At 48.2% G+C, this 274,856-nt stretch overlaps 1 protein-coding gene and 1 pseudogene across 5 annotated transcripts; both read right to left on the reverse strand.

The window, feature by feature from the left end:
- Window positions 1-5,264: 5,264 nt before the first annotated feature.
- PHACTR2 (phosphatase and actin regulator 2) lies at window positions 5,265-198,355 on the reverse strand. Of its 5 annotated transcripts, none has more exons than XM_037844364.1 (13): window positions 198,305-198,355; window positions 88,668-88,835; window positions 62,653-62,733; window positions 57,951-58,109; window positions 52,753-52,995; window positions 48,966-49,488; window positions 44,115-44,278; window positions 42,829-42,985; window positions 39,801-39,856; window positions 35,633-35,694; window positions 32,748-32,885; window positions 22,940-23,016; window positions 5,265-11,494 (listed from the first exon to the last, which is right to left on the reverse strand). In XM_037844364.1, the coding sequence occupies exons 1-13, from the start codon at window positions 198,315-198,317 to the stop codon at window positions 11,479-11,481; spliced, it is 1,857 nt and encodes a 618-aa protein (XP_037700292.1). In that variant the 5' UTR covers window positions 198,318-198,355; the 3' UTR covers window positions 5,265-11,478. The 5 variants fall into 5 exon arrangements, with proteins under 5 accessions (XP_037700292.1, XP_037700291.1, XP_037700290.1 ...); XM_037844363.1 differs by lacking the exon at window positions 198,305-198,355 and adding an exon at window positions 114,866-115,059; XM_037844362.1 differs by lacking the exon at window positions 198,305-198,355 and adding an exon at window positions 91,922-93,368.
- Window positions 123,038-125,155, reverse strand: LOC119539041 (annotated as a pseudogene).
- Window positions 198,356-274,856: the final 76,501 nt, after the last annotated feature.

Genomic DNA, 274,856 nt, shown 5'->3' on the forward strand with positions numbered 1-274,856 from the left:
ACATATAGTGAGCACACGTTAAAGGTTTTATTAAATGTATTGTTAATGAGGGAACCAGTAAGATGTGACAATCAGCTCAAAGGACACACACGGAAGGCAGAAATACGGATAAGGATGCACGAATAAAAACAACACTGGCTTCTTCTGTGGCGGGGGTGGGCAGCCAGAGGCACCTCCACTGGACAGAATTTATGTACATCTCTGGAGACAAGAAGTATTCTGTATTACTCACAGTTTTCTACAACCCATATAATCATAAGATACCTCAACGGCAAGGAGAGGTGCAGAGCCTGGTCGTCTAAAGGACACACAGTTTTCCACTGAAGCACAAACGTCCCCTGCAATATTAAGGGATGGTAGCAGGAGGCTTTGTATCCAAGCTGGAAGTCTCGGGTCCTTGGTGCGCTCTCAGTGTGCAACGGGGGCAAGTGGGCCCGTTTCCTCGCCTAGGAGAATGTTCCTAATACTTGGCTCACAGGGTTGCCGTTGGATTCAATGAGAAAATGTGTAAAATGCTTAGAACTGCAGGGCTTGTGGGAGGTGCTCTCTCCTTGACCGTGGCCTCAGGGCGCCTGTCTCCTAAACCAGCTCCTGTGCCTCTGGGACTTGATCCCACTCAGGCCAGGGCTTGTCTTCAAGTCTGGCTCACCTAGGAGGGCTCTGTCTGCTGCCTCTTGCCCCAACTTCTCCAGATCCCTGGGTCCTAACCCTTGGATTTTCCCTCAATTTCTGGTATTCTTCTGCTCCTTTGTGTTACATCCTTAGATTCCAAATTTTTTCCTTGCTTCTAGTCCCTGGATCCTTGCATGCTCTTGAAAACTCTTTGCAACTACTCTACCTCTTGATATGGCTTGGCTTTCTGTTTGCTGGCCTCCATTCTTAGTATTAAAAGTACATGCATTTCATGGGTGGGTACACTTTGAAATACTAACCTAGGTGAATTTTGTTTCTTGTGCCTCTTGGAATTGTGAAATGAACTTTGAGTTTTCTTTGGTATGTTAGGGTTGCACTCACTATAGCTTTGGGATACAATAAGCTCACACATCATTACTGTCCCTTTCCTTTGAGAAATGTGCTGGTTGATTCTGTGTCAACTTAGCCTCTGGTGTCCATTTATTTGGTCAGACATTGGCCTTGATGGGAGCTGTGGAGACGGTGTGCAGATGGGATGAACAGCTATGCTCGGGTGACATTAAGTAAAGGAGGGTGTCCTCCAAAAGTGGGTGGCCTCTGCCAATAGGCCGAAAGATCTGAGGTTTCCACGACAAGAGAAAATTCTGCCTCGAGACTCTATCCACTGATGGAAACTTTTGGTAATGGATGGTGGCGATGGTAGCACATTGTGAATGTAATTATCACCAATGAATTGTATACTTGAAAGTGGTTAAAATGGGAAATTTTATGTTGATTATGTTACCATAATTAAAATTAGAAAGAAAAAAAAAAGGCCACACCCTTTACTACTCCTCTCTAAGCCTCCAGCCCGCCGGCCTCCCCATGGAGTTCAGACTCAGAACTGCAACAGCAACTCTTCCCGGAGCTTCTAGCCTGCCAGCCCACCCCACAAACCTAGGGCTTGCCAGGCCCCACAATCAAGTGAGCCAATCCCTTAGAGAAATCTCTTCACACACGCACACACATGCACACACACGCACACACACATGCACACATATGCACACTATGTGTGGGTCCTGTTTATGGAGAACCCTGATGAATATAAGTCACAAAGATACTATTACAATAGATGAAAACTTTTAAAAGTCACGTGTTGTGCATGCATTTGCCTTACGGATTTCACGCTGAGCTTCCTGCAGATGAGAGAGAAGTGACATCACCATCATCACCACTGAGGGCCTTGGCAGCTCCGGCTGCTGTTCCGGCTGCCAGTGAGGACCGGCCGGAAGGCACCTGCCGCCGCTCCCGCCGCTCCCACCGCCCTCCTTTCCTCTGGTCCCGGTGCCTCTCCCAGCTGGGAATCCCTCTGTGTCAAGCATGGAACTAACACCAAAAGATCAGCTGTTTTCTCATACAAGGTAACACCCAAAGGTAAACTAATTTCTTCATCTGTCACCAAATTACGTATCCAGCTATTTATTCTAAATAGGCAGTGTCGGACTTACTGAGATAGTATTGTGTTGGGGGACAACATGAGGAAAGTCACAATATAATTTTTTCCTTTACGATTTAACCCCCTGCATAAGACGCCTTTCCATTTTATTTAAGATTAAGCCAACCAGTAAAATCCAGTTAAAAAAAAAAAAGCCACATCACTGTGCACATTCAGATATGTGAGTGATTTGAGTTCAGGGTGTTGGAGACAGAGTCCGGCAGTTACAAAATAGTTCATTCAGTTCATTCCTTCCCTGTCTTCAGCAGCCTTGCCTGCTGGGATGAGCTCCCCGTTTCCACGGTGTCCACCACGGAGCTGACCAGTCCCCACCCGCTCTCTGTGGGGCTGCCGTGCTCCCAACCTTTCAACTCCTGCATCCAGCTGGCCGCCGGGCACCAGCCCATGGGCGGACGCCAGCAGCGGGCGGTTCACAGGCAGCACGTCCACAGCCACGTCCACAGCCGCGTCCTCCCTCCCGACCCCCCACCTCCCCAAACCCCGGGCAGCTTGGCCCCTGCTGTGTTCTAGTTCAGCAAGTGGCATCACCACTGTCCACCCAGGCGCCCAAGCCAGGGGCATGAGCCCATTCCCAACTTTTCCATCTGCCTCGTTTCCCAAATGCAAAACCCACTTCTCCCTCTTCGCTGTCCCTGGAATTCATTCATGTCTCTTCATCCCAATATTGAATGCCTTGGGGGGCCACCAGCCCTGTCTACCGGAATGCAGAGACATGGTCCCCAGGCCACCACAGGCCCCCACCCCATCCAGTCCCTACGACGTGGCTGGGCCAATGGAGCATGTGGCCCCCGGGATTAAAACCCTTCGGGGGGTCCCTGCTGTCCATCAGAGAATTCCAGCCCCCTTCTCGTGGCCTACAAGGACCCTCAAGGCCTCCTGGGTCTCCAGTGCACATCGTCAGCTCAGCTTTCAAACCGAAGTGCGTCATCCCAGCATAGTGACAGAGCGGTGACGGACTCAAGCAGAGCACAGTCTCCAATAGGATGTTCCTGAATACAATGTGTCTAGTTGGAGAGGAAGAATATGATAAAAGACAGTAAAAGATTGCTGAGGAAGCCAACTGTGCCGGGAGTACAGACAACCTTCTACCCATGAGGCAAAAGAACGGTTTCTAGTGTAGTTCAAACCTGGTTTGGCAAAGCAATCCCTTCTGAAGGCTGTGGGCTTGGAAACCCCTAATGTTCTAGGGAATGGCTCCGAGTGGGTCCCCGTGGCTCACTTGGATCCTTCCCAGAAGCATGTGGCTCTTAGGATGCGTTTATCAGCCATGGATTGTCAATCATTGAACAAATGGTGACCATTATCGTCAGTCCAGTAATTTTGGCTCACCTGAGGTGGTAGAATGGGCTTTTCTCAGGGTGTCTACAAGCCTGGGATGGTTTAGAATTAAATATGGACATTAAATCAAAGCCAAACATAGTATTTTTGTGTCACATTTAACGATGTTTTGTAATCATTGGGACAATCTATTTGTACTACAGTGGTATTAAAGTGTTTGCGTTTTTTTAAAGACTGCGGTGTTATGGAATCTGACCTATTGGTCATACAAGTCCAACGTAAATGACAGCTAGTTTATACTTGTGAAGTTGAAAGGTATAAAACTATTTTTATGTTTATAAATAATACTCAGATATTTAATAAAACTCGACTTATTTATAAAGATAATGTACTAGATGTTTAAAGTGTTGCTAAAATGCTTGCTACAGTTATATTTGGGCATTTGACGTACCTGTAAGAAAAATCAATTCTATTAAATTTATATATGCTGTTTAATGTTTTACAAAAACAATAGTGCAGTAGCTGGAGAAGCCATTTTGGTCATTTCTAGAAGGATGTGTGGGATGTTAATGAATATGACTAGGGGTAGGGAAAGGAAAAGGAGCAATTCCAGCAGGAAGGAATGGCCTGGAGAAAGCAGCAAAGTTGGAAGAGCTCAGGGCGGATTTGGGGACGATGGAGTTACTCCCTTTGGAGTGAGGATCCAGGGGAGGGCCTCCAAAGGCTGAGTCCTCCTGCAGGGACCAACCACTGCTGAGCGGCCCTGCTCCAGCTGCTGGCCCTGGGGCAAGGGCAAAAGTCCCTCCAGGAGCAAACCTGGGGGCAGAACAGCACGGAAGAGGCAAGTTCTCTCCTCTCTGGCAAGTGCACCGAGCCATGAAAGCTAGCATCCACAGCTCTGACCCTGAAATCCCGGGACATGGTGCCTGCTCTCAGCAAATGAGCAAACAAACTTTCACACAATGTAGGGTTCTTAGCCTTTGTCTAGAGTTTTCGGTGCTCTAGTATCAGGGACCACCCTTTAAAGGACCCATCCTGCGAGCGAGGGCGGAGAGGGGGCCGGAGGGCTCTCCCGCGGTGCCCGGGCCCCTCGCTGGCTGTCGGCTGGCAGCAGCTGCCCTGTGCCCCAGGCTGGGTCGAGTCCAGCCAAGAGTCAAACCACAGTCAGTCCGACAGCGTCACCTGTCCGGTTCTTACCGCCACCAGGTTTTACAAAACAATGTTTCAGGTAGAAGCTGGTTGCACCAAGGAAAAACGGAGAGGTATCCACTTATGCACGGACATTGGAGATTGGCTAATTCCTAAGAGCACACGTGGGGCCAATTTTCCAAACCTACCAATTATCTTCTTTTGGGGGGAGACTGCTCAACTTCCTTTATGTCTTCTTTCTAGAATAATGTGCTCAAATTGCCTTTTGGCTTCCCTCTCCTATCTCTGTCTGTGACCTGGAGCTGAGTATGGCTTAGTATTTGGAATCACCATTGAGAACCCTGGAAAGTATCTTCTGATTCCCTTTCTGCCCTCTCTTTGCTTGTTATACATTAAATAGTAAGCAGAATGAGGAAGCTTGCTTTTCTATATTATAAATATTAAAGGACTATCTTTTATGTTTATATATTATAATGTCAAATATCCTTCCAAATTTTTTAAAACACACCATGCGGCTATTAAAGCAGTAAGTCTTTGAACTGGCATAGGACAGATCACGAGGCTTTACTTATGCAGAACCTTAGAATTTAGGTGTAGCTGAAATAACAGGTGATCAGAAAAGCTATCTTCCTCTTGCTTTACAGGTGAGAATTAAATTAAAAAGAGAGAGTGCTGTCCGGATCCAAGAGGAACAGGAGTGAGCTAAAACTGAGCATTTCCCAATGATTTTATTGAGGTAACTTTTCCCAACTTTATACATATATGCATTTACATATACTTAGGAAAGCTAAACCATGTTCTAAGGCACTTGGAATTGTGCACAGCAGAGTATCCCATGAGATTACACAACTAGATAGAGCAACAGTTTGCTTTTTTAAATAACACAAACACCAGCACTGAATAAAAAAGATAATACATAGTCTTTCTTTCCGGTTACAATAGTGGAATACATATACATGTGCGTATACTTGTAAATATTCAAACCCACATGTCTTAATACAGTACAGATTGAGAGCAACCACAAAAAAAAGGGAAACTGTCATGTTAATCAGCGAGTGGCTCCAGTTAGTTACACTCCCAGACTCCACGCTGTGAACACAGAGGATTAAATCCCCCGCCGGAAATCAGGAATCAATTAGTCTGATGATGGTCACAGCTTGCCATTCTTGTCACCTGAACCAAAGCTTGAAATAACAAAAGAATGCATAGAGTGCTTTGCTTAAAAATTAATGTTATGTAGGAAACAAAGGACTGCTTTGTAGTAAATCTGATGAAATCGGTACAGAATGTTTGGAACACGTTGGCACATTTCTAAGCCACAGAAGAGATATTGAAGAAATAAAAATAAAAGCTAGTGCCTGTATTTTAGGTGAAGAAAGTGGTTTGACCCTGGATCCACTCTGATGTTTCCCAAATGCTAGTTGGCATTGCAGTGGTGACTTCTCAAGGTAGAGATGTGCTAAGTGATGTAACAGCACAAATATAACAAAGGCATCTGATAAGGAAAAGCCCCCAAACTGGCAAGTGGCACAAGACATCGGCAATTTAACATTCTACAAAATTGACCTGAGGTGGGACGGCACTTTGCCTCTTTTACTCCCGTCGATATATTCTTAAAAAAAAAAAAAAAAACAACAAAAAAAAACCACCTGCCATTTAAAAAGATACAAATTCGTAAGCACCATCAAAAATTTCACAATACAACCAACTTTCTGGACTCTGAGTTGCTCTGCCTCGGAAAAATATTTAGAGATTTTAATATTTAAAAAAATTATGGTGGCTAAATTAATTCTATTAGCCACAATTCGTCCAAATACTTTCAAGACATATTTACCATTCAGCTTTGGCAACGAAAAGCAAGAAAGGGGTAAGTACGCGTGTGTATGGTTGGTACAGATGAATGTAGCGCCCTCCAGCTGTGCGGCCGCCATGGAGGGTGTGAGCGGGCAGGTAAGCACAGGTAACCCACCTGTCCTTCTTGACGCAGTAGCCACACAGTGGGGAGCTGCAGCCTTTGCACGTGGCTCAAAGGCGTCTCTGGGAGGGCACCCGGGTGACTGTCATGGAGCCCAGTGATTTCCACAGACCCCCGGTTTTAGGTGTTTGTTAGCGGTCGTGTTTGTGGTGAAGTTGTGCAAAAATCAGCATGTGCTGCCAAGAACTGGGACTAACGGTGTGGTGCTGACATGAGATTGTGAGGCCAAAATCAAAGTAAATGTCTGCTTCCTGCAGACCCTCTTCTGAGTGTGTTTGGGGACTGGGCTGTGTCACTACAGCCATGGGGAGGGGGCACCAGAGCTGCCCAGGCCCCTCCCTGGAGAACTGGCAACATAAAGCTGCCTTGAAGCAGAAGGTTGAAAAATGAAGGTGGGGAGACCACTCAGGGCCCAAAGAAATGCAAGGCAGCAAAGATGTTCCGGGACAGGCCCTTCTGCCTGGGTGTCCGCAAATAGCAAGAGGGCAATGGGGGTGAGGGATCCTGCTCCCCCCAGGAAGGCACCAGGACATGGGGGAGGCTGCTGCTTTGGCTTCGGCGGTGGCTGGGGATGCCACAGCGTGTAGCCTGCAGGGGCCTGGAGCACGAACGATTTTGCCAGGCTCGGGCCAGCTCCGGGCTCCGCTCAGCTACGAACGCCCGGCGGGAAAAGCAGCCCCATGGGGCTCTGCTCTCATGCTCAGCTGCGCTGGCCCAGCATTAGCTGAAACGGACCCCCCCTTTCCAAAGGTTTGGCTGAGGTGGGGACAGCTGCCACAGGATCCTCCGACACTTTGCCAGAAGTCTTGCCACCTGTACAATGGGATTTCTTAACTGGGGATGATGGTGTTTTGAAACGAAGCAGCGAGTGGGCTGGCTGGCTAGAAATCCCACTGGTGGTCTGTATCTGCACACAGAGCTGAAGCTTAGTGACTGCAAGAAGTAAAGGTGACGTGAGAAGGAGAATGTTTGGGGTACGCTCCTTTGGTGCCCCTGTGCCCAGGCCTGAGGCTCCTTTCTAAACCCGGGTTGGGACTGTCTGGGGCCCCAGACGGAAAGGCGAGCCTATTCATTGAGGACACCTTTGCCCTCTGAGACACATCTGGGTTCCGGAAGCTCCTTCTGCCTTGTCACGTAAAAAAATGTGATCTGCCCCTGCAGTAAATAGGGAGCAAGTAGATCCATGGTGGGAGATTGGCCAATTCAGGAGGCCAAGAAACGGCTCCGCAAATAAATGTTTTCCAAAAGGTTCTTCGGTGCTTTCAGCATACTCTCATGACATGAAGAAATCAGTTCTGGTCTCAAAGTACAAACTCTGAGCAGTAGGTCAGGCCTAACAATTCAGCTGGAATTTAGGAATTCTTCATCTACCACACTGCTGAGAAGGGCATAAAGTTACGTATCTTGTAACAGTTTGATTCCAGATCACGTACTCTGAGGAAGATTTCTTACACTGTAAAAGTTTACTGCTGGGACCACTTAAAAAATAATTAATAGACTGAACAAATTTCTGAGCAAGAAAGGAAGAAAAGAAAGCTTCCATTATTTAAGTGTGGACGTTCTACGTGGCAGGCGAGGCTGCTGTTTTCTGTGGCGACTACAGTATGTTAGGGCTCATTTCTGACAACTGTGTCTGTCTGACTCCATTAGATATAAACAAAATGCCTGTTCTGTGCCACATGCACCATATTAGGAGGTGCAGTGTGAAGTCAGAGTCTTCTCATTGAAGTATAAGCGATACATTTCTTTCAAGTGCCAATGCAATGCTGAATTCATTGCAGGGTATGAAACCAGACTTCCGGATTTTTAGGGACTTAGCTCTCATTTTAAAGATCTGTTGACTTTTGAGAGGTATATTCAATCACTCTACTTCCTAAAATGTACTCTCAATTAGGTTTCCAAAGTTCCCATGAATGGAACACATTTCCTGACATTACAAGAAAGGTAAGTGATCTACAATCATGGTGCTGATAAAGGACACGGAAAGGCTGCCTGAGAGTCAGTTTCTCTGGGTAAATGTGTTTGCTTTCCTTCATTTAAAATACCCAATTAAATTAAAATACCCAAAATGGCTCTCTGAGTATTACAGTTTTCATTTAAATACTTTAAGGAATCAACATAAACAATGTCAAACATACCAAAATGCAAGAAATTTCACATCCTCCTTAAATTCATGCTGACTGCCAGAGAACTCATTTTGTCGGCTCGAGCCGGTGCAGCACCCCCCTCCTGCCCTGGCAGTGATGCTCTCTCCCTCCATGTTATTAAAAGTCAAGGGTTGCTTTGCTTTTTTGTAGTCTATTGCATTCTTTCCTGTCTGGGACCTGTCTGGAGCAGAGCTTGTTTGCTTCCCTAATCGCATCTTGGGGGCTCGGGAAAGCCCATCTGCTTCTGCCCCATCAGCCCGACGTAGAGGAAAAACCCGGAGCTGTGTCCAGACAGCGACAGAGGGACCCAGTTCACACGCGGTTCGTGTCGTTCCAGAACTGGGGCGCAGGGTCAGCTTCACAAAGGCAGATGGGGAGCACAGATTCTGACTTTAAAATTAATGACTAAAATAGAGCTCTGTTTTGCAAAATACAGCTCAGCTCATCATCCTTTAATTCTTTCCAGAGCTTTTTATGTAAAGACTCACTCTAATGAAATAATTGGTGGTTCCAGTTACTCAAATATTAGGCTATCAGTGGCTAATATTTTAGACTTTTAAACTTCTCTCTATGCTTGTCAATTAGTATTAAAAAGAAATTGTGGGCAGCCACTAACGCTGACAAGTCTTGCAAGGAAAACAACATACTGATATGCTGGACTTTCGCTTTTGTCCTGGGTACCCCTTGCCGTTGGAAATAAGCCACTGACTATATATTGGGGAAAACTGTCCCTCTTATCAACCAAATAGAGACTTCCTATAACAAGTATCTGGAGTGAAAAAAATGGTGATAATATCTTAGATTTACCATTTATAGAGAGGCTTTGTGAATAGAAATCAAAACTGTTTGAGATTTTAAGTATAAAAAATAAAAAGAAACATATTCCTTAGTATTTTTCACAAGACATGAACATGATAATAAAATAATACATAAGGAAAAGGATGACTTTGGCCAAAAATTAAATCAATGTTAATTTCTGTGACAGGATATAAACATTATAAAATGGACAAAACTTTTCTCAAAGCAAAAATGTGTCTTATGATAGTAATGAAATAACACAGCGAAGACCCTGGGTTTCTGCTAATACCCTTAGTGGAGGTTATTTTTCTCAGTTAAAATGGTCCCGACCTTTTCCAACAAGCCAGCTGGTTCAGCTAATTTTTTTTTTTTAACCCAAATCATCCAATTTTAAGTAGTTCTTCAAAATATCAATAAATGACAGGACATAATTTTATCTGCTAGAATGAACACTTATTTTGGGACTACAACCTAAAACTAAATCTTCCAGGTTATGAACCAGAAACATTCTAGAAAATTCTAATCCTATCTCTGAGAATAAAATAAACTCTCTTCAGATCTTGTCTTCTTCTTGTACACTTCACGTGTTTTAATAGAAGGGGCACAAAATAAGTGTGAACAAAAAACTAAGTGCAAGGTAGGAGTCCTAACACTGAAAGGAATAAAGGTTGGACTTACTTTATGGGTGAGCATATGTATTTGGGAGAGAAGTTATCCTGTGCCTGGGACCCCATAGAAAAGAGCTAGGAGGACAGGGGTGCGTGCAGTGTAGACAGCACTGACCACCGGCTCATAAGGAACCCGCCCAGGATGCAATCTGCAGATTCTAAGTACAAGATGAAGTTTTCCACACAAACAACGTAGCAGAAATTTTCTGTATTCTTCTAAGTCTTTGGGTATTTTTAAAAATCTATGTGCTTCTTTATTTTAAAATAGCAGCAATTCAACTTAATGCAGCACTGAGAAAAAGAAGTCGTCCTTATCATTCCCACTCAGGACTCAGCACATTGAAACTGGCTTAAGTTTTACCTTTGGATTTGGAGTTTTAAACGGTGCCGTGATTGCTGATAGCCGCTCCCTTGGCTCAAGTGTGTTGGTCACTACTTTGGCAATAACCAAGTAAAAGACCAAAAGGTTTATTTCTAAAGCTTGCTACAGTTTTATAGGGCCACGTTACATCTGGCTTTATCCCGAGTCCTGCTTTGACTGGAGAAGGCTGTACACTAGGTGAGGGGTACAAAAAAATGCCAGGTGTGTACAGCTGTGCTACATAAAGCATGCAACAAAACGGGGGAGCATGCCTGTGAGGACTCAATAGAAGGCTCCCACCTGGAAGAGAAAGATGCATGAAAACACCCAAGACTTATTTCTGGCAACTGGGTTCACTGGCACAACATAAATTAATGGGATTATATTGGACCAAAACAACAGTGAAGTGAAAACAGTCTTCTGGACCAGGTCTCTAAGAAATCCAGGTTGGGTGATCAGATCCCAAAATCTTAGTAAGTTCTCAGCTACCCGATGCCTACTTCAAAAATACGTTTATGCTTCAATTTCTCGTCTTCATTAACATAATGAAATACTTTGATTCTGATTTCCGACTCCCTCCCCCGCCACTGCCTGCCCAGCCATAATTCCACCCCCCACTTTCCTTTGACTCGCTCTACAACATTTGGCGTTCCAGTAGCTGGGAGCCGGCGATTGTCTTCTTTCTGCTCATCTTCCTGGGTGGACACCCCGATGATGAATGGCTCTTGTAGCCACAGGGTCCCTTGGCAGGGGCACACGGCTGGCCAGCAGGGGTGGGTGCGCCCGTCCCTTGGCCCGTGGCCCCACTGGGCACCAGGCAAAAGCGTTTTCCAACAAAGCCAAGCCTCACCCCTCCTTTCCCCCAAGGTAAACGGAAACGCACACTTTCACAGCCAGTGCAGTATCCGGCATTCAGGAAGTGGTGCTTCCCCCGGCGAGGATCAGTCGACGCTGCCAAGAGGTCTCGCGTGTCACTAGGGACGATGGAACCTGAAATGAGAGAGAGCGACCTGAGGGTCTGTGGCAGGGAAGCACGACTGAAGTCAGTGAACCGAATGAGGCCTGTGTAACCCTGCGTTAACGGATGTAACTGAACTGCTGGAAAGCAGGACCGCTCCTAGACAAACGGGGTCACAGAGCCATGGATACCTGTGCTGGTTTGGATATATTATGTCCCGCCAAAAGCCATATTCTTTGATGCAATCTTGTGGGGCAGATGTATTAGTGTTGATTAGATTGGAATCTTTTGAGTGTTTCCATGGAGATGTGACTCAATCAACCATGAGTGAAACGTTTGATCGGATAATTTCCATGGAGGTGTTACCCCACCCATTCAGGGTGGGTGTTAATTGGATCACTGGAGTCATATAAAGGAGTTCACAGACAGAAAGACCTCAGAGCAACTGAGAGTGACATTTTGAAGAGGAGCTGCAGCTAAGAGAGGACAAAACACCCAAGAGCAACATTTTGGAGAACACCATTTTGAAACGCAATCTGGGAGCAAGCGGACACCAGCCACGTGCCTTCCCAGCTAATAGAGGTTTTCTGGACACCATTGGCCATCCTCCAGTGAAGGTACCCGATTGTTGATGCCTTACCTTGGACACTTCATGGCCTCAAGACTGTAACTTTGTAATCAAATAAACCCCCTTTATAAAGCCAATCCATTTCCGGTGTTTTGCAAAAGGACAGCATTAGCAAACCAGAACAATACCCAAGACACAACCTGACCCTCATAAAGCAGTGTGAGATGTTTCCTCAAGGATCGGGTGGTGCCTGGCTGGTCGTTATAAAAGAAAACACCAACAGATGGTCACTATTCCATTAGCTTCAGCCTCTCCCCACCATCTGCTGATGACTCCAAGTCTACTGCCTATACCTAAATTAATGGCACCTGCTGGGCACATCCCCAGGGCATGGAAAGAACATCGAGAACTACACAGGAGACCTCTTCTTACAAGCCTGCCCCTGCCCTCCTTTCTGTCTCATTTAATGCTTTATATTTCCAAGTACCTCAGGTGTGCCACTCTTCTCCTCCTTCCCTCTCCGTGCCCCACTGGTCACCAAGTCCCACCCGATGGCTGATGACCTGACTTGATGGGAGCCCTCGCTGTCTTTGACGGCTGGACAGCTGGCCAGCCCCCGCTGAGTCCCCCAGACCATGGCTGCACACACAGCCCCCGCCTCGGCCTTCCAGCTCCTTCTTCATTTCCAAGGCCAAGGTCAAAAGCCATTGTCTCCACAAAGCCTTGTCCGACCCACTTCTTGAGCCCCTTTCTCTTTCGTGTGTGATTCCACATTGCATGCTACTCCGTTTCACATTTCCTTCTGTCCTGTTTTGGCGTTGAACGGGTTAGACGCGGGGTCACCTCAGTGGGCCTGCGTGGCCCTGCCCCAGCTCTCTCCACCACTTCCGTGTTCCTCACCCTCCTTATAAAATACGGGTCCCCCATTCCAGTCCTCGGCTAAAACGTCTCATAGCTCCCCATCCCCCAAAATTCCTTACAACAGCAACTGGGCCCTTTGAGGAAGGGGCCCCCTTCCCAGCTGTGCCTCCGCCACGCCTCCCGCTACTCCGTTCCAGTCCTTTTCCCCAAGGACCACACACGTCTGTGCTCGCACGCTCCTCCCTGCAGTGTCCTTTCCTGCTTCTCCACCTTGGGGGGTCTGACTCTGCAGGCAGGCCCCAGACCCCTCCACCCCACCTCGAGAGGACGCACCCTCACTTTCTCTGCTGTGTCCCCCACACACCGTGTTTACAACTTTCCTTTACACAACCTTCCTCTGGGTGTGCCGAGGAAAGGCCTCTGTACACACACATGGGAGGCAACCCTGGCACACGCAGCAGGCAGTAAACGTCCCGTGTGGAGCTGGAGCACCAGGGGGTGAACAATGAAAGATGCGAGCACACACGAGGCAGGCCCGTGGTCAGCTGGTCACCTGGGCAGCTGAGTGGCAGGGACAGGGGCTTCATTACACTCCTTCCGTAAGCTTGAAATTTTCCAAGTTAAAAGTAAAATAAAAATAGTCTATGTTCCAGCTTTCCAGAACTGGCGAACATGCGACTAAAGCAGAAACGTGTCCGCTTTGAGTTCACTTCTTCACTCTAGCCCTGACCCCAACCTGGGGCCGTACATGATTCAAACATCGTTTCCGGCTCAGGCCCTTTGCACCAGCTCATCCCCCCTCCCCACCACCAAGTGTGCTGATGGCGCCTCCTTGTCATTTAAGTCACAGAACAAGTTTTATTTCCTCAAGAGACCCCTTTCTGGCCATCCCACCTGGGCCCTCCCCCAGCACCCTGCTAGCTTTCTTCACAGCACTTTGCCCCTTCTGAAATCACATGTATTTGTTTGCTTGGTAGTGGCTTTTCCCCCCGACTGGGACATAACCTGTGGGCAGTGTGGCTCCCTGACTCGTGCCCCACGGTCCCAGGGGCCGAGAGTCTGGCTCTGCTAAGTGCTAGAGTAAGAGCAGCTGCTGCAAAGGAGCTGAATGTGCACACGCCGGGGCTGCTGCGAGGGGGAGGTAACGCCATCAACGAGAGATTCCAGCACCTCAAGACCATACGACCCCCCAAATTAACTTCAGTTAGATACATACTCCTCTACGGTAACCCATCCAAGAGCGCACTCCAAAATGCTTTGTAGGAAGAGTCACCTAAAACTAAAGAATAAAAGGAAATCCTATAAAAAGATTCCAAAACAGAAACAGGAAGCCTCTTAAATCAAACTCTGTTATTAAAATGTTAAAGAGAGGCAGATGGGAATGCCTGCTGGAGCTGATGGGTGTTGACCACGTACGTGCCTGGCCCAAGTCTGAGGGCTGGACAGAGCCCACCTCAGGGGTCCTCACGCCCCCTGGCCACGTTCCCGAACCACCTTTTCACAGAGAGGAGGGCAGCGGGCCCCACCTGGGGTCAAGCCCCCGTCCCCTTCTGCATGTTCATTCCAAGGGGCCTGGGGTGCTCTGAGGGGTGGCCAGCTGGGTTTCTACCCACACCCCTTACTTTCCATCAGTTTTAACCACTGACAAATCCTGTTCTACACCCCAGGCTTTTCCCCACAGGGGACCAGGGGGGAAGGGGCTTGGCCCAAACTCACCGCTGCCCCCAGGAAGCCCGCACGGCTGTCCTGGGAACGAGGATGCGGAGGCATCCCTTGGAGCAGGACACGGGGGCTGGGGCCCAGGGAGCCGGTGGCCCAGGGCCAGACCTCCGGCCCCACAGGGCCCTCCACGCCGCGCTCTCAGGCCCCCGCTCAGACCCCGTGGACACTCAGCCTCTCCCGGGCCGGACACAGCCCCCGACATCCCTCTCACCCGTTCTGTGTGCACCTGCCACGTGGCTCTGCGGTCCCTCTGCCCCTCGGTCCTGCGTGGGGCTGAAGAAGGCCAACTATGGCTGGGGTGGGCCAGAGGGAGAAGCCAGTGGGCCAAAGGGACGAGGTTCTGAGCCTGGTTACCTGGAAAGGGGCTTGCTTTCACTTTCCAGAAATTAGCCAGGGCGCTCTCAGGATTTTGTCTTGTTTTTCCCTCCAGATTCCACTTGCCCATGGATCCTGCCAGACACCAAGTCCTGGGGTGGGCACAGCAAGGGAAGCTCCCACCATAGCCTGAGGCCCGGGGAAGATGCACTCGGTACTGTGGACGCAGCAGGAGGTGACAAAGGCAGCGGCGGCGATGCAACCACTCTGCACAGGGAGCGCCCGGACGCGGGGGGAGCACACGTTCTCCTGCACCCCCCACCCGGGGAGGACTCGCAGCCCCTGAAGCACGCACCTGACCTTCAAGCTCAGCCCTGACATTTTACGGCTAGAGGTACTGACAATGCAAATTACTCTTAAATTTCTTACTCCGCAGTGGTTTGCATTAACGCTAGAGAAGGAGAGGCCAGTGTCACCTCCAGAGAAGCTTCTCTGTCTGACACAATGACAGCTTTGGCCCGAGGCTACGAGCAACAAATAGGCTGGCTGCGGTGCCCTGAGGACGCGGGAGCTCTGCATCCAGCTCTTCTCGGGAAAGTCCTGAAACTCAAATGCCAACTTCTCTATATTTTCTTCTGTTTTAAAAACTGTAATTCAGTTTTCTTAATCTTCCTACTGTTTTCCTAACCCTACTGTTTTCTTAATCTTCCTACTGTTGAGAGGGAGGGAATGAGGGAAAAGCTATTTTTAAGTCATGGAATTCAGGTAAGAATTTTAAATGCAAAGGAACTTGGGAAAAGTCTACCTTGATCACTCTTCAAAAAATATTAATCTGAAAGGGGAATTGTTAGGTTGTACATATGGTAATAGAATAACATTTAAAAAAATCCATGAAACTGTATTATTCGAAAAGTGAACTGTAAGTTAAACCATGGACTATAGTTAATGGCACAGTGATAAAAACATGCTTTCATCAGGTAACAAATGTACCACGCCAATGCAAGTTACTTGTAATGGGGGGTATCTGGGGATCTTGTATTTTATGCATGATTACTCTGTAAACTCACAACTTCTCTAATTAAAAAAAAATGGGTCCTCCATCACATAATTTTAAAAAAATTTACTCATCTTTCTGAAAAGTCATTCAAGTAATTGTGGGAGCCCTGGGCCCAGGGCCTTTTCTAAGGGCCTTGAAGACTGCACACAGCAGCTTGCGTGACCTAGGACAGTTAAGGTTTGACCTGCTCTCCTTGTAAAATCAGGAGCTAAATGTAATCTATACCCAAGAAACTACCTCCTCCCTGAGACTCCCTGAGATACTGTCATCTACAAGATAATCTATAATCCTCTCCTCCTCCCTGTTGACTACAATCAATCCATCCTTACATCACAAGACACCCCCACCCATACCCACTTGAATGTCTTGGTCCTAACCCTTATAAACCACTCTCTGCACCCCCAGCTTTTGCAGAGTATCTTCACGTTGCGCTCTGAACCCGTCACCATTCAGAGCAGCTCCTGAATCCATTCAGAAAAGCTCTTAAATCCAGGGCAATGTGACCCACTTCCCACCCTGTTGGTAAGCCCCATAAGCTCATGTCTCAGAACACGTCCGGTGCTTTCTTTAGTCCTTTGGCTGCAAAAGCCCCTCGGGCCGTGACAATAATATAAAATTATTCACAAATGCAAAACATCACCTTCCTCCATTTCGCTGTTAGTTACATACACAAATCCCGAATAGCGCATATTTAAGAGAGTGGCCTTGTCATACCCCACACTCACGATGCACGAAGGGGCAGGTTCCCTGTGGCTGCCCACCCGGGCCCTCCCCCCGTCCCTCCGAGGCTGCCGGCCAGGGGTCAACGCGGGCGCCTGAGGCAGCGTGTGGCGTCTGTTCGGTTTGTGCCCAGGAAGAAGGCCGAGGGAGCACCCAGGGGCGAGAGCAGCACTGCAGGCAGCTGCTCTGTCCTCGCGGGAGGCCCCGTTCGGGGTTGCTGCAAGCCCACCCGGACTCCTGCCAGGTGACACCTTGGTCGGCATGTCCAGGAGCTGAGTGACCAGCTCACAATCTCCGTAAGGCCACAGAGGACAACTGTACCCCGAGGGCCTATAATGGGGGGCTTGCTTTAAATATTTATATAATAGCAGCACAAAGTAGAGCACCCCCTCTAAAATAAAACCACCATGTGTTTTTTATGTTGTTTCCTGCTGTTTTTCCTAAGCATTCAATTTTAAACAAAATACAACCATTGCTCTACATATTTCCTCAGTATCATAACGTTTCCACTTAATATTATACCAGTGATCTCTTGACACCCATTTTAACTCTAAGACCTTTGATTCAATGATCCCATAAGTCCTTGATTATATTCTTTAATATGACAAGCAAATAATTTATGGGCTATTAAATTATGTATATGAAAATATTGTGTACACTCTAAAAATGTAATTTAACATTTGAATAACAAAATTTGAAGTTTATTAAAAGTAATATTTTCCCTTGATTATAAATCTGATAGCTATTAACACTTTAAAAAGTTTGGAAAACAAAAATATCAAGAAAAAGACTAAAATCACCTGTAATCTTTCCTCTCAGCTGTAACCATTTTGCAGCTTAGTTTTGAAGTAAGATTGTCCTTTCCTACAATCTGACTTGGGGGTTAGAGAAGGATTTTGAAGTTTAGAAACCCCATTTGCTACGGGAGGGAAGGGTGCTCCTGTCCATTAGGCCCCATGGAATGATGGGTCGCACCCCCGACGGACTTTGGCGTTGGAGGGTGGGCTGGGTGGGCAGTCGTCAAGGGCTCGGCGTGCACCCAGTGAGCACAATGTTGGCAGGCGCCAGGCACAGCTGGGTGACCCTCAGCTGCGGGACCACTCACCTTGGCCCTGTGGCCCAGCCCTGGAATGTACCCCATTCCCAGAGCCACCTGGAAAATGCAGGGGAAGCCGCGGGGGTTAGATGGCAGCATGCTCGCCCTCCCACTCCAACGCCTCCCCGGAGGTACCCCACACTGGGGGTGCCGGGCGTCACTGTGGATAACCACGCTGGCTTCCGTCAGAGAAAGCCGCCACGACGAGCCCTCGTTTGTGGGAAGGAGGTGTAGGGGATGCACCCTTTAAATGCATTCTTATGGTTCAAAAATGCAAAGATTCAGGAAGGTGAGTTGTAATAAGCCCCCTCCCACACCTGCCCCAGAGGCACCCCATCCGGTCAGCTCTTGGTCCAGCCCTCCAGGGGCCCAGAGGCCCAGGAGACTGTCTCTGTCCATTGCTAACCTCTCCCTGTGGGAAAGATGATTTCTGGAAAAAGAGGGGCCGTGCAGAGGAGTCCGGGCTGCTTCAACCTGTCCACCCAGCACCCCAGATCTGCAAGGAGGCAGGAGATCGAAGTTTTGGGGGAAGGCTTCCTTGGCAGGGGAGGCCCTGCCTGGGGCTGCAGGAGCACAGCGGCTCTCCGTCTGGTTGTTCTAATGGAATCTTGTCATCAGCAATTTTCCAGATGCAGACATTATCATACTTTTGTATTATTTTGGTTATAAACAGTATTTACCACCACTTTTTCCTCTTAGATACTGAAAACAATTTTAAAATCAGAAGCATGATTTCTAAAATGTCTCAGAGCCAAGATAGTTCCCGGTTGGAATGTACCTCTCATGATGAAACAGAAATTAATGGGAAAAGAGCAGTGCACATGGGCTTTACTGCCAAGTTATTAAGAATACTTAAATGAGACATATTTATCTTAGTGATATGAATATTTTATTTTTCCTCATCTGGAAAGATGTTTTAAAGAGTGTTAATCGATATATTTTTGGATAACTTTTAAAGTTTACCCTTGATACCAGCTTAACAACAACAAAAAACTTGTAATTTCCCCCTGAAATGCAGTTCATATCTATTTACATCTATTAATACTTACCTAAATAATCAAGATACCAATAGACTATTTTGTGGAACACACAAGCATATTATAAATTTCCTCTAGATGAATAAATACAGAAAAACAGCCAATAGATTTTTGAAGGTGAAACAAATGCCCCATCAGGTATAAACACAGACTACAAATCTATTCTAACGAAATGGCACGGCCTGGCGCAGAGACAGACAGCAGCTCACAAGAATGTGATAAAGAATTCAGCACTGACCCATATGCATATCAGCACAAGAATTTCGCATCCAGGGGGAAATAAAGGGTGCTGGGACTGTGGATATAGGAAAAATAAAGTAGATTACTCTGTTGCTTCAGACACACAATTAAATGCCCAACAGATAAATGATCTAAGTGTTAAAAGAAACAGTTGAAGATAATGGTTTTATAATCTTGGCATGGGAAGCCCTTCCTACATAACAAACAAAACACTGAAGCCAAAAATACACAGATTCGAATACACAGAAATTTAAATAAAAGACCGTAAACAAAGTTAAAAGGTTATCAACAAATTTGGGGGAAATATTGGTGACATATAACAAAGTGCTGAGGTCCTTAATATATGAGGAGCTTTACTAATCTACATGAAAAAGACAAACCACCCAAAAGAAAATTGGCCAAAAGTTTTGAACAAGCTAATCAAAGAATAAATGTATAATAAAACGGTCAATAAAAATATGAACAATTTAAAAGATACATAAAGATACAAAAGGATACCCAACTTCACAGAAATCAGCAAAATGGGATATCATTGTTCACTCTTTAGGATAAAGACCCCTCGCCTCCTAAAAACTGTGCTGGTGAGGGTGAGTGGACTTGGAAAACTCATAAATTCTAGGGAAGAGTGGAAAGTGAGGGCCACCTGGGGAAGACAACAGAAAGGCGTCTTTAAAAATGTAAAAGAGAAAGACTTGTTGGCCCAACACATTCTCCCGTGGGGCTCTACCAGGAAACACTGGATTCTCCCGTGGGACTTTACCAGGAAACGCTGGAATTCTCCTGTGGGATTCAACCAGGAAACACTGGAATTTTCCCGTGGGCCAGGAACACCGGAATTCTCCCATGGGACTCTACCACGGAAACACTGGAATTCTCCCGTGGGACTCTACCAGGAAACACTGGAATTCTTCCGTGGAGCTCTACCAGGGAACACCGGAATTCTCCTGTGGGGCTCTACCAGGAAACACCGGAATTCTCCCATGGGACTCTACCACGGAAACACTGGAATTCTCCCGTGGGACTCTACCAGGAAACACTGGAATTCTCCCGTGGAGCTCTACCAGGAAACACCGGAATTCTCCCGTGGGGCTCTACCAGGAAACACCGGAATTCTCCCGTGGGGCTCTGCCAGGAAACACTGGAGTGTGAGCAGAGGGATGATGCTCATGGAAGGCCGTACCACGTTGCTTCAGTGATAAAGGAAACTCCAAACACCTCCATTGAGATAGACATGATCTCTGACGATGATCTGTGTTAAATAATTTATGGCACATGATCTAGAAAATGCCCTAGAGCCATTCAAAGGCGTGCGTATCCTGCTAAAATGGAAGGATTTCCAGCTGCTGGCTCTATGTTGCAGCGTGTGCAGGGATGCACGTGTAAGGACATGCTCATTGTATACATGCATGTTTGTACATACAAAGAAAAACATCCAGAAGGATCCACACCAAACTATCACCGGTGGCTATGGTACAAATGGGAACGAGGTTGGGGAAGGGGTGAAGGGGGTTTTATTTTCATTCCATAGATTTTTGCACTGTTGGAATGATTAATTAGAATATATATTTTTATACTTAAAAATGCATACATAAAAAAAAATGACCCTTACTTCTGTCTGCACCCTAATTCTATTTCACTTGTTCACAGACTACGACAAAAGAGAAATAATAATTTTCAGTGTAAATGTTTATTTCTAATAAAATGAGAACATCACCAAAATGCATGGTTTTTTATATGACTTCTCTAAAAATTATTTTAGAATTTGTTCTTTATGTCCCACAACTGAATAAAGATAGCGTGATCAGAAGCTGTGATTTCTAGGGAAACCAGGTGAAGTCCTCTCTCCTGAGTAGAGAGCTGGGCTGATGAAGCCACGGCAGCTCAGGGAGGAAGTCGCCCCCCGGCCCCGCGCCAGCTCCGGCACCAGCTCCTGGCCAGGCCCAGCCACCGTGCGCCCAGCTTTCCTGGGGTGCAGCCACGGAGGCACACTCCAGCAAGAGATTTCCTGGACCCCAAAAGAGGAATGGGGTGTCCAGGACTAGACTTGTGTTATGGGGTGAACTGTGTCCCCCAAAAGAGGGGCCCAGGCCCAGCCCTACCCGTGAGCGTGACCTCATGTAGAAAGGGGTCTCTGAAGATGTGATCAGCTAAGGTGCAGCTGACTGGATGAGGATGTCCCTGGTCCACCAGGTCTGGTGCCGTCTAAGGTTTGGACACAGGCACCGGGTAGGGGCCGGGTGGGGATGGAGACAGGATGGGAGGGTGCAGCCGCAAGCCAAGGGGCACCGAGGCCGGCAGAACGGGAAGGGGCCACGGAGGGCCATCCCTGCTGGTTCCGAAGGAGGTGGCCTGTGACACCTCCACTCCAGACTTCCAGCCTCCCGAGCTCTGGGATAGTCAATGCCTGTGGTTTAAAGCCCCCAGCATGTGGGGGTTTGCTACAGCTGCCCCCGGAAGACAGTATATGATACGGGCGTATTCTTGGTTCACGAGTGGCTTGTGGAATCCCACCCTCAAACAGGGGAGAATTGCACTCATCTAGGATGTCTCAGTTAAAAACAACTACAGGCTATGGGAGGAAATAATGCATGAAAGAAACTGCCCCGAGAGAAAGAGGTTCCCTCTGCATGGAAGAATGGGCACAGGGCAGGGGCTGTGGTCACTTGGACACCTGTGAACGTCTGGGGAGGGTCTGACTGTGACTCGCCGAGGCATGACGGCCCCTCCTTCACCAGGCGTGCTCCCCAGCATGGAGCACCCCCATGGAGAGGGGCCGCGGCAGACCCAGAGCGTCCTGATGCACGGTGGCCCTACAGAGTGTGTTCCCAGCGTAAACATCAGCATTTGTCTTCAAGAGACCCCTGTGGCCTTCTGCCCTAGTTCACAGCTTTACAATTCTTAAAATTTGATTTTCTCGGAAATTTTGGGAGCACAACTGCTCACTAGAGCAAAGCATGTAGACCCTTAAGCAAGCAGTAAACAGAAGGTCAGAGCACAACGGGGCCACCAAGGTCCCTGGGGACGTCACCAGCCCGGGAGGCTGTGGGCCCGGGGGAAAGGCGGGAGGAGCTCCGTGGTGTAGAGGCCGGGACACGCTGGGCTCCCACTCTGTTACGTCTTTTGGGAACCGAGTTCCCGTCCTCTCCGAGGCCTGTGTCCGGGGACCTGGAGCAGACCCATATAAGCCCACACAGGCTCGGCCAACAACTGTTCTGGGCATTAGACTTCGACCGAGTCTGTTTCAGAGGACAAAAATGGTGCGGACGCTTGCCTTTTGGCCCCAAAAGTGAAACGAAGCACAGAGGGAAAGAATCAAAACACAACCCCTTGGAATGATTCAGATCTCTATGAAGAAAAAAAGGGGACATTTTAGGTTGCATCTATGTTACTAGAATAAAGAATTACAAAAGAAACGTAGGACAGTACAACACAGTGAACCGTAAAGGGAACCATGGACTGGAGCTAACGTACAATTACACTAACATCCCCTCGTCAATCCCAGCAGAGGCGCGGCACGAACGCCAAGTGCTAGTAACGGGGAGGGCGTGTGTGGGAACTCTGTGTTTCGTGCATGATTTTTCTGTAAACCTACAACTTCTTTAACAAAAAATACATCTATTCTTTTATAAAAGATAAAAGATTAAATTTTCAAAATTCTTAGGATGATTAGTTTTTGTGATCTTAAAGAACACTGAATTCATCATGAAATCCTAGAAGTCATGATCTTATCTAGACCTATCGTTACATACCACAGCCGCGTGGAATATTGGGATATCAGTAAAAGCAAGCAGGGATGCAGGTGCCAGAGGCAGAAATTCTTCGTTAGATGGTTTTAGGCTCAATTGAATTTTGTCTATGTACCTTGTAAACTGCCGACTCTCTTCATGAACTTCCATTTCTGTGCTTTTAAATTCATTGAGTTCTTTCCTGATTGCGGCCTAAACAGGGGGAAAGAGAGAAACAGAATTGTGCCTTAGGCCATGGGTCTGCTCGGTGGGGGTGGAGCTGCGGGGGCCCGAATTACACCCCCCACGAGGACATGGTCAAGTCCAGCCGCTGGCCCGGGGGTGGGGACTCATTTGCCACTAGGAGCTTTGAAGATCCTGTTTGGATGGGGCCACGCTGCATCGGGGCGGGCCTTGGTCCACATGACTGAAGTCCTTGAGCAGAGGGAATCCAGGGGCAGTCAGTCAGGGGGAGCCAGGGACGAGAGAGCGCGCCATGCGATGGGGACGCATCTACAAGCCAAGGAACCCTGAGAACCAGAGAGCGCACCATGCAATGTAGACACAACTACAAGCCAAGAAACCCTGAGAACCAGAGAGCTCACCATGCGATAGAGATGCATCTACAAGCCAAGGAACCCTGAGAACCAGAGAGCTCACCATGCGATGGAGATGCATCTACAAGCCAAGGAACCCTGAGAACAAGAGAGCTCGCCATGCGATGGAGACGCATCTACAAGCCAAGGAACCCTGAGAACAAGAAAGCTCGCCATGCAATGGAGAAACATCTACAAGCCAAGGAACCCTGAGAACCAGAGAGTGCGCCATGCGATGGAGACACATCTACAAGCCAAGGAACCCTGAGAACCAGAGAGCGCGCCATGCGATGGAGAAACATCTACAAGCCAAGGAACCCTGAGAACCAGAGATCACGCCATGCGACAGAGACGCATCTACAAGCCAAGGAACCCTGAGAACAAGAGAGTGCGCCATGCGATGGAGACGCATCTACAAGCCAAGGAACCCTGAGAACCAGAGAGTGCACCATGCGATGGAGAAGCATCTACAAGCCAAGGAACCCTGAGAACCAGAGAGCACGCCATGCGATGGAGATGCATCTACAAGCCAAGGAACCCTGAGAACCAGACAGTGCATCATGCGATGGAGACGCAACTACAAGCCAAGGAACCCTGAGAACAAGAGAGCTCGCCATGCGGTGGAGAAACATCTACAAGCCAAGGAACCCTGAGAACCAGAGGGCGCGCCATGTGATGGGGACGCATCTACAAGCCAAGGAACCCGAGGGCTGCAGCCAGCCAGCACCCGACACTGCAAACTCTGGGAGAGAGCACGGCCTGGCAACACCTTGACTCGGGACTTCCAGCTTCTGAAACCATGAGATAATAAATTCCCGTTGTTTACATCAACCAGAGGGTGGTACCTGTCGTAGCAGCCCTGGCAAACTAAGACAGGAACAGGCACTCCTAAGAAACATCTTGCAGGCAGCAAGGGATTCCCAGTTTCTCCCGGACAATGGCGTGGTCAATGGAATTCCGTCCTGTACCCAACCAGACCAGGGGAGACCCCAAGAGTCACTGGCAAGGCAGGAAGGAAGGGGACTTTGCCAAACGCACCCTGGGGCCTGGTCAGTGGGTCTCACAGGGCACACCCCACCCGTGGTGACCACACGGAAACTACAAGTCACAAGAGTTCCTGAGAATCAACACCACCTTCCTCTGAACGCTCTGCATTTCGTGCCTCCCACAGCCTCGTGGCTTCGACGAGGTGCTGCAGAGCTACTGAGGCAGCAGCTGCCAGTTACGCTTTCACACTGGAAGGTCAGACAAAGAGAAGGTAAAACAGCCAGCACAGCACTTAATGCTACTCAAGGAGAACACCAAACAGGACGCATTTCTATTTTAAGAAAACACAAGCCACGCCACACCAATCTGGGTGGTCTTAGAGATGAGTATGTGATTCAGGTTAAAAAGCTGAGATAGTCAGCAAAGTATTAACATTAGGTGTCTGTTGACAAGAGAGGCAGGATCATGGATGTGTTTTGGTTTCAACCTTTTGCTCATCGTTGACTACAAAGAACCTTTTACTCATGGAAAACACGTACTGATGAAAACACCCCCATAACCTCCATGCGAAACAGATTCTTCAGTCAAAACAGAGAACGATGATACAAACCACAGAGAAGTGCCTTCACTGAGCGACAAGAAAATCTACTTTGTGGTGGGAAAATGATGAATTTTAGAAAAGGGAAAAGAGAGGAGGCAGCCCCGAGGGCCCGCTGGCTTCCTCCCATCCCCAGCATTACACAATATCCCCACTTCTCCTCCCTCCCTTCCCAGCACTCCTTTCAGTGTTTCCACATTTCAGTTAGACCCTGTGGTCCCAGGCGGTCTCCCCAGATACATCCCTCAGCCCCTGAGGTCTCCTTGGGGACCCGTGGCCGGGAAGAGTCGCAATGATTCCTGCTACCCACTTTGGGAAGGAAGCAGCAAGCAGGGAGATGTCCGAGGCTGCAGCCCACGAGACACGTGTACAGTTTGTCTCAGTCCCAACGATGACAAGGACGTGCTGCTCCCCAGAAACACGGATACCTCCTACTAGGAGCAGAATTGCCATTGGCAATCAACAGCCATCGAAAGCCCTTCCTTGAAAGGAGGTATTTTAGTTTGGATACTGGCAGGGAGGCGCATCTCTACGTTCATTTCCAGTTTCTCCTCCTAACTGAGCCGCCAGTAGCGGAAGTGAGAAGTGGGAAACCAGCAGCCAGAAGGCACGGATTCCAGTCTTGGCTAAGCCGTGCAAGGTGGTGCATCCTCCAGCAGCCACTTTATTCACTCCAAAACCTCAGTCTTCCCATCTGAAAAGTGGGGATGAAAATTCCCCACACTGTTGAGATTCAAGAGCATATTTGAAAAAGTTTTGCACACTGTAAAGTCTTCGATAAACTGTCATTTAATTGTTCAAAATACAAATTAAAATTTAGTTTGTGATTGTGACTTGTGATTTTTTTCCTTTTTATTTCTAGAGAATCTACTATGTGCAGGAAGGTGATGTCACTGAAGGGGGCTCAAAATAAGGCAAAGTCCTTATTTGGAAAACATAAGAAATGGATAGGTTAGTACAATTTAAGTCAATTAAGTGGTGTCACATGAGTTACACAAACAGAAACGATGGAAGCAGAGGGGCCTCAGAGAAGGGGTCCCTGAGCTGGTTTTTAGGACGTGCTGGGTGGGAAGGTCCCTGACTCTGCAGAACAGGAATGAGAAGTTAGAACCAAATGAAGGTCCCAGCCCGGGAGGCAGACTCAAGCAGATTGGGACTACAGGGCAAATGGAGGAGAGCAGGAGAGACAAAGGCTGGAGAGGATGGTGGGGACAAATGGTTGAGAGCTTTGATAAAACCGAACTAAAATTTAAAATAATAATCCAGACTTCAGACCAAAAGCGCTGCTTCATGTACAGTAGCTGTGCATATTCCACATTAAAACACATTACATTTCACATCTCTAGGATAGGTAGGGGTGCCCAGGGTTGATCTATTTGTGACAGATCACCCTTCCAAAGACGGCCACAAAGAATCATGTACAGGAGCTGGTTCATGTCACCACAAGAGCTGAACATTAACGTTTCAGGAATATTGCAAACTCATTGTTAAATATAGCTGTGGCTGAATTTATATAAAATTACAATCAAATAAATTACTTTAAAAACAAAGGCACCAGGAGGCTCCCGCAGTGATGGAACTGCTCTGTATTGTGAGTGTGGTGGTTTATGAAAATTGCATGAAACTCCAAAACCACTCGATGGGCAAAGAAGAGTCTTTTCAACAAACGGTGCTGGGACGCCTGGATGTCCACATGCACATTGGTCAAGCTGGACCCCTACCTCACACCACACACAAAAACTTCTCAAAATGTAATGGCTAAAGCTGTAAAATTTTTAGAAGGAAACACGGGGCAAATCTTCACAATCTTGGGTGAGGCAAAGTCTTAGATATACAACCAAAAGCATAAGCAAAAAGAAAAAAGATAGATAAATTAGGCATCATCACAGCTAAAAACTTTGATGTTTCAAAGGACACCATCAAGAAAGTGAGAACGCTATGAAAGTGAAAAGAAAGGGAAAGAGAATGGGAGGAAAGTTTTGCAAACCTTGTATCTGATAAAGGCTTAGTAGCCAGAATATGTAAAAAAGTCTTGCCACTGGTGGGAGTGACTGCTGACGGGCAATGAGGTTTCTTTCTGGGATGATGAATATGTCTACACTTTGTACCTGCTGCAATTTTTACGCATTTATCTACCCACTGACCTGCCTTTCTGGAGTTCAGCATTTGAGGATCAAGACAGTGCAAACAGTGGAGGCGGCAAGGTGTATCATCTGAGGCTGGCTTCAGCAACACCTCCAGCCCGCACACCAGCCTGCTGTCCGGCCTTGCCACCCCCTGTCCAGAAGTGGGGCACATCCCCCTCCCTTGAGTGTGGGGGGCTCACGACTTGCCTGTACCTGAGAGAATGTGGTGCAGGTGTGGCTGAGTACCCCCAAGCTGGGCCAGAAAAGGCCACGATGCTGTTATCTGGCTCTCTGGGGGAAGGTGGCCGCCAGGTAAAAAGCCAGACAGGTCCGAGGCCACCGTGCAGGGGGACCACGTGTTGGTGCTCTGGTGGACGGTCCCAGCTGAGCCCAGCCCTGGAGCCACCCCCACCTGGCCCCAGAAATGTGGGTGAAACCATCTCAGACCCTCCAGAGCAGCCCATCCACTGGCTGAATGACAAGTGACGTCAGCCAACCTCATGACAGGCAGAAGAACTGGCCGGCTGAGCCCTGACCAAACTCCCCACCTGCAGAACCCATACAGCATAAACGGTTTTGGGGCAGTTCATTGCACAGAAATAGCATATGGAGCAGGGTCAACTGGAGCCACAGCGAGGGGGGCCAAGCCCACGACCGCAAGGACAGGACTGAAGGGAGCATGATAGAGCGTTCCTTCCACAACAACACACCCTCTGCTGAAAAACGAGCATGCCGAGCAAAACGTTAAAAATCACCTTAAAATATCCTGAACAGCTAACAAGAGAGTTAAAAATAATCCACTCTGGCAAAAATATGAGTGCATGAAGATGAAGCCCCAAGATGTGAGGAAGGCAGAGCTCGGGCTGGCCGGTGCCTTAGGGTGCTGGCTGAATCTGGAAGAGCCGAGCAGGGATTTCCCCTGCCTGGTGGGTCCCCCAGGACCAGAGACAAACTGCCACCCGGTGGGAAGCTCAGCAAACACCCCTCCCTCCACCAAGTGCAGCCCAAGCGGCGATGAAGGCTGCACGTGGCTCCGGGGAGGGGCCCGTGACGAAACCAGAAGGCGGACGTGCACCTCGAGTTCACAGCACCAAGGCGGTTCGGGAATACCGGAGTCTGAGACTCCAGTTTTAAGTAATATTTGACAAAACAGACTTTTCAACTAAACGCCCCTCCCGAGAAAGAGTCTCATAATAAAGGTTTCATCAGAAAATGTCACTATTTTAAACTTCCATGCATCCAATGGCACGACTGCAAAATATACGAAGCAAAAATTCACAGATTATAAGGGGAAAGAAATAAGGGCAAAAATGCACACATTTACAAAGAGAAAGAAAACAGTCCACAAACCTAATGGAGGACTCAACACACCTCGTTTTGGTACCTGAATATCAGGAAGACAAAAAATGAGTAAGGACACAGAGATGTCATCAAACAAGCGTGAGCTCACAGATATATTGAGAACACTCCCGCCTAAAACTGCAGACACATCATTTTCAAGGATGCAGGAGACGTTTATAGTTAACGACCCCACACTTTAAAAATGCCAACACTTAAGGCCACACACTAGACCATTTAAATGAGATCCTGTTGGGGTGGGGGCCCCCAGGAGACTCCAACGTGTGACCGAGGCTGACAAAGAGGATCCTCTCGAGCTTCCAAAGCTTATGTTCGAGAACAACGAAGACTGAAATTTAACAATCTACAGAGTTCATCCTGAGTTAGAGAAGAACCACCAAAACAACAATAAAAACACCACCACCACCAACAGCAACAACAACAACCAAACGAAGAAATCAAGAGGAAGAAGATAACAGAGCAAGTCAAGGCACAGAAAACACACATATGAGAGATGTAATCAGCAAAGGTAAAACATACCTTGTACTTTCCCCTAAAACCAATTCCAGATAAATTAAGAATTTAAATGTGAAGAGGAAACAATACAACTTGTAGAAGAAAATATAGGAGAATATACTTGTGTTCTTGTATGGGAAGACTGTTTTGAAAGAAACAATCACAAACCAGAAAGGAAAACTGCTGTATTAAAACTAAGGGCCTTTCTTTAGACTGACAAGTCTTAGACCAGGAGGTGTCCCGTCTCCTATGCTTGCCGGGCAACATGAAGAGCACTGACAAATCAGCAAGGAACTGACAACCCAAAGGAACAGGGCACAGGGGCACCCAGCAGACACCCGCGGCCCCACCCCGTGAGGACGCCGGAGGGGGAAAGCGGCTGCTCCACACCCACGAGGCCGCCAGTGAAAACGAGCAAAACAAGGAGCCTGACCACGAAATGCCGGTGAGGACGTGGCCGTGGACAGTCTGCGCTCTGCGGGCGGGGGTACCTGGTACCTGCCGGCAGCACCTGGCGCAGGTGAACATCCACCTACCCCAAGACCAGGCAATTCCACCACAAGGAACACAGGCTGGGGAAGCCTCGGACAGGTGCCCCGGACGACACGGACGAGAACCTCCCTAGGGAGTCCGCTCCTAAAGCCGACAGCTGGAGACGCAGGGGGTCCCCAGCGGAGGGAAGCCTCACGTCGTGGTTATCCCAACCGTGAAACCAGTGCATTTCCACGGGACAGCAGGAGCGGCAGATCCTTCGGTGGGGGGGGAAGGACGCTGTGCGATGCCAACGAGGCGAGGCCCCCAACCCCCTCCGGCCGGTCCCCAGCGTCCAGCTGAGCGCATGGCCGAGACCGCTCGGTGGCCTCCCTGCCCAGGACCCTCTGGCAGCACCCTCTCCCCTTCCCTGCCCTCCTGCATGGCCGTCCCTCGTCCGCGTCCCTTCTGCACCCCCTCCTCGCTGCTCGGCAGCAGGGGCCCGACGCCCACAGAGGGAGAGGCGGGGGTCCTCCGTGGGTGCCTTTCTCAGCCCTGACTCTGTCCCCTGCTCTTCTTACCTGCTCCGCTGCTGTTCTTATTCTTTATTAGCTGTGAAATATATTACACGCAGCAAAGAATGCAAAACAAACGTGCAGTTTAAATAATGAAGGCAATGCCCGTCTTACTAATCCGACCACCCCATGGAGAACTTTACTAGACCCTTCCTCATACCTGCCGAGGCCCCCAGAGCCCCCCAATTGCACCCACCTGCCTTCCTCAGGAGAGACCCACCCCTGACCTTTGTGTAAATCATACCCCCCCCTCACCAATAGTTTAACCACCAGCATGTATGCCCTGGACGATAAAAGTATCTTTCTTTGTTTCCTTGGGGGGTGGCAGGGGTCTCCCTCCGTCCACCGCCAGCTGGGGAGGCTCTGGGCTCTGAGGGCATCTCTGGAGAGCCTCCTGCCCTGCTGGCCCCAGGACTCGCAGCGGCCACTGACTGCGTCTGTGGACATGGCCCTGTCTTCTGACCAGAACATGAGCCCCTCAAGTCAGGCCCCGCGTCTGGGAACCAGGGGGCTCGGAGCTGGGCCCCCCAGAGGTAACCGTGGGCGTGAGAAGAGCCACCCCAGGGCCGCCCGGGCAGCTCCCGGTGACACAGGCCTTGAGGCCGTGTGGAGGACCTGAGCCCCCCGGCTCCTCTGCCCCTCCCTGCTCCCCTCAGTCCCCCGCCTCAGGAGGCACCCCAAAGCCCCCTCCTTGGCCTCAGCTGCTGCCCCCTCCCCAGGGTGCCCGTGGCTGCCGCGCTGTCAGCTCGGGCTTTATCACTGAGGACTTGGCCTCTCCCTTTCTTTCAGCCCCTTCCTCAGAGCCTACGAGATAGCTCAGCCATGTGTCTATAACACATCGATATCTATACCTCACCCTCACTGCCTCTTCCCACTTCCCAGATCCACCCCCAGGCACCACGCCGGCCTCACAGCTGCCCCGGGGAGCCAGAGTTCTGGGTTTGAGTGTCACACCCACCCATCGCTCATAAGACCCCTCCAGCCCTGCTGACACATGACCCTCCTCCCTGACCCCAGCCAACCCCGGCTGCGGGGCCACTGCTATCGCCTCTTTGCTCTCCCCGCAGGGTGTCTTCTCAAGGGGCCTCTTCCCAAACACGGGCCTCGGGTGCTCCTCAGCCCCTTCCCCTCCACCCCACCCCTTCCGGATCCCACTCCTTCCTAGGGCCTCCTCTACTTGTGAGTGGATGATCTCTGAACCCGGAGTCTTCAGTATGTGCATGGCACACAGCAGGCGCGTCACAGAATGAAGCCTCTGTACGAAGGGTCAGCACTTGTTATTTAAAAAACGGAAAATAACAGGCGTTGGCGAGGATGGGGAGAAACTGGAGCCTCGTGCGCTGCTGGCAGGAACTTAAAGTGCAGACGCAGTGGAAGGCAGTTTGGGGTTCCTCAGCAAGCCAAGCAGAAGCGCCAGAGGCTGGATCCCCCCCCCCCACCCCGGTGCAGACCCAGAGCGCCGAGAGCAGGGCCAGGCGGAGGCTGGCACCCATGTCCACAGCAGCATCACTCGTAGCGGCCACAGGTGGAGGCAGCCCACTGTCCAGAGACAGACGAGTGTACAGAAAAACCCAATGTGGCCTTGCCAGACAACAGGTTACTCAGCCATAAAAAGGAATGGAGTTCTGATGCATGCAACAACGTGGAGAACCTTGAAGACATCATGCTGAGTGAAATAAGCCAGGCACAAAAGGATGAATGTTGTATGATTCCCCTTGCATGAAATCTCTAGAATAGGCAAATTCGTAGAGACAGAAAGCAGATTGATTACAGGTTACCAGGCCCTGGGGGGGGGGGGGTAGTCAATGCTTCAATGTTTAAGCTGTAGAATTCCTATTTGGGGGGATAAAAACCTTTGGTAATGGATGAAGTGACTGTAGCACAACACTGGGAATGTAATTAATGCCACTGAGTTGCACACTTAAAAATGGTAAACTGGCAAATTTCATGTGTATACCACATGTTACCAAAATAATTTTTTTCTTAAGTGTCAGCACACAGTGTGAATACCTAGTTCTAGCATTGAGACTAAGTGTAGTCTTATGCTTAGAGACAAAAATTAGAAATCATCATTTGAGATATCTGGATAGTCCTCAAGTAGAGAATCTGAGGACAAATGTTCGGCATAAACCTCTGACTGTGGAACCACAGTGCTTGAGAGATGGCAACATTTCTCTGTGTTTCAGAACTTGTGCAGAGATATAGATGAGGGGCTGGTAAACCACAGGCCACGGGCCACAGCAGGCCCTCGCCTGTCGTCGTGAATAATGTTTTTGGAACACGGCCGCAGCCATTCGTTTCCCGTCTGTGGCTGCCCTCACGCTACCAGGGCCTGGCTGAGCAGCTGCGACAAAGGCCCACAAGGCCTAAAATATCTACTTGCAGGCCCTTCACAGAGAAAGTGGGCCAGACTTGATAGAGATCCACTCCCTTTCCACTGGTTACATCCCCCTTCAGTTTTTCGGTTGTCCGGGTTGTATTTTCCAGGTGAGGATAACCATGGCCGTGGGAAAGTCTGCCCACCCAGGCTTCAAGGCAGCAGGTTCCTGGAACTCACGTCTTTGGGACTTAGTTGAAAGAACAACACCGAGATGCTGAATATATCCCTACATGGAGTCAACAGTCCCCGGCAGAAAATTGTGGGGACATTTGGGAAGATGTAGCCTCCTGGGTGAGGGGAGCTGTAGGGGAACTGTGCTTTCGGGGGCAGAGACGGGACAGACGCCGCGGGCCTTGCCTTGTCCGCCGGGGTGAGCCGCACCCAGGGCTTGTCCGCCCGACGGTCGTACTCGGGGGAGTCCGTGACCTCCACGTACTCGTTAAACCGCAGGATCCGCCGGGCTTGCAGCTCCGCCACCGTGGGCCTCAGGCTGAGCTGCCGGAGGGAGGGGAGAGGGGAGAGGGCACTCAGCAGATCACCCCAGGCTCGGGGCGACAGCTGTCAGCGTGCAGAGAACATGTCAACTTCACGGCCAGGTAAGGTCACTTTCAGGAATCAAAAAAACCAGGCAGCGGCCCCGTGGGGCCGTCTGTGGGGGACGGGGAGGCAGCGCGCCCCAGTTTCTCAGACTATAAAAATCGTCCCTGTTAGCTAGGTCAGCACTCATGTCCCGACCCGCCTGGTACCCAGAGCCCCCGCCTCGTTCCCGACACTGTAATCCAGGTGCCCAGGGGAGGCATCCAGACAAAGGCCTCCAAACTTCCAGAAGTGAGAATCCGTCTCTGTCCCTTTCGCATCACATCTACAAATTCAGAAACGCACCACACGGGGTCGTGTGGGGGCGAGTCACCAGCCCAGCCCCTCCAGGGAAGAAGGACCTGACGTGACACAGGTGCTCGGTGGGGGAGCTGCTGAGGGTGGGGCACCCTCGGGGCAGACCTGGCGAGACCTGCGGCCGCCGCCTTGCCTGAAGAGCGGCAGATCAGCACCTGCAGCTTTGGGCCTCCTGGAGGCCCTCGTCAGATCCAGATGTGTAACCAGGCGGCCAGCCCCTCCTGCACCTCGTTCTTCCCCAGGACCTTTCCTCTCTCACCTGAGGCCGTCTCCACTCAGGCTCTTCCTCTCTACCTGAGGCCATCTCCACTCAGGCCCTTCCTCTCTACCTGAGGCCGTCTAGACTCAGGCCCTTCCTCTCTACCTGAGGCCGTCTCCACTCAGGCCCTTCCTCTCTCACCTGACGCCGTCTTCACTCGGGCCCTTCCAGTCTCACCTGAGGCCGTCTTCACTCGAGCCCTTCCTCTCTACCTGAGGCCGTCTTCACTCGGGGCCCTTCCTCTCTCACCTGAGGCCATCTTCACTCGGGCCCTTCCAGTCTCACCTGAGGCCGTCTTCACTCCGGCCCTTCCTCTCTCACCTGAGGTCGTCTTCACTCGAGCCCTTCCTCTCTACCTGAGGCTGTCTTCACTCGGGGCCCTTCCTCTCTCACCTGAGGCCATCTTCACTCGGGCCCTTCCAGTCTCACCTGAGGCCGTCTTCACTCCGGCCCTTCCTCTCTACCTGAGGCTGTCTTCACTCGGGGCCCTTCCTCTCTCACCTGAGGCCGTCTTCACTCGGGCCCTTCCTCTCTCACCTGAGGCCGTCTTCACTCGGGCCCTTCCTCTCCTGTACTCTCTGTGTAGCCACAGCTGATCCTAGCAGCCCTGGCGGCTCCCCTTGTGACTCCTCCCCTTCGCCCGGGCTCTGGGATGGTGCCCTGACCACATGCATGATTAGGGACGTCCCTTTTCTGGGCCTCAGCTTCCTCCCGAGTTAGGGAGCTCGGGCCAAGAAAGCAGCTGACTCAAGGTGTCCAAGGCTCTCGGACAGCCTGGTGCCCGCCTTGTGCACACCCGAGCCTGTCCAGCCACCATCAAGCCCAGGCAGGCAGTGGACAAGGGGGTCCAGTGAAATGGGTTCTGTCAGACTTCTAGCCTTGTCTCATCCCTCCTGTTCACTTCCGGCAGCTTCTCTGGGATGAGGGAAGGAGGTATATGGAGGCAGAGAAACCTCTGCCCCTGGGGATGGGCCAGAAGGCCAGGAATTCTCCATCCATCCTGCCCCTCATCAGGTAGCGATCAGGGCTTCTGGGCTACCTGTGTCAACACAGGGGTGTCCGAGGGAAGGGGAGCCAGGCCTGCTGCCTCATCACTAGGGTGCAGGCTGGTGAGCCGGGCAGGGAACAGGCTGGTGCTTCTCTGCAGCTGGGAACTTTAGGGCACTAACCCTGGAAGGGCCAGGCCCAGAAATTCAGGTACAGAGCCTTTTCCAGCTTGGTCTTTTTCCCAAAGTTAGGGGCTTTTGGGAAAAAAGAAAAGAAATATTTACATTGAAAGGTTCATGTTGGTTATCTGTGGATGGAAGTCTTTCATGTGATTTTTTCTTTTTCGTTTGCCTTTAGCTTTTCAAAAATACTCACATAATACATCACTTTGATAATCAGTAAATGCAATGTAAAGAATCTGTGATCTTTAAATTTTCAATATTAACTGTGGGAGCCCCAGACCCAGGGCCTTCCCCACGCGTCTTGAAGACTGCACACAGCAGCTTGTGTGACCTAGGACAGTTAAGGTTTGACCTATTCTCCTTGTAAAATCAGGCGCTAAATGTAATGTATACCCAAAACTACCTCCTCCCTGAGACTCTCTGAGGCTACAAGATAATCTATAATCCTCCCTTCTTCCCTGTTGACTACAATCGATCTCTCCCTACATCACAAGACACCCCCACCCGTACCCATTTGAATGCCTCGGTCCTAACCCTTATAAACTGCTCCCTGGCACCCCCGCTTTTGCGGAGCATCTTCACGTTGAGCTCTGAACCCGCCGCCATTCGGAGCAGCTCCTGAATTCAGGGCAACGTGACCCACTTCCCACCCTGCAGGTAAGCCCCAAATAAAGGCTCATGTCTCAGCACCTGTCTGGTGCTTTCTTTAGTCCTTCGGCTGCAAAAGCCCTCTTGGGCATGACATTAACATACAATGCCATTATAAATGTAAACATAATCCATATTGTGCTTTTTACATTGATTTTCATGCCTATGGTTATTGAGCAGAAACTTCTTCATATTTACACGTGGAGAGCTGATGTGTATTAAAAGTGCAGCGAACCTCAAAACACACGTTCAGTAATTATCAGTTTCGTTACCTTCCTGCTGAGTCTGCGCTTGAGCTCCATCTTCGCCTCTTGCTCTTCCTCTTCATTCTTCTCTGTTGAGGGAAAAGCAGGATAACGCGGTTACCGCAGATCACTTTATAAGAAAAGTAGATCAGCCCACGGTTATCTGATCTCTGACAGGTTCCTATCAAATACTCCACCAAAATCTTTAAAATCTTGTCTAAAGATTTTGCAGAAAGCCTCATCACTAATTCATATATATTTATTTCTTGTAGGACTGGTTTACTTCACTAATTTTAAAACTTTTTTGCATCCAGACTTTCTGGTTCTATTTTGATAAAAAACAAAAACAAAAAAACAAAACACAAGAGTGCCCGTATTCTGTCAAAAGTCTTACTGCTGAGCATCTCGTGGGCTTACGAGCTCAGACCGCGATTTACTTCCGGATCTTCCCTCCTGTGAAAATCTGAGACATATGAAAGATCCAACCAGAACCAACCACTGCAAGTCTCAGCTGCTGGTTTCCATTCAAATCCAACCCCAAAGGTTTGTCTGCCTTGGTTTCCATGGAAGCAGAGCACAATCATTTCTTTGGACCTGACTGAATGGGGTTGGGGTGCACTGTTGTTGGAGATTATTTATTTTTTTGTGACTCTGACTTCCCAAAGTCTTCTCCTGTGCTTGACTGAGCAGTATAAGTTACTGGCCAATTTAAGTGAACATTATCCAATCTCAACAGATGATATTAAAAGAAAAACATCTAGAATTTTAAAGAAATGAACACTCCTTCCAGCTTTAATGGTCTGATTTAATGAACTTCTCTCTTTTGCTTCCTGGAGCTCATCATTTGTTCTATAAATGAGCAGAGATTTTATTTCCTGAGTACCAATGCTTATGAAAGGTTGTATTTTAGCAAGTGTAGCTACAATCTCCAAGTTAAATCAATCACACAAATGAAGGGCCAACCAAAAGGGTTGAGAGATAAAAATCTCTTCAAGGAAAAGTTAATTACATTTCTTTTTAAAATTCAAATAGACTTCTTATCACTAAGGTTATTTCTATTATGGGTAAGATATCAGTATTCAGTATTTGCAACCACTGTATTTGTTAGTTGAACATGCTACATCCTCCATGGTTTTCCTTATCTGCATAGGGAAGAGCTCCTCCAGTCTTCTGAAATGCTGATTTTAACACATAAGAAAAAGAATGATCCACCTTGATTATTTAGACAGAATAAAAACAAATGGAAACCACTCCACAGGCAAGAAAGGACAACTAGTTAATTAGCCTTTCATTAAGTGCCTGAGAGTGCAAGTAAATTTGGTTATAAGTCGAATTTCTCCCTAGGAAAATAACTGTAGATTTTACTAATTACTTCACAAAATACTTATCCTTTGTTATCTTCAAAATACATCCTTAGGGTCAAATAATTACTTTCTGCCAGTTGGATAAAGGCTTGTGGATGATCAATTATACATTATAGACAACAACAGCCAAACTCCAAACTTGTGGTCTATGTGGTTCAAACTGAGGCTTTACAAGTGAGGGCCTTGATAATATTACTAATAAAGAGAAAAATGTATCCTCAAAACATTTTAGTAAGTTCTTCCTATAGAGTGATTAAGCTACATTTTTAAAGGCAATTTTCTAAGACATAAAAAAAAAAGGAGATCTAATTCTCCAAAGCCAACAAACGGTCCAGTTTATATTAAATACACAGAACATCACTTCCTTGAAGGAAGTATTAGATAGTTTTGACTGTTTATGCACATCGCACAACTGGGTGACAGCCTTTGAAGTTTAAAAAAAAAGAAGTTAGTGGAGTAAAATAAACAGGATTTCACCATCTGGGAATTCTTTTTGACTTCAGGAAATGACTTCCCTACATTTCCCATGTTCGAAATTCTTCTAACAAAGTTGGAGGAAGACGAGGAAGGGAAGTCAAAGCGCATGCTCTTCTGAGCCCTGTTAAATCGTCTTTGTAAAATCTCTTAGTTTTTAAAAAGTCACGCAGAGTTTTGCACGTTCGCTGGGGGGATGACTGAAGTCGGGCGCGGGGCTCTCCGCTCCCTTTCACCCGGCTGGGGTCGGGCAGGCGGGTCGGGCCGCGGCTCACTGGCAGCTCCTGCCCTCGGCGCTCTCCGTGGAGCCGAGAGGGGGAGTCAGAAGAGCCACGGGAGGGACTTCCCACCACAGGGGGGTGTCCCATGAGCTCACGGGCAGCGGGACAGACGTGGGGACACGGGACACCTGCCAGCCGGCTTTGTCCAGAGCCTTTTGTGGATGAGCCATGAGAAGAAACTTGCACAAACACCAGCGGCCCAAACACTACATTCTTCAGTCATCAATTCAAATAAAACAGGCTCAAAAATGCCAAACCTTTTTATGGGTTTGTTTCCCTTTTTGCTGTTTTAGCTTTCCAAATGGGTGTCTTTAACAAAGGAAAATACATGTATAAATTTCCTTTGAAATGCATCAAAAAAAACAGGATGCTTCAATGAGTAGATAGATGTTTGATGAAGATGTGATAAAGCAAAATGTTAATGGTAGAAGGTACACACCGATGTTTACTGCAAAATTCTTTCAACCATTCTGTAAGTTTTAAAATATTTTATAATAAAATCTTGGGAGACCAGACAAGCAGAATTCAGTGGTATAATACGTTTTCTCTAGAGAAGGCAGAGCTGGGATTATATTCACAGCTCAGTAGGATAAGTGGATCTGCACCTCTTATCCCTGTTTGAAAAAAGGTGTTCTATATACTTTACTTTTCCTGATAAGCAAGTGTTGCCCTTTCAAGCACCAAAAGTTGATTTCTATTTCATCAGTTTTAAGGAACTGGTTCTGAAATGCAGAACTAAACGTAACTCAATGTATATCTTTTTTTTTTTTTTAAACAAACACTTGCTGCCCTGTGAGAAAAAGAAATCAAGAAAGGAGTGGTGAGGGGAGGGTACTGAGAAACCGTCTGTCCTGTGGTCTCCAGCTAGAGCCACTGGCACGTCTGCCTCTTGACTCGTGGTCACTAAAACCGAGACGGGCTCTGCTTGAGGACCACTGAGGGTTTCGTCCTGTGCAGCCATTTCCCAGTCTGTCAAGCAAAGGTGACCTCACTAAACTAAGCATCCTCAAAAGCCACCTGCAGCCACAGAGATGTCCTCCACAGGGGCCAGCGTGGTGCCTCTGGACTGCAGCCGGAGGTGAAACAGATGCGTGGACAAGAGACTAGCACCGGGGAACCCACGGAAACAGCTGCACAGGGTCTGAGCGCGCAGCCCAGCCCCCTGGGGATGCCCTGACACTAGGGGCAGCCTCTGCCACCTGCGCCCCCCCGGCCCCCATGGGACCGTGTCCGGAGGCCTGATGCAGCCACGGGGTCTCTGACGGGAAATGCGTCTGCTGCGCCCAGCGTCAAGTGCTCAGATGAACCCAGAGGGCGGCAGAGGAGGTCTGGGGTCCCATCCAGGTGACTTCGGTCAGCCAGGTGCAATTTTAGAACAGCCCTTTCTGAGCTCACTGCAGTTTGTAGCCACACTAGCACGCACTTGCATGACGAACACGCTTCCATTTGTTTTATAACTCTGTAAGACTAACTCCAATTTAAATGTTACTGAACTCATGAGTAAAAAAATAAAGCCAAAGAGAACGGAGGAAAAAAGGGAACGGGAAAATAAAGTAGGAACACGATGGAGAACTCCTGAAGTGCTGAGAAGTTATAAATAACCCAAGTGGGAAGCAGAGTTATCATAAGAAAGGAAAACGAGCTGGACTGAAAAAATGCCTTTTACCATACTTCTGCTTCAAACTGAGTAATTTGTTAAACCTAGCAACAGTTATTAATAATAATAAAGGAAGGTTTGATTTATTTCCCTGTGGGTTCTCTGGTCTTTTCTTTGACATTTACTTGCAAATAGACTAGCATTTTCTTCTATTTAATGCTGGATGAAAGGATTCACGGAACCTATTGCATCTTTCTCAAGAACCATCCTGGGGCTGACTCTGAACTGCAGAGTATTGGGCTCAAAGTCACGAAGTGAAATGCAAAATTCAAGAAATGTTCTTAGAGATGCAGACGCGACCGCATGTAGCAGGGATGCACGTGGGCCAGCTCAGTCGGCTGCAGGCAAACGCTCAGGTGCCCTCCTGATAAGATGACGCTCTGGAGGCGCCGGCTCCCGGCCGCGCAGCGGACACTCACGTTTCAGAATGTTCCTCTGCTCTAACTCTTCCGTCGTGGGCCTCTGGCTGAGTCTCCTGTGGCGACACAAAGGATAAGGACAGGTTACAGGCTGCTGTCCCCTTTTTGGGAGAAGCAAAGGAAAATGAGCAAACCGAGCTATGTATGTTCACGTTTGCAGAAACGAAAATCCATTTTTCAGCCTACAAGATAGAAGTCTCTTTTCCAGTAGTTTGGAGGCCTGAGATTGGGTCTGAGGCTGCGGACAACCCCCTTATCCCTTCTCCCTTGTAGAGGTGAACCCCAAGTTTGAGACGTCTGCCTCCTGCTCAGAAAGGGGGCTGCACACCCACATCCTTGCCATCAGATGAGCAGAAGCAGCTTCAGCTTTTTACCCTTAAAAGTCTGGCTGTGTGTTCCTCTCCTGGCTCCGCCTTGCACCGGCCAGAGGCAGGCAGGGTGGGGGGGCTGGCTTTGGTCTCACAGAGGCAGGGCCCAGGGGTGGCAGGGCAGCTCCCTGCCTACTTCGGGTAGCCGCACCCCCCACCCTCCCTGTACCCCTGGGTTGCTGTCGTGGCAGCTTAGTCCGCACCCTAATTAATAACCAGGTCATCAGAGACCCACAAAGGCTGCTGCTTGCGTGCTTAAAAAGTGGCACGGTTCTTCTTCAGAAAAGGATTTGCAACGCTCACTACAGAGTTACATGGCGCTGCATGGCAAGTTTAATGAATCAAGCCAGAAAAGAGCTGAATCAACAGCGAGGGACACAAGCTCTCGGTCGGTCCCCATGGGGAGACGGCCGCCCTACACCGCAGTGCGTGAGGGAACCACTGCTTCCGCAATCTCCTGCGATGGACAATATGAGCAAAGTTATCTGGAGACACAGGTCCTTCCACTGCCCTGCAGGGAAAGCCAGGCTCGGCGGAGCTCAGCAGACCTGCACGCAGGAGCGGATCGTTCTAGCAGCCCCTGGAAGGCTTTGTTACTGCTCTTGTTCACGTTCTCGTGCGCTGATGATCCCAGGGAAAAGCTTCAGCCTAACAGGGTTGGATTTTTGCAAATTAAACAAATAGAAATGAAAGGGAACCTTAATATGAAATATCACCAATTCTAAATGTCTGCGGTATGACAGAGATGGAGTGAATTACTGAAAACAGTGATATTTTAAATGTTCCATTTAAAATCTTTTCACATTTAATCTTCACCAAATCTACCTTTGGAATTACTTTGGGTAGAGCCCACAAAAGCACCTGGGGGCACCCATTCCTGGGGGGTCTGTGGCACCCACAGGCCGCTCTGGCCTGCACTGCTGCAAGTGTCGCCACCACCTGCCGTCCCCCCACCCTCCAGCCTTCCTTCGGGGGTTCCCTCTCCTGGAAGGCCCTTCTCGCCTCCGTGACCTGGCACCTTGCCGGCCCGCAGCTGAGGACTCCAGGGACCTGCCTCTCGTAGTGCACCTACGAAGGCGTCGTCCCCGAGGTGGTTCTAAGGTAAGACACTAACAACAGCTGCATTAATCCGTGCCTTTAAAGTACCCGAGAAAGCACTGAAACTCGTTGTATCTTGGGTCCTCGTGGCAACCCAGAAGGCAGCTGCCAGCACCCCACCTTACAGCCGAGGGAATGGGGCTCCGAGACAATAGTCAACTTGCAGAAGATAAAAACAAGCACAGGTGGAGCCAGGACTCGTGCCTGGGGTGTGGGTGTGCGCTTCCCACGTGACCGCACGGTCCAGCGTGGGCCCTGTGCCTCTCACAGACATCGAGGTCCCCGAGGCCAGTCCCTGAGCTGGGCTATTTATCTTTGAATGACAGTGATCCGATGTGCCTTGCTCACAGAAAGTTGAATTCTGTAAGATGCATATACGTCTAACACTAAAAATCCTGCTCTGTTAGCTTACTATTATTTTTTAACAGATACAGTTTGTATTTCCAGAGGCTTTCAAACTTTGGAGGGTGGATGGAGCCCCAGGACATAAAGCAGGCAGAAGAGGTGCTGTTCTGGGTAGACGGTCAGACCTGGGGTGGGGGGACCCCAGCTCATCCAGAACAGCCCACCGGCCTGACCTGCCCCCAACCCATGCCTGGGCCCGAGGAGCCCCATGAGGCAGCTGGGAACCCCCGCTCTGCAGAGCCAATGTGACACAGAGCCCCAACAGGCTCCTTTGTATGCACACGCACACAATTTGTCATTTCCATAAATAGCTTTGCAAGAAACATCTCTGTGAAACATAGCTATTGTTTTTCTTTTGAATCGTCCCTTTCTTGTATAGTCTTTGAGCATGCAAAGAAACAGACTGCTTTATAACTCCTTTTTCATGTTGCTTGATTGTTCTTCCCAAATTCTGAGTAGCGGCAAAATAGTATGTCCCGTTTGCCTGTAAAGGACTAGGTTTAATGTTTTACATGTTTTACTAGTTTAACTGGAATATGATCATTTAAATTGAGAAAACAAAGTCTTCAAATGCTTTGGGAGTTTGCTCTGAGCCTGGCACCAATGTGCCTCGCTTCCGGCCGTCCCCCCAGCCCAGGTGTGTGGGCTGCTCGGAGGTGCAGCTGTGCGGGGTGCACACTGCCTTGGTCCGAGCTCAGACCTGGCCGGCCCTGGACAAGCCTGTGCTCCCTTTTGGAGGCCCTTTCACTGCTGGCCCTCGGGAATTTGATCAGAAGCCCAAACATCTTCCCAGCCTGCGCTGCACGTCCTCATCCCTCACCCCTTCTCGGCAGGTCTCTGGGTGTTCACTATCCAAGACCAATTTTGCCAGAGCACCCAGGTGGGGGGTCCCTACCCCAGGGTTCACGGTGACCTCGGGCAGGCAGGTTGGGCAGGTGCATCCCTACATCTTGATCAGGCAGGTATGTCCCTGCACCAGGGTCCATGGTGACCTCGGGCACGCAGGTGCATCCCTACACCCTGGATAGGAAGGTGCATCCCTATATCCAGGCCAGGCAGGTGGTGCACTGGGGTCCACGGCAACCTCGAGCAGGCAGGGAGCAGAGGCAGATACGAGTGTGTATCACCCAGCACTGCACCCAAATCTCAGCAATTACCTGACCAGCTTGGCTCCAATCTGCTGTCGGATTTCTTGCCTCTCCTCTTCGGATGTGCGCTGGAGGATGTTCTTATCCTCTAGTTCTTTCTTAGACGGTCTGTGGCCAAGCTTGATGGCCAGAGTGTCCCTCCGTCGTATTTTACTCGCCAAAGCACCTGAGGATTGAAAAAGGCAGAAAGGCTGCAGACTTGGTTTTCAGCACTCAGGGTTGCAGGGCCTTGCAACAGAGGCCTGGAACAAATCCTTTACCCCCAGGCAAGATTGGAATTTAATTAACCTAAGGAAAAAAGTTATGGGTGGGATGTAGTTCATTTTGTAAAGACTGAAGTACTATTTTTAAAAATGTTCTGAAAAATGTGGGGGCACTGTGAAAAAACTTGTGAGATCACCTCCTTCTGGAAAGGAATGCTATGAGTTTATTTTGCTGAGAAGGAGCATCGTGGAGACAACTGAGTTTGTGAGGATCTTTCTGTCTTTTCTTTTCCAGTTTTAAAAACGTCGCCGTTTTACTTAGGGTATAGAGTAAATCCTGTTCTTCTTCCTTCCTTTCTCAGAAACCACTCTGGCAAAGAGTCTTCCTCTTACAGCAGTGCTCCAACCCTAAATTCCCAGGAGTCCCTAAAATCTCAACAGATGATGGCTCATGCCAGGTGGATGACGGGACTCTGTTTTGTTTTGTTCATTACAAACTAGAAGGGATTCAACAAACTGCTGTTTAGTCACTGATACAGTAATAACTTCTTGGAATCTACAAATCCAATTCCACGGTGCGCCCTTCCCAAGCCATCCTGCTCAGGAGTTAAACACACACACAAAAGAGCACTTTCTGGTCCCCCTGAGGCTGGCCTCACCCTCTCAGCACGGTACTTCCAGCAGGCACAGCGGCCCGCTTACCGCAGATGAGCGACTGCTTTTACTTCTTGAAAGGTGCCTGTCCTTGCTGACTGGGTCTGCCTGCCCTCACCTTACACCGCAGGAGAAGGCGAGGAAAGTGTCAACCGCCTCCCGCGGGCAGCAGCGAGCGCTGGCCCCGTGCTCGTCACTCAGGAAGGACTCGAGGTGAGCAGGCTGGGAAGGCCCTGCCACCCATGGGGAGCTCTGCACTCCGCACAGGCGCGCGCTGCCTTGGAGACGCAGGCCTGCCCCACCCGGGGCGCCGCCACCCAGCAGGGCGCAGCCGCGGACACACACGCTGCCGGCCGGAAAGGCGAAGGTCAGGGATGCTTCACAGACAGCAGCTGCTCGTCCACACCACCCTCCTCCCACCTCTCCAGAGAGCCTTACTCTCTCCGCTGCCGTCCTCATCCTCGTCGTCGTCGTCATCAGTGTACAGAACCGGCCCGTCCGAATCGGAGTCGCTGGCCAGGCTCTCCCGTGGCCCCCCGTCCTCCAGCCCGGGCACCAGCAGCCGAGGCGTCGCCTTCCCCAGCTCTGCGCTGGTCGTGAAGCTGCGCAAAGCACAAGCACAGGGTGACGCCGCGCTCCGAGCAGCCCCCAGGGGCGACGCCGAGACCGTGGAAAGGGGCTCTGGCTCCACGGGCCTCCTCCTGGCCGCTGGCAGGAGCCAGGCCCAGGCCAGGGAAGGCCCCGGCGCCAGAGCGCAAAGCCGAACAACCCAACACTCAAGGTTTGCCTCGGTGGCGGCTAGAATGGTTAGTGCCTACAGAAGGGAAACCTATATTTGCAAAGTTATTTTTCCGTAGCAACAGGGATTCAGTGGAAAGAAAGATGGACTAGGAGCTCCCGGATATCTGACGTTGCACCCTTCTTCGACCAGAGGCCACCCCCACAGGACACCCACCACCATGCCGTGAGCCCCCCTGGCCGGCCTTCTCGCCCCACAGGGTCCTGGGCAAGTGGGGCTCAGACTATTTTGCACCCCAGCACCGAGTACAGCAGAGGCACGGAAAGGTATCTCTTTTTAATTACCATATGAATTAATCCTATTTTCCTCGCAGCTAGTGTCAATAATCAAAAATTGCCTATGCTCTCTGGGTGTCAGTTTCGCCAGCGTGCACCTGTCTCTCTCAGGACAATATAAACATGACACAAGAAGCACGGGAGCTAAATGAACTGTTCAGAAGAAAGGTGGTGGGTGGGGAAGGGTTTCTTTTATTGAGCTTGGTGATTGTCTTTGACTAAGAAACTTACTATAAATATGATGCAAACTTGCCAAGTTTCAAAGACTAGAATAAAAAAGATACTTTACATCAAAAACAGATTTGAAACAATGGAATCTTCATTTTAGGCACAGAAGAGCCCCCAAATGGCTTTCTTTAAGAAAAGGAAGAATCCAAATTTGGATGTCACACTTCTGAAAGAGGACTAAGTACAAAACATGTGCCTGCTATTCTCACTAAAAAACAACACAAAAGCCTTCTTTGAGTGATATAAAGAGATAAAATGTCAGCATATGGGATATTGAAAATTCTATTTCAGGCTCAATTCTATTAGCCTAAGGGCTCTCAAAATTCTCCACTTTTCACTGAGAAAGAAAACAGCCTAAATTCTTGCTCTCAAATGGGCAACAGGAGGTCTCATTTAAAATAACGGAAGACCCATTTTCATGGGTGTTGGCTGACTGCAGCAGTCATTCTTGTTTGCACAGCCCACCCCGTGGGAGACCCCAGCCCAGGGAGCGCACGGGCCAGGGAACCAGCCCCTCCGCGTTCCAGAACAAAAGCCGCGCCCGAGCTGAGCGCCGCTGCACGTTCTAACTTAACGAGATACTGCTCATCCCTGTAACCCCGTCATTTGTGATCTTGACAGTTCTGTGGTTTTCGAGAGCCTGGCACACGTTTACGGCTTACCACCTGCTCTGCGGCATGAGGGAGGCACTGCGGCGTCCGGGGGCCCGTAAGGCCACGCCGCGTCCACCTGCCGAGCCGAGCCCAGCTGGGGCCCACACGGTCCAGCAGTTAAATACAGACCTGGTCGGGGCTCATCCTTTTCTTTCTGCCTTAAATTATACCAAATACATGTGTTGGCGACGAAGCAGCCAACGAGCAGAAGTCGACCAGACCTTTACCACGCCGAGACGTGGGAGTAGAGGCAGGTATTTTTACACATAGCCGCTCGGTCGTCTTGAAAGTTTTGGTATTTGTATTCCAAACAGAAGCCTCTTCATAGCATGACAGGATGTTCACACATTAGTTGACTAAACATAACTCCAGAGTGTTCTATGTAAAGCGAATGACTAATAGCTAGGAATTCTAATGCAAAGACCCAATTAAACAAGAAAAAAGCAATGTGGAAGGAAATTTTGAGAGGCGACTTATTCCAGGCTCATTCATTCAGGAGCCAACAGGAACCGTCCCTGTGGGATGGACTGTAATTTAGATTTTTATTTTGAAGAGTACTCAGAGAAGACGGCCTCCGTGATCTCTGTCGGGAAAGCTTCACCGTTACCCTGACCGTTAGGAAAGCCTGTTGCATAAACCCTGGGAGCCTGAGCCTGCTCCTAAGCTCACTGCCTCCGATCCCAGTCTCGATGGAGAAGGGGCCAGAGGTGCCCCTTTTGCCTGCCAACCCTACATACTCAGCCGAGGGCTCTCGTCACACCCCAGCACGCAGAGGGCACCTTGCACTGTATCATGCGCTCCACGGATGTTTCTGGAAACGGCTGAGGCAAAGTCAGGCCACCTCTGGATATGGGCTCTCTCAGTGCTTGGGACTATCTAACAAGGCACCTCACATGTTGTGTCTTGTTCTTTAGTGTTTTGAATAATATGCCCACACACTGAACCAACTTTCCTAAATTCAGACCTCATCTTAAACATTTATATCTCAAATTTGGGCCAGTCCACCCTACGTGGGTCTCAGTTTTTCCCCTAAGGTTCCTGCCACACTGGACAGTGTTCCGGCACAAACCATTTTCAACTCTTCTGGCTTGTTCCCTTTGTATCCTTGGAGCTGAGGACTCGGCACAGAACACAGAAGCCAAATAAAAAAATCTGTGCTGCAAGAATGACTGTTTGGTTCTAAAGATGGAAAGAGACTGCAATGCTAGAAAAGACTCATTATAATTAAATGAAGACAACTGCTACGTGCTAGAAGCATCCATAACCACTCATTCCAATGTCTCCGCTTTCCATATCTTTTACTGAAATATCAAACTTAAATAAACTGATTTCTAATTTGATCTTTATCTTTCCATTGCTTTCTATCAAAGGATGATACTTAAAATGATAAAAAGAAAAAAAAAAAAGGCAAGAAAGAAACAAACAAAAATGGGAGAAGAGGCTGACATGACTAATTTGGAAAACTTTCCAAGCCTGGAACTGGGCTCCAGCGCTGGGTCTGAGGCCAGCTTTGCCGCCTACTAACTGGGCAATCTTGGGCAAATTGTTTTACGTCTTTCAGCATCAGTTTTCTCAGCTATAAAACGAGGACAAGTAGCGTGCCAGTTTCAGAGACGTGTGTGGATGAAGTGAGCGCAGCTGCACAATGCCGAGTCCCTGACACGAAGTCAACAGTCAGGAAGGGTTGGTTATTATTATCTAACAGTAACAGTTAATAATAGCTTAGTCTCAAGTAAAACTAACCTACCTAACCCACTAAAATTATATAAAAAGGTCTAGCATGACAAAGTTTTTTTTGAAAGAGAACACATTAAATTAAAAGGTGTGAAGAATGAATTTCGGTTTCCTTCTTAGAAACAGGGGAGGGAAGTCTGGGTTCACGTGCTCCGAGCTCTCCCAGGATGGAGTGGTGGTTGCATCTGCCACGCTCTGACAGTCCTCCCGTCCTGCCTGTGGGGCAGGAGGGCTACCAGCGCTTCCTCACCTCCCAGGAGAACGTGCAGGACAAGATGATCAGTTAGATGCAGGGCATAAAGGAGAATGAATCCCGGGTCGCTGGGGCCCGGGAGCCCAGGCGAGGTGCTTGGCCCAGCCAGCCTGGCCCTTCTCACCACTCTCCTGGGCCATCCCCAAAACCTACTTATAAAACCTGGCATCAGAGTTTTCTCTTTTCAATCCTACTTCCATCCCATTGCCGTGGGCTAACATTCCCTGTAACTGCCTTGGCCCCTTCATTCATCATCACTCAACACATCTGTGCATGTGGGAAACTGAGTCTTCCATGTTGCCTGAGGCATATCTAGGGTGGGGGCCTAGAACGCTGAGCCACAGGCCTGCACAGAATGCCATGCAGGCCCGCCCTGTAAAGATGTGTGTTTTGTGACTATGATGATGATATGCACCTGATGTAAGTCTTGTGACTATGATGATGACGCTTCTGTAAACACCTGATGTAAACACACCTGATGTAAACATAAGTATCTGGTGGGCTCTCCCAAGCCCGAGGATCTTTAGCATATGCACGTGATCTGCTCTAATAAATAGCTGGAGCAACTCGGCATTATCGTCCACTTAGCCCAACAGGCAAGTGGGCCCCCTGCTCCCAGGATACTTAGCTTTGTGTCCGTGTCTCATTCCTGCGTCACCCTGGCAGTAATATGTGCACATCCCCCAAGGGCCCTGGCAAACCAGCTGGGTGGGCTGCTGGGGACGAGGAAGTACACAAGCCGGGCTGGCCACGCCTGTGCCAGGGCAGGGGCAGGGGCTGTCAGAGGACAGAAGGCGCAATGAGCAGCTCTGTCTTCAGGAGCCTGGAAGGCTCCACGGAGCAGCGGACGTCTGGCTGGCTGGGGAACGAGGGAGCAAGGAAGGAAGCCCTTGCAGCTTCATGGGAAAAGGAGCCAGGATGCGAAGGAGGCAATTCCTAGTGGGCTTCATCTCCTCGAGAGGGAGACGGCCAAGGAAGCTACTGACGCGAAGTGGCACAGGGAGAGCGATGTGCCCACAAGAGGAAACGTCTCAAAATAACCATGGAAAGGAACGAGAAGGGAGCTGGCCAGGGCCAAGGGGGGACACGGAGCAGGGCGGCAGCAGGTTCCAGGCGGGCCGGGAACATCAACGTGAAGGTGCTTGTCGGCACTGGGGGCCCAGTGCCCTCCAGCAGCCTGTAGCATCCCAGGGCCAGGTGGGGGCAGCAAATGGTGGGTTGCGTGTGCTTACCTGGCACACGCTAAAATCAAGTGGAAAACCCAGGTGCCACCGCTGCAGACCGAGTGGCTGGGTGACTGCAGTAGTCGGCCACAGCGAATGCCCCCGGACCTGGGCCCTGACTCACCATCCTGCGCTTTCTCCGCCTCCAGGTGAGCTGGCATCGGGGTGGACAGTGGCTCTGCTCGTGGGGCCTTCGGTCCAGTGAGGTGGGCCTGTGTCCAGGGCAGGGGTGGGAGGGTCTGTCCCCTCGCTGAGCAGCACGGCTGGGGGTGCTGGGGCAGCCAAGCACCCATCCTCGGGGGGCTGGGCCGGGGCGGGGGGCAGAGGAGCCTCAGGGGGCGCAGGGTCCCCTGGCTTGGCTTTGCCAGGGGTCTGCCCCTCAGGGACAATCAGCTCGGGTTGCAGACCCTCCCCTCCGATTTCCAAGAGGTCCCCTGGAAGGTCAGTCGAGCTGGAAGAGGTGGCATCTGCGGACGGTCGGGAGGCCGACGGCTTGCCAGGTTTTTTCTTGCCTTTTGTGGTCCCCACTGTCCCTGTTTTGCTGGAAACTGTCTCCTTGGAAGCTCTGGGGCGACTCGAGGTGGACGGGGTGGATGGTGAAGCCGATACTTTGGAGCCTGTGGTTCTTTTGGAATGCGAGGAGCCAGCTAAAACAAGAGAGGGACGGTGCATTAAGAAATGAGAAAATAACGCTTTTTAAATACAGTAACTGGGTTGCAACTGTCAATGACATTTAAAATGTTCCCTCTAAAAATTGTTGAATAAATGAGTAACAAAAACCCAGTTAACCATGATAGTCACCCTCTCAGCCCCCTCCCGCCCCAGCCAGGAGGGTACAGGGGAGGCTTGTGGTAAACCTTCAGGACCCAGCTCTGCTCCCACTGCTCAGGGCAGGCCAGGGTACAGCTCTGTCCCAGGGGTCGGAGGTGAGCACCCCTGCTCGCTTGGAAGAAGGCGGCAAGCAGGTGCAGGCCCTGTGGGGCTGGCTACGCGATGCGGGTGCCAGGGTCTGGGAGCCACACAGCGCAGGGCCGGGCCTTTGCCACCAGCCCCCTTCCGCGAGGAAAGCAGGCTCACTCTTCCTACTACTAAGAGAGTAAACCGGGAAACAAACTGACTCTGCCGGCCGCCCCACACCTGCAGCCGCCACAGGCAGAGAGGCCAAGCTCCTCCCGACACCTGCAGGCAGAACCACCCAGGTCTGAAGACAAGTGTCTAAGTGGGCACTGAGCAACAGGAGGTCCTTTTCACAGGAGTCCCCGTGGCACAGGCACATGCTCCAGGCTGGGGCCGTCTCCCCCTGGACATGAGGCCAAACCCGAGGGGCTCACTGCCGCTTTCTCTCGTCCTCTCAGAAATGCATCCACATCCCCGTGAGGAGACCCTTGTTTCATAACCTTTTTGCTCTACAAATCTCTCCTACTTGCTGCCTCTCTGTAATCTTCTAAGTTCCTTCCTTTTCCTGGGGGGTGAAGCCACTGCGTGGGTATCGTGGGGTGCTCTGCGTTGCGAGCTGAGCCAATGTTTTCGTAACTTGCCGCTGGTGATAACGCTCTGCTGAAGTCATTTGGGAGGAGGCAGAGATGCCAAACAAGCAAGGGGACAGACGACAAGTCTAAGGCCGCAGGATTCTGACCGGCTGGAGAAGCCAGCACGGGTGAGCAGCCAGGCCGAGGCTTAGGGGCTCGCCACGGATTGGGGCCTTCGTTACCTCAGACACACACAGTAACTAGAATTCCCCTTGTTAGCACTTCTTTAGGGTTTAGAATCTTCACTTTCTGAGAAGTCAAACTCAGTGTGTCCGCCTTCCGTCTGAGCCCATTCTCAATTTACTTTTTGTAGCAAAGATGCTGAGACTCTGGAGCCCACACACAATTGATTGTTTTGCCACCTCTAATACTTTCCTTGGCAAATACTTTCTTTTCGAACAGCAATGTTAACTTAGGCCTGGGATAAGGAAAAAGGAAGCTTTCTGCATGTTTGCAGTGCCAATTCAAGCCAGGTTATCCATTTTTCTTTAAGTATCTTCAAAAAATGGCAGGCCGTGGCTGAAATCCACCATGCAGCTAAAGTTAACTTGAATTAAGCCCAGATTAAAGAAGAAATGCCCCCTCTTCTCAGTTAAGCACTTCCGGGGTTAGTACTGTGTGCCAAGTGTGCTACCACGACAGGGAAGGGAAAATGTGGGTGATTTTACCCTCCTTCCCCGCGTGCTACCGAGGGATGCGGTCACCAGGAAATCGAGAAACCACCTCAGTGACAGAGGAGGGCTCTCGGGGACAGCTGCTGGAGGGCTCAGAGCACCTGCCGAGAGCCACAGCTGCCTCCGAACACCTTATCCAGGGGTAACGTTACTCAATCAAGCACAGTTTCAGGCAGGGGGTTCTAACTCTCCAGCATGGGCTGCTCTATGACCGCAGCGGGCTGCTGGCCCCCTTCAACGCTGTGCTCTTTCTCCGTGAGAAACGGGTAAAATGACTCCGCTGTTCTCTCAGGAATATCCTGAGTCTATAAACAAACCTTCGCGTTAAAGAGCTGGAAATAACTCAGACTCTACCAGCTCATGCAGAAGCGTCGTGAAGACCAGCGGGCTTCCCTGGCCACACGCGTCACCGTTGTCTGCCCGGCCGGGTCCCTGGTGCTACCTCGGGAGGAGGTGGGCAGCGGGACGTGTGTGAGGCAGGGTCTTAATTCCCAGAGACAAATGAGAGGTCAGGGATTTCTTTAACGAGCACTTGGGTGCCTGCTCACCAGGCTTGTCAGGCAGTCTGGAAACACACACAGTGAAGCCAACAAAACAGACGCCGGCCCGCGAGGGAGCTGGTCCCCGAGGGAGCTGGTCCCCGAGGGAGCGGTGCGTGTTAGAGCTGATTGGAGGACACCAGGGCCGGGCCAGGGGTGGCGAGAGTGGACACGGAGAGAGGCGTCGTGAGTGCCCCAAGGCCTTCCCTGTCGACCAAGCCCTGTCCGAATGGGGGCATGAGGGCGTAAAGAATGAAGGGGACAGAGCAAGGCTGAGACAGGTTCTGGTCAGCTCCTAGCAAGTTTCTGCTGGTTTCAAGGCAAACGAGCCTTGCCACAGCGCTGGAGAATTCTCATTCAGATGCTGCTGGGGAACAGCCACTGGGTGTGTGCTCTCCTTGCATCCTTGAAAAGCTGGGGGCCTGGTGGTGTTTTCAGTCCACTCACAGGGAGATTGTGGGCCCCACTCCGCAGAGCACGTCTGATGTGGGAAGGACACGGGGTGCACGTGACACGAAATTACTGCAGGTCACCCAGATGCCCACGGTGACTTGCACCCACACCCCCAGGATGGATTTCCCGACAGCAAATGAAGCAAGTGACGTCCTCTCCACTGACTGGTTTTGACTCAGTAGAAAGTGGGGGGCAGAGGGGTGGGGTGGAGCTGCATTTCATCCCTGTTTACAGAACCAAGTGGTAAGAACTCTCTGTCATTTATCAGTCGGGAGGTGACAATATACATAGAAAGATTTAAGACATTAAGATACTAAGACTTAAGACGTTAAAATCCAGTAAATAGATCAAAGCTAAACAGTGCCATATTCCTATAGGCAAACCTGTAATATTTGAAAAGAAAACCCAAGCAAAGAGCCACGTGGCCTCAAAGAGGCAGAAAGTGAGTCAACGTGCAAGTGCCATCAGCCCCGTCAGGGACCCGCTCCCTGCAGCCTCGTACTGGGTCAGGAGAAAGAGGCAAATTCGCCCAAATACGGAGGCGGTGAACCACACAACTGGGTGGCTTTCTGTGGCAGGGGTAAGAGAGGGCCTCCGGGGCCTTCCCTGTCCAAGCCCGATCCCCAAAAGGTCATCGGTCCTGGAAGAAACGATCACTCCACCCTCCCGGGGCCGGGCAGCCGGGCCCGACCCCACCGTGCCCGGGGCGTACTCACCGGCCGCCTCGCGGGTGGCATTCCGGCTCGCTGGCTTGGGCGGAGGGGCGGGGGCCTGCTTACCAGGAGCCTTGGCTGTGTTTTTACCGGGAGGCACTTCGCCGGCCCTGTGACTGGCCGCAGTAGCAGCCCCTTTTGGAGGCACAGGTGTTTTTTTGGGTTTAGGTTTGGGCTTAGGCTTAGGAAGAGCTGCAGGAGGTGGTGCAGGAGCTGCCGCTGTTTCAGAGCGGTGTTCAGTGTTCTCTAGAAACGAGAAAGTGACAAGAAGCAGACAGATACAGACACACACCAGATAAACACAATGAGCAAGACACACGGCAATGGGAGGACAGACACTCGCTGCTTGGCCCTGGGACCGCTGTGGAGCTCCGAACCAAGGGAGCAAGGCTGGGGTGAGATCGAAGACTGAGAGCCACAGGGGGTGTCCCCAGGTCTCTGGAACGCGTTTGCTGAAGCAGGGCCTTGGAAGTTACTCCCGTGACGTTGGGTCAGGGACGGGGCGGGTGCCTGTGTCAGGGGCTCCTTCGGCCTTGAGCCACGGCTGCTGGGCAGGGACTTGGTCGAATGTAAGTTTACCAGATTTACCAGGTTAACGGAGGTGAAGGCCCCTCGAGCAGAAGGCCAGCATGCCTCACAGAGCACGCGGTGATGACAGGGCAGTCAGCTTTGGGACCTTCCAGAATCGTCCGTGCCCCCACAGGAATGCACTCCCACCCCCAGAAGGGGACGTGCTCCAGTCTCACTGAGGTCGGAGGCAGCTGCTTCCTAAGCCCGGGCAGCCCCTCCGCGGGCACGATGCACAACACTGACCCTCACCACTGCGCTTGGCTGGAGCCCTCCCGGCTTCCTGGGACCCCCACCCAGGGTAAACGGGTGACCTGTGACCTCTTCAAGTAGCGTCACGGCTACAGTCACAGAGGGCTCCAAATCCCCCAAACGCTCCCTTTGTCTTGTAATGTAAACACAAGTAGCAGATTTTGGAAAGGCGAAGGTCAAATTCATATGTAAAATTCACACCTAAGAACCTCAGCCTCGGCCTCGGAAGGCTTCGCCCAGCTGGCGGCGAGCATGTCCGCACCTCGTGCTGCAGGTGGAGGCGGAAGGCTCCCGCTCACCTGCCCACCTGGCTTTTTTCTAATATTGTCTGATGGTAATGAAAGTAAATTAAAATATGTGTCTGGCCCAAAGAGCCAAGCAGCACTCCTTTAAAAATGGAGCACAGTCAAAAACATAAGACACTGTGGAGACAAGACCAAGCCATCCCGTTGGTGAACGGCCAAGAAAGGGCTTTTTATACCGGAGTGATCACAGTTTCTTGGTCTTCCTTTTTTTATCACACGCAGACCCCATCAATCCACATACAAAACTACCATCAAAATGAGGTGAGTTATGGTGGGTAATCAGGAAGACTTCTCTTTACAAGTTCACCTTTTATCCTGCTGCAGCCACGGGACCCTCCACAATTGCTGAAACCCAAACCGAGCCCTCGGAACATGCCAGTACTTATGTCTGCACCTCCCACTCAGCGGTCTCGGAGGCTGCTCGGCATGCTTGCTGGATTTACATCTCTTGGCTCCTCGGCTAGGCTGCTCGGTGGTGGCGGCTCCCCTCGCCCCTGGTCGGGATGAAAGCAGATGATCTCAGGTCAGCCTGGGCATGACACACCCCTAAAGCCACGCGCACAGGGCCGAGGCCATCTGGGTGCATCTCCGGAACGTCAGCCCCGTTTGTCCACGGCAGGAACCCGCCATCACCCTGGGCAGCCACTCTCAGTTCACCTCAGTTCTCTTCCTTTCCTTTCTGCCTGAGATTTCAAACGATAAGTCACACCCCCCAGAGCATCCAGCGTCCAGGCTTGGGCAGGAGGAGACGGTTTGCTCGGTAGCAGCTGGGAGTGGCCGTCCCATCCCCATGGGGAGCACAGGGGCACCCCACACCCAGACTCGACTCCTGGAGCCTCCCCGTGCGCTCCTCACGCTGTGCCTCGACGGTGAGCTCTGCAGCTTCTACCACATTGCCGGAGCTCTCTGTGTGCACGCATATGTGCGAGTGGCGTGTCTTCTGACTCAATCACAAACTCCTTTCCTCTGGAATTTTACATCCTGGGAAACAGGGCTCTGAACACCATAGTTAGTCAATGAATGTGACCAACTGGCTGACGGCCGTTGACACAGAAAGCAGAAGAGGGCATGTTCTTTCCTTCCATCTGGGAGCTAATGAGTAAGTCACGCCACGCTCTTCATTATTACCACATGGTCTGAAGTCATGGTGTAAATCGATGGGTTTCCGGAATATTCTCTCTTCAAGAGGAGGTTAGGAAAGAGCAGCTGATCCCTTTGGGCTTGATGAGGACACCACGTTTCACAACAATGCCTCTGGGAGGCACGTGTTGATGGCACTTCCAGGTTTGGCTCCTTCCAGCACAAGAAGCGCTTGGTCCAACAAGAGGCAGAACAAGCCTCTCCCAGCCCCATCCCGCCCCCACCAGCTACCCCCTCCTCTCCTTCAGCTCTCAGCTCCGAAGTACCTTGCTCCAGCCAATCTGGTCCCTGGTGCCAGCCCCTGGCTTCCTGAGCTCAGGCAGTCACCACTTGGCGGTTGACCCCTCGGTGCTGTGCTCAAGGGCCTGGCCTGTCCCTGGCTCACCTCCTTCCCGGCCCACGGTCAGCCTTCTTTATTCTTTGTGGAACAAATAATGTAAGTCACTGATTACTCCATTCAAAGTCCTTCAAAGCAACTCATCAGAAGTAGTAGCAAACAACTTTCAGATTTATCATATTTAATTCCAAGCTGCATTCAACACCTCACAGAGTTTTTCTTCCTCTTATGTATTTAGAGGGACTTACTAAGAAAGAATTTAGCAACTTGGCGAGACTTAAAAAAACACACCACCACCTGTATTAACCCTGCCAACTGGACCCCTTTATGTGGAGTTCAAGAGCCCCGAAGACGAAAGGCAGGGTCCCCGTGTTAGCCGAGCAGGCCGGGGACCCCGGCACCAACTCTGGAACCGGGGGCCTAGGAGCCCTGGGCACAGCCAGGAGCCCATGAGTGCCACTGCCCCCCACCAGGGCGAGCAGGAAGGGCCTCGCCTGCCTGACGAGTGGCACTTACAGTGGGTCTGCTGTCCTTGACACGGATGCTAGAACGTTAAAGTGCCGAGATGTTGTCTAAGCGAGAGCTACAACCCTCAAGGACTATAACTGCATATTGATGTGATTTTGCAAATTAATGAAGGGAGCAGGCTCTTGAGTGAGTTACCTTAACGTGAAAAGTGAAGAGGCACTGCACCATAAAATCACAGGTGAGTGAAGTTCAGGGGCACTCGGGACAGGAGTGAGAGCTGAAGAGGGACAGAGGCGAAAGGGCGTCTCGGACTCCAGATATTCCAGAGGTGGTAGACCCGGTTACCTTTGCTTGTAAGGTCTTTTTAATTCAATATAACCCTGGGCAACGCCGTGATGAGGAGCTGTCTTCGTTGTGCCCAGGAAAGGGTTCCAAACCCGGTGTTCTCCTGCTCTCAGCGTGGCTCAGCACCTGCAGTCCTCATGACAGGTGGCTCCACTGCCTGCTGAGCCAGGTGGGGCCCGTCGCAGGCTCCTACGCATGCGCGCGCCCCACAAGGCCCTCTCATGGGCCGCACCGGACCCAAAAGGACAGAACAGAACACTGCAAAGTGAGGAGAAAGGAAACAAAGCTCCTCTGAGTGTCCAAGAACCTTCAAAGTCTGCTGTGTTCCTTTCAGAACATCAGTGTCGGCTGATTTTACTAACAGAAAACTGTCCGCAAGTCTTAGCTCGATAGGAAGCCGTTCCTCCTCTGAAGTCCGGACAGCGGGGCTGTGTGCCACCCCAGCCAGGCGCACACCGAGATGCACCGCTCCAGGGCCAAGGACACGATTCCCAACCATGACGAGGCCGTCCCACGGACAGGCACAGATGGATTTCAAAGTTAACGACTGGACTTAAAAAAAAAACACATCACTACTTGCATAAATACTTTAACTGAATCCCTTAAAATCTGTAATTTATCTGAGTCCACTTTCTCTTCATGATCCAGGAATATTATCATTGAAAACACTAACTTCTCACAATCAGTTGTATATAATTTCAACCAGAGTCTGTCAGTGGAACAAGGCTAATTAGTAAGGCCCCATAAATACTATCCTTAATATCTGAATAAAGCAAAATAATAAGTTTCCAACAGATTATTAACGGGGGCCTCTAAAATTTTTAAATGCTAATTTACATGCAGATAAAAAGTGGTTATGGACTTCCAGAGATGATTTTCATATTACAATGTCTATTTAATGGGGTCATCATATGTTCTTCTGTCCCCCTAAGCTTTGGAGGATTTGGGCCAAAAATAGAGGAGGAGAAGTCTGCTCCCAGCAGTGTCTAAGAGTTCTCAAAATGCTCACAGAACCCAAACTGGGTGGCTGAATCTGGCCTCCAGCTCCAGGGCAGCTCCAGGGCAGAGCAGGAAAGTCTCTTCCTGCGGTGCACGTCTAGGCTGCACGGAGCCGTCTAGAAGCTCCCACCAGCCTCACCCCGCAGGAGTTCCAGTGAGAGCTGTGTTGAGATGGGATCAGTCAGCCATCAGGATCTGAACTTTCTGGGGGTCCCTGCAGGGATCTAGTCTGTCCAAGATCCTGCACTGCAGAAACCCCAGTGTCTGAGGAAGCCTCGGGGACTGCTCTGTAGCCTCTGCCCTACTTGACATCCCCAACTGCACGCTCAGATCCAGAGCGGAGCTGTGGCTACCAGCTGAGCATGGCCACCTCAGTCCCCGGCATCTCTCAGAAAGGTCTAGAACCTGGGCCAGAACCTAGAATCCTGGTGTCCACGTCCCTCCGGGCTGAGCGGCACAGGGGCCAGCTCCAACCAGCAGATAGATGTGCAGACTGCTGGCTTCCTTTTCTCATCGAGAACAGGACGGTATTCCCAGATGGCTCTGACGACTGCAGCGGCACCCACCTGGCCACCCCTCTACCTGACCACCTTTAGAAGCTGTGCCGTGTGCTTATGCAGAGGGCGGGTCCGTGTGGGGAACCTCCCGTGTCTCCCCATTAAGCTGGCATTTGCAAACCTCCTCTCCGCAGACCCCGGACCTGGGGGATGCTGTCTGGAGCCTGAGACCCAGCTCCCGACGTGGAGCCGGACCAAAGCAAAGCACTGCGGGCTTCCTCTCTGCTTTACCTTTCCCGTCTTCTGCCTGGTCGTGGAGCAGCGTTGCCTTTCTGGATGCGGGGCCGTCACCCTCTTCAGGCCTCACTACATTTTCCTCCCGGGAGGTCTCCTCTCCGATGGGTACCAGGTGCCCATTTGAACTTTCAAAGTTAACTGTTACGTCTCCATCTAAAAGGGGGAAAGAAACACCTAGATGTCCAACTGGACGGCTTTCTGAAAGTTCACGTGCGTCCCTGTGAATCAAAACCTCCTCCACCGTTCTACCACGTCTCCCTAAATAACTCATTCACTCTGAAGAGCTAGGAAACCCCTAGTCCTGGGGAAGCATCTGCGGCGGCTCCCCACGGGCCACCTCAACTCCACAGGAGTAAATATCCTAATTAGGGCGCATCCCTGCAGCAGATTCCCCGTGGTCACTGCTCATGAGCCTCTCTGTCATTCAGAGACTGACGGTGAAAGGAGTAATCTGGAAAATGAAACAAACATTTTAACAAGCACCAAAAACACAGAGTGGATGCAAATGCACAATAATGTGAAATGTAATTACATACACAAACAATTAGTGAGAAAACACGAACATTTCCAAGTTCTACCCCAGAGCACACTGTCCACTGTGTAACAAAACCACTACTCCACAAAGAAGCAAGGCTAATTTTATTTTTATTTTCTTATTTATGGAAATATTGAAAAGTGGTCAGTTAATTTTTATATATGACAGACCAAAAAGCCCTTAAAATTGGACTAATAATAATCTGAAAACATTATGAGGGGAAAAACACATGAAAAAAAATGATTCCAGAAGAATTTTTTAAAACTCATGGCTAAAAATAAAAGTTATAATACGTTACATAAATGTTATATAACTAATTTTAAACTCTGAAGCTTCCTGAGTCCTGTGGGTTTCAAAAATGAATGAGATTTTCAGAAACTCTTAATTCAGTGATACTTGAAAATTCGTATCTGGAAAATTTTAAGAGGCTTTTTTACCATTGTCAAAGAAACATTAATGAATTGAAGCTCTGACTCAGCAAACTTGAAGAAATGCATGGTCACAGCTGTTTTAATGCAATTTCTGATTAGTCTTATTTTGGCCATCATTATAAACAGAGACCATCTCCCAAATTTTCATTAAATATGATTGAATTGCTTTGGCTTAACAATGAAATCCATTGGTCTTTTCAACAAAAGCAGTCGTGGCCTTTCAATAAGCAAAATACATTTCATGGGATGAGGTCATGCCCCAAAAGAACTAGCTATTGCACATCACTTCCAAAGACGATAATCTGATTCCTATAGAAAACTGAAACAGACAATAGCTGGAGCAATGCTATTTGAAATAAATCTTAACTATTTTAATGAAATTAAGGCAACAATTTCTTAAAGATCATATGTCAAATCAAATAGGAACCAAAATGGACACAGTTTCTATTATTGCATCGTAAGCAATTGGCTGTGAAACGAAGTGGGGGGGACAGATGAGCACAAAATAATGTCCAGTTATTTGGCTCAGAAAAATAAAAACTGATGTATAAGAATGGAAAATTCCAATCAAAATAGGGAATCATTTTCTTTATATAAAAATGTCAGTTTTTAGGTTACCCAAATATAAATTTGTTTTCTTTGACTTTAGTTGGTAAATAAAAGTATGTTGAAGCCATGTTAAATTACAACTCATTTTTATTTTAAACATTAATATGCCAAAATTCTTTAGTAGGTTAAACAACTGATTTTTAAATTTTACAGCAAAAAAGCTAGAGAGAAAATCCGACAGACCTGGCAGAAGGAGAAAATGGATTAGCATGTGATAGAGAGGAACAGATAGCAACGTGGAAAGGTACTCGCTTTGGTGCGTGAAATAAAGCTGGTGTGTATGTACAAAAACACCTGTAGAAAACGGAGACATGCTTGTGATAAATACGGAAAAAAGGAGAAATGCAAGAATAAAACAGGAGAACTGAAGTTGTTACAATTCTTTGGTGTGTGTACTGAAAAGGGCCTAGGGTTTTGTGTCATCAAGTTGTCTCTGAATGAAAAGAAGGTGAATCCTTGATCTGGTTGATGCGCGTTAGTAAAACACATGCAGAGCAGAGAAAGGCAGGAGGCAAGGATGGGCCGGCGGCAGGTTAGGAGGCGAAGCCCAGGCCACGGCTGGGAGGAGGCTTTGCATGCACAGGCAGCAGAAAACTCAGAAAAGAGGTGTGAGCACATGGAAGCACCGGTTAGAAAAGGGAGCATAAGAGTGGCTGAAGGGCTTTACCTCTTTCTGGAAAACAGGTGTATTTAGGATAGAGTTAACGGAGGAACCGATCTGAGGAGAAAATCACGTAGGACCAAAAGGTGAGTGACCCATTAGAAGGTTAAAATGTCCACCATGGGAGAAAGAGTGAGGAGGGGACAGTCAGTCCTGACGGCTAAGAGGGAAGACGGAAGGGAAGACAGGGACAAGGACGAGCCTTGGCCTGAGCGTGGTCTTCCTGGGACAGAAGGCCATGGCCGAGCTTTTAGACTGAAGGTAGGTCTCTGTGTGAGGGAGAATCTAAAAGGAATGGTAGCAGTAGCTGGGGGAGAGGCCCTGGGGCAGGATGGGGTGAGGCTGGAGGATGCACACATCTCCGGCTGTGAATGGAGGGCATCCTCCACACGCGCTGTCCAGAGCAAGGGCAGGGCCGGAAGCCCCGGCCGGGAAGGAGGGCGCGCCACGGGGAGAGAGGAGGCTGCGCCGAGAAGAGCCGCTGCCCGCCTCTGGCTACAGCTGGAAAGAGACCGTAGTTCTCCAGAGACGTGCTTTTGGAAAGACGGCGGGAAGCTACTTTCTCCAGCCCTGGGGTGAAACGAGGGCAGACAACTTTCAAACATTTGGTCCTTCCACAGTTCCCCATGGAGACCATGCACAGGCAGAAAGAAAACTCAGTGCTTTCTGACTTCCCAAACAGTAAACCCACTGCACTACGTTTAGGTTAAAAACGGTTTTGTTCTTTCATTGTGACAATAATTTTAATATTCAGCTGCAAAACTTAAAGATAGAGGTCAAACAGAATCAGATTTCTGGGGAATAAGTATCTGTTGACCCAAGAAATTGTAGTCTGTCATGCAAATTGTTGAACAGAATAGGCAAAATAAAAACCCATCAATTCTTTAAATTGACCATTGCTACTTGTTTTTAGAAAAAGGAAACTCCTTTCTACCTACAAATTTTAATTAGAACCAAAGGTCTCTTTAATCTCTATCTTTAAATCTACTAACAGTTTAAATCATAGTTTTTTTCCATTTTTTTCTTTCTTTAAAAAATTTCTGTATAAAGGACACCCAGCAGGTGCCCTGGCCCATTCTGTAAAGCTGATGGCTCAGATACAGCTTTCCGGGATGGGTAATTTCTCCACTGCCTCCAGAGAGATTGGATGGGGGGTGGGTTTTGATACTCCAAGCCCACCTTCAAGTAAAACAGAGTTAGGGATATAAATTTTTCTCATTTTCAAAAGTCTCAGACAGGAAATAAACAGCTTCAAGTTAATAGGGAATTAGGGTAGACAAAGTTCATTCACAGGGGATAGTGAGAGAAGTCTGACAGGTCAGAATTGCAATGAAACACCTAAAATTATGAGGGCTCAAAAAAAATGGCATTCACTTGGGATTCTTTGAAAATGGTATTATTAACTCAGGTTTTCTTTGAAGCAGGATAAACCAAATAAAACATGTCCTAGCTCCAGTCTAGTGTTATTTGGATGTTGGTAAAAGCCATGTCATTTTGATTTACAAAGATAATGTCTAAAAGGTTAAGTTATTTGCAAGGAAGATACATCAGGAAAAGAAAAATACGATTATTTCAATCCCAAATCAATAGCTCTTTATTTTACCCATGAAAGTACAGTAATCATACTTTATTTACCCCAGTAAATGTCAGGGGAAATGGCCATAGATCAATCAACAATGCTGCAACCAAAATGACCTTTAATTTTAATGGCAGTGGAAGGGATGAAAATCATTTGATTTTGTTTATTTGGAGGAATAACCAATGTTGGTGTCTTCTTTTGAAGGTCAACCTCCATTTCTATCTAATCCTTGTCTTTTTGAACAAGATTCTCCTTGGGATGATAGAGGAAAATGGCTAGAAGATTTTAGAGGTAGGAAAAAAAAATACTGGGCAATAAAAATTATTAGCGAAAAGGTGAGGAGCAACTAGATTCAGAAAAGAGAAAAGAGCATAATATTGGGAAAACCGCTTGAGGAAACGCACAAAGCAAATTAATTTGGTTGGCTTGTTCACGCCGTATCGCTCTTACAACGGAGGGTGTCATGGCGCGCAATTGCGAGGCAAGTTCGCCATCGTGTTCCTCTTTTTCCTCTTATTAGCTGCCCTACGAAACAGGTATGACATGAACAAGCTAAGCCTCTGCATTTACTCAAACAGCTGAGAAACGGGGACAGAAACACTGAAGTCAAGAGCGGAGAAGAGGAGGAGCCATGCAGCGGTGGCATCGTGTCAGGAGCTCTGGCTTTAGAAGAGCTCGCCGGAAGGGCCATGAGTTCCCTTCTAGGACCCCTCAGTTCTCTGCAGTCCACAAAAGCAGAGAGACGGAAGCAAGATTCCTGGAGGGAGATCCCCACAGCTCTCTCCACCCCCCATCCCGTCAGCTTAAATTTCAAAGGAAATGAGAGAAAGAGCAAAGAACGAAGGATCAAACGATTTTAAGCGTATGATTAATGTCCTCACCTTCATCAGGCAATTCCTTAAGAACTCCCCTTCTTATCAGCTCCTCTCTACTTTGTCTTGTGGATATCTTCCTTTCTAACACTTTTAAAAAGAATAAGCACAAGTAAGAATCAAGTCATCACTCAGAATAATTATGAAAAACATTCCAAGTAGAACGGAGCATGTTCATTCTGGCCAACGGAGGACTCGAGCCCCAGCTTTTCTTGCGGGAGCTGAGTGGACACCGTGCCCTGAGCCCGGCCACCATGCCTGGACTCTCGGAGGATGACCCTGGCCGCGAACCCAGACTTGACGCCCATCAACGACAGAGCTCAAAGGCCTGCTCTCGCTGTGAAACACTCCTGATTTGGTAACGATTCATCTAAAGCCTGGAATTCTGTGGATGTGCACGTGTACGGGATCCACATGCTGACATAAGAAAGACCATCAGTAAATATTCGGGGAACTCATCTGAATCCCAGAGAGGACGGGCTGCCCTTCTGGCATTTTCTCTCTTACACCTTCTGTTCCAAAAGCCCAGCACAACAGATTTCCATAACCCCTCCCTGCCATACACAAGCACAAATTCCAGAGAGTTCTGGTGTACCTCCTGACAAACCCCAGGTCTTAGAAGGATGGCGACGGGTTAAGAGTGGACAGCTCCCACAGGCAGGTAAAGGGGGGTGAGCCCCAACACTGGTCTTTTCTTCCTGTGGAAGGAATCCAAAGTCCTGGAGCAACTTGACGAGGGAGCTGAGGACATCAGGTGGCACCTCGGTAGCACTGTCCACCTTCCCTGTTTGTAAAATGCGTTCCCGAACCCCAGATGCCTCTGCAGCCACCAGCCCCATGCCCACTCTTGGGGACAGGAGGCACGACATCCATGAACCCATTGCATCGGCACCCCAAAGCACATGATGCAGAGCTCCAATCTGTCCAGATGTGCTGTCAAAAAAAGCACCTTGTCACAGCAGCAAAGGGCTGGAAGGAAAGGGGCGGGGTGGGGTTTCCCTGAGCCCCGCTCCTGCAAGCCCCACTGTCTGCAAATCCCGGAGCCACCCTGGACAACACAATCTTGAGACCCACACTAGGCCTCCGTGGCCCGAGCCACGCCTGGCACATGCAAAGTGAGCACGTGATAACACGGAGAACTTCTGGTCACCAGGTGCCCGCAGTGAGGACACCTTGGGGGTGGGGTGTCAGGTGCGGGGCGGCTGCAGGTGCAGCCCTCAGCACGGGCACTGACGGCGTGAGCCCAGCACTTTGCCCCTCAGAGTTTCCTCCTTCTTCTAACTACGAATACTGCTTTCCCTTTATATCCTGGTTGCTAGAGAGGGCGGATTAAAACCTGCTATTGAACACCAATTTATCACAAGACAATTCAAGGTTGGAATCTCTGCTCCGTCTCAGGGATCTGGATTAATTTGTTTTATTTAAAGTGTATATGCTCTTTGATGGAAGTCCGATATTTTGGGGAGAGAATCAGAATATGAACAAAGAAGAAAATGAAGGAATGAATGAGTAGTCAGAAGAGTGACAGTGAGCACCTGACTGGGGTACATGGAGCCGAATGCAGAACCCTCCGAGATTTACTCACCACCCTCCCTTCCAGAAGCAAGGGACAAGGGCTCCTTTACGTGTGAGTGGTTTCGATGGGCAGAGTTACTGGGCTGTGTGGGGAGCTGGGAGCTGTTCTCTGATGGGAGTTCTTTTATGTGAAATAGGGCTGTTGGTGAAACATGGCTCCACGTTGCTCAGGCCTTGGTCAAACAGGAGCGAAGCGTGGCTGACCCCCAGGGCGACCCCAGCCCACAGTGGAGACTGGACAAGTGGCTCGGGGCCCTGCAGCCCTGGCTTTCCCTTTCTTGCCTGGGGGCTGTGCAGGAAGGCGGCCCCTGGCAGCCGTGGGGCAGTGGGCACTCGGGGGCAGTGGACACTTGGAGGCGGTGGGCACTTGAGGCAGCGGGCACTCGGGGGCGGTGGACACCCGGGGGTGGTGAGCACTCGGGGCAGTGTGTACTTGGGGGCGGTGGACACTCGAGGGCAGTGGGTACTCGGGGGCGGTGGACACTCAGGGTGGTGGGCACTCGGGGTAGTGGGCACTTGGGGCAGTGGGAACTCGTGGCTCTCCCCTGCCTACCCTGCCTTGAGGATGGAGGTGACCCCTGCAAGGACAGCAGCCATGGGGCTGACCCCTGACCTCTCCCCAGCTCTGGCAGGGAATCGGAACTTTTTCTCAGGAGCTGTGTCTCACGAGCTGCCTAAAGCACAGGGTGTGGTCAGGTGTCCGAGCTCCGAGTCCAGCTTGCCCCTGGCCAGGGCGACCACGGGCATCCCCTGAACTCCGGGCCCCTGGCCGAGTCTGTGACCAGGGATGGGTCTCCGCACCGCTGGGAAGACGCAGCATATGCTCACACGCTGTCCGACTAGTAACCGTCTTCTCTGCCTTGGACACGTTCAGAACTTTCATTCTTTCCTAAAACATACCCAGTTTTTGCGTCTGCCTTTCCAAGACAGGTCCCAGAGGATGCTTCAGCTTTGTTCTGCCTTCTCTGTTGCTTCAATTCTTACTCTCAGCTCACCATTCCTGCTGCCTCCTTTCTGGAAAGCTCTGGAGCTTCGGAGCGGACACTGCCCACCAGGGACGCCGACCAGGCCACCACGCTCCCCCGGAAGGCGCCTCGGCCGCCTGCTTGGTCCCTGCCTGTCCCTCTTGGAAGGCAGGTGGCTGCCACAGGGCCTCCTCTCAGACCACCCCGGGCAGGAGCGTCTCCGCAACATTCCAGGGAGGTGGCTGCCAGCCTGGGCCCCGGACTCTTATAGGGAAGGGCAACCCTGGGCCCCTCTGCATATTCCCCAAACCCATGGGGTGGCGGAGGACAGCGGGAGCCTCTGTGAGCGCCGCACAGGTGTTCCCTGGGGGATGGCCCGCACCTGCGGCCACGAGACCTCAGGGCTCCCCCAGGCTGCAGCACAGACTGCCCACGCCCACCCTCACCCCCACCTCCACCCTCAGCTCCACCCTCACCCTCACCCCCACCCTCAGCCCCACCCCCACCTCCACCCCTACCCTCACCCTCACCCCCACCCCCACCCTCAGCTCCACCCTCACCTTCACCCCCACCCCTACCCCTACCCTCACCCCCACCCTCAGCCCCACCCTCACCTTCACCCCCACCCCCACCCTCAGCTCCACCCTCACCTTCACCCCCACCCCCACCCTCAGCTCCACCCTCACCTTCACCCCCACCCCTACCCCTACCCTCACCCCCACCCTCAGCTCCACCCTCACCTTCACCCCCACCCCTACCCTCACCCCCACCCTCAGCCCCACCCTCACCTTCACCCCCACCCCCACCCTCAGCTCCACCCTCACCTTCACCCCCACCCCTACCCCTACCCCCACCCTCAGCCCCACCCTCACCTTCACCCCCACCCTCAGCCCCACCCCCACCTCCACCCCCACCCCCACCTCCACCCTCACCCCCACCCCCACCCTCAGCCCCACCCTCACCTTCACCCCCACCCCCACCCTCAGCTCCACCCTCACCTTCACCCCCACCCCCCACCCTCACCCTCAGCCCCACCCTCACCCCCCACACCTCGCCCCAAATCCTGTCTGGCCACCCTTCCCAGCCCTTTGCCCTTTGGCTCCTCCCTGGGCAGGGCCCCTGACTCCCTCCTCTCCTTCCCACCCCCTCCCGCCCCCTCCCGGCCCCTCCCGCCCCTCCCGGCCCCTCCGGCCCCCACTGCCTTGTGTGCCTGTGGGTCCGTCCACCCCAGAGAGAGCGAGTGCAGTGAGGACCACGCAGCCCCGTGGCTGCAGCACCCCCAGAGCCCCACGTATCCTGGGCACCCTAAACACACCTGTGAATAAATCAACAGGGGGGACGAGTGAGGAAGGACAAGGCCGAGCTCTCAGCCCCTCCCGCCCCACCCAGGAGGGTGCAGGGGAGGTTCGTGGCAAAACCCTCAGGGACTGGGCTCTGCTCCCGCTGCCCGGCCTGGCGGGGGCTCCGCTCTGCCCGCGGTCAGGAGAAGGCGGCCGTGGGTGCGGGCGCCAGGGGGCTGCCCACACGCCACAAGGTCCGGGGCCCGGGAGCCACGAGCACAGGGCCAGGCCTTCGCCACCAGCCCCTCTCCGGGGAGAACTGTCCCCGAGAGTGAATTCTGCAGCCACCAAGTCCTTGTATTTGCTTTTGGCTGAGGACAGAGCTGAGCTCTAATCTCAATTCTAAAGAAGACGGCAAAGGAAATGCCATGTTTTCCTGGTTCCAGCACTGCCAGGTCCGACTGCAAAGCTGTGGTGGAAACCCCGAAACCACCTGTCTGGTCCTGAGAGTCCTCTCCGAGGCCGGCTCGCTCCTCCCTCCTCCAGAGCAGTCACAGGACACGTCAAGAAACGGCCTCCCCTTCCCCAGATCCTCACCAAGGCCCCCTCAGCTGCCCAGAGAAGCAAGCCCCAAAGGCCACCCCCAGGGTTCACCACCCCCCAAACACCCGAGCACAGAAGGCAGGAAGTACAGCCGCAGGCCCCCGGAACCCCAGAGGCACCCGTCTTCTTGTTTCTCTCACCAGGTACCTTCCTGCAGACGTTTCTAGAAGGCAACTTCCCAAAAGGCGGCCACGCGGCACAACTCCCAGCCTCCTTCTCCCCGCACTTGGCCTCCCCTCGTGAGCTCACGCAGGCCGATGTTTCAGCCAAATCGGGTGTGGACAGTCCCTCAGCCCCCTGCCCTCCGCTCCACTCTCCACCGCCTGCTTCTCCCTCCCAGAATCAGACCCCGCTCCCCACGGCGTCCAGGCCGTCCTCAGGCAGCGCCATCGGCAAGGGGTTCTCAGGATCCCCAGAGTAACTTCCCCTGTGCTCCAGCAGCACCCTTCGGTCAGCTCCCCTCAGCCCCAGCCCCCTCGGCCACAAATGGGCAACAGTGGCCGCCTCCTTCAGGGGTCTTTCGTAGGTTAAATGAGTTAATCCGTGCAAAGTGTTCAGAGCGAATCTAGAAAGCATTCGAGAGACATCAGCATGACCGTTATGCACTTACGGCACTTAGGACATTCTTCGCGGCTACACATGGACACCGCTGCATGTTTACACGTCTCCAGGAGGCGGCCCTGTCTATCTTCTTGTCTCCATCTTGCTGAAGACAGTGTAATGCAGAGTGGCTATCAGGGACCCTTGGGGCGGAGGGAGGGAGGGAGGGACGGGGGAATGTCCAGCACCCTTCCTACTTCTTCTATAAACAGCCCCCCGGTGAGCTCCTCCCGGCTCTTGGTGCACGTCGTGGGGGTGCGGCCCCACCCCGGGCTCTGGGACTCCAGTGCTCTATCCAGTCAGGCCCAGCATCTCCCCAGCCTTCCCGACTGCTCCAGAGAGAGGTGCGTGCCACGTGGCAACAGCGAGGTACAGCCCAGGAAAGCAGCCCTAACAGCAAGAAAGGGGGCTGGTTCCTGGAGTTGCAAAGCAAGCTGAATACGGCCCAGAGTCACTAGGGCTCACCCTGCCTCCAAAAGGGAGAGCCTAACTGAAAAAAAAGTCAATGCAGAGGCACACAGGCTCAAAAGAGGGAGAGACAGATTCCTGATCAGAGCTTCTGAGCACCTGGATCCAATCACACCTGAAGGCTGTGTGTCCCGGCCCTTTCCTTTACACGAACCAATAAACTCCCTCTTTGCTTCAGCCTGTTATTACTCACCAGCAGTGTATGGTCCTGACTAATCAAAAAGGCATTAAGTAAATGCTTGTTTTTTAAAGTTGGATTTTCTTCCAGCATGGACCAAAGATTCCTTAGGCTGCCATGGTAGAAACATGAAAGTAGACATTTATAGAGTCTCCTTCCCCCTAGAGAGTTCGAAACGTGGCCAGGCCTTAAGAAAGAGGAGGGGTCCTGGGCTCTTCCTATTGGAAAATAGTGTCCTCTAGAAACCTGAGCATAATCATCCATTGATTTGCTGCTTACAAAGCATTTTTACATTTGTTTTGTCATCAGTACCCTCAGTATCCCTGAAAGACAGGCTGAGCCATTATTTTTATTTTCCTCCTATGAATAAGGACACTGACACTTAGGCTAAATGCATTTTCCTGTCGGACAGATAGAATCCAGTTGAATGAACTAAAAGCTCCCGGCTTGCATTTGCTAATTGAGCGGATAATTACAAAGATCCCCACTTTCCCATGAGAGGAGCAGTGATGTCTAACTTTCCTTCAAGATGTCAGGTGGAAGGACAGCTTTAAAGTTTGTTTTAATTGGGTCCTGCTTTCTATTTAAATTATAAAAGGATGCAGTAAAAGTTCTCGCCTGGCCCTGGCCCCACCCACCCAAATGAACCCCACCTTCACTCCACCCCCTAAGCTCTTCTGCTAGGTCTCCTGGGTCCACCCAGACTTCCTGGAGCACAGCCACATGCTCATTTTAAGTTCCTTTTGCAGGACTGTGCTGCAGACTGTGGTGCATTATGCTCTTTCGCGGATAGCTGCCTGGAGTGCTTTCACAATTTCGGGAGGAAGGGGTGCAGAAAAGGTGGGGGGCAGAGGGAGCGGAGCTGGCCTTGGCCCTGTGCAGACGGGAGGCGGCTGAGAACCGCGGAGGTCGCTGGACCCCAGGGGACCAGCGGGGACATTCCCGGGGGAGAAGGTTCAGGACCAGAACAATGAGCGGGTCCGGATGCCACACGGGCCAGGAAGTCCCGGGAACCTCGGAACCTTGGGAGAGCGACGTGGGACCCGGCCCGTCCTGCCACCTTCCTCTCTGACTTGCAAGCCCCTGAGGAGCCGGGCCGACTGTGGGGCGCATCCAGTGGAGGAAACGCTGGCGCCTCCACCTCCTGTTTCTTTACAGTAAAGGAGAGTAAATCCAAGATGGAGCGAGAGCACGGTGGGGACTGAGGTTTGAAACACAGAGACGGACAGCCATCCTCAGGGTAATTAATTCTGCAGCCACACTCAGAAGAGCAGCTGCAGAAGCAACACACAAACACCTCCCCACTGTCACGGGAGGGGGTTTCGCACCAGAAGGGCCTAAAGACAACCCGCTGAGGGCAGAGCGCCTCAGGATCCGTTCCAGGACAACGTGCCCATCTCAGGGACCCCCCACTCTGCACAAGACGGCGTCACATCTCATCTCTCCCTGCCCAGGCAGCCAAGCGGCGAGGGGCACTGAACCATCCTAAGTTAGGGCAGCCCACTCATGAACCAACTCTCAACGCTGCAGCCAAAAGGGATCGTGGGTTTTTTGCTTTTAATTACCAGGATTTAAAGGAGCTAAAATTCTCCACACGTTTGGTCAGTTATTTTGGAGGAGAGTTGGGGGAGGAAGGGGATTTGATATGAGCCGTAAATGCCTGTTTTTATTTTGTCAACCTATTGAATAGCGTGTATTAAAACACCACCAGCTCAAAGTGATATTTGAGGGTAAACATCTAAATTAGTCAGAAGGCCGAGTAGGAATTCTCAGAATTCCATGCTCATTATTTCCATATACATATCTAATCGAACTAAGTTTCTTAAGAAGGATTAAAAGTTGGTTTTCTTGAACACTTTAAGCCTGCCCCTTCGTACACCACAGGATGCACGGGATTTGGGAGAGCCTTCAGCCAGGCCTGAGCAGGGAGGGAGAAGATCCACCCGATTCCCACCTCACCCTGCTGGGGGACAGAGGTAACTGCAACCAACTTCTTTAATTTTCCAGGATGACACAGAAAAAACTGGGTTTGGGGAAATGTATCTTTTCACAGTAGCTGAAACTAAAACATTTAAAGTTTGACAGGAATGCTGGCTTCCCACTTTTGCATAAAGTTTCTTTTCAATATCCTCCTTGCCACTTTTCCAGTTTTTCTGATTATTAAGGGGATATCAGGTCTAGGCATCCTTCCTGGAGACTGAAAAGGCTAGAAAACAGAATAGGGATCCGCAGGCATATATTCACATCCTCCTAAGACGCAGTGTGCTTGAATCCAGACCTGCAACTCCTTACCGGTGGTCGTGAGCAAACCTCTAAACCGCTCATTTCCAACTAGAAAACAGAGATATAAAGGCCAACATTGGACGGATAGCACAATGATGAAAAATTGTGCAGAGCATCTGGCACCAGGTTAGGACTAGACAGCAGCAGTTTCTTTCCTTGCCTACTTTGAGTTTTCTCCTTACACGTAAGTGCAGGCCACGTGCCTTCAACCACACTCCACGGATCCTCTAGTGCGACGTGCCACACTTCCCAAAGGCGCTGGCAGCCGGGTTCAGACATGGGCCCTGGGACCTGGGATGAGGAAGTTCACGGTCCTGAGCCTCAGTTTCTTCATGAGTGAAACGGGCCTTATGATAGCAGCCCCTCTCTGTAATAGCAGCCCCTCTCTATAAGAGCAGCCCCCCTCTATAATAGCCCCCTCTGCGGGTGACTGAGCTTGTACCTCAACTTACCAGGCCTGGGCCAGGGGACCTGATATCACCCCCTGGGGAGGGTAGTAGGTACGGGCGTTAGTGCCCTCTGCAGCCCCCCCGAGCCTGGGGAGCGAGGTCAAGGCGGCTCCCTTTTCCTCACCCAAAATGCCACTGGCAGGGGAGGCTTGCCGGAGGGAACCGCCTTTCTCCCAACCGCTCTTTCCCCACTTCCTTATCTTACCCGCACACTCCCCTGTGCCAAGGCAACTCCTGCCACCGCCAGCGCGCATGCACCGTGGCCAGAACAACTCCCGCCCGCTGCAACGGCTCCTGCGTCCTCTCAGAACCAATCCTAGCCCCTCTCCCTTCAATATTGCCATTTAAGGCTACTTCACCTCCTTTCCAGCCCTGCCCTTCTTACCAGCCTATATAACCTGTAATCACCCCTGAATAACTCTCTTTGGCGCATACTCCTACTGGATGAAGAGTGTCTTGTCCTTATCGCCGCCCTCCACACCTTGCACGCCTCCCGCCGAGGACCCGGCCAAGTCCTCCGCCTCGCCCTCGCCTCCGGGAAAGAGCCCCCGCCGCCGGTACCCTTTAAGCAGCCCCGAGAGCTGAGGGCTCCGCTACCGGCCGCCACTCCCCCTAGAAGCAGTAACCGCGACCGCAACTGGTGCCCCGTGTGAGGGAGCGTCTCCACACAACAGTTCGGCAGGTCGCCCGCTCGCCCGGACGCCTCTCCAGCTTCCCGTTTCCTCGCCTGCAAGGTAAGGGCCGCCTCTCCTTCGCCGCTTCCGGAGCCGTGGGAGGTTCACTGCTCCGAAGCCGCTCCTCCCTTCCCCCACGCTCTCTTCGTCCGGTGGGAGTGTGCGCCAAGGAGAGCTCTCTTCGTCCTCTTGTATGCGCACTTCTATAACCCCCGTTCCTCCTAACGCTCTCCCTCTTCCCCTCCATTACTTTGCTGTGGTTCTTTGTATCTTTGTTTCCTCATTTGGCGCCGTGTGCCTCTTTGCAACCGCCCCCCCCCGACTGCTCCCGTTGCCAAAGGGCACTGCTTTCCGCTCTCGCCGTCTCCTTCGGCCTCAAGGCCACGGTTTATCTCATTCTCTCTGCTCGGTAAACAACCCCCCCTCCTCCCCCCTCAGCTATGGGTAATCGTCTATCTACGTGCCAGGCACCTCAAGTTCGTGCTCTAGCGGGTCTCCTAGACACGCATCGCTGTAAAGTGTCTGTCCGGCAGCTGCAGGTATACTGGGACCTCCTGCTGCCCTTTAACCCATGGCTCACCACTTGCCATCTTTGGGACCCTGTTACTTATGATCGTCTTATTGATCAAGTCACCAACGCCATGGAACATGAGAGCAAGCGCTTCCCTCCCGGCTTGCTCCCCACCTTGATAACCATCCGCTCCTGCCTTCAAGGCTCCCTCCCCCCTAATCGAGGCCCCGTTAAATCCAAGGAGGCCCTATCAACCCAGCCAACAGATTCAGATAGCGATATTAATTCAAATCATGACTCAGACACGGAGTCTTTAGTCGAGCAGATTAACAACGCGCTCGAGGTGACTCCCAAAAAGCAAAATAACACTGCGCCACGCCAAGATGGCGAACTTCCTCCTTTTTACATCGAGGGGAGGAAATGCTCCGGCAATGACATCAGCCCTAAGCTGGACCGGAAACCGCGTACGCTTTACCCCGCCCTTCCACAGGGCGGAGCTAGTCCGCCATCTCGTGCCTTGAACCCCGCCCTTTCACAGGGCGGGGCTGATCCACCATCTTGTGTCTTAGCCACGCCCACCGCGCCGCCATCTTGCGACGCTTGGGGCCTCCCACTCCCGCCTCCCCCTTCAGCGAGCTCCCCCTTGGAGCCACTACCGGCAGCTGCCGCCGCTCCTTCTACCCTGCCGACTAACAACCCCTGGCTGCCTTCTACACCTCAAGGCAACCCTTGGGGCAACGCTCCCCCTACCCCCACTCCCGCGCCAAGCCCTCTTCAAGCGCGTCCTCCTTTCTCTCGTGCTTTTCGCTGCTTTCCTCTTAACCTTGCCCCCACCCCACAGAAACCATATGACTGGTATCCCATTGACTCAGATACTATCAAGCAGCTTCGCAGGGCCGTCAAGGAGGACGGGTTAGGTAGCCCATACGCTTCCCAAATACTGCAGGATCTCGGCATGGACTATTGCATCCCCCAAGACTGGGCCTCGCTTGCCCGTTCCATTCTTAACCCCGGTCAGTTTGTTGACTGGCGTGCTCACTTCCAGGCAGAAGCAGCTAAGCAAAGTGAACAAGACGCAGCCCTTGGAGTCTATCATCCCCCCGAAGCCTATATGGGCACTGGAGCGTTTCTAAATGCGTCTGCTTATATTAATGTCCCTGCCACCTTCTGGACTGTCCTCAGAGGCATCGCCTTACGCGCGTTTGCCAATTGCTCTGCCCGTCGACCTAACAAATTTACCAAGCTCTTCCAGGAGCCGAATGAGCCTTTCACCACCTTTGTCTCCAGAGTCGAAGAAACCTGCGCTCAAAAGGTAAGTAATCCCCAGGCCCAATATTACATGTGCCCATCCTCAAATCCTGGAAAATCGTACTGTAATTCCCCCAACGAGTACTACTGTGCATACTGGGGGTGTGAAACATTAGCCACTAATTGGAAGCCTCCTGTTCCTGATCATTACCTTACCCTAAAGTGGGCCCCTACAGGGTGCAAACTCCCTACAGTTAACTGGCTCGGCCAAGAAAGTAAGGGATCCTGCACACATCTTAATCTTACAGTGCAGCTCCCCACTGATCCCTCCTGGTTACTCAGTCAAACTTGGGGCTTCAGAATCTATAAGAAAGGAGCCGACCGAGAATCACTTATTCTAATAAAAAAGAAGGCTGTAAACCAACCAGGCCAAAATACTGCATTAAAAACACCCTCTAGCATAAGTTCCAACCAAGTCATTAACCCCCTTTTTCCACAGCCCTCCAGCCGCACTTCAAGTACAAGCAGCGCATCCGGAGGCCGCACCTCAGCTGCAAACAACGCATCGCCAACCCCACCACCCCAACCTTTTCTGCCCCCCTCTCGTTACTCCTCTCCCCTCTTCAGCCTCATCCAAGCCGCCTTTGCCTCAGTGAACTCCTCCAACCCCAATTTTACCTCCTCCTGCTGGCTCTGCCTCTCCACCTCTTCCTCCCTGTACGAGCCCGTTGCCTCCAACCTCTCCTTTTCAGAAAGCACAGAAAACAGCCCCTTAGAATGCAATTGGAATACCTCTGCCGTCCCCCTGACCTTTCATTCAGTCTCCTATACGGGAAAGTGCGTCCGCCCTCGCTCCAGTAACTCTCCCGACCTCACTGCCTGTGCCAGCTACTCATCTCCCAGCAGCTCGGCAAAATTTCTCATTCCTCATAACTCCTCCCAATGGCTCTGCTCCTCTACAGGACTTACCCCCTGTCTCAGCACGAATGTCATCAATGAATATAAAGAAACTTGCCTCCTAATTGTCCTTATCCCTAGGGTCTTATACCACAGCGAAGAAGACTTCTTCCTCCGTCTGGAAAAAACTGCAGCTCCTGTCCTTCTGCAAAAGCGAGAGCCCATCACCGCCCTCACAATTGCCTCCCTCCTAGGTCTTGCCGGCACTGGCACCGGAATCGCTGCACTAGCCAGTCAAGGCTCCGCCCTAACTCACCTCAGGGTGGCTGTTGACGAAGACATTCGTCACTTACAAAACGCTATTTACCATCTAAAAAATTCTGTCAATTCCCTCTCTGAGGTAGTGCTCCAAAACCGCCGAGGTCTTAACCTTCTCCTCCTCAAAGAAGGAGGCCTCTGCGCCGCCCTAGGAGAAGAGTGCTGTGTATATGCCAATTCCACAGGTCTCGTCGAGGACAGCCTGAAAAGGGTCCGAGAGGGACTGGAAAAGCGTAAAAGAGATCGTGAAGCCACCAGTTATTGGTCCAGTTTTTTCACTCCCATTCTCCCATACATCCTTCCTTTTCTTGGCCCCCTATTAATAATTATTCTAGCTCTCCTCTTAGGACCCTGCCTCATCCACAAAATTGTCCAGCTTGTAAGAAAACAAACAGATGCCATTTTTTCCTCGTTCGTGCAAATCCAGTATCAGCGACTCGCCACCTCTGACGCCCCCCACTCCAAGATAACAGTCAACCCTCCGCGACCTCAACGCCACCGGTCGACTCGCCAACCGCGAGGCCCTTCTCAATCACCTGAACATCGCTCTCGCCTCGAGTTCCAGCTTCTCTAAACCCCTGAACTTTAAACCCCTCACCTTCGCCCAGCCCGCTGCAGCGAAGCCATTGTCAAGCGCCCGGACACCACACCAACACTGAGCTCCAGCCTCGCTGAGCCACCGTCAACCCCTTTTTCCCTTCCCTGACCTCCCCCTTCCCTCACCCTTAGCGGGCCTCTCCGGTAAAGCCTCTTCCTCTAATTAGAAAAGAAAGGGGAATTGCGGGTGACTGAGCTTGTACCTCAACTTACCAGGCCTGGGCCAGGGGACCTGATATCACCCCCTGGGGAGGGTAGTAGGTACGGGCGTTAGTGCCCTCTGCAGCCCCCCCGAGCCTGGGGAGCGAGGTCAAGGCGGCTCCCTTTTCCTCACCCAAAATGCCACTGGCAGGGGAGGCTTGCCGGAGGGAACCGCCTTTCTCCCAACCGCCCTTTCCCCACTTCCTTATCTTACCCGCACACTCCCCTGTGCCAAGGCAACTCCTGCCACCGCCAGCGCGCATGCACCGTGGCCAGAACAACTCCCGCCCGCTGCAACGGCTCCTGCGTCCTCTCAGAACCAATCCTAGCCCCTCTCCCTTCAATATTGCCATTTAAGGCTACTTCACCTCCTTTCCAGCCCTGCCCTTCTTACCAGCCTATATAACCTGTAATCACCCCTGAATAACTCTCTTTGGCGCATACTCCTACTGGATGAAGAGTGTCTTGTCCTTATCGCCGCCCTCCACACCTTGCACGCCTCCCGCCGAGGACCCGGCCAAGTCCTCCGCCTCACCCTCGCCTCCGGGAAAGAGCCCCCGCCGCCGGTACCCTTTAAGCAGCCCCGAGAGCTGAGGGCTCCGCTACCGGCCGCCACTCCCCCTAGAAGCAGTAACCGCGACCGCACCCCTCTATAAGAGCAGCCCCCCTCTATAATAGCCCCCTCTATAATAACAGCCCCCCTCTATAAGAGCAGCCCCCCTCTATAATAGCAGCCCCCCTCTATAATAGCCCCCTCTATAAGAGCAGCCCCCCTCTATAATAGCCCCCTCTATAATAGCAGCCCCCCTCTATAACAGCCCCCTCTATAATAGCAGCCCCCCTCTATAAGAGCAGCCCCTCTCTATAATAGCCCCCTCTATAATAGCAGCCCCCCTCTATAATAGCCCCCTCTATAATAGCAGCCCCCCTCTATAAGAGCAGCCCCCCTCTATAATAGCCCCCTCTATAATAGCAGCCCCTCTCTATAATAGCCCCCTCTATAATAACAGCCCCCCTCTATAAGAGCAGCCCCCCTCTATAATAGCCCCCTCTATAATGGCAGCCCCCCTCTATAATAGCAGCCCCCCTCTATAATAGCCCCCTCTCTAATAGCAGCCCCCCTCTATAGTAATAGCCCACCTCCTAGAGTAAATGGGGTGAATAAAAGCATTTAAAACAGCAGCTGGCACACAGAAAAATCTCAACAAGGGTTTGCGATCATTATCATTATGATTCACAAATCTTGTCCCACATTAAGCTTAATCACAAATAAAACTTCAAATGAACAACAGAAATATAAAGTATTTTTATTTTCAATGAACACGACTTGGTCTGCAGCACATGCAGCCTATGGTGCAAACGACCCAGAGGGAACGTTTTTCAAACTTCACAGGTATAAAATTGAACTTTCTAGGAATGAATTGAATTGAAAAATTCAGCAAAAAGAAAGGACATAACACCAGCGGATGTCAATGAAGACTTAAAATAGGCGAGTAAAGTGTTGCCCTGATAAACTTTCATTGGTGTGATGTACGTTTTGTGCTTGATTCATGTAAGGTTTGCTTTAAAGACAAATTAAACTGTAAAATGATTCTGGACTATAGAGTTCTATGTAAATGCTGAGGACCATATGTCCAAGATAAAAAATAAACAGATATTTTCCGAGAACGTTCACCTCCCTGGCCTACGAGCGACCTCACTGTGTCCCAGCACCCTCTCTTTCCTCCCATCCCGTCTTCTACTCTCTTACGTTTTTTTGCACAGCCTCTAACGCCCGTCTCATCATACGTGCCAAGGACACACGCTTTGGGAAAGAGAACGTTTCAGGAGAATCGGCTTCAAACCTAGAGAGTGTGGGTGAGCAAATGCCTTTCACCTGGCACAGAAAGAATGGAGAACTGGGACACCAATTTACATTCCAAGAGGGAAACAAACCAGGAAAAGGTGTGAGCCAGAAAACAGTCACTTTCCAGGTCTCGGCTGCAGTGACAAAGCCCGGAACTATATCACAGGATGAAAAAGAAACACAAAGGGAATCAAAACAATGGGCTTTCCTGATAGGCATCTTCTCACCCGGCCAGAAGGGGCCGTGTGGTACCATTAGAAGGGCTCGGAGGTGGCACCGCTCCCACGGAAAGCGAAACCAGGGAAGTAGCCATCCAAGCGAGGCATAAAGACGATCAGATGTCGCATAAAGCAACACCAGCCCACCATGTTCCGCCCCAGTGGGAGTCTTCTCTACCAAGAGGCTGATGGGACACTGTTGGCCGTTCACAGCCCCCAAGGAATCAAATACGGCCAAGAAAAAGGAGCACGTGGAACAATTCTACATGTCACTCCACTGGGTGCGATTAAAAAAAAGTCAGTTACAATCAGAAATCAGCATCTTATCATCGCCGGCTCATTCGGGAACGGTTTTTACAGACCGGCAGTGAAAATGCTGTGCTCATCCGAGTTTGCTCCCCAGGACTCAGCTCCGCTGGAAAAGGCTGGATGGAGGCTTTAGATACGGATCAGCTCTATGCCGGACAAACGTAAACCTAAAGCTCAGCCTGGGTTAAAAAAGCAAACAATATTCCCATTTCTAGAATCTGCAGGAGGCAAGGGAGTCTCCTCCACTCCATTTAGAAGCCAGACGCTGTGGTTTATATTCATCCGAGATCCAGGGACCTGGCGGGTTGGCAGGCTGTTTTGAATCCATGATGGAAGCAAGATTCCCATACTTAGGAATCCACGAATTTCCATTACGACAAATGTACAAGTTAGCCCTCATATTATACCTCTCCTTCCCATACATGGGTTTTATCCCTAGAATAGACCTATAATGAATAATAAATGCTCCATAAATAGAGAGACAAGACCATCACAATTCCTTCCATCTACCCATGGGTGAAAATATAGATCCAAGAGAAGAATTCATTCCACTGAGAGAAAAGAAAACTCATATTCATATTTCATGTAAACAGCAGAAATTTATTTTCTTGCCTCTATAGGTGTTTAGGAAAACAGAACTTGGGCTAGGCTGTGTAGTAATTCAGTGTACGTCTCTCTGCTGCCCACAGAATTTCTAACCAGCATTCGGTGTGATTAGGTCCAGTTTAGAAACATACAGGTACCCAGATGGCGAGACTGAAACACCCCTCACCTGGCCTTGTTTCATGTCCACGATGTCCAGGACTGATCTTTGAAAGGCTCTTTCCAGCGAGAACCTCAGTCCCGGTGGCCTCGTCGGCTCACTGGGCATGCCTGAGAGAACGGCCCCACCTGCCCACTGACCGTGGTGAAACGGCCGTTTGTCTGCTCCAGCCTTTCAAGGCTCCTCGGAGAGCTGAGGCTACTCTGTTGATGAGAACTAAGGAAGGGTTAAAAACGGGTACAGTCTTTTAGCAGATTCACTCTTGGAATTCCACCAGTCTCCAGATCACCTGCACTGCCAATGCCCCAGGTGTGGGACAGGTAGGGCCACCGAGGGCCTCTGATTCATTTGCTCATTCATTCATTCATTCATTCAGCAAATGTTACTGAATGGCCAACACATGCCAGACCTACTCTAGTTGGAATATTTCCAGAGAAGGCAAAAATCCCTGTCTTCAACCCAGGGAAGTGAATCTCCCTGGCAACGTGGAATATGACTCCCGGGGAGGAATGTAGACCCGGCATCATGGGACGGAGAACATCTTCTTGACCAAAAGGGGGATGTGAAAGGAAATGAAATAAGCTTCAGTGGCAGAGAGATTCCAAAAGGAGCCGAGAGGTCACTCTGGTGGGCACTCTTACGCACACTTTAGACAACCCTTTTTAGGTTCTAAAGAATTGGGGTAGCTGGTGGTGGATACCTGAAACTATCAAACTACAACCCAGAACCCATGAATCTTGAAGACAGTTGTATAAAAATGTAGCTTACGAGGGGTGACAATGGGATTGGGAAAGCCATAAGGACCACACTCCACTTTGTCTAGTTTATGGATGGATGAGTAGAAAAATAGGGGAAGAAACAAACAAACAAACAGACAAAGGTACCCAGTGTTCTTTTTTACTTCAATTGCTCTTTTTCACTTTAATTATTATTCTTGTTATTTTTGTGTGTGTGCTAATGAAGGTGTCGGGGATTGATTTAGGTGATGAATGTACAACTATGTAATGGTACTGTGAGCAATCGAATGTACGATTTGTTTTGTATGACTGCATGGTATGTGAATATATCTCAATAAAATGAAGATTAAAAAAAAAAAATCCCTGTCTTCATTGAATTTATAGTCTAGTGGAGGGGAGTGGGGACAGACAATAAACAACAGAAGTAATTTATAAATCATATAGGATATTAAAAGGCAAAATGTGCCATGGAAAACAAAAAACATAAGGTAGAAAAGGGAGAATGAAGCGTGTGGGAAACACTGCACAGCCACTGGTACAGCTACCGTCAGAAAGAACGAAAGAAGGAAGTGTGAGCAGAACACAGAGTCTCCATTAGTCTCATACCCCACCAGAGGGAACGTAAAACGGGGCAGCCTCTGCAGAAACCAGCCTGGCGGGTCCTCAGGAAGCTAAACGCAGGGTTACCACACGACCCACAATTCCACTCCTGGCTTTCCACCCGAGAGAAATGAAAACACATGTCCAAGGCAGCATAATGCGAAAGCGCCAAAAGGTGGAGACGACCGATGATAACTGAGACGCAGCGCAGCCACGTAACGGATTATCTGACAATAACGATGACGCTCTGGTACCTGCCAAGCCAGGAATGAAGCTTGAAAATGTGATACCAAGGGAAAGCAGCCACACACAAAGGCCCCATATTGTATGATCCATTTATATGAAATGTCCAGAAAAGGCAAATCTACAGAGACAGAAAGTAGACTAGTGGTTGCCTCGGGCTGGAGGGAAGTGTTGGGGAAACGGTGCGACAGCTAAAGGATGTGTTTTGGGGGAGTGATGAAAATATTCTGAACTTGATTGTGGGGGTGACTGCACAATTCTGTGAATATTCTAAACCACTCCTTAAATGGGTGAATTGTGTGGTATATGAATTTTATCTTATTAAAGCTGTTAAACACAAATAATGCCAGGGAGAGGAGAATTCAAAGTAGCACGTTCAGGTGGGCCTCATCGAGAAGGTATCATTTGGACATGGGCTTCATGGAGGAGATGAGGTAGTATGTCAGAAAGAAATCTGGGAGAAGAGCCTCCCTTTATCTACCATTTCAAACTCCAGAGGGGCCACCAAACTCACCCAAGATGAAACAGATAACCTACATGGTCCCACAACTACTAAAGAAATGGAATTTTTAGTTTAAAACCTTTTCAAAAAAGAAATCTTCAGGTCCAGATAGCTTTACTGGTGAATTCTACCAAATATTTAGAGAAGGAGTAACACCAACTCCACACAATCTCTCCCAGGAGTAGCAGAAGAGAAGTAGAAGACATACAATGTCCCAGCTCATTTTATGAGGCCAGCATTACCCGGATGGCAAAACCAGACATAGTCAGTACAGGAAAAGAAAACTACAGGTCATATCATGAGTCCTCAACAAAACGTTAGCAAATAAAATCCAGGAACACAGGAAAGGAATAGTTCCTCACCGACTCACGGGGTTTATCCCAGGAAAGTAAAACCGGTTTGATATTCAAAAATCTGTCCATGTAATCACCATGTTAATAGTCTAAAGAAGAAAAACCACATGGTCATATCAATCGATGTAGAAAAATCACTTGAATTAAAAAGGAACTTCCTCAACCTGATGAAGAGCATCTACAAACAAATTCCAGCTGACCTCATACCTTCCCTTTAAGATTGGGAAGAAGGCAAAGATTCCCTCTCTCACCAATCCCGTTCACCATCACCCTCGTGTGAGCTAACACAATAAAATCAGAAAAAGAAACAGAAGGCATGCAGATTGGACAGGGAGAAATAAAACTTCCTATTCACGGATGACGTAACTGTCTACACAGAAAATCCTACGAGTCTTCCTGAGAACTGCTAGAGCTAATAAGCGGTTTTGCAAGAGAGCATGATGCAATCACGTTTCTGCAGACTAGTAATGACAATTGGAAGCAAATTCTAAAAAAAAAAGCTACAGTTTAAAATAGCTCAAAAAAGGGGGGGGGGGGGAGAAAAGGTAAGGAAAGGAAAGAAACACAGTATAAACCAAATACTGTAGGCTGAAAACTTCAAAATGCTGATGAAAGAAATAAGACCTAAATAAATGGAGAGATACCAGATCATAGATTGGAAGGGTCTGTAGAGTGACTATATCCAACCACCCCAAATTGCAGTATGGACTTAATCCAATTCTAATAAAAATCTCAGCAGAGCTGATTCTAAAAATTTACGACAAGGCAAAAGAGCAAGGCTAGCTAAAACAGTTTTGAAAATGAAGAATAAAGTTGGAGAAACCACACTACCATACTGTAAGACATGTAAAGCTACAGATAATCAAGGCAGTGTGATGTTGTTGAAAGGACAGACACATAGAAAACAGCAGAACAGGGAGTTCAGAAATAGACCTACACAGGGTGGCCAGTTAGTTTTTGGCAAAGGTGCAAAGATAATTCAATGGAGAAAAGATAGTCTTATCAATAAATGCTGCTGCAAAGTTCTTAGACACGACACCAAAGCATGATTCTAAAAAAAAAAAAACTGAGAAACTGTACTTCATCAAAGTTAAAAACATTTTCTCTGTAAAAGTCTGGCATTCTGTTAGAAAATGTGTGTAAAGAACATATCTGCCAAAGGCATTGCACCCAGAATACATATTTTAAAAACTCTCAAAACTCATCATTAAAGAAGGAAAACAATAAATATTGACCAGTTGAACACACACTTTATCAGAGAGGATGCACGGAAGGCAGATATGCTAACTGATGTTTTAAAACAGGACAAAGGCATTTTAATGAGTTAAGTCTTTTCAACAAAGGGTGTTGGAATAATTGGACATAGTATGCAAGAAATGAACCTTGTGTAAAACCTCTCACCTAACGTAAAAATTAAGTCAGAAGGGATCATGGACCTAAATGTAAAACATAAAACCATAAAACTTGTGGAAGAAAACAGGAAAGAATCTTTATGATCTGGAGTTAGGCAAAGTGATCTAAGAAATGACACTAAAATCATGACGCATAAAGGAAAAAATATATATATGTACACATGTATACATACATAAATAGCAGGGGCTACTCGGAGAAATGGGAGACAAGTTTCAGGTCAATATGAAGGAAAATCTCCCCCAAAGTCAGAGCTGGGAACTGGGAGTTGAGGAGAAGCTGGGCAGCACGTCTTCGGGTTGCTGGAGATGGGGGATTCCGCCCTCGAGAGAGAACACAGGCCCTTTACAACTCTGAAAATTTCTCAATTTCAGCTGGAAACTCACAGTGCCTTACGACAGTAACAACAAATAGTCTGGTTGTATTTGGGAGAGGATTACTAGTACCAGATCCCAAATTCGAGTGTTCTGAAAAGCATTTTGGGACTGCACAGGCACGGAAATGTGGAACCCTAACATGCCACTACTCCAACCCACAACGGCATTCGCTGCAGGACCTGACACTCGGATCCCCCAAAAACATGCCCACACGGGGATCCTGAACCTGCCCACGAGGCTGGGGGGCTTTCTGACGTCCGTGCTCCCAGCCTGCCTGGATCTGGTCCTTGGATTTGGAGACATGACGCCGCAGCGGCACGTGCATCCTGCAGAGGGAAGTCCCTCCCTCGTTTCCCGCCAGAGCCCTTGGCTGGAGGCGCTGAGGACACGAGGCTCAGGGATGGGCGGACGCGTGGTACTGCTGATTGCTAATTACTGGGCAGAGGTGAGGTCACCATGGACTGGATCCCCGCGCCCCCCACACACCCGTCACCCGGGAGGAGACACGAGCTCCCTCCAACTCCGGGAGGGCCCGGGAGCCTCTGTGCCTCCCCCTCCCGCCTGACTCCCAGGTGCCCGGCCAACACCCCGACCCCTCCTGCGCTCTGCACCCCCCACATCCCCTACCCTGCTCCTTGCCTTATTTTTCATTGTCCGTTTCTCATGCACCTCCGGGGGGGTTACATGGGGTTTAACGTACTTACTGGGGCTTCTCCCTGCCTCCTGCCCCTCGTAAGGGAGGGAGTTTCGTCTCCTCGGCCCCGGCTGCACCGCTGCATGGGGCCATGCGAGGCACACGGTAGATGCAGGCGCGCAGCAAGTGCTTGCTGGAGGACAAAGGAGCGCGTCCGCCCGGGAGCACAGACTCTCCTCAGCGGATTCCCACTAGAGTGAGGTGGGAGACGGGGGCCTCTTCCCTTTGTAAGTTCTAGGAGCCGCCTCCGGTACATGATGACCCTCCGGCGCAGTCAATAAAAATTAAACCGTGAGCTGCTGCTGCTTCTGCTGGAGTCGGACAGGAGCACTGAACAGATTCAGGTTTCCAGAGGACTCCGAGCTGCTGATTCCTGAGTGCTGACACCTGCAACAACGCAGTCTACAGATCTAGATGGGTATTCCTCTCCCCTCACCAACAACACAAAGAAAAGCCACAAGCTTAATGAAGGTAAGTGGCCTCGATTTTCTTTATTTAGGAGTATAATTTACTTCCAAAAGAAGGGCAAAAGACAGTGAAAAGGTATTTTCCTTAATTATTTTACCAGCTTTTTTAATGGCTAAATATGGTTGTAATTATGAAGCATATGACTTTGATTAGTGCTTTAATTTGTCTTTTCCTTACAACGTTTTCATCTTCAGTTCCTTATATAAAATCCTAAAGCCCCGTGCTGCATGTCACGCGCGGCATTTTCAGTAAGTCCGCTCCTCCAGCCTGCTTTCCAGCGCGAGGCACCTCGCCTGGAGGGAGCAAAGCTGGACGCAGAGCCCTCCCTTGACCACCTGACTCGAGGCTGCAGGAGCACAGCATGGCCCCTCCACGGGGAAGAGCCACCCTGGGTGGCACCGAGGCACACAGCACGGGGCAGGTGCCTAAGTCAGCAGGGTCTCCAGGAACAGGAGGCGAGCAAGCCACAGGGGTCACTGTGGGCAGCCGGTGGCCAGTCAGAGCAAGAGTGGGGGCCTGGGACAGTGAGCTGGGGGCACCTGGGGGCACGTGGGGGCAGTGAGCCGGGGGTGACTGAGGGTACCTGGGGGCGCCTGGGGCCGAGCCCATGGGATGAGGGCTAGAGCCTGTGGGTTGTGGAAGACGGCAGGAAAGCCAGACTGCACTACGCTGAGGAGCTGGGAAGCCTGCCATCGTGGACTCGGCCACACTTTGGGGCAAGAAGTTACAGGAGCCAAGCCCTGCCCTAGGGAGACCTGGGGGAGACGGCAAAGGACGTGCAGCCACTCCGTCCCCAGACCCACATGCCCAGTACCTGAAAGCTCGCTTGTCCCCTACAGGGTGCCCAGCTCCCAGAACAGGGCTGGCCTGCCCTGCGTCTTCAGTGTTGAATGATGGAGAACGCATGATGGCGTCTGGGGTTTGCCGTGTGGTCTGCAGGCAGAGCTGCCCAGCAGGGCCTGGGCCAGATTCGAGAGATGGGGAGGATGTGGTGTGGAAGGGCACGATCAAGGAGAGAGAGGGGCTGGGTGGGTGGAGGCCTCCAGGGGCTCCAGGGAGGCAAGAAGGGGGTGAGGTGGGCAAGAGAGACATGTCAGGGACAAACGAGACCACAATACCTGCCAATCAGAGCAGAGGAATCCAGGGGGCACCTGCAGCCGCTGGAAAGGATGGAAATGAGAGGGCAATGCCAAGTCGCTGGTCAGGAGGCTCGAGGGACCCTGGAGGATTCTGGAACCAGAGGCAGGTCTTGCGGGGATGAGGAGTGAGTGTGGGGGGCAGTGGGAGCTGCAGACAGGGTGGGATGCTCAAGGGAGGGTCAGGTCTTGATGACGCGAGTGACAGAGCACTAGGCAGAGGGGGCACTGGTTTGGGTAAGGTCTGGGGAGATGCAAGCATCGTTAGAGATCCAGGAGAAGGAAACCCGACCTTCACCAACACCCACCCCCAAGGAAAACAGGGAAAATGGTTGTGTAGAAAAAAAGTGTAACTGGCATTTTGATTCTGAAGGAAAGGTGGGGAGAGAACTGCACACAAGGTGGGGCCCCAGGGGTCCCCTCTCCAGGAGGAGGTCAGGGAGGAGAGACAGGCTCCTGGGATGGTCCCCCGTTCCAGAACCTGACAGCCAGACCCTGAACACAGCTCCCCTCCTGCTCTGTGCGGGGCCTCACCAGGCAAGGTGGCCCTGGCTCAGAAGGGGCCCCCAAAACCATGGACTCGGGGTGCCAACATAGGTAGTGGGGGAGACCCCGCTCCCCTCCCACCACGGCAGTAGGCGTGCTGTGCAATCGCATGGCAACATCCGTGTCACATCCCACCCACCACCAACCAGAAATGAGAAACGAGACCCAGGCTGGGAAAAGTGGTTTCAGTGGCCGTGGGCTGGAGCCCCGAAAGATTCACGTCCTTGGGGACAGCAAGCCAAGGTCAGGAGAAGGACAAGCTTGGGGAGTGACGTCGCCTGGGAGAAAATCACCTTTCACACCAGACACTGTGGGCCTCGCCAGGCTGTGTGTTACGGTTTCTCAGACTGCACCTGGCCTCGATCAGACCCAAGTGGCTCAATCTGCCTGTTTCACACAAGTTCCTTAAAGAAGGAAACGGCTTTCCCTTGGTTATTTCCAAACACTTCAATTTTCCTCTAGATGCAACATCCACCTTCTTCAATCTGAATAAAATTAACACATGGTCTAACATTTCTTCCCTTTAAGTGTTTGATTCATTCCAAAATGCTCAGCAGAAATTTAGGCCTTAAAAGAAATATACTTAAAAAAAAAATCCATGGAACAGTACAACACAAACAGTGAACCTTAAGTTAACCCATGGACTATAGTTAATAGGACAATTATAAAAATGTGCTTTCATCAATTTTAACAAATGTTCCACACCAATGCAAGGTGTTACTAATAGGGTGGCATATGGGAACCATGTATTTTACGCATGATAAAATAAATAAATAAAAAACTAATGAGATGACATTAAAATATTTTATAATGGGACACTTGATAACATCTTATAAAAATCAAGCAATACCTGTTTAAAAACAAATGATGCAAGTAAATGTAGCAGACAAATTCACCAAAAATTGTTAGCATATCTACTGGGCTTGATTTTATTCTGTTTTGTAGAAATTTTGATGCAGGAAAAAAAGGCCAATTATGCTTTTAATAACTCTCTCAGGTTTTTCATGTAGTTTGGGAGTCACTAGGAACTAGTATCCACAAATAGTGTCCTGGAGGTAAACTTATTTAAAATCCTGTGCGAAACTGAAAAGGAAATAGGGAAAACAAAGGAAGTTAGGCACTTCCAATCTTAACAAATGTGTGACAGCAGAAACCAGCGCTCAGGGCGGCTGAGCGACTCTTCTTGGGTATCCAGGGCTGGTGCAAGTGTGTTGCGGCCTCCGTGGTCCTTCAAGAGAGGGGGCAAGAGAGAAGAAGGGGAGGGTCTTTGTAGGGGTCTCTCCTACTCTGGGGGAGAGAAGCTGGTCACGCGGACCCAGCCAAAGGGCAAGAGAGGCTGTGCAGAGCCTCCATCCTCTCTCTCACAGACCTCTGACTCCCACCCGGCAGCCCGGCCGCCATCTTGGGCAGCCATGGTAACATGCAGAGCCAGAGGCACCAGGGCTGGGGAGGCAGCTAAGACGGCCCTGAGGAGAACAAGGGAGAGGACGAGGGGAGAGAGGGTGCTGCACCAGGTTCAGGGGTCAGGGGTCTCCCTGAGGACCCACAAGAGAATCCAGAACAGAAGGGGCCCCGATTTCGCAGGTAAGGACACTGAAGCCCAGAGGTCAACACTCGCTCCAGGGACCCAGGACCCAGGCCCATCCACCGCGGCCACTGCCTCCTAACCCAGGAAGCCGATTTGCCACTGAAGAGGGCCCCATGACCGAACTGTCACTGCTGGTTCCTAAGCCAGGTCTCTTTCCTTTTCTACCTTTCCATTATGGAAAATTCCCAACACCCTTGAGTAGAGAGATTAGAATAATCACCCTGTACCCGTCACCCAGCTCAGACGATTACAGCTCGTGGCCGACCTCGTCCCAGCTCTACTCAGACCACCTCCCCACTCGCCGTGCTCAGGGCTTATTCTGAAACAAATCCCAGACTCCTTGTTCTTTCTTTTTAAATATTAAATGATTTTTTAAAATCATGCAGCTAGAAATGCATCAGAGACAACTTTCTTCGGCAGCCTGTGTCCCTGTTTCATCACCTGGTGTTGTGTGTAGCATTTTCCATCTCATTCCACGCTCCAGAACCGGCAGCCAGCGCGCAGGGCAGCACGGAGCAATGGAAACACCACCATCTACTTCTCCCAACTGCTGACAGCAGGCCCTGCTCCCGCCCTGGCACTAACGGATCCTGACCGAGGGCTGCTGCCGGGCAGGAAGCACGGAAAGCCAAGCTGACATCAAGAGGAGTAAGTTTCTACCTTAAAATTCCACTGGCCCTCATTTAAATCGGTCTTGATTCTGGCCTGAGATTTAAAAGCCAACGTCCTCCAAGATGTTGGAAGGCACCAAACAATGTAACTCTTAAGGTTTAACACATCCACAAACTAACTCAAGAATCAAAACTTTTCACATCAATAGGGTTAGGGGTCCCCTGGCACAGAAACCATTTACTCACTGAAGGCCATGACGGAAATCGAAAATTAAACAACGAAGGCAACGCTTTTCTTTCATACAGCCATTTAAATCTTGCTCATAAGGAAAAAAAAAACCAAAAAAGACATTTTTAGAAATTTAAACCAGCAAATAAGCAAATGCTGTATTTCACTATGTGACAATATACGTACACCTATACATACATAGGTATACATATAAATGGTTCATAAGTGAATACTTGCATCCACAATGTTCGTGAATAACATTTCCACTTCAATTTTCCTGTTTTACCTCTTCCTCCACACATTTCAGTCTTTTTATAAATTTACAAGAATATATTTAAAAACAAGGCCACATTACAAAGCCAAAGTGAGGAGAAAAGGAAGGCAAATCAGTACTTTAAGTTGGTTCCTCCTTAAATGAAAAAATTTGATTTCAAATATAGATTATCTTTTTTCCTCACAAAAAACAAAACCCCACAAAACACAACTTTCCATCTTTTGAAAAAATTTAACAATTATCTTGTTTTCTGCAAAGTTACAGCGCTCGTACCTGCTGAGGTTTCTCTGAACTTGTCGCTGGTCTTCTTTCTCCTCCATTTCCAGGGCTTGAAGATCTTCCCGATGGTGGAGAGCCTCCCCTTCCGCTTGAAGGGTGGCGTCTGGGCACCGGCTGCCGGGCCATCGGCGTTCGCGATGGACGCTTTGTCCAGACCGTCAACTGCAGGAGAAGACGAAGGTCAGACACAGGCTGTGACCAAGCGGGAAACACCACCATCTACGTCTCCCGACTGCCGACAGCAAGCAGCCCACACAGCCAGGGTCGCACGTCAAGCTCATTCTGTCCCATTTCCCGGCCAGCTGGGACTTCCCTGATATCAATCAGTAAATCAGTCAATCAAGAATTACAGTCCCCTAGGCTGGGGAAACAGAAAAGAAGTGAGAGATTACACAATACCCAGGGCCAGAAAAAATAATCGTCTGTGGCAACTCCATCAACATTTTGTGAGGAAATAGAGTATTCTAAGTATTCCCGAAACAGGATGGTCCTCGGAGGCTAGTTTGGCATTCTCATCAATGAATATTATAATTATGGCTTAGTTAAAACCATGGTTTCTCATTCAAAAATAAAATTAGTGCCAAGAAGCTGAACTCTAATTTTTTTTTTAACAATGCTAGAATGATCTCTTGGTTTCAACACCAAAAAGTTTTCAGCTTCCAATAAACTGGTAGCTAGCACTAACAGCAAGAAATTGTGGGAAATGGGGTAATGTGTGTGATGGAACGTACCCTTTTATGCCGTCATCACTTCTGCCATCAGAAGAGAGGCACAAGTTGCCTTGCACTTTGTTAAACTCAGAAGGGAGATAGCAATGATTTAAATGACCCCAACTATTAAGTTTTAATGGCAAAAAAAAGAAAAAGAAAACGGAAATAGCCCAGCGTTCACCAATAGGATGGATAAACTATGGTATTATTCACTTAATGCAATATGACTCAGCAATAAAAATAATGAACTGCTGAGACATGCAACACAGCTGCATCTCAAAACCCCTGTGCTGAAAAGAGCCAGACTCAAAAGAGTACATACTGTGTGACTCCATTTACATGAAGTTCTAAAATAGGCAAAACAGATCCATGACCAAAAAAAGAAAAGGAAATCAGAAGAGTGGTGCTTCTTGGAGGAAGGCAGGGGAGGGAATTAATTGAGAGGAGAATAAACACATTTTCTGGGCACAGAGGCAAGGGGACAAGGTCAGGGTGAGCTGACAGTCTCAGCTGTCACAGATGGAACTGGACGCTGTCCCTAAGGCCACTGAATGGCCATCCTTGTCTTGCCAGGGTGATGGAAATTAGCTTAGCACGTGGACCTTATGATTTTAGATGTTCACTTGTGTAAACTTTAACTTTGAAAAAAAGAAAGAGCCACCAATAAATAGTGAAGTCTATTGATATGCATGCTGACGTGTTTCGGGGTGACATGTATTGACGCCCACCAAAAATAATACATGAACAGGGAGAGGGAATGACAGATGGATAAATATGTGATCAAGTGAAACAGAGCAAAGTGTTAATTAGTGTGCATTCACGTAGTGGGTATGTGGTACTTAACATACAACCTTTCATCCTCTGGGTATGTTTGAAAATTTTCATAAAAAAAATCTGAAAATGAAAATAAAACAAAACAAACATCAAATGGCAAGGACTTCCACTTATGGGAAGATGGCATAGACTCACTTTCCCCCATTCTCCTGCTAAGTTCAACTACAACCCTGCACAGATATGTAAAGCAAACATAAGGCTCTGAAAGGTGGGAAGAAGAAGCCATATAGGCTAAGGATCCTGGAACCTGGAAACAAAAAGGTGGGGGCTTCCTGAGTTTTCTTTTTGCTTCATCTTCCAAGACTTGGGGCTGAAGATGCCAGCAACCAAGAAACGCCAACGGGCATGGACAAAAAAGCCTCAACAAAGTCCTGCTCTCTCTAGACAAAGGTCCAGGAAAGAGGCGGCCTAGCAAACAGGAGGTGCCAAGTCCAGCCAAACCTCAGACGCAACTGCAGCCACCCACACCAGCATGGGGTCAGAGGAGACCAAGGTGGGAGCTGGGGATGAGGACCCCCACGGCATCGGGGGGACCATGTGGACAGTGATGAGGCGTCCGTCCCTCTCCCAGCTGCAGGGGGCCTGGGGAGGCATGGAAGAGGCGAGTGGACAGTCCCATGTTCGCCCCCAACCAGAAGTCACAAGCCTCCCACCACCACCGGAACCCAGGTGTCAGTGGAGACCACCGGAGACTGGGTGGAGAACTTGCTGGTGAGGTGTCAGACAAAGCTGGTTAAGGCACAAGGTTTCAACAAGATCCAGAGTCTCATAAGATAATACAAAAATGTCCAGGTTTTAATCAAAAATCACTCGTCATACCAAGAACCAGAAAGATCTCAAACCGAACGAAAACAGACAATCGCTAGATGCCATGCCTAAGTCCTCATGAGCTCTCCTTCCAGGGATGAGAAAACCGGCTCCTTTCCCAGGGTCTTGTCAGAACCCAGGTGCTACCTGGCAGCCAAGGTCAAAGAAGATGCAGGTGACCTTGCCAGACAGAGCTGACGTTCCATCTATGCGTCCTGACCCCCTTTCCCCCGGACTCACTGATTCTCGGCTCAGCCAGAGCACACACATCGATTTACTTTGCTTCTACTCCTGCCAACTCCTTCCGGAACGAGGGGCAGACCCAACAGGAGCCGAGCGTGCAGTTCTGTCTTCTTCGTGGGATGTCACCCTGAACTCCACGAAGGGCTTAATTCCCAACAATCTAAATGTGAAATATAAAGGGCTGCTTCCTACACACAAAGGGACTGGAGCCGTCATCTCCAACGCCAGCTCTGCGGCTGCACACTCACACCCAGCTCCTGCCTCCTTCCGCTGCCGTGGGGTCTCTCTCCCAGCCCACTCATCTGGGTCCCTGACACAGTGAGAAATGGCTGCTTTAGATCCAAACCCAATGATGCACCATCTATTTTTCTCCTGGAAGCAGACGCAACAACAATAACCACCCCCCAAATAAACAAACAAAAGAAACCAACACTCCCCTAGGCAACAGAGGAGGCAGGTGGGAAGACAGAAGTAGTTGGTGAGAGAAAAATAAAAACCGTAACATTAAATTCACAGCCGCCTAAGAATTCACTGTCACCGCCTTTATTTATTATGCATTTCCGCTTCTGGCCTTCATCTCTACCTGGAAAGGCCCTGGTCAGGGCCAGCGGTCCTGGCAGTACACACACCTTTACCTGGCTGAACGGCTCTTACCTGTGATTCTGCAACAGGTGGGTGAAGGCAGGTGGCTGCCCCTGCAGCTGTCCCTGCACTTCTCTAAAGCAGGAACCTGACGGCGCCTGTCGCACGGCTCTCGGGGGCACGGACGGAACAGGAGCTTTCCACTCTCCTCCAGACCCCCGGGGACTGCTGGGGCCAAGGGCATTTTTATCATGTTTCTTTGTGGCCATTTTGCCATTAAAATCAGATTGAAACTTACTTTCTAAAAATTCCTTTGGGAAAAGCCACGTGGGTTTTGCATTCACATTCTGCATTCCGGGCACGTCCCAGGGAGAGGCTAAACCTCCTGAGTGTGTTAAATGTTCTTCTGATCCACTCTTAGGCTTTCAAGACTAACTTGTTGTTCATCAGAACTTTCCTTTTCACACTTGAGATCAACATTTTGAAGTACAGCATATTTCGAAATACAAGCAGTCACTGGCTGTTTGAATGTAAAAATTTTAAGTGGCTCAGTCATGTTTTCCCACTGAAACAAGCCCACGCCGCTCAGGCTTTCCCCCACCGCCCTGGGGAAGAATCCAAAGACACGCGGGTCCATTTTTCATGTGAACAGAAATCTGTCAATTGTACAGTCTCAGGGCAAAAGTGACCACACAAATCAAAAATGAACAAGGCTAGATGGCTATCCCATGGAATGAATCATACATCTGGAAGACCTTCTCTTTATTCATGCTGAGATCTGAGAATGAATGACAGAGTCTAAAAAATAAAAGTGAATCCGCTTAAGATGAGAGCTTGCAGTATTTCTATACCATTCAGGAGTTGGGTGATATTTTAAAGACTCATTTTTCTCCACACATATTTCAGTCACTGAGAAGATGAGACAGATGGGGTGTGGTTTTCCACCTCACCCCTTTTGGGAATGAGATTCTTCTGGAAAAGAGCCACCGTTACGGAGCTCCCAATTTGGATCCTTTGCGAAAACCAAAGGCCACCCCGTGACAAGCAGGCGGCCGCATGGCCTCGGCATCCCTTCACTGCCCGTCAGCCTTGGAGGCACCGAGGGTTCACCTTCGCGGCCCGACAATAATAAAAACCATCACAGGGGAATCCAGTGTGGTCATACTTGGGAGACACTGCGCGATGCTAAAAGCTTCCGCTTAAAAGTCTACTGCGGTGATTTTATTGCATCAAAGAAAGGTAAATCCATGAAAAGAGCCCTGGACAAAAACATTTGATATTTGAAAATCAAGGACTTAAAGGAATCAAACAACAACAAAAAACCCTTGATTTCCTTAAAGTATGGTTTCGGGGCTGTTTTCCTTGCACCTTTGTAATTTACTGTGCAAACCCAGTATTGAGAGAATCACTACATATTTTTGTTTCTATCACCATTTTCCTGTTTCCCCTGTGGTTCTGCGCTGTCCCTAGGAGGGCACAGAACCCAGGGCAGGGCCGTGGCGCTGCTGGCTGGGGAGAGGCTCTCTTACTTCCGCACGGGAAGGCCCCCTCTGAAACGCTGGTAGGGGGCTCCTCGGGCAGGGATGCCCTGTGCCTGGGAGTGGGGCCCGGGAGGCCGCGGGGTCTGGGGGTTGTCGGACCACAGCCCCTGGGGCCTAAAGGAGGCCCTCGGACCTCATACCTCAGTTTACCTGGCTGGATCAGATCGCTCCCCATTTGGGGTAAGACGAGGGGATGGGGAAGCAACATGAGAGTCACACGTGTGCATTACACAGGGAACAGCTGACACGGGTGGGCAGCAGTGCAGGACGCACGGGCAGCGGGTGAGAGACGGACAGCTGGCAGCGGGCACCCGCCAAGAAGCAGCACCCACCCAGCACCTGGGGCCTGGTTCCAAGGAGCCCTCCAGCACCGGACACCAGGACCCGTTCCAGGACTGGGGCAGGAGCATCCTGGGGTGCCAGAAAGCCAGGAAGGACTTAAAAAAATACAAAACCCAAAAAACTGATGGTGTATGTCAGAGACACAGCAGCCAAGTAAGGGCCAAGCCAGGACAACTGGGGCAAGAAAACACATCACATCCTTTTAGATTATAATCCAAGGTAGAAACTAAATATCCGTGAATCCATACTGATACAAATATTGAGCAAATAAATAAATGTGGGAGAGAAGACAAATTTGCAGAGTTCCAGTGCAGATGTCCCCGTCAAGGAGGTGGCCACTGCCCTGTCCTGAGGGGTGGGCTGTGCAGTGACTTCTTGCCGAGAGGACAGGATGGGAGGTGGGGAGGTCACTCTGCGGTGGAAACACCGGGCAGACGCCCCCCGCCCAGCCTCTGGTCAGCGCCCACAGGGAAAAGTCCATGGCCATGACGTGGGGACCCACCCGGGGTGGGGGGCAGTGAGCCCCACTGGGAGCCTGGACCCTCCTGGGGGGCCGCAGAGGCAGAAGCAGCCATTCAGGTGGAAAGCAATGGGGGTGGCCCCACAGTGACCAAATCAAGGATGCTGGGTTTTGAAAGTGGTGCCAACAAGAATTTTCTCTTTATCACCAAGACTCATATTTATGGAAAAAAATTAAAACAAATTGATAAAGTCATCTCCTTGAACACATGACATTGTTAAACGCAAAATTTTAAAAAAAAGGAACTACAGAATTTTTTAACTTTCTTTAGATAAATGATGCCACTGCTTAAAAGCTGAGAATAATAGAATTTTAGAGATGGAAAAAATCTTAGTTGGCTCAGAAGAAAATCACCTTTCATCAGCTGATAGTGCATGAAAAAATTAGTCAACGTGAAGGAAATAATCATGGTTAAAAGTATTTAAAAATAATTGGCTGCTGTCTTTTTAAATTCAGAGTGACTTTTTATTAAGAGTAAAAAGAATAGAATGTAAACAAGAAATTAAATTAAAATAAAAAGAACAGAACTTGAGAATCCTCGCTACCATGAGTACAATGAGGAATTTGAGTCCCCTGGAGCGAGACGGCCTTACCACCACAACGTATCCTACTTGCCTTCCAATTTGCCAATTTCCATTCCTCTCTCATGTCAAAGAACCTTTAAAGTTACCTAAAGGGACTTGGGTTAGATCAGCATTTCCAACTGTCATTAAAGCTAATAGTATGGAACTTCTGAGAAAATTTTGAGGCGTACGGTCCAGAGAACAACTGCATCTTGCACCGGGGTCACATGCAGTTGGAGGTGGCTCCAGGCCCTAGAAAGCCCCCCTGCTTCTTCCCAACCACTGTGCGCCCCTCCCCGCCACTCCCCCAGGAACCAGGGCCTTGACCTCCACCATCACCACCTTGTTGAACCTGGGCTTGAACTTCAACTCAGTGCAACTCTACAGCATACACTTGGGGGTCGTCTTCCGTCACGATCATAATGTCTGTAAGATTCCTCAGTGGAGCTTATTTTGGGCACACGGCATTCCAAAGCAAAGCTACCAAGTCACAAAGTCAAAAACATGTTATCTTAGCAGGACCCTGTCTATCAGATGGTTATCTGAAAAGGACAAGCTTTATGCATAGCTCTTCTTTGTGGAAAGGATCCCATGACCACTTTCTTTATCTGGAAAATGCAAACCACAGCTCCTTCCCCTCACTGGGTTTCTGGGACAGTGCATCCACCTTTCAGCCGCCTCTGGAGGCTGCCTGGAGCCATGCTGACCAGGACGCTCACCTAGGCATGGCTGCTGGAAAGGTGGAGAGGCGGTTTGCCTTTTAGGCACAGGGACAGCGTCTTGCACAGTCTCCCCTGCCTCTTCAGAACAGGCAGCGTTGGGAGTGGGGTGATTTATGGAGGCCCCCAGTACAGTACACCCCAACTGGGAGCACTCCTGTTTACAGGGCCAGAGGTCCTAGGCAGTCAGCGATGGAAGCTGGGGCTATGCTGCTGGTACCTCTGGGGACAGCCTGATCCCCTTATTTTACCGGAGGAAAAACACCCTGCAGGCTGTGCAGTCTCCCAGGTAGTTCACCCGTGGTGGAGACGAGAGCCTGGCTCATGCACTCCCAGCCGGGCTTTTTCCCATTCTCCTGGGACATCCTCCTTGAAATATGACAGCATGGTGAGCCAGAAGCCCCCTCAAAATCACAGTCGGACTCTGCCGAGCAAAAAGCCAAGAGGACATCGCCCATGCAGGACAGGCAGTGACTCTGGGTCATCGACCTGGGGATCGGCTGAGAAGAGCCCTGGTCCTCAACGCTCCCCGCTTCTTAACCAGCCCCAGGACCCTCAGCAAGGACCCCAATAGTTTATCGCCAAAACTAGGAGATTGGGATCAAGGCTCTCTAGCTCCTTTCCAACTTCCAAAACCCCACGACCCTCCCCACTGCCTTGTGGCGAGCATCATCGGGCTCCTAGGTGTGGGAAGACCTGTTCCAAGTGCTTCACCACAACCCTGTGGAGTGGGGCTGTGAGCATTCCCATCTCATAGATGAGGAGGCTGAGGCCCAGAGACACCAGGTGGCCTGTCTGAGGACACACAGCCCACGAGGGGGCAACTCAGGTAGTTGGTCTCCAGCGCGTCCTCTGTACAAAATGGAGGGGGTGGGCCACGGGGAGGGGAGGCTCTGCTCTAAGAGAAGACAGATGTAAACTCTACGAATAATAAAGTCATGCTTTATAATTCTATAAATCCTTGTAATTCTACCCCCGCTCACCTCCTTGGGCTCATCCAGTCAGAGTAGGTTCCTTCTGCTCCCGAAACCAGGCCCGGAGCCATCACCGTCAGCCGCACACCGGCCGCGGGCCTTACACCGGCCTCCTCACCTGGGCGTGCAGAGCCCTTATTTACAGTAATGTTAATTTTAGAAGTTTGGATCTATCCATTTTTTAACAGAGGCAGCCTTTGTTTAAAAACCCCCAAAGGTTAAAGCTCATGAGATTTCCATCTGCTTGCAAGCCCTGACAGGGAACTCAGCCTGTAAACCTGAGGAGGACGGACTGCCGAAGGTGAGTGCTCCCGCAGCTGTGTGAGCTCCTCGCTTACCGAGCCCACATCCCTGTACGCACTACAGGATATCTAACAGCGTAAAGAAAGCCCCTGGTACTTGGGGTGGAAGGAGATTCCATAGGAGAAGGGTCGCTTTGCAAATGGAAGGTCAATGTTAGGATAAACAAAAGCATTTAAGTTTCTACACTCACTAGCTCAGCAGTAAATTTGCTAGAGATAAGAAGTAAAAAGGAGCCAAGTTCCTCCACCTTACACAACAAGCCCCAGCGTCTGGGGTGTGGCCCGTGTGGCACGTTTGCGAAAAGGAAGGAAACGCCAATATCTCACCAGGGACAGCCAGCCAAGGAGCCCCTGTCCCCATGCGTGCCCAGCAGGCCTTTAGGGGAGATGTGGCTTTAGGGGAGACGTGGCAGATCCTGCATATATACTGCACGATAGCACCAAACACAAGACTACGATTTTTAAGTGCAAGGTGAATTTAAGAAAAATATTATTGAAATAACACATTAGATTTGGACTGGTATCTTTAGATCAAAAGGCTGGTGGGCACATCACAGCCCCAAGGGTCCGCTCACAATGGACTGACCCTGTCTGTGTCCAGCCATCCTCCAGAAGCCACACCAGGTCCCCACGGCCAGGACGTGTGGCGGCCAGGGCCACACATAGCAATCTGGACCGTCCCCAAGGCAGAAATGAAAACTGGGGGTCCACACGAAGGAAAGCAGGTGACACATCTCACAGAGGGGGATTTGTGCCGGTTGGTCAGCAAGAGTTACCAAGGTACTCAGATTATATCCTGTGGGTCGGCAAGGGGCACCAAGTTCAGGCACCCACACGTGGGAGCAGCAGAGGAAACGGACTGGAAATGACGCGAGGAGCCAGGGAGAACATGAGACCGGTGAGCCTGAACCTCGGGACGAGATGCCAGCAGAGGGGAAGGCCTCTGGCTGAGCTCAGACAGCAGGAACCGGACGAGCTGGTGGGACACTCACAGGAGGACGTCCAGCACACAGGCGGAAATGCATCGCTGGTGCAGGAGGAAGAAGTCAGAGTCGAAGTTACCTGGGGGAAGTGTCCAGACAAAAAGCGGCTGCTGAGGCCAGGGGCCAGCTCTTGGGGAATGACTGCCCTTGGGAGGGAGCAGGCTGGAGGCAACGAAGAGCTGTGGACCGTTTCCTTGCTCAAAGAATGACAGACTGAAGGAGAGCTGTGGGGGCCCCGGGCCCAGGGCCCGTGTGTCTTGAAGACTGCACACAGCAGCTTGTGTGACCTAGGACAGCTAAGGTTTGACCTACTGTCCTTGTAAAATCAGGAGCTAAATGTAATCTATACCCAAGAAACTACTTCCTCCCTGAGACTCCCTGAGATACTGTTATCTACAAGATAATCTATAATCCTCCCCTCCTCCCTGTTGACTACAATCAACCCCTCCCTATATTGCATGACCCCACTCCCAGCCTTATGCTCTCACACCCATTGGCATGCCGAGCTCTCATAACAAGCTTATTCAGCCCCCTCTCCCCTCAAGGTGCAGACTATTTCCACGCTGAGCTCTGAACCCGCCACCATTCTGAGCAGCTCCTGAATCTATTCAGAGAGGCTCCTGAATCCAGGGCAACATGACTTGACTTCTCACCCTGAAGGTAAGCCCCAAACAGAAGCTCATATCTCAGAATGTGTCCAGTGCTTTCTTTAGTCCTTTGGCTAAAAAAGCCCTCTTGGGCCGTGACAAAGCTTTGTTCATTTTAAATCACAACATGTGGGGGCAGAGGGCAAGGCGCTTGCAGGAAGGGCTTGCTCCAGCCACACTCAGACGAGCCACCCCCATGGGGACTGAATTCCTGGGGATAATCGCAGGTCTGGGGTGGAGAGGGACAGCCCGAGCCTCACCCGGAGAATACGAGGGAAGGACACCAACCCAAGGGTGTGAGGAGAAGCTCGGCAGGATGGCACAGGCTTCAGTGAGGAAACACGGTGGGCAGGAAAGGGCAGGGGTGATGGAGCGTCACTGCCCCCTCCATTAAAGATGTAACCAGGGAAGCAGTGTCGCCAAGGGGTCATGGATTTCAGACAGAACAAGGAGGAGGAGGAAGGAGAAGTCCACAAAAAGATGACGAGGCAGAAAGCTCTGCTTACTGTGGAACGGGGTCATTCGCAGCCAACTGGGCACCTCTTGTAGGCCAGGCATCGGGCAACACCCTGGGCTATGGGGTGAGCAAAAACGGATCGGACCTCTGCCCTCGGGAAGCCTGGGTCCAGGGGGAGGACGGCAAGGTTCCAGCAACAGCCAGAGGACAGATGGACAGCGCTGGAAGCACAAGAGGCTGTGCAACGACGAGCGCACACGGGGAGCCCAGAGGCCCGGCCTGAGGCCGTCCCCAAGTCTGAGCTAAAATCCAGGGCAGGCCCGAGGGTGGAAACACAGTTCAGATCACAGTTCAGATCAAACAAGAAGCCATTCAAATGTCATCAAAAAAAACAAAGGATTAACATTCCTTAGTTTGTGCCCCTAGAGAGAGAGAGAGAGGTAATTCCAACAGCTGTTTTTTAAAAGTGACTTTGTAGTAATGATGGCTATAGTATTGATCTTACATTTTTTTCTCCAATACAGTCATGAAGGATGCCCCACATACAAGGTGTCCTGTGTGGGCCTCTCCAAGACGAAGCGTGTGTCCAGCTCCCAGAGCAAGTCCCAGCAGTCCCCAGGGCACACGCGCTGCTCCGAGACCCCGAATGCAATTAAGCCCCATCAAGCCAACCAGCTCATGCCAAAATTCCAGTCCGGTATAATTTTTATTAAGTCTTAATGCCAGCCAGGAGAAGAAATGCTGAATGTGAACTGGAATGGTGAAAAAGCCCGTAACGGAGCTTTAGAAGTCGCCAGTCACAATTCGCCTACTTTTCCAGAGCCCACAGAAATAACTTTTTATTGATGTTGTTATTAAGTGAGTAGGAAAAAGGGGAAGGAGCAAGGATATGAAGGGAAAATAACCGCCCTCCTCCTAGATTAGGTGGTGATCCTGGGCTGGACCTAGAGCACAGAAGGGCCTCGAATAATATTTACCAAATGAACGACAAAGTCACAGATAAATGCTGGGCAACAACTCATAAGATATGGCCAACGGGCTACAATTTATTTTAGCAGGATTTCAGATTCTTCACACAGTGGAAATTGTTTCCAACAATGCCTTCCTGTACAATTCCAAATATTTTGAAAGAAAATATAACAAACACTAAAGTTTGAAATTGGGAAATTATCAAAGCCAGCAGGAAAGAGGACTCATGCTGCGAGAACGGTACAGACAGGCAGCGGTGACAGATTTTTCAGGTGAGCAAACACTTAGCTACTGCTTACGAGGTAATTTTAGAAAGACAATCCATCGAAGACAAATTGAAAACTAGCTGGAATAATTTATATCTGAAGTAATCTTTTAAGAACTTGCTACTTTCGCACAGTGATGGATGGTGAAGATTAATTACGCTTAGCTACTGCTTACTATGTAATTCTAAAAAGACAATCTGTTAAAGACAAATTGAAAAATGGTTGGAATAATTTATAGCTGATAATCTTTTGAGACCCACCTATTTTCTCACAGTGATGTGCAGTGCAGATTAATTTTTTCAAGAGCTTCACCCACTGCCACCCCTGCCCCATTCACATTTCCTTCTCTAAAGACAAGGCAAATTATCTAACTAAGTTGGCACTCAATCCAATATTACTTTTGTTTTCATTTTAGGCATTATACATGAAGATTCCAACCTCTCAGAAAACGATGAGATGATATTTTTAACTGGAAATTGAGTTCTTTCATAATATAGCAGCATTATGAATGCTCAGCTCTGTGCCAGGACATTAGACTTTCACTCACTAAATACACCAGAGACCAGTGAGCCGCAGGGCCCTTTGCAAAACCAAGGACGACGGGCACCTCTGGGGACAGAGCGTCACCTGCTAGGTGACTCCTCAGCTTCATTCTCTAAGACTCGAGACGAGCAGCAGGTTTTTGTTCCAATCCAAAGAGAACCTTCGACTGGGACTCGGGTCTCCCTCCGCCCGGCCTCCCCCCGGAGACGTGACCAGCCCCCAGAGTGGTAACAAAATGCTTTTGTTTTGTTCAGCTCTTTAGCTATTTTGCACCCTGGTGGCACATGCTTTGAAAGTAAGAAATAATTAACTATAAGCACGGACCTACTTTAGAGGGAAATCATGGACTCTGGAGCCAGCAAGACTAGAATTTAATAATCCATTCCTCCCCTTCCCGGCTGGCATCCTGGAGCTGCAGAGTTCCTGCAGCTCACGGGGGTAAAGAGAAGCTGGAAAGGTAGGCTCGTCCCGGCTTCCGCATCCCCACCTGATCACAGAGAGAGAGAGAGAGAGAGAGAGAGAGAGAGAGAGAGAGAGGGAGAGAGAGAGAGAGAGAGAGAGAGGGAGAGAGGGAGAGGAAGAGAGAGGGAGAGAAGGAAAGGGAGAGAGGGAGAGGGCTGTTTATCTGCGGCTGGAGCCGGGGGCAGTGGGCTTTCTCTGGACGCTCTCCCTCTGGGCATCTACAGACGTGTACCTGCCCAAGAAAGCACACACCCCCAAGGCGAGCTGTGCACCCCGAGACCAAGCGACACCGGGGGACAGCAGCGGCGTGCAGAGCAGACACACCCTCGCTAAGGAGAGGGAGCAGCAAGGTCAACAGCTGCTGCAAGAACCAGGGAGAAGCTCAGGGCCGGGCTGGGTTTCCCACTAGCTGCAAGCGGCTGCATTTGTTACACCTACACCTGCAAACTAATTTTTTTAAAAAGCAAAGTTGAAAAAAAAACAAAACCTATTTTATTGAAAAGACTGGCTGCTCACTTGGCTGATATAAAATTTGCGGATCATGTTGAAACCCGGTTTGGGACCTGTTCGCGTTTTGTCAGGCTGCTACTTGCTGTGGCTCTTGGTTCTCTGAGAAACCTGCACTAGATAATGTGTTGCTGCAGCTGCTGAACGCAGGAAGTTGCATTTCGCTCCTGTTTCCAAATATGCCTAATGTCAAAATCTAAAGAGAAAAAAAAGTTCCGTGTTGCGATGCCATTAACCCTGGCCCCTGCAGAGCTCGGGCCACTTTCACCTCCACGGCGGGCAGGGCCCTGAGGCTCGCTATCCACTGGTCTGGCCACGAGGTCCAGACGGGGGCCTCTGTCCCGCCCCCCTCTCAAGACCCCAGAAGACTCGTGCTCTTTCCTTCACCCCGAGGACTGGGGCATCAGCCAAGGCTGGACGGGGCACTGCAAAACAATGAGTAATGATTTTGTTAAATTGTCGGCTTTTCCGTTGTATACAGTAAGTCTTCAATATTAGGCCTCTGGATACAGACCTGTGAATCTGGGACATCAGGGTCTTTAAATGAAGTGTTCTCATTTAAAAACACCAACGGGCTGTGGCTTTTCACCTTCCTTAAGACTGAATGGTCAACAGATTCCATCTGGTAAATGCTTTAAAAAGCCGAAGTGGCAGAGTGAAACCTAACGGGAAGTTCCCAATGCCCCCTGCAACCTTGCAAGACTATTTTTGGGGTTCCTCTCAGGGCACATGTTCCCACAATCAGATTCTGCCCAAACTGTAGCTTCCGAGGGCAATCCGTGCCCGCGTGGGAACAGTGACCGGGAAAGCCCAGGTCATCAGAACACTGTAACAGAATATGAGAGTGTCTTAGCTGGATACTTTGTAACTTCCAGCTCAAGTCAAGATATGCCATGTCAAAGAAGAGAACATTTCGTTTGAAACCACACTAATCACTTTCAAAAAATACTGCCAATCTGTAATTAATTTTTGGAGGTTGTGACTCATCTTAAGAGTCTGCTGGATGCTTGTTGAAAATCCAGACTCCAGGACCCTTCTCTTAAAGATTCTGATATTGCTGGTCCAGAATGCCAAGTTCAGAGCTAGTATTTTTAACAAGCACACTAGGAGATTCTCAGAACCAAGCATGTTTGTGAAACATCAACTTTAATTTGTAATAGCCCAGGATTCCATTAAGAGAAACAACCCCATAAGGACGACGTGGTTTTAAAATAAAAAAAAAAAAAAAAATGAAAAAACACAAAAATACAGGAAAACTACAACTGTTCTGTACAGATCGTACCTATGAATTTTTTTAAAGACTCAGCACATTATTATCACAGTAAGTATATTTTAAATTAGTCCATTTACTTATAAAACTTTTAAACTTTTATAGAATGCTTTTTAGACCATAGCAATAGCCAGAGAAGAGTTGAATCCCACACCAATCATCCCGGAAAGTTCTTTTAAGTTCAATTAAAAACTGCTTGTGCTACAAAGAAAAAAGTAGCCTTCTCCATAAGAGGAAAATTCTAATCCTGACTAGACGTGAATGGTCCGGCAAGTCTGCACTGCTGCTGGACGCCCCAGCCAAGCCAGCGATCAACACAGAGCCAGAAGAAAGACACTTTGTAACACAACATTGCAGAAAAGTACATCACCCCAGGTTTTCTCAAGCAGCCCCTGTGCTCTACCAAATTGAGGCAGGAGCCTTCAAAGAAAAGAAGACAAGGGATCCAGCAATCTGGAGATGTGGCCCAAGAGGGAAGTCGGGGGAAACCAGGACGGCGGAGCAGAGCCAGGGCAGCAGGGGGGCGGCGGGCTCAGGGAAACTCCGGTCCGAGCTGCCACGGGGCAATGACGACGGAAAAACTTCTTACAGATGAACTGGAAAGAAAAACCAAAGTGTCTGAACATAACGAGAAGAGGTTTACAGGACTGGAGAAAGGTCTGGGGGTGGTTACATAGGGCACAGAAAACAGACAAACAACGCCAGGGGGAAAAACCCAGCAGGGAGAAAGCTTGCAGGGAAGAAAAAGCCAGGGGAGCTGCGAAGCCCAGCTGTCATCGGCTTTTACTAGCTACAGGGATGTAAGCTACTCAGACCCTGATGTGATCGGAAGCACAATACAGGAATGTTGGGAAGGTGTAAAAAGAGCTGCATCTTCTTCCGTTCTGTGGGGTCAGCAGACACGAGTCAAGCTGAAAAATCAGCAGGCAGCACTATAAGCGTGCTTTCTGGAGGTGAGGCCAGAGCTGAGCAGCCGGGCTCAACCACCCTCCACGCCTGGGGCCAGGCCCAGCCTTCTGATCAGCCCCCACAATCTGCTCAGACACCGCCTGGCCAAGGGCCCCATTTGCTATCCCACAAGTGGATTCTGTGGCAGGCACATGCCTGGGGATAAGAGGTGTACTGGGTACCAGGACACGGTGCCTCTCGGCTATGGCACTCACGTCCCGGGGAATGGAGACACGGACAGACGAGGCCGTGAAGTCAGAACGAACAGGGAGAACCGGCCTGGGCTGCATGGGGGTCAGGAAGGTGTCCAGAGGGGAATCTCCGGGCCAGAAGCAGAGCCAAGAGAGGGTGCTCCACACAGACAGGAGAGCCGCACCAAGGCCCAGAGGTGAGGATGAGCCGGGCTTGTCGCCGATGTGGAGGCCTGTGCAGCCGTGGCACGGGGCGGGAGGAGATGTGGGCAGGAAGGGAGGCAGGAGAGGGCTGGGCAGGGCCTCGCGAGCCTGGTGCAGACAGTGGGTGTTATTTCCAGGGCAGTGGGAAGACGCAGGAAGTTCTGAGGAAGGGCTTGATGGCACTTGTGTTGTTTTAGACGTTACTTTGGCTGTCGAGTGGAAAGTGGAGTGTAGATGGGCAAACGGAAGCAGGGGGGCAGCGAGAGTTGACTGCAGCCGTCCAGCAGTGGAGCCAGTGGGATTGATCCATCAGGGGAGGAAAATGGACGGGCACGCTGAGGCCTGGAGTGGAGAGGAGAGGCGCAGCTCCAGGGTGGCTCCGACAGGTTCCGCTGCTATCCGTGAGGGCTGACGGCACCTCTGGATGAAACCACTGGAAGTCTGGACAAGAACGGATCTGGGGGCCACGTGTGAGCGAACCTTACAAGTAGGCACATCTGAGCCTGGAGGAGAGGACAGGGTGGAGCTGCAGATTCAGGTGGACATCACCCCGCCCCCACTTCTACAGCCCCCCCGTCTCAGCCCCCCTGCTCTTCTTCCATCTCTCCCCACCAAGCCATCAGTGCACGCGCAGGGGCAGCCTGGGGCGGCACGGCCCGTTCACCTGAGAAAATCTCCAGCGGTTCTCCTGCCTGTGTTTGCGTCTTGCCTTCCAGCCGCTCCTTCTTGGGGCTGACCCCTTGCCCCACCCCACCCCGGTACTTCCTTGCCTCCCGACTGTGCTCCCAGTTTCCCCAGGTGCCCCCTGCGTCCCCCTCTCTCCTCCAGGCTCAGGGCTTTGGGGCCAGGGCTGTGCATGATCCGTCTTTGAATCTTCCCGAAGCGACCATATGACCCTACACACAGCTGCTTCGGTTCCAGAAGGGCGTGGGATGAAAATGCTGCTTGAGTCTCCTCTACTTCCCCGAATCAAGCTGGACGGCTGAGGAGGCCACCGAGCAGGAGCACACAGCCAGCTGGTGCAGTTCCTCAGGCCAAGGCCCTCTTCAGACCGTCCCCCATCAACCAAAATGTCCTCATGCCAAGGGCTGGGATGCTGCACCCGCCAGAGTTTACATGGATAAAAACATCACGGCCCTGGAAGTGACAACGAACAGAGGAGTAGTTTGTAAATACACGGTTATGTTCAGTCCAAACTCCTCGTAAGTAATGTAATTTGCCCTTTCCCTTCTGGGTTGTTGTTCTTTGTTTTCTGTTCCTCTGCTTCACATGATGGAGCCAAGAAGTGTTTATTTTGGTAAGACGATTCCTGCCTGATATCACTTTCCCATCAGTTCAGTCCTCACTAAATATGAGTCTTTTCTCCTAAGAATGGAGACGCGCAGTTTTCCTGTCACGTCTGTGGTCTCTGATATCCCCAGGGCTAGAAAACATGGTGCGATTTTTTATCTGTTCAAATTAAAGAGGTTAATTTCAGATCATCCACCTGGGTTTTCTCTCTTTTTCTTCACCGCATTCAGTTGGCAAACCATGTAGTCTGATGATCGTCTTGGTGGTTATGTTTTCAGACTGTGAAGTTGAGTAAATTTAGGCTAAAAATACTTGCACTCTTACTCACAGCCAGACCTGGTGAGCTGCAGGCTTAGGAGAAGAAGGTCAAAGTTTTGCCCATATTCTTTCTCTCAAAGTGAGTGATTTTACATTATTGTCCAACAGACCAAGAAGAAGAAAATTAACACCAAAGAGAAGACAGTTATGAGGACTTATATTTTTATCTTTATCACTGAATCCACAAGAGAGAAAAAAAACTGTAAAAATGGCCATTGAACTTAAAGCACAGAGTTCACGACCGCGGAGAGATGCAGGACGGCCACTGACCTTGATTCCAGCTGAGAGACAAGTGGACAAGTGGACAGGTGGATAGGTTGGCTTCGATCCTGCCCAAAGCAGGGTAAAGTCCTCATAAATGCTTCTGCCCACCCCTCTTTTTCAAACAAAACATACATATTTTTCTCTAGGCATACATTTTTTAAAATATTACTTTGAAAACTGTCTTTTCACATTTTGATGACATTTATGAAAATAGCTTTCAAAAATATATTTCTACCTCCTTTTAAATGGCTTACATTATTCCCTTATATGACTACATCTCGATTAATTCAACAAATCCCTTACCATTGGGCTGTTTGTTTCCAGTTTTTAGCTTTGATAAACATTGCTCCAATGAGAAATTAATCATTTCCTTTACAATATCCTTCTAGAAGTAGGACTGCTAGGTCAGGGTATGTGCACATTTTAAGATTTTTAATATATATTTTGAACCATTCTCCTGATACCTTGTACCAATTTCAACCACCATAAGACAATCATCTCTTGGGATTCATACTTCTTAATCTTTGCTAAAGTCAGAGGTGATCAATGGCATTCAATTTTTTTTCATTTAATTGCTTAGAGCTTATTTCATATGTCAGTCACTTATAAATTTGTTCTTTGGATAGGTAATGTGGGCAATTTCCATAACTCTTATGCTTCAGTTTCCTCCTTTGTAAAACAGGGATATTAATCGCAGTGACCCCGTGGAACGTTGGATTAAAAAGTTAGTTCCAGGAAAGTATCTAGCTGATCTCTGGCAGGTTCACAATCTAAGCCATGAGATGTTTTGAAAAATGACAGTTCATATTCTTTTCCGTTTTTCTACTTGGGTGTCTACCTTTTCTTACTGATTTATTTTTCTTACAAATTTTCAAAAGGTCTTACAATGTGATAGGTTGAATTATGTACTTCAACAAACATACTTCTTCATCTTAATCCACGTCCCTGTGGTGTGAGCCCAGTGTAAACAGGACTGCCAGGACTGCCTGAAGGTGTTATTTCTGGTTTAGGTGTGGCCAGGTGGGCCTTAATCTGATTCTGGAGGCCTTGGAAAGAGAACCCGGAAGTCACAGGGGGACAGAAGGAGAGAGGGCGCCAAGAGATGCAAACGGAGATGCAAGCCAAGGAACCCAAGGATGGCAGCAAGCCAGAGCCAGAACGCCACAGTATCAGGGAGAAGGCATCACCTTGCTGACCCCTCAATTTTGAACTTCTCTTCCCCTCAAAACTGTGAGCCAAAAATTCCTGCTGTGTAAGCCAAAACCCACTGTGTGGGGTTTGTCACAGCAACCTGGCAAGCCGAGACTCCACGTTAAAGATACTAATCATTGTTTGCCACACATATTGCAAATATTTCTCTCAATTTTATGTTTCCTTTTATATTTTGCCAATGGCAGGTTTTTGGCCATGTAGAAATTTAAGTTTTATATCGTCAAATCTATTCAGCTTAAGTTAGAATCAATTCCAGAGATCAAGTATTCGAGTATGAGAAAAAGAGCAGAAGAAAGCACATTTATTAACAATCCTTACTCATAAGGAAAGGAATGATAAATTTGACTCCATCAAAATTTAAAGTTTTTATATGATGACAAATACCAAAAATGAATTTAAGGGGTAAGAAAAACATGAAAAAAAAATACACTACGTGAGATATAAGGCTATCGTACTTAAAATGAATGTCCTCATAAATCCAGAAGAAGAGAAAATGTAAAACCAAGGAAAGGCAAAAAATTGGCAATTCAGAGAAAAAAAAGAAACATAAATGCCCTACCTCAATCATTGTCAAAGTGAGATATCTGGGCTGGCAGTGACCCTGATATGCACATGCTGGTGAGAGAGCAGAATGGGATTCTCATACGGTCCGAGATAAACTGATATGGCCTCTTTGGAGAGTACATTGGCAAAGTCTATCAAAATAAAATACACCATCTTTTGACCCAGGAATTCCACTGCTAGGATTTTACTGGTACATGTAGTCCAAGATGTTTCGATAAGTTTGTTCATTTGAGCACTGTTCATGACAGCGTGCACACACAAACACACACACGCACACCAGAAATAAAATAAAGCATCTACTAAAAGGGTTCTTTTAAAGGAAATTATGATATACCCACATGCTATAACATTAAGTGTTTGCTTACAGGATTCAAGAGATAAATATGGAAAAATTTTCAAGTTCTATTACATGAAAACCTCAAAGCGTAGACTGTTATGTATCATGTGTCTTGGTTTTTGATAAAAATACACACAAGAAGGGAAACCGTAATGAAAAAAAAACTGCATAAACTGGGTTAAAATTAGGGAGTGGGGCTGGGGGTCTGGGTGGGAGTAAAACTCACTTTTATCCCAAATTCTCTTGTAAGGTTTGGCTCTTGACCATGTGTGTGCAATTTTCATGAAGGAAAACAAACGATCTGGTTTTGCCCTTATGATTTCTCCCCAAGGAGGTTCACGCACCCCAGCAAAAGGCAGCTTCTTCATCTTAATCTGCACTCCCGCAGGTGGGGATCCTTGTGAGAGGCCCCCCTGAGGACAATACTGCTGGTGGAGGTGTGGACTCACTTGGAAACAGGATCTTCTGAGATTTAGGTGTGGCCCAACTGAATCAGTGGGCCTGAATCTGCCTTCCTGGAGGCCTTTACAAGAAGAAATTCAGAACCAGTTGGAGAAGTCAGCGGACACTGGGGAGCAGATGCAAGGACAGCGAGATGGCCAGTGAGAGAGCAAGGATGAAGCCAAGGAACCCGAGGACCACATGGCCAGCACCCGGGCTGGACGCCAGGGAGAAAGCCCCACCTTGCTGGCCTTGGCTTCGGATGACTAGCCCCGAAGCCATCCGACAAGAAACCCCAGTGCTTACCCCAACGAATGTCAGCATTCGTCACAGCAGCCTGGCACACTAAGGCACAGGGACCGCGCAGGACAAATATGGGGCCCTGAGCAAAACATGGAAACCCGGAAATGCAGCTGGATATTGATTTTATCTCAGTCTAGGTGGGATCCTGCACACATCAGCCACAGATCTCCTGAAAATGGGGGCAAAGAGGCCCAGCTGGTCTGTGGCACGTGGTGGGGGCTGAAGGGGTGCTGAGCTGAAGACACACAAAGACAAAGTCACAGATGCAGACACCACCCTTCAGAGGATAGAGCCTGAATAATGTGCAATTCCAGAAATGGAAGAGAATGAAACAGTACATCTCTCTCATTCATATAACCACTGGCTTAAAGCATTCAGGCTGCTTGCTGGATGCTGATTCGCTCATCCAGTCAATAAGCATTCCTCGTATCCAATCTGCAAGGCCCTGTGTTTGGCAAAGGAAATACTGGATGTGCCAACCCTCCTGGGGCACAAGGCCAGTGGGTCCAAGACCCTCACTACTGGGGTCTACACTTAGAAATAATGCACCTGATCCTCGACAAGCCACGAGCAAACCACATCTAGTAACACCTAAAAAGGATTCTACACCATGACCAAGTGGTATTGATCCCAAGAATGCAAGGCTGGTTTAACATCCAAAATCAATGTATGATGTAGTGGTAAAATAAAGGATGAAAACGGTATGGTCATCTCAATAGAGTCAGAAAAAGCATTTGACAAAATCTAACTCTCTTTCATGATAAAAATACCCACGCACTAGGAAAAGAAAGGAACTTCTTCCATCTGATAAAGGCATTTAGGAAAAAGCCACAGCTAACACCATACTTACTGCTGAAAGACCAAATGCTTTCCCCTAAGATCAGGAACAAGGCAAGAATGTTCCCTCTGGCCACTTTCATTTCACGTGGTACCGGCAGTCCCAGCCGGGGCAAACGGGCAGGAGAGGACATACCAGACAAGCACTAGCGTTTGCTGATGGGCTGAACCAGAGAGAGAGGGTGACGCAGGAGAGCAGGGGGTGCAGGCAGCAGGAGGTGGGGGCCTGCCACGGGTGTGGGAGCAGTCGGGGGACAGGCAGGGGGTGCGTCTGTTTGGGAACTGGAGGACGAGAGGGGTCCCGGCCACTGACTTCAGTTTTTCTCCCTGAAGGATGAGTTCCTCCTTCCAGAGATTGGTGGAAGGACTTGTAGACACCGAGCAAGGGCTCTGGGACCCATCCCTCCCACAGGGCTCACTCCAGCGAGGCAGGGCCAAGGCCCAGGGCCTCTGCAGGCCCCTGGCCAGAGTGTCCCCCAGCCTGGAGAGCTGCCCCAGCCCCTTCCCCTTGGCTTTGCTGCCTGCAGCCTGTCACCAAGCTCAGCTCGTGGGGAGCACCCAACAGGCACACACCTGCAGCACTCTGGGCTTTCCCAGAAGAAGGGCGTTCTTTTGGGGGCAGGGGGTCCAGAAGCTGACCCTGAACTTGGGAGGGGCAGGGTCCCCCCTGGGGGGTTCCAGCAAGGTTTCTTACAGGCCATCTAGGCTGAAGCGAATGTGGTCACTTGGATGAAGTTAACAATAATGGTTCATGCTGCAGAAAATGTGGAGGAGAAAACCCTGATTATTTATTCAGGCTTGAAAACCACAAAACTCCAGATTTCTCCCCATAGCTGTTTCTATCCTGAGCCAAAGTAAACTGTCCACACATTAAGCTCAGGTTTGAAGCAACTTAAAAGAAAAATAGCTATCCCCTGCTTTCAAAAAGTAACTTTATTTATTAAAAAACAAAAAGATTCACATTGGAAAGGAAGAAGTCAAACTATCTCTCTTTGCAAATTACATGATCTTGTAGATAGAAAATACTAAGGAACCCAATAAAAACAACTAAAGAGAGCTAAAAAATTAGATCAGCAAGGTTTCAGGATATAAGATCAATAAACAAAAATCAATTTTTTCCTGTACTAGCAATGGACATTCTGAAAACGAAATAAGAACACAATTTCATTTACAAGAGTATCAAAATGAACAGAACACTCTGAGGTAAATGTAACAAGGGAAGAATAAGTATGCTGAAAACCACAAGACATTTTTGAAAGAAATTAAAGATCTAAATAAATGGAACTGTATCCATGTTCATGAAATGGAAGACTTAAATATTGTTAATATGGCAATACTCCCCAAATTGATCTAAAGATTCAGCATAATCCCAATCAAAATCCCAGTTGGCTTTCCTCTGCAGAAATTGGCAAGCTGATCCTAAAATTCATATGGAAATACCAGGGACCCAGAATAGCCAAAACAATCCTGAAAAAAGAAAAAAGCAGGACTCACACTTCCCAATTTCAAAACTTACCACAAAACTACAATAATCTAGAACGTGTGGTACTGGCATAAAACAGACATACAAATTATTAGAACAGAACTGAGAGTCCAGAAATAAACCCTCTCCCATCTATGTTTCAACTGATTTTTGAAGAGTACAAAAACAATTCAATGGAAACGAGTCACTTCAACAAATAGTGCTGGGACAACTGGACATCCACATGCAAAAGAATCTAGTTGGATCCCTACCTCACACCATAATTAAATATTAACTCAAAATGCATCACAGTCCTAAAAGTAAGAGCTAAAACTGTAAGACTCTTGGAAGAAAACATGGGGAAATTTTTCATGACCTTGAATTGCACAGTGGTTTCTTAAGTATGACACCAAAAGCACTAGTGACAAAAGAAAAAACAGATAAACTGTACATCACCAAAACTAAAAACTTCTGAGTATCAAGAAAGTAGAAAGACAACTCAAAAAATGGAAGAAAATTTCTGCAAAGCATATATCTGATAAGGGACCTGTAACCAGTATATAATGAACTTTTCTAACCCAAAACTAAAAAGTCAAATAACCCAATTAAAAAGGGGCAAAGCATTTAAATAGATATTTTATACACACACACACACACACACACACACACACACACACACACACTAATGTATATACTAATGGCCAATGAGCACATGAAAAGATACTCAGTATCAAATCAAAACCACAATGAGATAACACTTAACCCTCGAGGATGTAAGAATCAAAGAGAATAACAAGGGTTTGTAAGAAGGTGAAGTTGGAAAGCTCCACGTTGCTGGTGGGAGCTGCTTAGGAAAACAAGCCAGTGCTTTCTCAAAATATTAAACACAGAATTACCACATGACCCAGCAATTCTAATCCTAGACACGTAACCAAGAGAACTGAAAACATATGTCCACGCAAAAACTTGTACACAAATGTTAATAGCAGCCTCATTCATAGTAGCCAAAAAGTGGAAACAACACAAATTAACTGATGGATAAATTCAGTGCAGTAGATCCATATGATGGAATATTTTTCAATAGTGATACATGCTACACATGGACAACCCTTAAAAATATTATATGCAGTGACAGAAGCCAGTCACAATACTACATATTGTGTGATTCCACTATATGAAATGTCCAGAAAAGGAAGTCTATAGAGACAGAAAGCAGACCAGTGGTTGTTTAGGCGGCAGAATGGGCAAGAGGGGAATGGGCATTTACTAACGGATGTGGGGTTTCTTCTGCAGGGGACAAAAATATTCTACCATTATACTGATGATGGTTGCATGACCTGTGAAAATATTAAAAAAGCAAACTGAACACTTTAGATAGGTGAATTCTGTGGTATGTGAATTTTATCTCCAGGAAAGCCTTTTTTATAAAAAGGAATAATGGATGCCGTAGTTTGCCAGGGCTGCCATGACAAACACGACAGAGTGGGTGGCTTAAACACCAGGACTTCACTGTCTCAGTTTCGGAGGCTGGAAGTCCAAAATCAGGGTTGCCAGGCCAGGTGTTCTCCGGCAGTCTGGAAGTTTCCGGCGGCCGGAGGCTGACCACAGGCCTTGGGTCCCCTGGCTTGTGCACGTCTCTGCCTCCTTGGCTGGTTTCTGCTGACTGACTGCCTCCAAAGGACCTTGGTCCATGCTGACTCAGTGTGACCCTCATGTCCCTAAAGATCCCATTTACAAATGAGTTCAGACCACAGGACCAGGGGTTGGGACCCGCACACGCCTTCCAGTCTCACTGCCCGTTTGGAGAACTCAGTAGCAGTGGGCCTCCCGGAACCCACAGGAGCAGGAGCAGAGCTGGAAGGTCTAGGGGGCCTGACGTCCAGAGGGACTGTGGCCTCGGGCCTGTGATGACATATCTTACAAAAGCCCAAATCAAGTCAGAAGCGTGCACCTCTGGAGCCGGAGGCTGTGGCGCTGACTCCTTGGGCTCAGGGTTTAAGGTGAGTGGTCTTTCATGCCACAACCCCCAGCAGCTGCTCCCCGCTGGGCTGGGACTGAGCAAACCCCAGAGGGACCTGGCGAAGCCCGGGTCAAAAGGCACAACACCTGAAAGTCAAGGGTTTGCCGTCCTCAGACTCAGGGAAGAACTCAGAGGTGAATAGGAAATTAACCAAACAGGGATGTCTGGGTTTTGGGTTTGAGAGTGTGACGGCACCACTTTGGGGAAACAGAGTAACTAACACAGAAAGAACTCGAGCGGGTATCAGGAGGAAATCGCCACATTCCTGGCATCCCACGATGTCACCCACAGCCACCCTCAACCCTGAACTGACGGAACCGGCCACAGGGACCGGACCGGCCACCTGCACCTCTGCAAACAATCCACAGAGCGAGGACCTAGCATTTCAGGTGAGCCTTTCCTGAGCGATGCCTCCAGAAGGAACGTCCCCTGATGCTTGCGAAGGCAAAATTCACTTTTCTAATATTAACTGCAACACTCTTTCCTGGCAGAAGTAAGTCCAGGACAAGGCTTTCCATATACCTGTCCAGTGGGAGGGCTGACTTCATCCTCTGGGTTGGTGGCACAGATACTTAAAAACACAACTTTCTGGTGCATTTTGAAATGGAAGAAAAGAAGTCACATGCTTCAAGGTAAAGCAAAGGAAACTGAGGCTGACTTTGCACTAAGTACTTCAGTAAACTGAAGACTGGAATCAACACCCCCCTCCCCCCAAACCCATCCCCTAGGAGCCTCCTGACGACCCAGAGACTGTCACTGTTGGGGGGGGGGGGTGTCCGGGTACTGGGGTCTGGATCTCTCTCCTTGGCAGAGGGCCCTTCGTTCTGTGGCATGAACATCAGCCCCCCCAAAACTGGGGACACTTCGGACAGTGCCCCGCGGCCACTTGAACACACCCACCCAGAGAGGGATGGGGGTCCTTCTGGGACACGCTGGGCAGATGAGACGCCTGCACTTTGCCTTCATTTCCTGCCAGCAGGCTCCTGCTGTTTACACCAAGTATCTCCGTGAATAACGCAAAGGGCCCCTCCGAGGCTTTTATAAAAATCCTTGATGGAGAAATGTCTCCACAGCACCTTTTAAATCTGTTTCCTCGCGGTCCGATCCCGAGGGAAGCCACCCCAAAGTTGTTTATCCCGGAGCCGCCGCGAAATGCCCGGCGCGCCTTTTTTCCCTCTCTCGAGCAAACGGGAAAAAAAACTTTTGAGAGCCGGCCGCCGCGACGCTCCAGTGGCCCGCGCACCGCCCCTCGCGCCCTCCGGCCTGCGGCCACCCGCTCGCGGCCGGGCCCCTCGCTGTGGGCCCGCGGGCCAGGACGGGGCGCCCGGGGAGGCCCGGCCCGCCGCTCCGCCGTCCGCGCTCTGCCCGCGCCGCCGCCCAGGGCGCGCCCGGGGAGCTCCCGGCACCGCGGGCCCCGGGCCGGGCACGTTTGCCCTCGAGGGGCCCCAGGGACCCCGGCGGCCTCGGGCTGGCGGCGCGGGCGCCCCCCCCGGCCGGGACCCCGAGCCTCGGCCCGGCGCGCCCAGGGCGCACGGCGGGGGCGCCCCGCGCGGGACTCACCGCTGCCCGGCCGCGGGGCCGGCGCCGACACCGAGGTCTGGCCCATGGCGAGGGGCGCGGGGCCCCGGCCGGCGCTCACGCGGCGCTACGAGCCCTCCGGTGGCCGGGCCGCGCCCAGGCCGCCTCCGCGGCGCCCATCCCGGCCCGCGCCTGCTCCGCGCGGGTCTCCTGCCCCGCCGGCCGCGGCCGCGCGCGGACCCTGCCCAGCGGATGCCTGTCATTCCTCTATGCAGATTAGCCGGGGTCAGGGGTCACGGGGGTGGGGACGACGGAGAGGGGAGAGGGGGGGCGAGGGGGGAGGGGGGAGAGGGGAAGCAAGGGGGAGGAGGAGAAGAGGGGAGGGGGAGGGTTGGAGAGAGGAGGGGGGGAGGGGAGGGGAGGCCCGGGCTGGTCCAGCCCCCCAGCTCCAGGCCACGCCCTTTAACTTAGAGGGTTCAGTGTCAAAAGACCCTTTAGGGCAGGACGGAAAGGAATGGAAATCCTAAGTCCTGGCCCTTCATTTAAGGAAATTTGTTTCCTAAAAGCCGTGCCTTCCTGTCTTCTGTCTTCGGTACCGGACCGCAGCACTGGGAGATGTCTGCGTGTGGGTGTTTTTCCTCACTTTAAAAAGTATCTTCCTTTTAACAAATATAATTTTTAAAACAACAAAACACCAGGAGTGGCCTCAGTGAGACTAGACAGCAAATGGGCCTGATCGCTCCGTGTGGGAAACGGACAAATGACCCCCTTTGCCGTGGACCCCCGCACACTCAGGGGCGCCCCACCCCGGAGTCTCCAAAGAGCCCGCGGGGAAGCCTACGAGACCCCCCCAGTGGAAAGGTGTTTACAACGCGCACAACCACAACCAGGCGCCACCACCCCCGCAGAGCTGAATTATATCTTACAGCATCTATTCAGTCTCCATCTTCCAAATACGTATCCAAACCAACACTCGGGATTTCACTTGGTCAGCAGGGTGAGTGCTGAGAATGCCACATACACACATGCACACACCCCCACACATATACACACATGCACACACCCATACATACACACATGCACACACCTACACACCCACACATGCACGCCCATGCACACACCCACACATATACACACATGCACCCACACCCACACATACATGCACACACCTACACACCCACACATGCACACCCATGCACACACCCACACATACACCAACACATTTACACCCCCACATACACACCCACCCACATGCACACACCTACATACCTGTGCACACACCCACACCCAAACATATACATACCCACACATACACATCCATATATATACCAATATATGTATATACACTCTCATCTGCACACATATACACACTCACACACATTTATGTATCCATACATTTACACATCCAACACATATACACCGACATATACATACACACATATCCACAACCACATACACATATACACATCCATATATACACAGACCTACACACCCACATATACACATCCATGTATATAAATACACCCACACTGTACACACACATCCATGTACCCACACATCCCTATGTAACACACACATATGGACATCCATATATCTATACACACATATATACACTTCCATATGTACACACAGTGCATTAGACTGGATGGTAGGGCCATAAATTTGTTCACTTTGTGAAATTTCATTGAACTGTATAGTATGAGTTGTGCACTTTTCTGAATGTGTATTTCATTAAGTTAAAAAAACAAGTGCAATAGCTATTTAGGTCACCTGTCAGAGCTCTGAGCATTCATAGGTTATCCTGGACCCTCCAACCACTTAAAAGCAACATAGTTATATATTTAATAAAATCTAAGTTATTACCTTAAACAGAATCATGTTTTCTAAAGTTTCAATTATTAAGATCATGTGGAGCCTTGTTCTCTTTTTGAAAGGAACCCGCTTGTCAGTTTCACCAAGGTTAAGTGGCCCTGCTTTTTCACACTCAGTAGCCCACCCTCCATGGTGGGAAGCTTCTTTCCCTAAATAGTGTTATTGATGATCTACCTGCCTTTGTCTACTTCACTCTCAAGAAACTGACTTTTTAAGGAAACTGAGGATTTTGTCAAAATGAGTTTTAACTCAGTAAATGAAATTAATCCTAACTAAATTTCCTTAAAAAGTGTCCGGGACACAGCCCTGCCTGGGGAGCTCAGCAATGAAAGAAAAGCATTTTAATGGCCGGTTCATTCCTTTCTGTTTTAAGAAACAAGAACAACAAAAATATGCCATGTGTCCTCTCAGGGTAAATGCCAGGAGGACCCTCCCTCCAGCTCCTCCTCTGGAGCCTGAGGAAGGGTCACGATCAGAGGACAGGTGCAGAGATACGGAAAAGTAATGAGTGCTAAAGCTGGAGGGAAGTTCAACTCTGAGGCAAATGTTATTTTTGCTATCATTCCTTCTTTTCCTTGAGAAACAATCAGGTGTTTCTTTTTATTTACCTACAAATTCCTATTTCACCCACCCAGGGGGCTCTCATCTCTGGTCACCTTGCCCAACACCTCCCGGGCCCTCGGAGCTGACGCCCTCTTGCCCTCACCCGGGATTCCTGGATCCCTGCTCAGGTTCCTGATCAGTTGCACACTTTCCTCGACGTTTCTCCAGCTCCGCTGCGTCTCCCTGAAGGACACCATCCCACACTGCAGGAACGCGGGCCGAGGTTTCTTCAAAGCACGGGCGGTTCTACTCTTTCCAGAGCTTCGGAGAGAGCTCGGCGCGTAAGGGGCCCTGTGTGGCCTCAGCTCCCAAGCTCTACTAGCGAACAAAGGAAAAGTCGACAGAAATCCCTAAATTTCATTTCTAGGTCCCAACCTAAAGGTTAGAACATATCGTTTAACAAGGCTGTATTAAGACAATTTCCTCCCAAATTGCGTTACTCTTGCCTTATTTGAGTTCATCTGATACTTCTCAGCCGACTCACACATTTACAAAGGGTTCTGGTTGTTAATCCTATAGGTTTACGGTTTGACTCCGGAAATGTTTAATTTCACCTGAAGAATATCAACATTTCTCTGCTTCCTACCTCTTTCCAGGGAGTTTATAAAAATGCTAAACAAGATGAGTCCCAACCCCTAACTCTGAGGAAGCCATATATTCATAATTCTTCTGAGTTTATCCCCTTCTGTGTCCTGTATCTCTAAGCCAGTCTCTTACTCAGTGATATGCTGGTAAATGCTTAACAACCGGTTTGGGCCACAGGGGTGGGTGGGTGGGAGGACGGATTAGTATAGTATTTGCCCCTTTCCATGATCAAAATACCCCTGCAATGGCTGCTTCCAGCTACCAACAGGCTCACAAACTGGACATCAACTGGCTCGCCAAATGCCTGCACATTCAACAAGGGGCCCGCCAGCCTGTGCGAGCCGTCTTCACACACAACTACTTCTAACTTTTATTATACGCTGTCATCAAATCATACCACTACTGGAATTTGAGGAACAGCGTATATTAAACCTTTCTAAAAATATGGATTTGATGGTATCTACAGATTTTCCACTCATCAGTCTAAATATTTTCCAAGCTCTGAAAGCACTTCTTTGATTTATTCATTTACTTCCAGAAAGAAATCAAACTGAGTGGCCTAGTTAGGTAGAATTTTTCCTGCCAGAGACCAGCGTGCTGTGACACATTGTACAGAGTCACGGTTTCCCCAAGCTCACCCCAATGGGACCCTAGCCTGGCACCTGCCGTCTCCTCCCGGCCGGAAGCCCGGCACCTATTGGAAACGAGCTGGAAGGAAACATAACCTGCACTTCAGAGTCGGGGCTATTCGTGGCACAGTCCTTTCCCATGGTCAAGGACAAAATGGCGGATGTGCAATTCGAGGGCTGGAGCCGCAACGGTCACCACTTTCAAACCGCGCACCGCAGGCACCTGCCAGGCCAGGAGCAGCAATGAAGGCTTGAGTGATGGAGGAGGCACAAAGACCCTCCTTCCTCGGATCAGTGTCGCGGTGCATACTGATCCTGGGTCCTGCTTGCCCGGGTGCCGCCAGCTCAGCCAGGCAGTGGGGGTGAGGGGTGACAAGTGGGGGGTCATGGGGGGAGAGACATGTCAGGCCTGGGGAGCCACGGTGGCTGGCTGTGGTCATCGACAAGGAGATGAGGCAGACCTCAATGGGTTCCCCAGGTTCTGGACTTGACCACGGAGACCCACTGAATCGATGCACCCCTAGAAACCTTTCCTCGTGGGACAGAAACAAGCGCAAAATTCATAACTTTCCAAATCAGATTTTTAGAAATGTCATCAGTTTGTTTCTAAGGACAATGGTCAGAAGAAAGAAGTTCACTGATCATTTAAAAGCATCACTTTAGCCAATAATTTTCTTTCCACCCACCACGATCAGATTTACCAGAAAGCAGAAAACAGCCTTTCTTGCCCTCCTCTGGTGGGGCCTTACAGGGCAATTTGTAAAGTTAGAAGGTTGCTTAAACACAAGAGATTCTAATAATCAGGTAAAAGAAATCATAACTCAGAAACTGAAAGGTATTATGCTAATGTTTTTAAAGTATGCAAGTAGGTTTTTACTAGTGCATATCTACTGGGATTTTTCTTAAACTTGGTATTGCTCCCAAAACTTGGCTGCATTTTGTGAAAGGCATCTTGGGAGGAGCAGCTTGCTTAGAAAACTGTACCAAAAAAACAAATCAAATTTTTACTGAATCTCATAATTTCAGTGAAAATGCTATATGTGTAGTTAGTGTTTATTCTCAAAGTGTTTACTCTATAGTGATTACAACTTAATGCTTGCTAAAATACACCTTTTATTTTACAACTCTGAGATATTTCAACATGGTAATAAAAACAAAGGAGGACCTTTTTGAAAGAAAAGAATTACAACTGTGGACATTCTAGTTATACTAAGCATCAGTGAAAACTGCATTCCACGAGTATTAGAACAGGAAACAAACCTGTAAGGCGGCCTTTTCTTTCCTATTGTTCTGGCATTTTTACATGGTTTCCTGAGTTTTCCTTCTTCTTGCTCAAGCTAAAAGGATTAACAAAATTCCTGCCTGCGTCTCTGCAGAGGGTGTGGTGTCCCACGTGTGCTCACTTAGAGACTGGGCGGCCAGCTGGGAGAGCTGCCCTGGAAAACAGAGCCTTCCAGAGGCGGGGCTGGAATTTCCTTTTCCAAAAACTTCCCCCCGGGAGGAAAAGTGTCTGTAATTTGCTGCACTTCCTTTCATAAGCAAAACAAATGCTTCATCCACTGTATTTAAAACTATGATAAGTGCTATAAAATTAATAATATTTTAACTTACTGACCAAAATCCATAGAGAGAAGACCTTAAAGACATCATTAATAATTAATGTCCAAATTATACAAAACCTTGGCGTAAAGTAAGGTCTGAATCATCATCTTATTGGCCACACCTGCCTAGAAACTAACCAAAACTCTGGCACACAGAAGGCCCTTGAAGAACAGGTGACAGAGAAAAGAGTGGACATTTACACTATTTCCTAATTATAGCAAATTGACATATGGACAAAAAAACCCAGACAGGACCCTGTGTTTGATTCTGGTAATAGTAAGAGAACATCCAGTCTGCCAGTGACAGTCAGCTCCCCTTTATCTTCTGCTCTGTCACATGCTCGTCCAGGGGGTCACCAGAACTGACCGAGGCCCCCGAGGACCGGCCCCCATGCTGGGGGGCCCGGAACACACACAGTGGACAGGGGTCCCGGGGTGCAGAGGTAAACGACTCTGACAGCGGGGACCCCAGCAGAGGCCTGGCCCGTCAGTGCTGAGGGGCACCGTGGGCTGGTGGAGACGAGGCTTTAAACCTTACCAGCTGCTTCAGCCATGGCTTTCCCACATGGAGGAGGCTGGAATTCATCTCGGAGATGCCTCAGGATGGCGAGTTGCCATCTAAATCAAGGGAAGAGGAAATGCTGATGGCGAGCTGTCAGTGCTAACTGTATTTGTTTGTTTATTGCTTGCAGCTTTTTAAGGAGTCATTTATAAAATCCCCAAAGTTACCCCTTTTAAGTGACAATTCAGAGAGTTTGGTAAATATGCCCAGTAGCGTGACCACTGTCACCATCATGCTTTCGAGCACATGATGCTTGATGTCCTGTGTCACCGCGGCTGGGCTGTGGTGTCTGGTTGTTTGGGCAGACGCTGGCCTGCATGTGGCTGTGAAGGGATTTTGCAGCAGGGATCAGCCTCTACAGCCAGTTGACTTCAAGTAAAGGAGCTCATCCTCCATATCGTGAGTGGGCCCCAGACAATTGGTTGAAAGAACCGTTTTCCAGAAAAAGGAATTCTGCCTCGACTCCTCTCTGGGTTTCCAGCCTCTGGACTTGCCTGTCCCCGTAATTGCGTGAGCTGATTTCTGGGGATAATTCTCTTCGTATATATTCATTTGTTCACACCGTGGGCTCCATCTCTCCGGGGAACCTGATTCTAGAACCCTTGGAGAGCCCTGGCGTCCTGGCGTGTCCCTCTGCAGGTAAGCCCCAGCCCACTCCTGGCATCTGACCCGGGTCAGTCCTGTAGGATGTTTCTAGAGTTCTTTTCCAGATAAGTGGAATAATGCTAGGGCAGTCCCTTGCGTCTGGCTTCTTTCCCTCAACGGTTTTGAGATTCATCCATGCGGTTGCGTGTGTCATGTTCTGTTCCTTTTGTGGCTGAGTAAAATGCCGCTTAGGGGCAGAGCCAAGTCTGCCGCTGCATTTACCAGTTAGCAGACACTTGGATTATGACTGTTCCGCATTGCGTTCCGAACCGCTGAGAATTCGTGGGATTCACAATACATCATGTCCATTACGGACCTGTATTCCTGAGAATTCATTCATTAGTTCATTCATTCAACAGGTATTTATTTTGCGTCTCCTTTGCTGGGGCAAAGGAAGGAGGAGGTGGGGCTGGCTGGGGGGGACGGTGGCCCCAAGTGGCATATGGTTTGCCAGTCCCTACGTGCAGCTCCGTGAGAACCTAGAGGCGACTTTGCTGCATCTTTGGACAAAAAAGTAATTGGAGTGTAGGTGAAGACAAGTCAAGATGAAAAACAGAACTACCAGGTGGTTATAAAAGCCAAAGCATCACTACTAGGAAGGTGAATTTAAAACTGTCCGTCTGTGTGATTTTTGCATTCAGAGAAGAAATGCAGATGGATTTTTAGGGTTATTTTACACACTCCCATTATTAAATAGCTCAGCATTCCATGACAAAAACAGATGAAGCACTCATATCCACTCCTAATTTTTCCTTCCTTTAGAGTAAACATGTCTCCACAATACTTCCGTTTGTAGTACACTGGGATCTTTAAAAGATGTCCAAATGATATCGTAAGGGAATCACAAACAAAGTACATTAAGTAGTATCTCTTATTTAACAGTTTAACTTCAACAGCTCTTCACGTTCACGCTCTTGGTATTTCAAAACAGAAAATAAAGCTATGATAAAGGAACTATAAGATTAGTTCCTAGGAACACACTTAGTTGCATGAGAACTTAAATCTAAAGCAAGGGAAGGCCTCCAAGTAAAACAACCCTCTAGGGAAAGTTGCCAGCGTGGAAGAGGTTTTATAATATAAACTGGATTTCAATGACTGCAAATCGCTTCTCCATTAAGGGAAGTTGACAAGTCCTCCCAGTGGGCTATAAAGAGTGGAAGGTGGAGCACTTTGAGGGTGCTCTGCTCTAATCTTTCATCAAGATGAGATTTATTCCGGAACAAGTCATAGAATCACGCAGTTAAGGAGCAGACTCACACAATGGGCTTGGAATATTGCCCTTTTAAATCTACACGCCACTCTGCAGCAATGGACTCTTGTGCTGAAGAGGTTTCATCCCCTAACTTCTCTAAGTAGATGCTTTTGGTTATGAAAATGCACAGGAAATTTTTACAAGTTAGAGAGGGACCTGATATATAAGAAGCGACCTTTTAGTTGCAAAATAATTGTTATACTTTAAAAGAGCTCTCTATATACTTTTTTCCCCCACAATTTTCATAAAGGTCTTTCTCATTATTGGTGGGTAGCACATTTAGCAGTCAAATATATTTAAATAATGTATAGGTGACTGCACGACTGCAACATTGTAACTAGATAACCAATTCAACTAGAAACCAGCTAACAAGTATATAAAATATAACTGCCTTAGTTTAAAATACAGCTCTTGTTTACATCATCCTTTGTTTTGAAAAAGCTTGCTGGTCAGGATGGAAATAGATTAAGGCCAAATCTTCCACACCCCCATTCCCAGAGTGACCTCACTGGAGTAAGCCCCCAGCTCCAGGGCAAGCCCAAGTGTGTGGCCTTGGAGGTTAAAGCTCTTCCCGACCACCAGAGCAGAAGGTGTGAGCGTCCCACCAGGCCTCCGAGTCTCCGGGTAGCCCACCCCAGTGCAACTAGGGCTGCTGCCTTCTGCAGAAATGGAAGCAGTGGGAGCCAACTGACGTTCAGCTGCAATGCCAAAACCAGTGCTGTTGGTACTCGATGTCCACGCAAGGTTTTCTGACGTGTCAAGACCGCCACGTACTCTGATTAACCGACCCTCCAAATTCTGTCCCTTCATCAACATTAGTGTGTAGCTGGAAGTCCCCAGTCCTGCAGCCCATTGGGAAGTTATTTCTTATCGGCTCTGATTTGGCACCAGCAAGCCAGCCCTCATAACCAAAGACGGCTGAGCCATGGGTTGCAAGTCCAGGAAAATCAAAATCATCCCAACCAAGGTTCACACACGCCCTCTTGTAAGGAGACTTGATTTCACCACTTTTCTTTCCTGCGTGTGGTGAGAAGGTGGTATCAAATGTCAGCTTCAAACCTTGACACCTCTGGCCTTTGGTTGCGATTTCTGCTCCCAGAGTGTCATCGGTGTTCCCGTTCTCGGCGCAGGTGAGCCCGTACTCACGCCATTTGTGTTTGGTCTCCAAGGTCCCGGTAACTTGGCACAGTTTGTAGTAGGTGAACCAGATGTGGAGAATTACACACCAGGGCACAACTTCGTTTTCACATCCAGGTGCACCAACCCAAACCAAACCCTCTGTTGAAAATATCTCTGGCAGCTTTGCCAAGGCCAGCGTACAATGGAGGAGCTCGTGTTGGCCGCACACAGCTCTGCGTGTAGATGCTGTGTGGAGGCTGGGGGAAGGGGTGATCTGAAGACTCTGGAGGGGCAGCCCCCCGCACTGCTCAGAGCTGGAGCCCCCAGGCCCGACCAAGAGAGGGCTGCAGCTGCCGTGGCTGGATGGGCTTCTCTCTACATACTTTTAGCAAGAGAAAATGTGCGTTTTGCTTTGCCATAAATATTCCAACCTCCCCACCCCCACCCCGAAACCCCAAAGTCTCCACTGTTTCTTCAGATTATTTTATTTCCACTTTGTGGGTGTCTACCCAGCATTGTTTTTTGAACCAGTGACACAGTGTTTCCTTTCTGTGACCCAATGATAGCTACAATTTCCAACCACATATCTTATGATAACATACAACGTTAACGTGTGTTCCTCAATTGGGTCTATCATTTTTGAGTGATTATTTTTGTTCTGTTTCCAAGTTAAATATTACTTGCTTTATCTGGAGTTTTTCACTTTATGCAAAAGCACTATGGATATTTTAGTAGTATTCCATTGTTTATGTCAATATGGAAGTATCTAGAACCTTACTCTGAAACTGATATTCCCATCTGAAGACAGAGACTTTCTCTCTTGGCTTACCAATGCTGCAGGTGCTTAAAATCCACAGCACATTCTCTTCCCTTCACCTGGGTTTCCCCAAAAGCCTGGGTTCTCAAATCTCCTTTCACCTTCCTCTTCTACTGCCAGCAGGACCCAGCCTCCCTCAGGGTTTCCTTTCCCATGTCCACTCGGGGTGATCGACCCTCGATATCTGGCCTCCACGTCCCGGGACGTGCACCTACAGCTGATGCACCAAGGGGCAGGTCAGTTTGAACACGAGCCCTCTGGGGCCTGGCCTCTGAGTTTCCAAAGCAACCTCCCCGTGGAAGTCACCCCTGGCCTTCTCCACGGCTCCCTCGTGGGACAGGATGCCCCTTGGAGGTCACTATTTGTTTACCACGGTGGTTTGAAGCTGTCTGCACTGCAGAAAAGCATGTTCTAAAGCTAATCCATCCCTGCGGGTGTAGACCTACTGTAGGCTATTTCAGTTAAGGCATGCTGTAGGTGGGTCTTAATCCTCTTACTGGAGTCCTTTATAAGAGAATAAAAGACAGAGAAAATGCAGAAAAAAGCCCCAGAGAAGCTGAGAGAGGAAGTCACCAAAGCCCGACGCTGGAAGCAGTGAAGCCCTGGAGAGAAGGGAGAGACGGCAGTCGTGCCACGTGCCTGGCCATGATGCGGAGGAGCTGAGGATCCCCGGAAGCTGGACTTCGGGAACAAAGCACTGCCTGTTGCTGCCTCAAACTGGACATTTTCACAGCTAAAGAACAGTAAGCTTGTAAGTTACTAACCCCCCATTGTAAAAATCAACCCATTTCTGGTATATTCCATTTCGTCAGCTTTAGGAAGCTAAAAATTTACCCTTGTACAACCTGCACAGGGTCAGGCTTAGGGCAAGTGCTCAGTAACTGTATATTGGATATATGAGTGGATGAAAGAGTGAACCTGATCTGTTGACAGGTGGGTGCCAGGGGAAACAGGAAGGAGAAAGAAGGAAGCAGTCAAGTGCGGGGGCAGCTTTATGGGAAGGCTGGACTGAGCAGGAGTGTCTCCAGGTCATTTACACACGAGTCCCCCAAGAGTATCTACAGGACATTTACACACGAGTCCCCCAGAAGTGTTTCCAGGTCATTTACACACAAGTCCCTGGAGTGTCTCCAGTACATTTACACGAGTCCCCCAGGAGTGTCTTTAGGACATTTGCACACGAGTCCCCTGGGAGTGTGTCCAGGACATTTACACACAAGTCCCGCAGGTCTGTGATGAAGCCAATTGAGAACACACACCCAAACTATATTTCATGAGCATCTCCTAAATACATACATTTACGTTTTCAATGTTCCCTGTCAAAACTTTGTTCAGTTTCTCTCCTGGGGTCGCAGGCCTATGTCTTTTAAACTTTATTTGGCTGAAATGTAGGAAGCAGAGGCTAAGAGGGGATGTGGATGAAATCGCAGATCGCCACGTGCCGATGAGCACGGTGGAGGGAGCACCGCCAGCTTACTCCAGATTGGAGGAAGAGAGCCTCTGAGTGAGGACGGCAGGAGGTGGTGGCAGGTGTCTCCTGGGACACAGCCCTGCATGCCCCTCCCTGTGATGTAGGGGCACCTGTGACTTGCTCTCCACCAAGACTACAGAGGATATGTGTGGTTAGCTGTCTGTGACCCCACAACCTGAGACCCCCGCCAGGCTGTCCCTCCCCTCCTGGCTGTGAGGAGCCAGTGCCATGTGTGAGCGGCCACAGGGTGGTCCCAAGGTGTGGAGCGGAGACCTCAGTCCCTCAGCCACCAGGACCAAATGCCAGCGGCCACGACAGCTCGGAGTGGATCCTTCCCCACGAGAGCCTCACAGGAGCCTGACCCAGCTGATGCCCTGACAAGGCCTGGCTGACATCCTGACCTGCCTGGCACCCCAACACAGCCTGGCTGACACCCCGACCTGGCCGACACCCTGACACGGCCTGGCTGACACCCCAACCTGGCCGACACCCCGACATGGCCTGGCTAACACTCTGACCTGGCTGACACCCTGACCTGGCTGACATGCCAACACAGCCTGGCTGGCACCCTGACACAGGCTGGCTGACACCCCAACCTAGCTGGCACCCCGACACAGCCTGGCTGACACCCCAACCTGGCTGACAGCCTGACGCAGTGTGGCTGACACCCTGAGCTGGCTGACACCCCGACCTGGCTGACACCCCAACAAGGCTGACACTCTGACCTGGCTGACATCTTGATGCAGCGTGGTTGACACCCTGACCTGGGTGACACCCCAACACAGCTGACACCCCAACACAGCTGACACCCTGATGCAGTGTGGCTGACACCCCGACCTGGCTGACACCCTGACACAGCTGACACCCTGATGCAGCGTGGATGACACACCAACCTGGGTGACACCCTGACACAGTTGACACCCTGATGCAGTGTGGCTGACACCCCGACCTGGCTGACACCCTGACACAGCTGACACCCTGATGCAGCGTGGATGACACCCCGACCTGGGTGACACCCTGACACAGCTGACACCCTGATGCAGTGTGGCTGACACCCTGACCTGGCTGACACCCTGATGCAGTGTGATTGACACCCCGACACAGCTGACACCCCGACACGGCTGACACCCCGACCCAGCTGACACCCCAATGAGACCGGCGATACCCTGAGACCTCGAGCTGCGGACCCAGCTGAGCTGAACCCAGACTCCCCCCATGAAAGCCGAGAGGACCCGCGTTGTTTTCAGCCACTGAGCTTGTGGTAACACGGTTATGCAGCAATGGATGACCAGTAAGGTCCATCCAGCAGACATGGAGGCTGGAGGGAGCGGACTCAGGAAGGCTAACTCACGTGTAGAGGGACGAGAGGCCAGGAGCAGGAGGAGGGACCCCTCACCAAGGAAGGAGGGCAGGCGGGTGGCCCAATGCTTCCCTCTGCCGCGCTCAGAGAGGGCATGGCCAGGAAAACGGACTGCAGCCAACAGCCAAGAAGTGAAGTTTATATACCATGATGTGGCTGCTATGAAAGTATATCTCGTTAAAACATTATGATGCTGGTTTAGCAAACTGTGCACCCTCACCAGCATGTCAGAATCACAGAAGCAGTTCTTGGGAAGTCTCCTAACCTGGTTAGAGCCCAGCTGTGCATCCAAATCCCACAGACTGACCACGATCCTGCCAGCCCCAGCCAGGGCTGCACCCTCTCTCCTCCAGCCGTGGGTGGTGCACACTGTGTCTTCGTAAATAGTATCCCGAACCAAAAACAGGGACGGAAAGCCCAGAGGCGCGAAAATGCCCAAATCATCACTAGAGTGATATACTCTCTCCTACTAGCAATGCAAGGTCCACGAGGAAAAATAATCTTGGTTTTTGTTTACTGCCTTATCCCTTTGCATCAATAAATATTTACTGAATGAATGAAGCAGCTCAATTTTTCTCCCTCATTTCTTCATTTGTAAAATGAGGATCATAATAGTATCCCCAACCAGTCATGAGGATTAACTGGTATAACACACGTTAAATAACTAGAACATGGCTTTGCATGTAGTAACTGCATAATAAAATTTAGTCAAAGCAAATCATCTAAATACACTTTATGTAATGAACCTGTTAGAAAAAAGGACCTGAACATGCTTAATTCACTCCCCAATACAGGAGAATCTTGTCATTAAGGAGGTTCGACTTCAGGTTAACATATTTAAGTTTAACCTGAACTTAAAGAATTTAGAGTTACTTTGAAATTAATTTGGATGGAGAAATGCATCTCCAAAATACGTCAAAGGGTTCGGTGTGATTTTTTACTACGGAGGCTTATATTAAATTGCGTTTTTCATCTATCGTGATCTCAGAAGCCATGTACCCAAGCAGACCCCTCTGACACTTCCCTCCTGCGGCTCAGGAAGCGTCTGGAGTCCTTCGTGACCCGCGAGAGCCGCCCCGTGTGCAGCACTGAGGACCCCGAGCCGCTTCTCCCGACCCCGCTCTCCACCCTCGCCCTCTCCGCTGTCGGCTTCCCGAGGGCGGCCTCCGGGTACACCGGCCTCGCCCGTCTCCCGGGCATCCCAAACCTCCCGGACACAGCGCCTGGCGGGAAGTGAACGAGGACGTCCCGCAGAGAGAGGGGGTCTAACCCCAGGCGCGCCGGGCCGTTCCCAGGCCCTGAACAAACGCCCTGAGCCCCGCTGGCTCTCCCGTACACGCGGGAGCTCCCGTCGTTCCCAGGATATCATCCATCGTATTGTCATCCTCTTTTGTCAGAAGCGTTAACTTAGTGTTTTAAAGGCCGTATGAGTGCTGAGGAGCACACACGTCTTCCTGGATCAAGATACAAGTCTTGGGGCAACGTCAAATAGCATTAGCTTTTAAAACTTAACCTCTCCGCAAGGAGGGCCATGCCCACCACTTGTGGTCAGCATGGCACCGGAGACCCTGAGCATCTCACCTAAGGCAAGTAAAAAAATCAAAGGCTCCCAGCTTAGAAAGGAAGAACTAAAACTGTCTTTATCCACCAATGATGATTGTGTGTATTTAAAATCATAAAGGAAGCTAAGAAACAACCATTAGCACTAATAAGTGAATTTAGCAAAATGCAGGCTACAAAGTCAATATACAAAAACAATTATATTTCTTTCTAATAATAGGCAATTGGAAAATAAACTAAAACAAATGCAACTGTAACAGCATTGAAAAAATAAAGCACTCATAAATAAATTTAATGAAATTTAATGAAATATGTAAAAGGCCGTTACAAAAAACTACAAAACATGGCTGAGAGGCATTAAAGACCTAATAAGTGGAGAGATGTACCATCTTCACGGACCAGAAGAATCTATAATGGTAAGACGTCAATACTCCTCAAATCTATCTATAGATTCAAAGAAATCCCAATCAAAATCCCAGCATGCATTCTTGTAGAAATTGACAAGCTGACTCTAAAATTTATATGGAAATGCAAAGGACCTGAAACAGACAAAACAATATTGAAAAAGAAGAAGAAAGTTGAAGGATGTGCACTCTGTGATTTCAAGTCATGCTGTAAAGCTACAGTAGCCAAGAGAGCATGACATTGGAATAAGAAAAGACATACAGATCAATGGAAAAGAATCCAGAGTCCAGAAATAGACCCACTCATCCACAGGCAATTGATTTCCCACCAAGGCACAAAAGCAATTCAAAGAGAAGGGAAAATCTTTCACCAAAAGACCAGTGCACCTTGGTCATAGTTTACTCTATACACAAAACTTAATGCAATTCATTAAAACAACATATTTATTGAGTATCTGCTATACATGGCATCTGGGTCATCTGCAGTGAACAAAACAGATATGTCCCTGTTCTCAAGAAGTTTACAGTCTAGTAGGGAGACAAACATTAGACAAGTAAGCACATCAGAGAATATCTGTGTAAAACTCAACATTTCAAAAAGATATAATGGATTCCCTGGCTTAAGGCTAAATGTTCCTGGATATGATTTCTTTAGAAAGTTTGGCCACATATTTTGTGGTTTTACAAAGTTGTAACTGAAAAGTTAGGATTAAAGGGATGACTGTGATTACTGAATCATTATATAGACATTCCTTTTTACTTTCTGGTATATTAGAGTAGACAGAGGGAAATAAATCTCTGAACTGTAATCCAGCTGCCTTGATCTCTGAAAATGATTGTAGAGCCTTTATCTTGTGCCCTTGTGATTGGAAATCCTTGTGACCGACCTTCACTTGTAGCCATTTATCCAGTTTTTTGACTTCAAAGTCTTATGATCACTAGAGACAGCCCCTAATGTTTATTAATGAAGGGCCTTGGGTCAGCCCAGAACTAACCCACCCCAAGTCCAAAGTTATCTTGATAACCAAGGCTGGATCTATCAAAATGGGCCCACCTGACTTGCGCAGTAGCTTAGACTTTAACCTACAAGTCACCTCTACCTCATTATAATACTAAAAATCATGCCCATCATGATATTAAGGCTGCCATCTTCTTCCATACATTCTGTGACTAAGCACGTTATCAATCTGTGCATGCTCAACAATTAGATCACCTCTAATTACATCATCTGGGGCCATTACACTCATTATCCTAAAACCTGCCCATCTTTTCATACTATAAAACTATCAGAATTACTTAAGTTCAGGGAGACAGATTTTGGGTCGATAGGCCATCTGTTCTCCTACTTTGCGCCTAGCAATAAAACTCTTTTTCTCTTTGAAATCCGGTGTCTCAGGAATTGGTCATTTGAGTGCATTGGGCAGAGAATCCACAGCCTTGGTTGGGTAACAAAATGATTAAAGAGGCTTTCTATGTATCTCTTGTTTGGATGGGAAGCTAATGCTGCAGACACATCATTAATAAAAGTGTGCCTGTACACTGCGTTCTGTGTGACTGCATGGTATGTGAATACATATCAATAAAAATGAATTTAAAAAAAATAGAAGTGTGCCTTCAGGAATTTTCTCAGTTACCATAATACAAGATTGAGCCCCGAATCAGTAAATGTCCAGCAGGAACAGATGGCACACTCACATTTTTAAGGACACATTTAACAAAGCAACTATTTACAAAGAAAAAAAAAACAAGAGGGATCATAGACCTAAATGTAAATGCAAGACTACCATTTCTACGAGAAAACAGGAGAATATCCTCAAACCTTCAGACAGACAGGCAATGATTTCTTAGACAGGACTCTGAAATCCCTAAGCACAAAAGGAAAAAGTTGACAAAATGGTCTTCATCAACATGAAAACCTCTGTTCATTAAAATTCATCAGAAAGAAACTGACCAGGCAATCCCCAGACCGAGCATAAACATTATCAATACGTACAGCTAATAAAGGACTTGTACTGGAAGCAAGTAAACAATTCCGTGGCTCAATAATTAAAAATATTAAAAATAGGCAATCAAAGCACTTTACAAATGAAGACATTCAAATGGCCAAGACGCACATCATCAGGTAATGGGGAAACACGAGGAGCTACCACCCCACACCCTCTAGAATGGCTAAAACTAAAAAGATTGGCCTCACCGAGCGTTGGCAAGGAAGTGGAGCAAATGGGACTCTCATACGTTATATAAAGTGATCACTTAGAATTTGGAAATTAGGTCTGGTCCTGCCTATAAAGTTAAATATCCACCTTATCTTATGACCCAGGAATTCTACTTTGAGGTATTTATCCAAGAGAAATGAAAATGCACATCCACAAAAAGATCCGTTCAAGGGTGCTCCCAGCCGCTTTAGTCACAGCACCCCAAAACTGGAACACGTCGGACGCCCACCAGCAGGGACACGTGAACAGTGGAATCCGCTCGGCAACGGAATGAAACGTAAGTGGGGGAGCTGTGACGCTCTGCCCAGAACCCCCTTCCAACACAAAGGGCTTAATTCCCAGCTGCTGGGGACAGCCCTCGGCTGTCAGTACTTTCGGGGCGACTTCCTGGGGAAGCTGTGCATCACCAATGCCTGGTCCACAGGAGGGGACACTCTGCCCGGCCACCGGCTCCAGAGCCCCGGGGGGCTGCCTCGCGGACCCTCTCCTCCCCGTGCTCGGGCCAGCTGCTGTGCTCCTCCCTCCAGGGCTGCAGGCTCCAGGGCACCCACCAGCAGGGCCCTGCACGCCCATCGTCGACTCAGAACTGCTTCCCGGGGAATCCGACCTGTGATAAGCCGATGAACCCGACAACAGGGACAACCTCAAAAGCACCAGGGAGTTCTGGGGCTGGAAGTAGGGGTCTCCAGTGAGAGAAATCACAGCAGCGTTTGCCTCTGCGTGGGACCCCCGGGAAGGGGCGGGAAGGGGCTTTCTTGGGGGCACGAAAATGGTTTAAACCTGACAGCGGTGTTGGTTGCACAGTGTATGCAATTGCCAAAACTCGAATTCTTCTCTTAAAGTGCATGCATGTCACTGTTTGTAAATTATACCTCAGTCAAAAAAATGTGAAAGAAGTAACCCCATCAGATTGGTTCAAACTGAACTTATGGTTGAACAACATTCAAAACCCCTAATTTGAACTTGAATTCCAGAATTAACACATCCGTTTTGCTCATCATTTTGTGATTACACACTAATTGACACACTTTTTCTGTGGCAAGTCATGAGATTGCTTCTTCTACAAAGACATTTATTCTTCCACTGCAACACTGGACACAAGATTCAAACAGCGACACCTCCGTCTACCTGTATCCCCGTATCCTCCTTTAGTCAGTCCTCTCTCCCGGAGAATCCAGGTCAGGTTGTGACATCACAAGATCACAGACTGTTAGCGATGGGAGAGACTTGACAGGGGGAGCCTGAGCTCATGGCGGCTGAGCTGCCAATCGCAAGGGAGGACAAGGACCCCAGGACGCGTCCCAGACAACCTGCCATGTCCCTGGGCCTGAGTGCCGTCTGCAATCCAGCTCGGAGGAGAATTCATGTGTGCTTTATCCGCTGTCTTTTATTCCTTAAAATAGTTCCCTCTGTTATCAGTTTAGAAATAGAACTCCAGTGAGTGGTGTAAATGACTCGCCTTCCTTCTTGATGGTGAGATAATTTTGGTACAAATTAGGAGAAAAGAGCATCATCTGCTGTGTCTGTGCCTTCTTCCCCTCTCACCTGGCCTGTGTGGGAGACATTCTGGCAGCAAGTGAAGGAGTGAACTCAGCAGACAGGCTTGACCGAGAAACTAAGGGCATTTTGTCAACAATTACGAAGAACTTCCTGCTCTATGGTGAGATAACAGCTAGTGTGTGGTAACAGGTGTAAGGTAAAGAACTAAATCTGAAACATGAATGTAAACACTTTATTGCAATCGTCTTTTTCCCTCCAGCCTTTTCTCACAAATTCTGTGGCTTCCATACAGTGAGTTGTGAATCTTTGCTTCAGATATTTTCTAAGGAGCACCTGGGAAAGCAGATGGAGGCAGAGAGGAGAATTACAAGTATGGAGAAAGTCTATAATTACTGACAAATTCCATTGTTGCTGCCCATCTGTTTTGTTTTGTTTGGGGGGGGGGGTTCCTTTAGCATTTATTGAGATCTCTGCTTACTGAGCAGGCTTGTCTCCATGTATGATGTGCTCCGTGTATGATGGACCGGCACCCGGGGAGCAGTGTCAGTTCTTTCGGGCCATGGGCGAACTGTGTCCCAAAGGACCCAGCACCCGTCCGAGGGCCGCCCAGCTGACGTCTGCTCCGGGGTTTAGCAGAAGCCATGGAGAGGGTCTCCTCCATCCCCCTCCAGGCCAGAAGAGGCATTCCAGGACAGACAGTCCAGGACAGACAGCCACCAGGCATCCAGCAGCCTTCCTAATACCAGGGCGGAAAGGCCCTGACTTTGCAACAGCTTGTGGAGCAGCAGTGTCTGGAACTGGCCTCGTCCCCAGGGGATGACGCTGAATTCTCAGGGACAACTCTGGGACAGCAGGGTCCAGGGACATCCAGGACGGACGTTCCTGCGGGAGGCCAGAGGCCTCTCCTGCTTAGGGACCTCCCCACAGCCGGTGCCCGGGGACTGCTGGGAATCCCCGAGCCTGCTTCTGCCTTCCAGGACCTTCCCGCTCAATCTGCTCGGAAATGGATGTGCCCGAGAGGGCCCTGGCCTGCCTGGGCCGGGTGTTCTCCTGCTGAGAAGGCTTCGGAAAAGTGACCGACAGCTGTCACTTCGTACACACGCTCATACGCACGCAGACTTCCCTCCAGGTGTGAACGAGAACAGATGGAGTTTCCTAACATTTTAAAGCCCGGGCAAAAACCTCATTGTAACACGTCTTGCATTTTCTCTGATTCAGACCCATTTCCTCCCACAGTCTCCACTCCCCACCCCTGGGCTTGATGGCCCCAACACCAGCAAGGCAAGGCAAGGCAAGGGTTCACTGCCCTCCGCCAGCTAGAGAGATGGGCTTTGGGGTGCTGGCTTCTCCGCCCAGCCCTTCCCAGGCAGGAGGAAAGGTGAGACTCAGGGACGTCGTTGGGCAGACACAGACACATGCACCTCCATGCACACACACTATGTGCACACATGCACACACATGCACAGGCAGCACACCCATGCACAGACACCTGTGTGCACATATGCACACACGCATTTGCAAGCACAGGTGCGCACACCCACGCAGTGCACACCCACCCACACATGCACACCCATCTAAGTGCACATGTGCACATGCACCCTCACACCTATGCACACCCACAGCCATGCACACACGCATGTACACCCATGCACACACAACTAATGCACAGGCCACACCCATGCACAAACACCTAAGTTCACACATGCAAATGCATAGGCATCCATGCACACCCCTATATGCATACACGCATACCACGTTCATACTTGTACACACGCCCACACATGCCCCCACACCTATCTGCATACACACCTAAATGCATGTGTGCCCACCCATACACAGATATCTAAGTGCACACATGCACACACACCCAAGTACACACATGCATGTGCATAGGCATCCATGCACACACCTATATGCACACATGGACACTCCTATGTGCACACATGCATGTGCATGTCTACCCACATATGCCCCCCACACCTATCTGCATGCACACCTAAATGCACGTGTGTGTCCACCCATGTGCACACACCTATGTGTACATGTGCTCATGCACACACACCTAGGTACATGCATTCTGGTGAGGAGTGAGGACTGGTGCCCAGCCTGCCTCAGCAAGTGGGGCGCTGCGTCACACCTTCCTCCCTGGCAGGCCACAGTCAGAGTCTGGAGGCCCAGAGCCTTGGAAACGCCCTGGATCAGCCCGTAGGGAACTCCAGATGCCCCCAATGCTTTGCCCAGGCCAGAGCCACTTTGCTTCTCCGCTCTGCCCAATTGCCCCCTCTCCAGTCATTCCCAGTTCACAGATCCACTCACTGTCTTTCCGTTCTTTGGATTTAATTCTTCTGGGAGATCTATCTAGAATTATGATGTGCTCATTAATTAATAAGGCCAAGTGCTGGCTGAGCGAGCTCGCAGGGAAATGCAAACAGGGATACGGACGACCGCCCCCCACCCCAGCTTCCGACAGGACCTTTCACTCCAGCAGGCCCACCGCCCCCACGCTGTGTGGAGAGAGCCCGGTGGCAGGTCCCAGCTCCTTGGCCTGGTCTCCCTGCTCCTCTCCTGCAGGTTCTGCTCCAGGCTCTGAGTGGGCCACCAATCCCGAAACCGAGACCAGAGCTCACCTGGCAGCCCTCTCCAGCACCTGCCGGCGGCCACCTGTCCCGGCCAGCCCGTCACCCTGCCCCTCGGTCCACAGGGTCGTCAGACCCAGCCTCCTGCTCGGAGGGCACACGCAGTGGCCTGCAAAGTCCTCCCGGACCGGCCCGGCTGGCTCTGTCCCCCGTTTCCGCAGGCCGCCTTCCACCCCTGTCCAGCTGCCCCGGTCTCCTGTGCTGGTCTCAGTGGCAAGGACACTCCCAGCTCAGGGCCAGGACTGCTGCCCCGGGCTCCCTGCTCAGGACCCCCGCCTCCCTCACCCGAGCCCAGAGGCTCTCTGGGGGCCTCCCTGCCCAGTTCCCATCCCCCACGCCCCCTCCAGTCCCCCTTGTTTTCCCCACATCACTACTGACGCCGAACCTTTCCCGGTTTCGGGTGAGTGCTCCATCAGGCACCTGCGCTGTCCCGCCCCGCGGCAGCCTGGCACACGAGCCCGGGGCCCCCACCTGAGGGTGTGCCACACGGATGCAGGGTCCCGTCTTCCCCTCCACCGCAGGAATTCAGAGAGGAAAAAACGTCACTGGCTAAGAGCAGATTTTGGAGTCAGACTGTTCTGGATTTGACTCTTGCTGTTCCTTATTAGCTGTAGGATCTTGTATCTCAATTTCCACATCTGCAATGTGGGCTGATACGACCTACATCTCCAAGAAGGATGAAGACGTGCATTATAACAAATGCCACTCTGTGCCCGTCCAGGGCTGGGAGGGTCCGTCTCGGGCCCCCTCGGCCAGGGGACAGCAGCCAGTCAGTCAATGAAAGGCAGCGCTGCATGTTGCAGTGGTGGCGGCGGCATTCTGTCTCATGGCCAGCATCGACCATCAGGCGTCTTAGGCAAAGGAGGTCACCTGTGATAACAGGGGCAGGCTCGTCCCCTCAGGTGGAGGCCTCAAGAGCAAGCACCTGAGGTTTCCTAGAGAGAGGAGATTGTGCCTTGAGACTGCGGGGATTGCATTTCCGGTGTGCGGGCCTGACCTGCACGCTTCAGGCTCAAGAATGCAGCGTTAACCCCGCCCGGTCTGCAGCCCACCAGTCTGACCCACAGATTTCGGATTTGCCAGCCCCCGTGATTCATAAGCCAATTCCTTGAAATAAATCATAGGCCTGCACACACACCTGTACCCCACTGGTTCCAAGTCTCTGGGGACCCCTGACTGATACCCACACGTTGGAATACTCCCAAGGATCAACATAGGCCACCAGCAACCAGACCCCGTAGAATGTTCTACATCTCGATGGGGACCCAGAATAATTCCATGTTTTGTACCTTTCAGACCTTAAAAAAGATGCAGCTCCTGACAACAGAGCAAAGACTAAACCCTTAGAGCCTGGGTAAACACAAGTTGTAAAATTCCTTAGAGGCACGCCTCACCTCGCTGTGGGTACTTAAATGTTGACTACAGAGAATAACAGCAATAATCACAATAGCTCCAGCATCACAAAGAATGGGAAAACGTTGTTCTTTGCTGCTCTGAAATTAAGCCCTGGCACTGCAGTTAGCGTGTTTGCACAACTCCATGTCGAGAGAGAATAAGGCTTTTCTTGCATACTTATTCTGGCTTTTAGGATATAAGTGCTTGAGGGAAATTCCTGGCAAAAAACCAGCCGAGCAGCCTCAAATCCTCTCACAGACTTTGTCTCGTTTGCAGGTGAGGTCAGAGCCCACCTGCCCTTCTTATGTTTCAAGAAAGGTGGAATTCTGATTCTCTTCTCTATCTGTTCGGTGACACGGGGAAGGGAAACACAGCTCAACAGGGAGTCACGCAAAATGGACATCCCCCTTTTCAGCTGTACTGGAGACACCAGGTTCTCTCTAAGAAGTCACTGCATTACACAGAATAATTAGAATACATGAGTGTGAGTGTGCGTGTGTGTGGCTGTGGTCTGCCTGCGTCTGCTAATGTCGCAATTAGCTCCTAGAGGACCACCACTTACCACAATAGGGGCATTCGGGAGCGGCTTAATTTACTTTTAAACGTCAGTAATCTTTAAGGAGTTATGTTATGACCTTATGATACTAAGGTTAGATAATACTTGTTCTATTTAGAAGTTTCAAAGTGGGATATAGTTCTATAATTTAAAAATAACCATTCACTGACATAGATACTCTAACAGCAGGAGTTAAATGTGGCTCTTCCGCTCCCGGCTGTAGGCTGTCCTCGTCTAAGCGCTATCCCCTTGCACCTGGTGGCGGGTAGCGCAGACGCCCATCAACACCTGTTCAAGGAAAGGTGCACATACATTGTGATATAAAAGGTTTTAGCAAGTACCTTGGCCATTGATCCTGGCATGTTTGAATCTGCAGAAATAATCCCCCCAGTCTTTTAATCTATCCTTCATCTTTCCTTATTTAAAATAGTTTTCCATTTTTAGATAGTAAAAACTCTCAATGATTTCTTTTTTTTAAATTAATTTTATTATTTTAATTGTGGTAAATACAAATAACAAATATGATTTTTAACCATTTTAAGTGGATAATTCTGTCACATTAAGTATCTTGACAATATTGTGCAACTTTCACCACTATCTATTTCCAGACTATTTTTATAAGCCTCAACTGAAACTCACCCTCATTTAGCAACAACTCCCATTTCCTTCTCCTCCCACCCCTGCTAACCACTATTCTGCTTTCTGTCTCTATGAACTGGTTTAGTCTAAGTGTTTCATGTAAAGAGAATTAATAGAATATTTATCCTTTTGTGTCTGGTTTATTTTGCTCAACATGATGTCTCCAAGGCTCATCCATGTTGCAGCATGTCCCAGGGCTTTATTTCATTTTATGACTGAATAAAATTCCATTCTATGGATAGACACGTTTTGTTTATCCCTTCATCTGCTGAGAGATACTTGGGTTGCTTTCACCTTTTGGCTATTGTGAATAATGCTGCAATGGACACTGGTGTACAAATATTTCTCTGAGCCCCTGGGATATACTAGGTGTGGAATTGCCTGATAATACAGTAACTTTTTACTTTGTGAGCAACCACCAAACTGTTTTCCACCATGGCTGCACCATTTTACACACTGCCAATAACGTCTTAAGGTTCCTATTTCTCCGCATCCTTGTCAACACTTGTAACTTTGTTTTTTTAATAATATCCATCCTACTGGGTGTGAAGTGGTATCTCATTGTAGTTTTAATTTGCATTTCTCTAATGGCTAATGATAGTGAGCGTCTTTTCATATGTTAATTGTCCATTTGTATATCTTCTTTGGAGAAATGTCTATTCAAATCCTTGGCCCTCTTTCTTTAAAAAAGTAGGCTGCTGGTCTTTTTGTTGTAGAGTTGTAGGAGTTCTTTATATATTCATGATATTAAACATTTTTCAGATATATGGTTTTGGAATATTTTCTCCCATTCTGTAGGTTGTCTTCACTTTCTTATAATGTCCTTGGATGCACAAAAGTTTTTAATTTTGATAAAGTCTATTTTATCTACTTTTTCTTTTGTTGCTTGTACTTTTGGTATAAAATCTATAAATCCATTGCCTAATACAAATCCTGAAGATATTTCTCTATGCTTTTTTTGTAAGAGCTTTATAGTGTTAGCGCTTATATTTGGGTCACAGATCCATTTTGAATTAATTTTTTATATGGTGAAGGTGGGGGTCTGAATTCATTCTTTTGCTATGGATTTCCAGTTTCCCTGCACCATTTGTTGAAGAAACTACTTTTTCCCTTTGAGTGGACTTGGAGCCCTTGTCAAAACCAACTGGTCATAAGTGTGCAGCTTATTTCTGGATTCTCAGTTCTATTCCACTGATCTATATGCCTATCTTTATGCCATTGCCACACGGTTTTAATTTCCGTAGCTTTGTAGTAAGTTTTGAAATCAGTAAGCGTGAGTCCCCCTACTTTGTTCTTCTCTTTCAAGACAGTTTGACCATTCAGGGACTCAATCATTTCTTTTATGGTTTATGATATTGGTTTCATATTAAGGAATGCTTTTCACATTCTGATGGTATAAAATCCATTTTAAAATATATTTTCTTCTGGTACTTCTAAATGTTTTACACATAAATCTTTAATCCACCTGTAATTCCTTTTTGCAAATGGTGTGAGGTGGGGATATATAGTCTCCTCTAAATTGTTAGTAAATAATGCCAACACTATTAAATAATTTATTATTTGCTACTGATTTAAAGGACATTACCTTAAAATAAAAATCATACCATATGTCATAGCTGTATGCTCAAAAGTGGAAAAAAATGGAGATTTATAAATGCTTGCACAATCATTCTTATAGATTCACCAGAAATGTTTTCCTTCCTCTGAGAAATTCATCACTCAATACACAAACTTGCCAGCTGCGTTGGCCACGTTTGTACCTCTCTGTTAGCGTGGGGAAGCTGGATCTATGGCATAAAATTAGCACCAGCACTGAGTACGAGGTCTAATTTTAACTAAACAACACAAGCCTTCTATTATGGGAACAAAATACGCCTAAAGCATTCCCGAGTCCAAGGAAATGCCATTAAAAGTCATTTGGGTCTAAATAAGTTATAATAAAACAGATTGATAGCTGTACTACTGTGCAAATTTTAGTGGAGGTTAATCATTCCTCAAGAAATGGCTGACTTTCACTTTTCAACACAATGTCAAAAGTGTGAATGTTTAATAGCTTGAAGTATTAGGTGCTCCACATTAGTTTGTTAAAATGGCATTTTATTTAGAATTCCGTTGAATTACTTTTCTTTAATGAGGAAAAATGTTAAAACCCCTGGATGTCAGATGCTTGTGCTTTGAACTGAAATCCTGCGGCCTCTAATCTCTTTTGATACCCAGCAGGCGACGCGGCCTGAGGGGCTCACACAAGGAGGACGCAGGTTGTAACAAGTGGGTTCTTTCCACGGCTTTATTCAATGTCAGTACATCACGGAAACAGAACACCAAATGGCAGCTTGTAAACGAAACGTGCATTTCAAAGAAAGCATTTAACAATCAAAAGAGCTAGTTTAAAGGTACCTAGCAGTTTGATTTTTAAACGGTAGGAAATGGTGGAAATTAAACACCATTTTCTTGATCAGAATATTTGTGAATTGCATTCAGAGTGATTTTTATACTTTTAGCTTGTTTACCTCAAGCAACATCACTGCTTTGTGGAGCTCAACGTCAGCATCCATTGAAGTCAGGTCTCATGTCTGTGTCCGTGACAGACACAGGTGAACCAGTTCATTGTGATCAATTGTTACAATCAATTGATTATTAAAATATTGTTATACTAATCAAGGACTTGATTCCACAAAGCAATGGTACCAACATTTATTCAATTCCAAACTGAATTAAACTCAAATGTCAATTATTTTGGGACTATAAACCAAAGTGATGTTTAACTATGGCTTAAGATTATGTTATTCTGATACAATTCTGAAGTCAAAGAGGCAGTGGATAGATTATTTATAAAATATTTTGACTTAAAAACGACCTGTGTAAGCAAAAATTTGGATAAACTGCTCACCAATGATGAATCTGTAAAATAAAAATAATGTACTGGCAGCCAACTCAATGGGAAAAAATTTTTGGAAACCATGTATCTGACAAAAGACTGATATCTTGCATATATAAAGAAATCCTACAACTCAATGACAATAGTACAGACAGCCCAATTATAAAATGAGCAAAAGATATGAAAAGACAGTTCTCTGAAGAGGAAATACAAATGGCCAAGAAACACATGAAAAAATGTTCAGCTTCACTAGCTATTAGAGAGATGCAAATTAAGACCACAATGAGATACCATCTAACACCGATTAGAGTGGCTGCCATTAAACAAACAGGAAACTACAAATGCTGGAGGGGATGTGGAGAAATTGGAACTCTTATTCATTGTTGGTGGGACTGTATAATGGGTCAGCCACTCTGGAAGTCAGTCTGGCAGTTCCTTAGAAAACTAGATATAGAGTTACCATTCGATCCAGTGATTGTACTTCTTGGTATATACCCGGAAGATTGGAGAGCAGTGACACGAACAGATATCTGCATGCCAATGTTCATAGCAGCATTATTCACAATTGCCAAGAGATGGAAACAACCCAAATGTCCTTCAACAGATGAGTGGATAAATAAAATGCGGTATATACACACGATGGAATACTACACGGCAGTAAGAAGGAACGATCTCGTGAAACAGATGACAACATGGATGAACCTTGAAGACATAATGCTGAGCGAAATAAGCCAGGAACAAAAAGAGAAATATTATATGCTACCACTACTGTGAACTTTGAAAAATGTAAAACAAATGGTTTATAATGTAGAATGTAGGGGAACTAGCGATAGAGACCAATTAAGGAAGGGGGAACAATAATCCAAGAAGAACAGATAAGCTATTTAACGTTCTGGGGATGCCCAGGGATGACTATGGTCTGTTAATTTCTGATGGATATAGTAGGAACAAGTTCACAGAAATGTTGCTATATTAGGTAACTTTCTTGGGGTAAAGTAGGAACAGGTTGGAAGTAAAGCAGTTATCTTAGGTTAGTTGTCTTTTTCTTACTCCCTTGTTATGGTCTCTTCGAAATGTTCTTTTATTGTATGTTTTTTTTTTTTTTAATTTTTTTTTTTCAAACAGTTGATTTAAAAAAGAAAAAAAGTTTAAAAAAAAAAAAAAACAAGGAAAAAAATATGTAGTGCCCCCTTGAGGAGCCTGTGGAGAATGCAGGGGTATTGGCCTACCCCACCTCAATGGTTGCTAACATGACCACAGACATAGGGGACTGGTGGTTTGATGGGTTGAGCCCTCTACCATAGGTTTTACCCTTGGGAAGATGGTTGCTGCAAAGGAGAGGCTAGGCCTCCCTATAATTGTGCCTAAGAGCCTCCTCCCGAATGCCTCTTTGTTGCTCAGATGTGGCCCTCTCTCTCTAGCTAAGCCAACTTGAAAGGTGAAATCACTGCACTCCCCCCTACGTGGGATCACACACCCAGGGGAGTGAATCTCCCTGGCAACGTGGAATATGACTCCCGGAGAGGAATGTAGACCGGGCATCGTGGGACGGAGAACATCTTCTTGACCAAAAGGGGGATGTGAAAGGAAATGAAATAAGCTTCAGTGGCAGAGATTCCAAAAGGAGCTGAGAGGTTACTCTGGTGGGCACTCTTACGCACACTTTAGACAACCCTTTTTAGGTTCTAAAGAATTGGGGTAGCTGGTGGTGAATACCTGAAACTATCAAACTACAACCCAGAACCCATGAATCTCGAAGACAATTGTATAAAAATGTAGCTTATGAGGGTGACAATGGGATTGGGAAAGCCATAAGGACCACACTCCCCTTTGTCTAGTTTATGGATGGATGAGTAGAAAAATAGGGGAAGGAAACAAACAGACAAACAGACAAAGGTACCCAGTGTTCTTTTTTACTTCAATTGCTCTTTTTCACTTTAATTATTATTCTTGTTATTTTTGTGTGTGTGCTAATGAAGGTGTCAGGGATTAATTTAGGTGATGAATGTACAACTATGTAATGGTACTGTGAACAATCGAATGTACGATTTGTTTTGTATGACTGCGTGGTATGTGAATATATCTCAATAAAATGAAGATAAAAAAATAAAAATAATAATGTACTAAATTCATTCTTATGTACACAATATGTAATATTGTTAACCTGGTTAACTATAAAATAAATTGGTATGAAATCACCTGACATGCAACATAAATAGGGTCTTTTCCTTCCTATTGCTAGGAGCATCCTGGAGCTCATGAACAGTTCCTGGGTGAATTAATACTTAAGAGCAAAAATGTAACCAAGAAAGTAGGATGTAAGGGATGTTTGTGATTACCGAATTGTTATATAGATATTCCTTTTTACTTTCTGGTATATTACAGTAGACAGAGGGAAACACCTGAAACCTGAACGGTAATCCAGCTGCCTTGATCTCTGATGATGACTGCATAGCTTTATCTTGTGCTGACAAACTTGTGACTGACCCTCACTTGTACCCATTTTATCAGTTTTTTTGACTTTAGAGTCTTATGATCACTAGAGACAGCCCCTAATGTTTATTAATGAAGGGTCTTGGGTCAGCCCAGAGCTAACCCACTCCAAGTCCAAAATCATCTTGACAACTGAAGCTGGATCTAACCAAAATGGGCCCACCTGACATGCGCAGTAGCTTAGACTTTAACCTGCAAGTCACCTATAACTCATTATAATACTAAAAATCATGCCATCATCATATTAAGGCCGCCATTTTCTTACATACATTCTGTGACTAAGCACTTAATCTGTGCATGCTCAATAATTAGATCACCTCGAATTACATCATCTGGGGCTACTGTGCTCATTATCCTAAAACCTGCCCATCTTTCGATACTAGATAACTATCAGAATTACTGCAGTTTGGAGACAGATTTTGGGCCGATAGGCCTTCAGCTCTCCTGCTTCGCGCCTAGCAATATACTCTTTCTTTGAAACCTGGTATCTCAGGACTTGGCCATTTGCGAGCATCGGGCAAAGGGTCCACCGCCTTTGTCTGGTACAAAATAAGCCAGGAAACCAGCGGTGCCCAAACCAGAATCTTGGATTGCAGTTCCAGCAAGAGGTTTGCAGACCAGAAGTTTCAAACCCTTGACTCCAATGAAATGTTTGTGCTGTTGGTCAATTTTATTTACTTGTGTCACCATCATTGCCCATTGCTATGGTCAACTGACCACTTTCTTTAATTCTCAACCTGCTCACCAAAGCAAGCCTACTTGCAATTCAGACAATAAAGAACTGACTCCCCATAACAATGGGATACGGAAGTTAGGTCTTTAAAAATAGTAGGACGTTGATTGAAATGCTGTTTCTTGCCAGTGCATCCTGACCTCACCTAGGGTTTGGGGATACAGAAAGCAAAATAGGAAAGGACATTCAGAATCAAAGATCCAGAGACGATTACGGAAATGCTAGAGTGCACTTGACCCCTAAGCTCCGTGCCACTTGTCTTTATACAGCTGCTGGCCATCCATGGTGGGACAAGCAGTGTTCTCTCTGCGAATGCACGAAGATCTAGGCATTCTTATTATTGCGAGAAGAAAAGGTACAACAACCGAGTCTCATCTGGGCAACTGCCTAAGGAAGTCCCTTATATTTTAAAATGCCTTTAAGATTTTCAAAGTAAGAAGTGGGAACATATTTGTTGACAACAAAGAACTTCCTGAAACAGGAAGTGTTCGTTTAGGGGCTAAATCAGGGGGGATACAAAGTCCCATCCCCCTTTAAAGGCTCCGAGCAGCCCTGCTGCGCCTGCCCTCTTCCCCACTTCAGCTCCCAGCCCACCTCCCTCCATCTCTGCTCTGCTGCTGGGCTGTAGGCTGCTTTCTTGGGCCTCTCCTCCAGGCCTGTGGCTGGGGATTTTCTTCCAGGCTGCTTGATTGCAAGCCTTCTGGTTAACTCTGCTCATCTGTGCATCCCCAGGGTTTCAGCCCAAGCATCCTTTTTCTAGAAAGCGTTCCTGACCCACAGATCTGTGTTAGATGTCTCTCCTGTGGGGATTCGAAGCAAGCGTCCTGATCCAGCCTGAGGGACAAATATAAAATGAGAGTCAGGGGAGTAACGTGAGGATATGACTAATGACAAGCTGTTGCCCAGCCCAGAACCAGGACACACTGCTCTGAGGTGGCCTGGTTGGCTTCTGCCTTAACTGCACTGCAGTCAGAGAACGTTTTCTGCATAAAAATAATCTTCAAAGCTTCTTAAAACTTTTTTTGATTTAATGAACAGTCAATGTTTGTATATGTTCTATGCAGCTTTGCAATCTCATGCAGACACTGGGGAATTGGTTTGAAAAAAAAAAGAAACGAAACTGAATTTTAGTTTTCAAGTACATGTTTAATTTGTACTCTGATATGCATTAAAGAGATAACTGAATTTGGCAAGTTGGGGATGGAAGTTCAAATGAAAAAATATCCTTCTTTAAACCGAGGCCACATATAAAAATTAAGTGCAAAACTCTGGAGCCTCAACACAATTCCTCTCTCTTTGACCTACTAGCTACGGGTCCTTGGGGAAGTGGCTTAACCGCTCTCTGTCCCAGTTCCCTCCCTGTGTAATGGAAATGAAAGGAACTTGTCAGCTTGTTATGAGTCTTGATTGAGCCGTTCTTGGTAAAGCATCCGGAGCCTGGGACCGAGTTCTTGATCAGTCAGCTGGAGCCTGTCGATTGTGTTACACAAATCAGCCGCTCTCCTTGCCCACATTGGCACTGGCATGCCCTCCACCCATCGTCTGACGAGGTTTGGTCACCTCTCCCACGGCATTCCAGGTTTATCTCCCCCAGACAAAGACTCGTCCCCCAGCACAGGTGACTCTATCTAAAGTGGTCAACACTCATTTATACATAAATAAGTAACAGGTGACCTACATGGATAGAAAATAATGCTGTTTCTTTATGTCACTTGTAAATGGCTCTGCCTGCATTTTCACTTGATAGTCTTTTAAAATGTTTTGAGCAGTGGTTGCCTTGTCAGCATAAATAAAGACTTCTAACGCGATGAGCCTGAAGAGCAATTCTCTCCTGACTATATAAAGCTCTGTTGTATTTGTTTTAAATGTTGGGTCTCTATAGGCACATCCCCTCCAGTAATTTGCGTCATAGCCATGGTTGTTTGATGAGGGAGACCACCCAAGCCTCATAAAAACAGAAAGATGTAATGATGCGAAACGTATTCCAAAGAAGAGTGAACACTGTTTAAAAAAGCCAATCATAATTATCTCAATTCAACTGAATTTATCAACTCGCTCTTGAGGCTGTGTGTGCTACACAGAATAATTTTATTTCTTGACACCAGGGCAAAGAGAGGACTCATCATTCACGGTTGTTGGGGAAGCTACAAACAATCTATAATTTTGGAACAGAATTCATTATGTAAACAATGGATTATTAAGGACAAATATGCATTTGAACGGGAAAACAAACAGGAAAACAAAGCATTTATCTGACCTACTAGTGAGTGACGCATGATGGGTCCTTGCACTTTTTTATACACAAGAAAACTTCTCTGTGTACTGGGTGCCCTTAATATATTTGCAGGTAAAGTATGGTGATCTTCTAACTTGTCTATTCTTTTTTTAAAGCACGCCATTTTGTATTTTTTCTTGTGAATTGTACCTGAGGTGATTACGGCTTTATATAAAATGAAAAATTGACTCAAAATTGGTATGGCTACCTTAATCACAGTTGTATTTCTAGCATTTGAGCCACAGATCAAAGGATCATAAATAGTCTCAGATGCACTGGAATACATTCCACTAGTCTTATGGTTTTCCATAAGACATTTCCACCAGAAATGTATTTACAATCTGGAAGTCCTTTTACTCTGTCACTTACTAGTGTCGGAATTCTTACGGAAACTCACTATCGAGCATTGCAATAACTTTCCATTTTACTCAGATTACAGCCAAAGCCCTCCTGGCAACCACAAGGCCTCACGGGAGCCCTCCAGACCCCACCCTTTAATTCCCATCTTCAAATCCTGTTCCAGCCTCACAGGCCTCTTTGCTGTTCCTCAAAGAGGGCAAACACATTCCCCCTTCAGAGGCTTTCCACGTGCTCTTGCCTGTGTTGGAATGCTCTTTTAATTAGCAAATCATCATTCATCATCACAACAATCATCGCCATCATCACCACCACTGCCGCCACCACCCCCGCCACCACCATCATAATCTTCATCACCATCATCACCACCCCCATCACCATCTTCATCGTCATCTTACTGACATCATCCTCACAGTCTTTGTCATCACCATCATCACCACCACCATCACCACCATCACCATCATCATCATCATCATCATCATGACTGAGGGGAATATTTTTACAGTTTTTCACTTGATATATTTGAGCCATTAGCCAATTTCCCCATTCAGAAGCTTCCTTAATTTCTCTTTCTACTTGGTTTGCAAATCTGCACTCATGAGTGTGGGACACTGGGATGGCAGCCACCTTTCACAGCTCTGCCAGATGGTACTGACACACACCTAGGGACCGTGAGATTCCAAAGGCTCCACCAAAGCATGTCATTTGATAATTTTGATAAAGCAGTTTTTAAAATAGCTTTTTCTGCTTTCCTCATTTTAACATATAAATGCACATTATTTCTTTAACAACCCTTTTTCTAGTACTATGTGCAAACCATTGTTCTTAGTACTTTTCCTCCTCTCTTTAAAACATAATAGTGATGACTGACTGTGGCTGGGTCTCAAGTTGTCAGAAATACTAGGATTTATGACTTTTTTGCCGTGAGGTCAGTCTTAGCACTTGGGGTTTCTTCTCTACCTTTACAGAAATAATGCATCAACTATGTACTAAACATGCTATTTTGACCTTGTTCTGGAATCAGGTAATTGTCACTGTCCTTGTTCAAAATGGACACGGAAGTTTGCTGGCTTCCTGCTACCTGTGGGGACTCTAAGTGACTCCGTGATGGCTGCGTCCTGCTGTTTGCACATTTACTGGTCCCCTCCCCTTGGCATGGGTCAGCAAAACCTGGCAAAGGCGATGGGACATCCCTCCCATGGTTATCTTACTTTATACGGCAACGGTGATGGGAGGTCCCTCCCATGTTACATTATGTTATAGGAGACTCTCGTCCTGAGAGAAGATTAGCTCCAGAGCCGTGTTCTCCTTGCTGGCTTTGAAGAAGCAAGCTGCCAGGAGTCTGCAGCTGCAGAGAAACGAATTCTGCCATGACCTGAGTGAGCTTGGGAGCCGACTCTCCCCCAGTCAAGCCTTCAGATGAGAACACAACCCTAGCCCACACTTGACCGCAGCCTTCTGCAGACCCCCTAGGCCATTCCCGGACCCCTGACCCACAAACACACTAAAGGTTAATGTTTTAATGTTTATCAAGGTTGCGGTAATGCATTACACAGCATAGGACACAAATACACCATTATTTGGCGGACTTTTATCCCTGGGAACATATTGAGGCCTGGGAGCAGATGGCCTACCAGTCCAAGAAAATCTAAATGTCACTGTCATGTTTCCTATGCCCCTTTCTTTTTGAGTTTTGCACTAACAACACAGATGGTTCCTTAAGCAGAGATGGAATTAATTGGAAGGATCCTGGTGACCCCTGGAATCGAGGTGAGGATAAGAACCAGGGGGCAGGGATTGAGTGCCCCTAGGGAGGGCCATCTGCCAGGACAGCCCCACAGGACACGGCACAGGGGCCACCTGCTCAACCCGCAGGCCCCGGATGTCCTGGTCCACCGCCAGGTGCTCAGCTCTGCCCCGTGAAAAGTCCCTCCCAGACCCTGAGTCTTCAGGGTGACACTCCAGACAGAGCCTGGCCGAGAGCAGCTGCTGGTGGGCGGCCACGGGCTGACGGCCGGGGCGGCAGGGGGGCGTCTCCTCCTCACACCACAGCCTCCGACAGGAGACGAGAGGACGCGAGGTGGCCCAAACGACATTCATACTGTAATGAATTATGTCGGAGCCACTGATCTATGTTAGTGAACGGGGGGCATATCACAGCCCAATAGAAAAAGCAAAAGAAGCACATTTAAAAATGAAAATGGTAATACATAAATGATGTGAAAATTAATTACTCATGACAAATTGTACCCTGTCAAATAAAGGCTAACTGAGGTGAACACACACACTGGACAACATTTAAAGACATAACAGTTACTAAGAAAGAAATGGGGTTTCTGTGACAACCATAATTAATCTTATTTTTTATATTGATGAATCAAATGGCTGACTCCCATTTTCCTTGGAAAACAGCTGTTCCGGACGGCCAGATAGACCACAGAGAACCTTGAGCAACGCACCCGCTGCTCTTGAAGAGGCCCCGACATAGAGCATTCAAAATGGACCCCAACCTGTACAGCAAGTAATACATAATTAAGGCAATGCGTCCAATGAATCAGAAAATTAATTATGGTGTGTAGCGATACATTGACAGAGAAAACAAATGTGGGTCCCTGCCTCACTCCTTCCATAAAAATTCATTTCCTAATAATGATTTTAACATATATAACAAAGGAAAAACCATGAATGCCTCAGAAGAGAACATGTTCAATTTTTTCAAAATAAACTAGGAATAGGGAGAGCTTTCCTAGATGGAATAAAAAGCCAAGGAGTCATGAATAAAAAGATGTATAAAGGTGGTTACATAGAAATATTTGCCTCATTAATGGCAGAGGTCATTAATGTAATAAGCAGTTACAAAGCAGCAAGTGGACCCTGGACAAATGGGGAAAATAGGTGGGGCCCAGAAAAGACATCCCCGTGACCAGGACTAAATAAAATAAGTGAAGACAACATTAGACGTGATTTTTCACCCACCGGGTGGGCAAAGACTTAAAGGCTAATAACCCTAACTGCTGCTGAGGGCACGGAGAGAGGCCCTCTCACGTGGGAGGGTAAAGAGCAGAAACCTCTCCAAGGACAGGCTGGTGGCATCGATCAGGACCTGGAAGGCAGGTGCCTGCTGACCACACAATTCCACTCTGAGTTCGTCCTGCAGGCGTATTTAGGTGGCCAAGGATTTCTGAGTATGTGCGTTTTGTGCAGCATTTTTATAATACACACACACACTCACAGAAACATCCTAAATGCTCCATCAATTTATGCCTAAGTAAATGTGGGTATGTCCAAATTGCGGAATAGTACTTAATATATTCATACATATCAAGGGCTTTCAAGTGAAAAAATGACAGTTACAATTCAATCTGTATAATCCAATTTGGGTTAAAATAAACACACACTATATGTAAGGGAGATATTTTGTCAGCAGTATTAAGAATATGGAGAGGACAAATGCCGCACTTCTGAATCCATGAGAACTCTTTTTCTATTAGGTTAATGATAATAGTGAACTTAAGAAAGGGTCATTTCCCTATAGAAGAGAGATGTTCGGTGCATAGAAATTGCCTCAATTCCTAGGAATATCTATATTAGTCTTTTCTTCCTAGAAAATGAGAAAAAGACTTAAAGCATTGGAGTGAGCTTCTAAATGGGCAATGATCCCCTTTCTTTGTGGACAAAACCACGTGCACGTCCGCTGCAGGGGCTGCCTCGTGCCAGCCAGACCCAAATGCTGGGGGCGCACCTCACCCAGGCGCTGCCCGCCATCAGCTGGAGCCCCAGAAGGCAGGCGTCCTCGGCCGTGAATCCAAGGGACGGACAAGGGACAAAGCCTTGTCCCTGCCATCCTCAGGCTCCGCTGCCGTGAACACTCGTCACACAAGCCCAGACTGATGAGAACCACGTGTCGCAGCCGGCAGCCGGCCTCAGCGAACGGTCAGGCCGGCACCAACGCGGTCACCGGAGGACATAAACGTCGTCTTCAAATGCATGCATATTATATACCAAAATAAAGAGCATAAGTCTCCTTTTCATCCAAACTGCTCTCACACTGGAAGCCCAGGACTCCGTGTTCCGGTTCTGGCAACATCAGGGGCCAGGAAAATATATTTGTTTAATGACAGTCTTTTAAGAGAATGGTACATATTTAGGCTGGAACTTTCTAGAAAAGAAGTCAGAACATCTATTGGGCTCTTCACAGAAAGGGGCTGTCATTCAAAGTCAGGGTGTTATTGTTGGATTATCTGCAAGGAAATAAAAGAAATCCAGTTTCTAAAGTAATCCCATAGAAAAAGGCCAACGTGGGTCCTGGGGCTTAAAATTTTCTGGCTGTTTTCTGCATGAGGCTGTTTTACTTTCCTGGTGAGGCTCTGTTGGAGGGCAGCGGAAATGAGGTTTACAGACACATTTGAACTGGCAAATATAATTCTCAGAGTCATTACATGATGCTGCCTTGATAGGTAAAATATCTGCTTCTACTTCAATCTTATCTCTGTATTTCATCTCAAAAAACCAAACGTTAAAAATAGTTATTTGCCTGTATTTACAAATTTTAGCTCAAGTACTTTAGTAAATTGGGGGGGTGGTCATCTAAATAAATTTAAATAGTTTTTTAATATAAATATTAAAATTATTACAATTTTAATATAATATAAAAATTTATATAAATATTTAGTAAACTATGGATACCCAGAATATGGTAAAGAAAATATACTTATTCTCTCCTAAAAAGAAGCCATCTCAAGAACAATATTACGTGGTGCTCAAAGACGAAGCCTTCTCGGGGTGAGTCCTGGCCAGGGCTGGAGGCAGGAGAAAGGACACAGAGAAGGCTTCTCTGACGGTGGCTGCTGTGCTTGAGCGTGTCCACTCCCAGCAGCAGCACACGGGGCTTCTGGGAGGCCCAGGGAGGGCCGGGGCTGGGGAGGGGCGGCCAGGGACGCCGCTCAGCCCCCTCCTCTGGCCTCAGGGGGGCTGTACACCGCTGTGATTCTGCCTTGGTTCCATGGCTACTTATTTTCACATTTTAGTTTCAATTTTCCAGAATAAATGGCACTGGACCGTCACAGAAATGCATTCACAGCCCTAGAAATGGATCAAATTTGGTCAAAAAGGGACTGCAGAAAAAAAATCCTGCATGGCCTGTCCATCCTCTTCCTCTTGCTGTAGGCGAAGCAGACATTTCCAAGACGATTTTGTTTTCAGAAGTCAGGCTGCATACTTGCTTTCGTGGCTGGAACCCAGTTTTGGGGGCTCAGAACTGAAGCTGGGCATTATCTGTCAAGAACCTGCTGCATGGATATGACTCCTGGGGATGAATGTGGACCCGGCATCGTGGGACTGAGAATATCTTCTTGACCAAAAGGGGGATACAAAATGAGATGAAATACTTTCAATGGCTGAGAGATTTCAAATGGAGTCGAGAGGTCACTGTGGTTGACATTCTTATGCACTATATAGATAACACCTCTTAGGTTTTAATGTATTGGAATAGCTAGAAGTAAATACCTGAAACTACCAAACTCCAACCCAGCAGTCTGGACTCCTGAAGACAATTATATAATAATGTAGCTCACAAGGGGTGACAGTGTGATTGTGAAGACCTTGTGGATCACACTCCCTTTATCTAGTTTATGGATGGATGAGTAGAAAAATGGGGACAAAAACTAAATGAAAAATAGGGTGGGATGGGAGGGATGGTTTGGGTGTTCTTTTTTTTACTTTTATTTTCTATTCTTATTCTGATTCTTTCTGATGCAAGGAAAATGTTCAGAAATAGATTGTGGTAATGAATGCATAACTATATGACCATACTGTGAACAGTTGCTTGTACACCATGGATGATTGTATGGCATGTGAATATATTTCAATAAAACTGAATTTAACTTTAAAAAAATAAAAAAGAACCTGCTGCATTCGTGGCTTATCTTTTCTCTATCAGAGGGAGAACATCTTTAATTCGATTTAGTGCATAGACTTGGCTCAGAGGCTCCAGGGATGCCAGGCAGCGGGTGAAAAACGCTTTCCTTGAAGAAGCTTAAGTCTCCTGGACGTGACGCTGTCCCTGGGGAGTCCGATGCTGTCTAAACCTGTCTCTTATTAAAGGCTGACCTGGGTGTTCGGTATTTGTGGCAAGGACTTTATTTAATTCCTTGCATCACGGCTCCCAACAAGGAAGGCTGAGGCTGAGGAAGGGAGAGAAGAAAGGATTTGTGGGATGATGCTTTGCTCAGCTTGGGTTGCTCCAAGCTGCGTTAAAAATATGATTTGAATGTGGCATTTGTTCCTGAGGTCTCCTCCGAGTGACTTCATGAGAAACTCGGGGTGCAAAAGAGCCCTTCGTCTTCACCCCAAAGGATTTCAGGGCAACACAACTCTGCTCACCCGAGTTTCCACTGAACAAAGAACTTACTTTGCCTCCCCAAGAGTGTCCTGCCAGTGGACGTGTCCCCAGGAGCTGCGTCCAGTCACTTAATAAGTAATGTGCCAGGAGCCGTGCTTTACAGACATTAGCTCATTCAACCCTTGCAACAGCCCTGAAGGATTAATGGTAGCTGTTAATTGAGTTAATAATAGTTATTAAAATTTTTAAAATTTATTTTTGAGCCAAAATTAAGGCACAGCAGTTTTAAGTTAGTAATAAAAAGTGGGCAAAATTTGTTAGGATTGGATATACAGTATTTGCAGATCCTTGCAATTGACTTAAATCAGGCACGGAGTCAATGGTTTGGTGTCTTAAAATGTCATGAGTTGAGCTGTGTCCCCCCAAAAGCTCTGGTTGAGTCCCGCCCACGGCCACGTGAGCATGGCCCTTATTTGGGGATAGGGTCTTTGAAGAGGTGATCAGTCAGGATGGGGACGAACTGGAGGAGGGCGGGCCCTAGTCCAATGGGCTGGGGTCCTGTTAGAAGGGGAGGGCTCGGCACGGACAGTCACAGGGGATGTGGCCATGGGGGGACGGACACAGAGCAGTGAGGAGGCAGCGAGTGCCAGAAGCCGGGAGATCCCTCCCACCAGATGTCCAAGGGAGCCTGGCCCCAGCGACACCGTGACGTCAGCCTCAGGCCTCCAGAGCTGCAAAGGCATCAATTCCTGTTGTTTCAAGATGCCCAGCTGTGGCACTTAGGTACAGCAGCACTGGGAACGCAGACCCCAGGTAGATTTCAACAACTGTCTAAAAGCGGAAGAAATTACCAGCCTGACTGAAGCTTCTCCTAGACAGTCTGTTTCCTGAATGCATCCATACAAAACAAGGGTCTTCACAAATAACAACAAAATGAAGACTTGAGTTCTTTAATCTCAAATCACAGAAGGTTTGTGAACTTTTATCTGAACATTATAAAGCAGGAAGACTCAAGTCACGTCCTCGGCGTCGTGTTGGCCGTGCGTCCGCAGCTCTCGTTTGCCCTGGGACCGGAGAACACGGAGGACGGAGCTGCGACGAGCCAGCCCGGGGGTCGGACCACAGCGTGGCCTGCTCCCCCCGCCCCCGCCTCGCCCTGTCTGCGATGACGTGTTGCTGACGGAACATTCTACCGGCTGCTCCCGGCGAGGGACAACATGCAGAGGGCTCTCCGGAGCGGTAGGGCAGCCCAGCGCTTCTCTCATTTGACTTCCATCTTCTCAGGTGTTCCGGTTTGCTAATGCTGCCATTTTGCAAAATACCAGAAAGGGACTGGCTTTTATAAAGGGGGTTTATTTTGCAACAAATCTACAGTCTGAAGGCCATGAAAATGTTCAAATTAAGGCATCAGCAATAGGCTACCTTCACTGAAGAACATCAATGGCGTCCAGGAAACCTCTGTTAGCTGGGAAGGCACAGGCACGTGGCTGGCGTCTGCTCCAGAGTTCTGGTTTCAGGATGACTTTCTCCCAGGACGTTTCTCTCTAGGCGTCTGGGGGTATTCTCTTAGTTTGTTCCAGGCAAACTCCGGACTAGCAAAAGTCTACTTTCAATGGCTGTCTCCAAAATGACTCTCTCGGCTGCAGCAGCACTGAGTTCCTTCTGTTTGTCAGCTCTTTTATATGGCTCCAGGGATTTAATCAAGACCCACCCTGAATGGGTGGGGTAACACCATGGAAATTATCCAGTCCAAGGTCTTGTCCACAGTTGATTGAGTCACAGCTCCATGGAAACAATCAGTAGGTTCCAACCCAATCAACACTAATACATCTGTCCCCGAAAGACTGCATCAAAGAACATGGCGTATTGGGGGACATAATACATCCAAACTGGTACATCAGGGCTCACCTTCCTGTCCTTGAAGACCCCACTGCTCAGCCCAGGCCCCCTTTCCGTGTGTTTCTCCTGGGACTTGAACACCTCCAGGCTGCTGTGCGCAGTAACATGACCTTGCAGGCCAAAGGCCCCCTCCTCAGTGGAGCACCCCCACCCCCACCCCAGACAGGAGGTCGGCAGAACCTGCACCTCGGGAGAGCCACAGCTGATGCGGGTGCTCCTGCACCCCAACGCCCGAGATGGTTTGTGGAGCCAACAGAATGCTCCAAACTACATTTCTTCAGCACAGAGAGGGACTGGTTTGTTTGGAGTGAAGCCCAAGCTACCTAATTAGCTGATTCCTTGCCAAATGTAGGGCTTGATGTGAATTCAAATGCTGAAACTTCACTTGAGTTTAAAAATACCACCGAACAGAGCATTTTGGCGGGGTGCCAGGATGCGTCTGCTCTCTCTGAGACAGTGAATTCTGGTCCTGTCTGCAGACGGGGCGGCCGTCTTCTGCCTTTTCTGATTCCAGAGAAATGTCTAGGTTGAGGGCTTACAGTCGACCTGGTTTTCACAAAATTGACCCGTGTTAGTACTTGGAACGAGAGGGTCTGACTACGTCTGTGGCATCTCTAAGAAAACTCTAACCCCCGCCCCTCCTCTGGGAACGTAACAGCCACCACATCTTGCACATTCACTGAGTGTGCACAGACCCCCCCTCGGTGCTGGATGCCTGGGGAGAAAAGGGGCCATCCACGCTGTCACGGACTTGTGATCCAACAAAATTCTTATGCATGTGGACATTTATCTCCTTGCCCATTAGCCAGAAAGGGAAGGGAAGGCCCTGAAAAACGGAAACTCCGATAGTCAGAGCACAGCCTGGTGGGACTGGGGTCAGCACTGCTAAAGAAATCACCAAGAGGGCTGAAGAGACCCCCCAGAGATGTCCCCATCCTGGTCCCCAGACCCATGACGCGCCACCTCACAAGGCAAAAGGGACTCTGTGGATGGGATTGTGTGAGGGGCCGTGAGATGGGGACATTCTCCTGGGCCATCGGTGTCATCACAAGGGGACTTCCCAGAAGAAGGTGAGAGTGTCAGTCGGCGAGAGCAGGTGCACTGCTGCTGGCCTAGGAAGAGGAGGGAGGAGGCCGCTGCCAAGACACGCAGGTGAACTCGAGAAGGCGGAAAAGTGGGAAACAGACTGTCCTGGAGAACCGGGAGGGAACGTGGCTCTGCTGACACATTTTAGACTTGTGACCTCAAGAAATGTAAGATAACTCATTTGCGTCGTTTCCGGCCACCAAGTTTGGGGTCATTTCTTACAGCAGCAAAAGGAACCTGATGCAGTCACTCCTTACGATCCAGAAGCGAGGGCAGGAACCCAACAAGGGGCAAAGGGCTGAATTGGTTCTTGCAATTCAGGGTCGGTTTTTAGCTGGGGCCGTTTCTTGGCTCTCACCTCCTACCACGCTCCTTCAAATCCACACCCTCTCACCACACCGGCCTCAGACAGGCGGCACGTGCTCCATCCTCCCACTCTGCTCCCCCTGCTGAGATGACTCTGCCCCCAGACACCCGTGTGGGGCCCGCCCTCGCCGGCCGTGCCCCCCACCTCCCCGGCAGACCTCCCGACCCCTTCACACAGCAGCTCTGCCACGCCCTCACCCTGCCTGATTTTGCTTCCAACACTTGAAACTACCTGATTATATATGTTCATTCATTCAGTCTCCATCTGCCCTGATGGAAGGTAAACTCCATGTTTTGTTCACTGCCACATTCCCAGAGCCTGGAAAAATCCCTGCAACATGGCAGGTGTTCAGTGCAAGGTTTTTGAATGGATGGGTGCACGAGGGGGTCCGTGCTGCTGGAGCAGGGGGCTCAGGCTCATCGCTTGTCTCAGGGTAGAGAGACGTTGGCTCCAGGCTCTCCTTGTCTCGAGTGTCTAATCTTCATATTCCTGTGGAGTTAGGAGGGAAAATGAGTGGCAATTTCCATCGGGAATGTTGAGAAAGCTATCTGTCACTTTCTAAAGAGTTGCAACTGTGGTGAGGCAATAGACTAAATATCCTTTGGAAATGTATGCTGTATTGAAATAATTGTTGGTTTGAATTGTTGAAATGTGAGTTCAACATCCCTATATGTGTGCACATGCACACACACACACAACACAAAGGTTGACAAGTGTGGAATTTACGAAATTTTAGCCCGCAGGATAAAGTTATAACGTCACCTCAAAATGCTACAAAGAAATGGTTAGATCACAGATCTGGTCAACTCGAGTGAATGTTCCTGTGAGACCAGAGCTTTGGGAGAGGAAAATCTAATGTTCAAGACTCAGAATTCACCAATGACTGTCATATTTTCACCAGTGTAGCACTGCTGCCAAGACTGGTTTTTAAAAAATCACGCCATAATTTCCAGAGCCAAAGAAACAGCAAGTGCCTCCAAACAGTCTCCGCGAGAGGCGTTTCCCTTATTCCAACAAGGCTATCCTTGCTCAGAACATTTTTACAGCTTCTCATTTTTGGAATTGGCTTCAATGATGGGGAGAGAAAGACTCCTGAATTCTCCAGGGTCTCTGAGCACAGTAGCATAGCCATGAGTCCCTGGTTAGGCGCTCAATAAATATTCATGACATTGCAAGGCAGAAAATGTCCATATCCTGCAGGTAAATTTATTTTGGGGTCTAGTCAAGATCCTCCTAAGCCAAGCGAGCTGGGTGACGCCTTCTAAGTTGTGGAAATAATGAAGTATAAGAGCTAAGTAGAGAGAATGCTGTCAGAAAGCTTCCTCCCTCTGTCTGGCAAACTCCAGCCCACCCCACCCTCCCCTTGGATGCTCCCCTGGCACCCTGAGCAAGTTCAAGGCAAGAAGTGCACTGAGCCGGGGGGCCCGGCAGCCCCTCACTTGCCAGTGGACGGACAGAAGCAATGAAGAATGAGCAACGGAATGGATAAAGCGTTGGTCCATCCGGCTTGCGAGTTGCTCAAGGACAATTCAAATGAGGACTTTCAAGCTTGGTTTTGAGCAATATCAACATTTTGAAATTAATGTGTTCCTACCTAATGTGATTCCTGAAAGGAAACTTTTGGGCTGTTGAAACCCTAATGTCTCTGCTGGGTCCTTCACGTTCCCCCGGGGGCAGGGGCAAAGTTGGTGGATGCTCGGATGACCAGAGTTTTCCAGAACTCGGCACGTGCCAGCGTTTTCTCTATAAGGGTAAACAACGGGTCTTTGTCGTTAAGGAAGCAACGTTTCAATATTTCTGTAATGAAGCTGCCACCCCAAACCTGCCAGACCTTTCTTATCTCCTGGGAACGTCCTATGGCAACAATGCAGTTTTGTGCTAAATTTCAAGCAAATCTGGGCTGTGCAGGGCGGGCAGGGGCGGGGAAGCTATGTAATTATGCACCTTCCCTCTGTTTTAACATGAAACAAGGTGAAATTCCTAGCACTTTTCTTTGACCTTGGGCCACTATTTGAAACTGGAAGCAGCGTGAAACTAAAAGGGTTCAAGCAAATTGAAAGAAGGAAAAATACAACGTGTTCACTGAAACCGCAGCCAACTGATAAAAGGTTTTACAGAGCTCGGCTTACCAGTCTCCCAGCCCCGGGGAGCAGTTGTCCTGCCCCTGTCCGCGCCTCCGTCGCCCCAGCCCGAGCCCTGGCTTTCCTCTCCCTCACGGTGTGAGCCATGCCCTCGTCTGTCTGTCTGTCTGCTCCCTGGTGATCCCAGGAGAGTGTGGGCTCCCTGAGGACAGGAGCATCCCCCATCCTGTCACCGCTGCATTCTCTGCAGCGAGAAGCGTGTCCGACGTGGTGACACTTGTGAAGATTCAGCAAGCATGTCTTTCGTCTACATTATATTCCAAAATTTCCATCCTTAAAGGAAATAAGGAAGAGTATTTTGAAGTTTCAAACCAGTTAGTGTCACCCGCTCATTTGTAACCACTGAAAAATTCACGTGCTCACCAGTGGAGTTAAATGTACGGAGCACACGATGACAGAGGGAAATAAGACACAGGGCCCAGGCCTCCCTGTACACGGGGAAACGGAAGTCCACACGCAGCACAGGTGTATCGCAAAGTTACCAAGTATTATTTAAATGAGGTGTCCGGGGGCATTAGAGCTTAAATTCTGAGTTGCCAAGTAGAACTTTGATAAATCTCAAAATAAACCAAGTCCCAGAACAGAAGTCTCCTCTTCCACTGCCATGCGTGGGAGACGGACACGCTCGGCCTGCCCCGTGCCCGGCTCACGACCTGGCTCGCCAGTCTTGTCGGGTGTTTCTGCCACTGCGCTGGTCTCGGACCCCGCGATGCGCCCGGCGCCACCCCCTACCCAGCCCACCCTCCCCGTGGGGCTCAGCAGCCACGGCCGCCCTCCCAGACAGTGCACCCCGGGGTCCCCTCTCCTGGCCAGGGGCTCCTCAGGACCCACCCAGAGGGACACAGCGTGGCGCTGACCCTGAGCAAGGCCACATGGGCACAAAAATAAAGTGCTTCTCTCAACACTCAAGAAGACTGGCCACATTCTTCCAAATCCCTTCTTTTACCAGGACTCCCAAGTCCAGCGTCCACCCAGGCACACGGAAGAAAACCTCACAACAAATGCCACACTGTGGTAACTCAGCACATGAATACGCGCGGCTTTCCGTGACTGGCTCCTGGCCAGTGACGTACAAGAGTTCACAGCTGGTCCCGGCTAATAGAGGAGCACACTCGTAACAGCTTATTGTGTGTGTGGGGGGGGGGGAGTGGGACTCACCTCTGACTCACCCACGGGGCTCTGGGGTTGGGATCTGTTTCATCAGCACCTTACGGTGGCCCTGGGGACATGGGGTACTACGTAGCCACCCAACAAGAAAGACAGATTTGTACTGCTTTCCCCACGGCAGACTAAAAAACAATATATTGGCTTTTTAAACATTTTGAAAGCAGTACATGATTATACATGCTTACAGTGTAAAAAAACAAAACAAAAACAACCCCCAAAACTGCAAACACAACAGAAAAGAATGACAAGTGTCCAACAACAGATGAATGGATAAACAAAATGTGGTCCATCCGTATGATCGAGTGTTCTGATCCACACGACGACACAGACAAACCCTTAAATCACGATGCTGAGTGAAAGCAGCCAGACACAAAAGGACAGACTTTTATGATTCCACTTACATGAAGTATCTAGAATAGGAAAATTTATAGAGACAGAAAGCAGATTCGAGGTTACCAGGGGCTGTTGGGGGAGTTACTGCTCGATGGGTGTAGACTTTCAGTTGGGGGGATGAAAACTTTTGGAAACAGACAGTGATGGTTGCAGAACCTTGTGAATGTAATTAATGCCACTGAACTGTACACTTAAAAATGTTTCCCCAATAACATTTAAAAATATTTAGAAGGACATGTAATATGCAACCAAATTTAAATGCTATCATCGCAGTGGTTGAATTTCAACAATGGTTGAGAATCCTTTCTCTCTCATCAGGGTGTGCTGATTGCACCCTGCCCCCCACCCCTCACCTGCCCCTTAAGAGCAGGGCACTGGGGAAGCAGGCTGCTACCTTCCAAGGATTTTGACAATGAATTTCTCTTTTGGGGGTGGGGGGGTGGCGGTAATTTGAAGTGTTCAAAGGAAATAGATGAACAGCACCACCAGACTGGCCCCTTTTCGGGTCAAAGCCTGGCTCCTTTTTACTCTGCAATATATGGCCAAATTCTACACATCTCATTCTCTTGCTCTAATCAAACTCCCCCAAGAACTTCTGGTTAAGGTGTAGGTACTGCAGTCTTCGTGAGACACAAGATTCAGCACACGCAGCACTGCCAGGATGGCTCATTCTTTCTTCCCCTGCAAGGGACTCTCCTACAAAAATATACACTTTAAAATTCTAAATTCGGTTTAATGGCAGCCCATCAGAAAAGAATACCAAGACATAAGAACTACTTTGGGGTCTGTAAGGATTTTACTAACACCGCTAAGCAGACAGCTGCGTTCTACATTTTTGCATTTTGAATTTTCCTCAAACTATCCTTTTCTCCTTAAATATGTTTTAAATCTACATAATGAGACTGTATAAATGCATCAAGGTGCTCCACAGAACATTCTGCAGCTTGGTAACAGTGGCACGTGCTGGCCAGCCAGCAAGGGGAAGCACCTACTGCGTGCGTCTACTGAGCCAGACAGCAGGGATGAAACACCCACTGTGTGCCATCTCCATCTACTGAGCCAGCCAGCACAGTGAAGCGCCTACTGTGTGCATCTGCTGAGCCGCCCACTGCGCTCTGTCGGGAGGCTGAAAGGAGCCAGGGGAAAGAGGCTTTTGCCCGGAGCAGTCTCCTGGTTGGTGGGGCCTGAGTGTGGAGCAGCGGCAGCAGCACAAAGGTGTGTTTTCCAGGTGAGCCTGGAGAGGGAGAAACAAGGCGGCGCTCCCCAGGTAAGGCATGTGGGAGGACCTGCGGGAGGAGGAGCAGGTGCAGCCCAAGGTGAAGAACCAGCGTGGGTGAAGACGGCCTCAGGGTGCGCCCTGGGGAGTTGAGTCACACTGTGGGGCAGGACGGGCAGGATTTTGAACAAGGCGTGAGGTCACCTTCCAGGGCATCCCCAGCCCTCAATTATGTCAGGAATTGGGAAACAAACTCAACTGGGAAACCAGTCAGGCCCTCATTCGGGGCCTGCGGGCTATTATTTTGGACAGAAGGATAATAGTCTTGATTTTCTGGTTTCCCAGACCACAAAAGATAAGAAACAGCAGGTGGTGATGTGCTCACAGACACAGGGGACTGGTGGTTTGATGGGTTGAGCCCTCTACCATAAGTTTTACCCTTGGGAAGACGGTTGCTGCAAAGGAGAGTCTAGGCCTCCCTGTATTTGTGCCTAAGAGCCTCCTCCCAAATGCCTCTTTGTTGCTCAGCTGTGGCCCTCTCTCTCTGGCTAAGCCAACTTGAAAGATGAAATCACTGCCCTCCCCCCTACGTGGGATCAGACACCCAGGGAAGTGAGTCTCCCTGGCAACGTGGAATATGACTCCCGGGGAGGAATGTAGACCTGGCATCGTGGGATGGAGAACATCTTCTTGACCAAAAGGGGCATGTGAAAGGAAATGAAATAAGCTTCAGTGGCAGAGAGATTCCAAAAGGATCTGCAAGTTCACTCTGGTGGGCACTCTTAGGCACAATATAGACAACCCTTTTTAGGTTCTAATGAATTGGAATAGCTAGCAGCAAATACCTGAAACTATCAAACTACAACCCAGAACCCTTGAATCTTAAAGACGATTGTATAAAAATGTAGCTTATGAGGGGTGACAATGGGATTGGGAAAGCCATATGGACCACATTCCCCTTTGTCCAGTGTACGGATGGATGAGTAGAAAAATGGGGGCAAAAAAGAAAAAGGCACCCAGTGTTCTTTTTTACTTTAATTGTTCTTTTTCACTTTAATTTTTATTCTTATTATTTTTGTGTGTGTGGTAATGAAAATGTTCAAAAATTAATTTTGGTGATGAACGCACAACTATATAATGGTACTGTGAACAACTGAATGTATGCTTTGTAGGACTGCATGGTATGTGAATATCTCAATAAAACTGAATTAAAAAAAAAAGAAAAGAAACAGCAGGTGAGAAGGGGAGGCCAGGAGCAAGTGCCCAGAGGGCAGAGAGTGGCAGGCGGTCAGAAGAAAGCTCCTAAAGGGCCAGTAAAGGGCCAGGCCTAGGTCAGGCCACAGGGCTGGGGGGGCGAGGCTGGGGAGGGGCGAGTAAGAGGGCGGAGGGCCGGGGCCTCGGGGCCTCCAGATGGGCTCAGGGGCCCTAGGGAGGTGGCTCCGGGAGCCAGATTTCGGATTCCTGGAGGTGCCAGGTGCCCGGCTGCCCTGCTCTTGCTACTGGGGCAGGTGCCAGCCTGCCTCCCGACCCCCACGGGTGAGGCGAGAGGTCCCGAGCTGCGCCCCGCGTTTCCTCCTCGGGGCCTGTCTGGGCTCCGCTCCACACTGCTCCAAAGCCCGAGTGCGCTCCTCTCGCCAAAGCAAACCAGCCTGGCAGGCGCTGGAGGAGGGTTTGCGCTCCAAGGACTGCTCCCTCCAGAGCAGAGACTAAAGGAGGTGACAGGTTGTCGGGGTGAGGGTAGGTTGCTGCTGGCCTCCTGCGGCCGGCGCTGCTCAGCGAGAGGCAGGGGCGGGGCGCGGGGCGCGGGGCGCGGGGTGCAGGGCGCGGGGCGCAGAGCTCAGGGCGCGCACGGCCTGCTGGAGTTCTTCGATACCGACTCAGGCCAAATTAAGTAACCAAAAGAAACTCGGCGCAGCCCCCGCCCCCACCGAAAAAACAATACTGCTTGCCGCCCACCCAGGGGCTATACGTGTTTGACTTTTCTGTTGCGGCAAAGTCTGAGAATCAGATTGGGCGTGGCCAGGCACCTGCTCAAACAGGTATCGGTTTACTCACACTGCCATGTGCAGGGTAGCCCGCGTGAGGCTGCTCTCCCGGAGAAAAGAATAAAGAACTTAGCTCCATATTGGCAAATGCAGAACGGATCATTTGAAGGGTTTACAAAATTCACTGGGAAAGGGTGAGAAATGAGCTATATTTGTAAGCATCTCTGAAGATGAAAGGGATATTATTGGATTATGCACAGCATTAAAAAAAAATCATTTCCTTCTAGTCCTGCATTTGAAACACAGTTCTGCAGGACTTGATTTCGTTTTCAAATAACCGGGATGCCTAAAAGCACATTAGTTTTTGTAGTTTTGAGGCTCTAGGAAAATGTTTCCTGGAATTGCTCAGGACCCAGCGTATGTCTGTTATTTTAAGGGACACCTTTGCTTGAGGAGCACTGGGCTTGTGGTGTCAGCCAGGGAATCTGAACCTCAGAGGTGGTGCTTCATGCTAAGTGCATGCTCCAGAGCGCCCCGTTTCCAGAAAGTCTGGATCCTAAAGACAAAGTTGGCTTTCATTTTCAACTCTCTGGCTGTTTTTCAGTGAGTCACAGTCTAGCTGTTATTTAAACGCATGTCTTTTAACTTCCCTAAAGTGACCCACGGGTTGACGAATGCTGGAAAATGTTTACTGTTTGCGAAAAGGACGTGGCTGTCATGTCACAGGCCATCGTGGCAAGTGCTCGTCCGACTAAGCCAGCCTTTGCACTGAAACCTAAAGCATCTTCACCCCACACTGATGATCTCAAAGGTCCAGGTTCACAATCTTCCCTTTTTCCCCTTATTAAAAATGCCCTAAGTTAAGCTGCTTTTAAAAACGGATGGCTGTCAAATTTCCATTACTAAAAAACAACACCCAAGTATTGGAAATGCAAACAGAGGGCTGCAGCAGGTCGGCAGTGCGGAGAGGAGGTTTCGAGCAAGTCTCAGTTACAGACTGTGCCGGTTTGAATGTATTATGTCCCCCAAACACCACTATCTTTGATGCGATCTTATGGGGCAGACATTTTAGTGCTGATTAGATTGGAATTCTTTGAGTGTTTCCATGGAATGTGCTCCACCCAACTGTAGGTGATAACTCTGATGAGATATTTCCATGGAGGCGTGGCCCCACCCATTCAGGGTGGGCCTTGATCAGTGGAGCATATAAATGAGCTGACAAACGGAAGGAACTCAGTGCAGCTGTGAATGACATTTTGAAGAGGAGCCACAGCCAAGAGGGACACTTTGAAGAAACACAGGAGCTGCAGATGAGAGAGAGTTTGAAGATGGCTGTTGAAAGCAGACTCTTTCTCTGGAGAAGCTGAGAGAGGACAAATACCCCAAGTGCAACTAAGAGTGACATTTTTGAGGAACTGCAGCCTAGAGAGGAACGTCCTGGGAGAAAGCCATTCTGAAAGCAGAACTTTGGATTAGACGCCAGCCACGTGCCTTCCCAGCTAACAGAGGTTTTCCGGACGCCACTGGCCATCCTCCAGTGAAGGTACCCGATTGCTGATGTGTTACCTTGGACACTTTATGGCCTTAAGACTGTAACTGTGTAACCAAATAAACCCCCTTTATAAAAGCCAATCCATCCCTGGTGGTTTGCATTCTGGCAGCATTAGCAAACCGGAACACAGGCCTAGGACCCAGCGATGCCCCGCGGCCCGGGGGAGGAAGAAGGGCAGGATTCATCACCAGTGCGTGCGGCCGCGTCCCGGAGAAGGCCTCTCCGCAGGTCAACCAGCCTCCGCCCGAAGGAGCAGAGCGTCTTTCTGAATGGCACAAGATCTTTATGAGTCTGATAATAATAATGTGCTTTCATAATGGCAACAATCGCTAGTCTCAGTAACACAGAAGGAAGTGGGAACCGCCTTGTCCCATCAGCTTCAATATGTGGCCTTAGACTGTTGGGTGTTCTTGCCCGCTCAGCAGTGACGTCACCCGTGAAACACTGAGACCACGTGGCCCCAGGGGAGACACTGAACGAGAAGGTCCACATGGGCTGGGATGGCTCACTCGTTCCCTCCCTCTCCCCCCCCCATGTATGTATATCTATGTATGCATGTATCTATCATATATATGTATATAAATTCTGAGGACTCGATTGTTCCCCCCCATATATGTATGGATGTATATATATTCTGAGGGCTCCCTGCTCATCCTCAGAGGCAGAGGCCACATCATTCACTTGCCAATAAAGACGATTCCAACTTTCTCTGCCAGTGATGGCCCAGGAAAAGGACCACCTCGGGCCTGTCTCTGCGCTGGCCTTCTCGGGCCCAGTGGAGGGGGCAGTGTCACAGAGGGTGGGCTGCAGGGACTGTCAGGACAGCGGTGCGAGCGTGGCTGTGGGGAGAGGGACGAGCCCTAAGCCCATCCAGAGGAGGGGTGGTCTTAGACCCTCAGAGTTTGGGGGACAGGAGAGCATCCAGCACCTTCTGCATGGCTGGGCTGGTGGCTGGATAGAGAGGGGCAGGAGTGAGGGGGTGTCCATTGGGGGGCATCAGAGCCAGACCACCCAGAGGGTCTCCCCGAGGCCCCCCTTTGCTGATCCCCACAGGAGATGCTGCTTCTGTATAATCGGAGTTTGAAACCCGCTGCACTGACACTTTCCCAGGAGATCCTCAGGCCCGGGGAGACCCTAAGTCTCAGAAAAGATGCTTTTATTGAATCTTGCTGTTTCCACTAAAAAGCATGAATTGAGTCTGTTGTAAAAAGCACCATTTGTTAAACCAAAACATCAGAAAGGCCACTCTTGGAAACCTCCCCACACTGTAAGGTCCCTCTCCGATGGGAGTGGGCTGATACTCGGCCGTGCTGGGCGGGTTTGGAGGGCGCGGGAAGTGGAAGGGCACCTCTTCCTCCGTCGCCAAAAAGCAGGACCCGGGTCAGCCCCGCAGCTCCGGCTGGCACCCCACGGGCGTCTCATAGTGGCCCTGACTCAGGCGCCCGGCGCAGTGCAGGGTCGGTGAGGGTCAGACCCCTGCCGCGCATCTAGGGTTCAGCAATGCCCCCCAGGTATTAGGGAACACTGGGGGAGGGAAGCTTGGCGCCTCTTACCAGTGAAAGCCCACGTGCCGGCCTCACTGGAAACAGTCTCGCCTGCTGTGGCCAGTCTTCACTCTTCAGCCTTCCTCTGCCTCCTGCCAGCCCACCTTCCCTGGGGACAGGGGACCAAGTCTCTCCCTGAGAGACCCGGAGCCTCTGCGCCCCCACCTTCCAGGACATCAGAGCACCCCAAGAGACGGACCCAAGGAAGCGGGTGCAGCTCGCTTTTCCGACCCTGCAGTGTCCACAGCTTCATCTCTGGCCTCCCCTCCTCCTGGGGCTATTCCCCTGGGGATCTCCTTGCTCTCTCCCGGGGAGCAGCCCATTCCCGCGGGGCTGCCCCGCTCCTCGCGGAGGGGGAGGAGCCCAGAGCTACGGCAAGGGCCGGGTGGGTCCCGGGTCTGGAGGGCCCCGCTCCCTGGTCGCCCACCACAAAATCCCCGGAGCTTTAACACAACCACCGAAGTCCTCCCCCACTGGGACTCCGACGTGGACCGGGGGACCCAGGAGCCTGGGGATGTCCCACGGTGCCGCAGCTGCCCGCAGGATTCTCCGAGTCTGGCTGGGAAGAAAAACCGAGGTGGAGGCGACCTCGGGGAGCCCGCAGGCAGGGCACACACACCCCAGGGTGCGCCCCCCGGGACCCGGGGCCTCTACGCCCCCTCCCCCCACCGCATCCCCTGGCACTGTCGGCCTGGGGCGACTGCCTTCTGCGGAGCCTCCCGTCCTCGGGATCGGGGATCACCCGCCTCTCGGGGCTCGCCTGGGTCTGCAACCCCCAAAGGCCCGCGCGCTCCCAACCCAGCAGCCCGGCCGCGGCGCGCCGGCTCCCTCCCCCGCCGGCCCCTCTCGATTCCCGGGTCTCCCATCTCTGCTCACCGCCCCGGGGTTGGCTTAACAACCGGGGCGCGCGCTCCTCTGGAGGGGCCGTGACGCGGAGCCCCCGGCCCTCTCGGCGCACCCGCCCTGCCCCGGGGGAGCGGGCACCCCAGGTGGGCAGCGCCGCAGGAGCAGAGGACGGGAGGGCGCGGCACACGCGTTTCCGTGCGCCCAGGAGAGAGAACAGGCCTGCGGCGCGGCGACACCTGGGCACAAGGGCACGCGGCGGACAGGTGAGGGCCGTCAGGTGCCAACAGCCGCTGAAGTCCGCATTCGAACTTCACACCAATGGAGGCAAAAAGTTGTGCCCAGACCGAGTGAATTGGGTGTAAGAAAGGAAAGCGTTATTCTCAAGTCCACACCACAAGGAGTAGTTTCAGTCCCTTTTAATATGTAATTAAAAGACTCAATCTTTTAATTGGCTGAGTGGGGAAATTCAAAAAGTAAATTTGGATGGATATGTGTCTGGATGCTGGGGAGGCATCTTCTATAAAATAATTATTCAGAACAGTCTATCAAAAAATTTCTGCTGGTTCTTTATATCAAAAAGTTGGAAAACCTGCTAAACTCTCTTGGAAACTCTGGCTTCTTCTGACATTATAGATCAAGATTTAAGCAAACATGATGATTGTTTCACAACCTATTTTTTTTTTTTTCAAATTTCACAGGGGTTCAGAGTAACAGTGGGTTTGAAAGGAGGCCTGTGGATTGTGACCTGCCAGCACTGCTGGAGAAAGGTCTGCTTGTGCCCAGGTGCCCTGGAGAGACGAAGGCACTGGCTGGCTGTCAATCTGTCGCTCTCCCTCTCAGCAGGATCTCTCTGGGAGAAGATGAGAGAAAGAGGAGAATTCCTCCATATTCCAGAAAGCTGTGTCTGCAAAAATTTTGCAAAACCCTTGTCGGCTTTGTGTGCAGTTCAAGTGGGTCTGAATCATCAGACAGTAGAACTTTCCTCGGATCCTTGCTGGATAACTGCATCTCCACTCCGGACTTCCACAGAAATGGCTTCCTGGATCCGTGTCCAGCCAGGCCCTCTTTAGCAAAGGGTCATTCAGTTAAACGCTCAGAGAGGGCCCCGGCGGAACTGCTTCTGCCCTTCACTCAGAGCACGTTACCTGGTTAGGCTGAGAATTTTTCAAATCATCAATTGCTAGTTTCTTTGTGCTTAAGAAGTTCAGTACTCAGCTTATCTCTTTCCTCTCGCATTTTACTATAAGCAGCAAGGAGAAACCAGGTTGCATCTTCCACATTTAGCTTGAAAATCTCCTCAGCCAAACAGCCAAGTTCATTGTTTTCAAGTTCTGCCTTCCATTTGACGTCAGAACATAATTTGACCAAGGTCTCTGCCACTTTATAACAAGGCTCGCCTTCCCTCCAGTTTCCGGTAACACATTCACCATCTCCTCCTGGGGCCTCATCAGACATACCTTCAATGTCCCTATTCTACCAACAATCTCTTCAAAAGAATGAAAGAGGACCCCTACCTCATACCCTATGCAAAAAAAATAACTCAAAGTGGATCAAAGACCTCAATGTAAGAGACAGCAAAATAAAATTCTTAGAAGATAATACAGGGAAACATCTTCAGGACCTCGTAACAGGAGGTAGCTTCTTAGATCTCACACCCAAAGCACAAGCAACAAAAGAAAAAATAGATAAATGAGGACTCCTCAAAATCAAAAGCTTCTGTGGCTCAAAAGACCTTGTCAAAAAGGTGAAGAGGCAACCAACTCAATGGGAGAAAATATTTGGAAACCCTATATCTGATAAGAGACTGGTATCTTGCATATATAGAGAAAGCCCATAACTCAACAACAGTAGTACAAACAGCCCAATTATAAAATGGGCAAAAGATATGAAAAGGTATTTTTCTGAAGAAGAAATAAAAACGGCAAAAAAAAAACCAAGAAAAAATGTTCATCTTTACTAGCTATTAGGAAAATGCAAATCAAAACCACAATGAAGATATCATCGCACACCAGTGAGAATGGATGCCAGTAAACAAATAGGAAACAATAAATGCTGGAGAGGATGTGGAGAAATTGGAACTCTTATTCATTGCTGGTGGGAGTGTACGATGGTATAGCTGCTCTGGAAGATAGTTCAGCAGTTTCTCAGATAACTAGATATCGAATTACCCTACGATCCGGCAAGTCCACATCTCAGCACATACCCAGGAGATCTGAAAGCAGTGACATGGATAGACCTTGGCACACTGATGTTCACAGCAGCAATGTTCACAATTGCCAAGAGATGGAAACAATACAAGTGCCCTTCAACAGATGAGTGGATTTTAAAATTGTGGTATATACACACGATGGAATACTATGCAGCAAAAAGAAGGAACAAGGTCCTGAAACATGGCAACATGAATGAACCTTGAAGATCTAATGCTAAGTAAAATAAGTCTGACACAGAAGAAGAGATATTGTATGTTACCACTACTGTGAACACTATAAGACACTATAAAATGCTGTAAGACACTGTAAAATCAACATTCTTATAATGTAGAATACAGGGGACCTAGAGATGGGCAGAAGCTAGTGAAGGGGGAATTACAACCTAATCTGCTCAGATATGTTAATGAGGGTGAATTTCAAGGTATGGGAATGGATGGGGGTGATAATATTTTGTTAATGGGATTATAAGTATCAGAGCTGCACTGAAGGTGAACAGGGTTGAAAGGGGTGGTTTAAAGGCATGTATCCCACAGGTCAACACTACAAATATAGATAGGTGCTTGCATAATATACTTCTAAGTATGACACTGGTACAGAGAGTTGACAGCAGAGTTGTATATGGGAAAAATCTACCTATTGAATACTAGGGTATATAATTAATAGGAATACCTTAGTAGTGTCACGCTAAATACTGTGGACAAATAATTTAGGGCTGAAAAGACCTACAGGGTGCTTTGGGTCATGAGAATTTTTTAAAATGAAGAGTGATGAAGAGGGTACAACTAAGTGATAATAATGTGAGCTACTGATTGACTATAGTGGAGAGAACATATGCTATATGAAATTAGGAGCCCCCTACTTTACGAGTCAAGTCCTCAACCTTGAGGCTAGCTCTTGTGAAACTACTGTTGTAAAGGGGAGGCTAAGCCCACCTATAATTATGCCTAGGAGTCACCTCCAGAGAACCTCTTTTGTTGCTCAAATGTGGACTTTCTCTCTCTCTAAGCCCAATTCTGCAAATATATTCATCACTCTCCCCCTAATGTGGGACAGGACCCCCTAGGTAAGTGAGTCTCCCTGGCAATGTGGGACAGAGATTCCAGAGATGGGCTGGACCCTGGCATCAAGGGGTTGAAAATGCCTTTTTGACCAAAACGGGGAAAAGAAAGGCAATAAAATAAGGTTTCAGTGGCTAAGAGATTTCAAATAGAGTTGAGAGGCTGTCCTGGAGGTTACTCCTATGCAAGCTTTAGCTAGATATCCCAAATGGCCACAGGATGATAAGCCCAAGTCAAAAGTAGTCCCCCAAACCCTACAGATTACCCAGGTCCGTATCTGAGACTCTAAAAGTTTCATTAAGTTTATTCTTCAGAAACTTAAATCTTCCAGAGAGCTCCAATGCCAGCTAATTCCCCAAACCCAGAGGCCACAGCCTCTGCAACAACTTCAACCAGTAACATCCCTTTTTCCCAGAATTCTGACACCCCTTTTCAACATGAACAAGTCAGTGAGGCCACTGCCTAGACACCCCTGAAGATCGAGAAAGTGATTCAACTAGAGAAAGGGGTAGCAACAGACAAGATAGAATTTAACAAAGGATTATGAATACTGAACCTCTATATAATTTTCTTTTTCTTACTTGCTAGGGCATTAGAATAGCTAGAAGGAAAGAACTGACATGGTGGAACTGTAACCCATAACATTCTTTGAAATTTGCTATATAGCTACTTATTAAATTGTAGTTTGAAAGTTTTCACCTTTTTTGTATATATTTATATTTCACAATAAGGAAATAATTGAAACTATGGTAGTATAACCCATAACATTCTTGGAAATTTCCTACGTAACTACTTGTTAAATTGTACTGTGAAAGTTAACAACTTTTTGCGTATATGTTATATTTCACAATAAGGAAATAACTGAAACTATGGAACTATAACCCATAACATTCTTTGAAATTTGTTCTTTACTTGTTAAATTGCACTTGGAAAGTTATCATTTCTATGTAAATATGATATATTCCACAATAAAAAAATTTTAATATAAAAAAGAGTAAAGAAAGCATGGTTTTTTTTTGGGGGGGAGTTGTGTTTTGTTTTTTTTTTTTTATTCTGAGGGGTCCCCAGGACTTTCTAAATATAATTAAAATCAGAATTTATTTTTAGTTTTGGTAAAATATACATAAGAAAAATAACTTTAACCATTTTAAGTGGACAATTCTTTGACATTAAGTACACTGATAATACTGTCTAACTTTCATCATCTCTGTTTCCAGACAATTTTCATCATCTCAAACCAAAACTCATTCTCATTTAGCAATAACTCCCCATTTCCCCTTCCCCCTACCCCTGGGGACCACTAATCTGCTTTCTGTCTCTATGAATTTGCCTGTTGTAGACATTTCATATAAATGGAATCATACAATATTTGTCCCTTTGAGTATGGCTGATTTCACTTAACATGATGTCTTCAAGATTTCTCTATATTGTAGCATGTACCAGCACTTCACTTCTTTTTACTACTGAATAATATTCCACTTATGGAGAGACCACATTTTGTTTATCCACTCATCTGCAGGTGGACACTTGGGTTGCTTTCACCTTTTGGCTATCGTGAATAATGCTGTGATGAACATTGGCATGCAAATGTCTGCCCCAGTTCCTGCTTTCAATACTTCTGGGTATATACATAGGAATGGATTGCTGGGTCCTATGGTAATTCAGGATTTAACTTTCTGAGGAGCTGCCAAGCTGTTTTCCACAGCAGCTGCACCATTTTATGTTCCAACCAACAATGTATGAGGGCTCCCATTTCTCAGCATCCTCACCAACACTTAAATTCAGTTTTATAAATAGCAGCCATCCTAGCGGGTGGAAAGGAGAAACTCATTATAGTTTTAAATTTGCATTTCTTTAATAGCTGATGATCCCGAGCACCGTTTCATATACTTATTGGCCATTTCAATATCTTCTTTAGAGCAATGTCTATTCAAACTCTTGGACGATTTTTTAATCAAGTTGTTTGTCCTTTGTTGTTGAGTTGTAGGAGCTCTTTACATATTCTGGATATTGAACCCTTATCAGATATGCGGTTTCCAAATATTTTCTCCCATTCTGCAGATTGTCTTTTCACTTTCTTGATAATGTCCTTTGATGCAAAAAAGTTTCTAATTTTGATGAAGTCAATTTAATCCATTTTTTCTTATGTTACTTTTAGTGTAAAATCTAAAATCCATTGTCTCTTACAAGGTCCTGAAGATATTTTCCTCTGTTTGTTTTTTTTTTCCTGTAAGAGTTTTATAGTATTAGCTCTTTTATTTAGGTCATTGTTACATTCTGAATTAATTTTTGTACATGGTGAGAGGTAGGGATCAAGTTCATTCATTCATGTGGATTTCCACTTATCCCAGCAGTATTTGTTGAAGAGACTATTATTTCTCCATTGAATGGACTTGGCACCCTTGTCAAAAATCAACTGGCCACAGATGTGTGGATTTATCTCTAGACTTCCAATTCTATTCCATTAGTCTCTATGAGTATCCTTACGTGAAAAACACACTGTTTTAATCACTGTAGCTTCGTAGTAAGTTTTGAAATCAGGAAGTGTAAGCCCTCCAACTCTGTTCTTCTTTTTCAAATTTGTTTTGGCTATTTGGGACCCCTGTAATTCCATAGGAATTTGAGGATCAGCTTTTCCATTTCTGCACAAAAGGGTACTGTAATTTTCATAGGGATTGCATTGAATATCTTAACAATATTAAGTCTTCCAGTCCATGGACACAGACATCTTTCAGATCATTTAGGTCTTCTTTAACTTCTTTCAGCAATGTTTTGTAATTTTTGGTGTGCAAGTCTTTCGCCTCCTTGGTTAAATTTATTTTTGGCATTTTATTCTTTTAGATCCTGTCTTGGTTAATCTCATGTGTCAGCTTGGCCAGGTTGTGATGTCCAATTGCTTTGTCAAGCAAACACTTGGCCTGATTGTTACTGTGAGGATATTTCATAGACATAAATCATCAGTAAGTTGATTGCATCTATGGCTGATTACAGCTAAATCAACTGAGATGGCGGCCTTCAGCAATAAGAGAAGTCTCATCCGATCACTGAAGGCTTTAGAAGGAGAAGTGATGATATCAGCAGTCAGAAGAGATTTTCCATCTCTACTTCATCCAGCCAGTTTCTCCAGGGGACTCATCAAAAACCTTTATCAAAGTTCCCAGCTTGCAGCCTGCCTTAAGGATTTGGACTTGCCCACCCCCACAGTCAGGTGAGACAATTCTTATAAAAATATCAGACTATTTACACATATCACCTGTTGGTTTTGCTTCCCTAGAGAACTCTGAATAATATAGATGCTATTGTAAATGGAATTATTTTCTTGATTTCCTTTTCAGATTGCTCATTATTGGTGGGTAGAAACCCAACTGACTTCTGCATGTTTATCTCATTTCCTGCAGCTTTGCTGAATTCATTTATTAGTTCTAGTAGCTTCCTTGTAGATTCTTTGGGATGTTCTATATACAGGATCATGTCATATGTGGATAGGGATAATTTGACTTTTTCCTTTCCAATTAGGATGACTTTTCTTTCTCTTGCCTGATTGCTCTGGCTAGAAATTCCAGTACGATGATGAGTAACATCGTGGCAGTGTGCATCCTTGCCTTGTTTGTGGAGGAAAAGCTTTCAGTCCTTCACCACTGAAGACGATACTTGCCCCGGGGGTTTTCATTAATGCCCTTTAGCATGTTAAGAATGATCCCTTCTACTTCTAGTTTTCTGAAGGTTTTCATCAAGAAATGATGTTGGTTTTGTCAAAAATGTTTTTCCTTTATCAACTGACAAGATCAATTTTTCCCTAATTCTACTGATGTGATGTATTACATTGATTGATTCCCTTACATGGAACCATTCTTGCATTCCTGGAATAAATTGGTCATGTTGTATAATTCTTTTAATATACTGTTGGATTTGGTTTGCCAGTATTTTGTTGAGAATTTTTGTATCTCTAATCATAAGGGATATTGGTTTGCAGTCTTCTTTTCTTGTGCTGTCTTTTTCTGGCTTTGGTATGAGGGTAATGTTGGAGTCATAGTATGAGTTACAAAGTTATCCCCTCCTCTTCTACTTTTTGGAAGAGTTCCAGAAGGACTGGTGTTTAATCTTTTTTAAATGTTTGGTAGAGTTCAGCAGTGAAACCACCCAGTCCTGTACTTTTCTTTGTTGTGATGTTTTTAATTGCTGTTTCAACCTCTTTGCTTGTTACAGGTCAATTGAGATTTTCGATTTCTTCTTATGTCAGATTAGGCAATTTGCATGTTTCAAAGAATTTGCCCATTTCATCCATGTGTTCTAATTTGTAGGCATGTAATTGTTCATTGTAACTTCTTATAATCCTCTTTATTTCTGTAAGTTTGGTAGTAATGTTCCCACTTTCCTTCCTGATTTTAGTTTTTTGTGTCCTCTTTCCTTTTTCTTTGTCAATCTGGCTAAAAGTTTGTCTATTCTTGTCAAAAAGTCAGCTTTTGGTTTTGTTGATTCACTCTATTTTTTTTTTTTTATTCTCCATTTATTTACCTCTGTTCTAGTCATTACTACATGCTTCCTTCAATTTGCATTTAGTTTGCTCTTCTTATTCTAGTTTCTTTAGGTGTGAAGTTAAGTTATTGATTTGTGATCTTTCTGCTTTTTTAATGTAGGCATTTAGAGCTACAAAATTCTCTCTGAGCACTGCCCGTACTGCATCCCATAAGTTTTGGTGTGTTGTGTTTTTTTCATTTGTCTCAAGATATTTCCTAATTTTCCTTGTGATTTCTTCTTTGACCCAATGGTTTAAGTGTCTGCTTAATTTTCATTTATTTGTAAAATTTCCAGTTTTTCTTCTGTTATTCATTTCTAGCTTGATATTCCATTGTGGTCTGAGAAGATACTTTGTATAATTTCAATATTTTTTAATGTATTAAGATTTGATTTTTAGTCTAATGATAGTTGAAACATTTCCTACCCTAGCTAAGCTTAGCAATCTACTCTTTGTACTTAGTTCCCAAGACATTCATCAAACCTTCTCAGTTCTGCTTCCAAAATAAAAGAACAGCATCAAGAACCCCCTGTGGCCCAGTGAATCAGTGACCCCCCCCCTCAAAAAACAAAACTTTGACATTCCTGAAAATCAACTAAAAAAAAAGTCATGAAGACCCTGCACATAAGAGTTTGCACATCGGTATCTAAATCTAATCACTGAAACTAAAACAAGGCCTGCTTGAAACGACACAGGATGAGAAACTGCTCGTGCCCTCACAAAAATCCAAGGTCTCCACTGACCTATATTCCAAGGTCTGTAACACACCTCCCTTTGTTTAAACTAATAAAAACCCACCTGCCAAACAGTCTGGCATGACACTCCCTTAAGCACGCCCACACTTACCCCTTTAAGCCTGTACTCTCTTTGTCTTCAATAAACTTTTCTCACTTGCTTATATCTGCTTGTCTCATCCTTAAATTCCTTCTCTCGATGAAACACCAATCCTGAAACGGGAGCTCCAGTTGCTCTCAAACATGTACCTAATAAATTTTCTGCCTGCTTACTCTATGCTGTGCTGTGCCCTTGAATTCTTTCTTGTGGCACAGCCAAGATCCTAGAAGCCGAGTCAGTCACATAATTTTCTAACATACGAACTATCCTAGAAAAATTCCCATGAGCACCTGAGAAGAACGTGCACTGTGCTGCTATTGTTGGGTGGAGGGTTCCATATACGGGCATACCTCATTTTATTGCACCTCGTTTTATTGCATTTCACAAATATTGCCCTTTCTTTTTTTTTTCAAATTGAAGGATGGTGGTATCAAGCAAGTCTATCAGTGTCATTTTTCCAACAGCATGTGCTTACTTCATGTCTCTGTCACATTTTAGTAATACTATATTGCAAACTTTTTCATTATTATTATACCTACTATGGTGATCTGTGCTCAGTGAAATTTGATGTTACTATTGTATTTGTTTGGGGCATCATGAACTGTGCCCACATAAGATGGTGAACTTAGTGATAAGTTCACTGACCGGCTGTTCTCCCATCTCTCTGCCTCTCCTTGGGCCTCCGTGTTCCCTGAGACACAATATAAAAATTAGGCCAATTAACAATCCTACAATGGCTTCTAAGTGTTCAAGTGAAAGGAAGAGTCACAGGTCTCTCACTTTAAATCAAATGCTCGCGATGATTAAGCTTAGTGAGGAAGGCATGCCGAAAGCCAAGCTAGGCCGAAAACTAGGCCTCTTGCATCAAACAGACAAGTTGTGAATGCAAAGGAAGAGTTCTTGAAGGAAATTAAAAGTGCTAGTCCAATGAGCACACAAATGATAAGAAAGTGCAACAGACTTATGCTGATATGGAGAAGGTTTTAGTGGTGTGGCTAGAAGATCAAACCAACCACAGCATGCCCTTAAGCCAAAGCCTAATCCAGAGCAAGGCCTAACTCTCTTCAATTCTGCAAAGTCTGAGAGGGGTGAGGAAGCTGAAGAAGGAAAGTTTGAAGCTAACAGAGGTTGGTTCATGAGGTTTAAGGAGAGAAATCCTCTCCATAACATAAAAGTGCAAGCTAAAGTAGAGCATGCTGATGTAGAAGTTGTAGCAAGTTATCCAGAAGATCTAGCTAAGATAACTGATGAAGGATGGCTACAATCAACAACAGATTTTCTATGTAGATGAAAATCTACACAGGAAGAAGATGCCATCTGGGGCTTTCATAGCTACCAAGGAAAAGACAATATCTGGCTTCAAAGCTGCAAAGGACAGACTGACTCTTGTTAGGGGCTAATGAAGCTGGTGACTTTAAGTTGAAGCCAATGCTCATTTACCATTCCCCAAATCCTGAGGCCCTTAAGAATTATGCTAACTATTCTCAGCCTATGCTTTATAAATGGAACAACAAATCCTGGATGACAGCACATTTGTTGACATCATGGTTTACTGACTATTTTAAGCCCATTGTTGAGACCTACTGCTCAGGAAAAAAAAAAAAGATTCCTTTCAAAATATTACTGTTCATTGACAATGTACCAGGTCATTCAAGAGCTCTGGTGGACATGTACAATGAGACAGATGTTGTTTTCATGCCTGCTAACACAATATCCATTTTGTAGCCTGTGGATCAAGGAGTGATTTTTGACTTTCAAGCCTTAGTATTGAAGAAATACATTCCATAAGGCTATAGCTGCCATAGATGGTGATTCCTCTGATGGATCAGGCAAAGTCAACTGAAAATCTTCTGGGAAGGATTCACCATTCTAGATGCCATTAAGAAAATTCATGATTCATGGGAGGAGGTCAAAATATCAACGTTAACAGAAGTTTGGAAGAAGTTGATTCTAACCCTCATGATGACTTTGAGGGGTTCAAGATTTCAGTACAGGAAGTAATATAGTAATAGCGAGAGAACTAGAATTAAAAGTGGAGCCTGAAGATGGGAATGAATTGCTGCAATATCATAATAAAACTTGAATGGATGAGGAGTTGCTTCTTATGTATGAGCAAAGAAAGTGTTTTCTTCAGATGGAACCTACTCCTGGTGAAGATGCTGTGAACATTGCTGAAATGACAACAAAGGATTTAGAATATTACATAAATTTAGTTGATAAAGGTGTGGTAGGATTTGAGAGGACTGACTCTAATTTTGAAAGAAGTTCTCCTGTGAGTAAAATGCTATCATAACAGCATTACATGCTACATAGAAATTTTTTGGAAAGGAAGAGTCGATTGATGTGGCAAACTTCATTGTTGTCTTATTTTAAGAAATTGCCACAGCTATTCCAACTGCAGCAGCTGACACCCTGATGACTCAGCAGCTATCAAAATCGAGGCAAGACCCTCCACCAGAAAAAAGGCTATGACTCGTTGAAGACTCAGCAAGTTAGATGGTTAGCATTTATAGCATAAAGTATTTTTAATTAAGAGATGTACATTGTTTTTTAGACATAATCCTAGTGTACACTTAGACTGTAATAAAGTGAAAACATAACTTTTATATGCACTGGAGAACCAAAATATTCATGTGGCTCACTTTATTGCGATATTTGCATTTGTGTGTGTGTGTGTGATACTCTGGAACCTAACCCCCAATATCTCCAAGGTAGGCCTGTGTGTCCATTAGGTCTAATTGGTAATAGTATTGTTCAAGTCCTTTATTTCCCTGTAGATGCTCTATCAATTATTGAATGCGATATACTGAAGTCTCCAACTGCTATTTCTCCCTTCAATTCTATTAATTTTTATTTCATATATTTCGGGGCTTTGTTGAGAGGTGTATACATATTTATAATTGTTATATCTTTTTTGCTGGATTGAAACTTTTATCAATATATAATATTCTTCTTTGTCTCTTAAACTTTTTTCACTTAAACTCTATTTGGTGTACCAATAATAGAGCCACTCCAGCTCTCTGTTGATTACTGTTTGCATATAACATCGGGGTTTAATCCATTGATATTTAAGGCAATAACTGAGAAGGAAGGATTTACTTCTGTAATTCAGCTATTTGTTTCTGTATGTCTTGTATGCTTTCTTTCCTCAATTACTCCCTTACTGTCCTTTTTTGTATTTAGTTGCTTTTTTGTATTGTACCATTTTGTTTCCCTTCTTGTTTCCTTTTCCTAATGTTTTTAGTTGTTTTCTTAGTGGTTACTTTTGTAATTGCAATGAACATCTTAAACTAATAACAACCTAGTTCAACTAGTAACAACCCACTTTCAGTAGAGAGAATACAAACTCTCTACTCCTATGTATCTTTGTCCCTCCCCTTTATACTGTTATTGCCTCAGATTACATCTTTATATATTGTATGCCCATTAACATAGATTTTAAATGTTATTTTACACATTCGCCTGTTAAGTAATATGGGGAGAGCAGTTTACGAACCAAAAGTACAATAATACAGGATTGTATATTAGCTACGTAGTTACCTTTAGCAATGTTCTTTATTTTTTCTTGGGCTTCAAGTTACTCTCTAATGTCCTATATTTCAGCATGAAGGACTTCTTTAGCATTTTTGTAGAGCAGGTCTTCTGGTAATGAACTCTTTCAACTTTGTTCATCTGTGAATGTCTTAATTTATGTTTCAGTTTTAAAAGATAATTTTGCCAGATACAGAATTCTTGGTTGACAGTTTTTTGTTTTTTGTTTTTTCCATTAAGGACTTTAACTAAGCCATCCTACTGTCTTCTGGTCTGCGTGGTTTCTGATGAGAAATCGCTGTTAATCTTATGGGGGATCCCTTGCATGTGACAAGTCGCTTCTCTCTTGCTGCTTTCAAAATGCTCTTTGGATTTTTTTTTTTTTAATTCAGTTTTATTGAAATACACTCACACACCATACAATCATCCATGGTATACAATCAACTGTCCACAGTATGATAACATAGTTATGCGTTCATCACCACAATCTATCTCTGAACATCTTCCTTACATCAGAAAGAACCAGAACAAGAATAAAAAATAAAAGTGAAAAAAGAACACTCAAACCATCCCCCCCTCCCACCCCATTTGTCCTTTAGTTTTTATCCCCATTTTTCTACTCATCCATACACTAGATAAAGGGGGTATGATTCACAAGGTCTTCACAATCACACTGTCACCCCTTGTAATCTACATTATTATACAATCGTCTTCAGGAGTCCAGACTGCTGGGTTGAAGTTTGGTAGTTTCAGGTATTTACTTCCAGCTATTCCAATACATTAAAACCTAAGAGGTGTTATCTATATAGTGCATAAGAATGTCCACCAGAGTGACCTCTTGACTCCATTTGAAATCTCTCAGCCACTGAAACTATTTCATCTCATTTTGCATCCCCCTTTTGGTCAAGAAGATACTCTCAGTCCCACGATGCCGGGTCCACATTCATCCCTGGGAGTCATACTCTGCGTTGCCAGGGAGATTTACATCCCAGGGAGTCGGGTCCCACATAGGGGGGAGAGTCGAGGTGGCTCAGTTAGAGAAAGAGAGGGCCACATCTGAGCAACAAAGAGGTACTCAGGGGGAGACTCTTAGGCACAATTACATGCAAATTTAGACTCTCCTTTGCAGTAACAAGCTTCATAAGGGCAAGTCCCATGATCGAGGGCTCAGCACATCAAACCGCCAGTCCCAATGTTTGTGACAACATCAACACCAGTCCAGGTGAGGAAGTCCAGCACATCCGCACCTTCCCTCAGATCCTCAGGGCTGGGGGGAAGGCTGTAAATATATTTTTTATCATCTGCCAAAATTACTCTGGGATGTGTCACTATTTCACTCTAGCCTATACTAACCTACCGGATCTCACTTCCTATTCAAAGTTCCATGCAATTGTGGTGTTTGAACAAACCAACTGTAGAGTTGCACCATTTAGAAAATTTAGATCCTGTACCAAATAGACATCTCTTCCCTTGGTCTCATATGGAAGTTGAATTTTTAAAACACAGTCAGTTTTGACCTTTACCCTTTGGCCTGGTTTGCCCTGGTCTTAACCAGACCTGCTTCATTCATATCACTAATTGAAGTCTGGGCTCTTTTTCAGCTTTTTTTTTTTCAACAGTGGCTGTATGCACTAATACTGACATTCATATCTGCCGAGCTCTAGCTCTGAGTTTCAAGTGTCTCAGAGATATCCATTGTTCCAGAGACCAATCAGGTTATACACTAAAGGATCAGCATCTCAAAGTTTAGAGATAGGCATTACAATTCAGGGATAGAGTTAACTGCTGTAAGAGCTTACAATCTAGGGACTATTACAATAATTATGTCCATGTTAGGCTATGTTCTAAGATTCAGTTCTGAGTTTACACATTGTAGTTAGTCCATATTGGTGAGGCATTAAAGTGTTTGCCTTTGTTTCTGGCGTACTTCACTCAAATACTGTGTACAGGATCCATTCACCTCATTGTGTGTCTCACAGCTTCACTCCTTCTTGTAGTTGCTCAGTGTCCCACTGTATGCGCACATCACAGTACACCATTCCATAGAATAAGGTTTTTGCATTTGGAAATGGAAAACTCTAGAAATAGTAATCCTTTTCAAATGAATGGAGAGGTTTATTATAAAAGTAAATTAATTAAATTAAAAATGTATAGGAATTTTACTTAAAATTCAGCACATTTTCCCCCACTCTTCTGAAGAGGGTAGAATGAATAAGGGATAGCATTATTTTTTTTTTTTAAATCTTCATTTTATTGAGCTGTATTCACATACCACGCAGTCATACAAAACAAATTGTACATTCGATTGTTCACAGTACCATTACATAGTTGTAGATGCTCTTTGGATTTGGACAATTTCACTCTAATGTGTCTTGGGTTAGATCCCTTAGGGTCTATCCCACTTGGATTTCATTGAGAATCCTGGATGTGTATATTAACGTATTTCATCAGATTTGGGGAGTTTTCAGCCATTATTTCTTAAAATACTTTTGCTGCCTCTTCCTCTCTCTTGTTTCTCTGGGGCTCCGACAATGCACATGTTGGTGTGCTTGGGGTGTGCCACAGTGCCCTCGGGCTCTGTTCACTTTTCTTCATTTTTTTATTTCTCCTCCTCTCACTGATCCTTTCTTCTGCCTGTTCAAATCTGCAGTCTATTGAGTTTTTCATTTCAATTACTGTACTTTGCCACTCCAAAATTTCTCTTTGGTTCTTTTTTAATAATTCCTATCTCTTTGTTTTGTTCAGACAGTATTTTCCTGATTTCACTTAGCTCTTTGTATGAATTCCTCTAGCTCATTGAACATATTTGACAGTTGATTTAAAGTGTTTGACTAATAGTTCCAATGTAGATGCTTCCTCACACACCCGGGTTTTGGAAGGTTAGGTCCTTATAGAAAGCTGTACCTGGCACCAGCAAGCTGTACCGAGAGCCCGGGCTGCAGAGGCACGAGGCTGGGGGAGGGGGGATGGTAGCCACTGTCCAGAGGTTGAAATTCACTGATATTTACTGAAATCTACCAGCCTCTTCCTCCAGCTGTTCACTGGATGCTGCATTGTGTTCCACTATATTCCAGAGCTTCAAAATAGTTGATTCAGACAATTCCTGTCAGTTCAATAGTTGTTTTGGTGGAGGGACTGATTCCTGGAGCTTACTACTCTGCCATCTTTCCTCTCTGTATAATTTTATCACTCCTGATCCAAGAGAGATGATTGAATTCCATGCCTTTCGAATTCAGGTTTAAGTCCTCGCTCCCTTTCCTTCTTTCCTTCATCTGATGGTGTTTCTAATAAGCAAGAAAATGCCATAAAGCCAAGAAACAAAGAAGAAGAGGGAAAATCCTGGACATGGATGAAACAGATATTTAATTTAGAAATCATTAAATCCTGATTTTTATAGAAGTGAATAGTTTGTTAAGTCCCCAGAATGGCTTCCTACATTAGCAAACAGGAAATTGAGGAGTGTCTGGGGGAGGAAGATTAAGGTGAAAAACAAAAGCAAAAATGAGAAGGCAGGGATTTTTCAATGGTTACCAAATCTGAGTAATCTACCTGTGACTATGCAGCCTTGAAGGACCTGTGTTGCATAAGGACTGGGAAATGGTGCATTCTGTACTCCATCCTGAGAATTCACACCACATATTAGCACCGAAAAGGAATCATAAGGTTTTTCTTTCAGAATGTTAAGAAACCTGTTCAACCCTGTTAAACTCAGCAATTCCCAAAACTGCCAAACACTAAATTCTCTGTTGGGGGATAATGCAGATAACACCCTGAATAATGAATATGCAATGGCATACAATTTAGAAAATATTGGATTACTGATTTCCACTCTCTGCCATGAAATTGCATTCCCACTGGCTCTCTGTATCTTTTCCACTAGTTCTTTTTGACTCAAGCCATTGACCTGTATTCCTGTATTATCTTATGGACATGGATAGATCAGAATTCATTTATCTTTGGCAAGATGAAGGGTTGCAAAGGAGAAAACAGTGAGAACAAGTTTCAATGATCTAAACACACACACACGAGTTCCTAACTACAAAGATTTTGCCTCTTATACACGTGATCCAGCTCTGAGGGTTTATTCTTAGGAGGGCAGAGTTGCTCCACAGAATGGAAACTCAGAATAAAATTCAGTACCACTTCTAGAGTAGTTTTCTGTTTTAACAGGAACCTATTTTTTCCTTTTGGTATTTTTGTTTTAAAGCACTGGGATTTTTATATTATTGGCATTTGAAAACAGATGTTCCAAAGAGTAGACCACTTATCAAATCTTAATATTTTACTTTGAAAAGAGCTTTACATGAATCCAAGGTGTTCTTAGGAATCCTTATTTGATGACCCATAAAATACACTAATAGTACAATGAATTTTTCAATAAATGCAAAGGAGAATCCTGTCATTATTTGCTTTCTAGTTAATAAAATGTTCAATAATGCGGGACACTGATTACGTGCTTCGACTTGGCGGGCCTGGGCTGGGGGACCTGATCAGCCCCTGGGGAGGGTGGTGGGCACGGGCGACAGCGCCCTCCACAGCCCCCCGGGCCTGGGAAAGTGGAGCCGGAGGCAGGCCCCATTTCCTCACCCAAAATACCACCGTAGGGGAGGCTTGCCGGAGGGAACCGCCTTTTCCCCACCCCCTTATCTTGCCCCTGACACTCCCCATTGCCAGAGCAACTCCCCCACCGTCAGTGCGCATGCGCAGTTACCAAAACTACTCCCGCCCCTTGTCTATCAACCTCCGCGCCCTCTCTGAACCAATCCAAGCCTTTGACCTCTACAGCTACCCCGCCCCCTAAGCGCCCAATATAAGCTGGTGCTCTCCCCTAATAAAGCTCTCTTGGCTTCTTCACCCTCAAAGAACCGTGTCCCGCCTGTTCCTTCTCGCCGCCCTCCACACCTTGCACGCCTCCGCCGGGGACTGGGCCCAGTCCCCCGCCTCACCCTTGCCTCCGGGAAAGAGCCCCCGCCGCCGGTACCCTCCGAGCAACGCCGAGAGCCGAGGGTTCAGCAACCGGCCGCCCCCCCCCCCAGACAATTCAACTGCGACCGCACAATAAGAAATATTTTTACAATGTAAGGGGCATTTCAGAGAATAAGAATGAATTTCTGTTTTAATCAAAACAAAACATGCTCTAAATTTTCATTAAGTCTGTGAGAAGAGTTAGCAACATTACATTTCTCTAAATCAAGGCTTACAATCCTCCAACAAAAGAATCCATACACAGGTACAAAAATAAAGTATATTCATTATTATGTTTCTAAAGAGTATCATGGCTAACAAATTATAGAGAGTAAGATCAAGGTATCATAGAAAGTAGGGCACTGGAGGAAGCAAATTTAATTCTATCAAATATAGTTTGTTGGCAGTCAAATGATCTAGAAAGCACCCTCTTTCAAATCCAAGTAACTCACATGAAAACCCTGCTCTGTTAGAGTACCCTTCTCCTGAACTGCCATCTTGAGTACAAGAACTTGGCTATGGTATCTGCTGCTTTAGACAGATTCTCCAGTTCAAGTTCTGATCTGGTGTAAAATGAAATGTCTTTGTGCTTATGTTTTCTCAGGTAGCCACCTGGTCATCTCAGGGCTTAGGCCATGTTTCTTTGGGCCTATTCCTATTTCCATCTTTGTTGAAAAGATGAAGCATTTGAAAGTCTCCTTTCTGTATGCCATTCCAGACAATCTCCCACGTCTCTGTGTGGGGGCAGGGAAGCATTATCCTCTTTTGGATTTTCTGAGGTGAGCTAAACAAAGCTTATGTAAAAGTGAAGACTTTAAAACAAACACCACCACCATCACCACCACCACCCCTGTCATCACCTCCACCTCCACCATCACCACCACCACTACCACAACCACCTACACCACCTCCACCTCCACCACCACCACCACCTGTCACCATCACCACCTCCACCAGCACCACCAGCACCACCATCACCACAACCACCACCCTCACCACCATTACCACCATCACCACCACCCCTGTCACCATCACTACCCCCACCACCACCATCACCAACATTACCACCACCACCACAACCACCCATCACCATCACTACCTCCACCACCACCACCATCACCACCACCCCTGTCACCATCACCACTGCTGCCACCACCACCACTTCCATCACCTCCACCACCACCACCACCCCTGTCATCACCACCTCCACCATCACCACCACCATCACCACCATCACCACCACCACCCTTGTCACCACCATCACCATAGCCACCACCCTCACCACCTCCACCACCACCACCATCACCACCTCCACCACCACCACCACCATCACCACCACCACCACAACCACCCATAACCATCACCACCTCTATCACCACCACCACTACCTCCACCACCTCCACCACAATCACCATCACCACCCCCACCCTTGTCACCACCATCGCCACCACCAACACCACCCTCACAACCATTACCACCACCACCCTCACCACCACCCCTACCACTACCACCATCACCACTACCATCACCTCCACCACCACCACTACCAAAACCACCACCATCCCTATCACCATCACTGCCACCACCTCCACCACCACCATCACCACTACCCCATCACCACCACCACTACCACCATCACTACTACCACTATCACTAACAACAATAAACTTGTGTTATCTCAAGTCCCAGGGAATTCCTCTGTCTGTGTGTCTGCCTCTTAGTGGATTAAAAAGCCATCAATGAACAACTACTATAGCTACCCACCAACACAGAAATTATTTTAAACTCAACAATTCCAAAATGGAACTCTTTATCTTTCCCCTAAAACATCTCTTGTGTTCCATAGCCAGAGCAGATTCCCAGCTGGAAACCTCAGGAGTCTCATCTGGGCTGGGTCCCTCTGCCTCCATGTCTGCACACCATGTTCTCCCTGACCCGTATCCAGCACACCTCTCAGCCCTACCCCCTCTCGCCACCCACATCAGCTTCCAAATGATGCTGTCTTCAGACGGTCATCTGACTGGTCTCTTTTCCCTAACTGCCAACCTCTCCAAACCATCTTCTGCACAACCTACAACCTGCTAGAGCATGCATCTGTCTGTGAAGCAATCTTGCTCCATTCTTTAGATGGTTCTTTAAAAGTCAACATGCATTGAGTGATTACCATACACCAGCCATTGTCACAAAAGCTTTACCTGTGTCATCTCTTCACTCTTCCAAACCATCCTAGAGAAGGATGCAATCCAGTTACGAGGAAATTCATGCATACAGAGTTTAAATGGCTGGGGTGAGGCCCCCGGGATGCAGACCGCAGAGCCAGGCTCACCCCACACAGCCTGAGGCTCTTGACTGCCCAGTTACAAACGTCTCCTTAGTCTGACGCCCAAATCACCTTCAGCCTCCTTTGCAGGACTGTGAGTTTCTTGAGTCCAGTGATTGTACATCAAGGGTCAAAAGGCCTTGGGCCGGAGAGGCAGGGCAAGATGGCAGACTGGTGAGCTGTAAGTTTTAGTTACTCCTCCAGGAAAGTAGGTAAAAAGCCAGGAACTGCGTGGACTGGACACCACAGAGCAATCTGTCTCTGGGCATACTTCATACAACACTCATGAAAACGTGGAACTGCTGAGATCAGCGAAATCTGTAAGTTTTTGCGGCCAGGGGACCGGCGCCCCTCCCTGCCAGGCTCAGTCCCGGGGGAGGAGGGGCTGTCAGCTCCGGGAAGGAGAAGGGAGAACTGCAGTGGCTGCTCCTATCGAAAACTCATTCTACTGATTCAAACTCCAACCATAGATAGACTGAGACCAGACACCAGAGACTCTGAGAGCAGCCAGCCCAGCAGAGAGGAGACAGGCATAGGAAAAAAACAACACGAAAAACTCCAAAATAAAAGCAGAGGATTTTTGGAGTTCTGGTGAACACAGAAAGGGGAAGGGCGGAGCTCAGGGCTTGAGGCGCATATGCAAATCCTGAAGCAAAGCTGATCTCTCTGCCCTGTGCACCTTTCCTTAATGGCCCTGGTTGCTTTGTCTATTAGCATTTCAATAACCCATTAGATCTCTGAGGAGGGCCGTTTTTTTTGTTTGTTTGTTTGTTTTTTCCTTTTTTTTTTTTTTTTTTAAATCCTTTTTGCTTTTTCTAAAACAATTACTCTAAGAAGCTCAATACAGAAAGCTTCAAAGACTTTCAATTTGGGCACGTCAAGTCAAGAGCAGAACTAAGAGAGCTCTGAGACAAAAGGCAATAATCCAGTGGCTGAGAAAATTCACTAAACAACACAACTTCCCAAGAAAAGGGGGGTGTCCGCTCACAGCCAACATCCTGGTGGACAGGAAACACTCCTGCCCATCGCCAGCCCCATAGCCCAGAGCTGCCCCAGACAACCCAGTGTGACGGAAGTGCTTCAAATAACAGGCACACACCACAAAACTGGGCGTGGACATTAGCCTTCCCTGCAACCTCAGCTGAATGTCCCAGAGCTGGGAAGGTGGAGCAGTGTGAATTAACAAAGCCCCATTCAGCCATCATTTGAGCAGACTGGGAGCCTCCCTACACAGCCCAGCAGCCCAGAACTGCCCTGGGGGGACGGCACTCACCTGTGACATAGCACAGTCATCCCTCAACAGAGGACCCGGGGTGCACAGCCTGGAAGAGGGGCCCACTTGCAAGTCTCAGGAGCCATACGCCAATACCAAAGGCTTGTGGGTCAGTGGCAGAGACAAACTGTGGCAGGACTGAACTGAAGGATTAGACTATTGCAGCAGCTTTAAAACTCTAGGATCATCAGGGAGATTTGATTGTTAGGGCCACCCCCCCCTCCCCGACTGCCCAGAAACACGCCCCACATACAGGGCAGGCAACACCAACTACACACACAAGCTTGGTACACCAATTGGGCCCCACAAGACTCACTCCCCCACTCACCAAAAAGGCTAAGCAGGGGAGATCTGGCTTGTGGAGAACAGGTGGCTCGTGGACGCCACCTGCTGGTTAGTTAGAGAAAGTGTACTCCACGAAGCTGTAAATCTGATAAATTAGAGATAAGGACTTCAATAGGTCTACAAACCCTAAAAGAACCCTATCAAGTTCAGCAAATGCCACGAGGCCAAAAACAACAGAAAATTATAAAGCATATGAAAAAACCAGACAATATGGATAACCCAAGCCCAAGCACCCAAATCAAAAGACCAGAAGAGACACAGCACCTAGAGCAGCTACTCAAAGAACTAAAGATGAACAATGAGACCATAGTACGGGATATGAAGGAAATCAAGAAGACTCTAGAAGAGCATAAAGAAGACATTGCAAGACTAAATAAAAAAATGGATGATCTTATGGAAATTAAAGAAACTGTTGACCAAATTAAAAAGATTCTGGACACTCATAGTACAAGACTAGAGGAAGTTGAACAACGAATCAGTGACCTGGAAGATGACAGAATGGAAAATGAAAGCATAAAAGAAAGAATGGGGAAAAAAATTGAAAAACTCGAAATGGACCTCAGGGATATGATAGATAATATGAAACGTCCGAATATAAGACTCATTGGTGTCCCAGAAGGGGAAGAAAAGGGTAAAGGTCTAGGAAGAGTATTCAAAGAAATTGTTGGGGAAAACTTCCCAAATCTTCTAAACAACATAAATACACAAATCATAAATGCTCAGCGAACTCCAAATAGAATAAATCCAAAAAAACCCACTCCGAGACATATACTGATCACACTGTCAAACATAGAAGAGAAGGAGCAAGTTCTGAAAGCAGCAAGAGAAAAGCAATTCACCACATACAAAGGAAACAGCATAAGACTAAGTAGTGACTACTCAGCAGCCACCATGGAGGCAAGAAGGCAGTGGCACGATATATTTAAAATTCTGAGTGAGAGGAATTTCCAGCCAAGAATACTTTATCCAGCAAAGCTCTCCTTCAAATTTGAGGGAGAGCTTAAATTTTTCACAGACAAACAAATGCTGAGAGAATTTGCTAACAAGAGACCTGCCCTACTGGAGATACTAAAGGGAGCCCTACAGACAGAGAAACAAAGACAGGACAGAGAGACTTGGAGAAAGGTTCAGTACTAAAGAGATTCGGTATGGGTACAATAAAGGATATTAATAGAGAGAGGGAAAAATATGGCAAACATAATCCAAAGGATAAGATGGCCGATTCAAGAAATGCCTTCACGGTTTTAATGTTGAATGTAAATGGATTAAACTCCCCAATTAAAAGATATAGATTCGCAGAATGGATCAAAAAAAATGAACCATCAATATGTTGCATACAAGAGACTCATCTTAGACACAGGGACACAAAGAAACTGAAAGTGAAAGGATGGAAAAAAATATTTCATGCAAGCTACAGCCAAAAGAAAGCAGGTGTAGCAATATTAATCTCAGATAAAATAGACTTCAAATGCAGGGATGTTTTGAGAGACAAAGAAGGCCACTACATACTAATAAAAGGGGCAATTCAGCAAGAAGAAATAACAATCATAAATGTCTATGCACCCAATCAAGGTGCCACAAAATACATGAGAGAAACACTGGCAAAACTAAAGGAAGCAATTGATGTTTCCACAATAATTGTGGGAGACTTCAACACATCACTCTCTCCTATAGATAGATCAACCAGACAGAAGACCAATAAGGAAATTGAAAACCTAAACAATCTGATAAATGAATTAGATTTAACAGACATATACAGGACATTACATCCCAAATCACCAGGATACACATACTTTTCTAGTGCTCACGGAACTTTCTCCAGAATAGATCATATGCTGGGACATAAAACAAGCCTCAATAAATTTAAAAAGATTGAAATTATTCAAAGCACATTCTCTGACCACAATGGAATACAATTACAAGTCAATAACCATCAGAGACTTAGAAAATTCACAAATACCTGGAGGTTAAACAACACACTCCTAAACAATCAGTGGGTTAAAGAAGAAATAGCAAGAGAAATTGCTAAATATATAGAGATGAATGAAAATGAGAACACAACATACCAAAACCTATGGGATGCAGCAAAAGCAGTGCTAAGGGGGAAATTTATAGCACTAAACGCATATATTAAAAAGGAAGAAAGAGCCAAAATCAAAGAACTAATGGATCAACTGAAGAAGCTAGAAAATGAACAGCAAACCAATCCTAAACCAAGTACAAGAAAAGAAATAACAAGGATTAAAGCAGAAATAAATGACATAGAGAACAAAAAAACAATAGAGAGGATAAATATCACCAAAAGTTGGTTCTTTGAGAAGATCAACAAGATTGACAAGCCCCTAGCTAGACTGACAAAATCAAAAAGAGAGAAGACCCATATAAACAAAATAATGAATGAAAAAGGTGACATAACTGCAGATCCTGAAGAAATTAAAAAAATTATAAGAGGATATTATGAACAACTGTATGGCAACAAACTGGATAATGTAGAAGAAATGGACAATTTCCTGGAAACATATGAACAACCTAGACTGACCAGAGAAGAAATAGAAGACCTCAACCAACCCATCACAAGCAAAGAGATCCAATCAGTCATCAAAAATCTTCCCACAAATAAATGCCCAGGGCCAGATGGCTTCACAGGGGAATTCTACCAAACTTTCCAGAAAGAACTGACACCAATCTTACTCAAACTCTTTCAAAACATTGAAAAAAATGGAACACTACCTAACTCATTTTATGAAGCTAACATCAATCTAATACCAAAACCAGGCAAAGATGCTACAAAAAAGGAAAACTACCGGCCAATCTCCCTAATGAATATAGATGCAAAAATCCTCAACAAAATACTTGCAATTCGAATCCAAAGACACATTAAAAAAATCATACACCATGACCAAGTGGGGTTCATTCCAGGCATGCAAGGATGGTTCAACATAAGAAAAACAATCAATGTATTACAACACATTAAAAACTCGAAAGGGAAAAATCAATTGATCATCTCAATAGATGCTGAAAAAGCATTTGACAAAATCCAACATCCCTTTTTGATAAAAACACTTCAAAAGGTAGGAATTGAAGGAAACTTCCTCAACATGATAAAGAGCATATATGAAAAACCCACAGCCAGCATAGTACTCAATGGTGAGAGACTGAAAGCCTTCCCTCTAAGATCAGGAACAAGACAAGGATGCCCGCTGTCACCACTGTTATTCAACATTGTGCTGGAAGTGCTAGCCAGGGCAATCCGGCAAGACAAAGAAATAAAAGGCATCCAAATTGGAAAAGAAGAAGTAAAACTGTCACTGTTTGCAGATGATATGATCTTATATCTAGAAAACCCTGAGAAATCAACGATACAGCTACTAGAGCTAATAAACAAATTTAGCAAAGTAGCGGGATACAAGATTAATGCACATAAGTCAGTAATGTTTCTATATGCTAGAAATGAACAAACTGAAGAGACACTCAAGAAAAAGATACCATTTTCAATAGCAACTAAAAAAATCAAGTACCTAGGAATAAACTTAACCAAAGATGTAAAAGACCTATACAAAGAAAACTACATAACTCTACTAAAAGAAATAGAAGGGGACCTTAAAAGATGGAAAAATATTCCATGTTCATGGATAGGAAGGCTAAATGTCATTAAGATGTCAATTCTACCCAAACTCATCTACAGATTCAATGCAATCCCAATCAAAATTCCAACAACCTACTTTGCAGACTTGGAAAAGCTAGTTATCAAATTTATTTGGAAAGGGAAGATGCCTCGAATTGCTAAAGACACTCTAAAAAAGAAAAACGAAGTGGGAGGACTTACACTCCCTGACTTTGAAGCTTATTATAAAGCCACAGTTGCCAAAACAGCATGGTACTGGCACAAAGATAGACATATAGATCAATGGAATCGAATTGAGAATTCAGAGATAGACCCTCAGATCTATGGCCGACTGATCTTTGATAAGGCCCCCAAAGTCACCGAACTGAGCCATAATGGTCTTTTCAACAAATGGGGCTGGGAGAGTTGGATATCCATATCCAAAAGAATGAAAGAGGACCCCTACCTCACACCCTACACAAAAATTAACTCAAAATGGACCAAAGATCTCAATATAAAAGAAAGTACCATTAAACTCCTAGAAGATAATGTAGGAAAACATCTTCAAGACCTTGTATTAGGAGGCCACTGCCTAGACTTTACACCCAAAGCACAAGCAACAAAAGAGAAAATAGATAAATGGGAACTCCTCAAGCTTAGAAGTTTCTGCACCTCAAAGGAATTTCTCAAAAAGGTAAAGAGGCAGCCAACTCAATGGGAAAAAATTGTTGGAAACCATGTATCTGACAAAAGACTGATATCTTGCATATATAAAAAAATCCTACAACTCAATGACAATAGTACAGACAGCCCAATTATAAAATGGGCAAAAGATATGAAAAGACAGTTCTCTGAAGAGGAAATACAAATGGCCAAGAAACACATGAAAAAATGTTCAGCTTCACTAGCTGTTAGAGATGTGCAAATTAAGACCACAATGAGATACCATCTAACACCGGTTAGAATGGCTGCCATTAAACAAACAGGAAACTACAAATGCTGGAGGGGATGTGGAGAAATTGGAACTCTTATTCATTGTTGGTGGGACTGTATAATGGTTCAGCCACTCTGGAAGTCAGTCTGGCAGTTCCTTAGAAAACTAGATATAGAGCTACCATTCGATCCAGCGATTGCACTTCTCGGTATATACCCGGAAGATCGGAAAGCAGTGACACGAACAGATATCTGCACGCCAATGTTCATAGCAGCATTATTCACAATTGCCAAGAGATGGAAACAACCCAAATGTCCTTCAACAGACGAGTGGATAAATAAAATGTGGTATATACACACGATGGAATACTACGCGGCAGTAAGAAGGAACGATCTGGTGAAACATATGACAACATGGATGAACCTTGAAGACATAATGCTGAGCGAAATAAGCCAGGCACAAAAAGAGAAATATTATATGCTACCACTAATGTGAACTTTGAAAAATGTAAAACAAATGGTTTATAATGTAGAATGTAGGGGAACTAGCAGTAGAGAGCAATTAAGGAAGGGGGAACAATAATCCAAGAAGAACAGATAAGCTATTTAACGTTCTGGGGATGCCCAGAAATGACTATGGTCTGTTAATTTCGGATGGATGTAGTAGGAACAAGTTCACTGAAATGTTGCTATATTATGTAACTTTCTTGGGGTAAAGTAGGAACATGTTGGAAGTTAAGCAGTTATCTTAGGTTAGTTGTCTTTTTCTTACTCCCTTGTTATGGTCTCTTTGAAACGTTCTTTTATTGTATGTTTGTTTTCTTTTTAACTTTTTTTTTCATACAGTTGATTTAAAAAAGAAGGGAACGTTAAAAAAAAAAAAAAAGAAAAAGAAAAAAGACAAACAAGGAAAAAAAAAAAAAAGATGTAGTGCCCCCTTGAGGAGCCTGTGGAGAATGCAGGGGTATTCGCCTACCCCACCTCCATGGTTGCTAACATGACCACAGACATAGGGGACTGGTGGTTTGATGGGTTGAGCCCTCTACCATAAGTTTTACCCTTGGGAAGACGGTTGCTGCAAAGGAGAGGCTAGGCCTCCCTGTATTTGTGCCTAAGAGTCTCCTCCTGAATGCCTCTTTGTTGCTCAGATGTGGCCCTCTCTCTCTGGCTAAGCCAACTTGAAAGGTGAAATCACTGCCCTCCCCCCTACGTGGGATCAGACACCCAGGGAAGTGAATCTCCCTGGCAACGTGGAATATGACTCCCGGGGAGGAATGTAGACCCGGCATCGTGGGATGGAGAACATCTTCTTGACCAAAAGGGGGATGTGAAAGGAACTGAAATAAGCTTCAGTGGCAGAGAGATTCCAAAATGAGCCGAGAGATCACTCTGGTGGGCACTCTTACGCACACTTTAGACAACCTTTTTTAGGTTCTAAAGAATTGGGGTAGCTGGTGGTGGATACCTGGAACTATTAAACTACAACCCAGAACCCATGAATCTCGAAGACAGTTGTATAAAAATGTAGCTTATGAGGGGTGACAGTGGGATTGGGAATGCCATAAGGACCAAACTCCACTTTGTCTAGTTTATGGATGGATGTGTAGAAAAGTAGGGGAAGGAAACAAACAGACAAAGGTACCCAGTGTTCTTTTTTACTTCAATTGCTCTTTTTCACTCTAATTATTATTCTTGTTATTTTTGTGTGTGTGCTAATGAAGGTGTCAGGGATTGATTTAGGTGATGAATGTACAACTATGTAATGGTACTGTGAACAATCGAAAGTACAATTTGTTTTGTATGACTGCGTGGTATGTGAATATATCTCAATAAAATGATGATTAAAAAAAAAAAAAAAAAAAAAGGCCTTGGGCCACCGGCAGAGGATGCAAGGCGAGGGTTGGGAGTTTTGGCACCCTCCCTGGGGGCGCCTTGTATCACCCACACTTGGTAACTGAAGTATCTTGGGCTCAAGCAAGGAAATATCATCCCAAGAGATGCTGCAGAGCTTCTGATCAGGCTCTGCCAGGGAAGAACACGTGTGATGACTGAACGCCTTGCGCCCCAGACACAATCACACTCCGCTCATCTACCCTGGTCACGATCTCTCCTCCCAGCTCACTGGTGAGCGCTGCTGGAGGGAGGCTGGGCAGGACCCGCCAGGACGCACAAATCCCGGGCTCGATTCCGCGAGCTGCCGTCGGTTGACAAGGGCCCATCCAACTGGCTGTTATATGAGGACACAGCCATATGAAGAAAGAAAAAGAAAAGGTTAAATCGTGCTCAAATGCCCCCCACATTCTCTGCACACACTGTTTGATAAATATTTCATTGTTATTACAGGAAAAGCTTTTAAAGGAATACAGAAGCCAGCAGTTACGGGGAAGGAAAGTCTCCTTGGAGATGGTGGGCGCATCAGCTCTTTGCTGCTCAGGAGAGGACGGACAGACTCACAAGGACGCGACCGCGGAGACACGCGCGCACGCCCGGTCAGCGCCCACCGCTCGCGGATCCTCACCCGCCAACAGCGGGCACCGCGCGCGGGCTGGACGCTGCGCTCGTGGGGGGCGGAGGTGGCGGGCGCCACCCGGGCCAGACACACACTGTGTCTCCCACCCCACGCGGGACTCGCGCTCACATCGCCTCTGCCACAGATTTTCAACGTACTTATCACGTTTCAATCAAAACATAAGTCGCAGTGATCCAGGTTAATTGTGTCTCTTGGTAGAATGTTGAAGATATTTTGGATCTTTTTTCCTTTTTTGCCACTTCCCAGTCCGCCCTTAAATGCCTCGTAGTTAATATAGTTTATCAAAGAGTGTGTGTGTGCAATGGATGCTTAGATTTCCTCGTTATGAGGCAGGATGCTTGCAATATTAAAAAAACAAAAACAAAAACAAAAAACCTTTTAGAAAAAAGAGTGTAATAGCCAGCAAGTGACCACTGAGAGCCAATTCCCCAGTACACGAAGGGTGTTATTTCCGAAAGACTCAAATAGCAATTTAAAAACCCATTATTCAGTTCAGAGGTATAGTTATCTATATACGGATTTCACCTAACATTTGAAAAAGTATAGAAATTGCTGCTTTAAAAGCCCCTCTCCACATTGTGTAAAATCTTCTCAGTAGCAGAGGTATATTAATAATGGCATTTAATAATATAAACGTAACTGCGAACTTTGAAAGCACATGTCTCCTTAAGCCTCAGCCCAAAAAGAAATCATAATTCTTAGCATTTTTTAATCCTACAGAGAAGGCTGTGGCAGTGCTTTCTTTCTTTTTCTTAAATGGCCTTTAAATAAATAAATGAGTCACTCAAGAAAGGCATTTACTTGAATTAACATGATAATTCTGCCAGGACATCAGTATAATTAATTGTGGGTGGCAGTTTAAAATGAGGCTAAATTAAGGATTCTAGTTTATTTATTTATTTTTACCCTCTTTCCTGCTGGGATTAGAAGCGCTGTAGGTTGATCTTGAAATCGTGCCTTGTCCTAGAATATCATACCTGCCACTTTCATGACAAGCCCCGGCACACTATTTTTATGGGAAGAATATCGATCCAGTCTCCTTCCTACTTCTGTGCACACTCACACATGCACACCTCACACACGCACACCTCACACACACACCTCATACACTCAACCCCCACACACATATACACTCACAACTCACACACACTCATGCACACACAACTCATTATACTCATGCACACACAACTCACTCATACACTCACAATTCACATTCATACACGCTGACAACTCACACTCACAACTCACCCACACACATACACACAACACACAGTCACACACATTCATACACTCATAACTCACAACCACAACTCACACTCACAACATGCACACTCACAACTCACACTCATGCACTCAATTCACACTTACACACCCAACACACACATTCATACACACACCTCACACACTCAACACTTGCAACTCACACTCACACTTACACACATACACAACAGGCTCATGAACTCACAATTTACACACACAACATCCACTCACAACTCACACACATGCACACACGCACCTCAATACTCATACACAACTCACAGACATTCATCCACACTCACAGCTTGTACAGACAACTCACACACATTCATACACATGCACACACACACTCATACACACTGACATACACTCACACACACACACTCACACAAACCTCCCTCCAACACTGTTTTGTGTCTTTCTTGGTCCTAAAGTTTTCATCCCTTATGTTATACTAAGCCGACTGATTTCAATGCTTTCAATGTCAAAGATAAAATTATTTTAGCCCCAGAGTTTCATTCCTACTTAATGAAAGAGTTGAAAATGCTTGCTTTCAAAATCTGTGCTCATTTCTGCTACCTGTGCTCAGGATGGAAATGGCCAAATTGCATTAATAAATATGTTTTCCTAAGAACAGGAGGTCTTACTGAAACGCTGTGTCCTCCCGGAATTGCTGACTGTCTCACGGCAGCAGGGCAGCCCTGCGAGCTGGCGCCGCTCCGGAGCCCGAGAGCCCAGGGCACATCGGGGAGGACTCTGCAGCTAGTGCGGATGACCCCGAGATGCGGGGCGATGCCCGAGTGCGTCTCCTCCAAAAGTTCAATATGACAGCGCGATAAAAGGAGAAAGTTCCACGCAAGAAGTAACCTTATGCCAATCACTTACTTAACCTTGAAATACTTAAACAGTCACTTTTGTCTAGCTGCCAGGTAAAGAAACAGAAACCCAATACATTTTTAAAGCTTCTGACGGAGGACTAAGCTCTGTCCTCTGAAATTAAAACATCAGAGGCTACGGGAGCACTTCCTGCACAGCGCCCTGACCCCAGACAAAAGCTCCACACGCAGATTCCCAGGCCGTTGCGCTCTATGGTGACATCTTAAAGCATTTCTCCGGCGCACCGACAGCGACTCCATCTACCTCTGCCCGCGGCCGGCAGCAGTTTTCCCTTGAGCACTCTACACCTGCACCCACCGTGCAGCGCACCCGAGGCTCAAACCCCCTCCCTGCAGCCCCAGTGCCGGCGCCCGAGGTCTGCGGGGTGGACCGGGGACTGCGGCCGGACTCCGGGGCCAGCCGTGCCGGGGGCGGCGCCTGCCAGGTCTCCCCGCGGAGCGTGCAGGGCAGGAGCCCCGGGCACAGGCCCTCTGCAGCCCGCGCTGCGCTGACAGCCCCAGCCCGCGGGACTTACCGGCGTCGTCCATGTCTCCGCGGGGCGCAGCGTCTGCAGCAGGCGGCGGCTGCCCTCCTGCTGCTGCTGCTGCCGCTGCTCCTCCTCCTCCCCCTCCTCCCCTTCCTCCTCCTCCCCCTCCTCCTCCTCCACCGAAGCTCCCTGCCGTGCTGCCGCCTCGCAGCCCTGGCTGGCACGGGGCGCACACTCACGCACTGTCTGCGGGAGACACCGCCAGGAAATGCATGTCTCCAAGGATGACAAACGGCCATTAGCTCCACGACGGGCTGATGAAGACAGACTGAGCCTTCCCAGTGGCTACCCAAGCCGCGGAGCTTCTCACCTCCGCTCTCAGCAGAAGGCGGGAAAAAATCACTGCAGCTGCCCGAGTGCCGCCCATGGCAGAAAAGGGAGCCCAGGCTGGCGCGGCTCAGCTCCCCCGAGGGAGACCCAGCACACGCCGGCAGGAGGGGGCCCGTGGTCTCGCCTGGGGGGCGTCTAGGTGCAGGCAGCCTCCACCCCAGAGACCACGGCATGACCGGGCAACTCCTCCACTGACGATGCTGAAGCTTCCTGGGGGAGGGTTGTGTGTGCAGGGAATGGCACATAAAACCTATGGAAAGATAAGTCACCTTTGATATTTCTGCACTAAGTAAATGCCAAGAAGCTGAGAGTTGCCTTGGATTTGAGTGTGCTTTCAGCATGCTGTGCTTTCCTCTTTCTGGTCAGAAATTCTGCCCACCGAACCTAACAGAGAAATTTAAAGGAATTTCACTGACTCACTAACAATGCAAGGAATTATTGTCAAAAGCCGCTGAGGGATTCTACAGTATGGTACAATCTGCAGCCACATAACAAAAACCTGAGCATCAAGAAAAATGTGTTTCCTAACACAGGAAAACCCACTCCTCTTCTTTTGCCTTAATTTGGCTCTAACGACGGCCCTCAGAGACGCCCTGAGCCTTGCAGGAGGGGCCTGGCCAGGCCAACAGGGGGGACACTGGGAGTAGGGGTGGGGGGCAGGGCAATTGCATGTTTTCAGCATTTTCTCAGATCTAGATTTACAGTCGTCTTATGTGGAGTCAGCCAGTCAGTCCACAATACAGTCAGGCATTGATTGTAATTTTTTAAATTTAATTTATGAAAAAATTAAAAGTTAAATAATAATCATAATAAAAACCCAATTCTTCAGCATTATCCTATCCCAGGGTTGTTGAGCTTGAGAAGCAATTCATTTATTAAGCACTTTCTCATGCCATTGGAATTGGCATAGGGACAAAGCACTAGCAATTTATTTACAATCTAGTCTCCCATTTCAACAGCTTCTAAGTTTGAGTTTTTGTTCCTAATGCTTCTTCAGGTTTCCCTATCTATTTGAGGTTCTTTTCTTCATTTACGATCTCTATAATAATACAGAAACGCTTCCCTGGAAGAAAACTTGAATTTCTCAGTGATTATTCTCCGAGACTTTTATACCCAGAAGTTTGAGGATATTTTCCTTTATTGATTTCAAAAGACATTCTTACAGATTGCGTGGCTCCCAGAGCCTGAGTCACTATGGCTTGCACACTTCATTGACTTGATTAAAGCTGTGAGCGAGTGCCACAGCTGAGAAACTAGGGCAAACTAAGTAGGTGGCAGAACAAAGCAGGAGCTGCAGGGAAATAGGGACGACAAACGGGAAAAGGAGCCAATATACCCATAAGCCAGAGATCTAGGGAAGGGGTCCTTAAGAATTGTCACCTGCCGCTGGTGCCCAGTGACTAATGAGTAGATTTGCATAGGCCTTGTAGACAGCTCAAAAACAGGACTCTTTATTCCTTTAATTAATACGCTCAGTCCCAAGCTACAAACAGATTGTGTTCCAAAAGTTCGTTCTCTTGGTGACTGGAAACACTTTTTCTGTTAAGCAGTGATTGGGTTCCAACAACAGCAGGTGAAACCCTCCTTGCTCTGGGTTTGACTTAGGGAAGATCTGCAATCCCTTACACATGATTCTAAAATCCAGACCATTCTGAAAATCATACGGTTGTTTCTTGTTTGACTCCAAAATGCCTATGGTGTCACAACCAGATCTGAGGGGATGTGATGCTGTTTAAAGCCTTTACTTACCCCCCCACTTACAGGGAATCATCAAGTATTGTCACGGAAATGCTCACATCGTATGTAGATCATGATACATAATATGTAGCAAATGCACCCTATTACCTTTCCAACATCCAAAACTTCTGAGTTCTGAAACACTCCTGGCCCCAAAGCTTTCAGGTAAGGGTCTGTGGTCCTTTGACACATTTATTTGCAGTTAAAAATGGTAGAAAATAATGCTCATTCTGCTCTCCCCCCAGGGCCCCCTCACTTCCTCGGGAACTCCCTCATGCTCTCTCACTCATCCCCAAGTACCCAACACTCTGAGGATGCAAGAAATGAACAGGGGAGAGCAGTGCGGAAGGGCTTCCAGAACTGACGGGGCTGAGGGTCCGCTAGGGGCCAGGAGCCCCTCCTTCCCCTCCTGCACTTCCCACCAGCACAGGACACCCTCCCCCACCCCCAGCATCACATAAAGGCACCCAACAGTGAGGGAGGCCACAAGGGCTGCTTTCCTCAGCTCCAGGGGAGCCCACTCCCTCCCCCTCTCCACTCAGCTCCACCATGTCCTGCCAGTGGGGGACCACCTGCTTGTCAAACATCCCCAGACCCCTGAAGCTGGGGACACAGAAGCAGCACCAGGGAGCACAACGTGCTACATGGTTCATCTCCCATTTTTCTTAACCTTCCCACATGTATGCACCTGGATTTCTTAGAACCGGAGGACATTCTTTGGGGCTCCAACCTCACCATGTGGGTTTTAAAGAGACTGTCTGCACGGGGCTGGTTGTGAGGTGCGCGGGGGTCCAGGCCTGGCCGACAGAGGCAGCCAAGCCAGGCCCCTGCAGTGTCCTAAACCTATTACCCATTTTCACATCTTTCCCCTAAATGCCCTCCAAGCCACAGCTTCCTCTCGATTTCAAAGAAGAGAATGTCTTGGCTTCCTAGGAAATGTCTGCTCAGTGCATGTTTGCTTCTCACCATTCCCCTGAGATACCCTCCCTTGCTGGAGACACCGGGAAGAGCCAGCAAAGACATGCTGCCTTTTGGGACTGAAACCCGCGCACAGGTGAGCCCAGGGCAGATCCCGGGGTTGCTGTACAGCACGAGCCTCAGAAACGCTTCCTAAGGGGCTGAGCGAATTCAGAAGCGTGGGTTGGAACTGTCATAGTGCGGCTTTCAGAAGACCAACCGGAAAGTGTCTCTACAAACTCAGACTTAGTTCCCTGGGATGGAAAAATTAAGAAAATGAGTTCCACTGCTTGGCCAAGCAGATCTGCTGGGGACCCAGCTCAGCGGATCAGCCTTCTTGATCCTCTCAGTCTGCTTCATCCAGAGGAGAAAGAAGGGCTGGAATGTTGACTGGTGATTCTGAGTACTCAAGTTTGCTCCCCATTCCTTCAGAGACAGATTCTACTGGAAACATCTTTTGAAAATATTTCCACCATTGTTTTGACAAGAGCAGCTATAGGATGCAGTTTTGATGAGCAAAGTGATTTGATTTATAACTCTCCTAAGTATGAAACCAAACCCCTGAACTTTTTTAAGTTCACAAGAGGACATTTTGCAGCAGACAATATTGCCAGGATGAGCTGGGCAAAGAACCATGAGGCAGTGTCATGGGTTGAATTGGGTCCCCCCAAAAGATCTGTTGAAGTCCTAACTCCCAGAGACTTGGAATATGATCTTATTTGGAAATAGGGTCATTGAAGATGGAATTGGTTGTGATGATCCGTACTGGAGTAGGATGGGCTCTGAGATCCAGTATGGCTTGTAAGAAGCACAAATCCGAAATGCTTCTAGGAAGTGGGGAATGTGGACACAGAGAGAGACAAGCACACAGGGAGGATGGCTAGCTGGCGACTGTGGCGGAGACTGGGGTGCTGCTTCTACACGCCAAGGAAGGCCGGGGTGCCCGGCAGACACTGGATGCAGCAGACAGAAGAAAGGATTCTCCCGTACAATTTCAGAGGCAGCCGGCCTGCCAACACCTTGTGGGATGTCTGGCCTCGGAACGGTGAGAAAGTCCATTTCTGTGGTTTTCAGCCACCTGGTTCGTGGTGATTTGTTACAGTAGCCAACAGTTTAACACCAACAGTTATCTAACTAATGCTACAATTTGTGGATTTGTGGGCAATACTCATTTGACATGCCTATGTTTTTGGTTCTATCTAACCATCCTCCTTTTGAGATTTCTTCTGCAGAAGGTGCGGGCGAGGTCTCTGGAAATGCTCATTCATATTTGTTTGTCATCCTTTACACAGGGTCCTTGGACCACCACTCCATTCCCACAGACTCAGATGCCATCTGGATGCAGAGGTCATGAAACGTCTCAACCTCCTGAGAACGTTCCCTGGGGTCTAGACCTCAGTGAAGCTGTACCCGTCAGACAGGTGTTCTGGAAAGTCTGGACTTTGGGTTAAGGGGGTTTGGTGAGCGTTTGCTTGCACACCTCCCCTCTGCTTCGGAGCACACAGAAATGATAGATAAAATAGTGACTAGCTAGGGTACAGCTGGGCTCAAAAAGCTACATGCCCACTTGCAGGGATCAGAAAACAACCCAAAACTCAAAGCAGGGAGTGAGGCTTCCACTGCTCGCAGGAGGGGCTGGGGCTAAAGCAGAGGCTGGGCCAGCGCTCAGCTCCTACAAAGTGGTGGCTTTAAAAGCACTCCACATGGGAAAGGCGGGGCCAGAGCCAGGCTCTCGGCTTAAATGGGGCTCCCCACTCAAGAAAGGGAGTTTTTTTTTTTTGCCTTAAGATTTATTGCACACTGTAGGCAACTGCTAAGCCATCAAATACAAAGCTTAGTAACATGCAATTACACCTTCAATGAATGCAGAGATTACTATATAAAAACAATTTTGTGGAAACACTGAGGAAGAACAGTAATTTGGGTGAGAGTAAGAGGACATTACAGGAGGAGCTAAGATGGCGGCATAGAGAGGTGTGGAAGCTAAGTAGTCCCCCTGGAACAACTAAAAAAAACAAGAAACAACTTGTAAATAATCCAGAATAACTGCAGGGGGACAGACATGACCATCCACTCATCATACACTAACGTGAATTGGCAGGAATGCCTGAGATCACAGCATAAAATCTGTAAGTAAGAACTGCGTATCCAAATTAGGAGACCCCTCCCCCACAGCCTGAGCTACAAAGCCTTGTGATGCCAGAGAGAAGCTTTCTCCCAGTGAGCAAATATAGCTCAGCTGAGCTCCAACTGGGGTTTTAATTAGCAAGTGTGAACTGCTCACTACAGGTATGAATTCCCAACAAGGAGACAGAGGCTTTGGGTGACGACTGACCTTGGAGAGCTGGAGGGTCTCCTCGGACCAGCTCTGTTCCTTTTTCGACTCAGTGGAGAAAGCCTCCGCCATTTTCAGTTCCCAGTTCCGTGACCCAGACAGGGGTGTGGCACAGGCAGAGAGAGACCATTGAAATGCTAATGACCTCCCCCTAGGGCATCTATCTTCTCTAAGAGGAAAGGGGTGGGGCCCAGCTCTACTACCTGCCTTTCATTCAGAACTTGCACCAGTCAAGAATTACAGGCTAATCTTTGCATCAGGCAGAGAGCGTCCCTGCACAGCCTGGCGGCCCGGGGCTTCCCTTGAGGGATGACGCACACTAGTGACGTAGCACAGCCTTCCCTCAGCAGAGGTCCTGAAAGAGCACAGCTGAGAAGGGGGGCCCACTCGGAAAACCCAGGGACGCTATGTCAATGCCGGTGGTTTGTGGGTCAGCGACAGAGAAAAGCTGGGGCAAAACTGAAATGAAGGCCTAGACTCTTGCTACAGCCTTGAATCTCCAGGAACACCTGGGAGGTTTGAATATTAAAGCGGCCCTGCCTCCCTGACCACCCAGACACACGCACCATGTTCAGGGCGGAGAGCTCCAACAGCAAACCCAAACTGAGTTCGCTAACTGAACCCGACAAAACTCATTTCCCCACACACCACAGAGACAGAGTTGGGGAGAACTGACTTGAGGGGTAAGGTGACTCGCAGACGCCATCTGCTGGTTAGTTGGAGAAAGTGTACACCACCAACTTGTATTTATGAAAACTTAGATTGTTTTTTTTGTTTTTTTTTACAACTTGAAATAACCCTATCAAGCAAAGCAAATGCCAAGAGGCCAAATACAACAGAAAATCTTAATGCATATGATAAAACCAGATGATATGGAGAACCTGATCCCAAACACCCAAATCAAAATATCAGAAGAGACACAGTACTTGGCACAATTAATCAAACAATCACAATCGAGGAATGAAAACATGGCAAAGGATATAAAAGACATGAAGAAGACCATGGCACAGGATATAAGGGACATAAAGAAGACCCTAGAAGAGCATAAAGAAGAAATTGCAAGATTAAATAAAAAAAAGAAGATCTTATGGAAATAAAAGAAACTGTTGGCCAAATTAAAAAGACTCTGGATACCATAATACAAGATTAGAGGAAGCTGAACAATGTTTCAGTGTCCTAGAGGTCCACAGAACAGAAAATGAAAGAACAAAAGAAAGAATGGAGAAAAAAATAGAAAAAATCGAAATGGATCTCAGGGATACGATAGATAAAATAAAATGTCCAAATTTAAGACTCATTGGTGTCCCAGAAGGGGAACAGAAGGGTAAAGGTCTAGAAAGACTATTCAAAGAAATTGTTGGGGAAAACTTCCCAAACCTTCTACACAATATAAATACACAAAGCATAAATGCCCAGCGAACTCCAAATAGAAGAAATCCAAATAAACCCACTCCAAGACATATTCTCATCAGACTGTCAAATACTGAAGAGAAGGAGCAAGTTCTGAAAGCAGCAAGAGAAAAGCAATTCACCACATACAAAGGAAACAACATAAGACTAAGTTGTGACTACTCAGGGGCCACCATGGAGGTGAGAAAGCAGTGGCATGACATATTTAAAACTCTGAGAGAGAAAAATTTCCAACCAAAAATACTTTATCCAGCAAAACTCTCCTTCAAATTTGAAAGAGAGCTTAAATTTTTCACAGACAAATGCTGAGAGAGTTTGCCAATAAAAGGCCTGCCCTACTTCAGATACTAAAGGGAGCCCTACCAACAGAGAAACAAAGAAAGGAGAAAGAGATATAGAGAATTTTAACAGACATATATAGAATCTTACATCCCAAATCACCAGGACCCTCATTTTCCTCCTGTGATCATGGATCTTTCTCCAGAATGGACCATATGCTGGGACATAAAACAAGCCTCAATAAATTAAAAAAAAAAAAACCAACAACAATTGAACATATTCAAAGCACAGTCTCTGACCACAATGGAATACAAACAGAAGTCAATAATTTTTTAATTGTAACTCCACTATTTACTTCTTATATGATATAAAATACACAAACTCTAATGACAAATCAGTGGTTTCGAACTCAATGTAAAATATGTAATTTTTGACAAGAACTATATAAAGGTGGGGGAATGGAGGAGTATAGGAACATAGTTTACGTGTCTTCTTGAAATTAAGTCGGTATCAAAGAAAAACAAGATTGTTATAGACTTAAGAGGTTAATTTTAAGCCCCACAGTAAACACAAAGAAATTCTCAGAGAATATGACTATAGAGATGAAAAGTAGAGTATGGGTTAAGAGAAATGGGGGTAGAGTATGGGTTAAGAGAAATGGGGGAAGGGGCAATGGGAAGTTAAGAAATGAGTGTAGGATTGCTGTTTGAGGTGAAGGGAAATTTCTAGTAATGGATGGTGGGAAAGAGCATTACAACATTCTTAATGTGATTAATCCCACTAATGGAATGCTAGGGAGGGGGTAGAATGGGAAGATTTAGGCTGTATATATGTTTCCACAATTGAGAAAAAAACAAAAAAGACAGTCTAAATAGATGACAATTGAATGCCAAGGATGACCCTGGATGGGATCTGAGGATGGAGGACAGGAGGCTCAAAGGGACACAGTTGAGACATAAGAAAAAAAAAAAAGGAAATATAGAATGTAAGCTTTGTATCAATGTTGAATTTCTTGAACTTCTTAGCTGCACTTAATGGAATCGCATAAAAGAATGTTCTTGTTCATGGGAATTGTATATGTGAATTACAGTGTTTGTTCAAGGATGTATGCAGCTAGCTCTCATATGTTCAGAAGACAGAGCAATAGATGATGGATGACAGATAGGGAGAGAGGGAGGGAGGGAAGGAGGGAGGGAGAGAAATAGCAGTGTGACAACATGTTAAAGTTAGTAGATTGGGGTATCGGAGGGGGTCAGGGAATGCTGGGGTTCTGTGTATGGGGTTTGTATTGTTTTTGCAACTGTTCCTATAACTTTGAATTTATTTCAAAATAAAATGTAAAAAAAAAAAAAGAGGACATTAGAGGGTTTGGGATGGACTTTCCACATAATCAAAGGTTCAGAAGCATGAAAATCTGGTCACCTGAAAATCTCTGATCACCCCAGCTCCCTCAGTCACCGTGCTCAGGCATCTTCTTCCCCCTGCCTTCTCTATCTCATATTTTTTCCATTTTATACTTGCAACTCTTTCACTTCCTTGCCTCCAGTTTATCTCTCTTTTCACCTATTACAGAGTATAAACTTAACTTTTCTCAGGGAGTATAAGAGCAAAGCTATTTCTAATGCGTGAAAAGTCCAATTGATCCAATAATTCTTCTCATGGGAATTTATACTAAGGAAATACTTAGGTGTTATTTATAATAGCAGAAAATTTAAAACATATGCTCAACAATAGGGAACTGTTGGATAAACTAAATACATCCATAGAAAATTATTAAATCATTAAAATTGGTTTGTGAAGTATATTTAACAACAAGGTAGATAACATGTGCTTATCTAACATGTAACTTTAGGATACCAAAGCTAAAGTAAAATAACCTGTTCACTGGGTAAAAATGATTTGCTTTATAAGTGTACACTTCAGTGCAATTAAAAAAAAACAACATTGTAATCATAATTTCAGAACTTCATAATTTGAAAAGATGCCAATGTCCTCCTGTTGGCTTTGCATGTAATACACGGGGGTCCAACCCATCAGACAGGAGGGCTTTCCGCAGATCCTTCCTGCGTAGCTGCGTCTCCCATCCTGCTTCCCGTGGAATGGCCGACTGGACCCATGTTCAGTTAAACCCTCACACAGAACATTATTTTCCGGGGACTCACTCTCCAGAAACTTAGAAGTTTCCAAACCGTCAATTTCTGGTTTCTCTGCGCCCAGGAGCTCAGTTCTCAGCTTATCTCTTTCCTCCCACGTTTCACTATAAGCTGCAAGGAGACGCCAGGCTGCACTTTCCACACTTAGCTTGGAAAGCTCCTCGGCTAAGTATCCAAGCTCATCCCTTTCAACGTCCACCTTTCATCCGACACTAGGACTCAATTTCACCAAGTTCTCTGCCACTTTAAAACAAGGCTCGCCTTTCCTCCAGTTTCCAATGACGCAGTCATCATTTCCTTCTATGTCCCCGTGGGAAGTATTTTTGGATCCATATTTCCACCAACAGTCTCTTCAAGCAAATCTAGGCCTTTTCTATCAAGTCCTCACAGTTCTTCCAGTCTCCACTCATTCCCCAATTCTAAAACCATTTCCACATTTTTGCTATTTGCAGTAGCAGCCCCCCACCCTCCTGCTACCAAAATCTGTTTTAGTTTCCCAGGCTGCTTTAAGCAGTACCACGACATGGGTCGGCTTAAACAGTGGGAATCTAGTCACTCAGCTTAGAGACCAGGTGTGCCAGTTTGGATATATTATGTTCCCCCAAAAGCCATATTCTTTAATGCAAACTTTTGGGGGCAGACATATTGTTATTGATTAGGTTGGAATCTTTTGATAGAGGGTTTCCATGGAGATGTGACTCAATCAACTGTGGACAAAACATTTGATTAAATTATTTCCATGGAGTATGGACCCTACCCACTCAGGGTGGGTCTTGATTTAATCACTGGAGTCCTATAAAAGAGCTCACAAACAGAAGGAGCTCAGAGCAGCTGAGAGGGACATTTTGGAGAGAAGCTAAGAGCTGACGCTGACACATGGAGACACCTGGAGATGCAGACAGAAGGACGTTAGCTAAGAGATGAAGCCCAGAGTTTGCCCCAGGATATGCTAAGACAGGACCCCCAGGTACTTACAGAGAAATGTCCTGGAAGAAAGATCCAAAAATGCACAGGAGCTGAGAGAGGAACTGGAACAAAACCCGGGATCAACAGATGCCAGCCATTGCTCCTTCCCAGCTAACAGAGGTTTTCTGGACACCATCGGCCTTTCTCCAGTGAAGATATCCTCTTCTTGAAGCCTTAGTTTGGACACTTTTATGGCCTTAGAACTGTAAATTTGTAACTTAATAAATTCCCTTTATAAAAGCCAATCCATTTCTGGTATTTTGCAAAATGGCAGCATTAGCAAACCAGAATACCAGGAAAATGCCCAAATCAAAGCATCATCATGGGGACGCATTCTCTGTCTCTGTGTATTCACTCCATTTATAAAGGACTCCAGTAATAGGATTAACCCCTTCCTGAATGAGGTGGGTCACACCTAACTGAAGTGGCCTCCACAAAAGTTCCTGCTTACAATGGGTCCACACCCACAGGAATGGATTAGACTTAAGAATACGATTTTCTGAGGCAGGTACAGCTTCAAACCACCACATGCTTTTTCTGGGATACATACAGATTAAAACCATCACATCCAGTTATATTATCATTTATGAGGTAAAGCAAAACATTGCTACTTCATAAACAAAGAGATTAAAATTTACTAAAGGATATACTTCAGTAAGAAGAAAAGTGAACCCAGAGAGAAGAAGACATAAAATGAAAACACGATGGTAAGCAAGAAACTGATAAAATATATTAGGAAATTTAAGTAATATTGATTATGAAACAATAAAAACTATTTTGTACATCACAAAAAGAGTTAAAACTGGCTAATCATAACAAAATGGGGTGAGGAGGTGGGGTTCAGTAGGCAGTTAAAGTATGCAAGAGAATAGAAAGATTCAATGAATTTAGATTTAGATTTAGACACAAAAATCGCTTTAGATTTCCAAATTTGTAGGCAAATTTATATATATATATATGTATATATATATAAAGGGCAACCGCTAAACGAATAGAATTAATGCAGTTGTTTAAAGCAATAATCTCCAAAACAGATTGATAAATTGATATCCCTCTAGCCAGACTAACCAAAAACAAAGAGAGAGAAGACATTAATTACTAACATCAGAAATGAAAGGGGTTCACCACTACTCACCCCATGGTCATTAAAAGAATAATAAATGAACATTATAAATAACTCCATGCCCACAAATTTGATAAGACAGATGGAGTATATCAATTCCTTGAAAGTCACAATCTATACCCAAACTCACACACAAAAGGAGAAATATATAATCTGAATAGGCCTATATGGATTAAATACATTGAATGAATAATTAATAATCTTCCAAAAAAGAAAGCACCAGGCTGGTGAATTCTACCAAATGTTTAAGTAATACATGATATTGATTTTCTATAATTTCTTAAAGAAAATAGAAGTAGAGGGCCAGCATTACCCCAAAACCAAAACCAGGTAACAACCTTACAAGAAAGGAAAGCTACAGACAAATATCTCTCATGAGCATAGTTGCAAAAATCCTCAGCAAAATGTCAGCAAATTGAATCCAACAATGTATAAAAAGAATTATATACCATGACCAAGTGGGATTTATTCCAGGTATGATACACTGGTTCAACATATAATACAACCCATCAACAGGCTAAAGAAGAAAATCATATGATGACATCAATAGATGCAGAAAAAGCATTTAAAGAATTCAACACCCCTTCATGATTTAAAAAAACAAAACAAAACAAACAAACAAAACCTCTCAGCCAAATAGGAATAGAGGGGAACTCCCTCAACTTGGTAAAGAACATCTACAAATAACCTATAGCTAACTTCATATGTAATGGTGAGAAACTTTTCCCTTGAAGATCAGGAATAGAGCATGGCTCTCCCCACTTGCTACTCCTATTCAACATTGTACTTTATGTCCTAGCTAATGCAATAAGACAAGAAAAGGAAATAAAATATATACAGATTGAGAAGAAAGAGATAAAATTGTCTTAGCAGATGACACAATTATTTATCAAGAATATCCCAAAGAACTGACAACAAACTAACAAAAACTCCTGGAACTAATAAGCAAGTATAGCAAGGTTGCAGAATATAGGGTCAATATATAAAAGTCAATTGCTTTCCTGCATACCAGCAATGAGCAATTGGAATTTGACATAAAAAACACAGCACCATCTATGTTAGCAACAAATGGAACTGAAATACTTAGGTATAAATCTAACAAAATATGTATAGTATCTACTTGAACTTCACAACTCTGAAGAAAGAAATCAAAGAAAATCTAAATAAATGAAGAGATATTTCATGGTCATGGATAGGCAGACTCAACATGGTTAAGACATCCGTTCTTCCCCACTTGATCTATAGATTAAACACCATCAAAATCAGAATCCCAGCAAGTTATACTGTGGATATCAACAAACTGATTCTAAAGCTTACATGGCAGAGCAAGTTGGAGGACTGATTCTACCCGACCTCAAGACTAATTATGAGGCTACAGTTATCAAGACAGCATGCCACTGGCAAAAAAAAAAGACAAATTGATCAATGGAATAGAATAGAGATCCCAGAATTGGACCCACACAAATATAGTCAACTGATTTCTGATGAAGGAGCAACAGCAATTCAATGGAGAAAGGATAGTCTTTTCAACAAACAGTGGTAGATGAATTGAGCATCCAAACACATACACCCAAGTAACTAGCCACACATTTGTCACAAAAATGAACTGAAAATGAATCATGGACCTAAATATAAAATGCAAGTCTATACAACTTCTAGAAGATAACAAAGGAGAAAGTCTAGCTGACCTTGGGTTTGGCAATAACTTTTTAGATGCAATACTAAAAGTATAATCCATGAAAGAAAAAATGGATAAGTTGGATTTCATTCATAATAAATGAACATTACAAATAACTCCATGCCCACAAATTTCCAGGAATTTATATACTCCACCTATGTTATTAAAAACTTCTGGTCTGTGAAAGATACTGCTAAGAAAATGAAAAGACAAGTCAGAGACTGGGGTAAAATATTTGCAAACATATCTGATAAAGGACTTGTATCCTAAATATACAAAGAACTCTTAAAACTCAACAATAAGAAAACGAACAACTCAATTTTAAAAAACTGGGCAAAATATCTGAATACACACCTCACCAGAGAAGATATACAGATGGCAAATAAGAATATGAAAAGATGCATAACATCATGTGTCATTAGGTAATTACAAATTAAAACAATGAGATACCATTACACACCTATTAGAATGGCTAAAATCCAAAACACCAACACCACCAAATGCTGACAAAGATATGGAGCAACAAGCACTCTTAGTCATTACTAGTAGAGATGTGAAATGGCGCCGTTACTTTGGGATACAGTTTGACAGTTTCTTACAAATGTAGAAGGATTACCACACAATCCAGCAATCACACTCCTGGGTATATTTAGGAGTTGAAAACTTAATGTCCACAAGAAAAACTGCACACGAATGTTTACAACAGTTTTATTCATAATTGTCAAAAACTAGAAGAAGCCAAGATGTCCCTAAACAGGTGAATGGGTAAACAGTGGTACATCTATACAATGGAATATTAGGCAGCAATAAAAATAAATGAGCTGTCAAGCCATGGAAAGACATGGAGTGCGGGACACTGTTATCGAGTTCTGACTTGGCGGGCCTGGGCCAGGGGAACTGATCAGCCCCTAGGAAAGGTAGTGGGGCACGGGTGGTAGCGCCCTCCACGGCCCCCCGGGCCTGAGAAAGTGGAGCCGAATGCAGGCCCCATTTCCTCACCCCAAAGTACAATCGTTGGGGAGGGCTTGCCGGAGAAAACCCCCCCCCGTGCCTTACCCGCACCCTCCACCCTCTTCGTTACCGGAGCAACTCCCGCCCCTTTTCAATCAACCTCCGTGCCCTCTCAGAACCAATCCAAGCCTTTAACCTCTACAGCTACCCCGCCCTCTAGACCGCCCAATATAAGCTTGTACTCTCCCCTAATAAACTCTCTTGGCTTCTTCACCCTAAAAGAAACGTGTCCCGCCTGTTCCTTTCTCGCCGCCCTCCATACTTTGCACGCCACCGCCGGGGACCTGGCCAAGTCCCCCGCCTCGCCCTCGCCTCCGGGAAAGAGCCCCCGCCGCCGGTACCCTCCGAGCAATCCTGAGAGCCTAGGATTTAGCAACCGGCCGCCACCCCCCCCCAGACGAGTCAACTACGACCGCAATGGAGGAACCTTAAACACATATCACTAAGCGAAAGAAGCCAGCCTGGAAAGGCTACATACTGTGTGGTTCCAACTATGTGACATTCTAGAAAAGGCAAAACTATGGAGAGATCAGTGTTTGCCAGGGGTTCAGAGGGGATGGATGAAAAGGTGAAGCCCAGGGCATTTTTAACTCCATATGCAATCATAATGATGGATATGTGGCACCAAGCATTTGTCAAAACCCAAAAAACTTTACGCACAAAGAACAAAACCTTGTGTAAACAGTGGACTTTAGTTAATACAGTGTCTCAATATTGATTCATCACTGTAACAATGTACTACACTAGTGCAGATGTTGATAAGAGGGGACTGGGGAGGTTGGAAGCAGGGAAACAATGGGAACTCTTGAGTGCTCTCTGCACAATTTTTCTGTAAACCTAAAACTGCTCTAAGAAAATAAAATCTATTAATAAATAAGAAAGAAATAAATGCATTTATTCTGCCCCACCAGGGTAAGGATGATGTTTTAATAAAAAGTGAGAAAGTACTGCTTACTAAAAGGAATTCAGGCACTGAAGACAGCATTGAAAATTGATGCTGGAAATGTTTCCAGCATTATTCGACTTACATTACAAAAAATGTTTTTCACCTGTAGCAACTGACAGCACACAAAATATTTGAAACTGAATTCTTTATCATTTTTAAAAACTTCCAAATGAAGAGTTTTAGTGGATTTTCAAACTGTTAAAAATATAAAGATGCAACAAATATTGATTAATTTTCAAGAATTAGCAATGAAAAGAAGGAAGACAGCAATTTTGTAGCTGAATTTCAACCAAGAGCTTTGCATGAAAAATCGATGGGATTGAAAAGTGAAAATTATGATTTAGCAAGCTCAGCAAATGATGCAGTATCAACTCGGACTGTCATTGAAACCAGGTATCAGAATAAACCAAACCATATACTTGCTGTTTCTTGAAATGCTAGCCAAGATTTTAAAAAATAATGATGCATACTCAGACACTGCCCTCATTTTAAAAATTAATAATTTAATATCCTTTGTCACATTAATGTAATAATAAAAACTTTTAAGTTATTTTTGAAATACTGCTTTTCCCCCTTGATCTTGGCCTTTAAAATGTTTTCTTTTAGTGCTACATAATATATGTGATACATTATTACATTTGTTCCAGTAAACAGTTTCTAAATAAATAAATATACTGATATTGAGACAACAGGCTCATGTTTTTCTTTTCGCGGAAGGATGCATAAAAATAAATGCACAGACCACTCAGATTACGCAGATTACGGAAAGCCGGCCACCACGGTACAAGCTCCTTCCGTTCTGATTCTCTTGACCACCCGGCTCACTGTTTCGGGGCCCTCTGTTATTCCCACAGAGCACGTGTGAGCTGGTCACTGAACTCTAAGGCAGTTTATTCTTACTGAATCGCCAGGTCACTTTTCTCCTCTTGTATCAAGGAATTACATCAGTGGCCCCTCTCTATGGAAACGTGCCGAACAAACGAGAAGCACATGACAGTCCACGGCTCGGCTTTCACTCAACATGGCACAAAACAGCATTGCTATTTGGTTTGTTTGTGCTAACATTTATTTAATGCATTTTCAAAATTCATTGAAAAAAGTCCCTTGTGTTTATCATCGTATCTTGTCTAGATAATGCTGACAAAAGGAGCGCATGTCTGTCTTTATTTTAGAGCACGGGGATATGCAGCAGACGTGCTGGGTTGGAGCCCTAGTTTAATTAATGAGCTGGGTGTCCTTGTGCAAGTTTGTGGAAACCAGAAGACAACGGGTGGCCTGGCTCGGCTTTGCATTCTCAGCATGACACTGTCCTCGGCCTGTCCCTTGCTGGCTTCCTCTCCGGGTGTTCTCAGCGCCTCTCCCAAACCTGGCCCCTCGTCCAGGCCCTCTCCGACCACTCTCCCTGGCTGCCACAGATCTCCAGCTCCCTCTGTTTCATAGCCTCCACCCTAACTGATCTACCACTGGTTCCCAAACTCATTTCACTAGCATGCCCTCCGACAACTCTTACAACTCTCGTAGAACAGTGTTCACATCGCCAAACTCTGTGAGAAACTGATAAAAATGGGCATTTAGCACAATGTTCATCTTGAACATCTCCAAGCTAATGTCCACTGCCATCGCTAACTGCTGCAGGATAAACTAGCAGGTCCCCGAGCGCACGCCAGGAGGTCCTGTCACAGAAAAGAAGGCCCATGCATGGATTTTCCTTATAGTGCCACCTCTAAAGAAGGTTGATGAGGGGATAAGGTACCATCTGGGGCCGGGGTGCACACAGACGGCAGCTAAGGACACGGAGCCCAAGGTGGGTGTGCTGATGGCTAGAAACCTAAAAGGGAAATCAGGAGCCCATCTCAGAGAAGGAACAAAGCCAAGGAGAAAGGGTGCGTGACGTGTTGTGTGCATTCAGTTATTCTAATAGAACGATAAACCTGGGGGCACTCCGGAGAGCAAATTCTGATACCTGGGAGGACTTCCTGGGGGTCAGGAGACTGTGCCTCTGTCCCAGAACTGCACCCTGACACAACCACAGCGCATCTCTGCACGGGGAGCTCAGCACCACCCGGGCCCCCCAAACCACATCGGGGAGCTGTGGTTGCCATAGTGAAAGTCAGCTAAGCAAACACTAGGACCACAGCCTGTCCAGACCCACGGTCCTGATTGCCCAGAGGACCCCTTCTCCTCCAGACCCCAGAGCCGAGCCTCAGGCCGAGGGCCATGTGTTTGAGTGCCGACCGTTTCCCGAGCACCATGCCCCCCGTCTTCCCTGACCCATCATCTCCGTTGATCCCAGCCACAGGGTTGGGCTCGGTGCCTTCATCCACGTCACGGGGGCTGACCTGGGTTCGAGCCCCTGTCTGTGTTGTTGCTGCATCTTGAGTGTCATCTCTACACTGAGCGGAACCTACCACGAACCATGAGACCCAACACATAGGCCTGTCATGGTTTAACTGTGTCTCCCAGAAAGACACAAGTCCTAACCCTGAGAAGGGTCATGTCCACAGGAAAAGGGTCTCTGGAGATGCGACTAGTGACGATGAGGGCCTGCTGGAGTCAGGGGCCGGAGCCAACAGGACGGGGCCTTATGAGACGAGGCGATTTGGACAGACGGCCGGCCGTGCGACGATGGAGGCGGAGGTGGAGGGGCTCGACCAGCCACGGGGCGCCCAGGTGGCCGGCAGACTCCGAAGCTGGAAGATGCAACAGAGGGCCGTCCCCCTGGGTCCAGCGGGCATGCGGCCTGCGACACGTGGTTCCAGACTCCTGGAAGCCAGAATGGTGGGGGAAGGTGGGGAATACATCCCTGCTGCTTGGGGCCACGCAGCTTGTGGTGCTTGTTAGGGCACCAGGAAATACAACAAACCCACATTCTTTCAATAAAATCTGCTTTTGGTGAACTCATCATTTTTATATCAAAGGATAATTTATTTTAAGTCTGCAGGTTTCTGTCTCAATTTGACTAATAAAATGTTTAAAGCCAACCTTTTGTGCCTTGGCAAAAAAGAAATCTCTTGGTCCTCAACTTCTAGCTACCCAACAGTGTCGGTATGAAAATGAACTTTGTAGAATTTCTGCCTGTACAGAGCATCACGATACAGCAACATTCTAAATCACAGGAGACAGCTGCATTTAAGAATTATTTCTGAAGGGAGACAAAAATCATAAATCTATAAATCAAAGCAGAATGATATATGCTTGCTGTTATCCAGATCAATTTATCACTCCAAGGATTTTTAAAATAGTTTTCAGGAACTTCACATACACTTCGTCATGGCCCCGGCTCAGAACTGATCTGCAGCAGTTGAGGATGGTCACTGAGCCATCGGCAGAGCTCCAGACCTGCCCTTCAGCCACAGGGCCGCAGGTTGTACAGCAACAGCTGCTCATGGCTGAGTCCACTTGTATAAAACGGGCAAACCCACGTAAAAAGCTGGGCCACAAGATCTGCCCCGGGAATATGGTTCTCTCCAGAAGCCAGTGGTTTGCTGCAAGGGGGATGGGTGTCCACCCCCACCAGAGGGCCAGCCCCCTCCCCTGAGCAGAGCTGAAGGTGGTTCCCTGGCAGCTTTAGGGAAGGGCAGTCAAGAGCTGCCAACTGGCTGTCTAATCAAGATCCGATCCCTGGCACCGCCATCTCGGTCTGGCTGGACCTTGAAAGCTTCGGGCAAGGAATATGCTCTCGGTTCGCCAGAGTCCCCACCGCTCCCTAGTGCCTGACACCAATGTTCACACTCTCACACCACCTGCCCGGCTCCTGAAAGCAGCTGCGTCCACGTGACCTCTTGATCCCTTTCACACTCATGGTCCTACAAGGAGGGGCAGGACCTTTTGATCATGTGCACGGTGGAAACACCGCTCTGCAACCAGAAATTTCCACCGAGGCATCCTGAGTCTGAGGGATTGTCAATCCAAATGATTAAAAGTATCTTAGTGAAAAAACGTTTGCTGCTTTGGCGACCTTCTTCTCAAACATGCCCTGATTCTCGACACTGCTGAGGGCTCAACCAACAACCACAGAAGGACCACCTGCAGACCTTAGCCAAGAGGAAAACCCACAGTGCCCAAAGGGCAGCTCTGCCTTGTGGCTTGATGCCTTCCTTCACTCCTTCATTGGGTTCTGCCTCATCTCCTTTAGCAGCCTGGTGAACGTGCCATTTCCTCCTTTAACAGTTCTCTCGTACCTATTAGTAAAAGGAGGGGAGTATTAGGACGTACCCTTCAGATTAAGTGGGAAACCGACTCTTTTTCACCATTCTTCCATGTCCTTTTCTAGGCACTTATTGAAGAAAGAAGTGGAGGCTTCCTGAACTTTCCATAGGTGCCCGTGATGCGTAGAGCAAAGGACCAAGGCCACAGAGGGTGATCGTGAAGGCTGATATCCCTGGGGACCGTCTCTCCAGCTTCCTCCATCTCCGCGATTGTTGGGAAGCACCAGGGATTGGATGCGGCTGGGTTAACCATGAAGGACCACTCTACTACGTTACTACTCACGCCACTGCCCTGGGCACCGGTAACCTGGCATCTGCCCCCCGAATGGCTTCAGGCCTTGAGAGACCCCTGGCAACCACCCAGGGCAGACTCAAGGGGAGTAAGTCCTCCTGATTCCTGCAAGATGGAAGGAGGAAAGCTCCTGGGAGCCACGGCAAGGGCCTGGACGGCCTCTGGGCTCACCCAGGTGCCACATCCCAGCAGGGAGGGGACCGGAGGGGCTGCAGGGTGGGGGTCCCAGGGGAGCAGGAGCGGCCCAGCCAATGACTGGCTCAGTCTTGCTTCCAAGCTGCTTCTCCCCTGTGCTGGGCAAAAACTGACTCAAAACCACGCAAACTTACTCTCCCAGGCCAGGGTCTGCAGTGGGTCTCACAGGGCTGAAACCAAGGTGTGAGCGGGGCCGGCTCAGCCTGGTACTGCAGTGGAGACAGCTCCTGGAGGCCACCCCCCCACCTTGGCCAGTCACCCCGTGCGCCAGCCTCTGCCCCTGCCATCGCTGGCCTCTCCTGCTTTGGCCTTCCTGACCCCACCTAAGGGGCCTGTGCAGCTCTGCCCCCGCCCGGGAAGCCCGGCACGAACTCCCCAAATCAGCAGCCTAAACTCCGTCTCGGCAAAGCCCCCCTTTCCACACAAGGGAACATCTTCACGGGATGTACAGACAGACCACACCTGTCAACGCAGCTATGGACATTGCTGTAAAAGTGCCTGTTTCCAGTTCTTTGGGGTTTATCTGGAGGAGGAATTGCAAGGTCCTATGGCAACTGTATGCTCAGCTCCCTGAGGGCCTGCCAGACGGTTTCCCCAGCTGCCGCACCCTTTTGCACCCCCACCGGCTGTGCACGAGGGCCCCTAGCTCGCTGCAGCCTTGTCAACCTGCTAGCTGCCGTCTTCTGTTTCTTTAATTTTCCGTTTCTTTAATAATAGCGTTCTCAGGGGTGAGTGAAAGGAGGCTGAGGCACATCTTGCAGGGAGCAGAGCACCCCCCATAGGGTTGTTGGCAGGCGGGGCTCTGGGCGCTTGTGGCAGAACTCACAGACTCACCTGGCGCCCCGGCCCCGGGTCCTGCCCTCCCACAAGGTCCTGCCCCAGGTATTTCAGGTAAGTGGAGTGCTGCAGTACTAGTCCTTTTGCCTCTCGCTTCCCACAGGTCCTGCCCCCCGGCCCGGGTCCTGCTCCCCACCCCCGGGTCCTACCCCCTCCCTGGTCCTGCCGTCTTCCCTCCCTGGTCCTCATCCCCAGATCTGGGGGTCCAGCACTCAGATGGCACAGTGTCACAGTCCTCACAAACCACAGGCCATCGCGTTGTCTCAATACACGTTCAGGGGCTGCGCCCAGGACCACCAGGCCCCCGGCTGCTCCCCTGGGGCGCCCGATCCTGCGGGTGGAGTGACAGGGGGTGGGGGTGCAGGGAGGCTGAGCGGGTAACCGGGCGGGGCAGGACCCTCAGGAAGAGGGGCGGCGGCTGCATTGGGCACCCCCAAGGCTGCAGCTGGCCACGCGCCTGAACATCGGGCCTGGGCCCTGGCCTTCCTCTGCTCTCTCCCTGGGGGCCTCACCCACGGCCCTTCCCCCCAGCCCCCCGGGGAGAGAGCAGAGGAAGGCCCAGGCACAGGACATGACTCGGGCTGGTGGGCAAGTCTGAGCTCATCCGGGCTGCCAGCCTGGGGAGCCCACATCAGGAAGGAGGATCAGAGGGGAAGGGTCTCGCTGGTTTCCAGAAGGTTGGTGGGTAGAGGATGATATTGACCTGGAGTGAAATACATGGCATTTAGCCATTTAATGAAAAGGCAGGAGCCCTCACCACTGCCCTGGAGGCTGGTACCCGCGGGCAGGACACTGGAGAGAGATAGAGGAGGGCAGGATACCCGGGCAGGACCGGGGAGGGGGTAGGACTAGGGAAGGGGGAAGGACCAGGGAGAGAGGGGTGCAGGACCCAGGAAGGGGCACAGGACCCGGGGAGGGAGAGCAGGACCAGGGAGCTGGGCAGGACTGGGGAGGGGGCAGGACCTGAGAGGGGGCAGGACCTGGGGGAGGCAGGACGGGAGTGGGGAGCAGGACCCGGGGCAGGGGGCAGGACCTATGAGAAGCGAGAGGCAAAAGGACTAGTACTGCAGCACTCCACTTACCTGAAATACCTGGGGCAGGACCTTGTGGGAGGGCAGGACCCGGGGCCGGGGCGCCAGGTGAGTCTGTGAGTTCTGCCACAAGCGCCCAGAGCCCTGCCTGCCAACAACCCCATGGGGGGTGCTCTGCTCCCTGCAAGATGTGCCTCAGCCTCCTTTCACTCTCCCCTGAGGATGTTATTATTAAAGAAACGGAAAATAGCAAGTAGCAGGTTGACGAGGCTGCAGTGACCTAGGGACCCTCGTGCACAGCCGGTGGGGATGCAAAACGGTGCAGCCGCTGGGGAAACCGTCTGGCAGGTCCTCAGGAAGCTGAGCATACAATTGCCATAGGACCTTGCAATTCCTCCTCCAGATAAACCCCGAAGAACTGGAAACAGGCACTTTTACAGCAATGTCCATAGCTGCACTGACGGGTGTGGTCTGTACAGCAGCAACTCAGCCGCTGTGACAAGGAAGGAGGTCCCGAGGCAGGAGGCAGCGCGGCTGAGCCCTGAGCACACGCTGCGCGGGAGCCAGACGCAAAGGACTAACTGCAGGACTCCACTCACGTGAGATACCTGGGATCAGCCGATTCACAGAGACAGGGAGTAGGTCGGCTGTTACCAGAGGCTGGGTGGGGAGATGGGGAGCGACTGCTCCATGGGTGCAGAGTTTCTGCTGGGGGTGATGAAAAAGCATGGGTAAGAGACAGCAGTAATGGTAGCACGACATCGTGAGTGTGATTAACTCCCCTGAAGTGTGCACTTAAAACGAGTGAACGGGAAATGTTATGTTACATACATGTTACTGCAATAAAATTTAAAAGAAAAAGGAAAAAAAAAAACTCCCCCTGCTGCAAACCTCCTATATTAGCCACTCAAAAGCCTTTTCAGGGAAGCTTTCCCACTGTACCCTGCTGAGATCTGGGGTGACATAGGACACTGTCTCTCTCCCACAGCAGCTCTCCATCTGGGACCTGCAAGCTCTGCCACAGAGTGGCCAGTGAAAGGCGGCCCTTCCGAGAAACGACAGCCAGCTGGGAAGACAGAATATGCAGGAAAGGCCCAAGACAAAGAGGAAAGGGGGAGCAGAGCAGGACGCGGGGCTGCCTCGCCAGAACCTTGGCGGATAAGTGACCAACATTCAACTACGAATGGTGCAATGCTACGCAGTGTAGCTCATTTCAGATGGTTCCACTAAACCAGTTCAGTAGTTGTGATAACTAGGAAACTGGCTAACTTCACAGGATCTCTGCAAACTGAGTAATCCTCCACATCCCCTTTGTCTTTAAAGTACTGCTTCAGGAGCCCCCATTAGATATTGCTCATACTGGAACTAGCTAGAACCTGGAGGAGAATTTATACAGAGCCTGACAGGAGTTCTCCCAGTGCCAGCCTACCTGTAGCCCACCCACTCGGGAGACAAGAAAGGAGTGGGGGAAAAGCTGCAGAATTAATGTTAAAATAGTAACAGCAGCATATAATGATTCACCAGTGTGTTTATCTTTAGAGGGCTAAATTAGGTAGAACATTCTGGTGACATTCTTTTTCTTTATTCTAACAGCAGTCTCCCTCCCTCCCTCCCCATTCTCTCTCCCTCCCTACCCCCCTCTAATAATAATAATAATAATAATAATAATAATAATAATAACCAAACAACCTTTAGTCCTGTTTCTTTAATGCCTATACTGAGACTAGGACTAATGTAGGGCTCTGTTTCCCTGAAATTTGGATAAAATTTTAAATCCGTAATTTAAAATGTGGGCATGGAAATAAAATACACGGCATGGGACCTTCAGATAGCATTCATTTATCAAGGCGACTTTCACTTTGGGCCCATCTTACAGCTTGCTCTGTAAAAGTGAATTAAAAATATATTCACTCATCAGTCATTTGAGTCTAGAGACCTTTAAATAATTAAGCTCCCACCCCAGTCAGCACCCCAGAAGGCACACGACCCCGCGGAGGTCCCCGGCTGTCTGCTCTGCTCTGTCTGACCTGAAAAACTCCCCAGAGCCACAGGGATGCAGCACACAGCCCTCCAGGTTACCTTTATGCTAGAAACATTTTAAAAGTTAATATTGTCTTTAGAGACAAAATATCAGATGTCATATTCCTTACTTAACCTGATTTGCCCTTTGTGGGCCATTGGTAAAGAAAAGGTTTACCTTAGTCCATAAATTATTTAGGGAACATCAACTAATTGGATTTATTAGTAAGTAATATCATTCCTTGTCAACCCATCCAGTTTATCACAACTTATGTAGGCTTCTAAATTTGTTCTTATCACGGAAATCTAAAATCGGCTTGTTTCTAAAACCTGGTTTGAAAAGTATCATTAAAAGGCTGATTTGAGGAAGCTGGATATGATTCACAAGCTCTTCATGTAAGAGTCTTCATTTCAGAATATATTCCCTCAACTGATGTGTTTGCAAAGATGCTCTGCTGAGAGGAGACCAGCAGGTTGGGATGGAGCCCTAGGATGCTAGGACCACCTGGTTGGGATGGAGCCCTCAGATGCTAGTACCACCTGGTTGGGCTGGAGCCCTAGGATGTGGAGACCACCTGGTTGGGATGGGGCCCTAGGATGCCGAGACCACCTGGTTGGGCTGGAGCCCTAGGATGCTAGGACCACCTGGTTGGGCTGGAGCCCTAGGATGTGGAGACCACCTGGTTGGGATGGGGCCCTAGGATGCCGAGACCACCTGGTTGGGCTGGAGCCCTAGGATGCTAGGACCACCTGGTTGGGCTGGAGCCCTAGGATATGGAGACCAGCTGGTTGGGCTGGAGCCTTCAGATGCTGAGACTACCTGGTTGGGCTGGAGCCCTACGATGCCAAGAGCAACTGGTTGCGATGGAGTCACTGTGAAGTTCAACATCACTGCAGGCAGCAGCCAGTGAGCCTGACCTGGCTGGTGAGCAGAACAGGGCCCAGAAGCTCAACGTGGCTGGCACACAGCAGGAGCCAAACTTTGTGCCCAGGAGCAATGGCTGATAGGCTCCAGATTCCCAAGGATCGGCTCCAGGGACACCAGGTGGTGCAGCCAGGTGTCAAGGCCAGTGCAGGGGTGGATGCAGCAGCTTCCTGATCATCAGCAATCAGGGTTTTCCTGTCTCCCTTCCCAAGGCCAGCGACAACATCCATCTTCATTATCAAAGCATCTGCGGTGCTCAGTCGACGCCCACCCCTGGGTGTGGTTTCCAAGTTGCACACCAGAACAGTGCCACGGCTTCTGTACACACGGAGTTCACCTTTAACGGCCTTGCAGGGGAACAGCTGTCATAGACAAGTGTTGATTTCTCAGCCACTCAGCCAACACTCACTGAGGACCCACTGAGGCTGCTCCAGAGCAGGGTGACAGGGAGGCTGCTCGGAAGGGTCGTGCAGGTGCAGCAGCCGCAGCAGACCTGGGGAGCCCGGGTGAACGGGCAGGTGTGGGGGCCTTTTAACAAGCTGGGCCGCTCTAGACCTTCTCACAGACAGCAGGGAGAGGAAGGAGTAGGCTCTAGGACGGTTGTCAAATCCCCTCGCCTGGAGCCATGGGCTACTATAGTAGGGCTCCTTCAGACCCCTGCGGGGCCAAGGTGAGCTAGCCCAGGTGACAGCCTCTACTCAGCATTTCCCTGAAATCTCCTTATGGGCATTCAACGTTTACAGGAATGAATGATTTGGCTAAAATTTAATCAGATAAATCAGAAATGCTTTTACAAATGTTCAAGTGCTATAAATTTACATATAATTATTAACTCTGAATGTAAACAATTAAAAAGGACTATAGAACTTCGATAAATAAAATTGTTTTACTTAAACTGTTTCACCAAAATTTCCACTCATTTTGTTTTTACAAATGATACTCATTAAAAGGATGAAAAGAGTATGTGCATTTAATCCCCCGCCATGTTCCCTGCAGTCCTGGGCCCGGCCCCGCGCGCTCTGAGTTCCCAGCTTCCAACACAGCACGTGGCCCCTGGGGCGTTCGATGGGTTAAGTTTACAAAATGTAAGATGCCATTTCTTCTCTCTGAGAACAATTTCACAGGGAGCTAACTCGTATGGTAAACACTCTAAGTGAGAAAGGAAGACAGTGGAGGCTCCATAGGGGAGCCGGACAGGCAGGGATGATGAGGTTCGTGGAGGCCTTGAGCAAATTCTGAGAGGAAAGAGTGGAGCAGGGAGGGGGCGGCTGTGGAGAGCGCTGTGGTCTAAGGAGAACAGGACTCCAGCGTGAGCACGATCTTATGGGGTCCCGGGTGGAAACATCTCAGCTTCTGGGTTCCCTCCTCTGCTCACACTTGCCTCTCCTGAGCTGAGTGAAGTTCTAGGAACTTGATAAAGAACAGAATGTGGGGGCCAGGGCATCAGCCTCCCCTTGGGGTTATCAGGCCTGCCCCTAACACTTGTGGGGTTTGGGGCACATATAAAAGTGGGGACCCACATCCCATATGTCTACAGTTTCAAAGGTTATAAATCAGTGAACACACTGTGAGGAAATAAGTTCCACCCTCCTGCCTTGAGAAGAATGTCCTGGATCATGGCGGTACTGAGGAGCTGCCCCAGGCCCTGGCCCGAGGCCCCCCAGTTCTGCCCACCCCCAGGTCTGTCCTGCACTGTGAGCGGCTGCGGGTGCCTGTGTGTGGCCTGTGTGTGCCTCTCGTCCATGCTCTGCCGACATCCCACGAACACCAGCAGGGGCTCTGCCCTCAGGAGACAGGTCCACTGAAGCAGCCAACTGGCCTGGAGGTGAGCCCAGGGCTGCCTGGAGCAGGAATTCTGGGCCCCAAGCACCCAGAAAGAGGCCTGGGCACATCCCCCGATGGGGTAGACTCCTGGCCCTCTGCGAGGGTGACCCTGGGGGAGGCCAAAGTCTAGGAGCCCAGGGGCAGTTCTGGGGTATTGATCTGTCCACTGACTCTCCCAGGAAGTCCTTATTCCCACCTCAGCCAGGGGCCCACAGCGCTCACTGTTGGGCCTCCTTCCCAGAAGCTGCCCCTACCCCCTGGCCTCCCGTCCCATCCCCCCCATGCCCTCTGTGGGGCCACCATGGGGCCATCTGCTCTGCTACCCTGGGCCACCATGTGGAGCCTCCCCATCCCCTCAGCACATGGGGTGCAGGCTCATCCAGGGACCCGCCAGCCTCTGGGTCCTTCTCCCTCCACCCTTGGCCAAGGAATCCATGTGAACATATCATCCCACCAGGCCAGGGCTTTCGGACTCAGAAGTCAGGAGCTGCTGGGCCTGCTGTCCACAGTCCACTCTGCTGTCCCCCTAAGGAAGCGAGCAAGGAATGCTGAGCAGACAGGGCTGGGGAGCAGCTCAAGCACAGATATTTCAAATATTTCAAAAGATTGGCTCAAATTCCATGTAATACCAGAAGAAAGGCCGCCCTGCCTCTGCAAACACAACCAGGCAGGCTCCCTGCCGAGGCTGAAACTCCTGGCAGGTGGGGGCTCCTGTCCACTGCCCAATGACCGGCAGCACAGCAGCAGGTGCTGCCCGGGCACAGGGGTGGTTGAGCCCACAAACTGGACCTGCTACTGGATCCACGTGGAGGCCGCGGCCACCATGACCTGACTTGCCCTGTCACAGTGACCTCAGCTAATTGGACATGCAGCCTTTTGCTCTCGGATCTCCAAACATACAGGCAAGACAGCTTGTTCCTAATGCTGCACAAAGAAACAAGCCAAGACGGAAGGGTCCTCGCCGATGTCCTGGCGTGACCCTGGACCTGGGGCTGGGAGCCTGTGCTGGTGCAGCCAGCTTAGGTCCCCTCGTCTGGGGTGCCACGGTGACTGCCAGAGCCTCCTTCCCCACAGTCCAGATGCTGCAATCAGCTTTCTTCACTGATTTTATGCCATGGCCTATGAGGAAGGGGCAGTTGAAACGCCGTGATCCTCACAGTGCCTCAGCAGCCGCTGCGGGCAGACACCTGCTCCTGGGCACCCTCCAGCCGGCCGGTGCTGCCCGGGCAATCCCAGGAGTTCCTTCGCCTGGTGGAAGCTAGTATGTTTCTGTCAAGGTGGATCCTTGGGGCGAGTTCCTGAAAGGCGGCCGCATGGCGTGTGGAAGTTTCAATGAATGTAGGAGCAAACGCAGAGAAAATGCCAAGGTAAAAATCGGTTTCATGAGACTTTTAGATTTCAGTGAATGTAAGAACACCAAAAATTCCAACTGACCTGTTCTTGGATCCTTAAGTACAAGCATACAAATCAATTTTAAATTCTGCTATCATAAATTCTCATTGCTGAGTATAGAGTTCTAGTAACTGCAATTCAAGCACTCTCTAAATCGTCACATAGCAATTCCTCAGAGCCATCTCCTGGCCGAGACAGGGCGGGCTGAGGCGCAGCTCCACCTAGGACCGACATGCTGGAAGTCCCTCACACACTTCCGGGCCCTGAGCTCATTGTTTGGGTTTCTCTGCGTTCCATCGGTCCTGTATGATGAAGCTCATCTCCCAGTTTTTAGAGAACTTGTTATTTGATTAAGGTGCTACCACCATGTTTCGGGTGGTGGTATACAATCTACCGAGCTCCAGCCCACCACGGATTTGTGAGTTTACAATTGCTTCCCCTATACTTACAAACTAGATTTGCCAAGCATTTGCCTCTTTGGATTTGGTGCTTACAAGTAAATTAATAATCTAAAGTAAAACCACTGACATTAGCTGTGCAACCTCAGGTAAGATGCTTGACCTCTCTGGACTTAAGAAGAGAGGCAGGAACTAGTTAATCACTGAACTATCACATTGGTCATGGGTTGAATTTTGTCCCCCCAAAAAGAGATGCTGAAGTCCTAACCTCCATGCCTGGGATGTACCTCATGTGGAAACAGGGTCACTGCCAACAGACTTTGTCACGATGTGGTCCCCCCGGAGCAGGGAGGTTCCTCGTGCAGTGTGGCAGGGACCTTCCCAGAGGGGAGAGACGAGAGGAGATGGACGCAGAGTCTGTGGCGGTGCCCAGGCAACCCCAGAAGCTGGGAGGCAAGGAAGTTCCCTCCCTGCAGGTTTCAGAGGGGGCCCCCTCCCCCACCCCCCACGGCCTTCATTTCAGACTTTGGCCACTCGAGCTATGAGAGAAGAAATGTCTGTTGCTTTAAGCCCCCCGATTTCCATACTTTGTTATGGAAGCCCTGGGGAACGAAGACAAGGTTGAACACTGTGATCCTCTGACCAAAATCTCATGACTAGATCTGCCTTCTAGTACTTTCAAGAGAGATTCAATCAGGCCTCATCACTGGTGATTCAGAAGGGAGGCTTTGGGGTCAGACTGGGTTCCCCTCCATCTCCAGGGCAAGCTGGAGGCGTCAGTGCTGGGGCAGCTCATCCCTCGTCAGGCGAGTGGCCCGAGGGTGGGAGGCACCCACCGGGTGGTCACGGCGAGAGATCCCGAAAGGCGCTCGCTGGCGGACCTCTGCAAACACTCAACCCGGAAGCACAACACAATCTCTGAGTGAGCAATATTGATAAAATAGATGGGTTCGGCCTTGCACTTCTGAAAAGAAGAGTTTAGGCCAAGCAGTGTAACATTTCAAAAACTTTCGGTTGAGGTAAGTCCCCAAAACCAGAGGCAACAGCCTCTTCCAGAACAGTAACCACGTGTCCCCTTCCCCACAATGTCAACACCCCTTTTCTACATGAACAAGTTGGGGAGGTCACAGCCCAGATACCCCTGAAGATGAGAAAGTGATCAAATGACAGAGGGGTAGCAACTGACAAGATATGATTCAACCTACTGCCCTCCCCCCTACATGGGATCTGACACCCAGGAATGTAAATCTCCCTGGCAACGTGGAATATGACTCCCGGGGAGGAATGTAGACCTGGCATTGTGGGATGGAGAACATCTTCTTGATCAAAAGGGGGATGTGAAAGGAAATGAAATAAGCCTCAGTGGCAGAGGGATTCCAGAAGGAGCCGAGAGGTCACTCTGGTGGGCACTCTCACGCACAATATAGACAACCCTTTTTAGGTTCTAACGACTGGAATAGCTAGCAGTAAATACCTGAAACTGTCAAACTACAACCTGGAACCCTTGAATCTTGAAGACGATTGTATAACAATGTAGCTTTTGAGACGCGACAATGGGATTGGGAAAGCCATATGGATCACACTCCCCTTTGTCTAGTTTATGGATGGATGAGTAGAAAAATGGGGGAAGGAAACAAAAAAAAGGCACCCAGTGTCCTTTTTCACTTTAATTGTTCCTTTTCACTTTAATCTTAATTCTTATTATTTTTGTGTGTGTGGTAATGAAAATATCAGAAATTAATTTTGGTGATGATCACACAACTATATAATGGTACTGTGAACAACTGAATGTACACTTTGTATGACTGCATGGTATATGAATATATCTCAATAAAAATGAATTTAAAAAAAGATATGATTCAACCAAGGATTGCAAATACTGAATCTTTATATAAATATATAAATATATATATATATTTTAGATGCTAGGGTATTAGAGTAGCTAGAAGGAAATAACAGAAATGGTGGAACTGTAACCCATAACATTCTTTGAAATTTGCTCTATAGCTACACATTAAATCATATTTTGAAAAGTTATCACTGTTCTGTATATATGTTATATTTCACAATAAAAAAATGAAAAGAAAAAACCCCACAAAACTTTGGGTTGAGAAATCCTTCATGTAGGAACTTGAGCAGTTAAGTTGTTTGAATAAATTTGAGACATCAGGTAAAAATTACATTTGATGCTTCCAACCAAAAAAGCTTTCTTGCTATGGAACACCTCCCTTAGACCTCCCTGACCTTCACTATATAGCCTGATGCTCCCCTCATTTTATTCTCTGCTACTGGAAAGGATAGGGGGGACCCCCTGCCTTGCATGTCGAACCACGAAGCCTCTCCGAGCTCTTTCCCTGGTTCGTGTTTCCCCCCTGTGGACTGAATCCATCAGGGCACAAAACAGGCTCCGTCTCCAAAGTCATTCGGAGGAAGTGAGTAGCAACCCACGGGGAGCGAGAAGAAGAAAAATAGGGCAAAAGACGTAACCAGGCATTTGACAAAAGCGACTATCCAATGACAAGTAAGCGCATGCAAACCTGAGCCACTTCATCAGTCACCGGGAAATGCAAACCAAAAGCGCGGTGGAAGTGGAAAATGACGACATCGGGAGTCGGTGAGGACGCAGATCAATCAGAACCATGGCACTCCGCTGGGGTGCGTGCACGTCGGTACAACCACCTAGAGAACCAGTCACCCATGAGGCTGAACGTGCTCCCACCCTCTGGGGCAGCTGTCCACTCCCCTGGGCGTAGGTCCAGCAGAAATGGGTAAATGTAATCATCGAAGACACACAAGAACACTCACAGGGCACTCTTCCCAATCGTCCGACTGGAGACCACCAAATGCCCACCACCAGAAAGACGGAGAAACCGTGGAATGTTCGTAAAGTGGGATGCTATGCAGCAGCGGGAATCTTCAAACCACAAACATACTGTTGAGCTAAGGAAGCCAGACCAAAAAAAAAAAGAACACAAAGTTCAAAAAGGCCAAACCCGTCTCTGATGTAGAAGCCAGGGCAGCGGTCACCCTGGGGGAGGTGGTAGTTCCGGGAGGGTGTGCAGGGGCTGTGAGGTGCTGGCTCCCCACGCGTGCTCACCACGTAAACCTTCTTCAAGCTGCGTACTTATGAGTGTGAACGTGTTACATCGCAATGAGAAATTTATATTAAAATTTTATATGTAAAAAAGGAAATTGTCCCACAGGCATCCTTAGTTTCTACATTCTGGGAAACTAATATTTATTGAGTACTTTCCAAGCGTCAGGCACAATGCTCAGTAGTTTATAGGTAATGATATTTTCGGTTAATTTCCTAACAATCCTGCAAATTTGGTATGAGTATCTGCCTTTTACAGATGAGGAGACTTAAGTTCAGGGAGAGCAAATAACTTCCCCAAGCTCATACAGCTAACGGCAGAACCAAGATCCAAACGCAGCTTTGGCTGTTTGCTTTACCAGGCTGCCACCTAAAGCATGGCTTTCCAGGCCAAGGTTGCTTTTTAAATGACAGAGTTCCTCTGCAAGGTTTAATCGAACGAAAACACAGAAAAGGGTTTATGAAAGGGGAATTTCAGTAAATACTGAATTTGGCTGTCTACAGGTGCCAAGCTCTCTTCTGTAGCTGAATTACCCCTTTGCTCTCTGTCTTATTTTTCAGTGACACCATCGTTAAGCCCTGGGGCAACTTTAGCTGGGAGAGGGTGCAGGATTTACCCTGTGATCCCAAACTCCAAGATTTATGGTGGAAAGCAGCTGGCAATTCCTTGCTTCTGTTTATTTTTTTTAAATGTTGTTACTAAATATCAAGAAGGAATATCTCTATTCCCACCACTTCGTTAAAGGAAACAAATATTAACTTGCATGTTCTCTTAAACTTTCCTGGGGTCTCCTCCCTGAGCTCCTCATCCCTCTTTTGAGGTATCTGCTATCCCGAACTTCACTTTTATCCTTACTTTGCTTTTATTATGGTTTTACCCTATCCCAGTTATATCCCTAAACCATGTGCTGCTTCAGCCTGCATGCTTTTGAGATTTACGTAAATGGAGTTATGCTGTATGTACTTTTATGCCATTGGCATTTTCACTAATATTATGTTTCTGAGGTGTATCTATGTTGGTGTGTGTGAATCTGGTTCATTGTCACAGCTGGGCAGTGCTCCATAACGTGAATAACCTCGATTTATCTTCCTATCCCACAGTTGCGAAGCTGTGGGGACGCTCAAGGAGCCAGTGGGTGTGAGTGTGTGTCGCTGTTACAAGCTGGGTTGCTGGGGACATCGTGGGTAGCTGTCTTTCAGGGGAAGTGCTGGGTTGTAGGAAAGGATGCCTTCCAGCCTTACCCGGTAACGCAGCGTTGTTGTGACAGTTCACACGGCCCCCAACCATGCCTGCAGGCCCCGTTCTGCCTCCACTTGCCTGAACTGCGATGGCGAAAATCCTCCACAGTTATTGTTGATTGAGGTGGTCGTGAATCAGTATCTCATGGTTTTAATTTGGTTCTTTTCATGTATTTCTTGAAAATTCGAATTTTCCTCTTATATAACATGGCTGTTTTCGTCTTTTGTCTATTTTTTTCTATTAGTTTGTCTTTTTCTTACTGATTTCTTGGAGTATTTTATATCCTGAACAACTAACCCTTTTTATGCTGCATGGATTGAATACAACATATGACTTGTCTGTTTGTCTCTGTGAATTTCTGAACGAAGTTTCTTAATTTTCATGTAGTCAAATTTAACTATCTTTTCATTTATACTCTATTACTGTATTATTTTAAAAAACCTTCCCTCATTCTAAGGCTCAAAAACTTCCCATCTGGTTTTCTAAAGATTCTATAGCTTTGCCCTTCACATTTACCTCTTTGAAACACTTAGATTTGCTGTTTGTGTTTGGAATAAGATACAGGCTTAATTTCTTCCTTTCCCCCAATATGGAAAGCCAGTTGAACAAGTAATATTCGTTGAAAGAAGCCCTTACTTTCCCAGGTGCTTTGCGATGCTCGCTCTCTCACAAATCCAACGCGCACCCAGGGCTCTGGTTTTGCGGCGGTCAACACCTCGCTCGTCACTGGTATTTATAATAAGCCTTGATCTCGGGTAAGGGCAGAAGCTCCAGTTTGTTCTTTCACGGGAGCGTCGCTTGGCCTTTTGCTCGTCCATATGAATTTTAGACTCAAATTGTAAATTTAAAAATAGAGGTGGGGTTTCGATTGGACTTGAATTGAATTTTGAGACCAAATTGGGGGAGATCTGACACCTTTAAAATACTGAGTCTCCGAATTCATGAATATGCTATATCTTCCCATTTACTAAGGTCTTTCTTTAATATCTTTAAATAAAGTTCTATGATTTTTTCCCACAAAAGTCTCCCATGCTTTTTGTTATCTTTTAATCCTAGATATTGACATTTTTAATGCTATAAAAATTGAATAATTAATTATACTGTTTATTGCTGATATAAGGAAATGTGATAAATGATTAAATATTTATTTTATGCTTAGTAATACTGCTAAACTGTCTTACAGCTTCTAATAATTTAGCTAAAGATCCTTTTGATTTTCCCATATAGGCATCATCTGTCATCATCTGTGAAAACTGTCATTTTTCACAGATCACATCCCAATCTTTATCCCACCCCCGCCTTTTTGTCTCTTTTTCTGCTTCCTTTATTATGCTGGCTACAGTTTGAATGCAAGGCTGAAGAGAAGGGATTATAGGTTGAAACATTTTCTCGTTAATCTCAAAAAGAATGATTCATTATATTTTGGTGTTTTTAGATATCCTTTAATAGGTTAAGAACATTTATTCTTTTTTTAATTTAATCAAAGTCCTTTATGAATTTGTTGAGATGATTATATGATTTTACTCTAATATGTTACGGTGATGAATTTTATTAATTGATTTTCTAATGTTAAACTTTTCTGAAAAAAACACAAGTTGGCCACAGTTATTACATTTTAAATACATTGCTGGATTGAGTTACAAACATTTTCTTTAGAAATTTTGCAACTACTTCCATGAATGAGATTAATCTGTCATTTTTCCCTTCTCAACCTATCCTTGCCTGAGTTTTAGAATGAGTTGGGGGCATACTGCAGGTTTTCTATGATCTGAAATAGTGTCGGTAATATTGGAACTACTTGTTTGCCGACTGTGGGCTGAACTCACCAGTAGAACCTTCTGGGTCTGGCAAAACATTTTAAACCACTGATTCAAAATTGGTTAATGCTTATAGGGCTATTCAACTGTCTATTTTTCCCAAATCAGTTTTGGTAAGTTAAATCATAGGAACATGTACATTTAATCTGTATTAAAGTTTATAGATATCAAAACTGTTTAGAATAACCTCCTAATATCTTTTAACCTCTGCAGCCTCTGTAGGTATGCTCCATTTCCATTTCTAATGTTGTTTATTTGTGCTTTCCCTCTCTCGCTCATGAATCTTTCCAGGTGTGTCATTTTCATTTGTCTTTCGTAGAACCAACTTTTGGCTTTGTTGATCTTCTATTACACATGTGCTTTCTATTTCTTTAGCTTTTACATTCATCTTTATTACTTTCTTCCTTCTGCTTTCTTTGGGCTGATTCAGGGAAAGCGTCGGAGGCTTGCCATCGGGGCCTCTGGCATAAATTGGTGGTTTTCACGCTGTTTGTTCAAACTCTTCAGGGGCCCTGAGAGTCCACCGGGCCGGCCCCTGCCACCCTTTTCTCAGCTGTTTTAATCAAGGCAGCTCCACTGGGATCAGTTTCCTGATGTACAACTTCAATAAAGTTTGAAAAAAACTGGTTCCAAGGCTAAAAAGAATTTTTTTTTAATTGAAAACTACTAAAGGAATGGCCCAATGAGGCCTATTTTTCTCTTGTCATAACTTTTAGTTCCTGTAGATACACATATTTCTATTGACAATATGGTGAGTTACTAAGCACCAATTTATAGCCAGAGAAATCTATTCACATTTGTCAATGCCAGGGCCCTTCTAAATTGGGGTCCTGTAATTCTATATTCTATCCACTTATATGAGATCAATTGTCTTACATACAAAAAGGCTTTAGAAGATCTCCTGTTGCCAGTAATATCTAGAATTTGTGCTGAGTATTGGACTTTTTTTTTTTTTTACTCTAAATAACCCTTCAGGTCGAGTTTCAATGGGATGGAGTTGAAAGAATAATTTTCTCAATCTTAAAACAGACAACTCCCTTGTAAACTAATAGCACATGGGTTTGTTGAATATATACATGAAAAAGTATCCTAGAGTTTTTTCTCAACAGACTCCAGATTAACCTTTTAATATAATCTGACATGAGGTGCTAACAGGATTTAGGTTCCCTGATTCCATTGCAGATCATTGTCATAAACCGTTGCACGTAGCTGAAAGATGAGTTAAGAATATGTCAGATGCTATTTTTCAACAAAAAACGTCAGACACTAATTCATCTACTATCAGCCTTTGATTCCACGGACAGAAATAATCTATAGATTTAGCTATATAATCTGACATAGAACCCAGACTATAAATGTTTAACATCTGTATCGTATTTCACTGCCAAAAATTAAAGTGTGCTGGTTCCCTGGATGCAGCCCCACCTGCAGAGCCCCCCGGCGCTGGCCCCAGCACCTGTCCCTGACCTGGGTCACCGAGGCCTGCAGAGGGGCTTCCTTTGGACAAAGCGGGCCCCTTGCTGTGGAGAGGAGGTGTCCCCCATGTCCTCCACGGCTCCCGGCCTCACATGGCCCCTTCCCTGGTGCCTGGTCCCAAGCTTTACTCCCTGACCACTCTGTGGTTCCAAAGGAGACGTCTCCGCCAGCCCCCATCCTACTCCCTGTACCCCGATGTCCCCCCAGCCTCCACCCCCCCCAGTGGCTCAGACGCTCATGGATGTCGGGGAAACCCTGGGCCAAGCTCCACAGGCCAAGAGGTCACCGCACCGGCAGGCAACACGTTTGCTGGTTTCGTCCCCACAGGCAGCAGCAGATGCCTGAGTACCGACGTCAAGCCCCCTGCACTTCCAACCCCCCGAGGTCCCCGAGGCTCCCCGAGGGCCTCCGCCAGGCTGGGCTGCAGGGCCAACTTGACTGGACCCTGCTGGATCCACCCTGGACCCCTTTTCCTCCAAACTGAAGCCCCGAGACCTTCCCTGAAGGCTCAGCACCCCACCAAGGGAGTGGGGACCAGCCCATCCAGAACCACGCAGGACTCGGGGTGCCTGTCCCAGCACCCGGGCTCAGCCCTCGGCCTCTTCCTACTGGGGCCCCCAACTTTCTGAGCTCCCCTTCTCGGTGCTTAACTGTCTTGACCCCAAGAGCCGACCCACATGGACCTGCTGCTTGCACCCGGCTCCCTGCCTCCCACTCTCCCGAGGCCAAGCCCCTGCCTCGATTATCTGCTTAATACTCCAATTTTCCCAGAACCGGCAGCTCCATTTTTGCTAGTTCGGCACCCAAAGGCTTTGAGCCTTAGTCTAGGAGCACGGCCGTGCGAGCCACACCCGAGACGCAGAGCCGCTTGCCGACCCACTGACTCACTACCTGGAAATACATGGGCTCCGCAGCAGGCGGCAGGTGTCATAGCAGATGGACCCATTGACCAGGTTCTCCTCCCAGGAGGGCTCCTGGGTCCTGAGGGCGGGAGCGGAGCACAGGGTCCCACTGGTCACTGTCCTTCCTGCCCCCAGCATACAGGAACCCCAGTGTGTCTTTAATAAAACACAATAATCGAGTGGATTATAAACGGCGGCTGAGGGCCTTGTGCCACCGGCAGACTGTCCCCAAAATGGCCCACCTCCCCGCCTGCCTGTGCACCCCAAGGAGATGCAGCCCCTGGGCCGAACCGCCCGAGCCCCGGGAGGGGTCCCCTCTGCCCCACGTCCTGCCGAGGTGGGCAGCGTCTGAACCTCTCCCTGGGCCAGCAAAACCCTGGAAGCAGGGGGGTCCCAGCCCCTGAGCCCACCAAAGCTGTCTCGGGGCAGCGGCCTCACACAGCACCCCGGCGCCGCGGCGGCCACCCAGGGCGAGGGCTGAGTGACCCTGCCCCAGGGCAGCACCAGCCCCTCCCCACACGCTCTCCTCGGCCTCCTCAGGCCGTCCGCAGGGACACGGTGCAAGAGGCTCCAGGACGCCGTGTCCACGTCCACCTCCACCTCCACCTCCACCTCCACCTCAACCTCCACGTCCACCTCCGCCTCCACGTCCACCTCCACATCCACCTCCACATCCACCTCCACCTCCATGTCCATATCCCCATCCATGTCCACATCCACGTCCACCTCCAAGTCCACCTCCACGTCCACCTCCATGTCCACGTCCACCTCCATGTCCACGTCCACCTCCATGTCCACATCCACCTCCACCTCCACATCCATATCCACGTCCACGTCCACATCCACCTCCATGTCCACGTCCATATCCACATCCACATCCACGTCCACGTCCACATCCACCTCCATGTCCACGTCCATATCCACATCCACGTCCATGTCCACATCCACCTCCATGTCCACCTCCACGTCCACCTCCATGTCCACCTCCACCTCCACATCCACGTCCATGTCCACATCCACCTCCATGTCCACGTCCACCTCCATGTCCACATCCATGTCCACCTCCACGTCCATGTCCACGTCCACCTCCACATCCACGTCCACCTCCATGTCCACATCCACCTCCACATCCACGTCCACATCCACGTCCACCTCCACGTCCACATCCACGTCCACCTCCATGTCCACATCCATGTCCACCTCCACGTCCATGTCCACGTCCACCTCCACATCCACGTCCACCTCCACGTCCACATCCACCTCCACATCCACGTCCACCTCCACGTCCACATCCATGTCCACCTCCACGTCCACATCCACGTCCACCTCCATGTCCACGTCCACGTCCACCTCCACGTCCATGTCCACATCCACATCCACATCCATGTCCACATCCACCTCCATGTCCACGTCCACATCCACGTCCACCTCCATGTCCACGTCCACCTCCACATCCACCTCCATGTCCACCTCCACATCCATGTCCACATCCACATCCATGTCAATGTCCACATCCACGTCCACGTCCACGTCCACACCCACATCCATATCCACATCCACATCCCTCTCCGTCCATTTCTCCCTCACTCATGCCTTACATTCCCTGTTTCCTTGGACCTTGGCTAAGGCTCAGATTATTTTGTATTTAAGCAACTTGAATAGGTCTTTCTCATTCCCCTTGCATCTCCCCTCTCTCTTTCTTTTTCCATCTACCATCTAATTCCCACATTACTCTTTTTCAGCATGACTTTTAGGTGTCACTCTGGTGCTCAAACATATTCACCTGCTCCCCCTGGTTAGCAACTGAGGTTTAAACGTCCTCATCCAGGGCTCGAGCACGTGGATGATAGGGCCCCATAGATCCCTCCCCTCCCAGACCTTGGATTCCAGACAAATGGAAAATTCTCCTGGGCCTTTCTCATTCCAGTGCCTGTGTTCATCCCATGTCCTCTGGGGGGAATTTTCTCCTTCCTGTTTTTTAAAAAATCAAAACCTTACACAACTTTCAACATCCATTAAATTTTTCTCTCCTTGCAAAGCCTTCCCTGACTCCTTTTACCCGTAGGATTCTTTGCTCATATTTTCTATTATTGCCTGTGATGAAAATGTAATTTCCCTGTCTTATACAAATTTTTATTAAAAGCCTGTAAGTCCCTCGGGACAGGGACCAAGCCGTCCACCTTCTCTGTCATCCGTGTTGTCTGGCACAGGGTCTTGCACACAGAACATGATAGAAAATGACTGATTCTTCATTTTGCCAGAATATCCACCATAACACCTTCTAAATGGAACATAAAATATCACTATTTAAATCAAAAATTATTTTTACATTCCACTCAACCTTCGCAAAAAAGGGGCATCTAAACTATACAAAGTTTAATAGTCACAACCCCCAAACGTGCACACTTATCAAAAGTAAAGGACAAGAAAATATAATTTGATATAGAGGTTTTGGGTTCTTTGTGTTGTGCTTTGTTTTGGTATAAACTTTAAAAAAGAATATTCCTACTATGTAAGCTGTGTCATAAGACATTTGGTCCTCTCCAAAGAATTTTAGGCTGTTAATTTTAAAAAGAAGAACTGTTGTCTCTCCCAGCTTATGTTTTAAAACTGAAATGCTGAATATTAGAAATACAATTTTGGCGAGAAGCCATTTAAGTAGTAGTGAAAAGACCACTATTCTAAAAGTTAATAAATGTAAATTCTGGTGAATATTTTGTTCTCTTGTATTTTTAAGCATGGTCCTTTCTGAGTGAATGTAACTCTGCAGCTTTTATCAGGATTGGAAAATTATCCTGGATTTGTAAAATACGTAATGCAGAACTCGCTTTGCAAAGCGAAGCCAGGAGAGCTAACATCCTACAGCGGCGTCTCTCACGAGGGTGCCCGAGGTGTTACGTGATGTTAAAGGCAACCAAGAGATGTGGGTTTGGCTGCAAATATTAGGACACAGAGGCAATCCAGGGATGACCCCAAGTTTGGGGGGGCTGTGAACTCCCAGCCGGGGCAAAGAAAAACCCTCTGGCTGTACAGATGACAACATCTGTTCTATTAGCCACCAGCTAAAAGGAGATTCAGTTTGACTTTCTCTGACACACCTCATCCTATAAAGGTGATCATGCCCTGTTGGCTGAAAACAGCTCCTCTTAGAAGTTTCTAAAAACTCTTTACATGCTGGAACTTGTTCACAGGCTGGAACACACACACACACACACACACACACACACACACACACACACACACACACACGGCTTCTTCTGAATTGAAAACAAATGTCCACTTAGAAGGACTTAATGTACTTAAGAATCAATTGTATTCTGAAAACAATTTACCCCAACAAGGACTGTATTTTTTTTTATGTAACAAATCCAACAATGATTTTAATAGATTGGAAGATGAATAAACATTAAGTAGTTAGTAATTCATCTAACATTACTTCGCGAGGGCTATGGTACTTAGGAGGAAAAAAATTGCAACATTGCATTTATAGACACAACTGTCTTTTCAATAGAAGCCATTAAGTAAGTGAAACCCGACTCGCCCGGGGCCACCTGCCCAGGGCAGTCCATTGGCCGACCTGCAGGGCCTCTCGCCATCTAGTGACCACACTGCAAACAGCAGCTGGGGACGCCGTCTCCAAGTCCCTCCAGAAGCTGTTTCACCAAGAAAATAAAGGACCAGATAGTTTATATATAAAGTGTTCGTGCTAGAACATTTCCATGGATGTTAGAAAATTAAGATGTGGCACCTATAAAGTGGCTGCATATTATATAAAACAAGTTTTAAAACACAGGGTGGGAGAGGAAGAAGTGAACTAGGTGATTTATTAAAAGGCGTTCTGTAAAAAGGGAAAGCAGGCGTACCCGATGGGGCCATGAGCCCTGGGTGGGCAGCCGCTACACGAGTCAGGACCTGCACAGCCTATTTATATAAGCGAAATGGGGGAAACAATCTGCAGATGTAAAGTCAGGATTAAAAAATATGAAAATACATGCAAGGAAATATTGGCTGGAAATGTTCTCAGTGTTGTTAATGATCATTTGTTTATTTGCCTAATTATACCTCTGAATTATGTTCCAAATGGATAGCTTGTGGAAATTAACTAGCCAAGTAAATATCGGGAAATATAATTCTACAGCCACATCTAGCATCCAACATTTATGAAGGAAACTGTCCACATTTTACAGATTGGCTTCACGAGTGTTCATTTTTGCCTTTGGGAAAGGACTGGGATTTTTAGACTCCTCTATCAGTAAGAAAAATGGCAGAAGGCAAGCTGTCAGATTTAAAACTGAAATGAGATTTGTAGACAGGGCCTCATGCTTTGGGACTTTCTCATTTTGCAATTTGAGGAGACCCTGGTTTGTCTGGAATTGATTCACATCAAATTTCCACTGTAATCAGCTCTAGCAGCCACTACTCTTTTAAAATCATTAAGGAATATCAACAAGTTTTGAAAATTTAAACTTATTCTTGAGAATCATTTTATAAGCATTTGTGAAATGATTCAACTTGACAAAAATGCAGGTGATCATAAAGAAAAATTTCAAGTAAACTCTCTTTCCTGAGTAGAAAATAGAGTCACTGCAATTTTTAAAAACCTAATTGAGGGAGTGATGTCATCAACATGGGGACATAAACAGCTACAGAAAACTTCTCTCCAAAGATTCAGCAGATAGAGGGACAATTCTGACTTGTTTAGAACTCTGGAGGAAGGTATAGACTGGAGAAGGATCCTACAAATGCCAAATTAGAGACAGAGAAAAATATAAAGTAGGAAAACTCCATCTGAGACCAGCTGGTCCTTCTCTCCCCTTCACTTGGTCTCACACAGGGCAGGACGAGCACAGAAACGTCAGCCGGGATCCCTCCCACCTCCCACTAGGGACACAGACTGCAAAATCTCTCGTAGCAGTGAGACCGAACCTCACTGTCTGGAGACCCAGGAACAGGGGAGGACATTTCAAGGCCCAGGTCAGGAGGGTTTCCTGCCCTGGGTCCCAGTGCACACAACACACTCAAGGGAAACAGCAGTGGGAGGCCTGATCCTTGCCTGGGGGATGGCTTCAGACTGGGGTGGCTGGGGTCTCCTGCACCCCAAGTAAAGTGGGGGACACAGCCCCATATTGAGCAAGATTATGGCTGAAGAAGTGAAGGCACAGGAACCCACAGTTTCAGCCCCTCCCAGTCAGATGCAGCCAGGACTCCAGGAGGCGAACAGTTACTGAGGATGATTAAGTCACCAAACAGTGCCTGGGCAGGCAGAGAACTGCAGGGGAAATGCAGGGCTTTTCAGAGCTTCTCCAGACCCTGTCCCAGGCCCACTGGCACTGGTCTACACCCCCTGCACTGTAAACTGGCCCTGTCTTGGCAGAGAAATACTGATAACCCAATGGTTAAAACAGTGCCCTAAAACAAACCCTGTGATTGCTGGCCGGTGAAAGACAAGCACCACTGGAAGCCAGCAGACTTGTTTTAACCGCACACAGAGAACTTGCTGTGGTGCCCAGTGTCTAACCCCCATCCCTGAGGTAGCTGTGGGTACCTGATTTTTGAGGGGAACCTGGGAGTCAAAGCCAATTTGAGAACTGGCCAGCAAGAGACAAATAGAACACATAGAGATCAAAGCCAATCAACAAGAAAACCTCAAGGAAAAGAGAGAAAACAAACTCCAGGATAAACTAATCAAAAAAATCAGATGCCTAGACAGCAAAAAATCACAAGTCATACCAGGAAACATAAAGATATGGCCCCTTCAAACTAACACCTCAGCTGAGATACAGTTGAAACAACTAATTAAAGATATTCAAGTAAATCTTCTAAATGAAACCAACAAGTTGAGGGAAAATGTGTCAACAGAGATGAAGGATATAAAGAAGACATAGGGTGTCATATAGAAGAACTTGAAAGCTTGAAAAAACAAATGGCAGAACTTATAGGAATGAAAGGCACAATAAAAGATATGAAAATCACAATGGAGACATAGAACAGCAGATTTGAAGAGGCAGAAGAAAAGATCAGTGAACTAGAAGACAGGACACCTTAAATCCTCCACACAAAAAAACAGATGAGGAAAATAATGGAAAAATATGAGCAAGATCTCAGGGAACTGAATGACAACATGAAGCACATGAATATATGCTTTAGGGGTGTCCCAGAAGGAGAGAAGGGAAGAGGGGCATAAAGAATATGGAGGAAACAGTCACTGAAAATGTCTTATGAAAGACATAAAGTTACAGATTCAAGAAGCACAGTGTACCCCCAAATAGAATAAATCCAATAGACCTACTCCAAGACACTACTGTTAAGACTGTCCAATGTCAAAGACAAAGAGAGAATTCTGAAAGCAGCAAGAGAAAAGTGATCCATTACACACATGGAAGTTTGATAAGACTATTTATGGATTGAGCCGCAGAAGCCATGGAGGCAAGAAGGCAGTGGTGTGATATATTTAAGACACTGAAAGAGGAAAACAGACAACCAAGAATTCTATATCTGGCAAAACTGTCCTTCAAAAATGAGGGAGAGTTTAAAATATTTACAGATAAACAGACAGAGTTTATGAACTAGAGACCTGCTATACAAGAAATACTAAAGGGGGTGCTAAGGCTGATAGGAAAAGACACGAGAGAGAGGTTTGGATAAGAATGTAGAAATGAAGATTATCAGTAAGAGTAACTAATAGGGTAAAAAGAGAGAGAGAAAAAATAAGATATGACATAAAATACAAAATTGTAAAGAAAGTACTGCCTATACAATATCATTAAATGTTAATCATTAAACTCCCCAGTGAAAATACATAGGTTGGAAGAATGGATTAAAAGACAGGATCCATCTACAGGCTGCCTACAAGAGAATCACTTTAGACCCAAGGACAAAAATATGTTGAAAGTGAAAGGTTGGAAAAAGATATTTCATGCAAACCACACCCAGAAAAGAACAGGGGTAGCTATATTATTATATATTTCAAATGTAAAACAAATAAAAGAGACAAAGGAGAACTCAGTGTATTAATAAAAGGAACAATTCATCAAGAAGACATAACAATCATAATTATTTATGCACTGAGCCAGAGTCCACCAAAATACATGTGGCAAATGCTGACAACCCTGAGGGGAGAAGTAGACACCTCTACAGTAACAGATGGAGACTTCAGTACACCACATTTATCAATGGATAGAACTTCTATAAAGAGGATCAATAAGAAAACAGAGATTTTGAATGATATGATAAATGAACTAGACTTAACAGACATTTACAGAACATTGTACCCCACAACAGGAGGATATACATTTTTCTCAGGTGCTCGTGGATCACTCTCCAAGACAAACCACATGTTATGTCATAAAGCAGCTCTCAATAAATTTGAAAAGATCAAAATTATTAAATAAACACTTTCTCAGATCATAAGGGAATGAAGTCGGAAATCAATAACAGGCAGAAGGCTAGAAAATTCACGAATATATGGAGGTTAAACAACACATTCTTAGACAACCAGTGGGTCAAAGAAGAAATTACAAAAGAAAGCAGTAAATATCTCGAGGCAAATGAAAAGGAGAACACAACAGATCAAAACTAATGGGATGCAGCAAAAGCAGTGCTGAGAGTGAAATTTATTGCCCTAAAATGCCTATATTAAAAAAGAAGTAAGAGCTAAAATCAAGGAATTAACTACTAACCTGGGGGAACTAGAGAAAGACCAGCAAACTAACCCCAAAGCAAACAGAAGAAAAGAAATAGCAAAGATTGGAGCAGAAATAAATGTAATTGAAAACATGAAAATGATAGAATCAACAAAACCAGAAGTTGGCTCTTTGAGAAAATCAACAAAATTGATGGACCCTTAGCTAGGCTGACAGAAGAAAAAAGAGAGAGGATGCAAATAAATAAAATCAGAAATGGGAGGGGAAACATAACTACCGACCCCACAGAAATAAAGGAGATAATGAGAGGATATTATGAGGAACTATATGCTAATAAACTAGACAACTTAGATGAAATGGACAACTTCCCAGAAAAGCATGAACAACCAACATTGACTCAAGAAGAAATAGACAACCTCAACAAAGCAATCACAAGTATAGAGAATGAATCAGTCATCAAAAAACTCCCAAAAAAGAAAAGTCCAGGACCAGATGGCTCCTTATGTGAATTCTACCAAGCATTCAAGAATTAGTACCAATCCTGCTCAAACTCTTTTAAAAAATTGAAGAGGAGGGAAAGCTACCCAACTCATTCTATGAACCCAACATCACCCTAATACTAAAGCCAGACAAAGATACTACAAGAAAAGAAAAAGACCAAGCTTTATAATGAATATATATGCAAAATTCATCAAAAAATACTTGCAAATCAAATCCAGCAGCACATTAAAAGAATTATACACCATGACCAAGTGGGTTGCATTCCAGGTATGCAAGTATGGTTCAATATAAGAAAATCAATCACAAGTCTGGTTCCACATAAGAAATCACAGCAATAAATCAAAGGGTTGAAAAAACACTTGATCATCTCGATTGACACAGAAAAGGCATCTGACAAAATGCAGCATCTTTTCTTGATGAAAACACTTCAAGAGATAGGAATAGAAGGGAACTTCTTCAGTATGATAAAAGGAATATATGAAAAACCCACAGCTAACATCATACTCAAGGGGGAAATACTGACAGCTTTCCCTCTGAGATAAGGAACACTACAAGGACGCCCACTGCCACCATTGTTATTGAACATTGTGCTGGAAGTTCTAGCTAGAGCAATTATTCAAGAATAAGAAATAAAAGGCATCTAAACTGGAAAGGAATAAGTAAAACAGATTACATGATCCCATATGTAGAACACCCTGAAAAATCTACAGCAAAGCTAATAGAGCTAATAAATGAGTACAGCAAAGTGGCAGGATACAAGATCAATAAACAAAAATCAGTAGTGTTTCTATACACTAGAAGGAGCAATCTGGGGAGGAAATCAAGAAAAAAATCCATTTACAACAGCAACTAAAAGAATCAAATATTTAGGAATAAATTTAACCAAGAACGTAAAAGACTTAAACACAGAAACCTACAAAAAAAAAAGCTAAAAGAAATCAAGGAAGACCTAAACAAATGGAAAGACATACCATGTTCATAGATTGGAAGACTAAATATAGTTACGTCAATACTACCTAAATTGATTTATAGATTCAATACAATACCAATTAAAATCCCACCAACTTACTTTGCAGAAATAAAAACCAACAATCAAATTTATTTGGAATGGCCGGGAACCCCCAAGAGCTAAAAATATCTTGAGAAAGAAAACTGAATTGGGAGGTCTCACAGTACCTGACTTTAAAGCATATTACAAAGCTACAATGGTCAAAACAGCATGGTACCCACATAAAGATAGATAGACCAATGGAACAGTGCTGAGTGTTCAGAAATAGATAGTCTCATCTACGGACAACTGACTATTCATAAGGCGGTCAAGTCTACTTATCTGGAACAGAGCAGCCTCTTCAACAAATGATGCTTGGAGAACTGGATATCCATATCCAAAAGAATGAAAGAGGACTCCCATCTCACGTCTTATACAAAAATTAACTCAAAATGGATCAAAGACCTAAACATTAGCACCAAGTCCATAAAACTTTTAGAAGAAAATGTAGGGAACTACCTTAAAGATCTTGTGATAGGAGGTAGTTTTCTAGACCTTACACCCAAAGCACAAGCAATGAAACAAGAAATAAATGGGTTCTCCTCAAATTGAATACTTTTGCACATCAAAAAACTTTGTGAGGAAAGTGAAAAGGAAGTGTATGCAATGAGAGACAATATTTGGAAACAACATATCAGATAAGGGTTTAATATCCAGAATATATAAAGAGATCCTACAACTCAATAACAAAAAGACAAAGGACCCAATTTAAAAAATGGGCAAAAGACACAGAAACTTTTCCAAAGAGTAACTACAAATGCCTCAAAAACATCAAAAGAGGCTCAACTTCACTAGCTATTGGGGAAATGCAAATCAAAGCCACAATGAGGTATCATCTCACACCTATTAGAATGGCCATTATTGAAAAAAAAGAAAAAACAAAACTACAAGTGCTGGAGAGGATGTGGAGAAAGAGGCACACTTATTCACTGCTGGTGGGAATGTAGAATGGTACAGTCACTCTGGAAGGCAGTGTGGAGGTTCCTCAGGAAGCTAAGTATAGATTTGCCATATGACCCAGCTATTCCACTGCTAGGTATATACTCAGAGGAACTGAAGGCAGAGACATGAACAGACATTTGCACACTGATGCATATAGTGGCATTATTCATGATTGCCAATAGATGGAAACAGCTCAAATGGCCATCAGCAGACGAATGGATAAACAAACTGTGGTATATACACATGATGGAATAAAGTCATGAAGTATATAAACACATGGATGAACCTTGAGGACACCATGTTGAGCAAAATTAGCCAGAAACAAAAGGACAAATACTGTATGGTCTCACTAATATGAACTAACATTAATGAGCAAATTCTGAGAGATAAAGTTGAGAACACAGGTAATCAGGAGATAGAAATAGGGTAGAGATCAGGCATTTGATGCTGAAAGACTACAGAATGTTCAGTGGGGTGGATTGTATAGATCCAGAAAAGGATAGCAGAACATTATCTGATGGTAGCACAATATTGTAAGTATAATGAACAAAGCTGAGTGGGAGTATGGTTGAAAGAGGAAGGCTAGGGGCATGTATGACACCAGAAGGAAAGATAGAGGATAAAAACTGGGACTATATATCTTAGCAAAACCTAGAGTGAAAAATGATGGTGATTAAATGTACAAATATAAGAAAGTTTTTACATGGGGAAGAACAAATGAATGTCACTATTATAAGTTGTTGAAAATGCGATCGTATTTGGAAAAAATACAACATTGCAAACTAGGGTCTAAATTAACAGTAACTTGTAATATGCTTCCACTAATTGTAACAGAGGCAATGTACCAAAGCTAAAGGACTATAAGAGAGGGATATAAGGGAGGGGCATGGGATTCCTGTCATTGTTGTCATTGTTTCTTTTTATTATTATTTTTATTCTTGATTTTTTAATTCTTTTTTCCTCTTCTTTATTTGCAGAAGAAATGGAAATGTTCTCATATAGTTTATGCTGGTAAATGATTAACTATGTGATTATACCGGGAGCCACTGATTCTTTACTTAGGATGGATTGTATGGGGTGTGAATTAAACTGTTTAAAAAAATAAACAGAGGGATACAAGTGCTGGAGAAAATGTGGAGAGAGGGATGTACCCATTCACTGCTGATGGGGAGGTAGAACAGTGCAGCCCATTTGGAGGGCAGCGTGGTGGTCCCACAGGAGGCTGGGTATAGGGTTTTCACATGATCCTGCAACCCTGTTATTAGGTATATACTTGGAAGAACTGAAAGCAGAGATATGGGTGGACATGTGCACATTTTGTTTATGGTGGCATTATTCATGACTTGCAATGGATGGAGGTGGCCTAAGGGTACATAGACTTATGAACAGAGGAGCAAACTGTGGTGTATACATACAATGCAATATTGAGCAGCAAGAAGGAAGGAAGTTGTGAAGCATGCAACTCGGTGAATGAACCTTAGGACATTATGTTGAGTGAAATAAGCCAAAAACAAAAGGACAAATGCTGCATGGTCTCACTAGTATAAACTAACTACAATGAGCAAACTCTGAAAATCGAATTCCAGTGCACAGGTTATCAAGGGATAAAAAGTGGGCAGAGATTGGGTAACTGATGACTTAGGAGGACGGAATGTTCAATAAGACTCATTGTAAAGGTTCCTAGATGGCAAGCTCTTACAGCAGTCATATCTACTCCTGGATTTCAACAGTTATTTCTAAATTCAGAGATGCTGAGCTCTTTGGGTACAGCCTGGTAGTTCCCTGGAACTTTGGGTATCTAAGCGACACCTGAGACCCAGAGTTAGAGTTCCGCAGCTCTGAAAGGCAGCATTATTCCATACAGCAACTGCTAAAGAAGTTGAAAAAGAGATCAGGGTACAATTAGAGAAATGAATGAAATGAACCTGTTTAAGACTAAGGTACATCAGAATACAGAGTAAAGGATGATATTGATGATATTTTAAAACTTCAACTTCTACATGAGACCAAAGGAAGCGATGCTTATTCGGTGCAAAATTTAAATTTTCTGTAGCACACTATCTAATTTAACCTGTATGGTCAGTTTATTTAAACAACATAATTACATGCAACCAAGAACAGGCAATGAGATCCTGTTTTTCTGTTCAGGCTAATGTAATACCCTGATACATTTCAGTATATGGGACACAAAATTAAAAAGTATTTGCAAAGTCCCTTTGAGGGACTTTCTACCTGGGGAATTCCTGATATTCTTGCAAGCATTAGGGACTCCCAATTTAATAAGTCAAGCCCTTGATCTTGGGGCTTGTTATGAAACTTATCTCTCCAATGGCGAAGCAGCCAAGTGTGCTGGTTTGTATATATTATGTTCCCCATAAAAAGCCATATTCTTTAATGCAGTCTTGTGGGGGCAGATGTATTAGAGTTGATTAGGTTGGAACCTTTGGATTAGGTTGTTTCCATGGAGATGTGACCCACCCAACTGTAGGTGATAACTCTGATTAGATAATTTCCATGGAGGTGTGGCCCCACCCATTCAATGTGGGCCTTGATTAGTTAACTGGAGCTCTATATAAGAGCTCAGAGAGAAGGAGCTGCTGCTGCAGCTTAGAGAAACATTTTGAAGACAGCTGTTGAAAGCAGAGTTTTGCTGATGCTTTGGAGGTACTAGCCCAGAGTTTGCCCCAAGAAGCTGACATAGAGACATTTTGGAGAACGCCATTTTGATACACAACCTGAGAGCAGCTAAGAGTGACATTTTGGAGAGCTGTTGTAGCCCAGAGAGGAACATACTGGAAGAAAGCCCTTTTGAAACCAGAATTCCGGAGCAGACACCAGCCACGTGCCTTCCCAGTTAATAGAGGTTTTCTGGATGCCATTGGCCATCCTCCAGCGAAGGTACCCAATTGTTGATGTCCTACCTTGGACATTTTATGGCCTTAAGACTATAACTTTGTAACTCAATAAACCTCCTTTATAAAAGCCAATCCATTTCTGGTATTTTGCAAAATGGCAGCATTAGCAAACCAGAACACCAAGTCTACTTATAATCCTGCCTAATAGTCACCCTCAGAGAACCTCTTTAATTGCTCAGATGTGGCCTCTCACTCAGCCAACTCTGCAAATAAACTCACTGCCCTCCCTCCTGTGTGGGGCATGACTCCCAGAGGTGTTAATTTCCCTGGCAATGTGGGACATGACTCCCGGGGATGAGCCTGGCCCCGGCATCGAGGGGTTGAAAAAGTCTTCTTGACCAAAAGGGGGAAAAGAAATGTAGCAAAATAAAGTTTTAGTGGCTGAGAGATTTTCAAATGGAGTGAGAGTTCATTCTGGAGGTTATTCTTATGCATTATATACATTTTTCTTTTTCATTTCAAGTGTTTTAGAATAGCTAGAAGGAAATACCTGAATATGCTGAATGGTAATCCAGTAGATTTGATTCTTGATGATAATTGTATAACTATACAGCTTTTATGGGGTGACCATTTGATTGTGAAAACCTTGTGACTGACATTCCCTTTATCAGTGTATTGGCAGATGAGTAATAAAATAAAGAACAAAACATTAAATAAATAAACAATAAGGGGTTAAATGGTATGGGATGTTTTGGGTGTTTTCATTTTTATTTTTATTTTGTTATTTTTTTGAGTAAAGAAAATGTTCTAAAATTGATTGCAGTGATGAATGCACAATTATATGATGATGCTGTGAGCTACTGATTGTATACTTTGGATGGATTACAATGGTGGGTGAGTATATCTCAATAAAATTGCATTTTAAAAAAACCTAATTGAATTCTACAGGTGCTGGCATGTGGAGAGACATAGAACCTGCTGACAGAGCTAAAAGAAGGCCTATTAAACATAAATGTTCAGGGTACTGTGGCAGAAAGACCCACGGTGACCCCAATGATCTCCCGGAGCCCACAGTTTTGTGCGATCCTGTGTGACCCCTTTCTTCCTTCCAAGTGTAGACGGGACCTGTGACTTGTTTTCACCCATGAGGATGTGGCAGAGGTGAAGGCATGGAACCCCTTGATCAGATTACGTTATATGGCCAGGGCGATGGGTGGGTGATTCTGTTGTGGTCCATACGGCTCTCTTAGCAGAGAGGGCAGGAGGAGCTCCCTCCTGGCTTGCAGAAGCAAGTGGCCGAGCCAAGGATGCTCGCCACAGGTGACCTTGGGGCCTGGAGGTGACCTCCAGCCGACGGCCAATAGCAGCCCAGGCCCTCGCTCACATGGCCACCGGGAATGGGGGCTGCTGGAAGCCGAGCGGGCTCGGGAGCAGAGCCTTCCCCAGTTGAGCCTGCAGGTGGGAAGGCCGTGTGGCCAGCACCTCCCCTGTGGGCTCGGGAGGCCCAGGGTCCAGTGGCGCCCGGAATCCTGACCCGCAGAGCCAGGGAGGGCATCAAGGCAGTTTGTCCCAAGCTATTATGTTTGTGGTAATTTATCATGCAGCAATAGAAAACTAATGCAGGAGACCAGATCAAAAATGCTTTGCCACCAAAGGGCATCTGTTGGCTCCGGAGGTCGAGGTCTGGAGCTGTCTGCCTCGGGCCTGGCTGGTGCTGCGCTCAGGCTCTGAAATCCTCCGGCCTCTGCCCTCCTCCGTGCGTTGGTGTCACACCTGGCCTGGATCACACTCACCCAGCCAAGGCCAACAAGAGCCCGCCACGGGCAGGGCAGGACCGTGTCCCCACAGTGCACGGCTGTTGGCGTGGGTGGAGGTGGTTTCTCCACGGGAAACCTGCCTTGGTGGGCGGGCACCAGGGGAAGGGGGTGCCGAGGTAGCCACGGCACACGTGGACCACAGGCCATCAATTCTGAGGGAAGGTCTTGGATGTGACATATAATGAAACGCAGCGTACAGGACACTAGATACACATGTATACCTCGAAATCAGGCCCGTTTCTTATTCTGGATTAGATCCAAGGAAGAGCGAACTTCCACGGATTTTAAAAATTACATTTTTAGAGAGTAAGGGGATATGAGAAAATAATCATAAAAATAAACTTAGTGGAAGTAGGACTCGTAAATTGCAAAAGAAAATAAACCACTGTTTGGTGGTGTTTGAACCTGAAGTCAACCTTTATAAAACACACACAGGCACATGCTCCATATAGGAAAAAATGTGATTATTCTATAGTTAACGGAAGCACTAAACTCTCTAGTGTTGGCCAAGACACTTCCAGGCCCACTTCATCTGCGGGGGCTGGATGCACTGATCAGATTGGCAGGAAAACTGGCACCAGGGTCAGGAATGCAGCAAAGAGTGGAGGCGACCAGATAAAATAGGAGAGGAGCGTTTGGGCCAGTGAAGAGTGAACCAGCAGAAGAGAAAGTTAGAGAAAAAGCAGATGCAGGAGAAAAGTATCTTTAACAACGACAAAGTTTAAAAGCAACCAAAAATCTAAAAGCTGTGAGATCCTGTGGTTAGTCTGAAAAGAAAAGCAGAACCAAGAAAGAGCAGAAAGGATCTTTTGGGAAACCCTAAAGGGGTGGCTTCCTCTTCTTTTTTTTTTTTTTTTAACCATATGTAACAAAATAGAATGTGCTCTTCCTAATTTGACATGGGAGCAGACCAATGTTTCATAAATAGTCAAGCACTGTAGATGGCAGGAAAACATCTAGTATCTCCTGGGTGAGTTCTCCCACAGGGCAAGCCTAATTTTCATATTATGAATGTAAAGTTACACATTTACCCTCAAAACAATACAGAGACCAGGGCTCCTGGGGGAACTGGCAGGGCAGGGAGGCAGGCAAGGCTTATTTGTGTGTTGAGCCTCCTACATCTTGCAGTGCCGGAAACTGAGGAAGTGCTTAAAAAAACAGTGGGGGCATGTCACGGGAACGTGGCAGATGATCAGGCAACAGTTTGAGCAACAAAACACATAATGATGGTAACGGGTTATAATACAGAGCCTAAAATGAATATCCACGAGTCCATACGGATATAAATAAATAATTGAATAAATTAAGACAAATGGCCAGGGAGAGACAATGCTTCCTTACAGGAGAATTCCAACTAACACGTGTGGAAGGAAGGATGGAAATAGAAGACCACTGTTTGGCAAGTGCTGCAGTAACAACAGTTGCAGGCAAAGATCCAAGGTTCTGGATGAGAATTTGCACACGAGGCATTTGCATAGGCTCAAAGTATCTCCCCACGGAGCACTCACTAATTACAAAGAGAAAAACCATCACTTAACCAGGGAGACCCAGCAGACATCGGTAAGCGGAGTGTTTGGAGCATTATGTCCTGGGACAGACAAGTATCAGGCACCCCTGAGGTGGCTCAAGGAGGCTGCTCCAGCTGCCTCACGCTGCCCCAGCCAAAAACGCAGAACCTCATCTGGTCCCGAGAAAACATAAGACAGGTGCAAACCAGGGTCCGTTCTACCAAACAACTGGCCAAACTATTCCAAAAGGCATCAAGGTTACGAAAGACAGAAGCATGAGCACTTTTCCCAGGCTGGAGGGGACCAAGGAGACATGCTCCCCAAAAGTCAACAAATAAAAGTGAAAACATAAGGCAGTTGGCTAAATCGCACTAAGAGTTGTAGACGGCTTAGCCGTGTTTTATCAAGGCCCTTTCCTGGTCCAGTCCCTGTGCCATGGTTTTAAGATGTTATCATTTGGGGCAGCAGGTGAGGGGAATCCGAGAACTCTATGTACTGGTTTTGCGACAGTTCTGTAAGGTTAAAATTATCTCAAATTAGAAAGGTGAAAAACAATCATGAAAAACATATGAACACGACTTGAGTCTTCAATTCCCAGGGTCTTCATGACAAGCACCAAACATGACTCCTGGAGCAGCCCCTGGGCCAAGACAATCGGTGACTGGTTAAGGGGTGCCCGCCTGAGTCAGGGTGGCCTCACCCCGTGTCCTTGGAGGCCTCAGGAGGAGATGCCAGTGAGGCCACAGGGAGAAGCCGGGAGTCACAGAGACTGGCAGAGCCTCAAGGAGAGAGACGCCAGGGGCAGGGACAAGATGCGGCCAAGGACCGGAGGGCTGCGGCAGCCAGCGCCAGAAAGCCAGGCTCCGGGGAGGGGCTGCCACGCCTCCAGGTTGGACCCCCCGTCTCCAGTCCTCCGGGATTCTCAGGTCCGTGCAGAAAGAAATCTGAGCTGCAATTCCTCCCAGACTCACTGTGTCCTGAGTTTAACACTTAATCCATGCCACAGCAACCCCCCCACTGCTCTAACACCCGAGGGAGAGGGTGGGGAAAGGGTGTGTGTTCCAGAAAGCACAGCTCACGGGCTGCTTCCGGAGAGTCCTCGGAGCTGCCCACAGGGGCTCAGGCTGGACACGCCTGGCCCCTCTCCTTGACCGGAGCCCCCGCTTCCAGGCAGGACTTTCGATCAGCAGGGAGAACGACTCTCCCCCGCCTCATCCACAGCGTCTAAACCCAGAGGTTCATGTCGCCTCCTTATGAAGTTCATCTCCACAATGACCCCACCATGTAATAAATACTGTCCCCATCTCATGCGGAATGAGTGGACTGGCCTTTGCTCACATTTCCAGTTAGTGCCAGCACACTGCCCAGGGCAGGCTTCTCTCAACTCCAATTGCTCCTTTCCTACCCCGTAGATTCATCTGCGTACCAAGAGAGAATTCCTAGGAAGTTACGGATCTTTAAAAATCATGGTGAAGAAAAATATACAACAACAGAAAAGAAGGGTTTATGAGACCATATTAACTGGATAAAAAGGGCTAATGTATATACGATTACAATTACCAGACAAGATGCAGAACCAGACCGAACTCCTCTGGATGGTGTGGGCAGCAGCGGGAGTTGCCAACCCTCTCTTGTGGTGCTTCGGGCATTTTGAGCCTGTTTTGGGGCCCCCTCCTCTGAACATGGTGAACCCCGATGCATCTGGGGAACACACTGAAGGTCAGGGTCTCACACAACGAACCACAAAGAGGGAAGCACATTCCTCAACCCGACCACGTCTGTCCCTGCAGGGCCCTGGGCACCGAGGGGGCCACCGGGGCAGGCTCTGTCAGAAGCAAGTTGGCATCTGAGGACGGAAGGCAAAAGCTTTTAGGGGAGAATTCTAAGGGAGAAACATGCTTGTTTTCAGCTCCAACAGGGGAACAAGAGATCAAAGCTAGTTCTCTGGGTCTTTTGGGATTTTCAAAAGCCAGACAACCCCAGCCACCCGGACAGGCCGTGTGCTGCTCTCGAATGCCCCAGGCACGCCCTCGGCCACTCGGCGCAGGGACAAGGGGAGCTGGTGAAGTGGACGTGCCGACGCCACGGAGGCCACCGCAGAGACACGACAGGTGAGCACCACGTCCAACCCCTGGGCAGTGACGTGGTGCCCTGGACACGAGCATCCACTCCCCTGGCTCCGACGCCCGCCCTCCCTGGGCAGCAGTGGCAGGGAGGTCAGCACTGCCCATCAGGAGTGGCACCAGCGCAGAGTCTTCCGTGTGGCTGTGGCACTGTGGCTGTGTTTTTAGAGTCCTTGTTCTCTCAAGTCTCCTACTGAAATATTTACAGGGAAGATGACACAATGTTGGGAATTTACTTCAAAATAGTCTGCGGTGTGTGGAATGGGCCCATGAAGGCCACGTCCACCCAGGGTCCGTGACTAGTGAAGTGAGGGTGGGGGGCAATTCCACTTACTTTTGGTGATGTTTACATTTTTCTACAAAAATAAGCTCACAGGATAAAAGTTGGAGGCATTTTCTGTGGAGCTGTAGTTTGGGTCTCTTGGCTTCCCTTTCCTCCTTCTTCCAGAACCCTCCACCGCGCCTTCCCTGGGATGCAGCCCCTCCTACGGGTCCATGTGTCCCCATGAAGCCCCCCGTGCACCCTCAGCTCACTGGGTCGCGCCTGTTGTTTTCAGGCCCGGCACTGCCGTGACCAACCCTGCCGTCCCCCCGCAGCCCCAGCAGCCCCCGGGCCCCTCCGCTGGGGGCTGTGCCCTGGCCTGGCCCAGATGGGCACAGGCCTCGCCACCACCCCCCACGTGTCTCCTGCTCTCTAAGTGCTCCACGCGGGGATGCCTCAATACCGGCTCCCCCTCCACAGCATCCCCGCAAATACGCAAGGCGGTGACAAACACAGAAGCTGAGCAATGGCCTCAGTGATGTCCCAGAGGGCCGGCCCAGGGAGGCCACTGGTTAGGTCCCGGCTGCCTCACCGTTTAACTTTTCTCTGGAATATTATTTGCAAACAATACTGCAAATATGCACACAGATATTCAACATTAAAACAGAAAAACAAACAGTGGACAACAAAAGCAACCTTTCAAGGCGTTTCAGTACTCCTAAGGTGCGTTCTCTCGGGTGACTTGAAATTACGTTTCGTGGACAAGAAGGTCGTCGAGTGCTGGGAAAGCGCCTGCGAGCTCCGCAGAACCAGATTTGCTGACTCCGACGTGGTGGCTCTCACCGCAGGCCCGAGAGCTGTCCCGCAGGCCCCCCGAGGCGCCCCCTCCCCACCGCGCAGTCCCGCCGTTTCCCCGACTCGTTGCCTTGCGGAGGCCACTGCACCGTCGCGCTGTGGGCTCCTGTGGTTTGTTCCCTTCCCCTTCCCAACCAGAGACGCAACCTGCGACCCCGGGCGCCACCTTCTAGGGCAGGAGAGCTGCCCCTGGAAACTCAGAATCGCACCGGAGGCGCACGACGGCGAACACAGGTCCCAGGGCAACGCGGGGCGGGGCAGGCGGACGGACAGAGCGGACGGACAGAGCGGACGGACAGAGCAGATGGACAGAGCGGACGGACAGAGCGGACGGACAGAGTGCACTGCTCCAGCGGCGGAGGAGGCTGGGGGGGCGGTGTAGGGGTGGGAAGGGCAGGAGAGCCGAGGCTCCACGCTGAGGAGGAAGGGACCGAGACCCCGAGGAGAGGCTGGAGAGCGGGAGAACTTGCTTCTCAGCCTTGGCAGTGTGCCCTGACAGGTGGTGACCCCGGCAGGTGGGGACCCCGGCAGGTGGGTGCCCCGGCAGGTGGGGACCCCGGCAGGTGAGGACCCCGGCAGGTGGGTGCCCCGGCAGGTGGGGACCCCGGCAGGTGGGTGCCCCGGCAGGTGGGGACCCCGGCAGGTGGGTGCCCCGGCAGGTGGGGACCCCGGCAGGTGGGTGCCCCGGCAGGTGGGGACCCTGGCAGGTGGGTGCCCCGGCAGGTGGGAGGCCTCCAGCACCTGTACCCTTGGCCCTCCCAAGTGTGCTGAGACCCCGAGGGCAGTGCTGCCTCGCGGGCTCCCGGCCCCCAGCCTCACTGTCGCGTGAATGTGTGCGTCTCTGGCCCTGGCTGGACCCAGGCATCCCTGCCTTCAGGGGCCCCCACTGTGTCTGGGGGACAGCAGAGGCCTCGGGCTGCCCTGGGCCCCTCCCTGCATCCCAGGACACAACCTAGTGGCTCTCAAGACCCCACCTGGGGACCTGGTCGGCACCCACCCCAGAATTTCTTCCAGAACCTTCTTCTCAAACAACCCCTCCCCTGATTCAGTTACACATTCAACAGGCATTGGCCAGGCCTCTGGGCCTTCCCGTCCCAGCATTACCACGAGGCCATCAGCCCAGGGCCGGGGCCGGGCCAGCTCCCCTGCCGGCTCCCCCCAGCACCCCCGAGCTGCCCCCACCAGCTCCCCTGTCGGCTCCCCACCCGAGCTCCCCTCAAGCTGCCCTCTGCCGGCCCCCCCAGCTCCCCCCCGCTCCCCCTACCAGCTCCCCTTGTCGGCTCCCCGTCCTCTCTGGCTCTGAGCCCAGACCTCTGTCAGCTTCTGATGTGACCTGCCTCCCGCTCCTCACCCTGAAACCATGTGCACACAGATACACAAAGCACTCAACTCACACGCAGCACACGCTCACACAGCACACATCTGTGTACATACACACGCATGGACACATGCTGACATGCACACAGGACACGTGGACGCACACATACACATGTGCACGCACCCACCTGGTGCCACCCTACTGCTTCCCTGAGGGTCCCCCTTCTCCAGGTGCCACGCTCCCCCCCACGCTGGCTGAGCTTGGACCACAGCCTTGGCCAGCAGCCCAGGGGTCCCTCACCTCCCCGGGCAGCCTTTCCTCCAGCACAGTCCAGAGCAGGCCTCCCCAGCACCTCCCTGTGCTCAGCTCAGGTGGCAGGTGAGTCCCAGGTGGAGCCTTTTCTAGGCAGAGGCCCCCAGAGGCTCAGGCAGCCCCTCAGCCCAGGGCCTCCGGCACCTGCTCCATTGGATGAGCGGCAGAATCGGGGAGAACAGACCTGCAGGCTCTTCCCCAGCAGCCAGTGGGGTGACGCTCACCGGGGCTCGGGGGGAGCACGGGCCTTGTGGGGCCGGCAGGAGCCCCCAGAGCAGGGGTGGAGGAGGGTCCACCTGTGAGGCCAGAGGCTCAAGGGGCCCTCGTCCATGGTGTTGCTTCGGGCCCCTGGCTCCCTGGAGCCCACCTGGGCCCGGGCTTGCAGGGGGCCTGGGGTGAGGACAGGTGCCAGGAGAGGCCTGCCCGGGTGGTGTGGAGATGGGGTCCGCCCCCCTGACGGGCGCACCCCAGCTCTCTGCAGAGACAAGCTTGTGGGTCTCGTCGTCTTCCGGCCTTTCCCACGCGGGACCCCGCCACAGTGCCAGGCAAGGGTCCCCACAAATCCAGCTCTGCTCCAGGCCCCTGGGCGGTGCCCCGAGGAGGACCCACGGAGGGCGGCCGGGGGCGGGAGACCACCCACCCCCATGCTCGGGGAGGGTCCCCGGGTGCGTGCCCGGAGGAGCCGCAGAGCTTACCTGCAGGCAGGGCAGGGGCTAAAGGGGCCCAGTCAGGACCCCTGTCCCAGCTCCAGGTCCTCGGAGTGAGACAACTGCCATCGGGCGCCTCCTCCCAGGGTGGCCGGGGGTTGAAGGAGCCCCCCAGGGCCTGGACAAGGACTCAACCAGCAGCAGCTGCCCAGGGGGAAGGGGCAGCTGCAAACGCTCCCGGGCTGCCCAGGGGCTGTTCCCACGGGGCCGTCTGGTGTTTCTGAGCAGTGGGCCCAGCAGCTCTGGGAACGAAGGAAACGGGGGCGGGGGGCACCTGGGAGGCTTTGCCTTCACCACGGGGGAGCAGACCTATGAGGGTCGTTCTGCCTCTTCCCCCTGCATGCAAAGAGCGTAAAACTCTCGCCAGGCTTGAAAATACTTTGTGGGTTTAAGTGACAGCCCAGGCTCGCCCCGAGGCAGCAGGCGTCCCCGAGTGCAGTCTGAGCACCTGCAGCTGAGCCCCCCACCCCTGTAGGGGGGTTCCCGACGGGTTGCGGGGAACCCGGGGCTCTACAGGAGTCCTTCAGGGCAGCTGTTCCGGCTGCACGGGCACAAGAGCGAGCTGCTTGCACACGCGTGAGCGGCTCGCACACAGCAGGCCCAGGAGGCCCCGCCGCGGGGAAACAGGTGCCTCTCCCGTCGTGGGCAGGGCTGGCGGAGAAATGGCTTCAAGCCCTTCGCCAGCCGAGGCCGCCAACCAAAATGATAAAGATGACAGGAGTAAGGAAAATAGAGAGCTCCCGGGCCTCCCCGCCGTGTGCCCGAGACGTGAAAATCAATGTGTCATCGTGTACACGTCTTTGAACAGACCTGATGCGCAAACTAACATTTAAAAACCTGGCAAGGCGACTACAGGAGAGGGGCCGGGCGAGAGGGAGACGGGGCATCCTGGAGGAAAAGGGCACACATCTTTCTTGCCCACGGTATTTTTATACGCAAATAGAAGGAAACTCTTATTTTTATAAGTGTTACCACAATATCATTTCATACCTAAAAACAATAGTAATTCCTTAATATCATCAAATATCCAGTGTTCACATTTCCCTGGTTGTCAAGTGACTCTCTTGTACAATTTGAACAGGAATCCAATGTAGTCCACACGGTTTCATTGGATAATGTTTCTCTTAATTCCCTTTGCATCTGCAGGCTCCTGATTTTGAGGCAACAGTGAAGCCGTCTGGGACACGAGGTGACGAGGAAGACACGCTGGCGGCAGCCTGGGCTGGGTCGAGGACAAGGTGGGAGGGAGGGGCTCACCTGGCCGGTGTCCTGGAGCAGGTGAGGCTGGCCACACACCTGGAGGAGCCTGTCCCTCCTCCCAGGGCTGCGTCAGGCAGGGGTGAGGGAAAACCCAGCGAGGCCAGGGGAAGGCTCCCGGCAGCGATGTGCAGGTGGAGGGAAGATGGCTCCAGGGGATTCCATGGATCGCTGGCCGAAATTTCATCTGTCTGTGAATGAAGATGGCTTGCTCCACCTGAGTCCAGGCAGAAGGCACTCCACAGCTCTGTTCCAAAGGTGGGACCGAGCTAAAGGGGGTGGCCTAGGCATGGGAGAGGGGCCCCCGCTCCCCAAATCCATGTCCGATGGGATTGGGGTGGCTTTGAGTCCAGTGACTGTGTCCTCATAAGAAGGGAAAACAGAGACGCATAGAACAGAGAAGATGCAGCAGAGTTGGGGGCACCCCATTCTCCCCCTGCCTCTGACACTGTCCTTCTCCCCCAGGCCCCACCAGAGCCGCCTGCCCACCATGGGGGAGCTCTGTCCTAAGAAGGGGACGGCGGCTCTGGATTCTGGCTCAGCCTCCACTGGCTGCAGCTCTTCTGTGAAATGGGCACAAATGGGTGTCCCCAGTTTGTGGGGATCGGTCACGCCAGGGAGGGGACAGCCTTTCAAACAGTGGGGCCCCTTCACTGCTATCCTGGATGTCAGGAGGACAGGACGACTACAGCCATTTACACTCAGAGAAGGTGAAGGAGGTAAGGGCTGGCCTCATGGGGCCCCGTGCCCTCGGCCCCTTGGTCGTTCCAGAGGGCAGTGTGGTCCCAGGACGAAGTGGGCACCAGGCGGGCGTCTCCAGGCCCGTGTCGTTTCCGTGAGCTCTGGGCCCCCCTCCAGCCCGGCCCCCGAGCAGCGGCCATGCCCACCCTCACGGTGTCCGCTGGGGCCTCCTCCGCCGTGCATTTCATAACCTCCCGCTCCCGCCGCCCCTCCACCGCCATCTGCAACTAGGCTACTTACTGAGAGTGAAAGTCTGGTTTCCTTTTCTTTCTTTCCTTTTTCCTTTTACTATTAAGTGGTGAAACGGAAGCTTAAAAAGCATCAGTGTAAAGGGCACAGTTTTTTTTTAAAGCTAAATGTCAAAGTGGCCCACATTCGGTGGCGTGTGGGAGGAGGCTGCGTGACAAGGAGCCGTCATAGGCGACCATTAGATTTTATCTGCGAGGGGGAGAAGGGGAGCAGGTGCCAGTGTCAACATTTCACCAAAACGACAAGGAGATTCCCGTGAGTGGGGAGGACAGAAAACTCACCCGGGGCAGGCGCCGGCGGGCATTGGACTGGTCTAAGGTGGGGGGACATTATCTTCCCAGAGGCCGGCATTTGGGAGCCCACATGAGAGCAAGAGGAAAGCAGGACAAATAAACTGATAAATAAAACATAAAATCTCTCCGGGGGTGACCACCGTAGAGGAGAGAGCGGAAAGCCCCCCTTATTCGCCCCCACAAGTTTCCCAAGTGGTCATTTCCGTGGGGTCAGACCCCGGCTCGTGGCAAGGTGAGGGTCACAGAACTGGAAGGTGTGCCGGGGTGAACGCACGCGGGCTTCGTGCGCCAAGGGGCACCTCCGAGTCTGCACCAGATGCCCCCGGAAACATTCTGTGGCGGCACGGCCTCTGACTCACCCCAGGAAAGCACCCGGCATCTCCCAGGGGTCCCCGGTAACACGACCAGCTGAAAATGTGTCCTCTTCTATGTTTTCCCGGGCTGAGGGCGAGCTCCGCGGGCCAGGGGGCACGGGCCAGCAGAGCTGTGCAGGAAGCCCCCGACCCCGAGACGGAAGACGAGCATCGCAGAAGCCAGAGCGGTCTTCCCTGTGGGCATTTCGGAGCAGACGTGGGCCCATGGGGCATGTTTGCAGACTCTCTGTGAGTGGATAAACATGCACCTACCACTTCAAAGCTGCAGAAACATATACAGAGAACAAAGCAAAAGCAACTGAATAGGAGAAGGTGCTTCCAACGCGCACACGGACAAACTGTCATTCGCTTAATATGCCAAGAGCTAAGAAAATCATGCAAAAGAAAGCGGCAGAAAGATGGCTAAACCTTAAGGCTGGGGAAGGCCCCAGGGGAAGAAATGCAAATGGCTGTGAGAGGGAAAACGCCCCAGCTTCACTGGTCGTCAGCAACACGCGAAGTCAGACAGCAGCGGGATGCTGTTTTGACCTCCTGGACTAGCAAAAGCTAAAAGTGTTAAATATCCAGTGCTGGTGGGGGTGTGGGGAGGCGGGCGTCACCACGTGCTGGTGCGGGTGGATACTGGCACAAAGGTTTGGAGGAAAATATGCCAGTAACTGTTAACATTTAAATACTTGATAACTTCTGATTTGGGAGTCAAGTTTCAAGGTTCACCGAGACACTGTCACATCCAAAACTCAGAAGCAAATGGAACGTTGATCAACAGGGAAATGCTTAAACAAATATGGTACGTCTAAATCGTAGAATTTTCTGCAAACTTTAAAATGAATGAGGTAGAATCATGTGCATTAACCTGAAAGACTGTTTGAGGAAACTGTGAGTAAAAAATTTAACTTGCAAAGTTCAGAATCCAAAGTTTGCGAAGGAAAAAAAGCAACCCTATTCCTATGGACTCGTGCATTTCCAGAGAAGTGGTTTGAAAGGCCACGGCTGAAGCCCAAGTTCGACTATCCCAAAGGAGTGGGGCAGGGGAACGGGATAGCAATGAAAGGGTTTTGTTATACATATCTTCATGGTTTGAACTTTACACATTAAGCATGTGTTACTTTAGTGGTGGAAAAATATAAACTTGAGTTTGCAGAGTCAGGGAAAACGGTAAATTGTTTTACAGTTTCTCTTCCATCTTAGAGCTAACTGTAGGAGATTAGATGAAGACATTCTAAGGGTTGTCAATTAGTTTAGCCACTTCCACATGACATTAACTTTAGAGTAGCCATAATTTACTAATTACCGTCCATTAACGAGAAGGAAGTGGGAAAGAAGAGGCAGATAGCACAGCCCTGTCCCTCCCGTGGATTAAGTTGATATCACCTGGTATCTCCCAAGCTTTGCTTAACTTCCTCAGAGAATGTGACAGCCTTCTGCCCAAAGCCCCCAGTGTCTTCCCGTCCCATTAGAGAAAAGCCAGCGGCCGGCCGGGGGCCCACAGAGCCTGGGGCCTGCCCTCCCCAGGCCCCACCCAGGCTCTGTGTTCCTGAAACACAGAAGACACACCTCAGCCTCTGAGCCGTCGTGCTTGCTCGTCCCCCTGCCTGGAAGGCCCTTCCCTCAGCTCCCCCCTCCCACCCCCAGCTCTACCTCCACTTCCTCCAGGTCTTTCTGCAAACATCGCCTTCCCAGCAAGGCCTGCCTTGACCGCCACGTTTACAGCTGCTCCCTCCATCCCAAGCCACCCCCATCCTCCCTGGCCCCTTCCGAGCCCTCTGCCATCGAACATCCTTAATTTGTTTTGTGCACTGCCCGTTCGCCGCCCCAGGATAAAGTTGGCCCCAGGGACTGGGCGGTGATGCTTTCTCCCATGGTGGAGACGCAGGCAGCATTTTCTGTTGGACACTGCTGGTGGATCGTAACTGTCCCGGGTCCCAGTCCCTCGGGACACTTCTTCACAGTATAAGCGTGTTTAAGTTTTGGGGTGAAACATCTTCACCGACTTTACTCCATAAATACCTGGTAGGGGACAGATGGCTGGATTTCACAGATGGTGCCCATCACCCTAAATTTACCTTCATTGTCTTTTCAACATAAATAAGCACCTGCCACCTGCTTACTATCCCCCATAACGACACCGCTGGGTGCGGAAGGCAGGCAATGAGGTTCTTGTTATTGACGGTTGTTGCCCCTCGCTGCCCTGGGTTATCTGTTCACGTTCCCACAACTACACTGGAAGTGCTTCAGCCGGGAATTCCAGGAACTTGCTCCAGACTCAAGCCAGAGCTGTCTTTTCAGCGTCAATCCTTCACGTCCCTTCGGGAGATCTGGTGCCGCTAAGCCCCCTCGCTCTCCTCTCTTCTCAGCTGTGGCCTCTCGTGGTTTTTAGGGGACGACGAAGAGCCCCAAGCAAGCAGCCACTCAACCAGTGGCTCCTGGGGGGGGGCACCACCGTGATGACAAAAGCCGCACTCAGTCACTGATCTCCAGGAGATGGAGGCAGTCTAGGGTCACGAAGAAAGGTCAAGTTCACCATCTAGTGTGCAGAAAAATGGTTTGCTCAATGACGCGTCCACTAGGAAAATTCCAGAGATACCCCAGGCAGTGATGGATGTCACATGATTGACATGATCAGAAAGCGAAGTTCTCCACATACAGCCATAGCCTCTCCCCTGGTTATGTCTCTCACGTCCACGGGGACCCCCAGCCACACTGTCACATCGACCACAGCTGGCATCACCAGTCTCCTTACTGCTATCCTCTAACCCCGACTCCCAACAGCCTCATCCCTGTCGGCGCCTCCACCACCCTCCTGAGCCCTCCAGCGCACCCCAGCTTCATCCTCAGCCTCCTTCAAGGAGACCTGTGCCCGCGGGGGCCCCCCACCCCATCCCACTGTCCTGATCACCCCAACTCCAGTCTGCTTCAGCCTCTCCCTCCATCCGCTCCAGAGGGCGTCACAGACTGAGACATGAAGGATTCATAACGCTCCACAAACATAAAACTTCAAAAGTGTGCCTTCACCTTCCACTCCCATCTTTTCTTGTTTCGGGTGATGTTGTCTTACAGGAGGGTTTGGGTATAGAGTTTTCAATGGTTTAGTGTTTTAACTTTCAGTAAAAAAGTTCTACCCTACTCCCTAATCCTACTCCCTGAAAATCCTCTTAGACGCCACTATGTTTTCAGATAAAGCCCAGGAGCTGGTTCACGTGGCTCCCACGCAGTAAATCATTCTGGGTAGATGAAAGTACTAACGACACCCCCTCTAAACCCTTCGGAACACCCACGTATACACAGCAATGTTTGCCAAGCAGGAGGCAAGAGGAGACTTTCAAGCAGCGTGGAAGTTTCCATGGATGGAATTTTGAGGTACGTTGATGCTACAAGAAACCAGTGCTTTAACTACTTGGCAGCCCGTTCAAGGCTTTTCTAGAGGCTCCTCAATGTGGCCACGGACCAGCAGCCAAACTTAGAGCCCGTTAGAAAAGGCAGACGCTCAATCCCCGCCCCGAACCTACAGCATTTTAACAACCTCCCCAGGCGACACGCCAGCACGCTGGCATTTGAGAAACACTGCATTAGAGGATGTGACTCTGTCACCTTATCCCGCAGACGGGAGCTCAGGCGAGAGCCGGGGTTGACGGGTCACTTCCGCTCGTCTGAAAGCCACCCCATCCCCTCTAGCAGAAATGGGTGGACGTGGCAGCTGCAGCCCAGGGTGGCTGCCTTGGCCGTGGGCCTTCGCCGCCTGTTGACTGGTAGTGGCCTGGGAAGCTGAGCTTCCTGGGGGGCCAGGGGGCTGGGGCCGGGCTGAGTCACAATGAGACCCCTCAGCAGCGGGTAAACACAGTGCAGCCCATGGAGGACGAGGCTCCGAGGGCAGCAGCCAAGGAGGGTGTGCAGGAGGAGGGGGTGGCGGCCGGACCAGGGAGGATGCGGGCCTTGGACTGAAATGGGCCTGCTGCCAGCCGGTCCTTCCGGAAAATGCTGGGCCTGAGCCCACCAGCCTGCATTTCAGCCCCCAGCCCTCCGGGGATTGGCCGGCTGCCCGGAGAGCAGACATCCCGGGTGTCTTGGTTAGGGGCTAACCTCTCGCCAACCCAGAAACCTTGCTGAGAAAGGCTTGATCCCACCAGGCCGGCAGAGCACCACCCCGCCCCGGGCAGACCCCAGACCCAGGGCCACCGTCCGGATGGGGAGCCTGGAATCTTCCCCCCACCCCCACCACCCCACACTGTTCCCTCCTGCTGTGTGAGGCCCACAGGAATGGGGAGTTCCAGAGAAATGGCCACCGAGGACCACCCTGAATCCCAATGGAGGGGCCCCCACGTGCCATGGGACTGGGCACCCTGCCAGTCAGCTTGTGGGGGAGGACACTGGACAGCCCACCAGTCGGGGGAGGGAAGATCGTCCGTCCTCTCGGCCACACCTTCTCCCCATACCCGTCCCCAAGCCCCAGGTCTGCCTCCCGGTGCCCCCTCCCCATGTGCACCGCCGGCACCGCAACCCAGGCTCCCCCCAGCCTTGCTGCTCTCCCCGATGGTCCTGGGAAGACCCCTCCTGTTTTCCACAGAGCATTCACCTCATTGGAGGCCAGTGTCCTCCCAGTCCATGCAGTTTCCTTCCCCCACCCTTTTTCTTCTTTCTTTCCTTAACAGACATTTGACTCAATGACACTTCTGTTCCCCAGAAGCCCAGGAATGCCTCAGTTTGCCACTCCCCTGGTCCTTTGGGGCAAGGGATACTTCGGCATGTTTTCCCAGCCTCCCCCTCCCACCCCCGTTCCTCCAGGGCTTAACTAAGAGCTTTCCTCTCCACACCCTCGAGATTTGTGTACCACATAACGGACGTGGCTGGTTGTAGAAATGGCTGCCTGCCAAGGCTGGGCATTTAGAATTGGAATCCAGGGTCACTGAGGAGTCTCTCTGCAAGTGTGAACTGAAAATGCGCAAATGTGGAGACTCAGGGCAAACACGTGCTCACGGCAGCACAGAAATCTGGTATGGATGGATGGATGGATGGATGGATGGATGGTGGATGGATGGATGGCTGACAGATGGACACACGGATGGACAGATGGATAGATGGATGGATAGATGGATGGGTGGATGGCTGATAGATAGATGGATGAATGGGATAGATGGATGATGGACGGATGATGGGTGGATGGATGAATTGATGGGTGGGTGGATGGATGGATAGATGGTTGGATGATGGATGGTGGATGGATGGATAGATGAATGGATAGCTAGATGGTTAGATGGATGGACAGATAAGTGGGTGAATAGGTGGATAGACAGATGATGACAGATGGATGAATGGATGGATGGATGATAGTTAGATGCATGGACAGATGGAGATAGTGATATTCCCAGAGAAATAGAGAGCACAGCCTCCTTGGCCAGAGGTAGCTCATCAGTTCCTGGTTCCAGGCCCTCCTGACGTCCACCTCCTATTCCTGCTCTCGGGCTGCTCTTGTATCCTTATTTAAAAATCCCCCTTTTTAGCTCAAATAAGGAAGCGTCTCTTCCTGACTCTGGAAATGTGCTCACTTCAATCGGAGCCCAGCTATGTGGTAATCCCCTCATTCCCATCTCACCAAGACCCCCCACAAATTCCACAATGGCGTCTTCACTTTCTCAGTCTCACAGGGACTATTTCAACAGTTTAAACTGCCCTGCTTCGTCAGGTTATGTATTTTTCACGGTTATATATTTTTAGGGTATGGGACGGTACTATAAAATAATGTCAATGACTTAGATGTCCAAATGAGTGTTATTCTTGCAGAAATAATCATGCTGGAAGATGGCACGTGTATCCCCACAATGGGGCCACTGTTCTGGCCATTTCTGGAAGCCTCTTCGAAGCTTCCTCCATGGGATTAAATCTCACAGGTAGACATGGTTTTCAGAAACAGCTCCAAGTTAGCTGTAGCCAGAGTTGGTGATAAAATGAGGGATCAAACATTTTCATCACAGAACAGGTTATACATAGTTTTACCCAACAGTGTCATAGCTGGAAGGCGCATGTACTCCAATCTGACAACTCTAAAAGGTAACGTTCACTGGAAAACATGAATTCAATTACGGTTTTAGAATACATCATTTTTATCGTCACCACATCTTTCTGTCACTCTTGTCCAGGCCCCTGGAAAGAAATCAGATTTGTGATGCCCAGTAGGGTGATGCTATGGGGTGAATGTGTCCCCAAAAGCCACGTTCGAGTGCTAACCTCCGGTCCTGGGAATGTGACCTGATTTGGAAGTGGGGTCTTTGAAGACAAGGCCAAGTCTATATGACCAGTGTCCTCCTAAGAAGTAGGACATTTGGACACAGAGGTGAGGCAGCCGCGGGAAGATGGGGGCAGGGGTTGGGGTGGGTCACTGGCTGAGAAATGCCAAGAAACGCCAAGGAACGCCAAGGAACGTCAAGGGACACCTGAAGCCAGAAGAGGAAGCAAGGATCTTCCCTGGTGCCTCCTGAAGGGGTGCAGCCTGCAGACACCCCGACGTCGGGCCTCTGGCCGATCTGTTTCTGCTGCTCCACGCCCCACCTCACCCTCCAGTTTGTGGGAATTGTTCCGAAGCCCCAGCAAATCAAGGCAGTGGGAGAAGAAGGGTTTCAGGGATGTCTGTTATTGATGATGAGGCTCCTTAATGAACACTGGATAGAAATTGCGCCTCTGAAGACTGTACAGCAAACCTCCCGGCAGGTTAAACTACACACGCCAGCACAAGACGGCTCACGGCCATGAATTCCATATCCCACACTCAGAAGAGGTGAGCTGCTGGGCCCGAACGGGAGCGTCGCCCCAAGACGCCCCAGCCCCGGTGGGCCACGGGGGCAGAGAGCACATGCTTTTGAAAGCCCCAGCTTTCTTCCTGTTATGAAGGATAAGAGGTAGCACTTTTTCTTGAGACTTCCCAGAGGCCTCCAGAAACTGCCGAGTAAGGCCTATAAATGTCAAGTTTCGTCAGCGTGTCCCACGGCACACGACTTATCAGAAAGCTTCCGAGGCACCCGGTGCGGCTGCTGCTGGGCTGTGCCCGCTGGTGGGATTGGAGGCATGAGTCACGGCCCGGCGTTTCAAAGCACCCCCGCTGCCCAGTGTTTTTTCCTGAACTTCACTGCACTGAAACTGCACTTGAACTCTGAGACAAGACAGGGATCCTGTGCTTGAAGTATCACCTGACTCCAAGGCTGGTTAGTTTTAGGTCAAAGAACGCAGCTGAGTAGTGACCGTCAAAGTGTGCCTGCCAGAAAACACCAGCAGAACCCCTCACAATTAATCCACATTTGCTGCTTACCTTAAAATGGACCAACAAGCAGCTGGGGCTGTGAAAGGGCTTTTCGAGAGAAAGAGATGCTTATTTTGATAATGTCTCCTGATGGTGTTTGCAGAATTAGGCCCGTTGGGGTGTTCTCCCTGCAGGCAGGACGGGTGAGGGCTGTGTTCTTGGAGGAGCATGGCGGCTGCTGGGCAGCCTGGGCTGCGAGGCACTGGAGCTTTCAGCCACGGAGCTCTGGGTAGGGGTCCCTGACTCCTGGTGGCCATGGGGCTGGGGTGGTCACTTAGCTCACTGAAACCGGGTTCCTTATCGGAAAGATGCAGCCAACACACAGTTGTGTCACAGATTGCTAGTGCACTAGTGAGTGTGTTAAAGAACACAGGGCTGGGCTGTGGGGGGCTAGCGGCCTTCAGCCCCTCTCTCCTATATCTGGTGTCCCCCCTAGCATGGGCATTCCCCCCCCAGTGCCAGCAGACCCTCCCCCCCAGCGCCGGTGTCCCCCCCCCCCCCCCCAGTGCCAGTGTCCCCAGGGGCGGCAGACTCCCAGTGCCTTGGGCCCCCACCAGCTTCCTGGGGTGCAGCTCCCGACGCGGCTTCCCGTCCCCGAGCCTCCTCCCAGCTGCGGCCAGCGAGGTTCCACGTAACACCCCAAGGATGCTCTATCTCAGGGTGGCTCGTTTTAGAAAACAGGGTATTTATAAACATTTGGAAAGCACAGCTTTTCCCAGTCCCCAATTTGCATTTTTTATAACCTTGGCCTCTTTGTGGCTTACAGGTACTTGATGTCAAAAGAACCTACTTTTAGGTCACTCAGGCACTTGCCCCATAAGTATCTCTCACGCACTTGGCACCTGCACGGCCCGGGGCCAGGCACTGAGGATGCAAAATAATAAAGCTGCTTCTGTCTTCAGTGCGGTGCAGCCTGGGGAAGGGGGAGCCACGCACAGCGGTCACGGGCCGCGGCCAGGCCGGCACCAGGAGCACACGAAGGCCCCGTGTGGACGCTCGAGAGTGACTCCCCATCCTTCGATGCACAAGCACCTCCTATAGGCTTTGCTGACTCCTCACGGCCTGGCCAGATCCCGAAAACCAAGCCTGCAGGGAGCGGCTCTGTCCTCCCGAGCCTCCTCCCCCAGCTCCACACTCCTGAGCTTCCTCTTCATCCCTCTCCATCTTCCCTGGTCCTCCTCATACCTGGAGGTAGTGCAGGTTTGGCCTCCTCCAGGAAGCCCCTCCTGGTTGCCCTCGCCCAGCTGAGCCTCCTGGGTTCTCCCCCAGGCCCGGGACAAGGCCATTCTCTCAGGCGGCACCTCAACACACCACAGTTGCTGACCCCTTTGCCTGTCTCTCTCCACTAGATTGTGAGTCTCTTATTAATGTCCTTGCACCCTCTGTGTTGAGCCCACTCGCTGATAGTTGATTCAGTGAATACATTAAAAATCAAGATCTTCTCCCTCACCTGAAGCATGCTCTGCAGTGGCTCGAGTCTGGAATAAGCCTCAGCTTTGCCTTCAGAGTCTGAGCTCCCAGGGACTCCTGATGCAAACGAGAGCTTGCACAGCGTAGGAGCAACAGCCGTCCGTGCAGCCTTGGCAAATGGGAACGGCCGTATCGTCATCGCCATCCCGAAGGTTTGGAGCTCTATGTGCCCCAGAAAAGCATGTTCTTAAATCTAATCCAGTCCTGCGGGTGTGGACGCACTGTAAGTGGGACCTTTTGACAAGGCTACTGCAGTTAAAGTGTGACCCACCTCATTCAGGATGGATCTAATCCAGTTACTGGAGTCCTTCATAAATGAAATGAATACAGAGAAGGAGAGAAAGCCATGGAAGCAAGAAGCTGAAATCAACGACACCTGGAAGAGAAGGGCGAGACCAGCAGACAGTGCCAAGTGCCTGCCAAGTAAGATGAGCCAAGGATCGCTGGCAGCCGGTGTTAAGGAAGAAAGCATCGCCTGATGATGTCTTGATCTGGATGTTGTACTCAGCCGCAAACTGTAAGCCAACACATTTCATAGTATCTGCTTCAAGCAGCCTAGGAAACCAAAACAGATTCTGGTGCCAAGAGAGTGGAGAGCTGCCACTGCAAATACCAACAAGGTGGAAATAGCTCTGGAACTGGGTAATGGGTGAGCAGGAAGAACTGTGAGCTGTCTGATAGAAATGGCCTAGATAGCTTTGAAGAGACTATTGGTAGAAATACGGACGCTAAAGCTACTTCTGATGAGCCTTGGGCAGAAATGATGAACGTGTCTTTGCAAACTGGAAGGAAGGTGACCTTTGTTTTAAAGTGGCAGAGAATTTGGCAACACTGAGTTCTGACGTCGGGTGGAAGGCAGAATTTGAGAGTGATGAAGCTGAATATTCAGCTGAGGAGATTTCCAACTTAATTGTGGAAAATGCAGCCTGGCTTCTCCTTGCAACTTATAATAAAATGCAAGAGGAAAGGTTAAGATGAGAACTGAACCCCTGGGCACAAAGAAACCAAAAGCTGATGGTTTGGAGAATTCTGAGATTCCAGAAAGTGAGTGCCTGGGGAATAGTGCCCCACGTGAGTGCCCCACTGAACATGGCGCCAGCCAGCGATTTCGGTGTGAGTCGGGATTGGAGCTGCAGCCATCCAGGAAGGATGTGTGGGAAGTCCTACTGTCTGACAGCTGGGACCCCTGTGTGCTGCACGTGAAACCGATGAGTTTTTTGCGAGATGTGTATGAATGGAACCACCGCCAGCCGGGGCTAAAAGGGACAGAAAAGTGACAGACTGAAGGAGAAATTAATTCAAAGGCAGAAACATGGAAGCTGAGGTCTGGACCTGAGACATCACCTTGGGCCAGGAGAGCGGACCCACCCATGTGTGTGGGGAGGGTGCACCTGCCCTGGTGTCTGGAGAGGCCGGGCCTTCCACTCCGTCGTTCAGGAAGGTGCTGCCACCCCAGTGTCCTCAGAGGGAACCTATGCCTGGGGATCGGAGACTCTGGCCACCGTCCTGATGCTTGAAGGGGTGCAACCTTCACCCCAGTGTTTGTGGAGAGCATGGCTGCTGCCCAAGATCTTGGAAGGGGAGGGGCTATTGCTCCAGCAGGCCCGGAAGACAATACACAGCTCCACAGGTGACTCTCAGACCTGGAAATCTAATGGAGTTTGCCCTGCAGGATTTGAGAATTGTTTGTGACCCATGACCCCTGTTTTCCTTCCAATTTCTCCCTATGGGAATGGAATGTTTATCCTCTATCTGTCCTTCCTTTGTTTACTGGAACAGACAACTTGTTCTCCAGGTTTCACAGTCCATAGTCGGAGGGGAGCTGTGCCTGAGATGACAACTATAAATACTGACTTTGATGACACTTTGTACTCAGCATGGCTACTGAGATGACTGAAGGTTTGTGGATATTGTGACGGAATGAACGTATTTTCTATGTGGAAAGAACATGTCTATTTAAGATCCAGAGGGAGGCGTGGGATGGTTTGAAGCTCTCTGTACCTCAGAAAAACATGTACTTAAATCTAGTCCACGGCTTACCTGATGAAACTACTTCAGGTAATGCGTGGCCCAGCATGGATCTCAATCCTCTTACTGGAGTCCTTTATAAACAGGACAAATACAGAGAGGGAGAGAAAGCCACAGAAGCAAGAGGCTGAAATAAAGAAATCCAGAAGAGAAGGGAGAAACCAGCAGATGCTGCCATGTGCTTTGCCACGTGGCAGAGGAGCTGAGGATCGCTGGAGGCAGGTCTTTAGGAAGAAAGCACCGCCTTGATGATGCCTTAATTTGGACTTTTTCTCAATCTAAAACTGTAAGCTAATAGATTCCCATTGTTTAACCCAACCCATTTCAAGGTGTCTGCTTTGAGCAGCCCAGAAAACTAGAACAGTCGTCACCATTGTCATCTGATCAGCAGAATGCATGGCTCCCCTAATGGCTCAGAGCCCTACAGATGCTGCCAGACCCGGCCTGCCACCACCCTCTGCTGTGGGTCTGACCCCCAGGTCGGCACGGCCACCCCTGCTCACCTCTGGGTCTGGAACTGAGTGTGGCTCAGGGCAGTCTGCAGTGAGTATTCAGTGAATGAATGAATGGGTGGACATTGTCCCCTTGGCCATATTGGCACTGGGAGACTCCTCCTCCAGGACATGACTGCTTTGGTTTGGGTGGGCATCTCTTCAAGGGCAGCCAACCCGCAGCCTCCCCGTGAGCTGTGACACAGCCGGCTGTGAGAGGTGGCTCCTACGGTGGATCCTCTCCAGGGAATCCGAACAAAGAGACAGGAGGAATGTGGTCCAGGCAGCCCTGGGAGCTAAGAGGAGGCAAAGGTAAGTCTGCCATGGGGCAGTCGGAGGCCATGGCCTGCCAGGTGTGAGCAGGTGGGCGAGGAGGAGGCACCCACAAGGGACAGATGCTGACCCGACTAGAGGGTGAGCAAGCCGGGCAGAGGGCAGCGGAAGCTCAGGAGTCAGGTGAGACACGTCCCTCCTCCAGAAGGTGCTGGAGAGGGAAAGATGAGCTGGTCCCTAGGGTTTCCTCAGCTCCTGGCAGCTTTCTGGTTTCAGCTGCAGGTCAGGTACATCCCTGCTTATTAGGGAAGGCTGGTTTTAAAAATGTGCTCACCTGGGCTACAGGTGACAGGCGAGGCTGAGTTATACACTGCCCACCTCAGTCCCTGTGCAGGTGGTCCCTGGGGCAGGGCAGCTCCAGCCCAGCTGGTGGTGGGACCCAAGCCCCTAGGGATCAGCCACCCTGGCACAGTGACACAGATGCCAGCCTCAACGCAAACAACTAGAGCCTGGGATGTCAGCCCGAGGCCTTCTTGGGGCAGGACCGGGTGTGGACAATCCAGGGTCTCCGAAGGGACAGGTGCCCCTCACCAGAAGAACCGGGCTGTGCTGGTGGCGCCTTGCATCCTGGACATGCTGTGGCGGCCTGGTGGACAGGACCCCCAGGTCAGGGGGCCTTCTCACTCCCCTGGGCGCCGGAAGCCCAAGAGGGAGCTGCTGGGTTCGCGGTTTGGGGCAGGTGGGGGCAGGGCGGAGGTGAGCTGGGGTGGGTCGTGCCTCTCGCCTCCCTTCTGCAGGGGCCCAGCGAGCAGGGAGTCCCACACCGGAGACCCCTAGCAGTCCCCAGTCCTCCCTCTGCCCACGGTGGGAGCAGCTGGGTGCCTGGGGGACGTGTTCCGGAAGAGCAGGCCAGCCCCTCTGGGATGCCCAGAGACACCTGCTGCCCGGCGAGATCGGCCTCAAAGTCAAGAGACCACCAGGCCATGGGCTGAGGAAAGCTTGTTCTCAGGTTCCAGTTAAAGAACAGCGCAAAGCACCGCTTTATATACCAAGAGATTCGATTTTTCAAACCCCAAACTTTTGTTCCACTCCAGAAGTGAGAGTTCAAAATCCATGAAGCAAAACCACCTCAGCTTGTGGAAGCTCAATAAAAAGGGCTTATCTGTAAATTCCACTATTTCAATCATCATTTTCAAATTTACTTATTTGAAAATACTAGATGTTCTTCACATTCTTGGCACGGACGTTAAAATCTAAAGCAATAGTTTCTGCTGATAAAACACATGCATTTTTACCATGTGAAAAAGTAACTCCTCAAATTGGAAGTTAAAATGAAGATGAATAATAGCCCTTGAAGTCTGAGATGCTTTTCTAGACAGAAATTGAGTAATAAAGCAACGTGAGGGCAAGCGGATGCTGTTGTGATGTCCCACCCCCACCTGGCATCAACGTGGCACTAACAAGCAGGGTTTTTAGACACCTTTTGCCCGGGGCTGGCCCCGATGGCAGTGGGCAGCAGGCTGAGTTCCCAGGAGAGGGGTGGGGTGGGGCAGCAGGCATTGCCAGGTTGCAGTCAGGTGCTTGGGGGGGAGGTGGCTCTGACCACCCTTGGAGAGATGCGTCCCATCGTCCCTTCTCCCCTGCCCCCCCTGCTCCCCGCCAGGCCCCTCACGCTCACCAACGCCTCCCCCGGCATCTGGCCACTCATGTCAGGAGTGCTCCCTCGGAAGGCCCGGCTGGCAGCCGGCTGGATGGACGATGGCTTGAGGGAAGGTCCAGGAGGGTGTGGCGGTGGAGAGGAGTTGGGTTAGGGATGTAAGAAGGGGCTGAGGACAGTTCTTCAGCCTCGCCCTTGGATAGCCGGTCCTGGGTGCAACATCACAGTGCCCGCAGCAGCACCCCCAGGTTGGCATTTACCCCAGAGAACGCAGCTTCTCGAACTCTGCTACACATTAGCTTCCCCTAGTGCCCTGGGATGCGTCCCGGCCAGGTGTGTCATCGTCATTGCTGTTTTAAGTGGTTCCACTGTGCAGCCATGTGTATACAGAGGGCACACGTCCTGGGGAAACCCTCTGTGGGTTCGTGGGGGCTCACTCTTTGCTCCCCGACTCTAAAAACCAGGGAGTCCCTGGTCACAGTTCGCCCACTCTGGAAGGACCCAGGGCTCCGACCTAAAGCTGGAGTATGGTCACCTGGGGGCAGGTGACTCCTCCTGGGTCAGCACCCAGGATGCAGGGTCAGCGCAGCCGAGAGTGTCCGCCCTCACGCCCTTTGGGAGCACACAGGGCCACCTCCTGGAGCCCTGGTCCCCAGTAGGCACACAGCACACCCACACTTAAAACACCTTTCCTGCCCTCCCGTTCCCACACCTGAATTTGTTTCTAAGCTGCTGGAAAATGGTGATGCAAGCTGTGCTTCTTCATCTACAGTCACAACCGGTCTAATTTTCAGTTGTCTCTTTAGGGTCATGGGAATAGTTTTTTGTACAAACCAAACAGGACGTTACAGCGGCTGAGTTCAACTTAGCCGAGACACCAGAAGCATCAAGCAAAACACACGTGACTCACTGCTTTTCACTGCGGAAGTTCCCAGCAAGAACCCTGGCAGAATTCCACGCGGTGCATCCCACCCCACCGCACTGACGCTCCCCACCCACGCCAGCCAAGGAGAGTCCCAAGCACAGCCGCAGGGCAGGTGCTGTCTCAGGGCTCAGGGCAGGTGGTGCTTCAAGAAAACACAGAACTTGGCGGAGGCAGAGTCCGCTGGAGTCCAGGAGGCCCCTTGGGCCTTTCTTGGGGGTAGGGGTGGGGTGGGGGCCGGAGTGGGGGAGGGGCCCAGGCCCCAGACGTGAGAGGCTAGAGCCACAGCAGGCCGGAGGGGCGAGTGGGGACCCCACCGCAGGGGCCCCTCCACCTGCTGCTGTTTTGGTGGCTTCCCTCCCGCCTCCCGCTCCCCGCATCCTCTGACTGCAAATCAGAGAACAATCCCTGAAACTTAACCGTCTGGCGGACTTTTAAAACAGCAGCACCGTTGTCAGGATAATGCTCCCTTCAAAAGCACCCACAGTGACTGTTTCATCCCCACCACGGCCCCGCGTGGGGGTTCCCGCTGTCATTCCCACCCTAAATGCCGCCATATGGGAGCCAAGGGCGAGAGCGCAGCCCACCGAGCCCGGCCGAGCCCCCGGGTCACGTTCCGGGGTGCAGACGCCGCCCCAGCACCGCCCCGCAGAGGCGAGGCCCCCGGAACAGCGGCGGAGGGCGAGCTGCAAGCGCCCTGAGCGCCGGGGGTCCCCGGTCCGGCCCCGCAGGCGGGCCAGGGGCGCACCCTGCCCAGGGCGCCAGGCGCGGGGACCTGGAGAAGCTTCTAGCCCGCGGTGCTGGCCCTTCCCCGCCCGGCCCGCTTCCAGCATCTTCCGCGAGGGCGGCTGAGCCTCGGGCTGCCCCGGGCGGCGCGCTGGGCTGCGCCCTCACCCCCCACCGCCCCGCGCCGAGGCGGCCCCCGACCCCCAGGGCAGCTCCCCTCGGTCCCCGGAGGCGGCCGGGCCCTACCTGAGCCGGAGGCGTGCACCCGGGGCGCGTGGGCTCTGCGCGCCGCCGCCGACAGGTCGCTG

The sequence above is a fragment of the Choloepus didactylus genome, chromosome 7, assembly GCF_015220235.1.
Source record: "Choloepus didactylus isolate mChoDid1 chromosome 7, mChoDid1.pri, whole genome shotgun sequence".
Taxonomy (NCBI): domain Eukaryota; kingdom Metazoa; phylum Chordata; class Mammalia; order Pilosa; family Megalonychidae; genus Choloepus; species Choloepus didactylus.

What these genes read in the sequence shown, in the direction of transcription:
- PHACTR2 (XM_037844362.1), bottom strand. Translation starts at nt 92,126, where the DNA reads ATGGCAAAATGGCCACAAAGAAACATGATAAAAATGCCCTTGGCCCCA. An exon ending in GTTCAGAGAAACCTCAGCAG is followed by an intron (nt 62,734 to 88,667) that starts GTACGAGCGCTG and finishes TCTTTTTAAAAG; the next exon opens with TGTTAGAAAGGAAGATATCC. An exon ending in GCAGAGGAACATTCTGAAAC is followed by an intron (nt 35,695 to 39,800) that starts GTGAGTGTCCGC and finishes TTCCCTCAACAG; the next exon opens with AGAAGAATGAAGAGGAAGAG.